Source organism: Rissa tridactyla, chromosome 2 (assembly GCF_028500815.1).
Source record: "Rissa tridactyla isolate bRisTri1 chromosome 2, bRisTri1.patW.cur.20221130, whole genome shotgun sequence".
NCBI lineage: Eukaryota > Metazoa > Chordata > Aves > Charadriiformes > Laridae > Rissa > Rissa tridactyla.
This window is the reverse complement of record NC_071467.1, coordinates 1,551,312-1,839,669: the sequence shown is the minus strand read 5'-3', so window position 1 is coordinate 1,839,669 and position 288,358 is coordinate 1,551,312. Positions and strand designations below refer to the sequence as shown.

The window sequence follows — 288,358 nt, the reverse complement described above, 5'->3', positions numbered from 1 at the left end:
CTTTTTTCACATAACCTCTCCAGTGGCCTCATCCTGTCCCTTTCGCTGGTGATCACAGCATCCCAGCAGCTAAGCAGAAAGAGCATCATGAAAAGTACTTCCAGTTTCACCATTTTTGTGGAGTGAGGGAGCAGGCCAGGGGGAACCCAGGGAGCTCACACTGCCCTGGGAGATCTCTGCTAATTCCCCTCTGCCATGTTGTACAGGAGGATTTGATATCCTGAGACACAAAAGCTGCAAAACAAATCAGCTATTTGAAGAAAAAATTAATTGTGAGAGCTTTGAGTTTTGGAAATAATGAGATTCAGGGAGTTCAGAAATTTTCAAGTGTGTTCATTTGAATGTCCTTTTTAACGGCAAAATCTCCAGGGTGGATCGCTATTCTTTATAAAGGGGTGGAAATAAAGTGGCTGGGTTTTCTCCTCAAGCTTTTCTAGCATGTAGATATGAAGGTGCTCATGCAAAGGAACTCTGGATCACTCTATCTCAGGCAGATTGGGAGGCAGGACTTCCTAAATGGTCTTCAAATCTGCGTGAAAAATGTGGTTCGTCCCCCTAATGACACGTATCTCAGTGCAGCCCTCCTTAAAGCCCTCACAAATGAACAGCTACCCAGGCGAGCACTTTAGGAAGCCTAGCCCTGATCCTGGCAGCAAATCTGACAGGCCTTAGTTTTAATGAGGGAATAATCCAGATGAAAGAATCGCTCCTCACATGCAAAACATTGCAAGGGAAAAAAACCTTTGTGCTGGCTGTACACATCTCCAATGAACATCCTATTTTCCCAGGCTCAAAGCTTATTGATTTAAGTCTTCCCCTATAAGGCTCATCCCATGCCATGTTTTGATGTCCCAGAACAACAGCTTCCAACATCCAGTATTATTCTGCATCTTCTTGGAGCAAAAATTCACATTTTTTTACGTGAATTTGTGAAGTAGGTGGAAACACATTTGATTTCATTGTCATTGTATTGAAAATACCATTTTTCTTTGAACTGCTTCTGGAGCATTTCTGTTGGGCTAAAAAAAGTTGGAAATTTCAGCTCAGAAGGTGAGAAATATTAGGCAGTTATCATCAGGGCTGGTCAAGAAAGGTTTGGGGCTTTTTTTTTTTAATGAAATATTTTTTTCCCAGAAAATTGCAGTTAGTAAGGACAAAGACTGCACCTGATTGGCCTGGTGCTTAGAGCATTCCCTCCTGCTCCCAGAGACCCTTGATGAGGTCCTTGATGTGGATCAAGATGAGGAAGAACTTAACGACTGTAGGATCAGCATCATGAATAAGTGGCCCGTAGGCAAAGGATGGGGAGCAGCCAAACTGGTATAGCGTTGTGTTGTGCTTTGACAACGATCCTTTATTCACTCTAAAATAAATGTATGCATAAGCCAGAGGTGTTTAACCCACCACAGATTATCCTGTGCCTTCTCCCTTTCCCTGCTACGTGGGTGTACAGGCATGTGCATGTGAGCGCAAGTCTTACACTTGTTTCACATAATTTATGTCCCCATTGTGGAGTGCACGAATGACAAGGTGAGCAAATCCCATAGCAGTCTCTTAAACAACTCAATAGAGGGGACAACATTTTCATTTTATTGTTGTTCATAAAATTTTATGGGTTGGAACTTGCTATTTTTGTTCCACAGAATGAAAGGAAGTGGTCTTTTTATATTAATATTATTATTATTTTTGCAAATCTGCAGTCACGAATGGAACAGCTCATAAATGCACGAGCCTGACTCCCTTTCTCTGCAGGGAGTTTAGGTACCAGGGCAGGAAAGGTCAGAAGGGAAAGACAGAGAAAGAAGACATTTTCCTCCCTTGAACTTGTGAGTTGCCAAGCTCCTGGAGAAAACGTAGCACCAAATTTAACTTTGTGGGTCAATGTGTGTGTGCATGCAGGTGCCATTGAGAACTAGGGAGGGAAGATGTTGTTATACAGTGCATAAAGACCATCTGGAGAGGTTGAAGCAGCTCCCCAACCTGCCATGTTCTATCCCACAAGCTGCCCAATACACCCAGACCTGCCAGATCACTCACAGCAGGCAGGGCACTCTCTGCACCCAAAGCTGGACTTATTAGTTAGACTTGTTTGCTGGCTCAGAGTCACAGAGCTGCCCATGTGGGCTTGGGGTGGCAGAGTGGGGTCGGTTGTGCCTGCAGGAGGACTGTGCACAGGGGAACAGCATCAATGCACACTCAGAAAATGTGGGTCCGTATGTGTGAATTGACACATGATGTCTGGGAGGGCAAAATGTGTGTACGACAGTGCTTATGGAGTGGGAGAGAAGTCAAGAGCTGGCATCCCCTGGCAGGCTCTGGCTTCATGTTCTTGGCTTGCAAATCACCCCCATCCCTCTTCCCCTCCAGCAGCCCAGTCATTGCATATGACAAACTGCAGTTGCATTTTCAGTACCACAAGTGTTACCTGTTCACAGCCACACACACACTTTCTCCAGTAATAAGTCACATCCCAGCCTGACCCGCACGTCAAAATCCAGAGCCTGTGGACAGGTAACACCAGCATGCAGCTCACAAGGAGTCTCCCACCAAAAGCCTAAGCACTGGGTATCCCCTTCTTAGGGTTTGGTCTCTGCAGCCACCTGGAAATACCCGCCCCTGGTTGGAAAAGAGAGAGGTCACAGCTTCTGGTGTTGCCCAGGGAAAGACGCCAGAGCGAGGGCTGACATCCATCACCAGCCAAGGCTGGTTCCCACAGCAGAAACTGGGGCAGGGTCTGACCCCACTGTCTTGCTCCCCTGATGGGCACAGCGTCACTGTTCTCAAGAGAGAAAACTATGACAAAATGAAAGAGGGTCCAACTTGATCTAAGGAGAAGTGATTTCATGAGGAGGGTGGTCATGTGTTGGCACAGGTTGCCCATAGAGGTTGTTCTGAAGCTCACTGGAGCAAGAGGCTGGAGTAGAAGACCTTTTGCTCTATTCTAACCTGAATTATCATTTGATCCTAGGATTCAGGAAAGGCTAGTTGGACTGAGCACAACAATGGGACCCAGAATCACTTCCCTTGGGCTGTGGTGTCTGCCTTTCCACAGCACATGTCACTGCTGGAATAGAGAGGACCAGTAGAAATACACTTGGGAAGTACAAAATCCCCAGGCAGGGATCAAAATCCCCAACTGAACTGGATGCACCATCCCCATTCAGTTCATATTCATGGTTACAGTGGCATATCCATTTACCTCTATTCCTTCTCTAGAGGGGTTGAACATAAGGAATGAAGGCCATTCCATCTCTGCATTGCTGTGAGCTCTCCTAGCCTACGCTTTGTTCTCCCCAGATCTTAAATCACCTGAAGGAGCAATCCCCCTGGTCCCAGGAGATGCTGCAGGAGCCAGGGAAGAAGTTCACCTCTGGGGACTATGAAAAGTCACCCCAAAGGCAGCAGAAAAAGGACCATGATCTTGAATATCCCAGGCAAGCACACCCTTCAAGTTCTAAACACCAAAAAAACAGGCATCTCTCATCACCCAATTTCCATCAGAGAGAGGTGCCATAAAAGAGAGCTCAAGCAATGGAATGAAATTAAACCCAAATTGACTATGTGGCAACACAGGCTATAAATTGTGAATACTGTGACCAGTGCCTGGGCATTATCTGACTGCCTATTCATCTTTTCCTTTGATTAAAACATCCCGCACTAATTCCATTTCCATAGCCCAAGTTTATTTACGCATAATCAAATTAATTACATTCCCTTACTCTTTAATCCATTCACGTCTCCTGGATGAAAATGCAGCCCCAAGATTTGACACTGAGATGTTTCTGGCAGGAACGTGGCATCTCGTGAAAAATCGTGGGGAATGGGGAAAATGGATTAAATCACATCCTTCCCTTCATCCTGACTGCCCATACTTTGGGGATAGGTTTTCACTGCTGCCTTAGTTAAGATGAGTGTTACCCCCTCACATTACTACCATCTCCACCGACCTTCTCGCCCTGGTTTGAGGGTGCTTTAGTCCCTGCACCGCTACCACAGCTAAAGCCATCAGTCCAAATTTGAATACCATCTCAGCTCCAGATTGGGATTGTTGCCCATCCTCCCATGTCTTCCTGTGGTCCCAGAAGCTCTGGCCTCCCTTGGCCAGTCTGGCCCAGCAGCAGAGGAGACTTCACCAAGTTTGTTCTCCAGGAAGGGCCTTTTTAAATCACTGCTCATGGTTGTTTCTTCTCTTGCGTCACAGCTAGGAAACCTCAGTCCCTCCTTCTGAATGTTTTCAGACTCCTGGTGTAATTAGCAAAAAGCAATTTGCAGTCATGTTTTCAGTGCCTGGCTGTAGACACAGGGATATTTTTTTCTCCTGGAAAACAAGCTGAGGGACAACCCTGGAGGGTGTGTGAGTGCCACCAGAGTCCAAAATTTTCCTACTCCTCCCTCCACCCCTTTCTTCTCCCTCTTGGGCTGCCAGAAGGGAACCAGTTTCTCCTGGGAAGGGGCAAATGTGACTGCACAGTTTTGTCACTTTATCCCACAAGGTCTCACCATGCCACCACCTCCACCAGGACTCTTGCCTGCTGCACGGTCCCTACGAGCCGGAGCCCTCCCATGCCTGCCCCCACAGACATCCCTCCCAAGCACGCAAACCTACACAGCTGCAAGATGTTTCCCGCTGCAATACGTGACTGGGTTCTACACTAATCCTCCCACCCTCCTCAATACCTGTGCTTGTCCAGGCGCCTGAGAGGATTTGGAAAGGCAGGGGAAATATAATTAGACGTGATGTTGCCCTCAGAGTCAAAGATGGGTCCAGCTCATTGAAGGGCAGCGGTCAGCAGAAGGAGCGAAGAGGAGTCAATTTAGCACGGCTTACAGTGCTGTTCCGGCTGATTAGGGATTTGATGAGGGAAGGGGTTTGATTTTGGTAGTCGGAGTGACAGAAGCCTTACGGTCAGTTGAGATCTTGTTTAAGGAGGGGAAGCGGATCTGGACTGGGGATGATAGCTAGGGAGACGGGGACAAGCGGGACAAATTGGCATGGTTCCCCACCCTTCTTGTTGTCTCTGCAGCCCCCTGACCTAAGCCAGGGCTGCCCACCATGAGGGAAAAGCAGCCAGGAGGGCTGCAAGGAGCTCAAGGGAGGGAGAGAGTGTGAAAACAGCAGCGATAAAGAACAAGAGGAGGCAAGAAAGACAGGCAGACAGTGAGTCTAAGTGCCATCTTCCCTGGGAGCTGTCTCAGTCTCAGTCATACTAGCGCATTCTTGTTGTGGGCCCTCTGCCCACCACCCAGGGAAGCAGTGGAGTCACCGTCCCTGGAGGTATTTAAAAGATGTGTAGGTGTAGTGCTGAGGGACATGGTTTAGTGGTAACCTGGCAGTGTTAGGTTAACAGTTGGGCTTGATGATCTTAAACGTCTCTTCCAACCAAAACGATTCTATGATTCTACCTCTGACTTCATCCTGCAGCCCTCTGCACACAAAGAGCAGGGAGGAGAGCAGAGATGGAAAAGGAGACTCAACCTTACAAGAAGCTTGTCCAAACTTCCCCTTCCTGGCTGCCAGTGTGGGGACTGGCATCCTGGGAATGGAGGGGCTGTTGCACACACATGCTGCTCCCCTCTCCTCTGGGGCCACAGCACAAGGGTACATAGGGCTATCCCAAGGACCATGTCAACCCTGTGAACTTCCACTTGGTCCTTCCTGTGGTTTGTGAATAGATTAGGCCTGTTTGGTCAGCAGTTTCTTAATTATTCCCCTTTTGGGTGCACGTAATTGCTGATGTAGTCATGTCTACATTAGCCCCATGCTCAAATAGTTAGATCCTCCCGTTGGAGGAAGTCTTAAGAAGCCCTGATGGAGAGTGAAGAAACAACCACAAAGAGGTGAGTGTTAACATAAATTATCATAACAATGAGCCAGTGGGGGTGGGGGGAGATAGGCAGGGGGAGAATGGCCTAGCAAGCTTTCCCAGATGGATATCAAAACTGCTGCAGTAAAGGACAGTAGGATCTCTCTCACCCCTGCCCCCATCCCAAATCCACGCCAGGAAAGGATGGAATTTCAGGGGCATTTCTGTGTTCTTACACAGGTCCCTTGAATCTGTTGTTGCTGCAGGAGATGGGCAGGAGGCAGCAAAATGCCCCATGATAGGATACGTCACTGACAGAGCTTGAAGCCCAGTTTTCACCTTGGGGTGTTGAGCTTCCCCATTAGTTGTGATTCCACCCCAAAATATCTCACTCTCCATTCCCCCTGCAGGCTGACTCAGAACAGAGAAGGGAGAGTTAATGTCTTCACTTCAATGCTGGAGGGTGATGGAGAGGCTTTAGACATCACCTGTACTTTATGTGAGCCACGGTGCCTTCGTTTGGGGGCTCAGGATGCAAGTGTCATAAACACAATCACAACTTCCTTGCAGGTAATGAAGCAAGACTGCTAATTGCAGTCACTGTAAATAGGGAGAGATTCTTACCCTCCCTTGATTGCACAGGTAAGAGGCCAGTTTAGGCACCGGGCAAACTGCTACAAAGAGCTCTGGTCAGGCAAAGCTGCTGAAAATACAGTCCAAACTCCATTTTGCATTGTCACATGGAGATGAAGTGACTTTCCCAGCTGTCCAGCCAGGGTTTGGTGTCAAACCCAATCTCTTAAACCCCAATCTGACACCCTAAGCATGGGACAAGCCCTCCTTCATTAGCAGGTCACCCAGCTGCATAGAATCATAGAATCATAGAATTGCCCGGGTTGGCAGGGACATTTCAGATCATCAAGTCCGACCATCAACCTAACACTGACAAAAACCATCACTAAACTGTATCTCCAAGTACTACGTCTACCCATCTTTTAAATACCTCCAGGGATGGTGCCTCAACCTCTTCCCTGGGTGGCCTGTTCCAATGCTTAATAACCCTTTCAGTGTAAATTTTTTTCCTAATATCCAGCTTCTAGGAAGTTAAACTACTGGGAACAAAAAAAAAAAAAAAACAAGCATGTGGTCAGCTTTGCAACCCCTCCTGCCCTGCCAGAGAGGGGATCCTGTCCTGAATGTAATTTCTTTATTAATAAACTTCAGGGGATTTCATCAGGCCTGGTCAGAGAGCCTTGATGCATAACACCCTGTAAATCACTCACACGAGGAAGAGGATGCTCAGGGATGGAGGCCAGACAGGGTACATCACCAGGGGAAACGTACAGACTCCAACAGCCCAAAAAGCAAAATCCTAGCAGTGACTGGTGCTGTAATCCTCACTTTCCAGCTCCCAACGGTGCTAAAATGAGGCTAGAAAAGGTTCAGCATGGAAATCAGCAGGAGAGCAGCGCCGGCACGGCTGAGCCTTTAAGAAAGAAAGAAACTGCAATCTTCAGCCAGAAACAAAAGTAGGGAAATATTCTGTGTTAATAAACAAAATGAAAGGGAAAGTTAAAAACCATCCTTCTCCCCATTGTACTTGTGATGTGTCTAGCTTTCAATTCTCTTTGACAATCCATAAGAAATTAACACCACGAGATATACAATTATTGTCAGATGTGAGCAGGGCAATCAAAGCATTTCAAATCAATGTTTTGTCAACAAAAATAAATGAATGTATTTGCCATGAAAATTCCCACGAAATATCAGCCCTTTTTCCCCCGCAAAGCTAGGAATCTCATTTTATATCAGCTCTGAAGTTCCTTTTCATCTGTCATCATATCTTGAAACGATAAGAATTAATCTCAGTAGGGAGTTATTTCTTCACTTCCCTTTCAGCTCAAAATAGAAAACACTTTTTTTTTTTTATTTTAACTAATTTGAAATAAGCTTAATATCATCAGTGAAAATTCATCATCAGAACAGAAAGATCAAATCTTTCCACAACTCATAATAAAGCAGGGAGCTCTCACCTGGTAACTGGTGCCTACCAGCTTCCAAATGCAGCTTCAATATAATTAAATAATAATAATCCAGAAGATACAAAGCCAGGGATCCTGGAGCAGTACTTAAAACCGTGACACCTCCATTTCAGATGACTGAATGTGAATGTGGGTGATTTATTTGATTAATTAGCTAGGTAGGTTTCTAGCAACCCTCCACTGCATTTTCTAGAGGCTCCATCCAAAGCCCACTTAAGCCAGTGTAATAAAATCTTTTGCCTACAAAGGGCCTTCAGCTAAATCCATGGGCATGTGCCAAGGGTTAATTTCTGTTTCAACTCACGCTGGGTCTACTCCACCGCAGTCCCTGGTGATTACACTGGAGTTATTCCAGATTATCCAAAATGAAGGCTAACACGAGCCAGCCCCGGGAACACGCACGCACCTGCCTGTGCAGAGGAGATATTTTCAAAGACACTGTCCCTCAGAGGCAATCTTTTTCCTGGAGTAATCTTCCCCCACTCCCCACTCCTCCCAGGGTGAGAATGCTGGAAATTATTTTGGGGGCCAAATGGCGGGGAGGGAGGTGAGCTCTAAGCAGCACAGGTCCCCCAAAGATGTTGTGCTGTTTGCATCAATTGGAGCAGAGTGGTTTGGCTGGCACAAAATGCCATCTCCCCATCCCGTATGGGCTGGCATCCCTCCAGAGCCGTGATCTCATTCCTCCCACCTTCCCAGAAGTGCCCCGTCTGATGCCCCAATCATGACTGTTTGCTGCTTCTACCCCTTCCCCTGCCAGAGTCCATGAGGGCAGACACCTCCCTCCCCATGAGCCAGCCCTCTTCCCTGAAGTTAAAGGTTTAAAGGGGTTGGTGGGTGTAATTGAACATCCTGTGGTGCTGGGCTGGTATGTGTGGGGCAGCCAGCCCCAGAGCATCCCCATCTCATCTCCCAGCACCCTGCAAGATCTCCAGCCTCCCCAGGTACCATGGAGGGACCAGGCACAACCGGAGGAAGAGGAGGGCAGATGCTGTCCCCTTTTGAGGACAGGTTCTTCAGGTCAGGGCAGGTCCTGGGGTCTACTCCCAAGTGCCACTGTGATCGAGGATGGCCACCATGGCTGGATGCAGGCAACCGCAGTGCTGGCACACACGCAGCTGTCCTCCCCGCCGAGCCAGCTCATTGTCGTTTCAGGTTTCCACTCGCAGCATGTGGTGGTTTGGAGAGGGAGGAGGGGGTCTTTATCTTATTATTATTTATTGGCAAGGAAGGAAGAGAAACCCCTTCAGCCCTCCTGCGCTATGCAACAGGAACAGGAGCCACGCTCCCTCGTCTCTGAGCCCGGGAAGGTAATTGCCTCTCTTGCTCCAATCCCTGAGAAACCTTTAATATATGTCTCCGCCAACTTTGAGGCCTTGTCCAATCTTGACAAATTGTAGTGGAACAAATCCTGTTTGGTTGTAATACAGCGATTCGAGGGAAGATGGATTCGAGAGAGATGGCAGGTCCTGCACAGCCATTTAATGTATTTTGGCTGGGGGTGCTCGGCGGCAGGAGTGGCAGCAGAGGCAACGCGCTGTGCTCGAGAAATGTCCCCCTGCATGGGGAGGGACAGGTCAGGACCCCAGCCTGGATGTTGGCAGGGGTGGAGGGGGATTCCTCAGGGACATTCCTCCCCACCAGCCGATGCACTCAGGGAATGTCGGCTATGTTCCCAAAAAGATGCCTTTGCAAGCAAGGCGGGTAGTTCTTCCCATCTCACCAGGGAAGAGCGTGGTGGTGGACATTCCTTCCTCAATACTCTTGAGAACTTCATACTACCCTCCCTTCCCCCCGGGATCCCCTGGCCATCCCTGAATTTATTTTTAAACCAAACAATCCAGAGGAGATGCCCGGGATGGGGAGAGGCATTGCCATCAGCTGTTCATCATCTGTTTGTCCAGGAGAAAAAGCATCCATCAGATGGCAAAGTTATTCCCCCAATAGACCAGAGCCTTGGTACTAGGACCTTGTCCCACCAGCTGCCATGGGAACTGAAGGACAGAAATCCCCTGCTAGATTCAGTCTTATTTCTTATCCCAAAAAAAAGGCACAAATTTGGGGAGAAGGGGAAAGAAATTTTGCATTACCATATATACAATCATGTGCATATAAAGCTGGAATTTCATTTTTGACAATTAAAACAGGCTATAGGATTGCAGGAAGAAGATATTTTAGTTTTAAGACAGGAACAAAATTGTGCTTCTAACAGCCTTCTGCATACAGGTATAACCTATTTGTCAGGAGATGAATGTTAGTCCCCATTGCAGAGCAAATAAAAGAAAATCCAAAAATGTACCACATCAGGAAATTGATGGGGAATAAGCTGTTTTACTAAATCTATGACTGAAAATATATCAACTGAGTGATACTGGCGGTATTAGACTGGGTCACAGTTTCAAATTTCCTATCCTGCCTCATCCCAAATAAAGATATATATATTTATTTATACACATAAAAGACATGGATACATACTTATATATAAGTATTTATAATTTTTTTTTATTTGTGTGTGTATACATATATACATAAGAATTTTGATGAAAGGAACAATTCTGCAAATATTTCTTAAGCCATCCATGTTTTGATTTTTCTGCACATTGAAATGTATTGGAAATCACAAAATCAAACCAAACCCTTCCGTCTTGATTGAAATGCTGACATAATTCCATACAAATACAGGGATGAAATCTATGTGCCCTTGCAAAAGTTGTTTTTTCCCAATTTCTGTTGAGTTGGCCTTTCCCAACTGAAATCTCCCATCTGAACATGTTTGTTAAGCTCTGTTCAATTAACTCAAATGATATAAAAGTTGATATTTCTTTTAGCTGTTTAACTCTGTTTTTTTACAAGGGAAAACTAAAAACAGGATGCAGGTTAAGACGTGTTTCAGGCAGACCCTTTTCCCGCGCAAACCTACCTCACCTTAATTTGGTCAAGTTTTGCCGTCTTTAGACCCAAACAGCAAATATTGTGAATAAGTCTGAAACCAGGATTTACATCATCACTTTGCCTAACCCGTTAACAACAAGGAACATTAGCAGGAAAACCTCCCAACTACTAGTTTACACAACAAATTCTTCCTCGATTTTTGATCTGCCACCTGTACTGGTAAAGATCAAGGTTTATTTTTGATCTCCTACAAATCTTCACTCGTTAATTACTGAGGAGAATTTTCTGTTGCAGTGAAATTGTTGAGAACATGCTTTTTACTGATTCTGATTAGACAGCAAGGTTGGATAAGTATATAGGCAGAATACAAAAATCTGATTTTATGTTTCCTTCCCAAAAGTGCTTCTTGTGGATATTTGGGGAAAGAATAGGTGAAACAGGGCAAGTCCAGGCAGATCATCCCGGTGGTGGGTTATAGATCACCAGAGTTGTGGGTTGCTCTGATCTCTCAGTTTTCAGGAACACCAAGTGAAATTTCTGCTGTTCTACTGGAAAGTGAGAATTCTGACTAATAGGAATTTGACTACTATTTTTTTTTCCCCCAAGAAATATTCTTGCAAATTAAGGATAATCATAGCTTGAAAGGCTCAGTGTTGCACAGGCATCTCTACCTGGAGATTCTCAAAAGAGAAACAGCTAAAAATGAGGTATGCATGCAGGCATAGAAAGATTGCTTAAAGGTCTTTTGCCCCTCTCTGCTCTCCCCATGAAGGAGAGAGACTCTGTTGCAGAAGCCACCCTGTCCTTTAGGGGTTTAGAGACCCTGGCACAGGAGGACCCGTTTGCCAGGGCTACAAAAAGCAACTAATCATTGGGTCGTTTCACAGATGTAAGCGAGAGGAGAATTTAAGCACCTGACTGCAGAGCAGCTTTACTTATTAGCTTGTGGTCAAATTCAGTGCAATTATGTGGTAAGATATTGGAATGTGGGCTGAGCTTTACCCACAGCAGCACTATTTGTTTGAAACCGAAAGCAATCGGAATGAAAACAAGCTATCTGGCCACAGACCATTGAAAGCAATAGGCAGTTACAAGGTCAAAAGCTTTGGCTGCCTGCAGTGGATTTAGGAGAGAGGGGAATCTGCTACAGCGTTTATAAAACTCAGGCACTAAAATAAATACTAAAGGGCAAAGTCGGTCCATGCTGTTCGCAAAATCAAGGCACTTTTTATAGCTGGTGGGATGGGTGCACCTTTCTTGTCAACACACTTAATTCTGGCTAAAATAGGAAGTCTCATCACCTTGAGTAGAAATGTGATATGAACCGTTTTTTAGGTTTTGTATGTTCAGTGTTTGTAAGCGTACAAAGGATGAGAGAATAGATAGAGGATGAGGGCCTTTTGACTCTATGTCCCTCATGCTCCTGAGCCCAGCAATTTGGGGAAATATTTGAGGAGTCCTCCCAGGACAATGCCAAAGTCCACCTCCATCATGAGGGAGGCTGTAATCCTGAGGCACACTTGCATCCTCAACAACATGGGAATCCAGGTTTATTTCTAAATTACCCCCTCCAGTTCGAACACACCATGTTTGATCTCCATGGACACCAGCCTTATTGGTAGCTCTGTGGTCTCCAAGACCTCTAAACAGAAGCAAAGGTGAAATAAAGACTCATCTCTCCCTACCCAGGTACCAGGCTTGGACTGGGTCTTCTTCATTGTCTCCAACACTTGAATCCCCCTGGGCATGCTCAGATCCTCCTTGTTGCAAAAATGAAATTGCAAATCCATATTAAATATTCTTTCATTTCCAAAGTGCACCCCTCTCTTCCCAATCCTGACACTATATTGCAATGTAAACAAACTTGAGAGGTCCTGAAGGATCTCTGGGGCATTACTTGGTTGAGGAACTGAGATACAACACTCAACTTCCTTAAGGCGTCCATTGGCAAAGTCAGGACCAGAGTCCAGATGTCAGCTGAAGACCCTCCTTCAGATGCACAGTCTATATTCTTTTCTTGACTTCTTGTGAAAGGTTCCTAAAAACAGAAAGGGAAAATTATTTTCTCCCTGGTTCATAGAATCATAGCCTTTGGAATCATGTAATCATAGAATCATAGAATTGTCTAGGTTCGAAGGGATCTTTAAGATCATCGAGTCCAACCATCAACCCAACACTGACAAAACCACCACTAAACCATGTCCCTCAGCACCACGTCTACCCGTCTTTCAAATACCTCCAGGGATGGCAATTCCACCACTTCCCTGGGCAGCCTGTTCCAATGCTTGATAACCCTTTCAGTGAAGCAGTTTTTCCTAAGAAAAAGTCTAAACCTCCCCTGGTACAACTTGAGGCAGTTTGCTCTTGTCTTATCACTTGATAATTGGGAAAAACACCAAACCCCACCTTGCTACACCCTCCTTTCAGGGAGTTGTAGAAAGCGATAAGATCTCCCCTCAGCTTCCTTTTCTCCAGGCTAAATAACCCCAGTTCCCTCAGCTGCTCCTCATAACACATGTGCTCTAGACCCTTCACCAGCTTTGTTGCCCTTCTCTGGACATGTTTCACTACCTCAATGTCTTTCTTGTAGTGAGGGGACCAAAACTGAACACAGTATTCAAGGTGGGACCTCACCAGTGCCGAGTACGGCGGACATTCACTTCCCTAGTCCAGCTGGAAACACTATTCCTGATACAGGCAATGTATGGGGAGAGACCAAGAATCCCTTAAGCTTGAGCAACAAAAGGAGGCTTCAGGACAGTCAATTGGTTACTAAGAAGGAGGATTTGAGCATTGGGGTTTAGACACCCCATCACTAGAGGACTGAAAAAACAAGTTGGGCAGGAAAAGTCATGAACTGCTGCTCTTAGGAAACTAATTGCATATGGATGACCCACCACATGTCCCATATATCTATATAGCAGTACTGGGGGAAAATATGGCAGCCCTGCTGTCCCTCGTCTGGGCAGGGGATGCAGCAGGCAGCATCAGATGAGGACTGAGGAGACAGAGGAGTTAAGCTGCAGCAACAGACGAGCCAGAGGAATGGGTGGAAAATGGGAGTAAAGGCTAAGAAACCTTAGCCACACTGAAAAGGAGTCAGCAAGACCAGCACGACCCCGTTCTTCTCCATCTCTGAGTGTTGCTCAGAGTCTGTAAATCTACATAGGCACAGATTTGTCTGCCTGTCAGGGCAGAGGGAAGGGAGATGGACTTTATTTCTAGTCCCAGTGCTTTTGATGAGCTGCAGTATTGCCCTTCATACTCCTCCAGTCTCAATAAACCTGGCTAATTAGCATCCTGACCACTCAATTAATTAGGCAGTACACTTAATTATGACAAACTACATTATTCGCTATAGCCCAGAGTCCAATGGACATTAGCGTCAGGTTATGTTCAGTAACAATTTGATTTGAGAGGGAGTTTATTGACCAGAAAAGACATATGATGAGATTAAAATAATCAGTAGAACTAGCTCAGTGCTATTGGCTTGTCGTAGCTGTGGGCTTGGGTTATAAAGACATCGAGGATGGCCAAATTAGTCGCTTCATTCTCATTAAGAGCCACTGCATAAATGGAAAGATATTGGCAGAGTGGAAAGAGAGAAGCAGCCAAGCTACAAAGGGGTCTCAAATAAGATGCAGGATGGTGGGTTTGACTTGGTTTCTTCTTTCTCTTGGTCATGACCCTACTCTTTGCCAAAGTTAAAAGAGAAGCCCGGAGACTTTACTGCTCCCAGAGAGCCTTGGAACAAGGCTTGTCCATATACAAATGCCCCTTGGGAAGGCATTTACCCCACAAACTATCTGTCACTCTTTCTGAAAAGATAGCATTGACTTGCCAGCGTCCCTGTGGGAGTCGCATATGTTGCCATAGGGCAGACTTAACCCAACCAGGGGCTATCTACACAGCTGTGCTGGAGCAAGCCAGATTGATCTCTGCTGCCTACACATCTACCACGAGTACCCAGCACTGCTGATCATCACAGCATGCACAGCAGTGCACAGAGAAGCAAGGGGATGGAGCCCGGCTCTTGGTCCATCCTGTCTGTCTTGAGAGCATCCCGTGCAAGAAGACGGAAGGTGGCATGCAAAAGTCTTTTGTTGTGGGGGTAGATGGGATTGATGGGCAGCCTGAACTGAGGAATTCAGGTCAACATGAGCACAAAGTCTTGTGGGCTTCGGAGTCCTTCAGTAACGCTGCTAAATCTTCCCCTTTTGTCCCCAGCTCAGCTGAGTAGCAAAACTACTATTCTGCCTTTTTTTTGATACTGCCTGTTGTTTCAAGAGTTGACTGCAGGCAATTCAGTCAGAAGTAGGAATGAACTCTTCATTGCAGGTTTAATACCAATGCAGATGATGGGCTCTGTGGGTCCTGAAAGGTAGTTCCTGAACTACAAGCCTGACTTGCAGGCACAACCTTGCTCTTCTCAGGCAGCACTGATGTTGTCCCCAGGAAGGGTCTATGGCAGCCTTCAGGTCACATCAGTCATCTGTGGTTACTCTTCCTCAGTTGACCAGCCAAGGATAAGTCCAGCAGACAGGCTGATGTTGCCATCAAGACTTTGTGCATATTGTGGGAGCTGCCAGCAACTCCAAAGGCTGTGTTCTTCACCACCAGCAAGATAGTCCTGCTGGGAGTCCTTGAACTGCTTCCTGGCTGGCATCAAGACCTCAGAAGTACGTTTATTGAGGGGAAGAGCTTTGATAATCCCTGTAGATGTGGATGAGGGGTGAGAGAACCACTGGTGGCCCCTTGGAAATGGAGCACATACATTGCAGTATCAAAGAAGTTGAGTGGCTTCTTGTTCTTTTTGTCCTCAGAATCAAGAAATGAAGGGCATAAGGCCCTTTTCTTTGAATTTAGAGGATGCATTTGCTACCCCAGTATTAGCCCGGAGTCAGTTTCCTTATTCAAGACTCTTCTGTGGAAAGAAATCAGCAAAATGGTCAAAATAGGGAGAGCTGGAACACACCTAAACTGGGTGACAACGCACACAATCAACACATCAAGGGATAATTCCCATGAAAGAAAACCACCACCACCACCAAAATGAAAAACCAAACAAGAGAAAGATGATTCCTCAGTGAGAGGAAGGGGAAAGAAGAGATTAACTGGGAAATCTGATCCAGCTCTTGCCATTTTCATCACAGCTTTGTTCTCCCGGTATCTCCTGGCTGTGGTGGCCATAAAGCTGGAAGGAGCCAACATTTGTGGACCTCCTGTATCTCCCTCAAAGCTCTGCAGATTAAAGTTTTCACGTAGATGTGCCTTCCCAGCTGAATAACACACACCAAAATGCCATTTTCATGGCAGTTTGGATGGGACCATCCTGCTCCAGGAGGCAACGAGTTCAGCTACACAGACATGGGTTGCCCTCAGGACCAAGGAAGGGGATCAGCTCTGTTTTATTCACCATTAGGGATGTAATCCATCCCAAACCACACCTGAGTATCTCACCACAGACACAGGCTGTCCCCAGCCACTCTTGGTCCTTTCCCTCCTGTTCCAATTTCCTTCCCAGGTTCACCAGGAGATGTTTGTCATCCAGATCTCTTGGCCCAGCACGTGCAAGGTGGAAGCTTTCCACAGGACAATGAATCAACCATGTCTGAGGAGAGTTTCCCAAAAGACTGTGCCTGCTGCACAGTTTCCTCCTAACTAGTTCTTCCTTCTAAATTGTGCAAAAGTTTAAAATATTCAATTATGTGTTATTTGTTGAAAAAGAGGATATTTATTATTTTAAGCTTCTTGGTAATTTTTTTTTTTTGCCATTATTTGACATAAACATTTTCCTGACCTGTAGAAATAAACTTCTCCCTCATCAGGAGCCTCAGAACCAGAGAAGAAAATAAACTTAGTTATTTTTAAAAGGCTTTCCTTTGTGAAAGAGTATGGGGGAAAAATATTCGTATTCATCCTCAGAAAGAAAATACAAATTCTCTACCAATATTCAATGACTTGAAATGTGATTGGAAGACTAGAGAGGCTGGCCAAGAGCAGAATTAAGGCTCTTTGGATACTGGGAAACTACATCTTAACATATTGGATTTCTTTTAAGTTTAACATTAACTCTACATGTCTGGGTTTATTGCCCTTGGCTCCAGGATAATCGTAACATCCCTGTAATTTATTTTGCCATAATTACTGATATGTACTGCCAACTTCAACTGTGTTTTAGGACCGATGCCACAGTCCCGTGAGAGAAGGTGGTGATCCCTTATGTTGTGAATGGCTTGGTCCCATTCAGAAAAATAAAGGGCACCCATAATTTTCTCAAAATTACTCCAGACTATGGGCAGCACCTACTTCAGTCCTATCAGGAACAGCAAAGAGACCAACACTTTAGAGGGAGGTCTTCTTCCTAGTAAATGGCTGTATCCTTCAGCCTTCACTGAAGGAGAATCTTTCAGTTATGAAGAGTAATGGAGAAGAGGAGGAATAACCATTAATCCTAAAGAAAGCCTATTCAAATACAATGCATGCCCAGTTCTGACTGGAGTTTCAGCAACACGCAGGGTGCAGATCTACCTTATTCTGCTATGAAGATCACCAAGGGCAAAGAAAAAAAATAATTGGCTCCCAACGCCAATCTAAATTACTATTACACTCCTGGGCTAATGAACAGGTTTCCTGTTAATTCTTGTAAAACATCGCTGGTTCCCACAGAGGAAGGACTGTGATTTGGGAAGGACTGCCCACCTTCAGCACATGGAGCGGGGAAGCCGTATCTCTGTTTCTAAAGCAAAGTCAGCTGCTGCCTCTCCCATGAGGTGTGTATGCATATGTGCTGCATGAATGGGCGGCACTGCCTTTACATTTGTCTGGCTCATGGTCTCCAACCGGTGCTGACCCCTGGGATTTGGGACAGCCTGGCCCCAGGGCTGGCACCTCACACACCCAGACTGTCTTTCCCACAATAGCATCCCACGCAGGCAGGCATTTAGCACAGCATCCAGGTAGAACTGCCTCCATAGATAGATCCACACCCTGGTGTAGCATCGCATCCAAGTGCATGAGGACCTGACTTGTGCTCTGCAGAAGAGAAACTCCATGCTTTTCTAGATGTGGCCTTCCTAAGCAGGTCTCTAACTCCTTCTGATGTAACACAATTTGCTAGGGCATGGTCTCAGGCATGAGGAAAGCAGGCACTTGAGATGGGAAAGCATCCCTCACCTGGGCTACTAAATTGTGCTAATTTAGTTTGGCACATGCAGCCTCCAAAATCACAGAATCACAGAATTGTAGGGGTTGGAAGGGACCTTTGGAGATCATGTAGTTTAACCCCTCTGCCAAAGCAGGTTCATCTGGAGTAGGTTGGATAGGGTTTTTAATATCTCTGGAAAAGGAGACTCCAGAGGACAGAGAGAAGGAGGACTCCAGCATGGCTTCCACATAGTGTCCCAACTAGGATTCGCATGATAGCTCTGCTTATCACAGCTCACTCTGAAGAGTTGAGGCTGGCCACCTCAAGCCATCCAGGCTCAGCAGAAGCAGCATTGCAAATGTTTGTCCCAGATGGAGAGGCCATTTGCTCAGGCTAATCTGTGCTCAGTACTTCCAGGAGCTGTCTGAACCATGGAGAGCTTGCAACAAGTCCCAGACCCCCTCGTTCTATCCCCAGGAAACAGAGGCAAAACTCAACCACGTGGGCCCAAGAGCATCACATTTCATTTTCCCATGAACAATTTCTCGTGGGTAAGGAAAACTGGACCAAACAGAGAGCTGTTTTAGCTCCATGAAATGGAGGGAGATGGATGGGTAGATAGACAGAGCCATGCGCATGAGAAAATCTAAGCCTTCCATTTCTCTTAACAGCTAATTTCCAGAAATAAAGCCCAGGAGAAAATGCTGAACTCAGAGGCAATCCCTCAGAGAGGATGAGACACAAATCAGGAGATAGGAGGAGGGTTGCTCTTCTCCCCAGATCTCTGCTGCAAATGGTACAAAGACATCAGTTGGTCTACACAGAGCTATAGAGTTTATCACTCACTAATCTCCCAGAGAGCAGAGCTTGGGGAGAAGTTTTCTACTGAAAATCTCTTATAGCCAAAAAAGCAAGTTTTAACGATATCGAAGCATTTCTCAGATACATTTCAATTTCATTGAATTTTTGGTGCTTAAGTTCCCTTCCTAATTCCAAGAAATTAAAAATAGAATTAAATGCATTAAAAGAGACATTTTCATTTTGCAGCTGGGAAAAACTATTCAAATTCATCTTGAAAAAAAAGCAAAACTTGCAGCCAACTTGGAGCGTTCCTAATTGAAACAAAATATTGCAGCCTGCTCACAACCAAACATCTCAATTGGCCAAAGTCAATTTTTTTCCAAATAGTCAATCTGCTGAAGTACATAAAGAAATATTCATTTCCATTCCAATCCAATTTCAAGAATGCTGATGAACCTGATGTTTTTATATCTGCCCTGCTTTAAGAACATACCCAGATTCTCTGCCTGTCCGAATTTCCCTTCTAGGTTTCTGCTGTTCTCCCTAGCTCCCACTGGATGAACCCACAGATTTGAGCACGCTGGTTGCATCACTACCAAGAACACCGTGCACCAGTGTCCGCGTTCATCCCCCCACAACTTCAGCCCATCCCCAACTTCAGCTGATCAACTTCACCCCCTCGCCAATGCCTTGTACTCAAGAGGTGCTGGCTCTGGCATGACTTCCAAAGAGACTTGGGCCAACAGCTTCAAATCTGGGATGGACTGTTTCCCAGTTCCCTTCTCCCATGCAGGGATATATTGCTGGCTGCACCCTACTAGCAGTTAATCAGATCATGCTATGGCTTATTTTTCCTTTGAGCACAGCTCCTGGTTCTAGCACTGAGTTCAGCCACAGACAGAGGTTTCCCATGGACTTTAGGGCTGGACCACAGGAGGGGAACATGTTTTTTTCACAGAGGTGCTTTAAATGTGGAGCCTTTCAGAGGCGCATTCCCTTAGATCCCTCTTGCCTGCAGAGAAGGACCCAGAAGGCAGGACCATTATTTGACCAAGTGGGTCAGTGTCAAGTGCGTGATGCTCTCAGGCTCTATCTGCTGGATGGTTTGCATGGAACGGTGTGGACAGGAGAAGGACAGGAGTCAAGGATTTCTCCCCAACCACATCTACCCAGCACCAACAGGGGTGTGAGTAGCTGTCTGCTGCAAACCCATCCTCCAGCCCGACCCAAGGTGTTCAACAAAAGTGCCATTGACTGCCTGGAAACTGGAGGAACTTGAACAGCCTGGGACATTGGAAGGGAGCAGATTTCATTTGTTTGATGCTTTTTAATGATAGCATTTCATCTGGAGGCCCCATACCACCTCTCCTACCACTGCTCATCTGCCAAAGTCTTTTTACCTCACCAGTTCCAGATGTTACCCTATGCAAGCAGCAGGAAAGCAGGGAAAGCAATCATGGGTGGATTCCCAGAGCACTACTTGCAGCAGGGCTGCATCCAGACCAGCTGTGGGCAGGGGAGGGCAATATGGCAGTTAAGCAACATGAGGGTCTGGTCCACGCTCCCACCACCCTTGTGAACACAGCCTGTGGTAGCTGATCCATAGCCATTCACCTCTTCCTCCTCTTGCTTTCTAGGACATCTCCGCACTCTGCACCCAAAGGTGTTAACGGCTGAGCACATCTGTGTAGTAACACCCTGGCTAACCCAGAAACCATCACAGAGGTGCCACCGCCTGCTGCTCCTGGGCCTGATCCAGCTTACAAAGTGCAGCCTGGAACAGAGCTCAACCCCTCTTGCAACACCATGCCACCTTTGCTGGGTTGCCCAGGCTCCACAAGTCCCTGAAGCAATCAGAGATACCATGCACAGAAAGTTGGCGTTGAGAGATGGTCCTTGCTGTCAGTCGGAGAGGGTTACAGCCACTTTGGAGGTCTGCTTGTTTCTTCCCACAGAGTGCACCCATGCCAGCGAGCCATAGAGGAGGAGGGAACAGTGCAAAGTCTGTGCATGGGCCCATCCCAGATCTGGCAGGGCTACTTGGCACCTTTTAAAGGAAGACACCAAGACAGGACTGGCTGGAGTGAATCCAGCATAGCAATATCTGATGGAGGCCGCACCACGTTGCTGTAGTCAGGAAGATGCACAGCTGGGACAGGGAATCCATTTCTCCTCTGACTTTGCAAGGTTCAGAGCATGAATGAGCCTCTCTTCTAGGTGTTACTATCACACACATCATTAAATGCAGCAATTGCTCTGCCTGGGGTCCCTGGAGGGCAGCTTCCATGAAGGGCACAGACCACAGTCCTTCTAGAAACAAGGTACATAATACAAAGAGTGCAAAGTGATGCCTGCGGGAGAGACAACCTTCACCATCTGCTTCATCCAAGTGGAGAGCTTCGTGGCTCAACCAACAGGCAAGGTAGAAAGTCATGCTGGAGGGTGAAAATGGGGAACATGAGTTTGCAAAGGAGATGATACAATTTGGGAACCAATGGGAAGGGAAGAAAAGGGAAAGAACCATGTCACCTTACTGAACAAGAGCCCGTGAAGCAAATTCTTCAGAGGTCTGTGGGCTGCAGAGGGATAAGAAGCAATAACTTGCTCTACTGCCATTTGGGAGGGGAGAGAGGCTTGTGAGACAGTCCTCTCTCTGTCGCGCTCCTTCTCACCCTCCCTCTCAGACAATCAAGTGAATTAAGTTTGCAGAGTTACGTAGGAGGCATCAGGCGTCAGATACAATTACTCACCCGCTGCATCATAATTACTGCAAATGGTCCATTAAAGGAAAATTATCATCAATATGATATTATCAGACAGTGGGTAAATGAATAAAGGAAAGTGCTTATTCTTCCATTGTCCTGTTAATAAAGACGTCTTTGAAATTGATAATGTGAAGGATGCCACCTCACTGGAGACTGTGGGCCAGCATGATGCGGAGGGGAACTGTGGGCGATGACACATAAACAGGACCCAACTTTTAGGATGGAGGTGCAAATGCAGATGTGCACCTTCATTTGATTATCTGATTGTCCAAGCAGTGGATGAGGAGAATAGACTTTTGAGCAAGCTGTCACCTCTCTTCAGGACACTCTCACACCACCGTCCATTCTGCCCAAGGGATCCAGCACCACCTTCTGCAGATGGTGCTTCAAACTTGGTGACAACAAACTTTAAGGGAGCTGAATCCAACCCAACATGCAAATCCAGACCAGGGCCAGATCATCTGCCTCACCTTGCTGTTAGGAAGCTTTTGTTCTATGGCTGCATCTGGGACCAGCCATACCTGGGATCAGAGTTGCTGCTCATCAGGCAAACACTTTTAAACTGATCATGCTGAAATTAGGCCATAACTGCAGGAAAACATTAACTAATTGCAGCTCTGGATCAGCAAAGGTGATGTTTTTGTGCACTGGTGGGTTCTGAGTGTAGGAAGCTCCACCTCCACATTCACAGCTGGGAACTGGTGTTTTGGAGGCAGAGGGTTGGGAAAAATTGTGCTGGAGCAATGAATGACCCATGCCCAGGATGGCAGGAGATGTCCTGCAGAATGAGAAAATAAGGGGACAAGTAGATGAGCTCTGGCTCCCATGGGTCACCAAGAAATGTCCTGGATGTTCAGACCACCTGATTAAAGTCTTCTCTGCAAGACACAGCCCAATTATCTTGCATCTTTGTTCCTTGTGGGCTCTCTTGAACTCTCCTCTCGAACAGCTGTTTCCAGCTGAACTATTTCTGAATCAGCATATACAGAATTTTGAGGAAAACACAACAAAGTTTTTCCAGCCTTCCTGCTTCCAAATCTGGGTGACCTCTCATGCAATAAGATGGGTCCAGTCCTACAGTAGGTGTGTTTTACGCACCCATGTCATGGAGATCTGGATAAAAGGCATTTTGATGGGATTCATCTGGCTAAACGGTGTGTCTGCAGTGGAGACACCACCATGGCAGGCCCCCTTTCCCAGTGATGGAGAATGAGCTGGCACAGTTAGTAGAGCTGAGGCAACTTTTCCACTCTTGCTAAAGCAGAAAACTACATCCAGGTGGACAATTTACTCTCTCATCTTTGTGGATGCCACAGATATAAACTTCTGGTTGTAACAGGAGCCTAAACACCTACTCAGATGGAGACACCTATGTGAAGCCTCCCAAAACAGAAGGGATGAATCCTAGCCTTTACGTGACTGGGAGAAGAACTCCTATGAGCTCCCCAGCTCCAGTGGAGTGACATCCAGTTGTTGTGACTCCTGGTCTCACTGTGATAACAATGTGATAACCCGTTTCAGTGCCAGGAGCAGAAACTGGTTGCAAACCCTTGCTCCAAGCTCTAGCATGCAGCATCTTTACCTGGGTATTTTCAGTCTCCTTCGCTCATCACCCTCCAGAAATCTCTCTTTGCATGAAGGGAGATGAGGCATTGTGGTCCTAAGTTATCATAAGGTCTACACTGCAACATGCGCTTCCCTGTGTGAAGGGGCAGTCTGAAGCATTCTGAGACCCACTTGAAAGAGAAGAAAGTGCACTAGGGCACTCTTGACCCTTTGAGGCTGCTGTATGCCCCATGGTCTCCCAACTAGAAAGCTGGTGGGACCACCCTCCAGCACTGACAGACATTACCCACATCTCTATATGATCAGTTCCAGACTGGGATGACCATGAACAACTAAGAGATGCCACTACGAGGTGAAGTGCCACCAGTGAAGTGGAAGTGGGGTGGGAGAAGAGCCAGACAGTCAGGCCCAGCTGCAGGACCAAGGAGCATCCTCAGTTTAGTTGCCTAGCGCACTCCCAGTGAGAAGCAGTAGAAACACTCACCATTTACATGCTGCTGAGGTGACCTGCTATAACAGGGCTGCCTTTTCCCTCCTCCAGCACATCGGTGGCCAGACACCAGGGTGACAAGGACCCTTGTAAGGCTATGGTGAGGTAGACAGGCTCTCCCCAGGGCTTCCAGCCCCACTCTCTGGTTCTTCATGCTCTGCCAAGAGTCCCCTGTCCTGAGAGGGCCCAGGATAGGTAGCCTTCACAGAAGAGCAAGCATCTGGCCAGAGCAGGAATATGCCTGCGGGGCCAGGTTTGGTAAAGTGGCACGGAGCTGCATCGGTCTCAAGTGTAGAAAATAGTCAGTGAAGGGAGTAAAGCGGATCTGCTGCTATTCATTTCACAGCTGTAGTGGGATTAGTGGAACGAGGGCGATGGGGTAAGCTGCCCCTTTTATCTCATTCAAACATGTTGCTAATTCAGCAGAGCACCGCAGCCAGGAGCAGCTCCCAGCCTAATCCACTGTATCATTCTCACCCAGCGTGAAGAAACGAGAATTTTAATCCGCTCCCCACCCCCACCACCCCCCCCCCAGCCCCATCAGCTGCTCCAGCGGGCTCTGCCTGGCCTAACCAGACATGGGGACCCACTCCATGCCTGGCACCGCTTTCCCTGGCCCCGTTGACCAGCTCTCTGGTAGCTGGGAGAGGTGACTTCTCAGTAGCATCTCCCACCCTCTGCTCCATGTGCTAGCTGGGCTGTTTGATGGTCCCATGCTCCTGGGTGGACACAGAAACAAAACACCAACAGCATCAATGGTAAATGCATCTTGAGGGACTTCAACTGACTGCTTTGGCATGCAAGTCGGATTGCTCTAAGGATCTTCTTCCAAGTCAAGAAAGACAGCAGTGGAGAGGTGGTATTTCTGCAGCAGAGAGTGAAGTACAATGCAAGCTGTCACAGGGACTGACATTGGCCCAAACAGACCTCCAAACCTGGGAATTTAGGAAGAGGACAAACCAGCAGGTGACAGACGATCTGGTGTCCAGGTCTCATCACCCTGTGGCTCTCCTTTGAAGGGTAGCTGTAATTCTGCAGGGGGGTCAGAACTTCCCTTCAGGTGACATCTGCTTCTCAGAGCACACGCAACAAACTGAGATGTCTTCCTTCCTCTGGAAACACAGTCCCTAAACCAGCTTCCACCACAAGAAACGCCACTTAAGATACCACCCTTCTGAAAACCAGACCTTCTACGCTCCCAAACACTCAAGCCTTGCCTTCGTTCCCAAGGAAATACTCATCCATAGCCTCCATACCACGTTTTCGACCATGGATCTCAAAGTATGGTAAGATCTGAGGCATCACAGCCTGACTTAATAAATAACAAAAATTAGGTGGAAGAAGAGACTCTGACTTGCCATGGGTCCCACAAATGAGTCCTGGCAGATGCTGAAATTCAAGCAGAAGTGCAGAGTCTGAGCACAAAGAAGAACCTAAGTGTTTTGGCTCTAAACCTTCAAGGTCATGCCCAAACGTAAATTTTAACTAACAGGCACAATTTCCAAAAAGTGTTGCAAATTTTACACAAATATTTGTCTGTATGGCCAGTGCTTATGCCTTGTCATCTCCACTGATAGCGCATGCCAGCTGACACACATTTAGACATGCCTGCATGCACCAGCGTGGACCAACAGTACCTTTCCCAGATCTCACTGTTTCTCTGCTTGTAATGTCTCCAAATCCAGTCTTAAGCACATCTCAGTAAAACTCGTCTAGGCCTATGTACAACAGGTTAGAGACAGGAGGGTACCATCATGCTGCTGAATCCTTCTTTGCAACAAAGAGCATCTGCAAACAAGGCAGTGACAGTGAAGCCTCCACAAGCATCAACATTTATGAACCTTGAACCCACCTTCAACCTTCTCAGGTTCTGTGTTTTCGGGCCCATCACCACAAGAAAGACATTGAGGTGCTGGAGCGTTTCCTGAGAAGGGCAACGGAGCTGGTGAGGGGTCCAGAGAACAAGTCTTCTGAGGAGCGGCTGAGGGAGCTGGGTTGTTTAGCCTGGAGAAAAGGAGGCTGAGGGGAGACCTTACCGCACTCTACAAGTACCTAAAAGGAGGGTGTAGATAGGTGGTTGTTGGTGTTTTTTCCCAAGTAACAAGCGATAGAACAAGAGGAAATGGCATCAAGTTGCTCCAGGGGAGGTTTAGATTGGATATTAGAAACAATTTCTTTACTGAAAGTGTTATCAAGGACTGGAAGAGGCTACCCAGAGAAGTGATTAAGTCGCCATCCGTGGACGTATTGAAAAGATGTGTAGACGTGGTGCTGAGGGACATGGTTTAGTGGTAACTTGGCAGTGCTAGGTTGATGGTTGGACTTGATGATTTTAAAGAACTCTTCCAATTGTAACAATTCTATGATTCTATTATTCTATAACATAAGAAGGACATGGACCTGTTGAAGCAAGTCCAGAGGCAGGCCACGAAGATGATCAGAGGGGTGGGGCACCTCTCTTATGAAGGCAGGCTGAGACTTGGGGGTGTTCAGCCTGGAGAAGAGAAGGCTTCAGGGAGACCTTAGACCCCCTTCCAGTCCCTAAGGGGACCAACCTACAGGAAAGCTGGGGAGGGACTCTGGATCAGGGAGTGGAGGGATAGGATGAGGGGGAATGGTTTTAAACTGAAAGAGAGGAGATTTGGATGCCATATTAGGAAGAAATTGTTTACTCTGAGGGTGGTGTGACACTGGCCCAGGTTGCCCAGAGAAGTTGTGGGTGCCCCATCCCTGGAGGTGTTCAAGGCCAGGTTGGGTGGGGTTCTGAGCAACCTGGTCTGGTGGGAGGTGTCCCTGCCATGGCAGGGGGTTGGAAGGAGGTGATCTTCAAGGTCTCTTCTAATCTAAACCATTCTATGATTCTGTGATTCTATGATCCCTTGGGGACTGACCCAAAGACACAGTGCCCCTATGGGGTAGTATTGCCTCAGGGACACCCCACCTCACTTACCATGGAACACACCCCATCTCTCCCAGGCGCTTTGGGATTGAAGCTGAAAAACCCAGACTCATCCTCCCTGACCCCAACCCCCCTGCCTGCTCCAAGGCTCCTCCCCAAACACCTCCCTCCCCACAAATCCCCTGAACCTCTTCCAATTGCAGGCCAATAAAAAGTGCATTATTAACACCCCTCTGTCTCCGCTCCCTCAGGCTCTCTGATGGGCAATGAAACCTCCCTGAATTATGCCGCTCGGCATGCTTACAGTTTAATTACATTTAAAGTCAATCAAGAGCTTCTGGAGCTGAGTGGCTGTTAAAGGGTTGTAGGGGAGGGGTGGGAGGAAAGGATGGGACAAAGACCCCCAGAGCTGATACACACACACATACACACACGCACACAGAGGCACCTTCTGCAAAATAATTAGCATCAATCTATTTTCTGTCCCTCCCATTCCCCCTCTCCTCTGCCCACCTTGCTGAGCTTTCTGGGGTTTTCTGGGGAGCAGCCCCATAGCAAAGTCCTACAGGGAACTGGGGGGGAAGGGGGGGGCAAAGGGGGCGGGGAGGGAGGTGGAGGCGGGATGGAAAGAGGGGGCATAAAGCAGGCAGCCTTCCCTGCTCCCCGCCACCTCCGCCCCTGTGTCATTGAGGGATGGCATGCGCCTTGGTTTTAATTAGATGGAGGTAATTGCCTTGGTGCAGAATAACATTGTTCACGCTGGTGGGAAGTGAGAAGGGCTTCAGGCTTGCCTGCCCCCAGGAGCTGGGGGAGGGAGGGTTGCTGTTGGGTGCTGCTCGGGTGGGGAGGACCTGGACTGAGTGATGAGACTAATTCATTGCTCCGAGAGGACAAGGGCAACTGGGGTGGCTTAACCCTTGCACCCCCACACTGCAAATGAGCCTGCTTGTATCCAAAAGCAGGAGGGGAGAGGGTCCAGCCTTGGGGCATGGGCAAATCTGATGTCTGCCCAGCGTCCTCTCAGGCTCTGCTGTGACTCCCCACAGTGTGTCCCCTTCTCCCCTCAGAGCACCCCGGGGAGAAAAACAGGGAGAGGAGAGTCTGTCCACTAGCAGAAATCAAAGTGATATTCTCGCAAAAGCATCAGCAGAGGGAAGCGGGAGGATTGCCTCCTGTCCCTGCACATTGCAATCCGAGCCTGGGTATTGCAACACGCAGCAGGGTTCCCAGGGACAACACAGAGCACTGTCATGGAGCCCGTTGAGTTCACACATCATGCCAAAAGAGCTTGTAACACAGGAATAAACAAGACCTCTGGAGCCTTGACCTCACCCCTGCTCCCTGGCCTCCCAGTCCCGGTGGGCAATCCCTTCCTGAGCACTGGAGGCATGCAGGTCGGGCCCTGGAGCATGACGTTTGATTGTCTCCACTGACAGACCAGCATGGTGGCCTCATCCATAGTGCCTGCCCGGGAAAGCACCCTGGTGTCTGTGAGCACCCAACCTTGTCCACAAGCCACCCGCGTCCGTGGCAGACAGCCCAGGTGGAAATGGTGTTAAGCCCTGTGCTGACAATTAAGGATGGTGACTGAAGGTCCATGCCATGGTCCCAGTTAGTATGCAAATCCAGATGACAGTGGCTGCACCCCAACACGTTCCTGGGTGTGTTTCATCCCCAGAGATTTTCATGGCAGCAGATGGGAGCTGACTCAGGAGCTGCACTTTGCCCTGAGCACGCCAAGGCACAGGGCCTCTTTGAAACAAGTGCTTTGAAAACTCCCACAAAGGCTGTAGAGAGTCAAACATCTCCTACGTGGCCCCAGCAGCTGGGATAAATATTTATGAGGGATGTCAGTGTTGTGTTTCAGGACACACGCCAAACACTAACCACTTGAGGTTAGCAAGAAACTGCCCCCATTGGCATATTATTGGATAAGTGTCCATTACAGGGACTGACTCCTTCCTCTGAAGCAGATGGGAGGCGATGCTCTCAGAGACAGGATATTGGATGAGATAGTGGTATCCCCGCGTTCCTTGATGATTGCTCATAAAATTAGCCATCCCTTAAAAACAGTCCTCCCTTGTTGATATTTAACTGCAGGCTGCCGGAGGGGGAGAGGCCATGCCCAGCTTCCTGCTGCTTCGAACGGGTGCTGAGCAGGTTGCCTGTGGGTTTGCACGGCCTTGTCCCAGCCCTGGTTTTCCAGCCTGATCGGGATCTCCCCCACCAGCCACCCATGGTGTTGCGACCGTCAGCTCGTGCCAGATGCTGGAGCTCCATCCAACATGCAGAAAACTCCCTTGGTCATCTTCCACCCCAGCAAAACATCACGTTTCTGGGACTTGTGAGCCTGGTGGGTACCACACACATCACACATCATGTACACCATTGCACTGGGTGCCCCAATGGGGCAGAGCAGTTATAGATGTGGTGCTTAGGGACATGGTTTAGTGGTGGTTTTGGCAGTGTTAGGTTGATGGTTGGACTCAATGATCTTAAAGGTCCCTTCCAACCTAGATGATTCTATGATTTTATGATCATTTGGGAACATCTTCCATGCAGCTGCATTGCTATAAGAGTTCCTGGCGTGGTTTTAGACTAGATCAGAGGCTGCAATGCCTGGCGTGGGTGTGCAGCCAGGGTCGTACCCATGGGCAGTGTGGATGGGGTTCCCTGGTTGGGGATGGTGAGAGAGCATAGCTGGACAGTGTGAACTCTTCAACACCACTGTGGCTCAGGACCATCAAATAACACCAGGTCCCCAAGTGAGGAGGCAGCTGTGTGGATGGGATGCCCTGGGATTGTGCTTCTCACACTCCAGACCCTGTTTTACACTTTGCAGTTTGGACACAGCCTGGGTCTCCTCATCTGCAACACAGGACAACCAGCACTCATGTAGTTTGGGGCCAGGAGATGGGTGTCCATCAGCTGAGCACCAGCAAGGAGGAGGAGAAGGGAAGGTATTAAGGTTTAGTCAGTCTTGCTGAGGCACGAAAGATGCAGGGACCAAACTCTCACAGGCAGCAATGACATGAGGTATGGTCTTTACCAGCACTAAGGCTCTGATACTTGCAGAGGCAAGAACATAACTCATGACCCATATCAGGGAAACTGAGGCACAACAGAGCAATTTAGCCAAAGCAAGGAAGAGCAGCCCCTCTGCAAGACTGACCTTTTATGAACTGGCTGCCTGTGCTCTGTGTGTGCGGTCAGGTCCAGCAGAAGGACAGTGGGAGTCAGGACCAAATCAGCAATTGGGAGGGGAAACAACCACTGTGCTTAGGAGAAGGACCCAGTTTCAAAAAGCCATGATCAGAGGTGGAAGGGAGCCTTAAGGAAACACATGGAGGAAGGTACTCAGCTCAACCTGCCCAACGCCAGCAGAAGGAGAGAAAGAAGTGGAGAGGGAGTAACTCACTGGCAAAACATCCCCTGGGATCGAATCCGTGTCTGCCAGGGCTGACACCAGACCACCACAACTCTTTACAGTAGCATCTCCAACAGCCTGGGAGATGAAAAGCTTCCAGCTTTGGTCAGAGCAAGTATGTGGTTCGGATGTCCTACCAGGCTCTTGTGGGGGCAAAGGGGGCAAGGAGGCATCTTCTCAGTTGTGGTCTATGCATGCTGATGAAGCTTAGCCTCTGCCATGAGGAATCCACATGGAAATGCCTCCAAAGTCCCTGTATGGTGGCTTTGGAAGGAGACAGACGGTGAATGGGACTCTGGGCTTGAAGAGCTGCTCTGCTCTGCATTACTTTTTCTCTTTGGTAAGATCTTGGCCCCAGTGATACTTCCTATGGATTTAAAAGTCTTTCTCTAGTAAATAACAGTGGATCATATATATGTATCTAAATATACATGCATAAAATTCATTTGCAACAATAATAGAAGTGATGACCTGGCACTTTCCCTCTCCGCCTGTCAAACCTTCCTCTGCAGCAGTCAGAGGATGGATTAGAAATGGTTTGATGTATGGATGGGTCACCGGATAAACTAACCAGAAATGGATGGAGGTGAGATGGATGGGCTCCCCATGCGTCCTGACCATTGTCAGTGCATTTCAGTTCTCTAAAACATTTATGCTGCCTAAAGCTTTTCTGCTTTGAAAGTTGGCTGCATGTGTAGTTGCTCAGCAGGTCTAAGATACCATTTTTATTGCTTTGTTACATGCAGCACCCAGCCTTGTTTCCCCACGTCCCCATCCTAATGCCAACTGCCACTGGGGAGCAATGGGATTGGTGCAGACAAAACCCCACTGAGAACTGATCTCTCTTGCAATGGAGAACAATTTCTCTTTCAAAAGGATGCTGCTATAAAATGCCTCTCTTGCAGACCCTAACTCTAACTGTCACCCTATGGTGTCCTACCCAAAGGGACTAAATGTCCATGGAGAACATCTTTGCTTCTCCACTTTCTCCACTCCTACTGCAGTGGCCCACCTCCAACCAAGGGTTCTCTTACAGGAAACCAGTAAGAGAAATGAGTACTGGATGGAGGAACTTACTTAGGGATAGGTGGCAGTCATGAGATCCACTGCTTTTCCATTCCTTGGGCTTCTATGCCAAGATTATGATGCTGCATCTTACCACACCAAGCATCAATTTTCATTTCCCAAGCCAAGCTGGACCAGGCTATGGAGGGCTAAGGCTGAACTCTTTCTCATGGTCTGGACAGGACACCCATGAACATGGTGGGTAGAGGGATACAAGCTCTTGCTCTCCCCGTAGAACAGAAACCTCTGAGCACTTAGAAATCACCCACACTGAGCTCCTGAGCACAACTCCATCGCAACAGCTACAGAGGGGCCAGAGGCAAAGATGGGAAAGGAAGAGGGAGGCAAAAGGCTCAGATGACACGGCTCTCAGTCCACTTAGGCAAATACCACACACCCATAACAAGCCACAGACCAACCACACTGCAGCACAGAAAGCATCACACGGGAATAAAAGGATATCTGTCCCAAGACATGCCCATCCAGCCACCTCCATCACATCTCCACATTTTCCTCTTCAAACCATCAGTTTCCCAAAGTAAATTTGATTCCATCCCAGGAGGATTATTAGCCAGTTTAGAATATACCCAGAGTTTTCCTGTCAACATTTATCTAACACCTTGTCCCACTGTGCTTCGCAGGGGCTGGATCTACGTGTCTGCCCCTGGAAATCTCAGCAGAGAGGGGACTATAGCTCTCCTAACAGCCCACAGGAATGCAGCAGAGCCAAACAGGCAGTAGAGACTGTATACCATCAGAGAACCTGACAAAGAGAGATTTTGGAGAAGAATAATATTAAATCTATATGTACCTATATGATGCTTTCCTTGCCTTTCCTTGCTCGGGATGAAGCCACCGACCCTCGGATGTCCTTGCAGCTGAGGTTTGTGATCCGCAATACAGGGACATACCTGCAGGCCAGGGAAAGACGGGCAGAGGGAAGGGCTATGCAGCAGTAGAGACGCTCTCCCCTACCCCCAGCAAGGCCGTGCATGAATCCTGCCACCACTGCCGAAGCTCTGCCAAGCATCTGGCACAGAGCTCTGGCCACTCCACAAACCTGCAGCAGTAATACAGTAAGTGCTCTTTCATGTTGTGTTGCTTTGGCTTTCCAGGATCCGAGGGGGACTCTGACATACAGCATTTATCTCAAGCGGCTATTGATCCTCAGCTCTATAAAAATGATTACACTTGACCCAAGGCTGCACTCGCTTCAGTATCTGAGCTGGAGAGGAGGAAGAGGCTGCCCAGCTGGGCATGAGTTGTGTAGGGAGGGAGAGACCACAGAGGAGGAGATGGGGTGCTGGGGGGTTTATTCAAAGATGAGTAGATAAAAGTTGCAGGGTCCTTTCCTTTGAGCGGGATGTAGGTGGGAAAACACTCACCTGATGGAACCACTCAGTTGCTGCTGGGGGGATTTGAGGGGAGGATTTAAAGGCAGTTTTGGCCAAAAGCTAAGGCAATTCAGCCAAACTTTTTAGGCAGTTCAGCCAAACTCACAGCGGATAAGGAGCATACGAATTCAGGATGCTCCTGTGCACAGGGGGGGATCAACACCAGGCTGGTGGTGGCCCTGGAGAAGATAGTGGGTTGTAAGGATTGCTTTCCACCAGCACTAGATCACTGCAGACCTGGGCAGAACAAGGGAGATGAAACACGAATGAATCACCATGGAAATCAGTGTCAAGGCCAGAAAAGGATCTGGACAGCCCAGCCGAAGGGTTCCTCCTTGGGAGGACTCCTTGGGATCAGGAACACTTGAATTCATTGGGGCAATGAAGAAGAATCAGAGGAGATGGAAGAAGACAGCAAGAAAGGCACAAGCAAGGCAGATACTCACCATGAGTCCCTCAGCACATTTTGAGTGGTGTGGCCTCTGGCGTGGGGATGGATTTGCTTGGACTCATCACCAGGGTCTCCATCAGAGCCACCAGCCCTGGGGTCTCTCTGCAGTCATGGTCTGCAGTGCTGGTGGTGTTTGGGGAACCTTTGGTCAGACGGATACGCTCTAGTGTATCTGACCCCTGCTGGAAGCAAGCCCTACTTGCCCTGGCAAGACAGTTGCTGTAAAGATAGAGTCTCCTCCATCTGCCCAGCCCATTAGAGCACAAATGTGCCCATGAGTTGGTACTCAAAATGATGCATCACAGAGGTTACCTGCCTCTCTTCTCCTACTCCTGCAGGCTCAGCCCCAGGCTGATGCTCCTGCCTTGGTCCTGGTGCCCATCAAACCCCTCCACATGACTTTCCATTGCATTGCATGAACAGGTATTACACTAAACATCAGAGCCCAGATGAAGAGCCATATGGAAGGATATGGAAATGGACTTTCTCATGGTCAATTTAGTGAAGCTGTTCTTGGAAATGCAATCCTTTATCCTGAACTAGTGCAAGGTCTTGATGAAACGCTTCGAGCCAAGAACGAAGCTGACTTACTCCAAAAGACAACAACTGGGCAAACAAGCCTTGGACCAATTTACGGACTCACTGATGGATTTAAACCTCTTGATGGAGATCAGTGGAGAGGCTCACAATACAGTATGATGCCATGAGACCTGCCTGAGAGCATGGCTCTCCCTGTGCTTCAGGAAGAACTGCTGCAAAAAGTGAGAAGCTTGGCTTGCAAAGCCTGGAACATGCTCGGGGAGCTGGGATTATGAAAAAAATCTCCAGCATCATCACTGGAGGGCAGTGCAAATGGGGCTGTTCTCAAGAAGCATTTTGGAGCCACCTTAAGAGGCCACGTGGATGGAGCCAGTGGGATTTAGGATGCAACGCAAAGAGTTTGGCAGTGCCAAAATGAGCTGTACCATGCACTTGTCTCAAAGGCCAGAAAACGGTTGCTGGGGGCTGGAAGTAGAAAAGCAATAGTGGGGGTAGATATCTCTCAGCCACGTAAAGGTGAAGGGTGAGAGGAGATAAAGGGGTCTGGGAGAAACAGCTGTACCTGTGGATGAGGTGCAGGAGACAGTGAGTCTCCAAATGTGTTCATGCCTGCTCCAAGCCAACTCTCAGACAGGAGAAGTAGAGACAAGAGACCTCTGTGTGGCATGATATTCATTGTGAGCTGTACCAACATTAGCTCAAACTCCTGGCACAAGCAACTTAAAGTATTCCCATAGAGAGCTGTGCCTTGCCCAGCAGTGACTCTGGGGCTATCAAGCCCACTAGACCTGGTCCAACACAAGCCTGATCCCACTGACACCGTAACAGGCTGCCAGTTTGACTGGACAGGGGAAGGGAGCCTGAAAGGCTCTTCTCTCCCTTTGCCTGCCTCTTCTGCCTAGATACTATCCTGGGGCATGAAAAAAACCTTCAAACAGAAACTAATCCTTTTGCAAACTGCCCTGAATTAGGACCTAAAGAAAGCGACTGGCTGAAAAGTATGGCATTTGCCCGGAGCTCCCAAGCAGAGAGGAAAACAGAGGGATATCACCAAAGCTGATGTTCTGCAGAGCTGGCTGCGCACACTTATTGGTGCGCTGAGTTGGGGAGGGCTTTGCTTCCAGCATAGGAGAGTTATCAAGGGATTTGCTGCTGTTGCAAAACTTCTGCATGGATTGGGAGGGAGAGGGAAAGGTTTTTCCAGCAGTCAGCAGAGCACGATTTAACATCTGCAGAGTTGAAAATGACCCTTGCGATTACACTTACTTTAGGGGACCTGGATTTTAGATTTCCCCGTGTGCTGGATAGAGATGTTTGTGCTTGCTGCTTGGGGGAGGGTTATGTGGGAACACAAAGGACTGGTGAGGAGACAGGCCACCACTGCAAAAGTCATTACTCCAGAGGGAAAAGGCTGCACTGCTCACAGCTGTAATTAACAGTCTGCTCAGACCTATGAATTCAGGGGATGGGGATCCCTGAGGATGGGATGATCAGGGCACTCATCTCTCTCCCTTGACTGTAGAATGAGCCAGGAGTGATTCATTTGGTGCTCAGTTTAACCCTGATGAAACCCTTGAATGTGAGGATCTGGACAATCCCATGGATCCCAAAGACATTTCTTTAACCAGGCAGCGGGCAGGCTAAGGTGCCAAGAGGTTTCACCAAGCACATTTCTTTAATTTCACTGTCTCCCAGACAGGGTCCTGTTCGTGGTTGACCCAAAGAGACCTTCTTGGGTTGCTAATTGCAAACACAACCCCAAAAGGAGAGCAGAGCCAGGCCCCAGGTTACATGTAACCAAGAAAACAACTTTTCTCAAAAAAAGTGCAGAAATGGGTTCATCTGCTGGAATAAGGCAAAGTCCTATTGCTTCTGGGGTAAAGTCTGGGAAAAACCATAAAGGTGCCACATGGGTACATGGATGACCCTGAAATGGTCGCATTACATCTCCCCTAGTAATCTGTGTATGGAAATCCTGGAGACGAAGATAAGAAAGATGGAGTCATGAAGAGCTTTTACTTAAAGAACAATTAAGCTAAAACCAGGAGGGTTTGGGGGTTGGAACAGATGACCTTTAAAGGTCCTTTCCAAGCCAAACTATTCTGTGATTCTGTGAAGGCCTTAGACTTATCTCACGGAGGAAGGATCTAATCTGTAACATAGAAAAGGAACTGCAAGAGGGAAAATCAAAGTATAGGATGAGGGTAAAAATCTTCTTAGAGACAAGAAAGGTCTTTGCAGAGAAGCATCTGCATTTCACCTGGACCATGTTGAACACGGACAAGTCAGGGATACTGGGGAGAAGACAAGGGTGAAAGGAGGAACATTCTGGTCCTATTTCCAGCATAGAGACAGCTTTAGGGGCAGCCCAAATTTTCTGAGTTGGCTTAAACATTACTAAAGTTAGGGGGAAATTTCTGCTTTTTAAAACACAATAAAAGCCACTGAGGTCCGTACTTGAGATTAGGACATGGTTTGAATTGGGATTGTGTCTGTCTGGGCACAAGAAGTTGAAAAAGCAAGTGAATGCTGCAAGGATGTGCCAGACACATGCCTAGGTAGAGCAGCTTGGAGATGCTCTGGGAAGAGTTTTCTCACTCCCTGACACATAGAAATAGCACCCAAAACCAACCAGACATGCACACAGACAGTACAGGGGACCTATTCCGCTCAGATTGCCCAGCACAGACCCAAAGTGTGTGCAAGGACAAGCATGCACACAGATACTTGCACACTCCATGTGTTCTGTAAGGACTTCACAACCTACAGCTACTCTGGCATCCCCAGACATCCTGCAGGACAACCTGCACCAGGGAACCAGGTTTTTTGTAGAGAGCAGGGTGGGACCACGGAAAGGGCAGCATTTGTGGGAGCCCGTGGGGTCCGGCAATGAGAGTGCGGGGTGTTTGCAGGGGAACGTGGCTCCAACCCTGACATGTGGCTGACCCTGGGGGAAAGCTGCTCCAGGGCATCCTCCAGAGCCAGGCTGACCATGCATCCAAGCCATGCAAAAGACGTCTCGGCCATTTCCCAGTGCTGGGGAGAGGAGGTGTACATCTTTCCTGGCCTGGTTGGCAGGTACATCTCAGTCAAGCATTCCCCCCAGGGCTGTGCTCCATTGCTGGGGTGCAGGGAGCTGGGTGCAAGCCATGCCTGGTTCTCAAATATCCCTCCCTCTGTCCCCCATCCCTCCCCTCCTGCAGGGCACCTGCCATGGGGGTCACTTGGCTTCCTCCCCCCAAGAGCAGTGCCAGGTCCCTGGTTGCTGTTAGAAGACACCCTGGCTGGCACCCAGGGCTGACACCTGATGCATTACCACCTTCCGCTGGGAAGACACTGAGCTCAGGCCCCCACCCACGGGCTTCCCCCAGGGTTGCCGCCAGCCCTGCAGCAGGAGACTCGCCAATGCACAGAGCTACCCCACAGGCAACAACCCAACCACGAGGTGCACGGCACTCACATCAGCCCCACTATACGCACACGTGACCGTAATGAAGTCATGCAACCCCAGGAGGTCTCGGGTGGAGAAGGATGAAGGCTACATGGTGCAACCAGTTTTACAGTCGGGATATGTGCTGGGGTGGGCCCTTTGCAGAGCACCCGGGCACGGAGCTATTTGGCTCAGCAAGGGCTTACGTCATGGAGAGAAGATGCTATCTCTTACCCAGGGGCCTCCCTGTTGGAAGAAGCATCTCCAAATTCCTGGAAGTACATGCTAACCGGCACAGACTGTGCTGGGAAACATAACAAGCCACGAGCTGCAGGGATCCGTTTACACCACCGTGGCCGGGGACCTGGCAGCAGGATGTGCAAGGCTCCAGCAGAAGATAGCTTCTCATGCAGGGGGACAAAATATATCAGACTCCAAACTGACACAGCCAGAGGTCCCAGCACCAAGCTAAGGTTTCGCCCTGGAGGGACAGGTGGGCCAGGGACTGCAGCTCAACCATTCATCACTGCAGGCAGGGCTGGAGCAACACAACTCAGCTGCAAGCTCGAGGCAGTCACCCATCCAGAGGGGTTGTCAATCCACACACAACATCAAGAATGAAAGCAAGGAAACCATCACCATGTCCTCCTTCCTATCCCTCTGTCTGTCTGCCTTTACACGCTGCCTGTCCCCATGCTCCCTTTCCCAAGCTGTTAGACCTTACCCCCCCATCTCTCTGTCTCTACACACACTACTGTGTGCTTGCACCATCCCGTAGAACATCCATAGCACATCAAGACTTCACGGCCACCTCTTGGGACTGTCCTGGGGCATCCAGCAAGACTTGTCCCTCCTGCCGGGTCCTTCGCACCCCAGTGCTGTTCTGCCAGCCCTGGAGATCTGCCAGGAACCATTGCCTCATTCCCAGGGCACGGGACAGCCCAAAATGTCCTTGGCAAACTGGTACCAGCATCAGTTCTCCTGGCCATCACTTGCTCCACAGCCACTTCTCTTCTGCGAGCTATCAGGGGCCTTGAGCCAGGGCCCTTAATGCACTCAGGCTGGCTGCTGGCTCAGTCACTTAATAGAGTCCAATTGTCTATTTTTCATTATCGAACAATTCCCTTTATTGGGCTTTTTGGCTTGTCCAGGAAATCCAATCAATAGGGTTCCCGAGGCAAACGCTGGCTTTGCGTCCTCTTCTTCTCAGCAAAGGGACCTGCTGTCCCTCTGCACCCGACCACCCCGTTGGCATCACTGGGGCCAAAGGCTTGGGAGCTGGAGGGCATCTCTGGCTGTCTGGCCACCACTGAGTGTCATGCCAGTGGGGATTCTGCTCCAGCTCCTTCCCCAAGGGTGATAACCACCCCCTGAGGGATCCGGGGGTCTGCAGATTCAGGGGAGAGGGGCGATGTGCAAGGGTGAAGGATGTTGGTGCTGGCTGGAGTGTAAGAGCTCTGCTGAAACAGTCACAGCTGGAGCTGCCAGCTCCACTCTTCTGAGTGGCACAGCCTGGTTTTCACACCAAACCCATGTTCTCCTGCTTTTGGAGGTGACCTGGGGGTTTTCCAAACCAAGCATATGACAATGTAGACCTTCTTGTAGTGTAGAGAGGAAAACCTCTATGAGGTTTCCTCATAGAGAGGAAACCACGCATGGCAGCACATCTACACAGCCCCAGACAGCCCCAGTGATGCTGATCTGGGCATGGCTGCGCGTCCACACTTCCCAGTTAAACAGACCCAGGACTGTGTGACTTGGAACATCCTGTAGCCACACTGCAGATCTCTTACCTTCCAGCACAATATAGTTTTATCCATGCTGCGCACTGCAAGTAGTCCTCAACCCACCTGAACCACACTCACAAATCACTGGAGACAGCATCCTCTGGCCTGGCCCCAATGAAGCGGAGCAGATGATGGAGTTCCACTGCCCAGGAACATCCTGCATCCTCTCTTGTTGTTTAAATTGTCGCTATTGACGCAGCCAATGGCAGCCACCAAGGGGAGAGAGCGGGAGAATCCCTCCCCTCATGGCATATGGAGCCAAAGCATAAGTGCTGGCAGTGCATGATCCTTTCCCCAACCAGTGCATCCCATTTTACTGGGCCCATCTCGAGCTGGAAAAGCAGCAGAGTGCAGAGGTGGAGGCTGGGAGAGATGTTCTCAGAGAGGCACTGCAAGGGTTCTCAGCCCAAACTGATAGCTGCATGGCATGTCTTGGGTTATTCATCTTTCAGACCCAGCTTCTGAGTCAGGGGAAGATGCAGCTTCCAGCACAGCTCTGTCTGCTCCTTCCTCACCACGTTCCCACCTGTGTCATGAAAGCACGTCGTCATGGCAGGGGGGAGAGACCCAGTGCCAAAGAGGAGGGAAGTATTATGCCCAGGTAAAGCCACCATCAGGTATCACCAGCCCTAACAGCAACTGGGGACACTCAGTGTGAAACACGCTGAGAACTCAGGCATCCTGATGGCACAGCCGGCTTTTACAGGACATTTCCACCTTCTGAGGCTGCAGGGAAATGATGGAAATCTTGCTAGGAGTGACCCCTAAAGGCTGCGAAGCTGAAGAAACTTAAAGAGAGGGATTTTCTTAAGAAAAGGAGAACATGCATGAGCAGAGGGAGGACAGGAGGGAAGGCTCCTGATTTGGGTATGTGACTGTCACCATACAGGGATAGAATATTCATGTGTGTGCGTGTGCCTGCATGGGATACTTGGTGATGTCCATGAATGTGTCTGCAGAATAAGGATGAAGTTTTTTGGGACAGGGCTGGCTCAGATGTGTTTTTAGACAATGCTGCTTCTCGTCTTGTGTCAAAAGCCCTTTCCTCACCCTGAACAGGGTGTTCAGGGCCATCAGTGGTGGCAAATGGGGCAGTAATGGCAAACGGGACAGGATTCACCCAGATGCAACCTTCAAGGCACCTGCAAGGCTCTTCCTGTTCTTACTATGCACACGTGAATGCTCACGTTCCTTCTCAACACCACCTTGTGCTTTCCTGATGAAGCGTATGGCTTTGCACACATGGCCTCTGCACCACGTGCACAGGGCCATGTACACCCACGCACACATAAAGCCTCCCAAGGCCAGAGCCAGGTGCCCTGTAACCGCACCACACAGCCCAGTTTGCGTTGGCATGGGATGGTTGTGGTTCAAAACCTTGCATGTCTATGAGAAGGGCTTGGGGCCATCATGATGCTGTGTGGTCTCCTGGAAAAAAGCTGATGCTTGGAGGGTCATCTGGGATCTTCCTGGTGCATCATCACAACTGTGTAGTGAAGGAGCAGGATCTGGCCCTCGGAGACATTGCTCTTCAATCCTAGAAGGGGCAAGGCAAAATGCCCCAAGCCAGGGATGTTTTTAAATGTCCCCACGGCTCAGTGTAATCTGAGAGCCAGTAAAACTAAAATCACTCATCACAGGACGTTGGTGGGGGGAGATTAATGAGTTTGAACCATGACAGCTCGCAGGCCAGAGGCACATGTGCTCCCAAAACCGTGAAGTGAGAAACTCATCGCCTGGAGGCCACAGCCAGGAGAGTCCCAGGAATGGGCAAAGTCAAGTAGCCCGGGCAGCGATGGGGTGCTTTGCATTCCTGCTTTGGGGTGGGTTTGCTCTTTTTTTTCTCCTCTAATAATTCATCAAAACATCCTGTTCCTTTCTGGGTGGCACTCTTTTTCTGCTGTTGGTTTTGGCACCTCTCTGTTCCACAAAGTCCCCATTCCCCCTCTGATTCATTTGGCCTCCTGGCGCACAGGGGTTTGTTTCTGTTCCCCCATGGAAGAGACCAGATTTTTTGCAAAAAAGTGCCTCTGAGTCTACCAGAACATGGACCACAAAAAATCCCTGCAGTGTCCTGCGCTGCATGTGGTACAGGGCGCTGCAGGCAGTTTAGGAGAAATGGGGAAAGTGAACCAAAAAGAGAGGAAAAAGATCAATTTGGAGAGGTCCCTGCTCTGCAGAGTGCAAAGCAGCACCTGGCAGCTGCTCTGGGGGACAGGAGGCCATGATGATGGGCACATTTAAACCCCAAGCACAGCCAGATGCAGTTCCACACTGCACTCCACCCAAATTCCCTAGGATTAATGTTCCTGATAACTCAAATCCTATTTAAATGACACACTTGGGCTCAGTTCTCCCTTCCCAACTGCTCCCCCAGATGCTGTGTCTGCCAGGGACCACATCTGGGGGTGGCTGCAGAGCCATGGACCCACAGTGGCTGTGCCATAGGATCCCTGAGCTTCTGCAGGACTCTGGCACATGGGGAGAGCCCCTCACTGGGATGGGCAGCAGCTAGGCAGGAGGGCAGGGCTTGTGGATGGACAGGCTTTCACTGTGAGGCACAGGTCCAGACACTGAGCTATTCTGGACTCCGTTGATCAGTTTTCCTTTGGCTTTTCCCGAGTAGACACACCCTCCAAAGGTCATCCATCCTCCAAACCATCCATGCCATGGCTCACGTTGAGCACATGTTCAGGGAGCTCTGAGCACCCACCACTCATGACAACATCCCCTGGAGCCACAGGTACCTTCAGCCCTGAGCATCTGAAGGGAAAAGGGGGCTACCGAAATAAACTGTCTTTGAAACATGAAAGATTCTGCTATGCAGGAGCAGCTGGGGCCCACCTCAGACCTTAGTAGACTCATGCTAATGTAAAATACCTTCTGATCTCCCCACCTCCCTCCACCCTTACCTAGAGGAATTAGAGCATTGCCACCGAAGTTAATCATTATATTGATTTTGCCTACAGCAGCTCTGTGCATCAGGTGAGTGCCCACAAAACCCACTGGACGCTGCTCTGCAGAGATATCATCTCCTTATCAGAGCCATCAGGCTCCTCCTGGCTTTCAAACTCTCCTCCAATGTGAGGCAGGAGCCCTGAGAGAGACAAGGAGACACGTGTCGGCATCACACGTCGCTCATCGCATCACTGCCATTCATCGTATCACCGCTGCTCATCACACCACTCATTGGTCACGCAAAGCCCAATGCCTGATACCAACACTTTCACTGGGTGTCTCGGATGAGTGGTGTCAGGAGCACCATTCACCTCGCAAAAAGCCCAAAGGCCAGGTCACCATCATCTTGCTGCCTGGGCAGACTCAGGCCAGAAACAAAGTCCCTGCTTTGGACGGGGAGATGTTCCAGGAGCTTGCCTGCTCCTGGTAATCCAGAAAAGATTCTGTGCACCTGAAGGACCAGTGGGAGGGCTCGGTGGACCCTGGGGAACTGTCTGGTCCTTAGAGCCTCCAATGAAACTGTCTGGTCCAGGAGACATAGGTGGACTTCAGGGCACCCAGCTAACCAGCCAGCCTTCCAGGAGCCCATAGGCTACTGGAAATCGACATAAATTGCAGTTTCTTCTTCAAAATAGGGACAGTAGCTCCCAGCTTTGGCTAAATGTGATCAGAGGGGTACATCCAGGCAGGATGGGTACCGAGATGTGCGCACAGAGCATCACCTCTTCCCCAACACACTGCCAAGCACTTGAGAAGGAGTATCCATTAGAAGAAACCTCGCCAAAGACATGCAGAGGGGACCCCAGCAGCCCCATCCTGCCATCCCACCCCTCTCAGCTCTTCCAGCGAGCCCCCAGCCCTGTGTCTATCTCCCCACCATGGCCTTTTCCCCTCACTTGTGGTGCCTCTTTGTTTGCGTGGCCAACAAAGAGCTACCTGGGGCTGCTGCACATCTTGTGCCAGAGCCAGAGACTGGCAAGAGGGAGGCCCAGGCAATTTGAGGATTAAACACACATAGGTGGGAAGCAAAGCCAGAGTCGGTATTTTCATGGGGGTTACATGTCGGAGCATCTCTGCTGTGTGTCCAGGGAGCATAGTGTGGGCCTGGCTGTGCAAAGTCTCTTCCTGGTGGGATTGCCCCACTCCTGCTGGTCTTGCAGCAGGGCAGCCATCCTGGCTGCATGGTCCTGGGCACTGGCTTCCTTTCTACTTAGGGTCAGTTGGTGCCCAGATGCTTTAGGCTTTGGAGAGGCTGGGAGGTTAGCAGCCTCTCCAAAACTGAGTGTTAAAAAAAATCACACGACGGAATAGTTCAATGAGGAACGAATGTCTCCAGCACCACAGCCCAGTAAGTCCTTGTTCGCACCTGGGTCGGCCAGGTGCTCCCCAGTATAAATCCAGGATAAAGTAGATGCACTTGGAGGACACTATTTCTCTTCCAGCTTCTTAACTGCCACCTATGCTTCTTCATCTCTTTTTCCTGCAGAAAAAAAATGTGGTCATGGGCTTCATGTTCAGATGATTCTCTCCCCTGACTCTCAGGTCTCCAGTCTCAGGCAGAAGAACAAAACCCTTCAAGACAGAGTCAAAAGGCTTCTCACACCCCAGAAATAAACACCCATTACTGAGGACCAACTGCCCATACGTGGTCTTGGAGTCAACCCTGTGAGATCCCTACAGCTCCTAGACCAGAGGAGGTGGAAACCATCTCCTCTCTCTGACAAAGGTTGGTCAGGATGGCAGTGTCTGCGCTGAGGAGAAAAATGAGTCCAGTCATAGGGACTGGCCAGGGACTTTCCCTTGGGCCGACGTTGCCCTTCAGGATGATGGGAGTAGGGGAAGAGGCTGTACTGGTGGTAAGTTGTAAAAAAAGTGTGCTTTTATCAACATAAATCCTGAAGTCACTATTTTTATGGGGTGGAATCACACTTGGAAAGGTGCAAAGTGTGATAGTAGCAGCATTGCACAAGTGGCACTGGTCTAAGGATGCAGGCATAGCAGGGAGTGGAAATGTCTTTCATTAAAGCAAGTGACATTACCCAAAAAATCCCAGCCTGGTGTTCAGGTGCAACAGCCACCTCCTCTCATTCCCACGTGTATGAAAAGCCTTTCCAGAGCAGGATTAATTTAATAGCACCAAAGCCGTAGATCATCCCCAGAGGAGTGGTCCAGCTGGATGAAAGTAGTTCAAGGCTTTTCTTTATTTCCGGTCCCAAACAACTGAGCATGGAGCCAGGAAGTTGCCCCGTGCCTTTATCCTCTGGCCTTGAGCTGGTCTGGATGACATTTCAAGGTGCTGCATGGATGCAGAGGGATGCTGTCAGAGAAATAACCCTCTCCTCACCCAAATCACACAAGTGCCAGAGTGACATTGTTTGGGAGAGCCCAAGTCCTTCCAGGTAATACAGCCATGGAGGGTTGGCATCCATGCAACACTGAAACAGGGCTTGGGTCCATCTCCCCATGAATTGCCTACCTTTGCCTGCTTAAAATTCCGCTCATCCTGTTTTTTCAGAGTAGCTGCATTGACGCCAGCACATGCAGAACACCCAAGCAGCAACTTTTCACACCAGCTTTGCAACAAGCATCATGCAAGTGGCCAATGGGACCTTGAAAAGGCTTTGAGGATGGACGGCTTGACAGCAATCACCCCAGTACTGATGCTGGCTTGGAGCGGGCCCGGCACCATGGGAGACATTTGGGAGGGGGTTAGGGGATAAGCTCAGCAAAGGGCCAGATCAAAGGATGGACCAGAGAGACCCCACAGCCAGATGATGGATAACCAGAGAGGTACAGTTGGCAAATGGATGCAATCCTGAAATACTGTACGGCAAAAGAAATGTGTCAGGGAGACGAAAAAGCAAATCGAAGATGCCTGGTGTAGGTGGATGGATGAGTGATAGATCCATGGCACTGCTAGACGGGTGATGGATACCAGGGTCGGGGGACACCGAAGACAGGCAGAGGGATGTGTGCGCCGCAGGAGCCGTGTGTAATCTCTTTCCCTGTGTGCAAGTCACTTGCCTGCAGTCCCCTTGGGTCCCCTTTAAAAAAGCCTTTCCAGAACCTGCATCATAAACGTTACAGGGGGGGTCAGGAGGCAGGGTGGAGATAGAGGAATTTGTTCCCAACTCACCAGGTTGTCTTCAACAGAAAATGATCCTTAAACAAATCAGGCTCAGTTTATCGGAGCTTCAAATACCCATGTGCGCTCACACGCATGTATGAAGAAAATCTCAAAAACACAACAAAAACTGAGGGGAAAAAATCAAAAGTAAAAAGAAGAATTAAAAAAAAAAAAAAAGCCCCATATTTTAGAGTCAGCTGAGAAGTGACAAAGTAATTTGCTCCTGGCAGTCTATCACGGCAGTCTAATTCCCAGTGACACCATTCAGCTGCTGACTACACTAACTGTCAGAGTCAATTAGCCGGGAGCCAGCAGCGCAAAGTGTTTACGGGTGCTAAAATTCACTCCACACGCTGTGCGGAAGTGAGAAAAAATTACTTTGAGGGAAAGGGGGAAATTCAAGCGGCTGGTTTAATGCTAACAATTGCCTCTGCCGCGCCCCAAGATGACAGCAGGGCCTGGAGGATGCCAGGAGGAGAAGAGGGAAGGCAATGTGGCCGGGACCGAGGGCACCCAGGGGTGTTACGGATGCCTGGGCACATTACACCCATAGATCATTCTGCCATGGGAGATGGGATAGATCCTGCAGTAGAGCTGGGATGCCAGCCAATGGGGCCAGCTGGAGGAGGCAATAGAGCTGTGGGCTTTCCCCATCCGTGCTGAAGTGGTTTGGAGAGCCAAGGAAGGGGCAGACATGCATGGATGGCGTGTACTAGCATGGAGTGCTAGCACGGATGGCATGCACTAGCACACAGGATGCCTAGCAGAGAAATAACTCATTTTTCCTGCCATCAAGTCCACACGCCTGGCACAGAGCTGCATGGATGCCATCCCCACTATCCTTCACATCTCACGAGGGGAGCGAGGAGAAGAAATCTGGCCAGCTGGATGACAGCAGTGCAGTTCCCCAAAGCCAGGATCTCTCTAGGAGCAGAGAGGAAGAGGAAGAGTGATCCCAGAGTGCATGCCTGGATGAGGAAACCATTGCTGTGACAGCCCCATCAGCCCACAAGCACCGAGGCACAGATGGGAATCAAGAAGGTTGCTGCATTGCCCAGTGATAACAAAGGTCTTTACATCTTGCATGAAAATAGTGCTGCGTGGAGGTCAATGTCAAAGTCTGAGGACCATCAGACTTTCCTTGAAACCCTTGAAATTTTTCCTGTCATTGTTCCTGGCTGGGAAGGTAGGATAAGTGCATCCAGAAAAGGCTTCAAGCATGTAGGAATCAGTATATAGGAGCTGGACAATTTTCCTATTTGAGGAAGTTTAGAGATTGTTTTTTTTAACACTCATTTTCTTCTGCCCAGATTGTAGCTACGAAAAAAAAATTGTAGAGAAATTGAAAATGGCCCTCCTCTCCCCATCCACAACTCACTTGGGGCCAAAGCAAAATATTCTCTCTCCTCCTTTTGCAAACACATTGCAATTATGACTTTTTCTTTTTCGTAGGTATTTCAACAGCAGAGCTTTCACCTTCCCTGAGATGAAGACAAAAGGCTGAAAGCAGAGTTTGTGTGAACAAGGGATATTTTGACAGTTTCAAAGCTTTCCATGAAAAATTGATCAAGAAGTACCTGGGACTGACCTTTCCTGGGAAAACAATCAGTTCTAGCCAATTGTCTGTTGTTTCTTTAGAGCAAGAAGGTCCTGGCCAGATGTTGCACGTAACCCAGAGTGTCCAAGGCAGTGTGGTTAACTGGGGCTCTACCCTGCTGTAGGAAGGTTGTCAAACCCATCTCCTCAAGCCTATGGTAACAACAAAGCCAAAGTCAGAAGAGATCACTTCTTCACCACTTTCCTGCTTTGTCATATGAAGTGTGCTCAGATGTTTGTGCTTTTTCCTAATTTTTCTCTAAGTCAGACATGAAACCAGAAATAAACCTACCTCAGGGGCAAGTTACCCCCACAACTGCTGAGATGTGGGGTGTCCCATGGATGCCGCCGTGTTCATCACTGCTCAAAGCAGGCCATGGGACTCACGGGGTCAGATCTGTTCTCACTACACTTCTTTTGCTACACCTTCTTTTGCTCTGGTCTGAGTCTGAGTCTGTATGGAAACCAGAGAGGCAGGGAGATGACTTTCTGGTATTTTTATGGCATTTTAACAAGAGCAGGTGTTTGAGGAAAAAGGATATTGATCTGGATCCAGCCCATAGCCCTGGCCTTTAAACCTGCCCCTTTCCAGGGTTGCCTGGCCCCTCTCCATAGAGGGGAATTCTCCTTCCGTGCAGGGTGATTTCAAAGGGCAGCTCACCACTGGTATTTACTGACGTAGCTCTGCTGTCGCTCTCGAAGCACCAGCTCTCTAATAGGATGTACCAGCCCTTATGAGATCGGGCAATGGTTCCCTCTCTCCAGTTAGAGATGGAGAAACTGAGGCAGGAGGTAAGTGAGCTCACTTAACACAGGTATCTCCATTTGTGGTTATCCCGTGGGAGAGACACAAGCTTTGCATACACCACCTCACCCTAAAGGTTTAGAAATGGGTCAGAGAGCTCAAACTCTAAAGCAGATAATATCTCCTCATAGCAGTTTTGGGGACAAACCAGGACACCCACACATGCTGTCTAGCTTCTGCTGAGCTGAATCCCGCTGTAATAGTCCAGGAGGAGAGGTCTGAGAGACCCAGACTCACACCCTCCACTCTCCCACCTTCTTCAGGGCATGCTTGAAGGCTGGCATGTCATGTCCAGCCTGGCTGCACCCTCATCTCCATTGCAGAGAGCGATCAGCAGCAGGCAAACAGAGGTGGACAGACCAGGGTGCTTTGAGCAAAGCTCCATGTTTGGTAGCTCAGACCTAAATTTTTTCCTCTGCCCATTGCCCCCCCACACACGCTTTCATGCCATGTGAAATTAAAAGCAGCCAAATACCTCCTGAAAGAGGCAGGTAGTGTCCTAACTAACCCAGAGCAGTGGGAGGGGGATGCCTTTCCAAGGATGGCTCTTGGGCAGAGATCTTGGAATCGCAGCAGACACAAAACACCGGGTCACGGTCTGTGGCCATGACCTCAACTTTCTGGCTCCAAATCACTAAATGCAACCTAATAGCAGCTATTTCTGCCCCTAAGCTGCAGTAACATTAAACATTGGACCCCTGGCTTGCTCACGCACTGCTCTCTGCCTCCTGCTTCTCCCAGCCTTTGAGAGATTGTGCTCAATGAGCGCTCCCAGGAAAAGGGTTCAAGTCCCAGCCTTGCGGATGTTGATTACACTGCAGTCACCTCATCTACCTTCCAGTTGCCTGCTCTGCTGGGGACTTTTTGCAGTTTTAGCTGTACAAGCTCTAGGCTGTGGTCCATAAGCTCTGTGAGCACTGCTGTAAAGCAGGTGGCAACAGTGGCTAGTACTCAAGACATGTAGCCCAACCAAAGAAGAGAAGCACCTACCACAGTGCAGGCAAGACCCCACACATCCTCAAGAAAGGTCTTGGCAGCTCAGCTCTTCTGTGTTGGGGGTTTAACATCCCAACAGCGCAAACCAGCAGGGTTTCCGTTGCATTAGTAATGTTTTTGGCGCGTGGGATTAGTCTGGCCAAGCTGCCTTTTCTGTCCAAGGGCAGTTGCACAGGCATGATCCTTATTGCTCATGTTATGATAGGTCCCAACATGATCCCATGGCCAGACTCCACCCAAACACTTAGGGAGCCCCCAGACTTCTTCTGCAAGAGGGCACAGACCAATGAAGGCAGAATTGCTGCCCTCCTCCATGGTCAGGCAACCCTGGGCAAGCAAAGTGCTTCACCCAGACAGGACACCAGTACCTAAACTGAGCCCTCAAACCTTGAACCTCCCACCCAGGACAACCACAATGACACCAGCAGGTCAGCATCTTACCACTGAGCTTGTTGCGCTGTTAAACCTCTGGATTTTGTAGAGGCTTCATAACAAACATCTAGAAAACTCAATGGGAGGAACAGGAGAAAGGAGCTGGGTTTTTACCAGATTTTAATTTCATGAAATATGAAACTGTGATCCTTTTGAGGAAGTCTCACTGGCACCCTAAGGCAATGACCCCCAAGTGGAAGCAAGGCCTTTAGGGACCATGGGAAATGTCTCCCATCACCATGGGGGGATAGGCTAAGCTGTGTACTGCAGTGAATGGCTTGGGTCCAGGAACACCCTCACTGGAACCCTGGGACCTGCCTCTGCCAACTCAGCCAGATCTGCTATGGAGAAGGAGACACGCATGAGTGGATGGACATGCTAAGCCCATAAAGCATCCCAAGTACAAGGAACTTATTTTCTCCCCAGGTACACCCAGAACAAAACCCACACATCTTTGGAGGAAGATGGATCCAAATCAGGAGTTACCAGGAGGCTACTTGGCACACTGCCCTTCAGCAAAGTGGGTAAGGACACCTTGGAAGAAGCTCTAAGTTCTGAGCATAACTGAGGTCCCCTTGTAAGGATACAGGAGGGATGTCCTAGAGTAGGTCCCAGTCCCCACCCATAGAAGTAGTCTTGAGGCAATGTGGCTGCAAAGAACGAAAGTAAGTCTTGTCAATTATTGGGCAAATGTTGCTCCTCCTTTTTCTCAGCATCACGCTGCACTTAACATACAGAGCGAGGGCCCAGGGTCCCAAATGCTACATGGGTAACTGGACACCCCCTTGCCTGTTTGTCACCAAGGCCATCCGTTTCAGATGAAACTTAACCAAAGACAGACATATCCTGATGCAGAACCCCTGCCTGTCCTACACACCAAGCACTGCAGCTTGGTAAGACACTCCAAGGAAAGGACTTTGCAAGGGCTCATTGGAGCTCAGCAAGTAAAACAGGCATTCATTTCTCAGGTGCTTAGAGAAAACAGAGTGGTGCAGAGAGGGAACTTGTACTCCATTGATCTGAAGAGATCTCTAGAGCATTCCTCTGTAGGTACCAACTCACTCTGGTGGATGGCATGGCCGAATTACCAAACACCTTTTGAGTTAAAGGATGCAGTTGGCCCTGGAAGACAAGCAGAAAAACTTAGCTCTGAATAGAGCCATCTGTATTGGAAGCAGCTCCTAAAGCTTTCTTAAAATCAGAGGCTGAGGTCCATTCCGAGGCCACCTCTTCCACTGCAGGTCTCTGGGTGGGAGACACAGTGTTGAGAAACCTATGCAGTGAGTCTAGAGAATGTTGCCAGCACATTCATGACAGAAGAGCTGAGGAAAGATCAGGGAAAGCCAGACCCCATGGGGTGCTCACTGGTGTCTCATGAGCTCTATCAAACATTGCAAAAAACCTCCATGGAAGGTTTCCATCATCCTCCAGAGCTCACTCATCAGCTCCTTCCTGGCAGTCTCCATGCCAAGGTCTGAAACCCGGACCTATGACATTGTTGACATGAGCAATCTGCAGGCCACAGAATCATACAAGCATAGAATTGTTAGGGTTGGAAGAGACCTTAAAGATCGTCTAGTTCTAACCCCCCTGCCATGGGCAGGGATATGTTCCCCTACCAGATCCTCACAGTGTAGGAAAATGATACATGGAATCATAGAATGGTTTAGGTTGGAACGGACCTTAAAGATCACCAAGTTCCAACCCCCCTGCCATGGGCAGGGACACCTCCCACTAGACCAGGGTGCTCAAAGCCCCGTCCAGCCTGGTCTCGAACACCTCCAGGGATGGGGCAGCCACAGCTTCTCTGGGCAACCTGGGCCAGGGGCTCACCACCCTCACAGCAAAGAATTTCTTCCTAATATCTCATCTAAACTTCCCCTCTTTCCGTTCAAAACCGTTCCACCTCATCCTGTGGCTCCCCTCCCTGATCCAGAGTTCCTCCCCAGCTTTCCTGGAGCCCCTTTAGGGACTGGAAGGGGCTGGAAGGTCTCCCCGGAGCCTTCTCTTCTCCAGGCTGAACCCCCCCCAACTCTCTCAGCCTGTCCTCCCAGCAGAGGGGCTCCAGCCCTCACAGCTCCTCTGGGGACTTCTCTGGCCCCGCTCCAACAGGTCCATGTTGTTCTGATGTTGGTGGTCCCAGCGCTGGAGGCAGCACTGCAGGGGGGTCTCCCCCAAGCGGAGCAGAGGGGCAGAATCCCCCCCCTTGTCCTGCTGCCCACGCTGCTGGGGATGCAGCCCAGGCCGGGGGGGGCTTTCTGGGCTATGACAGGGCAGTTTTTGACAGCAAGACATTGTCTTCATCCTCCTGCAACCTCTGTGGGACCACTTGTGGACAGATGGGCCTGAATGTCAGACTGATAGACCCCTTTTGAGACTCAGTAATCAAAAGCCTGTTCACTCTGCTGCATTTTTTAGATGAAGAATGGAGTACAGAACAATACAAAAATGTCTGTGTCATTCAAATTTCTTTTATTCTGCATCAAAGCAAAGTAGGGGACTTTTTGAGATTTCATTTTCGACACAAAAAATTACAGGGAGCATTTTTCTATTGCAGACATCTTTTTTCCCCTTTCATAATCTTTATTTTTTTCTCCCTTTCCTCCTCCTTTGCTAGTGAAGAAAAGTAGGGGGCTTAGTTTTACTTTTTTTAAGGAAAAGAAGGAGAAAAAAAAACACCAAAGGACAAATACATAGGCATTCTCCAGTAGAAATTGTGTTCAAAAGACACAGTTGTTTTTTCTTCTGAGATTTTGCACAAAAATGCTTTCTGCAGCACACCCCGAACCTACCGCATCTCTGGCTGCTGTCGAGACTATGTCCAAAGCAGGGTGCTGGCTGACTTGCTCTGGACTGCACTAGCCCTTTATTTTTGCACAAAAATCTGTTTCCCACTCTGAGTAGAAGGTCGGATGCTTCAGAGTTTAGCAGAGGGCTCCCTGGAAGTCCCAAGAAGGAGAGGAGGGCTGTGGCAGGGCAGGCAGGGCTCTCTCGTGGTTTCAGAGCAGTGTTCATCTCCTCCACTGGAGTCTCATTCTCTGCCACGGAAATCACCTGGGCCTGCAGGACCTGTAGAGACTCAATCTGCTGCCGCTCTGTCACCAGCTCTGTGTCTCATTTATATTTAATGTCACTCCAGGTAATCAGCCCGGGAGTGCAGCCCTTGGACACAGCAAGTGCAATAGAAGTTTGGCAAAAGTTTTGTAATTATAGGCAATAAATTCCCCCCTGGGGTAGCTGTGGTGATTAGCAAATTTAACCCTTTTTTTTTTTCTTTTTTTCCTCTTAAAATGTGTATATCTATCCTGAGAAATTCAAAGCCAGAACCCAAATCAGTGTGAAACTGCAACTGAGTCATCATGGAGCTGTGGGAACCTGGCTACATGCTGTCATCTGTTTTTTTAAATACAACTTATCTTAGAGCAGACAAAGTCTGGAAGATCTGACAGCCAAAGGCAAAGCTTGACCAATGCATACTGGAGGTGCACAGCAAGTTGTTAATGAAGAGGGTAATTAACCGTGGCAAGAAGGAAGCAGCACTTTCATTACTGTCCATTCAACCTTTGAGGTTACTGCTGTGTGTGAGATGGTCCTGTCCATCCAGCAGTTATGGGTTGAAGGGAGAGCTCATGGCAAGGGCAGACGACCAAAAACATTGTTAGAGATGCTTAGTGAGCTACGCACCATCAGCTGAGCTGAGTGGACTTTCCATCTACAACCATGTGGTTTTACTTAAGTCCTAATCGACATCATTCACACTAAAGCATTTTGGTGGCTGAGATCCCCAAGGACAGGGGGTTACCGCAGCCCACTGTATTAATGAGAAAACATTAAATTGTAATAACTCCATCATGTGTCTGACACCAGCATGTTGGGCTTAATGCAGTGATGACTGCCTTGAGGTGTTCTACCAACCTAGTGTTGAAGATGTTGAAATCGATGTATCTCACTCCCAATGAAACCCATGAGAGTTTGGCACCTAAAACCTAGTGAGGTTCTACCTTGAACAACTTTGTGTCCTAACCTTAGGGCTGCCTCTCTGCACAGGAGCACTCCAGCATGTCCAAATGTTCATCAAAAGCTACCTTTTGACCCCAGGATCATGGACTGAGACACATAAAAGAAGAAATTACAGATTTGCAGATGGGTGTGACTGGTACTGTGCTCCTGGCCCCTGGTAATCACCCCAGTGATTTATCAGCTAGAACTATGGGGACGTATTCATTTCATAAACCTACTCCATTGAAGAAATTGATCCACTTCATCTACAGGAGAAGAGCAGTCCCATGCAGCACTGTGGTGTTCAAAAGGCACGTCCGAGCACTGTGAACCTAACTAGGGAGGACAATGCACCTCCCAGCCAGCATGTGGCATGGAGTGGAAAGAGAATTTGACACTGAGATACTAAAATGACAGCCTTGGAAGAGGGAGGGAGGGAGGGAGGAAGGAAGGAAGGATGGATAAACAAGGTGGATGGACAGATGGCTAGAGATAGCATGAATATTTTCACTTAGGCTCATAGATCCCACCAGACAACGCCTAGCCCATTGAAAGGGGTCGTGTTCCACGTCCTTTGTGCATGAGAAGTGATCACCAGGTCATCTGGGAGGTTGAAGACTGTGCCCCACACTGTGCCTAGCAGCTCCCACGCCCACCAACCTGCCCTGGCAAGCACTGCCACTGCCCCTAGTCCCCAGAGTTCAGACTATGCCTGAGATGCACTCAAGTATTAAATGCAATATGACAGCTGCCAGCCAGCAGCATCCCACCTTGAGCAAAGGACCATTTGGAGCTGCATGACTTCCAAAACTCTCTGCTCCCACCTCTATGTGGCTGGATGCAAGCTTGGCCTGGAAGTTCTCAAGGATGCAAAGGTCTTGTGCAAATCTCGTCCCAGGTCCAGGTGTGGGGCTGGAGTGAGCACCTGGCATTGTATACCTAAATATGAGTGGGGATGGTCCACATCACCTCTCTAAGGGTATGTATGGAGCAGGAGAACACCTCTGGGAGTCACACCAGCTTCTCTTGGAGTCATTAGGGAGAAGCAGGCATTTGCAGGTGTAATTCATCTGGCTTTCTGCAGACATCAAAGTTCAGATGAGATCAATTGCCCCTCCAGCAAGGCCTATTTTTCTCTTTGGCAGCAGAGGCAGCCACGATGAGCACAGATATCTGCTTTTGGAGGGATGAGTCCCTCTTGGCATCTCTTTTTTAAAAAACAAGAATCAAGTAGCACATGCACTTCCTCACTGAAAACACCCATCACTTTCAAAATCCCCCATGAGAAGAAGCCATCAAACCTCATTGTCACCCCTGTTTGCACACAGATTTCTTCCACCCTCTGGAAAGTCCAGCTCCAGAGGAGGATCACTTTCCCTCTCTCCCACCGGCTGTTCACACAGGGAAGAAAAGTGTCCCAGCCCCACAGCAGAGGGATTACAGCCCAAATCTCTGCTGGCACCTGACATTTATTGAAGAACCAACATTCCTTCCTGGATTTGGATGAAAATCATTGGCTTGAGGGGAGCTGAGGAACCTGCAGCAGAGGCAACACTTGACCTACTATCATCTCCTGGATCCCAAGCTGACAGCATCACCAAATGCCCACCTCTCTCCTACCCATGGACCTGCCACTTCAGGAACGGTGCTCGCCCCAACAGGAGGCAGGAGATAATGCTCCCCAAATTATTCACGGCACAGCCCATGGCAGGAGCTCATGAAAGGAGGTGGGAGGGAGAGAGGGAAGGAGGGAGAGAAGAAAAAACACACACGACAAGCTTGTCAGTTGACTTCTTAAGCAAAAGCCAGCAAACCGTGCAGTCAGGCACCGAGTCAGGTTTCTCCCAATTAAATTTAACAAGTGACGCCCCTGAATCTTTCATGAGCATTTGGAAATTTTAGCCCATCTGTCTTTATGCGCACACACAAGTCTCGCTCCTGCTCGTGCTTTTAAACGCCACGATACTCCAGCGATCAAGCCCTGCCTTTTTGTACTGCACCAGCAGTACCCGGGGGACTTTAAAGCCCTCTACGCCGGGTGGTGAGAGGGTGAGGGTGGCCACACAGCCAGGTTGGATGTGTCCAAAAGGGTTCTCATCTGGGCCATCTGCTTGGCAGGGCTTGACGATGCTGCCGTGACTTCCTCGGGGGAGGCATCGCTGCCTCCATCGCTGCTGCATCGCCCCCCCCCCCCCGCTTCCTCCCGTGTGATCGATTGTCACTTTAATTATCTGTCGGCCCTACGACGTGCCGGCAGGTTTCCCAACCTGAGTCAGGCTTCAGAGTGGCTCCTGGGTCTCGGTGTGTTTGTGTGCTGCCTGCTCGCAGCGTCGACTGCTTTCAATTAAAGCTCAGAGGTAACCTGAAAGAGGCTCGCCGGCTGCCGGCGGGGGTGAGCACCGAGACAGGGAGAGGAGGAGAGGGTGAGGAGCAGAGGGAGGAGGATCCCACCGGGTTAACTGCGGAGGGCTGCAAGGCTGAAAACACCGAGGTGGGATGGTGGAAGCTGGGGGGATCTTGCCCTGTGGGGCTGGGGAGAAACACCAGTATCCCAAAGATGGAAAGGGATCCCTTTCCCAAAGGGAAAACCACATGTTGTCCCTCTCACAGGCTGCCCCATCCTGCTGCTTCATCAGTAACATGATGCCAAAGGCACAAGGCTAGCAGATATGGCCCAAGACCTCCTTGATCCTGGGATCAAGGGATTTTGAGACATGGTGAGTCCTCTGCGATTGCAACCACTTGGCCCTAGCCTCACCTAACCCTGTTGCATGCAACGGGTCTGCACAGCAATGGGGAGGGGTGAATGCAATGCCAGAAAGTGATGGGAGCAGGACCCAAACTGGGCAGGTGGAAGATGGCTCTAGGGCTTTGGGTTCACAACAGCTTGTGTCTGCAGCCTCCTGCAGCTTTAGAGGCTGAAGGTGCGGCAAGAGCAAGGAGAGTTTCAAGTATGGCCATGACGATGAGCTCAGATGAAGAAGCCAGCACAAGGGTCTGTGGGAGTTAGCAGGGTGGTCATGACCACATCTTGGTGGTACTATGGGTTACACAGGCACCTGGCTTACGCACCCAGACCCATCGGACCTAGGTGCCGAGCATTGCAGAAAGCCCACACCTGCAAGGCCCATCTCTGCCCTTCCTGCCCTCAGAAGATCCTCTTCCTAGGAGGTTCTTCAGCTGCTTCAACAGGAAACTGCACTGAAGTAAATTCAGGCAATTTTACTCCATTTTGACCTGGGAACAATAAATGCTCATGGATCTGAGTGATGCATTGGTTGCTCCATGTTTTATTAATTCTCCAGGACACGAGCAGCCTCTGGAACCCTCAGGATGACTGTTCAAATGTCTTCAGGAGTGCTTTGGTTGGTTATTACTGTCACTCTTGGTGTGATAGCACCTGGCCATGCCACTGGGTTCCAGGCCCTCACCATGCTCTGTGCAGCATACAGACAGAAGAAGGACAGGTCCTTGTCGCCAGCAGCCAGCTTTCTAAACATTTTACAATTTAAATTGGATTGCACACGTTCACAGTCTAAATACACCTTGGTTATTTCTGGAGTGTGGGTTTTTTTTCCAAACTGTAATGACTCGGTGCTCCAATAGCAAAGCTTTTGCTGCTTTGGCTGGTTATGTTCAACACAGGAGCTGCTGGACCCCAGGGAGGGGGATGGTTTCTATGTCTAAGCAAAGCCATGCTCATGTGAACATGGGTCATTTCGTCAGGGGAGCCAACGTGGAAGGAGGTGTGGTGGGAGCATTTTTCACGTCAGTGGAGAGATCCCTGCCAGCTCTGATGATCTCTGGATCTGACTAGCAAGAAATTCCTTCCCAAACTGGGCAGAGCCAGACATAGGCTGGCTACTGAATTATCTCCAATATAAGGAAAAAACAGACATTGCATGGTGAGCCCATGCACCGACAACCCTGTCCCCATTCCTCTGGTTCTGCACAGCTCTCCACGCCCTCTGGCAGACACAGCACCCACCATAGACCCACAGGTGTATCAGCTGGGGCTTCACAGTTTCTTTCCTTCCTGTCTTGCAGAGAACTCATCTCTCCTTATTGGCCAGGGGAGCCACAGTTCTCATCCCAATCTGCCCCCACAACTCCCAACCCACCAAGCTGCTGGATCAAGCCATCTCCAGCCTGATCCAGTCCCCGCTCTCAGCCCTCCACTTTGACACAGGCTCTGCATCCTCATCCCTTAGTGGCACAGGTTGTCCATTTGGAAGCAAATACATAAATGTCTCCGTTGTCCCACAGGGAGAGGGACGGTGCTGACTTTCAGCTCATACACAGCTTGGGAAAGGTGGTGCCAGCCTCAGGGGGATGCAGACTCACAGGCGTGGAGGGACAAAATTGCCTGATGTGTTTCAGCGGGGGAACTACTAAGGGAGGACAATCCTCCTTGGACACCGTTTCTCTTTCTTTGCATCCTACCCAATCACTCGGCTGCTGTTGCTGCCTCTTGTCTTACCCTGGGGGCTGGCAGGACCCAAAGGCTCAGCAATGTCCCTCGCAGGTAGGCACTGATGCTGCAGGGACCTCGGTAGACAGACAGATGGGTAGACAGATGGAAGAAGGGTCTCCTGTACCTGGAGGGCAGAGATCCCCCTGGAGAAGGGGGATGCTTAGGCTGCTCTAACTAGAAGCAAAAGCTAGAAATTTCAGAGTTTCACACATTGGCAGGGAGACGTGCTGGGCTCTGCTGCTGTTCCCAGAGGACCACCATGAAAACCCTGCAACAGCAGGCATTTCCATCCCAGCCACCTCGGGGGGACAATCCTGCCAGCCCTCCTGGGGATGAAGCAGATGATCTAATGGGTGTTTAGCATTTTTCAGCTCTCAGCTTCTCCCCCTCAAAGCTGAGCTTGCATTCAAAGATCAGGCTCTGGCTCCACGTCCCATTCCAAGACAGCAGCAGTCAGGTCTCCTTTTTCTTGAGTGATGGAAAAGGCAAAATCCAGCCTTTGAGTGAGGAAGGGGACTGAGAAATTTCCCCAAGCTCAACTTGTTTCATAATGTCCCATGGAGTTACTTGCAATTTCCTTTGTGCTACCTGTTGCCATCAGCAGTTGCTGCACTAAATGCTCCTCAAGCCTGCGTGGACATGGCAGTTTCTGAGGATACAGCCCGATTCAAAACCATCATCATTCTTGGAGTCCCTTGTGGGGACAAGCAAGGTCCTGAATCCCTTTTTGCTGTGCTCAGTTGAGAAACCAGCTCTGGCTACACTGGAGCTAATGCTTGTGGTTTTGCCCCACAGTTTTGACTTGCTCACCTTCTCAGCCCAGGTCCAAATTCCCTCTCAGCCCTACATAACCGTGGATGACTGACAGGCAGCCACTCCAGTTCATTGGGTTTTATTCTGCAGTTTGAGATACCATGAATAGCTGGGTGCAAAGGGAGCTCAGCTCAGGACTGCTTTCTCCTTCCCTTGCTCCATCCCTAAGGCTCTACCACTGGCCAGTGCTGGAAGTGGGATTCTGGGCTAAATGGGCCAATACAACCTCATTATAAGGTGCCATCTTTTCAACAATAACATTGCAGGGACTTCAGTCTGAGTGTATGCAACCTGCAAGTTATCAAAATGAGGTGGTATCTTTTAAATCAGCTGAGGCAGCTGAGAAATGTAGATGAGCTCTCTGAAACACCACCCCTCCAAGTGGCTGGGTGAACAGCAAAGAGCGTCAAGGCAATCCAGGGTAAGAGCATGGACTCTTCAAGTCCAGACAGTTCTTTAACCCAAAGCTGCTGCTTTCTTTCTGTCCCTGATGGAAAGAAATCCATCCCCTCAATCCGTTCACGCTGTGTCCCCTCCAGCCCTCTGCAAGCACTTGTGGTGAGCCTCATCAGAGAACTGCTCAGGGTTAAAATGACCCTGGGGGAAAAATTCCAAGGGTTTTTTCAGCCAGAAAGACACAGAGGACTTTTTTCACCCCTTTGGAGCAGCATGGCCTCCTCTGAGAAGAGCTGGAGCTCTTGGATAACAACCATCATCCCTTCTCATGTGCCTAGTCGTTATCCTCGCTACCATCCCTTGAATCCAGAGTAACAGACTTTTTTTACCTACATCTTGTAAGAGACTTAATCCAAAAGTCTAATTCACGTTCCCCTAAAGCAGTCCCTCAGGCCATCTCCAGTGAGCTGACCTCTCGCCTTTGCTACGCCAAGAGCATCCCCAGAGAAGTCTCAGGCCCACTGCTTCTGAGAAACCCTCCCTGGTCAGCATTCAACCTTGACATAAGTGAGGGGAAGGAGATAATTATATGCTCGTGAGTTGGACAACAGGTCAGAGGCAAGAGGTCAGAAATACAGAGCAACACAGAGAGAAAAATAAACAAATCGTAATGTGAAAAGAACTGGTGAAAAAGAGGTTTTAAGGACAGGCTGGAAGCAGGAAAAAGATGCTGGGATATAGAAACGTAGAATGGTTTAGGTTGGAATGGATCTTAAAGATCATCTAGTTCCAACTCCTCAGCCATTGGCAGGGACACCTCCCACTAGACCAGGTTGCTTAAAGCCCCATCCAGCCTGTCCTTGAACACCTGCAGGGATGGGGCCGCATCATAACAGGCATCCCATAAGCCCGCTGCATGCCTAGAGAGGTAGGAACTAAGGTGGCTTCATGTCTGAAGCATCCTTCTTGCGCTCTCCTGTGTACCCAAGATGCCAGTTTAGAGTCAGCACCATTGGTCCAGCCATGCTTTGCTGCCCTCAGGGCTAGAACATGTCTCTGCGTTCCCAAAAAAAAACCTGACCACTGCCAAAATCAAACCCAGGCATTCTGGGAAAAGAGTTGGGAAGACCCCTTCCACCATCCAGAAAGTTCAGAAGTTTGATTCTCAGTGCAAATCACCCCAGAGACAGGCTCTGGGCAGGTCCCAAGGATTGACACAAGATGGTAGCATGGCCCCAGGACACAGGCAGAATATTTCTTGTTGACTTCTCCACCTAAGAACATGATTCATCCAGCTGCAAGTGCCCTGGGAAGGTGTTTCAATGCCCTCATGGGAACTGATGGCAGAGGAGAAGCCAAGAGTATCCCAGTTCCTGAAGGCAGCTTTGCAATGGAGAGGAGCCAGTCAAATAACCAGCTGCCACTCAAAGGGGCAATCCCTCTGCCCAAACCCACTTGCATGGCTTGGTTCCAGAGCTCATCCAGCCCCCCGAAGGAGTTAAACCAGCAGAAAAACATCTTACAACAGAAGTGATGAACTCTGTGTTGGGGAGCATCCCTGGAGCAGTTCTCCAAAGGCTTAGAGCATGGTCAGTGCTGGTCCAAGGGACAGGGCAGGACCACATAGCTGGGACAGAAGGGATGCGAGATGGCTGCTTTTACACACTATCATCGCAATTTAGCTGGAGCATGAAACCCCACTATCACCAACATGCTCTCATGACATTCTGGGGCAGGTCATGAACACCATCCCCTGTCAGCAATCTCAGCAGAGAGGCTGAGAGAGGAGAAGAAAGCAAACGATGCCCTAACTGCTGGAGATGTTTCCTCCACGTGAACATCACAAGGTCTACAGGGACTGTCCAGCACATCAGACTCCTTGGCACTCGAATGACCCCAGCTCCAGCTTGACTGTCGCTACAAACCCACTGCTGGCCTGAAAGAAAATAATAAAGAATTAATCAAGACAAAGCTCTCATCGGTGTTAATGCTTCACAGCTCCTTAGCCACTGTACTGGAGCATTTCAAATGCCTGGCAGTTCGCTTTGCTTTATGAAATAATTACGATGGAGAGGCAGTCAGTGTGGTCGCCTCAGCCCTGGATGCTGCTCCCACCGTCATGCTTTTGTATGAGCTCCCAAAATGGGCACGGAGGAAACGGCCTGCAAAGGGCTTTCAAAGACTTCACTCCTTTATTTCATCAGCAAAGGGATCATGCTGCTCTTTTCCCTTCCAATACCAAGATCTTCTCTTTCTCTTTCTCTCACCCTGGGGGATGCCCATGTTTCCCCTGCCATTTAACCTCACACAGCCCCGATCTTCTCCAGTTCAGATCTCAAGGGCATTAACTACCCTGGTGACATCTTCTAGGAAACAGTCCCAAGCTCTAAAGGATGACGTGGCTGATGGACCTGCAAACCTACTTCTGGAGGTCACAGCATTTCCATAGCATCACTCTACCCACAGCAGCCATCACAGGGCAGTTTAACCGCAAACAGACCCCACAGCACTAATCTTGGTGAAGTACCAAAACTTTGGAGCCCTCTAAGGACCATAAGGCTACACAGGACAACTTTGAAGTCACAGTTGGCCCACCACACCTACAGCAGTGATTGTCCACCCCCCTTTCTTAGGTATTCACGGACCTTATTATTGTAGCATTGGAACATCTCAAGGCCCACATTCACCCAGAGGAGGAGTGATATGAGTGGCAGTTTGGTTAATTCAACAGGCAACACACTCAGGTGCTCAAAGGACTGGAGAGCCAAAGAGCTGGTTTAGAGCAATGAACAAGCTGAGCTGAGCAAGGAATAATTTTCCTGCCCTGCAAAACTGTGCTTGGCCCTCAGCTCTGAGATTCTGAGATACAGTGTCTGCAGGTCGTTGAAACATGGGCTGCAGAGACCATGTTATGTCCACCAAAGCTGGATAGGACAGACAACCAGGGCTCAACAAAAAACACTAGCATCTCCCCTGAACTTAGATGTCTCTGTTGTACATGTGTCCATCTGAGCTGCATACCCATGGCTTGATTCATGGTCCAGAGAGAAAAGCCGGCATTTTTATAGCGCATTAATCCAAACAAACATACATATTTACTTTAGGTTGAATGAACCTCCGGTTACTCTCTCTGGTGACGATAGAGTGACCCAGGCTGCCTGGCCTAAGGGGAGATGCTCTTGCTTCATTGAATGAAACCTGCAGTACCTGACAGCCAACCAGGCAGCATTGTCCAAGTGTGACGCAGCCACCTTGCAAGCCTAGGTCTCCTTCAGCTCTGCAAGTGGGAAGGAAAGAAGGAAATTTAGGTTGAGGCTTAATTGCTCTTGATTTTCTTCACCTCAAGCACGTTTCTTCTTATTCCACTGATGGCACAGTCAATTTTTTTTTTATCTCCATCACTGGCTCACTGTAGCTCACAGTAGCAGGTGCATATGGCTCAGCCTCTGCCAAACTGCCCGGGAACAGCAAGTCTTGCACACCAAACAGGCAAAAACAAATGAGAGGTAGCACGCAGTCTCATGGGCATGATTGCACACACAAAGGAGGAAGAACGGGATGTGTCCTTCACCCCTGCCATCTCACATAACTCTCCGACCACAGCACCAAGCAGCAGTTTCCTGCAACTGGACCTCCAGCAAATCCACCTCCAGCATCTCCACCCTAAATCCTCCTGCCAGGAAAGCAAGCTCAGCTTGGAAGAGTGAGAAATTTGGGATCTGTGGGCTCCTCGTTTCATTTCTGTGTGGCTTGTTTGCCGCTGCAAAGTCAGCCTCCACGCATGCATCGCCAGCAGTGAGATGGAAGCTCTGAAGCCTTCTGCGAAGACTGATACAGACGGATTGTTTTCAAGTCTTGCTTACTCTCCATAGGAGACACCGCCTCTTCCACTGGCTTCTTGACATCACCGGTATTAAGATGCGTCCCTGGTGCCATAAGCAGCTTCCAGTGGATTTTAATGGAGCACACAGACTCAGCGCTTTTGTTTCTAAATGCCTTGCTCAGAGCAGCTGTTGAGAGCCCTGACAGCATTTCATATAAGCAAGAATGCAGGAAGCTGAGAAGTGGGAAAGAAGAGAGCTTGGAAGCAACTCGAAAAGCAGTGTTAATTATTTCATAGAATCATAGAATTATTTTTGTTGGAAGGGACCTTACAGATCATCTTGTTCCAACCCCACCTGCCATGGGCAGGGACACCTCCCACTAGACCAGGTTGCTCCAAGCCCCGTCCAATCTGGCCGTGAACACCTCCAGGGTTGGGGCAGCCACAGCTTCTCTGGGAAAATTTCATGGAGGAAAAGACACGATGGACACAGCAGGAATGAAACTGCAGTGAGCACATCCCTAAAAACCAGCCCTGGAAACCCGCCAGTCGAGAGGCTCCAAGACCTGAGTCCTTGCTCCAGGGTGCTGTGTCCCTGCTGACACAGCATTAGAAGAGCCCTTGGGGCATGAGATGAAGATGCTTTGGCCCACACATTGGACCTCCCTGCTGTGCCTCTGGGCTTTGCCACTCTCCAAGCCACCATTCAGGGCTCGTGCAGGAGCCGGAGCAAGATGCAAGCTGCAATGGAAACGGGGTTGGAAGGCAACACGGGCATTGCTGATAAGTTTATTTTAAACCCCCGCTCACCCTTCCTCTGCCCAGGACTTCCCTGTGCTCCCTCATACCCATCACCATAACAGGAAGAGTTATCGGAGACGTGCTGGAGTATTTCCACCTCTTCTTGCAGGCTTGGAGAGTCACACATGCAAAGGCTAGTAAATTAGACCATGTCAGGGACTATTCCTGGGTACCACATTGGATGAGGCCACCTCAGGCTGCAGCTAAATTCGGCTGGTTGGACACAAGCCCTGCCATGCCAGGTCCATTAAGACCAGAGGTCTGTGGCCCTGTTTTGCTCAGCAGCAAAGATGTAGCCAAAAGCCCAGCCTCTTGGGGAAGTTTTAGGTAATTTTGGGAGCTACATGGCTCCTTTTTGAGGTGGAGATTGTTTTAACCACTCTGCCGCTTCTTGCTCTGGCACTTCGGTGCAGAGCAAGATGTGGAACCCATCTCCTGCGCTGCCAGCCCTTGCTCCCATGGTGCTGGCAAGGTTCACCCTGACTGCAACCCCAGGGTGATCAAATCAAAACACAACAGGGAAAAGGCAGCAGGAGAGGAGCAGCCACGAGTCGGTGCTAAATGCTCAGTGTGATGTAAAATCAGCCTCGGCTGCGTATGCAAAACTCGCCCCATGGAAACGATGCGCATTAGGAAACCAGAGCTGCCCCTGGATACCGCACATGTTACGGGGAGATGATTTACATCAAGTCCTTTCTAGAGGAAACTGCCAGCTTTGACAGGCAACAGATTTGACCTCCCTTGACAATTGCCCCAATTTGCTCAGCTCTTTGCTTTATGGATCCTGGCCAGGTTTTGTTTTGGTTGCTTCTTTGTGGGTAATGTATTTTTTTTTTTTTAAAGTGAATTTAGCACCATTAGAAGATGCCTGACTGACACCCCTGGCGACCGGGGACTCTTTAGCCACACAATGCATGTGTCACCGTGAGGTGCAGAGGCATCTTCTGCTTAAACAGCGGCTGTTTTTAAAACCATCAGCAAATATTCAGTCATAAGAACTGTCCCCACACTACCGCTTGCTTCATGACCTGGGCTAAAGAAGCCTGAAAATTGGATATCTTAGCTGTGGTGGCTAAAGAGGCTTTAGGATTCATCTCATATCATTTTATCCCCATTTTCTTATCACATCAGTAATTCTGCCCTGTTCTATACTTTTGGGGATTTTTTTTTTTTAATTTCCTAGAAGTACCGGTGGTTAACCGGGGACCATGCAAAAGGGAAAGATGACGTCAAGGAGCACAGAGCAGCAGTTCGCACAGCTAACAGCTCCATGTTGGTTTTAGTCAACACCTATTTAACTCACCCCACTTACCATCAGAAGGGAAAAAAAAGAAAAAAAATCTGTTTAAACTGCAACTTTCTTGATGCAGCGCTTAGGAGCTGATCCACTTTTCTGCATCCTCCGATGAATTTTTGGGAAAAGATCAAAAAGGTTGAGATTGAGTCCTCCTGATAGCCTCAGGTGACAAACAAGTAGGGAGAGAAGCACACCAAATACTGGAAACGAAGAATAGTTAGCCTATCTTTACCCATGATGATTTTTTTTTCTGCATTTACAAAGTCACCTTCATATCCTTGTGGTGCTATTTCTCCTTAGCAGCCCCTTGCTTTGGTGGGTGGTGGCACATCTCTAAAGCAAGTTCTTTCCTCCACGGGCTGGAGGAGATGCTAAAACTGTAGGACAAGAGCAACTCGGTGGGTATGGGTGGTGGATGTGATGGCCAACAGCCCCACACCAGGTTGGTATTATTGTAACTACATGAACCCAGCCCACTGTTGTCCATCCACAGCTGAACTTGCATGCTGTAGGATCCTGATGCTCTCTCTGTGCTGGACACGATTTCTTACCCCCTCCACAGCTGACCCATGGACCAGCCAGATCAGGCAAGACCAAAGCAACATCCAGGAGCCAGAGAGTGTACTCCCACATGGGCTCTACCAAAAACCTGCTCTGTGCAGCTGGGACAGCCCTGAGCGTGATGCATGGTCTCCTCCACCCTGAAAAGGACTAAGGGACATGTTGGAGGTTTCCAGGCTCTCCCTGTGAGATGGTCTCTGAAGGAAGCACAGGAGCAGGAGAGCGAAGACAGTAACCCCAATAAGCAAACCCAAGCTGCCATGCAGAAATCAAGATCTCATGGTCAGCTAAGAGGAGCAAATGGATCACCCTCTCCTTTCCCTGCCAGCACATGGATGAAGCCAGCAACCACAAAGCCACTGAAACACCTTTTTCTCTGTAACAGTACTCAGGCAAGGTGCAGCTGGGAGAAGGAGAACCTCCCACTGCTGCCCAGGCTGCCTCTGAGCATGCATGGTTCAGCCACTTCATGCAGAGTCTGGCATGGAAGAGTCCTTCAGCCTCTGCCCTGCACTGAAAAGGTCAAATATGATCCTTTTCTAGGACTAGCCATCAAGGAAACAAGACTCTATTTTCTTTCCCTTGCTTTTTTTCTAATATACTATAGTCCATTTTCACTTGATCCAGCTGGAAAATAATGTAGATCTCTTTCCTAGCCCTTGATCTCCAATATTTGGTAATGACAACACTCCTACTAGCCCACCCTTTGTCCCAGATTGACATGGTGCCCCAAATCCCACCACTGTCCCTCTATAATCATGGGCCAATGGGTCTAATCCTCCTAGCCCTCCCTGCCCACGGTGCTGCTCAGCTGCTCACACCTCCATCCCTATCCCTGAAGAGATTCCATCCCAAACCCTGCTCCAATAGCCCGCAATGTGTTGGTGCCCACGAGTCTGTCCCCAGCATTCCAGGAGGGTCTACTGCTCACGCCATCACCACGCCTCCACAGGACAATCCCACACGGTTGCCATGAAAGTCCCAATGCCTCCAGTATCCCAGAGTACCTCAGTGCTTAAAACACTAGCCAAAGTCCCAGAATACCTCGTTGTCCTGTGCTCTGGCTTCTCCCATAGAGTCATAGAATGGTTTGCGTTGGAAGGGACCTTTGAAGTCCGTTTAGTCCAGGCTCCCTGCAATGGGCAGGGACACCTTCAACCAGATCAGGTTGCTCAGAGCCTCGTCCAACCTGGCCTTGAATCATAGAATCATAGAATGACAGAATCATAGAAAGGTTTCAGTTGGAAGGGACCTTAAAGATCATCCAGTTCCAACCCCCTGCCATGGGCAGGGACACCTCCCACTAGACCAAGTTGCTCAAAGCCCTGTCCAACCTGGCCTTGAACACTTCAAGGAATGTTTCCAGGGACAGGGTATCTATCACCTCTCTGGGCAACATGGACCAATGTTTCACCACCCTCAATACAAAAAATTTCTTCCTTAAATCATCTGAATCTCCCCCCTTTTAGTTTAAAAAAATTACCCCTTGTCCTTTTGCAACAGGCCCTGCTAAATAGTCTGTCCCCATAATGCTGTGCTGCCCACAAACTTACCTTAGCATCCTCCAGCATCCCATACCACCCCTGTTTTCCCCACAGCTACTGCAGCCACATTACCCCAGATCCCTAAAAAGGCAATGAATCCCCTGGCCACCTCCCAGCAAAGCATCCAGCATCCCCAGTCTGATCACGCAAAGCCATTTTCTCCAGCTCAAAGCCCCAGACCGGTCTCTTCTAGCCCTTCTGCTGGGGAATTTCAGGTTTGCTGGGGATTTTTGCATGGGGATCTGTATGGGAGCAAGGACAGTTGCTCTTGCAGCTTGGGTAGGGTTAACAGCTTAGAAGTGGTGGCTGGAAGATGCCACAGCAGGAAACCAGTGACCCACTAATAGTCCTTTGCAACCCATATGATTCCTGGTCTCAAGTTTCTGGTGTATCACAGTGGAAGGGAGAGCCGGGGAGGGATGGGGGGAGAAAACTGCCGACACGGTGGAAACATGAAAAATAGCAACAACAAAAAGGAGCAAAAAAAAAAGAAAATAATCAAAGAGAATAAGTGAGTGCTGATTACACCACAACACAAAGTGATCTTGAGCGAGTGGCAGCCTGCACCGAGCCACCCCCTCCCTTGCACCCCTCCTGCTTCCAACCCCCACTGAGAGACAATGCCCATGGGGAAGGGAGCACAGCATGAAAACAAAATGCGTAGGGACATCGAGGGTTGAGTGAACCCACCCTGTCCTCACCAGTTGCCACTGAAGTGTCCCCATGCCTGTGGGGTGACAGTTCCCAGCTCCCACATCCCATTTCCCCCATCTTCCCCGGCAGTACTGCCTCCCCCTAACCACATGGGATGAAGGCATGGGAAAGGAAAGGAGCCTGGAAATCCAGGTGATGGAAAACAGGGTTAAAAGCACATGCACATGGCAATCCCTGTCCCAAAAGTCCCTTGGACAACACGATAATGCCCCCCCCCCCTCCCATTTGCAGCCCAGGGAAACTGAGGCACTGGGGAAGGTTATTCTCCAAGAATGGGGTTAGAGGTTCCTGTTGGGAGAAGATTCTTCTCCACCCCTCCTACCTGTTCACACTGAGTCTAAATTCATTAGTGCTCATAAAGACCTCAGCACTGCCTTGGTGGGGAAGCGTTGCCTTAGTACAGTGCATTATCTTAATTATCCATGTGGCCTCATCCAGCCACATTGGAATGATTACGGTGTGACTGCCCAAGAGCACAGCCCAGTGGCATGTGCCACTTGGGACCTTGTACTTGGAGGTGGCTACAGCCAGCAGCATGGGTACCCCCATCCTGATGAGTCTTCCATGCCCCATAAGACCTTATTCCCCTCGTCCAAGCATCGTGGTTAGGGTTTGGGATGCTGGCAATGCTGCTTGATCCAGCACCAAGTAAGAGTGTATGGTCTCCTTGGTAGAGATAATGTCCAAAGATGCTCCAAGAAGCACCAACATGTCTGAGAAGGGATAAGAACTAAGCTGCACCCCCCCATCACTGGGGCATTAGCAGCATCTCCCCTCCTTGCAGCTCTCCTGCCAGAGGGGGACACATCTGTCCCCATGGCCCTAAAAGCACCTGGGGACAGTGTGCGGCCCCCAGCAGGCAAGGGGGGAGCCACCGGAGCTTATTTCCCACGGCGCAGGCACAGCTGCAAGCACAGGGAGGCTGCCAAAGTCCGGGAGAAAAACACTGATTAATATCGTCCTCCGGCGGATCTCGCGCTGCAGATGTGCAGGCTGCTGACTCGGCAGCTCCTCACAAGGAGACACGGAGCCAGCAAAGCCACTGGGAATGAGCGCATGTACACGGACCCACGTACCACGTAGCTCCTGGGGGGACAATACGACGTGGGGCAAGGCTGGCACTGGGATGTACAGCGCAGATGTCTCCCTCCCGTCCCATAAGGTCTCCATGGCAAAGCGTCACTCCATCCTCTAATATCTGGTGGCACTCACCATCTTGGGAACAGCAGCCCAACAAGCTGCCTGTGGAGAGGGCTGGGGCAGGCTGCCTGCAGGCTCAAGCAGGTGGCAACGAAGCCGCTTACATCAGCTCCCATGCTGGACGCTGTCCTTGCAAGTATGGAGACCGGAGACCTTTTATTCTAAGGGGTTTTTTTAATTTTATTTTAAGAAAAGCTGAAACTCCAAGCACGCTTCTGCAATAATCCACCACTGGACAGCTGCATGATAATATGCACTCATATTACCCATTTCTAATTAAACCAGAGAGCCTCCTTCTCTGATGAACTAAGCCATTGGAAATTAATCAGCAGCTGACCAATACCAGAGCAAAAATCTGGGAGAAAGACGTTGCCGTCGGCTGGGCCCTGCCTGATTAGACAGGGAAGTAAAGTCCCCCAGCAAACAGGAATCGACTGCCGTGCGTTGGCCCAGCACCGCATCGATCTGTGCGGTTGCATTTAGGAATGCTAATGAGCCTGCACGGAGGCAAAAGGTAATCATTTGTGTAAGAAAATGCAGCTCTTGATGGGGCGTTATTTCTAGGAAGAGTTGATTCAACACCAGCTCGGGAACTTCATCTTTGGGGTGGTCAGGAAGAGATGGGGCAGCAGCGAAGGAAGAAGATGGTCCCTGGGCATGAGGCTGATTTCTTTGCTGGACATGGTGGTGGACTTGGGAAGGATGCCTGGTGCAGACCCCATAGGCAGCAGCCCTGCTTCTCAGCTGCTGAGACAGATAGGGCATGGAGGGGCCAAACAGGATACCCCAAAAAGGGAAACGCAGTCCCCATCTGGGGACAGGCTACATCCCTTCCATCCAGCCACTTCTATCCCATTGCCCACTCCTCCCACACTCAACCTGCCTCCTATTGCCCATCCCTGCAACTTAACCACCTCTGTCACATTGCCTGTTCCTCCCACAACAGCTTCAATCCCTCCCATCACAACCACCTCCAGACCGTTGCCCATCCCTCCAACTTAACCACCTTCATCCCATTGCCTGTCCCTCCTGATCAACAACCTCCCTCCAGGTCAAACACCTCCATTCCATTGCCCATTCCTCCCACCCAACCACCTCCATCCCACTGTCCATCTCTCCCACGAGAACCATCCCCAGCCTGTTGCCCATCCCTCCTGGTCAACCACCTCCACCCTCCTGCCCAATCCTCCAGTCAACCACTTCTACCCTGTTACCCATTCCTCCCACAGCAACCACCTCTAGCCCATTGCCCATCCCTCCTGGTCAACCACCTCCATTCCATTGCCCATCCTTCCCACCCAATCACCTCTATTCCATGGCCCACCTTTCCTATCCAACTACCCCACCACCAGAATCACACCTGGTGTTTCCCACAGGGCCCAATCCGCACAGCATCACTCACACTGGGGCCACGATGTGTCCCCCCTCAGTTCCACCACCCAGCTTTTACAGAGCACAGGAGAGGAGCACAAAGGAGACGAGATGCCAGATGGGTCTGGTTGCTGAAAAAGTAGGCTCATACATCTTTAACCACCGCCCAAACTTTGCCAGCTGTGCATTTGTGATGGGCAAGAAAGGAGCCAGGCCTGGGGTACCGCAGGCTCACCAGGACCTCCACACCTCCCTTCCAGCGCAGCACGGCCCCATCAATATTTCATGGCCAACCTTGTGGCTTTGGCAGACTTTTGCTTGGGTTTCATTGTGGTTTTATTCACTCCTTCTCCGCTGTCTGTCCGGTGCTTCCTCATCCAGCACTAATGCGCCATCCCAGGAGACCCTCAGGACGCCCACGCTGGCTCCTGAAATATTCATGGGCAGGAACCTCTGGCCAGGGAGACTGCATGGGGCAACTTTGCCTGCAATGGGACTTTGAGCATGGCCCCCAGCGGGTGGATCATCCTTCCCTCCTCTCCTTCCCCACCCTCTGCCAGAACAGGGCACATGAAGAGCCTACCCCCAGCAATGGCGAGAGAATTAGCTGAGCTTCTAATCACAGTTAAAAATGAGTGTCTCCTGTCTGCCCTTGCAATGAGACAAGGAGAGGGGAGGGAAGAAATAAGCAGCAGAGCCCTTTTTTTAGGGACTATGGATAACCACAAAGGAAAATTATTTTAATTTTGGTTTATTCCTTCTTTCTCCCAATGGCAATACTGTCCCAGGAAGGTTTTGCTGTTGAAAGGAGACAGTACCTCTTGCAGCTACCATGCTTGCCAGGGATGGAGGAACTCATTTGGGTCATACAAGGCCTTTTTGTCCTATGTGGTCATGGTGGCAAGGCTTGAATCTCCTCTCCTGAATTCAACTCTTTCTGGTGTGCTCTGGAGATGCTGAGCTTCTCTGTGCAGTGAGTCGCCTCACCAAACAGGAGCTGAGCCCAGCCTGGTCCTCCCCCTTCCACCACCCCACAAGGATTTCTTGTAGGGAACCCAGAAGTAATCAGGGAAGGAGCAAAACTCTCTCCATCCCTCTCCTGGAGCAATCAGAGGGGGCAAACCCCAACCCCATGACTTCCCACCCTGAACCCGCTGCCTCTGGGCAGCTGGAGTGCAGCAACCCACCTGGGCAACATGTCCCTTCCTTAAAACTTAATCAGCAGCTGATGAATATTTCACAAAGACAAACAGGCCAGGTAGATATGGTCAATCTTTTATTCATGAGCATCGGGGAGGGGAAGGCTGTGGGCAGAGCGATCCAGGCTCAACCAGGTCGTGGACATCTCCCGGTGAAGATCTTACAGCCAAGACCTCTTGCACGGCTGATGCACATCCCTGTCTTGTGGGCATCCTGACAGCATCCATGCCAGGAGATGGAGACGTCCCACCAGTCCCTGCCATGGGGACACACAGCCGTGTTCCCCTGCTGATTTTCACCATGGCACCAGCTCAAGGGATGAAGCAGCGTGAAAGCCTCAGGAAAACAATGTGGGGTGAGGTGATCCCAGGGCTGGGACACACCAGCAAACCTTCTGCCAGCCCAGGAAGAAACCCAATCAAAACCCCCACCTTTCGGCTAAACTGAGACTAAGATTTGCCTGAATTATCATGGAGATCATTTCTGGACTTGCAGCCAAAGCTGGGCTTGCTGTGAAAATGTGGTCACAGGTGCTGGCTGGTCCCTTGCCCACTCCACTGTGCCCGCATCCATGTCAGGGAGCCCACGGCTTTGGCCACATTTTTGGAAGACCAACTCTTAAACCCAAGCCCTGCTCTGAATCGAGCAATGATGGACCGACGCTGATCAAGGCAGAATCCTGACCCTTCTGAAAGGCAAAAAAAATGCCCCTTCCTGCATCCTGGCTTGTGAACAGTCCTTAAAGCCCATTTCCAAACTATCCCCAAACCCATTTTGCATCCACAGCCCAGACAGGGCAGAAGCCACATGCGGCTCTGACCTGGCTCTATTCACATGTAACAGACATGAGTCCCTCTGTAATAACATGTTTAATTAAATGCAGCCCGGCCACAAAGGCTGGTGTGACATTTAACTGGCATCTGCAAAGATGCTAACGAGAAAGACGTTAATTATCCAGCTTATTAGATGTCCGCATTATTAACATAACCCTGACGGAATTAACTTGATACAAACTATCCCACAAATATTAATTGCCTAAAACTTCCTCGTAACTCGAAGGTATTAATAAGACAGTAATTATGTATGGATTGTATAGCTGCAAGTTAATGACATGGCAATTTGATTTGTCTCTGAGAAACGCGATAAACCCAAGGAAGTGTTCTCCGAACAATCAATTGATATTTAATTAACGGACAGAACCTGTCGGCGTAAATCTAAATTAAACGCCTGCGACGTCTCGTTCGAAGTGTTATGACAAAGGCTCCTGGGATGTGCTGGTATGGCAAGGGTCTCCCGTGCCGTGTGGTGGGGATGCTGCTGGAGACAGTGAGTGCCAGCATCTCCAGTCTCCACTCCCCACAATGCATGAGGCCATGGGTATGGTCCTCTTCTTCCTCTTTGGCCCAAGGAGAACTTGGGCTGCCCCAAGTTGATGAGAAGGGAGCGGTCACAGCCCCCCCTGCTGAGGTGAGGTGTCACTCTCACCTCCATGACAAGCCCAGATTCAGCAAACATGTCCCCATCAGGTGCCCTTCTGCAGCTGTCACTTGAGAAAATGGTTGAAGGTCTCAAAGGTCTTCTTGTAGGGAGACCTTCAAGATTACCTCTCTAGCCACCCTATCAGTTGAGCAGTAAGATGAAGGGCTAGAGACTCCCTGCTGGTGTTCAAACAAGAGACCGGCAAACTAAGCAGAAGTGGGAGGAATAAACTCCTGGAGTGGAAAGTGTTTGGGCATGAAAGAACCCCTAAAAGCGGCCTCAGAAAGCAAAGAACCCGCCCTAAGACGTAAGAGGGACGGTGAACATGTGGGGTGTCCACTCAGCTCGAGTTCATGCTCTGTCTCTTGTGGTTAGGGTTGATCAGGCCCTGCATTTTGATCTGCGCATACCGTGGCCAAAGTGCAAACCCCAAATAAACCTACCTCAGCCCCTGCCACCAGCAGGTCTTTCCTTTGAGCCAGCTGATGAAAACAGTGGTCCTCTACCTTTGGGTTGTGCCTGTATCTAGATGGGCTTCACGCCTCGCAGCTGGAAGTGGGCCAGCAGCCCCATCCCCATGGTGAGGAAGATGATGGTCCAGCCTCTCCATTTCCATAGCTGTTGATGCCTCCAGTTACCAGCATCATCCCCCAGGCAGGCAGGATGAGACCCACGGGAGCAGGGGAAGAGCTGGTCCTACGGTACACATCACCTAGGAGCGGCTGGCGGCTCGAGGCTCCCCTTCGCCCTCCCAGCTGCCTCCCCCACCTCTCTTCCCTTCCCTTTATGTAAATTGAAAATAACAATTAGTTTATTTTTGCTTGTGCAAATTACAACTCGCGCTCCCAGGGAGCAGACAGCTGCCAGGGCTGCGCTCCAGCCTCGGCCTGTTACATGAATAAATAACCTGGTGTTGTGGTGGGGGGGGAAAGATGCTCTACCTGCCCCCCTCCCGTTCCCCCTGCTCTCATCCATGGAAAGGGAGGAAAGGGCGGGGAAAAAAAAAAACAAAAAACAAGAAGCCTTTGGATTCAGCCGGGTTGGGTAATTAGGCACTAAACTGATGACTTAATTGGGGAGCTTGGCAGGCCGGGATGAGATGTGGGGCCAGCGCGGGGGGATGAGGTGACTCCTGGGCGTTGGGGACGATGACACCAAGGAGAGCTGCACTGCACGGGCAGCTGGGACAGCAAAGGGCTACAGCTGATGAGACCTGATCAGCAGCAGACCTGAGGACTGACACTGTCATTGCATGTTTCCCGCAGCTGGTTTTCCTATGGACACTTGTGGCAGTACATTCTTCATCCCACAGCCCACCTCTTGCATCCCACCACCTGCACACGTGGGTATCAGTGCACGCACCTGCACAGGGTAGGGATGAGCTATAGCACCCAATAAATTGTTAACAAACATGCCTGGAGTGAGTTGGTATTGCTGGTAATGGTTGGCGTTGCATCTTTGATGGAGCTTGTCCGGTCCGGGAAGGGTGGACTGGGAAGTGCCGGGCTCCTTCTTGATCCTTATGCACGAGCCAGCGCATTCCCTTCCTCCTGGCACAGCAGCAGTGACAGCCAACACACGGTGCCATGGCACTGCTCACACAGCCACAGGGACCTGCTGCGAGGGAGCATCCCATATTCCGTATCCCATATCTCATATCCCATATCCTGCATCCCAATTCCCATATCCGATTTGTCACATCCCGTATCCCGCATGCCATAACCTGTATCCTGCATCCCACATGCCTTATCCCGCATGCCACTACCTGCACCCCACATCCAATGTTCTGTATCCTTGCATTCTGCATCTCAGCTCCTGCACCCTATCTCCCATATCCTGCATCCAACCTTCTGCATCCTATATCCCACCTCCTGCATCTCACCTCCTGCATCCCATACCCATAGCCTGCATCCTACTACCTGCATTTCACATCCCTGTATTCTTGCATCCTACATCCCACCTCCTCCAGCCCATATCCTGAATCCTACCTGCTCCATCCTACATCCTGTATCCCATATCCCACCTCCTGCATCCCGCACCCATATCCTGCATCCTACTACCTGCATCCCACATCCAATGTCCTGTATCCTTGCATCCTACATCCCACGTCCTGCATCCTGTATCCCAACTCCTGCACCCCACTACCTGCATCCCACGCCCATAGTCTGTATCCCACTACCTGCATCCCACAGACAGCATTCTATATCCTTACATCCCACATCCTGTATCCTATATCCCACCCCCTGCATCCCACTACCTGCATCCCACATCCCATGCCCTGTATCCCTGCATCCTGCGCCCCACCTCCTGCATCCCACACCCATATCCTGTATCCCACTACCTGCATCCCACCGCCAATGTCTTGTATCCATGCATCCTGCATTCCTCCTCCTGCACCGCACCTCCTGCATCCCAATTCCTGCATCCCACACCCATACCCTGCATCCCACTACCTGCATCCCACATCCAATGTCTTGTATCTCTGTATCTTGCATCCCACTACCTGCATCCCTCATGCAGTATCCTGTGTCCTTGCATCCCACACCCCGCCTCCTGCATCCCACATCCTGCATCCCACCTTCCGCAGTACCATCATCCCTGGGCGATGCAGTCCCACATGAAAGCAAGGAATTTGGGATCAAAACTCAGCTGGGATCCCATTCCCAGTACGTATGGGGGTTTTCCCATGTGCCGGCTGTCGGGAAGGGTCTCAGCTCCCGCCGAGGTTAGGGGCGATATCTGTGGAACAGGGATGCACCGGCTGTGGGAAGGCAGAGGGCTCTGGGTTTCGCTAGGAATAAATCTCAGCCGTAGGGATGAGTCACAGAAGTGCCAAAGCAAGTGAGCCTGTGAGCTGGCAGAAGCAAATGAGCTTGGTTTTTGCCAAGGTGATATATCAATATATATGGGTTTGTTTATATATATGTATTTTTTTATATATATGTATTTTTATACGTATTTGTATTTATATATGGTGAGCGTGGCAGCGTTCGGCTCCCGGGACTGGAAAAGCATCAAGGCGGCAGCCGAGCCCGGAGCACCAGAGGGAGAGAACATGCAAAAGGCAAACTTTGGCCGAGCCAGAATATAAAGATCATCTCAAGCCAAAAAATAACCGCTCCAAATGGAGCCCGGGCACGGCTCGCAGCGGGTCAGCCCCCAGGGTGGCCTCTCGGAGCCGGCCCTGCGAACCGCCAAGGCTTTCGTTTTGTTGGGGGCTGTATTTTGCTGTGGATTTAATTCATTTGTGCTTTAACCACTGCACGCAGCCCCAGAAATTTGTGGGGGCCCAGCAGCCCAACCCTGCTTTCCGAACCGTGCTTTAACATCCCAGGGCTGGAATTCGTGTCTTACCGAGATGTCGGGATTTGTGCGGAACAGGCTGCGGTGGGAAAGCGGTCAGGTATTAGCATCAATAATTAAGGAGGAAGGAACAAGGGGCACTTCGGCGATGCCGCATCGATCGGGCCGTTGCGGTTTTCTGACCCTTTGCAGAAGCTCGGTTATCCGCACCCATCCGGCTAATCGCTGCTCGGGGACGACACGGAGCGCAGGGCACCGGTGGGTGGGTGGCTTTGCTGGGGCTCGTAACCGGTGCTGGGCACCCAGCGCGTTGCTTTGGTGAGGTTCCTCAGGACGCTGCTGCGTTGGGGACCGCGTGTCCCCCCAAAATCATCCCTCCGCATATTCAGGAAAGGGATATAAAACCCATCAGCGGGGACAACTGGAGGAGATTTGGCTCTTTCCCAGCTCAGAGGTGCCTTCAAGCGTGCGTCAAGGTGCAAGTAAAGCTTGAAAATGGGTTTAAAAAGCTCTGCAGGAGGGTGGTAGGGAGGGGTATGTCCCCACACCCCCACCCCGAGAGTCAGCCACCCCTATGGGGTTGGGGTGAGACCATGGGGTTGCTGCTTTCGCCCCCCAAAGCCGCAGAGCCGGGGTGCAGGAGACACCCAGGATGGGTGCAGGGGATGCGGATCCTCACAGGAGGGAGGGTGCGGTGTCCTGAGGTCCCGCATCCCCCAAAGAGCGGCAACCGCTTGGGAAAAGAGGCTGCAGCCTCCTCGGAGATCAGGGGAAAGGGGGGAAAAAAGCTTTAAAAAAAGAAATCAGAGAGACCCAAAAAGCCACGCACCCTCCTGCGGCACACGTACGTGGTACGCCGTGATGTCCACAGCCCCAGCGACACATGCCAATGTGCCACCCCGTCCTGCAACACACATTCCCCCCTCCCAAAATGTGTCCCAACACGCTTCAAGCACGTACACGCAGCCCCGCCATGCTGCGCCAACCCCGGATCCCACAGCAGAGCTCAACATACCGCAGCCACCCCAAAAAGATGCTGCAAACCCCACCAAGGAGCACCCAGCCGCCCCCCGCTTCCAGCCCATGGTGTGGGAATGGGGGGGGGGGGTTCAGACCACCCCACCAAGGAGACAAGTCATAAACCAGCCCCATCCAGGCATAAAGCGCTTCAGTTTTTATTATTTCTTCACCCAACAGGAGCGCGGCCGGACCCAGGAGAGTCACCCCCAGGGGATAAGCAAAGCAGAAGAGTGAGATTCCACCCCCGACCCCCCTCCCAAATCTCCCCAGGGAGCTGCTGTAGGGCCAGGTGCCCCGTGGAGGACCACCATTAATGGGCGGCAATAACACCCCGTGCCCTGCTCCAGCTCTTTCCCTGCTTGGGGGATTGTTGGGGAAAAATAAATAAATAAATAAATAAAAATAACAAAAAAAAAAAAATCACAGTGGTGCAAAGAGTTGTCGGGGGTGACACCCCTGCTCCCTTGCCCAAAGCTGCTCCTGGAGGATCGGGGATGAAAGGGAAGGAGGGGGAGTAACACCACCATCACCAAAATAATCTGCTCCCGGGGTGGCGACATGGTGAGACCCAGGTCATATCTTCCCCAACTTGGTGCACAATGAAAGAAAATAAATATAAATCAAAGAAAAGGGGGATGGAGGGGCCAAGCAGTGCTGGGCACCAAGGTGAGGGGGGAAAATCAGGTGTCCTCAGCCCCAAAGCACTGCCTTCGCTCCCCCGAGGCGGTGGGGAAGGGTGTCCCAGGGCAGGAGGCGATGGCAGCCGCCCCACGGCATCGCAGAGCATCACGCCGGACCCCAGGGTGAGACCCCATGGGGCAGCGCTCCCCCCCACAAAACACCCCACAGCCCCAAAGCCAGCTCTGCTCCTCCAGCCAGCCCCACTGCGGCCGGAAAAAGGCGCACCAGCCCCCCGGGGACACCTGGGACATGCCCACAGGGAGCCTGGGCCACGGTGAGATCCAGTGGGGAGGGAAGAGTTGAGGGGGACTGTGGTCCCCGGGATGGTTTGGGGAAGGTGCTGGCCCCAAACCTCCTCTTCTCCTCCCCAAAACCTCCTTATTTAGTCACAGCACAGGCAGCTGGAAGCGCTCTCCCCCCCCAAAAAAAAAATGTTCCAAGAAGTGGGGGGGATGTTGGGAAGTAAAAAAAAAAAAAAAAAAAGTTGGGGAATAACCCAGCAGGGAGCTGAGATTCACCCCAAAATAAAAAGAAACAGGGAGAGGAGGCAACGTCCTGCCGGATGGGCAGCAGGATGGGTTATTTTTATTTCGAGCCAGGTTTGCAAAGCTTTTTCAGCTCAAAAAATTAGTTAGATACCAAGCAGAGCTCAGGCTGCTCAAAAACCCTCTGGAACAGAATTAAATATCAAAAAGCCGGAAGAAAAGAGGAGGAGGAGGTCTGGGGGGTGCAGGGGAGGCAGAGCCAGAGGGTCCTGGGGTGACACACACCCCGCAAAGCCTGGGGACAGCACGGCCGTGATTTATGGAGGGCGGCAGGAGGAAACCCGCCGCAAGCCAGCGCGCCGGGACAGCTTCCGGCTGCGGCTGAGCCTGGGCAAAAATATAGGAGGCAAAAAAAAAAATAAAAGAAATAGGGAAAAATAATATATACAGAAAAAAGGGGAAAATAATATAAATAGGGGAAAATAATATATATAAATAGGGAAAATATATATAAAATTTCAGAAAAAATAATATGTATATATAAAGGGGAAAATAATAGATATATTAATAGGGAAAAATCATATATCTATAAAAATAGGGAAAATTTATATATAAATAGGGAAAAAATATATATATAATAAAAATAGGGGAAAGCTGCAAGCAGGACAGCCGCGCTCGGAGCAGAGCTACCCGGGACACATGTCCCTGCAAACAGTCCCAGGAAAAACAAAAAAATATAAAACAAAACAAACAATCCAAAACATTTGTAAAAATACCACCCCTAAAACTTTCATTTAGGGACAGTGTGCATTCGGGTTGTTTTTTTTTTCCTTACTTTTTTTTTTTCTCTCCTGTAATTAAAAAACTCAAAAGGGAAAAGTTAAAAGAAAAATCATTTATTACCGTTTAAAAATCAAGCTCATCGGGATGGTGTCGGACAAGCCGGGACAAAACCGGATCCGGGCTGGGGCGAAGGTGACTTTTCAGCGGCCGAGGGGACGAAGGTCTCCGGGACACCTTGGAACCCTCTGACCGGAGGGGGAAAAAAAACCTCAGTACCCGGCTAGAAAATAAAAAATAATAATAAAAAAAAAAAGGCAGGAGAAGTGAAAAGCCAGAGTTCAGCGGGGCAGAGGCGATGGTGGTCCCTGGCTCGCAAGCGATGGTCAACGCTGGATTTGTCCCCACGCCGCGACCCCTCGCCCGGCGGGAGCTCGGAGAAGGTTTTACACCAGTATCGGGACTGGAAGGGAAGCAGCAGCGAACCCCAAATGAAAAGGCGATGCTGAGGGGGCCCCCCCGGTTGAGAGAAAACCCGACCCAGGCTCTAGTTGAATATAAGTTTTTTTTGGTTTTTTGTTTTTTTGTTTTTTTTTGTTGTTTTTTTTTTTTTTATCTTGATGCAACATCGTTAAAACCGTCACAAATCGAAACAACAGGTCGTTAAAAACGCTTCGCACGATCAGTACCTAAAATGCACCAGGCTCCCAAGCTCGCTTTGTCCGCAAGACCCTTGTGTTTTCCCCCCAAGATTAATTTTTTTTTTTAAATAGTTTTTCTTTTTTAAATAAGCAACTTGTTAAAAAAGAAACAAACAACCCAGCCCGCTCCTCCGCGCAGGATCGGCCCCGCTTTCGCTCCAAGCGCAATTGCACGAGTTATTATTATTTTCTTTTTTTTTTTTTTGCGCAAGAAATAATGTGCATTTTCTTTCCTTCTTCCAACATCGAGGTTAAAATAATATTCCGTTTCCCGAGGGTTAATAAATAAATCTGGTGCATAGTGAGATAGCAGCCAACCGTTTGCAGTCCATATATTACTATATTGCCTTTCAGGTCACCCTAAAATTGTTACCTCTCCCCCCGTCCCACACCCCCCCCCCCCCCCCCACTATTTTTTTTTAAGAGCATAGATAATTTTAAATCTCTATAAAACAGTATTATGTAACCCAATTGATTCCTGTATATAGTGCATTCGGCTTCTTCCCAACATCGTTAAATTAACTCGGATATTATTTGCATGCTATTACATACAAACTTTTAAGACTCGTGTATTTTTTTTTTTCTTTTCTAAAGGATTTTAGGTTTGGTTTGTTTTTTTTTTTTCGTAAATCACCAAGCAAAATATAGGCTCAAGGAAAAAAAAAAAAGGCAAAAAACTAACTAATTTCTACATATTTACAAGGGTAAATAAGTTAAATGTGGCTCAGGTTTGCCAGCCGGGGGGAAGGGGGGGGCGCGGCGGGGCCGGGCAGGGCTCAGCGCTGCCGGGGATCCCCCCGGCCGATCCGTGGCGACCCCTTGAAAATGAAAATAAAAATCAAATTGGGGGGAGAAGGGGGGTGAAACACGCAGGATGGGGGGGTGGGGTGGGTGGACGTTGAGGGAGGGGGGAGAAGCCACCTGGATGGCGCTGATGCTCCCGGGGGGGGTGGGGAGGCGCGCCGTACACGTCCCGCATGCAGGCTGGCTCCAGGTCTGCCGTTCCCCCCACCCCCCCCCCACCCCCGCAATGGGGTGTGGGGGATTCGACTTCCCCCTCCCCAAAATTTCAGGGGGAAAAAATAATAATAATATTATTTTTCTTTTTTGTACAAGCAGAGGGTTCTCTCTCCCCACGTGGGAAGGGGTGAGGAAGAGGAGGGGGGGGAAAAAAGGGGACCCCCCTACACACACACATAACCCCCCCGCCCCCGGGGGGTTTGCGGCTCACATGAAGAAGTCGGCGGCGGGTTTGGGGGCGGCGGCTGGGGAGGGCTCCCTCGGGAAACCCCGGCCGGCTAATTTCTCATATTTTTCTTTGTACAGATCCCTTTCCTTGGCCAAGCGGGTCACCTCCTGCTTGAGTTGCTCCACCTGGCTCTGGAGTTGACATTTCTCGTTCTCCAAGATGTGCCTTTGCTGGACCCGCTTGTAACGGCAGGATTGAGCGTAGCCCCGGTTCTTCAAGGTCCTCCTCTTCTGCTTGAGGCGGATCACCTCCTCCTTGCTGAAGCCCCGCAGCTGCCGGTTGAGCTCCCGCACCGACATACTCACCAACTGATCGTCGGAGAAGCGGTCCTCCAAGCGCAGGTGGTGGTGATGATGGTGGTGATGACCGGGATGGTGATGGGCGGCCGGCGGTAGCTCCTCGCCACCGAAAGGCTGAGGCCGGAAAGGCTCGTAACCTTGATGGTGATGATGATGATGGTGAGGGGCACCGATCAACGCCTCCACCGCGTCCTCCGGCGTCAGGTTGAGAGCTTCGGGGTTGAGGTGATGCTGGTAACCCGACATCCAGTACAGCTCCTCCAGCTGCGGTTTGGAGCCCAGGGAGGCGGCGGTGGTAGTCGGGGGACCCGGAACCGGTTGCCCACCGGGACTGGGAGCGCAGAAACTGGGCGAGGAAGGCACGGAGGAGCAGGGCGTGCTGAGCGGGGTGGAGGAGAGGGAGCCGGCGGGTAGACGGTGGCACAGCCGCTCCGCCTCCGCCGGTTCCTTCTTCACTTCGAACTTCATCAGGTCGAAATCGTTGACGTATTCGATGGCGAGGGGGCTGGTGGGCAGCTCCGCGCTCATGGCCAGCTCCGAGGCCATCTCAGTCCATGGAGGGACCGGGGGTTGATCCCCCGGGCACCGCCGTTCAACGAGGCTTAGGGGTCCCGAAGGCTTCGGGAGCCTCCTCCCGCCGGGCGCCGGGACTCCGGCTGCGGGGCGATCGGCTGCCCCGACGGGGCTCCGCTCCCGGGGGCGACCGGGCTCCGGGAGCCTCCGACGGGGCTTCGCTGTGGGGTTCAGCCCGAGCTCCGGGAGCCTCCGACGGTGCTGTCCTCCGGGATGCAGCCGAGCTCCGGGACCTTCGGAGGGGGCTCTGCTCCGGGATGCGGGGTTCAGCCGGGCTCCGGGACTCTCCGACGGGACTTTGCTGCGAGGTTCAGCCCGGCTCCGCTGTCGGGATCAGCCGGGCTCCGGGATTCTCCGACGGGACTCTGCTCCGGGTTGCAGGCAGATCCCTCCGTCGGGGCTTTGCTCCGGGGCTCCACACCGCTCTGCGAAGCGGGGTTGAGGGGTTTCGCTGCAGGAGCTTCCTTTGGGGTTCCGGGACCCTTCTCCGGGACTCGGCTCCGGGCTGCAGCCGGGTTCCAGGACCCTTCCTCGGGGGCTCGACTTCGAGTTGCAGCCGGGCTCCGGGACCCTCCTCCGGGCTGGCAGCTCTCCCCGCACCGGGAAGCGGAGCCCCGTGGGTGCGGGACCGGACTCTCTCCAGCACGACCGGGCAAGTCTCCGCCACTGCCTGCGGCCGCTTCCCAATGGCGAGGAACAGGCAGCGCCCTGCCCGCCCCTTCCTGCCTTCCCCTGGCACCTGCCCCGGCCCCACCTCCCCGGGCTGCGAGCCTTCCCCTGCCCTCCTCCTGGACACGGCGCCCCGGGGGCGGGGGCGACACCCCCTGCCCGTTCCCTGCCCGCGCCCGGCGCTGCCGCCGCCGCCGAAGAGCTGAATGGAGCCCGAGCGCCTTATATAGGGGGGAACGCGGCCCGGCCCCGCCTCCCGGGGGCGGGACCAGCCGCTCGCCCACCTATCGGCGAGGCGCTGGCCCGTCTCGATTTGCATATCCCCATGGTAACGCCCCCCCCCCCCGGGGTGGTTGTCTATCTCCGCCGGGCTCGGAGATCGGAGGAGCGGAGGGGGGACCGTGCCCCGGGCATCCCCCCTGCGTGCCCCGGGCATCCCTCCTGCATCCCCCCGGCATTCCCCCCTTCCCCCCCCAGGCATCCCCCCGGACATCCCCCAGGATCACCTCTTTATCCCCCCCAGGCATCACCCCTACATCCTCTGGCGCATCCCCCCTTCATCCACCCCGGGCACCCCTGCTGCATCCCCCTGCATGCTCTGGGCATCCTCCCTTCCCCACCCCGGGCATCCCTCTTCCCCCCCTGCATCCCTCCCTTACCCTCACAGGCATCCCCTGGGCATCCCCCCTGCATCCCTCCTGCATCCTCCCTACATCACCCAGGCATCCTCCCTTCTTCCCCCCCAGGCATCCCCCCTGCATCCCCCTGGCATCCCCCCCTGTCAACCCCCGGCTTCACCCCCACAGCACCCACCGACCAGCCCACACCGGGCTGAGCGAGGAGCTGGGGGGAAAAAATAGAAAAGAAATTACAATTTCCTCACAAAGAGATGGGAAAGACCCCAAATTCGGCATTATCAAGCCCAAAATCAGGTTGCGCGCTGCCTTGCTGCATCCCGTGTCCCTGCGGGCGCCAGGCCCAATGTCGGGGTGCAGCCCCTTCCCCACCTTGGTTGTTCCAGGTGGGAGCAGCCGGGCTCATCCTTGCAGGAAAAAAAAAAAAAAAATTATATATATTTTTCAGATTTTGGGGAATTTTTCGGGGTGTTCCCACAAGCCGTTGGTGGTCGGGGAGCATCCGCCTGCATGTGCGCTGGTGAGGCTGGACCAGTTTTCGCTGCCACCTCCGGCTTCGTGTCGCGGGAGGTGACATTTTGCGCTTGACACATGGCGAGGAGCATCACGAGGAGCGTCACCAGCTCGAGGACACAAGGACTGCGACCATGGGGTGGCAATGGGGTGCTGAGCCCAGCGCGGGATGAGACCCTGGCCTGGATGTCGCCGTGCTGGTCCAAACCCTGTCACCTCATGCCTGGTGCAGCACGGGAGGGGACAAGGATGTTTGGGAGTGAAAGCTGGGGTTCACGCTGGTGGGGTTGGGTGGGGTCAGCTTTAGGATGGGGACATGCGCTGAAGTCACACAGCAGCCTGGGCACAGCTGGTCCCCACAGCAAGGTGATGGAGGGAAACTGAGGCACAGGGGCGGCCGCCATTGAATTGTCCCACCAAACCCCAAGGGACGAGCAACTTCACGCCACAGGGGCTGTTGCCACCCACCTCCCACATAGCAACCCCTCTTGGGACCCAGGATTGTCCCCAGCGCCCCGCAGGATGCGGCCCAGAGTCCCACTGCATCCCACCCTGGCTGCATCCTGCCCCGGCTGCATCCTGCCCCACTGCACCCCATGGGACGTGTGTGTGGGGGGTGACAGTCCCGACGTGGGGACACTGCCCTCCATGGGTGCTAATTCAAAAAAGCGGGGATTATTTGGGCCTAATTAATGCAAAAAAGGCTTTTTTTTTCAGGGTGGGGGAGAAAATCCTTTATCTTGCCGCATTCCCAGCAATTAAAATCCTCCATCATTTTTTTTTTTACTGGATCTGGCCTCTGGAGGGTTTGGGGTTCTTGTTGTCCCCATCCATGTCTTTTTCCTATCAAAGTAAAACTGTGTTGGGGCAGATGGGGGGGGAGGGTTGTCCCCCCCCGGGCAGGGTCATGGATGCAGGTAAAGCCCCATGTGTGTCCCCTGGGACCCCGGCGACACTGCTGGTTATCCCATATTGGACAGCCTGGGATACAAATGTCCCATACTGGAGACCCCAAACGTGGGCAGGGGATAACAGGATCCCCCCCACCTTGGGAAGGGAGGGGGCAGAGAAGGGGACAAGAAGGTCATTTTGATATTTTTGCAAGATATTTGCAAGAAAAAAACCCTTTCATGGGATGTTTTTAACCCGCATTTCCTTAATTGTGGGACCCCAAACGCAGCAGCAGTGTCAGCAGTGGGATGTCGGGGTCCCACATGGGGCAGGAGTGGCGGGGGGGGGGGGTCCAGGATGCGGTGTCACCTCCCTACCCCCGGCACTGCCATGTCCCTCGCACCCTGGGGACACCCGCCCCCCCATCAGCAGCTGCCACCCACCATGGGACAGGAGCGACGAAGGGATTAGGAACAGGCCGGGCTCCAAAGGGACCGTCGCTCGCCTGCGTCACCACCACCCGGGGGGGTAATTTTAGCGGGGTGGCCGGGTACAGTCACACTGCCGGGGCAGCGCGGCTGGGCCCCGTGGCATGTCACCAGCCCTCCCCACCAAAGCCAAACCGGTCATCTAAGTTTACTCGCAGGCGATCGAGTGACATAACCAGGTTGGTGGCCGCGGGGATGGCAGCGGGATGGCGTCACCTTTCGCTTTTAGAGCGGGCAGCTCGTGTGCCCCTTTAACCCTTCGAGCGGGGCCGGGTGCCCCCGCGAGTGCTGCCTCAGTTTCCCCAGTTGGTTGATGGCGCACAGCACCCGGTCTGGGGTGCTGCTGGCTGGGGAAGCCCTCACGGGGACATCAGCCCATGGCGAGGGTGACGGCCACCACGATTCACCCCCACGAGCCGGCAGTACCATCTTGGCGATGCTCCACCAGCATCCGCAGCGCGAATCCAGGTATTGCTGCCTGGAGAAGGGTCGGAAATGATTCTGGGAGGAAAAATCATGCAAGGAGGCTGATGCCCACGGTGGGACCAGGTTTGAGCATCGAAGAGGAGGTGGAGAAGGAGGGCAGGGGACAGCCACCCTGATGACAGGCAGAAAAGTGAGCCGGCGGGTGATGGCACCTGCTTCCCCGGCAGGGGACCAAGAACTGTGCCAGCAGCGCCCGTCCCAGGAGGGTTTTCCAGGAAATGTTTACGATGTCCTCCAGAAACGCTGCCCTGTGCCACCCCTCCGGCCAAGGCACCCCCCAGGGCATGTCCTTGCCAGGGGTGGGGGGCCCTGGGACAGCCCATCTACGCTCCCACCACCGCAGCGTCCCCAGCTTCATGGAAAGGCCGGATAAACCAAGGGGGCCCATCACCGAGGCGTCGGGGCTGCCGGGGATGGGGTGAGGAACCTGTCAGGATTCGGCGACACCTCTCCAGGGGCCGCGTTTATCCCTCCTCGGAAATTAATCACCCCCAAGCAGCGCTTTAACGACAGCCGGCAATAAATTACAATCCTCCCCGGGAAGGGAGCAGCGGCGCCGGTGGGCGGCAGAGCTGTGGCTCTCAGCGAGCTACTCATTGCCTTGCTTAATTAGTGCAGCACGAGCCTTAATCCCCGTTAGGCTGCTCGTCAGGGAGCTGCGGCCATGGGAAGCACCGAAGTTCCCGGCCGCCATCACCCCGCCATCCCTGGGGACTCGTAACATCATCGTTTCCTCCAATTTAGTGAATTGAGGGTTGTTTTTTTTTTAGGAAAGCATCACGTGAAGAAACATCCTTTCTGGGTAAAGAGGGGAGGGGGGGAAAGTTATAATAATTAAGACCCTTAATTTGGGGAGCAGAGCGGCCCCTCCGCCAGCATTAGCAGCCCCTTGAGGGGATGTTTGTGCCCCGTATCGCTGAAAAAAAGCCACGCTCCGACCGGGCACCCCGGGGAAGATACTCTTTATTTACATATCAAAACACACGGGTTAATAAAAGACATTTAATATCAACGGAGATGATGAAGTTTTTCTTAAAAAAAACAGCTCGCTGGACACGTGCTGGGGTACGAGAGCCGCCCCCAGGGGGGGACCCGCCGGTCCCCGTGATGGCTGGGGGGATGCTGGGGACGCAGCCACCCCAAACTGGTCTCCAAGTGGCACTAAACCCCCTGCCCAATCGCCGGTTCTGCAGCAGGCACCATCCTTTAAGGGGAGCCCAGGGAGGTGACAGGCATTAATGACATCGTGCCTTTGGTGGCATCCCATGCCCTGAGTCACCCGAGCCAGGGGACAAATCCCTCACCACGAGCCAGGCGGGGGGGGGAGCACCCCGTGGTGCTCAAGACCCCACCATGGGGTGAACGCACCCCTGGGTGCTCACCTGGGGAAGGGAAACCCTCGTGGGGACCCGGTTACGGGGGGATGAAACCGCAGCCGTCAGCCCCTTGACGGAGCCGTGGTGCACCTGAGCCCGTGGCATCACGGTGGCTCTGTCACCCACCCCACCGCTGAGCACACCTGGGTGCGGGGTCCCCAGGGAGCCCCCGCGCTCGCCCACGTCCCTGCTGCTGCCTTTTTTCCCCGCGGGGCTTAGCCCGAAGGTGCTGCGATTGAGGGGCAGGGGATGGGCAAATCCGGCCGGCCCGCGTGGCTGCTCCCGGCTCTCGGCACCTCTTGGCAAGGGGACATGCTGCAGCTGTCCCCAAAATCGCATCCGCGTCGGGGAACAGCATCTACCCCCCCCGCCCCAAAATCCACGTGGAAATTTTACCTACGGATGCAAAAAACCATCACGCTACCAGTTGCACGGCCGGCAGTACTGGGCTCGGCACAATGTCCTTTTGCTTGGATTTAGATGGATCCCCCAAAACCCGGAAAGAGCCAGTTCGGGTCTCCCAAAAGAGACCAAACTCCGGCTGGGATGGGGAAAGGTGTGGGTCAGAGTGCAACGGGCCGTGGGAGATCCTGATGGAGCATTTGGTGGGAGCTCAACGCTGCTTCCAACACACTTTTCCACTAGGGATGCTCTTGGCACGCGGCTCCGCTCCAAAGAATCTCCTCCCAAAAGCAAGGGGATGGAGCACGACGGATGCTCTGGGCATGGAGAGATTTGGGCTGAGCCGTGTGGGGGCTTTACACCTCGTTACATCCCAGCACGGTGACTCGTCCCCAGTGTAACGGCCAACCTGGATGCGGGCACGTCGCATGATTAAGCTCCTCAGATCTCCATGTCACCTCATGTCCAGGCCACCAGCAGAGCCACGATCTGCAGGAGGACCGATGGGGGTGGGAGCATCCAAGGAGCCTGGTGACCAGGCCCACCTTCAATAAACCAGCTGAAAAGATATTTTATTGGCAAATTAAAACATTTCAAACAAAACCGCTTCCCTGTGGGAACGGGTGTCGCTTCCCCATGCTGCCACCCCGGCTCCTTGCCAAAACGATGTCCCGGGGAAAGCAAGACGAGAAGGGGGTGCTGGCATCTGGCCACGGGTATCCTGAGGTAGGTGCCAGGTCGTTGCCCGGCTCTGGGGTTCCTGAGCTGCTGGTGGGCTGCCATGGGGTCTTGTTCAGAGACGGGGCTTGATCTGCAGCCGTTTGCCTGGAGGGAGGAAAGGGAAAGGTGATGGGGGTGGGAGGTGGGTGACACACACATCTGGACACGCCTGGGCTTCTCCTTGCCTGGTCACAGTGGGTTAGAATCATAGAATTGTCTAGGTTGGAAAGGATCTTAAAGATCATCGAGCCCAACCATCAACCCAACGCTGACAGAACCCACCACTAAACCATGACCCTACGGACCACGTCTGCCTGGCTTTTAAATACCTCCAGGGATGGTGACTCCACCACTTCCCTGGGCAGCCTCTTCCAATGCTTGATAACCCTTTCGGTGAAGAAATTTTTCCTAATATCCATCCTAAAGCTCCCCTGGTGTACCTAAGGGGGCTCCAGGAAAGATGGGAAGGGACTCTCTATGAGTGGAGTGATAGGATGAGGGGGAACGGTTTTAAACTGGAAGAGGGGAGATTTGATTAGATATTAGGAAAAAATTCTTCACTCTGAGGGTGGTGAGCCCGTGGCCCAGGTTGCCCAGAGAAGCTGTGGCTGCCCCATCCCTGGAGGTTTTCAAGGTCAGGTTGGACCTTGAGCAATCTGGGCTGGAGGGAGGTGTCCCTGCCAAGATGATCTTTAAGGTCCCTTCCAACTCAAACCGTTCCATGATTCCATAATTTCCTCTTGTGGTATATCAAGAGGGTTAACACACTGGAGATGGGCACAGGCACTAGGGATGTGGGCGGTCCTCAACCCCGGCAGCACCCAACCCCGATAGCACCCACCCGCCTCACCTCTGCCACCCTCCTCCAGACGGGTGTTTTCGGAGTCCCGTGAGGATGCTGGTGGCAAAGTCCTCCTCCATTTGGTGCTGCCTGGGAGCAAAAAAGGAAAAAAAGAGGAGTAAGTCATCAAGGTTGGCTTGGGTTGCCGGAAATCCCTTGGGATGCGGGCACAGGAGCAGCCCGAGCTCCTCTGCGTCTCCCGCAGCCCCAGTGCTTTGTGCTTCAACAGTAGGAAAAGGCAGTAAAAGGTGCCCCAGGGGGCACAGTATGACCAACCAGCAGGAATAATCAGCAAGCAAACGGAGAAAAATAAATGAGACCACGTAATTGCATCCCATGCCTCTCATCACGAAGCCTGCAGTGATGGTTATGGCTTCCCCACCACCCTGCCAGCCTGCTGGTGGGGACACGCGTGTCCTCAGCGTGGTATTTAGCCTGGTCTTGCTGCCCCATGGCTCCTTCTCCAGCCTTTCAGTGCAGAGTTGGTGCCTTTGGGGTCAGGACATGTCTCTCTGGGAGCCCAGAGCTGATGTCCCTCTTGGCCATGGCCGGGATGGAGCTGCCTGGTTCCCCAGATCCCCATCCCTGGTGAGCATCATGACCTGCTCCAGGGCTGTGCTGGAGCAGGAAAGAGCAGAGCACTGGCAAGCAAGAGGTTAACTCATGTTCATGCTCTGGCCACGCTGGTGAAAGGTTTGAGGACAACTCTGCTGTCCTGAAGACCCTGGGGTGACCTGGGACGGAGAGCAGACCCGCTAATCATCAATTAAGAGGCAGCAGAGGGACAAACGAAGACGAAAAAGCACCCAGGGATTTGGGGCTGCAGAGCTGATGGGATTTCAGGATTCAACCTGGGCAAGTCCAACGCGATGGGCAAGGCTCCTGACCAGTTGCTGCCATCGAGCAGATGCTGGCCAGGTCCCAGGTCCCAGGTCTCGGATGATGCTTTTCAGCAGCTTGGCCACCCCAAAAGGTGCAAAGATTTTCCAGAAAAAAGGTTTTTCCATTTTCAACCAAGCCCAGCATCCCCCAAGATCCTCCATGAGATGAATTCTGCTTGCTGGAGCACTGTGCCTCCCCCAAAGAGGGTCCCAGATGCTTGTATAAAGCCAAAACTCCATGAAGTGCCTGTGTGAGGTGTTCTCTTTGAAGGACAAGTCCAGGAACATCCCATGGACCAGGGTAGGTGGCAAGAAGTCTTCCATCATTTCAACCGCGATGTGTTGAAATGCAGAGTTTCTCCTATTTTCCTTCCCTGAAGGGTGTGGAGAGGTGGTTATGGGATTTTCCCTGCTAGACCAAGGGTGGACAGGAGCATGGTGGCCACTTGGCTGAGGAGAAGACACTGAGATGAATGTGGATGGGAAAAGGAGGAGGCTTTCCAGAAGAAAAGACCCACAGCTTGTTGAGCGATGAGGTTTAGTGGGAAAAGTCCCCTCTCACTTGTGATTACAGGAGGTGGAGAAGATCATGGAGGAGCTGGAGGGAATCCAGCCCAAAGCCCATGCAGATGCAGATGCTCTGGATGAGCAGCACACAACTTGCCCACGTATCTGCAAAAACCCAGATGCTCCACATCGCATTTCCCAAATGATGATGCCCAACATGGAGATGGGACCATGGGCACCGTCAAGCACCCTTGAAAGGCGAAAGGAGAAGGTTTTGGGGCAGGGGAGGCAGGAAGGGTGAGGACCCCAAGCAGCACCCAACAACAGGGAGCCACTGGGAGTTCTTCTTTCCTTTTAAACTTGGGTAAACAAACTTGCTTGGAGTCTAAGCTGCCGTGGCAGTGATACATAGCTTTTGAGCTAATTTATGTAAAATAAAGAGGGCTCATTTAGCACCTTTCCACCCTTAATATAACACCCATACATCAGAGGGCTGCACAGCAGCCACGACGGACTCGGCTATTAGTCACCGGCGACGCAGCCGAATTCAGCTTCGGGGAAGGGCAACACCGAGCAAAACGCCCATCACGCCCCGCTCAGCCTCTGACCACCCTCTGAATTTTCCGGCCGACCCCAAGTATCCCTTTCGCGTGGAACCAGGTGGTTTTTTCCGGCCTGGGATTTCCAAATCTGGGCCCCTAGTTGACGGAATTAGGGTCCATCAACCCCAAGGGGTCAAAATTAGCATCTCCTCGTTCCTGCCCCCATCACAGACCGTGGCCCCGGTCCAACACGAATGGTAGAAATGGCTCAATTTCCCCCCCGAGGAAACTTCATTAGCTAATATCTGTGCAGCGGCACGAAAGCCACGCTTTCCAATTCAAAGCAAATATGATTACAGAAGTAGAAATATAGATTTCTCTTTTTTGGGGGGGAGAAAAAAAAAAAAAAAGGTGATTTTTTAAATCGACCGTAATTAGCTTCCTGACTTCGGTACAGCGGGGTTGCACAGAACGGAGACGTTTTCAGAGCATGCGCGATGGGGATGGAGGAGGGCAAAAAAAATGAAATAAAACCAAAATGGGTTGGAAAAGGATGAAACCAGTCCAGTTTCTCACCTCGGATGGAGGGAGATGCTGCTCCTGGAAAGGATGGAGCAGGGGATGCTTCACCCTCGCGGGGAGCAGCCGGGGACAGGCAAAAGGCCCTGCCACGAAAACCCTGGAGAAAACGGCGGCGGGGGGGGGTGTCGCTTCTACGAAAATATAAAACGAAAATATATTTTCCGCTTTTGTGCATGGGAGATCCTGCAAATGGCGTGATCAATCTTGGGTCGCATCTCACGCGCCTTCGCTCTCTTTCCCCCCACCCTCCCCCCCTTCTCTGTCTTCTCTGCGTTTCTCTGCCACGCAATCCATCTTCCAGGAACCAGGTATATAATTTCTAGTTAGCGAAAGCCGGGTTAAAAAACCCCTTTTTCATTACGATGATTGAACTGCTTCCAAAGAGAAGAACCGGGCCTGGATCACGAGCGCTCCATCCAAAGCCGGGGCGGCTTTTGCTGAGCTTGTCAGCCTCGCTGGAGAATTAGGACTTTCAGCGCTCTTCCTCCTGATGAAAATCAACATTTATTTTGCCTAAGCCTAAGAAGGTGTCAGGCAGATGGAGAAACTTGCCACTCTTGGCGAGGAGAAGGGAGGGAAAAGAAGGAAATCTAATAGAAATATATTATCAAGTCCGAGGAGTGGACAGTGCAGTAAATCACGCTTCAGGTGGCACCATTATATTTTTCAATAAAACCTGGCCTTCCCCCAGACGCCGCCGAGCCCAGCGGCTCCAGCTGCACCCGACGGGGAAGTTAAAACAAAATTCATTTCATCCAGCTGCCTAGACAGGGGGATTTAAAGGGATTTAAAGGTGGGGAATCCCCTTGGATGGGGGATAAAAGGAGTTGGGTCTGGTCCCTGTTCCCAGATCCTCTCCCAGCCCCACCGCTTCTGACTGCTGAGGGTTTAAAAATTCGCTTTTCTTTCCCCGCTGGGAGGCAACTGGGGAGCGGGAAAGTGGCTGGAAATGCCCCACATCCCAGTGGAAGATGCCCAAGCCCCAAAACGAGGGGATGAAGGGAAGACTTGCAGCTTTCCAAACTCCACCATCTGGCTATAAAAAAAGCCTTCCCAGAGAGAAAGCTGGTTATATTGATATTTTCCCATCCCGACCAACTTCCAGCCCCATGGGATGTTCTGTCCATCGCTCTCCCGACGCTGCCGGGGGGTTTTATCCTCTCCTGCATCCAGCTGGACTGTGGGAAGGGGCTTTGCAGGGGGGATGCTACTGCTGGCTTGGTGCACCGAGACACATCCCAGCATCTTCCCTGACAGATGCTCGACGTTTAATACCATGGGGAGAAATCCCCCAAATCCCGAATGACTTTTTTTCCTTACATTCCCAAAGGAAAAATTACCCCTAACCCCCTCCCGGCTGCTTTGGGGGAGCCCGGAGCCTGAATCTGTTTCGGAAATGGCTTTTCCTTTCACAGCAAAAACACTCGGCTGAGTCAGCTCCCACAGAAATTTAGGCTGGGAGATGCCTTTTTAATAAATAAATTAAAATAATTATTATTTTCTTAATAAAGCCAAAGAACAAAAGGCGGGATGGAAAGGCCAGCAGCAAGGGCTAAGCCCCAGAATTTTCCGCAAATGATTTTTCACATGGAAAAAGCAGCCGAGGGGCTGGATCTCTTCAGCTCGATCCTGCACTAAATCCACCCGGGGACACAAACTGCCCCAAAAACTCACCCTGTTGCTGTTCCACCAGGACCTTCTGCCCCTCAAGTGAGGGAAACATCAAGGCTGGGATGTTGGGAGAAGCTTTATCCAAAGGAAAAATGCTCAAATGTTTTATTCCTTCCTAACTGGGATGTTTGAAGAGGGGACGTGCTGGGGGAGATGTCCTGCCACTGCCCGGCAGTGCCCATCTCCTGCCACACTTGGAAAGCAGGACATCTGTGCCGGGATGTCCTTTCCATGTCTTTTCTCCTTAATTCCTTCTTTTTGGAGGAAAAAAAGCAACCAGAAAACCAGCCACGATCTGCAAAGGTGGGAGAGGGGCTTCGTTGGGTTGAGGGCACGGCAGAGATGCTTTGTGGTCTGGTGGTACATAGTGACTTGACCATGAAGACGGATGGTGACTGCCACATCTGTCCTTCACTGGTGAGCTGAAGCTTATCGTGAAGAAGACAGGATTTCACTGTCTCGGAGAGCTCCTCTATCCCCAGTTTTCAGGCCACTAAGTAACTCAGGGGGGAACAACTGGACTGCCCAGTGGCAGTGGTCTGAAGGAGAGAGTGGTCTCCAGAGATCCTGAGCAAAGCCTAAAAGTCCTGGCCTCCAGATGCTCCACCCCAGGTGGACGAGACGCAAAAAAAGAAACGAGCATAAAATTAATATGGATGGAGCAGATTTCAGCCCTGGCAAAGGAGTGAGACTTGGCAGGTCTGAAAGTCGCCTGCAAATCGATAAGGGAAGAGGATTGGAAAGGCACAGGCGGCTTGGTCCAGGCAGAAAGTAAATCAGAGTCCAGTATTTTTGACGGCCTTTTGTGGGATAAGAAACGAAGATTTTGATTCAGAGCAAGAGCCCAATTAGAAGAAGTCACAGCACTCATCGGGTTTACTGGAAGTTTCAACTAAATTGGCCACTTTGGAATAAGGAAATTAAACAGGAGTGAAGTTTCTGACTTTTGGGCCTTGTCAGAGCCACCAAGACACAAGGAGATCCAACCCCAACCTTCACCAGCACCCGTGTTATCTGCAGCACCCCAAAGCCTGATGGTACCCCAAGCATGATGGTGTCCTGCAGCAGGATTAGAGCTTTAGTAAGGGATGGAGATGGAAGGATGGAGGCAAGGGCTGCCCGATATGAGGCATCATTGCAGTGGGATGGGCAAGGCCCACCAGGGAGTCCCCACCCTGGTGAGGTCCACCCACCTGAGTACCAGTCTATCTCTCTGGACTGGGAAGGAAGCACCCATGACCAAGAAGAGGATGCCTGAAACCAGTATCCAGGGTGAATGAAAGCAACCAAAGCCTCCTCCACTGCAGGGACCCCCACCAAACAGCCCCCAAACCCTTAAGGACGTGCTGACTCAGGAGGAGAAGATGCAATTGCTAACGACCGGAGCAGATCGGGCCTGTTAACAGGAAACCAATTAGATTGATACATGCTGTCCTGCTCAAGGGATGGGTGCTGCCCACTACCTGCAGCTTGATAGATTTTTGCATTAGAAAAAGCAATTCTATTAGAGGTTTGTTAATCCAGTTATGAAAGAGTTTTGATGTTCTCTAATTAAACTTTCTTTGCATGCCCAACGGGGTGTACGTCAGCTGGGGGATGGAGAGGGAAGCTTCCACCTGCAGTGGGATCAGGGTGACCATAGGAGCATCCCATCACCACCTGCCATGGCTTCTTCTTTGGGTGGGACCACATCCACGGCCTCTCCTTCAGGTGGGGCCACCTCCATGGCCAGGTGCGGGGATCATCCTCTCCATGACAAGAAAGATCTGCCATGTGCCAGGAGAAGAGCTGAGAAGGTACCATCAAGGTCCACACTGCTCCGGAGCCCTCTTGGGTGATGAACCATGAGACAGAGAAGGTTCATGGGTACCCTCAGGAAGGAATATGGAAATTTCCTGCTCCAACTAAATTATCCTACGAGAGCAGAAGACCTCAGCGAGACACAGTGATGGGAAAGCTGATTTAAGGACAACAAGGTACATCAAGCACACTCCTAACTCCCTTTTCCTTTCCCTGCAGACTTCAGGGCTTGGTGTCCTGCTGTCCTTCCTCTCCTTAGCTTGTCCTTGTCCCCTTGGTACCATCTGCTGACGATCTGGGAGGTCCTGTAACTCCCATGAGCTCTCACCATGACCGTCAAAGTGCCTGCTGCTATATCCTACCTGCCTCCTAAGAGGTTCTGCCAAGGGACACATCCCCAGTGACGTGTCCTTGACTTCTCAGCCATCACCACCACAGACATGATAAGCTGGACCTTACTGTTGAGGTCGGACAGCGTTAAGCAGGAGGTTGGATTCGATGACCTCCCTGGTTCCCTTCCATCCTATGGTCCTAAGGGCTAGACTTGGACCTGAAAACAGACCAGGACTGCAGGGGAAGGAAGATGACTGCAGCATGGTCATCCAATACAGTGGTGGCATCTCCACGGGGACTGAGGAAAACGTCCTGTCGTGTGGATCCCAAGCCAATGGGCTGCTGGAGCAGAATGAGAGGCCAGCTGAGGAACCTGTGGAGAGGAAGAAGCTCTCATGGCAGAAGCCTTCATGGTGTCTGCTCTAACAGACCTTCATCATGGGGACCCCCAAGGCACCAACTCGCTCCGCCGCAACACCTCTACCTGCATCGAAATCACATAGCTGCCCCCGAGCACAAAAGAAATGGTCTATCTGCTCCTCTCATGCCTGAAACTCATCTCTGGCTCTCCCTCAGCTCTCCCAGCTGTTTCCACCCTGCAGCTCCCCAAGCCACCTGCAAGCCACCAATAAAGCTCCAGAGCTCTTGCTAATTAGGAGAGTATGTCAAATGGGGAAACTGAGGCACACAGAGATCAAACACCACCCTCCTGCTAAAGTCCCTGTTCCTGCATAAAGATTTCAGTTGCTGCTCTTGCCTGCAGAGGCTAAAATTACTGTGTCTGAAGATCTCAGATGATCTGCAACCATCTTCCATCAGTCTGGTCTGCCCCGGGAACCCACAAGGGGACCAGGAGTAGCCCTGCGCAGCCACCTGGCTCTCTGCAAGGGAAAAGCCACATGGGAATAACCCGTGGCAAAGCAGCCCTCAGAGCCCATTGGCCACCTCACTCTTCCCAACCTGGTGGGTGACCGAGCCACAAACACGTCACAATGGCCCTGAGATGTCACAAGCCACAGCTCTTACTAGATGGTCCACTGACCTGGCTCCACAGCTTGCTGCCATGAGCACCCAGTAGGTGTGGAGCAAGCAGGGGTACAGCAGAGTCAAGGAGTTATTGCCGCCCTTTGGGTGATACATCAAGACCTTCAAGTAGGTTCCTCAAAAGTCGGGAGGCCCAGGAAAGAGCTTCTCCAGAACCTAGGCTAGACGCTGGGGAAGAGAGGTTCATTCCAGTGGTTCCAAGAGAGGCCTGACAACAGTTGGCCATAACACCCCAACCAGCAGTGGGGGTGACCCATCACGACCCTGCTCAGAAAGGGGGTAATGTCAATGACAAGTCAATGGAGGCAACCTGGAGGAGGGGTATATACATGAGCAGAAAGACTAAGACCGTGTGGGACAGAACAGTTTCCCTCAGCAAAGTTGTGGGAGATCCAGAGGCCACAAAGGTGTCCCCACCTAAAGGTGAGGCCCTGGATGTAGGTCCACCCAAAGAAACAGCCATGGAGGTGGACCAGATGCAGGTGCAGCCATTGGCCCATGACTTCCTCATGGCAAAGGTCCTTCCCAAAAAAAGGCAACGACCCCCACCAGGAAGGCCAAGACCTCTCCTCCCCACCAGCCAAGACTCAAGATCCTCAGGTAAGTCCAAGGTGGTTCAGATGCCTCCTGAAGGTAACTGGGATGGAAGAGACAGAACTGGAGGGGTTCTATCTGCAGAAGAGAAGACAAATGATGAATTGCTGTCTTCAGCTATTTTCAGCTGTGCTCAAATAGTCCCTGTCTTCAATTACCACAAGGTGGTTGAAGTTGGAGCCAGACGCTCGGTGGAGGTGCACAAGGGATGATGGATCAATATAAGAAAACTGTATAAAAAATTGTTCCCCTGGATAAACAAAAGGCTTCAGATTTATCATGAAGAAGTCCAAATTCAGCACCGAGGTCTGCACTAAACGCTTCATTAGCAGCGCTTTTCAGGATCAGGCTAATTTGGTAGGGCTGTCAAAATATCCAACACTTGCCAGACCACAGCTGGAGCTCTGCAGGCTCCCCAGTACAGAAGGACATGGTCATACTGGAGTGAGTTCAGTGGAGGCCAGCAAGATGGTAAGGGTGGGCGCACAGGATGTACAAGGAGATGTTTGTGACCACACAGAGAAACTACTTCCCTGTATTTTATCCACAAAAACATTTTCTCCATGACCCTACCAAGAGGAGCAAACTGCACTAAGTCTTGCCAGGGTCAATGCTGACAGCGGATGCTGGCTCCTGTTATCCCAAGATAACCCCCTTGTGTTGGAGCCCTCCATCCTCAACCACGCAGATGTTCTCTGGAAGGCTCCAGGCCATCTTCTGCCGCCAGCTCATACTGACCAAAAGGGTTGGTGGCCTCACCTGGCTGCCAAAATAAGTTTGGGATCAAAGAGCTGGTGTCAGAAGCAACATTACAGGAGATGCTGCAGGTGATGGTGACCCCATAGGACCCTTGGTGCCAAGGGGTTGTCCATTCTTGCAGTTGCGTGCCCCATTGGGGGTGGTTCTCAAGCACTGGTCCAGCCAGGCGGCGAAGGGAGGAGATTTGCATTTCCAAAGTTATTCCTCCAGAAGCGAAAGCTGTAAACAAACCCAGAAGCGCTGCACCTCCACGAATTCCTCCAAAGCCAAAGCGTTTGAGCGTGCTCAGCGGAGCCGTTAAAAAAGACTGTAGCGAGCATCTTCCATTAACGTTACGACCGTGAAATATGACAATAAAATGATAGCCGTATGGTCGCAAATTTGCAGCCCGCCGAGTTGCTAGGGGTTTATCGTCACTCAAACGTGCAGAGAGCTGTAAAATGTTTACAGAAAGGGTCGTTTGCAGCTATAAAATCCTCTTTTCTCTCCTAAACAAGGCTGAGTGGAGCCATTTACAAACCCCTGAATGTTCATCGGGGGAGAGGGGAACATCTGTTCTCTCCAGGAGTTTTCAGTGATCTTCTTGAACAAATTAACTAAAATGGGTGCTTTCTAATTAAATTAGCACTCGATTGGAATGGTTTGCATTGGTGCGCTTGCTTACAATTAGCGCAGGGAGGCCAGTTAGGCTCCAGCGCAGGCTATTTAACTGGAAGGTGAAATATGGAAAAGCCCATTACCTGGAAATGGGTGTCGGAGGGGTGGGAGAGCCCGTGTTCCCTCTGGCTCTGCCCTCCTGGATGGAGAACACACGGAGGTAAAGGATGGGATGCCACCAAGCCCACCCTTCCTAGCTGGGATGCTCGGCTGGAAGCGGTTTGTTCTCCCCATGTCACATGGATGAGCTTTTCAGAGGATGCTTAGAAAGCACCAGCGCCCTCAAGTTATTCTTCTGACCCCAAATTACAAGGCTCTTCTTGCAGCTTGGGAACCGTCTCCATGGGAGGACAGCAGCAGGTTCAACATCATGCGTGAAGACCACATCACTCCTTTCCAGACCCCTTTCTCATATCCCAAGGCCAGAGGCTGCCAACCCCCACTGAGACCCCTCAAGCTGATGCTGTTGCCCACGCTGGTCCTTAAAGGTCATCTCCAAACCCTGGCTCCATCCCTCCTGCACATGGAGCCGGTGTTTTTCTTCGTTCCTCCTGCCTTTGCCAGTATTAAAAGGGCATTTTCTCAAATTGCGGCCGTTTAACCAAGCAATTCACATCACTCCGTAATAATAACCTGTCCTCCTCCTTATTTACTACCCCACCAATTTGTGTGTCACCTTCAGGCTTTACAAGCAGAAATCGAATATTATCCTTGCTACAAAGGCTTCAGCGGGGAAGGCGCAGACCCCCAAACCCCATCACAGGCACCCGCTACTACCTAGAGCTATGTAAGGACCCATCTGGACCGCAAAACTGCACCTCAAGCTCATAAGCACCAGTCCTGGTAATTTGGCCACCATTTGGCTGCATTTGGTCCTTTAGCAGCATCAATGGCCTCATCCTGCGCCCTCCTGAGATGATGGCTTGTTAGGAGTCGGGGCTCCTTTTCTCCCGTTAAGTTATGGGGGTCCCTGGCTGCTGCTGTGCCCCCAGGCTCCTTCGTTTGTGTGTTGAGATGAGACTTTAATTACCGAGCGCACCCCAGCACCGAGCATGGGCAAACCCAGGCGCCGAAGAGCATTCTCACTCCTCCGGATTTCACCGCACGTGATTGCGGAATCCCTTTGGCACGGAAACTGCTTCATCATCAGATGATTTTACAGCCATCTGCAATTCCTGCCCGGTTTTCCTTTCCTACGGATCCCCCAGCATCCGTTTTCCCAATGCCACGTGCTCCCCGGGCAAAGGAGCACAGAGAGACGCGTGGCCCAACTCCGTACCCACCAGTTACCCCACAGCCTTCCTCCCCACATCCCTGGACTGAACCAGCTCCTTCTCATCCTCCCACCCAAAACGCCTGGAAATCATCCCCTCCTGAACGTGGAAAGTGGTATTAAGAGGAAAAGGATGCCCTCGCTGCCAGGACGATGCCTCTGCCCTCTTGACTGGGTTATTCCAAGCTGCCAAGTGCAATCCAAGGCATTTCTACAGCTTTCTTGTCCGTGGATTAATTGCTCCGTCTTCATCGCAGAGATAAAAAAGCCCGATTAAGCCGCTGCTTTGGGAATGCTTCCCCGGCCCCGCCGCCGAGATCAAAAGGGAGTTGAACCAGGGCCAAGGAGAGGGAAGGAGGGAGGCGTGTGGGGGGAAGAAATCCCTGGAAAGGGAAGCCGAGCGCTTCATCCCACGTCGCGGAGAGGAGCTTTCCCAGCCGCGATGGTCCCTCGCCGTCTCCACCGCGCCACGGCTCGACAGCGCACGCGTTCGCCTGTGACTTCAGGAATATGTTGTTAATCCTGGGAATTTTCTTTCCGACAGTGTTAAGGCATCTCAGCCCTCCCTGGCTCGAAGCGCTTTGTGGTCGAGCCAGGCAAAGCCTTGCAGATCCTTGGCACCCGCTTACGGAAGGCCAGGCAAACACCCTAGCCCGGCTTTTGGCACCGAATTCATCCCTTCTCCCAGTGGGATCCCATTCTGGCTGCATGATCAGTTGGAGGAGGCACGGGATCGAAGACAGGGAGGGATGCTCCAGCCCTTCGGTTCATAGTGAACCCCATTTTCTGCCAGCCCAGCAGATTTCACCCTTACTGCCCCAAAATATTTTGATTTCTGAGCCAGATGCTGTCCCCCCTTTCTGCGATGGTGCTCAGGAGATGCAGCTGCTGAACATCCCTCCAGTAAAGGACAGGAGATGAAAAGGAAAGTATGAAACACCATCCGGCCAAAAAACTCCCATCCAGCGCTGGGAAGGACAAGGCACGATCTCTGCCTCGCCATCTCCATCACCTCTGCTCCCGCAGAAGCATCCCCAGAGTGGCCCAAAGTCCCGTCCCTTCCCGCAGAGCTGCTGGTGATTAAGGGATTTTCCGGTGAATTAGGAGAGGAGGAACCAAGGAAAATGTTGGAGAAGCAGAAATGCAGTTGATATCCACCACGCGCCGCTTTGCAGAGAAAATGAAGATGTTTCTTCTCATTGCTTCAACAATTTTCTCCTGCCTTTTTTTGCCCCCCCCATTCAATTCAGTTTCAACCAGTTGAAACATTTCCCTGAACTTTTCCAAAATTAAAAAAAAAAGCCGAGGCAGAACCTGTTTGCTCTCAGTTGTCGGAGTCCGTAAGAAGTTTTGCTCGCCTTAAAACTGCATTTTGCAAAAATTTTACGGATTTCCAAAGCCTCTTCCCCCGCCTTTTCATAAAAAAGCAAAGCAGATCATCTCAGACTAACGCAGCTCTTCCTTTGTATTTGCAATCTGCAAACTCCCCATCCCACTTCTTTCCAGGGATGTTTTTATTCCAAAGCTTCGAAGCTATTTCACGTCGGGAATCACGTGTGATGGATGGTCCAGAGATGATCCAGAGGTTCTTCTCCGGGTCCATTGATGAGGCACAACATCACTGCATCCCCCTGAAACACCTTCCTACTGGGAACTGCTGCGGCTCCCTCACAGGAATGAGACTGGATTCATCATCTGATAATTTATAGGATAAGGAAGAAGGAGCTGATGATAAAAGACAGGGACAAAATCCTCCCGCGTGGTTTCGGGAGCAGAGCCAGGCGCGTGCACAGAGATGTGGGTCCCGATTACCATCCCAGTTTGAGCCCCCAGCTTAACTGGTTTGGCGACTCAGGAGGAGCACCGATCCCACCAAAACCCATGGAGAGCAGCGGGGGGAATACCTCTCAGTGAATTGGAGCACACGTGAGCAAAAGCAGAGCAAGCGCATCCTACCTGGCTCGTCCTCTGACTCATCTTCATCCTTCTCCAGTTTGCAGCCCTGGTCACTGGGGCACGGTGAGGACTGGAGGGAGATGAAGGAAGGCAGCTTTTGCAGCCAGTTGGTTGCCGAGGTGTCCGTCTCTTTCCAAAACTTCACTTCTTGCTCTGAGCTGGAGGGTCCGGGCATTTCCCCATCGTCATGGACCTCAGCTGGATTATTCCTGCAGGAGGTAAAAAATAATATGGAAAAATAAAATGATCCCTCTTGGCAACCTGATGTGCAATGGAAGACGCTGATCCACCAGAGCCGCACACGGAGGCTCTCTGAGCTCCATCCCAGGCTGCTTCGTATCTCCGATTTCCTGGGAGCCAGCTCAAATTCAGCTAGTTTATTTCCCAGCTGGACCCCCTGCCCTGGGCTTCTCTGCCAGGTTTCCAGCTCTCAGATGCTCCTGGAGGTGCTGGGCTCCCCTTTGGGTGCCGGATGGAGAAGAGGAGAGATGGAGGGAGCAGGGATGGCTCGAAGATGCCCCACTGGCCTTGGCTCAGCCCCAGCCCTGCCGCCCTCCTCTGAGCCCAGCGAACGTGACACTTCAGCTCATCCGACATCTCCGATGACGGTGCCAATAAAGGAAAAAAACCAACAACCTCCCAAGCACCTTCCAAGCTCGGGTGTGCTCCCTTCCCTGCGGAGGATGCCAGGAGCCGGCCCAGGGATGGGAGGGGGGTGCCTTTCTGCCGTCCAGCCCCACGCTCATGCCTCCTTACCTAAAAAGAGCAAGGAGCTATTTTACACCTCGTTCACACCGGGTACGTGAGCTGGGTGTCATTCCAAGGCTCTTCTGTCACCCGGGATAAGTTCGGAGCGCCCGACTAAGTGCTCGTCCCCCTCTGCTACCTTACAAGGCAGGGCCAGGATGAGACCCAGCACCGGGCAAGAGCGTGGACCAGGCCAGCACAGCTCCTGGGATCCCCAGTTCCATTCCACCTTCATCCCCACGTCCTGCTGCAAAGATCTGCAGAAGAGCTGAGCATCCAAGTTGGTATTTTCTCCTCCCACTAACCAGGACTTTTGGATTTTGGCTTTTAAAGGCAAATTTCAATTTGGCTATAATTTTTATTACTTTGGGATGGAGTCGTATTGCAGGCAGGGCTCGGGGATGAAGGCAGAGGAAGGCAAGGATGTGCCAAGCTCAAGAAAATCTGTCTCCCTGTGGAGACGAGGACCAATGTATCCCTCAGCCTGGGGGCTCCATCCCAGCACCCAAAAGCATCGTCTTTGCCCAGAAAGAGCTCAGAGAATTTCCAAGGATTAACCAAGAAACCAGCCCAGCATCAAAAGGCTTTACAAAGGTATTTCCATGTCCATCTCCATTTCTGCTTTTTCAGGCAGTGAGTCCAGCCCTGATGGTGAGCCCCACCATGCCATGCCAAGGGCTCAGCTCTGCTCTCCATCATGGATTTGAGGAAGAGAGAGGAAGAGGGATGATGGTTTCCAGTCTCCCACAGAGCTATGGATAAGCTGTACCCACTTTTGGTGGTGGAGTCTCCATCAGGCCTCCTCCATCTCCCAGGAGGAAGGTCTATAAAAGCCTCTGAGATACCTGGAGGTGACAGCCCAGGGTGGCACATAAAGGTGACGATACCCACACTCCAACGGCACATATCGGGTAGCAAGGTGTGAGCTACCTTCTCTTTCCTGTCCATCAGCTCTGCCTGGAGACCTCTCCCTTGAGCATGGACCCTTCCCAACCCTACTGCCCGTGGTGGCTCTACCAAGAAGGCACGACAGTGACCCACAACAGCAACATCTCAAAACAAACCAGCAGGCAGATGGATACACCTCTGGAAGAGGAAACATCCAGAACAGGATGGGAAGAAAACTGTTTAAGAGCAGCAAAGTGAGTCTCTTCTGCTCTTTCCTACCTGCTTGCCTCCTCCGAGACCCGTCTCCACTTGGAGGGAGGGTCGCTGCGGTCCCCATCTTCTGCCTCTCTTGAGTGGCGCTTCTTCTGCGGGTGCAGCAGCTTGCACCGGGCGCCCCTGGGGCAGACACCTTTCTTGGCAAAGTCGGGGCAAACCAGCGTGTGCTTCTTCTTGCACTGCGAGGGAAAAAGAGAGGAACGTTGGGAAAGGCAGCGAAAGCCCCACAAGCAGCGCAGGTTCCCAGAGCTGGGCTCCTTCACGTGGCACCAACACATTGCTCAAGGAAGAGAAGGACGTGTTGGTGCTTCCTTCTCCGTATCAAAATACTATTAAAAATAATACTCTCCTCTGGGAGACACTACACACTCCCCCACAGCTTTCCAAGTGTCTGATTTTATGGACCCGAACCACCAAAGTCTGAACAGCAATGATCTACCTTCAAGGTGGTGATGTCCCAAAGAGAACATCCCAAAGAGATGGTCCCAAAGAGGTTAACTGGGCTGGAGAAGCTGGTTTCAGAGAGGACACAGGGTTTTCTTGTCCCAGGCATGCCTGGGACTCAGGGAGGAGCAGGGAAGAGCAGGAACGAAGCACATTCCTTTTAGGACTTATTTTGGGATCGCTTCCTGGACCACCCTCCTGATGAAAGTGGCTGAGGGCTGGAGCTCAACCTGGAAATGAGCTTGGTTGATGCTCTCCTGCGCCAGAAAGCGTAGTGTGGCCACAGCACGGGGCTGGCAAAATGACGGCATCAAGATGTTTACTCCTGAATGTGCTTCTGCGCTCCCAACCCGGCATTTTGGTGGCTCCCAGCAGCAACACTCATAGCTGTCCCCGCAGCCGCCGATTGTACCAGTGGGAGACGTCAGCAGTGCTCCACAGCTTCCTCCGGACAAGGCTTTCTGCTGGAAAATGGCGCTTTTTGGCAGCGGGAAAGGCAGGACGAGATGCAGGCAGGGCAGAAGATACACCTTCGGGTATCATTTCTGTCTGGGTGGCTGGGAACGTTGGCCGTGGGGACGGAGAAAGAACAGCTTCTCCCTAATCTCCAACTGTTCCCAACACTGTGACAGCAACACCCAGTGACTCAGAGAGCTCATCCCAGCATATCCCAAGGGATGCAGGGTGGGAGCAGGTCCTAGAGCCCTGCTTGGCCCCACGATACCCTGGGGAAACCCACTCCCACCCAGGGTGCTCCCTCCTACCCCACCTGATGAGCCCACCTTGGCACCACACCGCAACACTCATGGCAAGACCCAACCCAACACACACGGCACAACGAAGGGTCCACAGCACCAAGATCCATTTCCCTGTTTACCTTCTCCACGAGCAAAGACGCAGCCTGCTTTTTCCCTGCGTGGATCCCTCCACGCTCGGACACCCACACTGCAAACCTCCTTGCTACAGGATAGCACAGATGCTCAGATTTTGCACGGGTTTGGTGGAAAACGGGACAAATCCACAGGAAGGGAAACACAGTGAGCGTTTCATCATGATCATTCTTGCCTGTTTATAAAAATGCATCTTCCTGATGAGGCGGGATATAGGTGAGCTCCTGCCCTTTTAATGCAACTTGACTTTGGGGGCATGGGAGCAGCTCCCCGTGCTGACCTTTAGGATTAAGCGGCAGCCCCGCTGAGCTGCGGGAGCTCTCTCCTTGAAAGAGCAGAAGGGTTCGGCAGCTCTGCCGCCTGGGGCCAACCGTTGAAGTTGGCAGCGGAGCAAGGAGCTCATCTGCTGGAGGCTGGGGATGTTAAGCAGCAGGAGGGCCAGGGATCCAGATGGACACATGGGCATCGGCTCGATGGGGGGGACAGTGCAGTGACAGCTCCGCTTTTCCCCTGAAAATTCATTAAAAAACCCAGTTGCTATGACTTTCCCCCTCTATTTGAAGGAGCTTCAACGGCAAGTAAGTCTACAACCCAATGGGCAACCTGAAAGTAGAGTCATCTCTGAACAACACTCAGGCTATGCTGTTACTCCAAAATCCTACGTTTCATAGAATCACAGAATCACAGAATAGTTTGGGTTGGAAAGGACCTTTCAAGATCATCTAGTCCAACTTCCCTGTCATGGGCAGGGACATCTTTTACTGCATCAGTTTGCTCAAAGCCCCATCCAACCTGACCTTGGACACTTCCAGGGATGGGGCATCTGGGCAACAATGTCTCTGGGCAACGTGGGCCAGTGTCTCATCACCCTCAGCATAAAACATTTCTTCCTCATGTCCAATCTAAACTTATCCTCTTTCAGTTTAAAACCATTACCCTTTGTCCTGTCACTACAGGCCTCAGTAAAAAGTCTCTATCTGTCTTTCTTAGAAGCCCCCTTTCTATATTGAAAGGCCACAAGAAGGTTCCCCCGGAGCCTTCTCTTCTCCAGGTCGAACAACCTCAACTCTCTCAGCCTTTCTCCATAGCAGAGGTCTTCCAGCGCTCTGACAATTTCCGTGGCCTCCTCTGGCCCCGCTCCAACAGGTCCACGTCTCTCCTGAGGCCCCAGAGCTGGAGGCAGCGCTGCAGTGGGGGGTCTCCCCAGAGCGGAGCAGAGGGAGAGAATCAGTACATCAGATCTACTGCATGCTAGAAGGTTTCTAGTCCACCACCACCTCTGGCTCTCTGTCCTTGTGATGATGGTGACACCTGAAAGCCTATTAATTATGAACCCACCTGACGTCAATAGTTGCTATTTATTGCCAGGGCAGCAGCTCTTCAGAGCCTCTGCCCAAAGATGTGAGATCCACTCCTGTATAGAGGTTTCCAGCACAAAATGGACTTGGGAAGGGGAAGACCAGGAAAAGAGAGCCCTGGCCTCAAAAAGCCACATGTATCATGGAATCATAGAATCTTTGAGGTCGGGAAAGACCCTTAAGATCATCAAGTACAACCCTTAACCTAACACTACCAAGTCCACCAGGAAACCATGACCCTCCGCACCACGTCTACCCGTCTTTAAATCCCTCCAGGGATGGTGACTCCACCACTTCCCTGGGCAGCCTGTTTCAGTGCTTGACAACCCTTTCGGCAAAGAAATTTTTCCTAATATCCATCCTAAACCTCCCCTGGTGCAACTTGAGGACATTTCCTCTTGTCCCATTGCCTGTTACATGGGGAAAGAGACCGACACCGACCTCCCTACAACCTCCTTTCAGGTAGTCACCCTCGCAGCCAGTGGTGATGCTGTTATGCCAAGGAATGATGCTATTTTGGGGAAAAGCCAAGAAACATGGCTGTTTCTTCTCAGTGGGGCACTCGAGGGACTGGTTACAAATCCCTGCAGGGGGGATGGTGCCATGGTGCTAGTTGGGTATCGGCATGTGCCACCTCCCCAGTGCTCTCACCGGCACCAACCTCTAAGTCCAGACCACGTTTATTGGCTCCATGGCAAAAAGATACTTAATAAAGAAAACAAACCGTGTCCGACTAATCCCAGGGTTACGTCCCCAGCTCGAGTTTCTAATGGCTTTTCCACGCTGTTCCCAGCGCTCGGCAATTCTTCCATAACACCCCGTCCATCACCGCTGTTTCAGGGCTGGGATAGTGAGGCTGGGATCACCTCGATGGCTGGAAAAGCCCCTTCTGTTTATTTACGGCAGCTCTTCTGCTCTTGCCCTGCATGCCAGAGTAAACACGCCGGGGCTGGGTTGCCATAAGGTTTGCTGCTCGCCGTGTGTCAGTCAGGGTGAAGCCAAGCGGGGCTGCAGGGTGCCGGGTGCCACCTCGCGCCGGGGGCCATCCGATCCCTTCCACCTGTCGGGGTGGCTAATTATAACCCCATGGGACCGCCGCCAGCCCACAGGTTGGACCATAAAAAGAGAAAAAAACCTCTGGTCCCATCCAACAGAGGCAACAGAAAACTCAGAGCACCCCTAAAAAACCCTGGGGACAAATCCCCTGGCTACGTCGGGTGCTGATGAGGATGCCATCATCCTGCTGATGTTGTCTCCATCACAGCTGCCCCGCTCCAGGGTTCCCCCCGTAGCCCAGACTGGCAGTGGTGCCCGGTGCTGGGATGGTGCCCGGCTGGCAGCCCCCGGGGCCGGGACTCCTTCCTGGCTGCCAAGGCAGCTCTGGGTGAAATTCAAGGTGCCGCTAACGACCCACAAAGCCTTAAATGGCCCAATGGGCCCCAAGGCACATGGGGAGTGGGACGGGGGTGAGGAGGTTTGCAGGGCGCAGCCTTCTTTAGCACGGACCTGGCAAAGGAGGAGACAGCAACTGGTGCAAGGTCCCGGCTCAATCTTGGGAATGACATTAATTAATATTTTCCATGAACGAGCTTGGCAGGAGGCAGTGGAGGGTGGGAGGAAGGCGAAGCTGGGTTACTGGGCCGATCAACAACCGCCCACTGACCTTATGGGCTGGGGATGAGAGGTCTCATCCAGCCTGGCGTTCCCGGCTCCGCTCCACCAGCACTTTGCCCAGGTTGAACTTCTCAAGTATCTCCAGGCTTGTGACACCCCCTGCCCGATCGCTCCTTTCCCAGTGCTGGGGGGGGGCAGGTGACAAGGGACCAGCAGACGGACAAGAGATGGCAAAGTGCTGGAGCATCTTCCCATCTCCTTGGACCCTGTCCATCTTTCCGTCCACCGCGATGGACAGGAATTCAGCACCTGCCTGGAAACTTGGAGCACTGAGGTGATAAAAGTACCAACCAGACCTTCTGGGGAAGGGAAGCATTAAAAGCACAAGTTAATCCCCAAAATCCAAGTGCCTCAACTCAAGTGCTTTCTATTTTTTAAAGCCCTCTGCACATCCACGCAGCTTTGCCGGAGCTATTACAGGTAGCCCCATCGCCGAGCAGCAGGATTAACCGTCTGGATTGATGTCAGGCTGTTTTAATGTCCCTCTTACCCACCACATCTCAGCACTAAGTGGCTGTTGGGAAGCTATCGCTGGAGGTGGCGGAGCCGTTTTCTGACGCCGCTCCGAACTGACAGCCAGTAAATAGCTTTTTTTTGATGGCTTTTTTATAATTGGGTGCAGATGGAAGCAGCCTTAAAAAAAAATAAAATTCCAGCTCCCTGTCGTTAAAACCTGGAGGACAATACATCCGAACATCATCCAGGCTGTGGAATAACGATAGAGAAATTTAGCCGACAAAATTATCCTAAGGAATTCACTCCAAAATGGGTTTCTGCCCCCAAAACAGAGTTTGGTGCCCTAGTAAAATGCTTGCAGGGAAGCGATGACTTCTGATGGCCTTCTCCAAATGCTTTGGATTTGGGATCTACCAAATGCTCTCTAGGATCTACTGCAAAGCCGAGAACCCTCTGCCTCGGTATTTGCAGGCAATGAAACAGCATTTGAGCTAACATACCTCCGGAGCTGGAACAAGAATTGGCCGGCGTTTCTAAAATCACCGGGAACGTCATATTTAAGAGGCAGCAAAACAGCTGGGAGGGATCGAAGCGGGTAAGAAAAAGCCTTGTCCCTGCAGCACCCATCCCCCCAGCATGGTCCAGCCCAAATAGAAATGACCTAAGGGATGGGGCTCTCCTTCGCATCCCTTCTCCATCACCTTAGAGCTTCCTCTAAATCACCATAAACTGCTGCTTCTGATCTTGCTGCTCCTTGGTTTGAGGGTGTTACTCCTCTGTAATTGGAATTTCCCACGTAGCAAAATCACGTCAAAGAGTATTGTACCTCTCCAGCTTAAACCTCCAGGTTTCAGCTCCAAGCAGGAGCAGAAGTACCGTAATTGAGAATTTCCAATTTAGTTTGTTTTTTTCTTTAAATGTATCTTCTTATTTGGGAATTGCTTCCTGCCTGATCTCGCTCCTTACACCCAGCTCCCTGCAGACTGGTGAGAGCTCTGCTTAGAGTCGCAACCGCTGGATATTGGATTTTCCAGGCTTGGTTTTTGCCCGTGTCCCATCTCAGCCTGGAGGAGAGCCCCGCAGATCTGACAACGCTCATTGGTAGTGTAACCCAAAATATAAATAGAAGAAACACAGCAAGCCAAGAGGATGGAAGAAGATCACCCAGCAACAGCAAGCAACTCAGCCCTACTCTAAACCCAAAGCACAATGGGACAGTTGAGCCACCACGAAAGCAAAGCCATAAACGTAAGGAGGAATCATTAAATCATAGAATGGTTTGGGTTGAAGGGACCTTCAAAGATCATTTGTCCACATCCCTGCCATGGGCAGAGACATCGTTCACTAGACCCGGTTGCTCAAAAGGTTGCTGTCCAACCTGGCCTTGAACACCTCCAGGGATGGGGCATCCACAGCTTCTTTGGGCAACCTGGGCCAGTGTCTCACCACCCTTCTCAGGAAGAAAATTCTTCCTTATGTCCAACCTAAACCTACCCTCTTTCAGTTTAAAACAATTGCCCCTTGTTCTGGTAAAAAGTCTCTCTCCATCTGTCTTAGAAGCCCTCTTTCTATACTGAAAGGCCACAAGAAGGTCTCCCCAGGGTGAACCCCCCCAACTCTCTCAGCCTGTCCTCCCAGCAGAGGGGCTCCAGCCCTCCCGGCATCTCCGGGGCCTCCTCCGGCCCCGCTCCAACAGTTCCGTGTCCTCCTGATGTCCCCAGAGCTGGAGGCAGCACTGCAGGGGGGTCTCCCCAGAGCAGAGCAGAGCAGAGCAGAGCAGAGCAGAGGGGCAGAATCCCCCCCCTTGCCCTCCTGCCCACGCTGCTGGTGATGCAGCCCAGGATCCGGGCGGCTTTCTGGGCTGTGAGCACACACTGCCAGCTCAGGGCCAGCTTGTCACTCCACAAGTCCTTCTTGGCAGGGCTGCTCTCCATCCCTCCATCTACAGCCTGTGCTGAGACCAGGGGTTGCCCCCACCCACGTGCAGGACCCTGCACTTGGCCGTGTTGAGCTTCATAAGGTTCACACGGGCCCACTCTTTCAGCCTGTCAAGATCCCTCTGGATGCTACCCCTTCCCTCAAGAGAATCAATGGCACCACTCAGCTTGATGTCATCTGCAAACTCGCTGAGGGTGCAGTCAATCCCATGTCACTGATGAAGATATGAAACAGCAATGGTCCTAGTACAGACCATTATTGGACACCACTTGGTACTGATTTTCACTTGGACATCGACTAATTGATTGGAACACTTTGGATGCGGACATCCAGAAGGTGAATCCCAAACTGATGAGCAAAGAACCAGCATTCACCCCTGCACAGGAACGTCTATGGCATTCAGTCATTCACTGCCCTGCTTTGTTGAGGAACCCCGTTTCCATCAGAGACCCTCACAACTTCACTCATCACACCTCAAAGCCGTGATGGAGCCACTTTCACACAGGGAACCCATCGACGGTGAGTATCAACCCCAAATCATCACCGTTGAGGATGGAGCAAGACAGACACTCACTGGACATCCCCTACAGTGTCATCTGCATCAGGGGCTCCACCATGGGTGTGATTCCAGGAGGTTCAGGGAAGATATCACCCACTGCTCGCGGGATGCAGACATCATCCGATAACAGAGAACAGATGGGAACAAAGGGAGATTCCAACACGGGAAGCAAAGATGAAATCTGCTCTTCTTTGCGTTCATCTGTACAGAAGTTCAGGTTGAAATCAAGAACTCTCTGCCTCATCAGTACATTCCCACTTTATAACCGTGATTCAGCGACTGCTTTTCCCCTGAACTTCCTAATTTTCATGTTTGGCGATGCACCTCCTTCTACAAAGACACTGAAGTGCAAGAGAGAAAATCACAGACCTGTATTTATCTAGGCACTATTATCAACTAGCCCAGGCTATTAAGCAGTTCAAGTTTGCCCTGATAAGCAACACCTTTAATGTAAGCATGTGAATGCTGTTGAAGATACTACAGTTAAACTAAAGTAGCAATAAGAAGCCTCATTATGCCATTACAGAGTACAGTAAATAAGATGCAACTGGAAACCCACAAAGATTTCCGCAGCAATATGCGAGTCGGATTGGGCATGGAAGAAGCTTGATAAGTTTTAAATCTCCTCTGCAGGCTACAAAGCGCTTTCAACGAAAAGCTCCCACCGCCACTACCAAGATTTATCACTTAGGATCAGTAGCACAGACATCGGCGCCCAGAGGAGATGCACAAGGACTCAATGTCCCCAGCAAGCCAACGGGATCCATCCCGACAGATCTCAGCCTGCTCAAATCCAGCCTGGACACCATTCAGGATCTTACGAGCGGGCTCATTACCAAGCCTATCCATTATTTATTTTTTTTTTAAGGAAGATTTTCCTTACTAATCAGTTTGTTGACTGAAGATTTTTGCTACACATTATAGGAAAAAAAAAATCAAATCAAGCAGGCAACTCTAACACCCTGAAAACATCTGTCAGCCAGAGCCAAAATTAAAGATAAATGAAACGAAGTTGCTTTTGTAGTTGATTTTCATACTGCTGCGGTGGACTATAAAAGAGCTATCACAGGCAGAGCTCTCCATCAGCTATTTCTGAATGACGGAAGAAGGTAAGCCATAAATCCCCTATCCCAGAGAAGGGGCTGCCCCACTGTCCAGGAGTTATCTCCAGTGCCACCCAGACATGCCTGCAAGCACCGAAAATCAGTGGAAAGTTGAGGTTCACTCAGCACACCATGAACCTGTAGCTGGAACCGGTGGATACGTGGCTACCACCTACAGATATGCCTAAAATATCGTTAAAACCCCCTGGCAAACACAATTTGGGTCATAATGAAGGTGAGGGAGCCACGCCCAGGTAGTTTTCCATACTATACCTGCTCTGGCACCAAGAAAAAGGATGCTGATGCCTCCACCTGGCAAACTCCTCTCCTCTTTTTCCCCACACGCATGGTGATATCCTACCTGAAAAGCCCAGCGAGGGCTCGTAACCTCTAAAACCAGCCCCATGAAAAGCTTCACGCATGCAACCCCTGTTTCCGTAGTTAAGACCAGGCATTTCTACCACCTGTCCGCCATCTGAGCCCAGAACAGCTGCGCGCAAGATGGAGATAAATTTAAATTTTAAATGGCTCTTTCCCTTGCACGAGTGAGAGAAGGGGGAGGAGAAGCTGCCGAGATGCTTTAATGCAACACCTCCTCATCGCAAGTGTATGAAACGGATCATCTCTTAAGAAGAAGCAATTTGCTGACATCCAGACCCTAACACCCAACCTTCATGGTTAAATCTGTTTGAGGTTTGATTCTTCTAATAGGAGCAGGAGCGAGTTTTATCCCCGGCGCAGGATGTGTTTGGTGACAAGGAGGTACAGAGCGGGGTGTTGGGGCTCAGCAAGCCCAACGCCACATGGGTCATCTTTAAAGATTTCGCTGAAATGGAAAAGTGATATGTCTCTAAGCAGCAAAATCATGCAAGTCCTTCTCCTCTTCCTCTTCTCCACACTTTGACCAGCTCACTCGTTTCACTGATTTACAGCTTTAACGAACATCCCCCCCAGTGGCCTCCTGGACAGCCCCTCATCATGTTGAGAGGTCCATTAATGGCATGGCCATTTCCCCATGGTCCCTCTGCTCAGGTCTGGCCAGATTCTGCACAGATACAAGATCCTGACCTTCCCTATCCAATGCTGCGAGCGTGTCCCGCTGCCACCAGCTCTCTCTGAATCAAAGGGGAGAGGAAATTGGAAACAGTTGTGATAGGATCATAAAAGGAATAAGACGGAGGTACGGCCAAGATACGGAAAATTTGGGATGGCTCAAGGCTTAGCCTTCCCCGTATCCCTTCCCGTGCTAATACCGAAAAGAGAGGTTTTATATTAAGACTTCTTGCACTTCAAACAGCCCCCCTGGTAGCTGGGCATGGAGGAGCTTCTCAGCTTGATTGGGTCTAATTCAGCATAACAACATCATGGAGTTTGGAGATGAACGCTTTGAGCCAGGAAATCTGTTCCTGCGGCGGCTGGTTCTCTCCAGGCATCAGCCCTGGCGCGATTTGAAAGTAAAATCATCCTCATTTGAAACCTCTTAGTCCCAAACTAAAAGCATAAGCCAAACGATCCGCATGTGAAGGAGCTGCGTAAGGTCTCACGCAGTATCTGAAGGGCCTCCAGGAGAAGAGCAAACCTTCGCTGACCCACTGATGCGATGCTGAAGACCCATAGGTATGAGGCTGCCACCCAGAAAACTGATCTGGATGAAACTCATCCCCAAAACACGGCCTCTCTTGACGCTAGCACATCTGGAGGGAAAGGAGGAGGCTGTTTGGAAATCTGGGTAAAGCGAAAGTCCCTTCACAACACGCAACCCATCCAAAACCTCTCCCAGATACTCTCTGGCTACGGCCAGCACCAGTTTTGGAGGGACAAGATCAAGGAGCAGCCTTGGCCTTCAGGATTTCCACAGCCAGAAGATGTTTAACGACCCTCGATGGGCTTTTCATCCAGAGATTTGTCCCCGTGCTTCTCCTCTAAGCGAGCTCTTGGAGTTCGGAAATGGCAGCAGTGAGCATAGAATAGCTCCTGTCCCACCACTAGTCCAACCACAACAGTGGGGACGTTGGGGTGAAGGAGCACAACCGACCAGGACAGCAGGATGGAGAAGCACGAAATCATTCTTAAAGGATTTACACACAGCTTAATAATTCACTGACATTCTTATACTTGCTAGACTCAAGAAGCTTCCACCATTAAGCACCTCCATGTTTTTTGCTGTCGTGAAGTCTCAGTGCTGCAGAAAGAGGACAGCCAGTGTCCTTTACGCCACACCATATGTGATGGGTGCTGCAGTGGCCACTGTGACCACCTGGGACAGAAGCCCAGTAAGATCAGCAGTCTGGAACACCTCTCCTATAAAGAAAGGCTGAAAGAGCTGAGGTTGGAGAAGCCTGGAGAGGCTCCAGGAAGACTGTCATGTGGACTTTCAATATTTAACATTCAATATTAGACACAAGGAGTAGTGATAATTTGGTAACTACAGTAGTGTCCGAGAATGATCAGGTGCAAATCAGGGCCTGTCCCCCCAAGAAAGTGGTAGGTCAATTAACCCAACTGAAGTGCATCTACACTAATGCACGCAGCATGGGGAATAAACAGGACGAGCTGGAGGCCATCGTGCAGCAGGGAAACTATGATGTGGTTGCCATCACGGAAACGTGGTGGGACGACACACACAAGTGGAGTGCTGTAATTGATGGCTACCAGCTTTTCAGAAGGGATAGGCAAGGGAAGAGAGGTGGTGGGGTGGCCCTCTATGTTAGGGGCGGTTTTGAATGTCTGGAACTCAACACTGTAAATGACAGTGTTTAGTGTGTATGGATAAAAATCAAGGGGAAGGCCAACAAGGCAGATATCGTGATGGGAGTTTGTTATAGACCCCCTAATCAGGATGTAGAAACTGATGAGGTATTCTATAAGCGGCTGGCAGAGGTTTCGCGATCATCTGCCCTTGTTCTTTTGGGGGATTTCAACTTCCCGGATGTCCGCTGGGAATACCACACAGCAGAGAGGGAACAGTCCCGGAGGTTCCTGGAGTGTGTGGAAGACAACTTCCTAACACAGCTGGTGAAGGAACCTACTAGGGGAAGTGCCCTACTGGACCTACTGTTTGTTAACAGAGAAGGTCTTGTGGGGGATGTAAAGGTTGGAGGTCATCTTGGGCAGAGTGACCATGAAATGATAGAGTTTTCAATTCTTGGTGAAGGGAGGCGGGGAGCCAGCAAAACTGCCACCTTGGATTTCCGAAGGGCAGACTTTAACCTGTTTAGGAGCATGGTTGAGAGTGTCCCTTGGGAGGCAGTTTTGAAGAGCAAAGGTGCCCAGGAAAGCTGGTCATACTTCAAGCAGGTGCTCTTAGAAGCACAGGTGAAGGCCATCCCCATGTCCCAAAAGACGAGCCGATGGGGAAGAAGGCCAGCCTGGCTAAATAGAGAGCTTTGGCTGGACCTCAGGAAAAAAAGGAAGGCTTACATTCTCTGGAAAAGGGGCTTAGCAACTTATGAGGATTATCAAGATATAACAAAGCTATGCAGGGGGAAGATTAGAAGGGCCAAAGCTCAATCAGAACTCAGCTTGGCCACTGCAGTTAAAGACAACAAGAAGAGATTTTTCCAGTATATCAACAGAAAAAGGAAGACTAGGGAAAATATAGGTCCACTGATGAATGAGACGGGTGCCCTAGTGGTGGAAGACACAGAGAAGGCAGAGTTACTGAATGCCTTCTTTTCTTCGGTCTTCACTGATAAAGCCGTCCCTCACACATCCCATACCCTGGAGGCAAGGGGGAAGGTCCGGAGAGAGGAAGATTTTCCCTTAGTTGAGGAGGACTGGGTCAGAGACCACTTGGCCAAGCTGGACATTCATAAGTCCATGGGCCCTGACGGGATGCACCCGCGAGTGCTGAGAGAGCTGGCAGATGTTATCGCTAGACCACTCTCCATTGTCTTTGCAAGGTCATGGGGAACAGGAGAGGTGCCTGAGGACTGGAGGAAGGCTAACGTCACTCCAATCTTCAAAAAAGGCAAGAAGGAGGACCCAGGGAACTACAGGCCGGTTAGTCTCACCTCTGTCCCTGGGAAGGTAATGGAGCGACTCATTCTGGATGTCGTCTCCAAACACATAGAGGAACAGGAAGTTATTGGAAGTGGTCAGCATGGATTTACCAAGGGCAAATCATGCCTGACCAATCTGATAGCTTTCTATGATGTTATAACGGGTTGGCTGGATGAGGGGAGAGCCGTAGATGTCATCTACCTTGACCTTAGCAAGGCTTTTGACACTGTCTCCCATAACATCCTCATTAGGAAGCTGAGGAAGTATGGGCTAGACGAGGTGACAGTGAGGTGGATCGAGAGCTGGCTGAGTGACAGAACCCAGAGGGTTGTGATCAGCGGCACAGAGTCCAGTTGGAGGCCTGTAACGAGTAGTGTCCCTCAGGGGTCAATACTTGGACCAATTTTGTTCAATATATTCATTAATGACCTAGATGAGGGGACAGAGTGTATCCTCAGCAAGTTTGCTGATGATACCAAGCTGGGAGGGGTGGCCGACACTCCAGAGGGCCGTGCTGCCATCCAGCGTGACCTGGACAGGCTGGAGAGCTGGGCAGAGAAGAACCTAATGAGGTTCAACAAAAGCAAGTGTAGGGTCCTGCACCTGGGAAGGAAGAATGCCAAACACCAGTATAGGTTAGGGGCGGACATGCTGGGAAGCAGCTCTGAGGAGAAGGACCTGGGGGTCCTGGTAGACAGCAAATTATCCATGAGCCAGCAGTGTGCCCTTGTCGCCAAGAAGGCCAATGGCATCCTGGGCTGCATAGGGAAGACTGTGGCCAGTAGGTCGAGGGAGGTCATTCTCCCCCTCTACTCTGCACTGGTGAGGCCACAACTGGAGTACTGTGTCCAGTTCTGGGCTCCCCAGTTCAAGAGGGACAGGGAACTACTGGAGCGAGTCCAGCGAAGGGCAACCAAGATGATTGTGGGACTGGAGCACCTCCCTTATGAGGAAAGGCTGAAAGAGCTGGGACTCTTTAGCCTGGAGAAGAGAAGGTTGAGGGGGGACCTGATTAATGTTTACAAGTATCTAAAGGGTGGGTTTAAGGAGGACGGAGCCAGGCTCTTTTCAATGGTTCTCAGCGACAGGACAAGGGGCAATGGGCACAAGCTAGAACATAGGAAGTTCCGTTCAAATACACGGAAAAACTTCTTTACAGTGAGGGTGACAGAGCACTGGAACAGGCTGCCCAGGCAGGTGGTGGAGTCCCCTTCTCTGGAGATTTTCAAGACCCGCCTGGATGCAGCCCTGAGGGATGTGCTTTAGGCAATCCTGCTCTAGCAGGGGAGTTGGACTAGATGATCTCTAGAGGTCCCTTCCAACTCTGAAGATTCCGTGATTCCGTGATTCCGTGATTCTAAGAAAGATGGAGACTTTTTACCAGGGCCTGTAGTGATGGGACAAGGGGCAACAGTTTTAAATCGAAAGAAGTTAGGTTTGAATTGGACATTAAGGAAGAAACTTTTTATTCTGAGGGTGCTGAGACACTGGCCCAGGTTCCCCAGAGAAGTTGTGGATGCCCCATTCTTGGAAGCGTTCAAGGCCACGTTGGACGGGGCTTTGAGCAACCTGATCTAGTGGAAGATCCCGCTGCCTATGGCAGGGGGTTGGAACTTGATGGCCTTTAAAGGTCCCTTCCAACTCAAACCATTCTATGATTCTATGGAGGTGAAGTGTAATTACAGAGCTGGAATCAGCCAGCAGCCACCTGGATGAACATGCACAGGTTCCTCAATGATTGCATGTACTCAAGGGAAAGGCAGGCTGGCTGAGGGTCAACATGTGACCAAAGGAGGGGGAAAAAAGACCCAGAAAGAACAAAAACTGATGGTTGTTGGCTGTGAGAAAAGAAAAATGCTGGTTTAGCCAGCAGGCAACAAAAACCATTTGAGAACACGCAATACGAACACCGTTGATCTTCACCTTTCTGTGATAACAGATTAAGAGGAACAAGGACCCCAGGCTGCCACTCTCCATCGCTGGATAATTAAGAGAAAACCCCAGAGACATTTAACTGTTAGCTGCTGCTAACACAGCTCGTGTGGCTTTTCCTAAAGAAATGTGTTAAATTGAATGTATCAGACACATGAAATAAATTTACGGTGGGAACCTGTTAAACTACCACCAGAAAAGGAGAAAAAAAACAACCTAACGTGTCATGAGACTAGAGAAACGCAAACGAGAAGACGGCGTCAGCTAAGAAAAAGTCCCCACATTTGAATTTTCTACAGAAAAAATCAAGCAGCTGCCACTGGGAAAAACACCAGACTCCACCTGAGGGAGGAAAATGATTTTTCCCAAGGAAGCTGCACTTCCTCAGGCAAAGTGTCCTAACCAGACCTGCCCCTGCTAGCATGAGCATTGCCGATATTGTATGTGGATAGGACAAGGGGTAACGACTTTAAACCAAAAGAGGGGAGATTCGGACTAGATCTAAGGAAGAAATGTTTTACACTGAAGGTGGTGAGACACTGGCCCAGGTTGCCCAGAGAGGTGGGAGATGCCCCATCCCTGGAGGTGTTCAAGGCTAGGTTGGATGGGGCTTTGAGCAACGTGGTCTAGTGGGAGGTGTCCCTGCCCATGGCAGGGGGTTGGAACTGGATGATATTTAACGTTCCTTCTAACCCGAACCATTCTGTGATTCTATGAAATCAGAGCTCTGGTGAAAGGCTGTTGGCCAAGCAACTCAGTGGGACCGAAAAGATGGATTTTAGGAGATCTCTGGGCTGTCCCAGCATATGTCATAGAATCATAGAATGGGTCGGGTTGGAAGGGACCTTTAAAAGTCATCTAGTCCAACCCCCCTGCAGTAAGCAGGGACATCTTCAATTAGATTGCTCAGAGCCTCATCAAGCCTGGCCTTGAATGTCTCCAGGGATGGGGCCTCCACCACCTCTCTGGGTAACCTGGGCCAGTGTCTCACCTCCCTCACTGTAAAGAACTTCATCCTAATGTCTAATCTAAACCTACCCTGCTCTAGTTTAAAGCCATTGCCCCTCGTCCTATCACTACATGCCCTTGCAAACAGCCCCTCCCCAGCTTTCCTGTAGGCCCCCCTTCAGGTACTGGAGCTCTGCTCTGATGGCAGATCCCCTGGTCAAGCCTCATTGGCAGGGATGGGGCTGGTTGTGGTCCCCAGGAGCGATGGGTTACCAGCAAACACCGGAGCACAGAGCTCCCGCTTCCCCGTGATTTATTCCAGTACATCTAACCGTGCGTTTTCATGGTAGTGTCGTTGTTTAATCTCACTGTGTCTTACTGTTTAACAGTCCCCACGGGGGAACAATTTACCCACAGGCTTCGAGGCAGCTGATGGAAACAATATGAAGATAGGTATTTAATGCAGCACGCTCACTAATGCACACCATGGGGGAAAAGCTTATTTAATACAAAACAATTTTACAGATGCAGCAGTTAGAGGGGACGGGGCTGACTCGCTTGTCTTTGCTCTGACACACTGCCAGGGCTGGAGGATGCCAGAATCAAAACCCGCCCGACCCATAATTCATAGAATCATAGAAGGGTTTCGGCGGGAAGGGATCTGTACAGCCCATCTAGTTCCAACCCCCTGCTCTGGGCAGGGACACCTCCCACCAGACCAGGTTGCTCAGAGCCCCGTCCAACCTGGCCTTGAACCCTTCCAGGGATGGAGCAGCCACAGCTTATGTGGGCAACCTGTTTCAGTACCTCACCACCTTTAGAGTAAAGAATTTTTTCCTCATATCTCATCTAAATCTCCCGTCTTTCAGTTTAAAACTGTTCCCCTTCATCCTGTGGCTCCCCTCCCTGCTCCAGAGTCCCTCTCCAGCTTTCCCGGAGCCCCTTTAGGGCCTGGAAGGGGCTGGAAGGTCTCCCCGGAGCCTTCTCTTCTCCAGGCTGAACCCCCCCAGCTCTCTCAGCCTGTCCTCCCAGCAGAGGGGCTCCAGCCCTCACAGCATCTCCGGGGCCTCCTCCGGCCCCGCTCCAACAGCTCCATGTCCTCCTGATGTTGGTGGCCCCAGCGCTGGAGGCAGCACTGCAGGGGGGTCTCCCCCAAGCGGAGCAGAGGGGCAGAATCCCCCCCCTCGCCCTGCTGCCCACGCTGCTGGGGATGCAGCCCAGGGTGCCGTTGGCTTTCTGGGCTGTGAGAACACACTGACGGCTCGTGTTGAGCTTCTCATCAACCAACACTCCTAAGTCCTTCTCCTCAGGGCTGCTCTCAATTCTGTTCTCCACCCAGCCTGGATTTGTGCTTGCGATTGCCCAAATAGAGTTTATTCCCCAATAAATCTTGTGCCTGGAAGGAAATCTCAAGCACCTGCTTCTTGGGGTGTTTATGGATGTAATCCAAGCGCTTGCCATAATTCCCAGGTCCAAGCTCTCAGCCACTCAGAGATCTCAGCCCTCAGTTAGCCAGGAAATATTACAACAGCAGCCTGATGTGCAACACAAGTTTATCACCCTACCAGCTCCTTTAGGATGGATATTATTTCATATTATTTTGTATTATTTCATATTATTTGTGTATTATTTCAGGAGCCAAGCGTGGATGCAGCAATGAGAGAGGCCTGGCAGAGAAACCGCCTCTCAGACAAGCCGAGCATCTCTCCTCCATGCTTGCTGGCCACGCAGCCCATCATGACTGCGTCTCCTCCTGCTTGTCCCTAGCCCCAGGGAACATGCCACCACAGCATCACTCAATAGGGCTACATCATCCCTTGCGCCTACCAGCCTCACCCCATCCTCTCCCAGCGAACCCATGCCCCAAACCGAGGTGCAAGCATGAGGACCTGCATGGGAGGAGGGACGGGGAACCAGAGACGAGTTTTTACCGCAGAGCAGCTCATCAAAACATCTTTGGAAAACCCTGGGGAGCACCTGCAAGAGGCCCCATTTCTCCCTCTCTTCCCACTTCCCCCTTCAGGCTTCCTCCAATGCAGGTGACCAGCCCAGAGGAACTAGTCTCACCCAACGTGACCATTTCATGGTGCCAGAGAAGGTCGGGGAGCTCCGGGCAAGGTGGCAGAGAGATTTCTGTGGTGGGCATCACTTCGTGACTTTAGCTAAGACACGTATAATGTTGTGTTTAGAGATGATGAGCCGCAGACCTATTTGGAGCCATATTTCACTGACAGCTTCACCAAGCTGAACTTGCAGGTCCCTCCGCTCCCTTTAGGAAGCTGTAGGTCCACGTGAGCGCACACAGGGTGGAGAAACTTCCCAATCCATGACCAAGGAACTGGTGAGAGTGCTGGAAATCGCAGTTCTGGTTTTGCTACCAGCTGCCTCCTGGAAATGATTAATATTGGGGGTCACATTCCCTTAAGAAAAGACATGGTCATGGTCTCATACAGGAGCTGTTTCCTCTCCCCAAGGGTGGAGGGACTGTTGAGTCTACGTTCCTGGAAAAGGGACTTGGGAATGCAAAATTAACGCTTTCTCATTTATTCAAAGTTTCTAATGAAGCGTGAGCAGGCTGGTCCGAGCATTGTATGTACAAAGACCTCGTGCAGTTGGAGTTACAGCCCATGGGATGGGTCAAAGGCCGATCAACTTGGTCTGAGCATCCTGCAAGACATCTAGAAAGTACTTAAGAGGCGACACTGCCAATGACACGTCATAAATTATGGATCCTAATGGACATTTTTTATGAAGGTCTGATAAAAATCAAAAATTGTGCTTCTTCGGGGGAAGCACAGAGAGGAAAACACAATGGGGAGAAGAGCCCAGTGTGCCAAACTCCAGCACAGAAGGATCTAAATTCCTAATTACCGGACATCCTCGTTTGAGTTTATCCTCTGAGGATGCTATGCCGGTGTTGCACACCTTTGCCGTCCGCACCCTTTGCGGTTCAGACTGCAGGCAGACGGCTCTCGCCATTCCTCGGACGGGGAAAGGCAGAACGAGAGAAGATTTACTCCCATCCTAAATTATTCAAAAGAAAAGGGACTGCGCATCTTTAACAAGCCATCGTTTTATGAAGCAAGGTTAACATTTTTACTTGATTCAGTAGAATATTATAAACTCTCCGGGGTCCATTTGAGGACTTTCTACTTTGAGCAAAGGAACGGACTCAGCACTTTTTATATTATTTAGAGAATAAAATTAACCCTTAATGGCCCAAGCTGGTATTTCTCCTCCCCAGTTAAATATGGCCCGCTCAGCAATTTCTCCCCATATATAATTACAGGCTGCTATCCATCATCTGTAGGAGAATGCTTTTCTGACACTCTAAAAGTGACACGGTAAGCACTTTTACTAATAGAATAAATATTCTAAATATCTCTTTTATATTTTCATTTAAATTGGAATATTTTAAAAATAATTGTAGGGACCCTGGCTGCGTGGTCAATGCTGCGCGGGAGGGAGGCGGCAGGATGCCCGTGTTTTCCTTTGGAGGAAATGTTTATCCTGCACGCGGTCCCCTCCACGCGCTGCCACAAAAAGTAATTAGGCACAGACTAATTTATTAGCATTTCCCTTCACTCCTGCTGATGTCCCGCTTTCCTTAAAGCTCTCGCTTTTGGCTTTTTTTCCTCCTTCTTTTTGCCTGGTTTTTGCTCTGTAGCGGTTTCTCCTCGGGAAAGGAAGGATCTGCTTGTAGAAGGCACCATCCAGTGTTGTGTTTGGGTTCTGGGACAGGCTGGTGGCTTTGCAAGATGACACCACGGTGATGGGCGTTGAGCACCTCCAGCTTTACTTGCTGGGTTGCACCTCTGCCAACGAGAGCTACAGGGATAGAGAACAGCAGGAGAAAAGCCCTTTGGAGCTCCAGCCCAGAGCAGCATGTGGATCCAAGCATCCAACTGCTCATCCCAGCAACTTTCCCAGGTGAAAAGCAGCCAAAATCATGAGGGAGTTAGAAATCTCCAGGAGCAGCGAGACTAAGCAAAATCACGCTTAGGCAGACACTTATTTTCACGTTATCTATTAAATGTAATAAAATAATATCGTTCCGTAGGCCTGCTGGGGCGTATTTGGGATGGTGCCCTGCGATCTGGCAGACTCGAAGCACACAAAATGATTGTTTCATTAGCGGCTCGTTTTTTCAGTGAAAGAGCCGATTTAAAGCACTGCTTGCAAAGTTCCTCTTGTGTCTTCAACGTGGTACCTGGAGTCTCCAGCTCAAGGAGGAGGCTTTCACTGTCTCTTCCTGTTTGTTTGCCATCGGCTTTTGGAAGTGGATGAAGCAAGCCGGGACACTGATGTGAGGTTTTCTTCCGTATCAAACAAACCCTTAGAGGCAACTAGCAAAGAAGCAGACCGAGAGATGGTTCCCATCCTCCAGGTGGGTTCATAGAGATGGGCCAACATAGCAGAGCAAATCATGGGTGGGAAGGGACCTTTAAGGGTCATCTACTCCAACCCCCCTGCCACAGGCAGGGACATCCTCAACTAGACCAGGTTTTTCAGAGCCCCGTCCAACCTGGCCTAGAATGTTTCCAGGGATGAGGCATCTACTACCTCTCTGGGCAATCTGCGCCAGGGGCTCACCACCCTCAGTGTAAAACATTTCTTCCTTAGATCTAGTCTGGATCTCCCCTCTTTGAGTTTAAAACCATTACCCCTTGTCCTATCACTCCAGGGCCTACTGAAAAGTCTGTCCCCATCTTTCCTATAAGCTTCCTTGAAGTATTGAAAGGCGACAAGAAGGTCTTCCTGGAGCCTTCTTTTCTCCAGGCTGAACACCCCCAACTCTCTCAGCCTGGCCTCACAGCAGAGGGGCTCCAGCCCTCGCAGCACCTCCGTGGCCTCCTCTGGCCCTGCTATAACAGGTCCATGCCTTTCCTGTGCTGAGGATCCCAAAGCTGGACACAGTGCTCCAGGTAGGGTCCCACCAGAGCTGAGTAGAGGGGGAGAATTACTTCCCTTGACCTGCTGGCCACAATGGTCAAAGGATCAGCCTGATCAAAGGATGAGCAGAAATTCCACCACATAACCCACCTCAGAAGAGCAAAGCCTGGCAGCTCTTCAGCTAGAGCAGAAAAGCATCATCTCCATAAATCTCAGAGTCCACCTTTGCTTTATTCAAACCTCATGGCAAATTGACTGGCTGCCCCTTCTGGACCATGACTTCTTGGGGACTCTGCATCGCTGCTCTCGCAAGTTTGAGATGGCAGCTGCAGAAACTAAGAGAAGGTGGTCCATATCGTGTTCATGGGACCCAAAAAAAACCCCATGTGGTCTACTAACAGAATAGTGGTTCACACCAAGAGGCAGAAAACAGGAAAGAGCAGCCAGATAGGACGGTCACTTCAATTCCCAGGGAAACACCAGCACAGCCAACTCTCTCCCTTAGCCACTAAGCAAGGAACGGTCACATCCTGCGGTGTCTCCTGTCACTTACAAAGAAAGGGGGAGCCACAAGATGTTGGATAAACCCCAAAATTTCATTTTTTTGCATGTAACAGCTCTAAAAGTCCTTTGGAAACCTGCAAGTAGCAGCTGACTCCAGGCCCCACTTCAGGAAAGCTGCTCTCTCTCAAGCTCTGCATGTTACGTAGGGTGCCGTAAACTCGCAGATGAGATTACAAGTCTACCCGGGGTGCACATAAAGTCCATGTAGGACTTCACTGCATTGATCTAAACCAGAAGGCCCCCAGGACCTGGAGGTGGGCTCCATGAAGCCCCCAGGTACCTATCTGGGTGCAGCTTGAGGTTAGGTGAGGAAGGGTGGTCTTGCTGCTAAGCCACAAGATGTAAGGCTCAAGTTTTAACCCGTCACGGAGTCAGCATGCAAAATAAGCATTAATGTCTGTGGGTGTTCTATGTACAACAGGGACTCAAAAGCCTTTTCCTTCACTTCTCATCTATTTAACGGAGCAATTTTCAGGGCAGGCGGTATCAGCCCAGGCACCGGACTCGGGCAACATGGACAGAGCCTTCCCTGGGAGACTCTTCCCAGGGAAACACCAGCACAAAGTTTGCGAGCTGCAGCCTTTAATTTGTTTTCTATTTTTTTTCCTGCCTGTAAGACAGCCAAACCACTTTGCCCATCATCCTTTGGAAAAGCACAGGACTGCCGTTCATCACCTCCAGGTGTTTGGCAGCTTCCAGCTCTACGGCTCCCTTTGGTGCCGTAGCTCGGGTGAAAAACAGCTCGCGGCTTCAGCAAAGGCGAAATCCATCCCAGGACCCCGAGAGCCGGTCCCCTCTTTACCTTTTCTCCCATGGGACAATAGCCTTTGAGGAAATCCTGGCATACTTCTGCCTTCCTGGACACGTAGACGTGGCTGTAGGGGCAGTTGCTGTTGTTGCAGATCCCCTTCAAGAAGTAGGAGCACACCGGCATCTGCAAGGGCAGAGGATGAGAAACCCGTTAGTGCTCCCCCCGATTCGTGATTAGGAACTGTTCCAACACCCAGAACTGAAATAAAACTGTGACATGCGTAAAATAAATATATGCCTTTTGCCAGCCACTGATCCCAGGGGTATTTTTAGTTCTTCTATTGGTCTCCTGCAACGCAGCTCCATGACATTATGCAGTCCCGGCGTATATATGCAGGGGGGCGAATATGCTGCCGTAGCATCCTTCAGGATGCTGGCGAGAGGGTGGAAAGCATGAAACTGCCTCTGTACGGCACAGGGAAGGGATGGGGGACTTGTAATAAACTCTGCTATCTTAGGGGCTTCGCCGGCACAACGCACGTGGCAGGTTCATCTTCTGCTGACGCTTCCAACTAACCTTGAAGAGGAGAGAAGGGGCGGCTGCTCCCTGGGCTCCTCGCTCGCAAAAGGCACTAAGCTGAATGCACCGTCGCATGGCCGAGGACTGGGAACACCCTTCCCAACGGGAGATGCAGCTGCCGTGATGGGAACAGGGGTGCAGGGCTCGTACCCAGCCCGGCTGCACTCTCCCATGGTGGGTTCTGGCCATCACAAAGGCCAAAACAGCATCCTGGGGGTGCGCCCCCTATTTGGCTCTTCCCTGGGTACGGAGCTGGCTGGAGGGTGCAGAGCACGTGGATAGACAAAGGCTCCAAAAGGTGGGTCTGAGCAAGGGGGAAAGCAAGTGCTTGCACCTCCGCAAGCATTTTTTTTTGGGGGGGTGCATCATGTGAAGGCATCAGCCTGGCATCCCCCAAGGGTTGTGAGTGATGTGCTGATGCTTGTCCCTGTGAGCCGGAGGAGGGATGCTCCAGGAGGGAGGGAAAGGAGAAGAGCAGCCTGGGTTCGAGGGATGCTCCAGGAGGGATGCTCCAAGAGGGTGGGAAAGGAGGAGGAAAGCCTGGGCTCAAGGGATGCTCCAGGAGGGATGCCCCAGGAGGGATGGAAAGGAGGAGGAGAGCCCAGGCTTCAGGGATACTCCAGGAGGGAGGGAAAGAAGAAGATGAGCGCAGGCTTCTGCCACAAGCAGTCCAGGATGAGAGTGGTCGGATCCACGGAGCAGAGTCCCGCTCCCACATTCACTGCTCCCGAGCTTTAGCAGCGCGACAGCCGACGGGGAAAAGCGAACGAGCAAGGATCCTCATCGTCCTCAAACCACAAACTTCACCTTCCGCCAGCTGTTATAATTAAAAACAAATTACCAGCCTGCTGCGATATTTCAGCATCCTTAACTCACCGGCTACCGCGGGCAACTTCCCGACCTGACTAAGCAGCTGCCGAGGGGAACGTGCGCTTCCCGAAGCCGCCGCGACGATCCGGCTCCTCCTGCTCAATCCCTCGCTGTTCGCTTACGCGCCAAATTTCCTTACTGCTCGGCGCAGTATCAATCCCTCCGTTCACCGGTAGCATCTCAGTCCCGCCGGTTCGAGCATCCCCAAACTAATATTTACAATTCTGTAATAACCGCAGCCGAGGCTATCGGGAAAAAAATCCCTTTCCCTGAAGGGCACATTAGGGTTTTAACTAAATTGGCTCACTTGAGGCAAAGAGAGAAATAAGAGAGAAGGAGGGGGAAGCAGAGGGGAAAGAAAACAAAGGGTGCTTTAAAGGAGAAGAGTTTATTTTTAATTGTCTTTTAACTGCAGACATTAACATAAAGGACAGGGCTCTGGGGCTATCTTTTTTGGTGGTGGTGGTGTGACCGTAAATGATTCCCTTAATGTAGTTTTTGATATAGAGCCCAAATTAGCTCTAATAAAAAGGGATAATAAAGGCAGCTCTTCTACAAAAATAAACTCCTCCTAGCTGTCAAGCCTGAGCCATTATCAAGAGGAAGCAGCACTCTCATTTCAATTAACCTTGTTTGCACCCCACTACGTCCACACAAATAACAATAACATTAATTCAAGGCACTGGTGCGGTGCGTCCGTATTAGACAGCTTTGACTATGTACACGCTTTGGAGCCAGCAGCTAATGAACCCGAAACTCGACGTGAATTTCCAAATTGCTCACAACAGAGTTTTGAAGCTCTATTAGGGAGAAAAATGCTGATTCTTTTCGAGTTCCTCAAGGGGAAAAGCTGTTGTAGCAGCAGCGGGCGGTTGCCCGAGTCTTAGCCTCTTGCTAACCTTCACTCACAAACCTATTCATTCAGATTTACTGATTTCTCTCAATCACTGGGACACGCTGGTAGCTCTGCCCTGTCGCAGAGAAATTCCCCGTACAGCGCTTCGACGGATGCTCCTCCGCCGAGGGCTCTGCCCTTCATCCCCTGCAGAGCAAAATCCCCCAGCCACAAGTTTTCCCGCTCCTCCAGGCTCCTTTTTCCATTGTCAGAGGGATAATTTGGTTTTTGAAAGCGTCTGCAAAGCATCGTCCCCATCTGGAGCAGCCCTGGTCCTGGAGCGCATCCTCGGCTTGGAGGAAGGTTTTTGCTGCTTAGGATGGGGAAAAGCTCACCGTTACTTTTCCCAGAGAAAATAGAGGGATTGTCCCCATTTTTCCGTGGGGAAACTGAGGCACAGGATAGCTCCAAGGTTGAGCAAGAGTTTTGTCCTCAAACCAACAGCTTTTGTCCTCAAAGCAAACTCCCCAAGCATTCAGACCTTCCCTTCCTGAACCAGGCATGTGGCTCCATCTGTGGTGACTTCCCGCCAAGGTGAGACACACGATGACAACAACCTGAAGCTCTTCCGATGAGGAGTTTGTGGGGCTCCCCCCCACCATAACCGCAAAGTGAAATCGAGAGTCAACTAACGGGGCATCAGCAAAACCGGCAGCCCCCAAACCACCGCATCGTTATAAACCGCATGAAGAAAAATCGTTCATTGCATCAAAACCCCAACTCAAATAGCCAAAACCAAGCTGTTCCCCAATCCCTCAATCGAGGAGCAGGGAGGAAACTGCTCCAAAAAACCCACGAGCAGGGGGAAAAACACTGCCTTCCTTTGCCGAGTGGCTTCACCTGCCTTTCTCCGCCGCTGATAAACGAGGTGAACGCCACCTTTGCTAGTAATCACCCCGGTTAACAGGGAGCTACGGGCGTTGAAAAGCAAAGTCGCCTCTCGCTTTGGGTAGCAGCATCCCTGCAGCTATAAATCACCCTGAAATGGGCTTGAACTCCACCGAGGAGGTTGTTTCTCTTCCAGCCTGCGCTGACGACAAGGTGGCGAGCGGAGACCTCTGAACCGCCCCCGGGGCGCCTAATCCGGCGAAAAATAATCCTCCTTCCCCGCGGAGCGCAATGTGCATGGCCAGAAACACAGCATTTGTTTCTAAGGCACGTAAAAGAGCTGGCACCTGCCTGCTTCGTTTGTAGGCTTGTTAATTTAACGACTCAGCTTGGATTTAGATGACACTTCGGTAATGGCGAACGGCTAAGGAAGAAGGTGAGATGGGCAGAGGCCATCCGTGCCCCGTGGGATCCCTTCCCAGGGACCCCGTCCCCAAAATGAGGGTGGCAAATCAGCTCTTGTGCCGGAGACTTCAGCATGATCACCCCTTTTAATTCAGTTTTATGATGATATTACTATTATCCTTCCCCAGTTTCTAACTGGCAAGGCGCTGCTATGGGGGAAAGGTTGGGTTTGCCACACCACGCTGCAGCCAGCGGTCCCCACCCGTCTCCCCAAAACGGAGCCCAGGAACCAAAAGCTTGAGGTTCTGCTTGAGGCACCAAGACACACTGGTGTTTCTGGAACGGAAACTGAGGCCACATCTCCACCAGCATATTAAACATGCCAAGGAATATTCCCAGGTACCGAAACAAGCTGGCACAAACCCATCCGCATCCAGCCATTGCATCCTTCGGTGGATGCCGAACCGCCAACCACAACAGCTCCTTGGCCGTCTCCAACTCCCAAGTCTCACCCAGGTTTTTGCTCCAGGACCAAAACCGAGCTGAAATATCATTTAACTCGACAGTACAGATGTAAACCAACAGTCTGGTGTGGTCTAGATGAGCATCAATCCTTCGGCTCAGAGGCGCGGGCATTGGGTTCCCTGCTGCCGTCGGCACTCGCAAATCACTTACGTGGGTGAAAATAAGCCACTGGCCTCATGTCCATTCCAAATCTGCATTAATGACGACAATTCTGGATACACCACCAGCCAGCACCTTTGCAAAGCTTTCTTCTTTCTTGGCTTCTTTATTTCTGAAGTCTAACTATAAGTTATAGGAAGGAAAAAAAAAAACCCAAACCAGCCCTTTTTCCTTCTATCAATTCTCATTCCCATCCCTCCTTTGACATGCCACAAGTCAGGGAGTACAGCTGTCCCCGGTCTATCTCCTCTATTTTATATACTCGTGATTAAGTGACTCTGAAGAGAGATACATGTAAAAAACATATGGCGCTTTGTGTCTCGTTCAGAGCGACTCTGCTCACCGCCAGGATAACTTATGAGCTCCCCGCTGACAACGAACGTGCCTTAGGCAAACGCAGGGAAAGGGAGACAAGGAAATTGCGTGCCCAAAGGCAAATGCTGTTGGAAAAGATCCTGTCCCAGACGCTGATGAGACATCCCATGGGTTAAATCCTTTACAGGTCAGTAATTGCACTGTAATTATCTACGTGATGCTGTGGATGGGGAACGGAGGGCGGCGATGCTCAGAGTGGGGAGAAGAAGGTGCTATAAGGACAATTCACAGGGCACGGGCTAAATAACCAAAGCTTGAGTAACTAAAAGCACCACTTCCAGATCCAGCCTGGCTCAGGTGAGCTCCGGTCCCTGCCGTGCCCCAGGCACAGCTGCAAAAGCTTTGACAAAGCTGCCTTCGACAAATGACGTGCCAGAAATACGGCCGAGGGGGGCTGCAGACTCATCGTGATGAGGGATGGAGCTTTACGGGTTTCTCCGGGAAAAGCGGTCCTCATTCGCGTCCCACTTTCTGGCACCTCCATCCCGACAACGGAGCCTTGACACCAGAGCTGATCACAAACTGCTCCCCACACAGCAACACCGCTTTGGTTGGCGTCTCAATACCCCGGTGGGATTAACCTTACTGCTGTTGTTTGGTTGATCCTTCGTCTGCAGCAGAGAAATGATCCTCCAAATCCGTCCAATAAAGCCAAAACGTAAATACCTGCTTGAAGCACATCCCGGTTCAGCGAAGGACCCGCAGCTACGCTTAACCTTCAGCATCAACTTCACCTCAGCTTCAACGCTTGAGGTCTCCAAAGCTACGTCTGACCGGAGATCCTAGCCACTGAACGGAGGTTAATCTGCTAAATCGTCAACTGATAATCACTAAAAGAAAACCTAATTAATTTTCCACCTCACTCTATGTAATAAAACCGTGAAGCCCCAAATACATCAAGAACGTTGAAAACTCAAAAGCCGTTCTGCCACCGCCTGGCTTTTTAGAAAGGTTAATTTATACCTCCAAGCTCTTGTACGTTATAACGTCCTCCTCCTCCGACCCCAGCACGGGGTGATTTAGAGGGAAGGGTGATCTTACAGAGGTAGTTAAGGATTAGATGCAACTAAACACCACTCCCATGCTCTTTCTCCCCGCTGCCTGGAGTTAAGTTAAGCACTCCTTAACCCAACGGACATTACCCAGCACAGCCCCAGGTGCTCCGGTTTCCAACCCGCTGCTTAACGCATTCATCTACTGATTCACGGCGCCGGTTGAAGAGGCACACTTTGCTCTCACAACTCCATCATAGAATCATAGAATCATCTAGGTTGGAAGGGACTTATAAGATCATCAAGTCCAACCATTAACCTAACACTGCCAAAACCACCATTAAACCATGTCCCTCAGCACCACGTCTACCCATCTTTTAAATCCCTCCAGGGATGGTGACTCCACCGCTTCCCTGGGCAGCCTGTTCCAATGCTTGACAGCCCTTTTGGTGAAGAAATTTTTGCTAATATCCAACCCAAACATCCCCTGGTGCAACTTGAGGCCGTTTCCTGAAGAGCTTGGCAAGCGAACTATAGACGAACTCTGTTGGAAGCACTCAATGAGATAGATTTCCCTACAGCCACCAATGCATCATGTTTGTTGGGAAGCTGTACAGACCTTGTCTTTGGACACCTTGTGGGAAAAGGAACAGGTCCCATCTGTCTTCTTGCATGTGCCACGGAGAAACCTGTAGATACACCAGAAGGAGAGGGTTGAGCATGAGGTGGGTTGCAAAACACGCGGCTTTAAACACTGAGCATCTGTCTTGCCCCATTACCACGTTTGCCCCAAGACCAAAAATACACGTGACTGTTGCCAAGCTCACTCTTAAAGCCCATCTCATGCCCTAAATTAGTACAGGTCCTTCTCATTAGAAGAGCACCTGAAGCTTCCTGATAGGTTTTGTTCTTTCATCATATTTGGCTGCTCATTAGTAGGTAGAGGAAGGCTTGCACCATGAGGTTCAGAGATGATGCTCCCAGAAGGAGAACGGTCCTTCATATAGCCCCTCCACCAGATGCCAGATGAAGCACCAGGAGGACCTCAGGGTGTGAGTGGCCAACAACCAGGAGGAACAGAGATAGACACACACCAGAAACCAAGATCCCAAAGCACGTGAGGATGTCTGGACTCAGAAGTTTTCCTAGAAGGTACCAGTGTGATAGCAGATTAATAAAACATATGTGTTATTGTGGGAAGAGGCGGTCTGAATCCTCCAAAAACAGACTCCAGGGTTACATGTTCTGAGCTGCATAACCTTACAGGGAGGTTCTGGTGCACAGAATACGCTCCCAGCTTTATTTATAAAATCTGGGTAAATTCAGAGCTGAGCATGGAGAGATTCGTTAAAAATAAAATAAAATGCAGACTGGTTTGAGCAGAGTCAACAGGGAACATACAGATATGAAAACTAGCCGGTTGATCTGCAGCTGAGAACCATCTGCAACTAGGTTTGCAGATGACTGTGATCACAGCATACCTATGTGCAGCTCCTCAAGACACCCAGATCTGTAAAATAATGGACACCCCTACACCAAAAGCAGACTGAGAAAATTAAGAAACGATAACAGAAAGCTAAAGAATGGAATTGGAGCTAGAAGGCACCAGGGTAAGGAGACACAAAACCAGGAATAAATCAGCGTTGTCCTTTAGTGATCCGTGGAAATGGGGCAGGCTGGAGACCCAAAAGACCTCAAGGACCAGCAATTCCTGAAGTGTGCAAGGAGCACAGCCCAAAACCAGATTTGGTTGCTGACATAAGAAGAACCAAGGATTCAAAGTGAGGATTCAGCAGTTGGCATCCCTTGTCCTCTATGTCACCAAAAGTAATCCTGACCAGATACCTTGGACACATGTGCCTCGGTGCTCGCAAGGATGTTATGGGAGAATGAGTGAGAGCGAGTGAATTAATTTAAAAAAAAAATAAATCACCCTTCCTTCCTATATGGTCTCCCATCGAGCTTTGAGCAACCTCCAAATGATTTCTAGCACAGCAGCAATTTTACGGAGAAATTACTCAAGGAGTTCATCAGTGGAGCTGGCTTTTCTACACTTTTTAAACGACTAATAATATAGTTTAATCAACTGTTGGGCAGGTATAATGAGCTGGCAACATGAATCAGTTCTCCTGTAATAAATTATCGAGTCTCGTAGCTGCATGGCGTCACAGGCTGAAGGATTAAAACCTGTTGCATGGATCCGAGGAGATCTGAGAAATGCTGCTGGAAGAAATCATCTGGTGCGTGGTCAGGGGCTGGCTCTCAAGTCACTCAGCTCAGATCTGCACCGCTCCGATATCTGCATCAAATATTACCCAGGACCCACAAAATCATTCAAGTCAGATGGTTTCTTTGGGGACCGGCTAAAATTTTTAGCCTCAAAATTCCACCTGGCAAACTCTGATGGCATCCTCCACCTGTCAGCAGTGAGTAACCAACTAAGGACTATTATTCTGATTCAATTTAAGAAATGTTGATTTGATCTTATTACTAATTCTTAAAACACTACTCTGATTTTTGAATTTTTTTAGAGCTTCTGTACTACGATATAGAAGGTTTGTTATCAGATATAAATGTCCTGGTGCTGGTATCCAGCTCCAAAATGTGAAATCAGTATTTCTGTAATCCCGACAGGCTGTGCAGAACAACCAAAATGTGCGTATTTAACTTGGAGGCTGGTTGTGCAATGCTTTATTAGCATTAATGCTGTGTAAATTTAGAGAAAAATTACCAGAAGAGATTAAATAGACCACAATTCTCCAGTCTGGGAAGTCTGGACAGAGAAGAAAGGACTATATAGTTATAAATGGTGCCTAGAAGGTGATGAGGGAATGCTTATTCTATCCTTCTCACGAACCATGAGTGAGGAGGGACCAGTTGAGGAAGCATTTTTCATGCAGTCTGTAATTCAGTTGTGCAACCCATTGCCATAAATATCACTTACTAAAGAAAAGACTAAATAAATTCACCAAAAAAAGAGAACTGCCGGCTATTACATGATGATGGCTTGGTGGCACCCTCTAGGAGTTGAAAACTCAATGCTACCAGGCTGCAGGGCTTCACTGAGAGGTCCCAGGCAGGAGAAAGAGCCCTTCTCTACGCGTCCTTCTCCTGTAGATACCTCCAACCCAATAGTGTTGGGTAGACCCTGGGCCTGAGCCAGAACAGGTGGTTCTCATGGTCTTACGTAGAATCATAGAATCGTCTAGGTTGCATGGGACCTTTAAGATCATGAAGTCCAACCATTGACCTAACACTGCCAAAACCACCACTAAACCATGCCCCTCAGCATCACGTCTACCCATCTTTTAAATACCTCCAGGGATGGTGACTCCACCACTTCCCTGGGCAGCCTATTCTAGAGCTTGATAACCCTTTCGGTGAAGAAATTTTTCCTAATATCCATCCTAAACCTCCCCTGGTGCAATCTCCATTATTGGGTTGGTTCCCTGAGCAATATCCCATGAGCAAGCACCAAAGCCAGCCATGGGGCTGCTGCGTCCATCCATACCTGGTGCAGACGGCCACCTTCTCCGGATCATGGATGTAGGGGCAGCTCTCCCCACGATTACACTTGCCAAAGCGGTTGTAGTACATACAATATTCCTTCTTCTTTTTCTTCTGCTTGGCTTGACGAATGATGGCCAAACTTCGCTGAACAGCACGGCTAAATGGAGAAAAACAGACAGGGTCAGGTAACATCTCCAACACAACAGTGACATAGAGGAGACAGGTCAACAGCATCTGAAATCACACAGTTGCCCAAGTTTCACTTTGATGAGACAGTAAGATATTCAGACAGTTAGGGCTGGGCCATAAGCTCTTAGGTCCTTTTGATTTTTGGCCAACTTTACCCTGAATCTTTAAAAATCTGGAAGAAGAGGCCAATCTCCCAGGAAACACCTGCATTTGGTATAGAATTACCCCATTACAGCAGGACAGGTATGGAAAGCACCTCTGCAGAAGACAATCCTGGGGAACAACAAGGCAGCCAGGAGTCAGCCAGGTGCCCTTGTGGTGGTGACACCAACCACCCCGTGCGCTGTATGAGCAAGGAATGCACCCAGGAGGATGAGGGAGGGGATCTATCTCCTATATTTGGCACTTGCAAGACCACAGCTGGGCATTGGGTCCAGTTTGGGGCTCCCAGTACAACATAGATGGTGATGGACGGCAGCGCATCCAGTGGAGGCCACCAAGATGGTTGGGGCTGGAGCACAGGACATCAGAGCAGAGGCCATGGACTGATTTGCTCAGCAAGGAGAAGGCCAAGGGGGATCTTATTGTCCTCTGTGATTTCTTAATGGGATGGTGTAGAGAAGGTGGAACCAGACCTTCTCAGAGAGATATGTTGGAAGGACAAGAGGCCGTCTGGGGCAGGAGGAAGGACAGAGCTCTACAGAGATCCCTTCACACCTCCATGACTGTGATTCTCTCCTGTGGTTTTAGGAGCCTGCAGAGAGCTTACTGCAGTTTTGGGGAACATGGTGAGGCAGAAAACATCCTCTCCCGTGCTTGTGCAGCGTAGGAGGCAAACACTGAACAACTTGGAGGGCACTTCAGCACATGTCCCTGCCAGCTGGCCCCCTGCATTCGCTCCAGGGCTACTCAAGGTCTTCAAGCGGGCACCTGCTTATGGACCTCAATGAACGAGGGCTACGTCACAGCAGCAGGAACACAAGATAACACCCAATATCAGAAAAACTCGCTATTAATTGCCTGGTACCACTAGAAGTGACTTAAGGATATCAAAAGTTGCTTAGCACGTGTTTTCTATAAGCTTCCAGCTGACGAGGTAATTACCCAGCAGCTATAGCGATGTTTGGGACTGGGAGGAAGAGGGGAAGTGTTGAGATCCAGGTGAATGCAACCCCACGGGAGGGCACGTTTGAGCTCTCCGAGAAGATAATTAGATGGTACAGCACGGTCAACTCCAGTTTGCAGAGGACACAGTGCTCTGGATGGGGCAAACAAAGCTGCTCGCCTTAGGTTCTCTGGGTAGTTGCATGCATTGCTTCCTTAGAGACTAAGGATAAATATTTACGTATTAAATTATTTTAAGATACGTATAATACATAAATATTATATAATATTTACATATTTCCACAGTCTTGGTCCTCCTGGTGCGAGAACCACAGGTCTAAGGGTCACCGTAGCACTGTCCACGACAAATACTCATTCGAGGAAACTATTTTACGGGGCAATGAACATTTTTACCTCTACAATTATTGGCTGTCTGCAGCTCTCGAGCTAAAACACGATGAGAAAAAAAGACAACTTCAGGCAGCCGAAATGCTGAAAGCAAAAGCCACCTTTCAGCATCAGAAATGTCACCACCTCTTCCACCACGAATGGCTCGGGGGGACACCAAGCCCCACCACAAATTGCTTCTTGGTATTTGAGGAGCTTCCAAGGCGAACGCAAGGCAAGCTTTTTAAAAAAAGAATATTTCTTTGCTAAAATTATGATACTGAAAAAAACGGCTCTTCCATAGTCAGCACCTCGGCTACTTGTGGTACCTGGCCAGGTCACCGACACGTTGACCTGCACAGAAAGCACTTGCAAGCTGGACTCTAGCACCAATTAACTGATGGTACATTTTAAATTAGTTGATATTAGCGGTAGGAGATGATAAAATACAGCTGGAATCTGGCACGATGTCTGTATACTGACATCTGGAACAGACACACTTCGGGAATAAATTTTAGTCTGCTACAATTAAGAGGGACTTGTCTGCAAACGCTCATACTTAAGGACACGATGATATGTGGCACATCTGTAGCACCAAAAAAAAAAAAAAAAAAAAGAAAAGCCAAGGAGAAAGCTGTCAGGGCGCTGAAGAGCAGCACCATGCCGTCATTCTCCCATAGCCGGTGCTTTCCAGCTGCCACGTGTCAGTTTCCCAGTTTGTAAGTGGGAGAGTGAGTAGGAAAACCTGCAGATTTGCTGGGTTAAATTGGGAGCGGGCTTGTGAGCTGGGGGAAAAAACCCAAAATACCCCTCGAGAACGATACGGTTGATTTAAAGAGGGACTTTCTGAGCAGGATTTGGTGTCCTTTGATCGCAGGAAGGAGTTGTTATCCGTTAATAATCTTTCAAACCCTTTCCAAGCAGAAACCGTGGCTTTCTGCTGAGCTTAAAACCACTTTGGAGCAGAGGATGGGAGAAAAGCAGCAGCCAGAGCTTCTCGATCAAGCAGCCGGTTAAATAGCTGTGTCTCAAGCTGCTGACACCTTCTTGAGCACAAATCCAGAGGGGAAACACGTCGTTCCTCCCCGCGCGGACAGACCTGGCAATGTATCGGCTCGTCGCTGATCTGTTCATGCAGCCGGATGGAGAGAAGCCAGGACTGGGCGTAGAATGTAACCTCGCTGTCGGGAAAAAAACAACACAAAACAAACATAGATAATTTGCTCAGAATCATAAAATTTTGCAGGAATTCACACGGTCACACGGTCGTTAGGTCCATAAAAATGATCCAAGGACTGGAGCCCCTCTGCTGGGAGGACAGGCTGAGAGAGTTGGGGAGGTTCGGCCTGGAGAAGAGAAGGCTCCGGGGAGACCTTCCAGCCCCTTCCAGGGCCTAAAGGAGCTCCAGGAAAGTTGCGGAGGCACTCTGGAGCAGGGAGGGGAGCCATGGGACGAGGGGGGACGGTTTTAAACTGAAAGAGGGGAGATTAAACCAGATGTAAGGAAGAAATGTTTTACCCTGAGGGTGCTGAGACATGGCCCAGGTTGTCCAGAGAGGTGGGAGATGCCCTATCCCTGGAAACATTCCAGGTCAGGTTGAATGGGACTCTGAGCAACCTGGTCCCGTTGAAGGTGTCCCTGCCCATGGCAGGGCGTTGGACTAGACGGTCTTTAAATATCCCTTCCCACCCAAACCATTTGATGATTCTATGATCTTAAGCCAAAGCAAGCAGCTCCCAGAGCCCGGATGGGTGAGGATGCTCTTTACACACCTCCACGTTGCCGGCACCTCCAGAGCGGCCACGGCACAAGGGCTCCTTCCCAGCTCCCAACACAGCAGGGACCTTTCCCCTCAGCACCCAAACTTGCCAAAACCCCCTCTGGGCAACTCGGTCCAGCAAATTTCCACACTTGGCTTGGCTGCTCCCTGCAGACATCCGGGGAAGCCCAGCGCTTGCCTCTGATACGAGCACGCACATAATTAAATCATCCTTGACCGACTTAGAAAAAGAATGACTTGAAAATAAAGGCTGTATCTCAGTTTTCCAGGTGGTACAAGAGCAGCTCAGTCACTCACCTGCCAGCCCGGGCGTGTTGGGGAGTGAGCGAGTGGAATTTGATAGCGCGGCAGCGCGCTCTCCCCGCGCGCGAGCTGTCACTCGGGCTGCCGGCGTCGGCGAAGCCCCATCTGTTCCCTCTGCAAATAAAAACGCTGGCGCAGGCGCGATGCCGGCAGAGGCGGCACATGCCTGTCCATCAGAGGCATCGAGCGAGCTCCGTGCAACCCCCTGGCAAACGCGTTCCAGCTTGCCGCAAGCTCGCTCAAGCTCGCCGTGTATCAACTGGGTGTTTTGAGTGGCTCCAACTGGTTTTTAGCAGGTTTTTGGCTTTTTTTTTTTTGTTTTTGCATTTTTTGGGGCTTCCTCCTCATCGCAGAGCTGCCTCACTACTAGTATTCAGCACTAAAATAAACGCGCGTCAACTTCGGATCGCTCCCAAGAGCATCTCTTAGCAAGGAGATGGGTTAAGAGGCCAGCACGCTTCAAGCACGGTTGACCTCCCAACCGATGCGAGGAGAAAGACCCAAATTAAAGTCTGACCATTAGGGTAAGGATAGAGCATCCTTCAGCCCTCCGCAATTATGTTTAATGCTCCTTAACACAAGCTCAGCAGGACGGGCCATACCAGGAACAGGCTCCCCAGAGCAGTAGACAACCATTCTAAATATTTAATTCCCGGGCGTAAAAGCAGCCTCTCGGGGACGAACACGCTCCCGTGCTTGTGTGTCATCCTTTTAGTTAAAGCAACCTGACAACCACATCTTGGCCCAAAAAGAGGAATCGTTAAAGAAATAAATAGATAAGGAAATAAATAAAGGGGGCAACAGCCTTATGCCGTTGGGTTTTAATTTATATCTAGCAAAAAATAACGTTTTGGGGTTTTTTGCCCATTTTTTATCTTCTGGCAAGAAGTCACGATATTATACGTGGACAGGCGATATCCGTCTCCCATTAGGGGCTCTTGCTGGGAATTAACTCACAGTTTAACCTCCCGAGAGTCGGACCCATCCACGGCAAAATCCAGGTGAGATGCACCCATCCAGCACGGCGACCAGGTCTGGCAAAGCATCAGACTGGCAGCTGGCAAAGAAGACCCTCGTCGAAATGTTTTCCCACCACCTAATTACTCATCCCAAAGTGCAAATCCTCCCCCAACTATTAGAAAAGCACCTAAATATTTACCCAGGAGGAGACAGCCCCGTAACGCGGCCGGTTAAGAAGCTCCGTAATTATACATTTCGCCATCAATTGGGATTTATGGAGGAAACTCAGGCTCCGGCGCGATGGTATTTTTAGAAGCTTTTGCACGGTGCAAAAAAAAAAAGAAATTTAAATACAAGCAAGGCTGTGGGAGCATCACAGCAGCAAGGGAGGGGACGCAGGAGAGAGGGTTTCATGTCTCAGATTTTTAAGGAGCCCGAGTTTTGATTTTTTGAGCCGTGACCAACTCGGGATGCCCAGTTAGAGCCTCTACCAAGAGATTTGCATTCATAAATACAAAGCATCTGATATTTTGCGGACAGTGGAGATTCGGGGTGTATGTGTATTATGAAAATAACCCACACGGTGTGAAATTGGGGTTGAGCAAAAGACAGCAGCGAACTGGATAAGGGTTAAATTAGAAAATTAAGAGCTAAAATTTGCTGCAGTCTGGATTAAATTAAACAAAAAAAAAAAAAAGCCAAGATGATGCCCCCAGGGTTTGACTCTCATCTCTGGGGGTGTCTCGTTTGGTCCAGACATAACACGCTTTTATTTGGCAGGAGAGATGCCAGTCCCAAATCCGTCCCGTTTGTCTTCCCAGTTGCTCTCCAACTGGGGGAGAGCGTCAGCGTCAGGACGCAGCGCCGCTGTCGGCTCCGGAGAACAACTCGCGCATCCCCGGTTCCGCTTTCCTCTACAGCGCAAAAATCCCTCGCTGCGGAGATGGAAATAAGCGGCGCGGCAAGTTCGTCCCCTGTGCAGGCTCAAAGGCAGCGGGAACAACAGGGGGAGGGAAAGAAAAAAAAAAAGATGGCAAAAAAAAAAAATACAAGCTGCTGGCGAGAGCATCAAGAACTGCACATTAAGGGCTTTTTAACTGATTACACACAGCACGGCGGCGTCAGGCTTGATATTTTATACCCTGCATAAGGGACAGGTGTTTTTCCTCTCTTGGCTTTTTTTTTTTTTTTTAAATTCTTTTTTTCTCCTTTCCTTCTTAATGATTTAGTCGGTTTGAAGCGCATCATCTGTAAGGAAATACACAGCCCGTGCAAACGGGGTGGTTTCTCTTAATGCATCATCCCAACCTGACACCGGCTGCTCCGGCGGCTCTCGGTGTTATCAAGCGCGAGCGGTGAGAAGTGATTGTTGTACCTAACCCAGCCGCGAGACTCGGCGCGTCTCTCCGGAGGGAGCGGGAGCTGTCATGTTCATTAAATGCATGATTACAGCTATGATTAATAGCGGGGGCTACAGCCTAACTCCTCTTTTTTTTTTCCCCCCCGCTCCTCTGAAGGAATCCACAGCCGAGTGGGTCCCACGGTGTTTTCCTCAGCGTTTGCCTCCCGCTCAAAATTCCATCTTTTAATGGAAAAGGGGGAAAAAGGCACAATTTATCCCTGCCGAAGGCTCCACAACCACAAAATGTATTTAAAACAAGCGGGTCGGATGCTGCACCCCTCCACCAACACCTATACGTTAATTAGGACTTTTTTTTCCCCATAACCCCAAAATACATCGCAGCGTTTGAGGGGTCCCTCACCTCCAACCTGGTCCTTCTTCTCCAGGGAATGGTTGGCAGAGATTTGCCCAAGCAACCGTGCTGGGGAGCAATGCCCGGTGCTTTCCAGGATGCCAAGACAAGGACCAAGATGCTTCCATCCCGCTATCAAAATCCCTGGCTCAGCTCCCCCTCACCCAAGGCCCTGCAATGCCGAAAGGATGCTTGAAATTTTCCTTGACGTTAAAAATCGGCTGCAAGTATTGCACGGAGGGAGCGCCGTTAATTGTTACCTGCTTAATTATTTAGGGAGGACTTTTATTGCTCCTAGGGCACAGCCCCAGGATCAGGACCCCATCACGTGGAAAGGTCTGTTTGCGCATCTTGCCTAGGAAAATAGTTTTTACACGGTGGAAAGGCTGTAGAAAACTGAAATAGCCTAAAAAAAACAAGGCAGAAGTCGCAGAGTTGGGATGCGCCAGGGCCAAGGGATGCGCAAGAGGGTGAGAGCATCGTGGTAGGGTGACGCCAGCCATGCAGGTCACCCTCCTTGGGGACAGAGGAAACCACCAAGCCTATTCCTGCCCATCTGCTTCAACCGCCCCAAATCAAGGATAATTTATGGAAATCTGACACATGGAGGGAAACAACCAGGGCTTTGCCCAAGCGACCATCAATGCTCCAAATCGGGGGTGACTCTAACGGGGTCATCTCAGCTTCCCGTTATTTTTTGCTCATCAAGGGAATGGGATTTGCCGTTAGCCGCGCTTGCTTCTACTCAGCCTGTTTCAACACGACCTTCACACCCAGGAAAAGGCTTCCTCGAACCATGCTGGCTCCTTTAATAAGTCCCATTATAACCCCTCTTCGCCCGCTGCGGCGCAGGCAGCCTACTTCGGAAACAGCCAAGCGATTCATTTTGCCAAGGCTCTCCTTCGCTTTCTTGCTGAACAAAAAGTTTTGAGGCTGGCACTTGGGGAAATTTATTTCTTTAATTATTATTCATTTAAGTGGGTTCCACTGTTTCAGATGCTCAGCACTAGCAGCTGCTGGGGGTAATTTATTTTACTCACCGGACAGCAGAAGCCCTCAGTCTCCAGAAGGTAACAGCAAAACAAGGGATGAGCTGCCGCTACACGGGTGCAGTTTCTCGCCTCTCCTGCCTGGTTGCACCCCAGCTCCCAACAGGAACCCGCGTGTCCCTGGGTCAGGTGGTCACGAGCATTTTAATTAGTGAAACAACCTCAATTAACAAAGCACGCTCCAGGTTTGACATAGTTGTATGAGCAGATGCTTGCAGGGAGCCTGGAGTGGCTGCTGTAGAGCATCTCCAAAGCTCTGCAAGCTCTGGTCTACGCCAGTGCTGGATCTGGTGGTGCTCCTCAAGGAGACCAGGTCCCTGCCCACCAGTGCCTGCAGTCCCAGAGTTGAGGGATTGAGCTCAAAAGGGACCAAGGGATTGAGTGATCCCAAAACCAAGGGATTGAGCTCAAAGGGGCCAAAGGATTGAGCTCAAGAGGGGTAAGGGACTGAGCAATCCCAAAACCCAAAGGACTAAGATTCAAGGGGCCAAGAGGTTCCTCAATCCCAAAGATAAGGCATTGAGCTGAAAAGGGGCCAAGGGATTAAGGGATCCCAAAAGCAAGGGATCAAGCTCAAAAAGGGTTAGAGACTGAGTAATCCCAAAGCCAAAGGATTGAGATTGAAGGGGCCATGGAATTGAGCTCAAAACAGGTAAAGGATTGAGTAATCCCAAAACCATGGGATTGAGCTCAAAGGGGCCAAAGGATTGAGTTCAAGAGGGGTAAGGGATTGAGCGATCCCAAAACCAAAGGACTGAGATTGAAGGGGCGAAGAGAATAAATTCAAAAGGGGTAAGGGATTAAATAATCCCAAAAACAAGGCATTGAGTTCAAAGGAGCTAAAGGATTGAGCTCAAGAGGGCTAAAGGATTGAGCAATCCCAAAACCAAGGGATTGAGATTGAAGGGACCAAAGGATTCTACAGTTCCAAAACCAAGGCACTGAGATTGAGGGGGCCATGGAATAAAGATCAAAAGGGGCCAAGGGATTCCGCAATCACAAAAACAAGAGACTAAATTCAAAAGGGGCCAAGGGATTGAGCAAACCCAAAACCAAGGGACTGAGCTCAAAAGGGGTAAAAGATTGAGTAATCCCAAAACCACGGGATTGAGCTCAAAGGGGCCAAAGTATTGAGCTCAAGAGGGGTAAGGGATTGAGTAATTCCAAAACCAAGGGATCGAGCATAAAGCGGCGAAAGGGTTGAGCAATTCCCAAACCAGGGAATGAGCTCAAGAGGGATAAGGGATTGAGCAATCCCAAAACCAAGAGATTGAGCATAAAGGGGCCAAGGGATTCCACAGTCCCAAAAACAAGAGATTGAGCATAAAGGGGCCAAGGGATTCCGCAATCCCAAAAACAAGATATTGAGCTCAAAAGGGGCCAAGGCATTAAGATCAAAAGTGATCAAAGGATCAAGCGATCCCAAAACCAACAGACTGACCTCAAAAGGGTTAAGAGGTTGAGTAATCCCAAAACCACAGGATTGAGACTGAAAGGGACACAGAATTGAGCTCAAAACGGGTAAGGGATTGAGCAATCCCAAAACCATGGGATTGAGCTCAAAGGGGCCAAAGGATTCCATAATCCCAGAAACAAGGGATTGAGCTCAAGAAGGGTAAGGGATGGAGAAATCCCAAAACCAAAGGATTCAGATTGAAGGGGACAAGTGATTCCGCAATCCCAAAAATAAGAGATTAAACTCAAAAGGAGCCAAGGGATTGAGCGATCCCAAAACCAAGGGATTGAGCTCAAAAGGGATAAGAGATTGAGTAATCCCAAAACAAGGCATTGAGACTGAAAAGGCCGTGGAATTGAGCTCAAAAGGGGTAAGGGATTGAGTAATCCCAAAAACCTAGGATTGAACTCAAAGGGGCCAAAGGATTGAGTTTAAGACGGGTAAAGGACTGAGCAATCCCAAAACCAAAGGATTCAGATTGAAGGGGCCAAGTGATTCCACAATCCCAAAAACAAGAGATTAAACCCAAAAGGGGCCAAAGGATTGAGTGATCCCCAAACCAATGGACTGAGCTCAAAAGGGGTAAGAGATTGAGTAATCCCAAAGACAAGGCACTGAGATTGAAGGGGCTACGGAATTGAGCTCAAAAGGGATAAGGGATTGAGTAATCCCAAATACAAGGGATTAAACTCAAAAGGGACCAAGGGACTGAGTGATCCCAAAACCAAGGGACTGAGCTCAAAGGGGCCAAAGGACTGAGCTCAAGAGGGGTAAGGGATTGAGTAACCCCAAAAACAAGGGATCGAGATTGAAGGGGACAAGGGATTGAGCCATCCCAAAATCATGGGATTGAGCTCAAAAGGGGCCAAGGGATTAAACTCAAAAGGGGTAAGGGGTTGAGCAATCCCAAAACCAAGAGATTCAGCTCAAAGGAGCTGAGCACAAGTGCGCCCCAGCACAAGCAACACCGAAACCAGCTGAAACCTAAGGAAAGCAACACTCCAGTTTTCATTGTTCTTCCACCTTGGTGCGTTGGGTTGGCTTCTCCTCCACCAACTTCTTCCTTGCCCCTCCACCACTCGGTCCCAACATGGTCAAGGTGTCCAGTCTTAAATCTTTTCCTTCTTTTATGTAAAAAACCAAGCAGCTCAGAGGAGAGAGCATCACCCACGTAAGTCCTCGGCCAGCCCGACAGCGGTGCTGAGCACTTTATCATCCTTGCAAAGGAGGAAAGTGAGTTTCTGCAGCGCTCAGCACTTCTAAAATTAGTTGGTAAACAAGGAGCCGAGAGTGCACTTTCTTCCAACGCATGGTTCCCCGCGCCGTGGTTATCGTCTTCCTCCTCCCTCCGAGCGTGGAGCTCTCCCACCGCATGTGAAATCGTGTTCAGGAGCGTCAGTCATCCGTCTTCAGCCTGGCGCAGCGGAGAAGCTCGCATCTTCGGTGTCCCCAGCTGTGCAGCAGGGTGGGGAAACTGAGGCAGGAGGGAATGTTACGCAGATGGATGGAGACAGGGAGTGCATTTAGATGCAGGGAAGGAAAGACCCTCAGCCCTGGAAGGTTGAACTCAACCACGTGTTTAGAAATAATTTGCTCCTCTGTGGTCAGAGCCACCATCATGGCTATGTTGGAAGACGTGCATCAGAAGCTCAGGAGAACTTCAAGCTCCTCTTAAACCTCCACCTTTGGGAGCTCAGCAATCATGGGTACCTCCAAGCCTTTTGGATCCTGTGGTTGTGGAGAAAAATTGAAAACCACCAATAAACAAAATCACACTGCCTGAGGGGCTGGTTGCCACCCATGAGCATCTCTCCAGCGGGTGAAGCCCAGCCACACTACAGTGTCCCCAAAGCCACCAGCCTTTCATCCCACCGGGGCTCCTGTATGCCTCCCAGGAGTAGAACCTCAGTGGAGGATGAGGAAGTCATGCCTTGGAAAGCAGCCTGGAAGCTGGCAAAACACCATCGGAGCCAGCCCCAGCTCAAAGTATTCAATACCTCTCACGGCAGCGGCGGTGGCATGTGCCTAGATTGGGGTCAGGGCCGCTTTCCGGACAATGTCAAACCTTAATTTGGTTTCTGCTGCTTTCAATCTTGTAAAGGGCTGTGGGTTTTTTTTATTTTCCCCTTTGAATTTCTTTGTGAAACGCTATGTTGCTTCTTTTGCTTCTTTCCCCAGTTTCATGGAAATTCCTCAAGTGGCTGAATAACATCTCAGCAGCTGTAGAAAGAAACGAAGGAAAGGTTCGTTGTGAGCGGAGAAACCCAGTTGTTCCGCTTGCTTAATTAATTGCAACATATCCAATGCTTTCCACACCATCTCACTGCCTATTTTCTACTGTTTCTGCAAAGTGAATAATGTATCTTTGCAGAAATACTAGTTATCCCAGGGGTAAAGAGCTTTTCCGTGTTTGATACGGCATCTTCGTCCTACATGAGGATGAGGAGCGGGTGTCCGAGCCCTGGCTGTTTTCTTCTGAGTCTCCTCCATCCTTGCTCAAGTGGCTGAGTTACAGTACATCTGAGCTCAAGCCCTGCTCTTCCCCTTGCTCCAGGAGACGGATGAGTTGCTTTATCGCTCCTGGTAGCTCCAGGATTGATGCCGATAGAGTGCAGGGCTGAAGGAGGTGCGTCCCCAGGACCAGATTTTAACTTACCGCCAGCATCAAACCGATTGCCCATCCCACTCGCCTGGCAGGGACAGTACGACGGCACTGACGGATCAGCCGCAGCAACCAGCATCGCGTTTCTTATTGTAGTCGGGCCACGAAGAGACAAAATACCAACCCAATAAATTCAGGCAAACAGCAGAATTATAACCCACCGTAAGTAAACTCCAAGCTATTAAACTGTCAGGAGCGTTTCCCATCTCTCTGCTACCCCAAACATGCAGCGTCTGGCACTGGAAGGGAAAGGAAGGGAAAGGAAAAGCTGGGTTTTTTTCGTCTTTTAAATAAACTTTGTCAAGTGTTGAAAACACGGAGCGTTCAGTAAACATGTGAAGGCTTGTACCCGATGAGCGTACACAAATCTTCCGCCCTGCCAGCCCCAGTTACCGTAAAGCGAGAGACGCCGGTTTCTGTTGAATCCATCCTCGCAAAGGAGGATGAATTATGGTGAGAGTTAAAAGATGACATGAAAATACTGACACACACCAGTTACCAGGGCTTTATGGTTACAAACCCAATGCGCCGTGTGGCAGGGGGAAGGAGACTACAGCAAAATAAGAAATATCTAAAAAAAAAAATAATACGGATGGGGCTGTATTTCATAGAAAATAACGCTGGAAGGGACCTTCTGTCCCAAAGCTGGCGTAATTAAACCTGTTTCTCCAAACGAGACCTCACTAAATGGCACGGTACCAGTGGGGAAGGCAAGATGGGGGGGTATCGTATCTCCTCCGTGCCCCACTACCCCCAGTAATGCCACGATGGGGAGCAGCTCCCTCCCCACCGCCGGCCAGCAGGTCTGACCTGCTGACCCCAAGACAGTTGCACATCTCAATGAAAGTCTCATTATTTTAAAACCAAGACCAAAAAGGGGGAAAAGTGTCCACAAAAGCACCCCGTGCTTGCTGGTGCACGCTCACCCCGTGCCTTTTACTGATCCGTCGCTTTTTGAAGCTGTTTTAGGTCACCTCTGCAAACTAAATCCCTTGAAAATCATCGCTGTTTCCTTCCCCATATTCAAAATCCCCCCAGGAAAAACCCCAAGAGGAACACCGATGCCTGAATTTGCAAAAAGCCACCCGTCAAACCTTTGGCTCTCCCAGAAATTGCACCCAGGGCTGGTGTTTCTCCACTTGGTCCAAGCCCAGCGGTGGATACTCATGGACAGGTTGAATCCATCTGCCTTTGCTGAGTTGCCTACACATGACTTTGCTGTTTCCCAGCAAATTTAGAGACTTTCTTGCACTTGAATATATGAAAAAAAAAATAGTTTGGAAAAAGTATTTTAAATATGCAAGACCAGGGCTTGGGAAAAGCTGCCTCGGAAACGCTGGTGCTCTGAACAGAAAGAGTGATAAAAGCACAGCGATGGGCAGTTAAGCCCTCCCACCAGCTCCGAGCACCTAAATTAAAGCCACCAGTGGCTTCGATCATGGACTGGAAATTAGGCAGCAGCTTGAACCAAGTCCACCTCCTTGCTGCAAGGCAGGACCTACTCCACCCGTGTATCCCCCAAATAGAAGCTCATGTAACCTGTTCTTTAAAAAATCCCAATAATGGAAATTTCAGAGTCAAGCCAGACAACTTATTCCAGCACTTTATAATCCTCATCTTTCAAAAGTCCTCCCTGAACCCTTCCTGCTACAGTTTAAGCCCCTTGGGTTTTGGCTGCTCCACCTGGTCAAGGAGAAGACATCGTTCCTTTGCTTGGCAGCTCTTGATGAGTCACAGAATCATGGAATTGCCTAGGTTGGAAGGGACCTTTCAGATCATTGCGTCCAACCATCAATGAACTTGGGGACCTGCAGCCCCTCCACCTCCTCCTCTTCAGATTGCACAGACTCAAGTCCTCCACTTTTCCAGTCCTTCCAGCCATCGCTCCTCCCCTGGAGCCTTCCCAGTGGTCTAATTCTGTCCGGAAACCTGGCCCCAAAACCAGACCTGCTCCATCCAACATCTTCCCTGACCACTTCTTGGGGGTTTCACCCCTTTTCTTGCACTCCAGCAAGATCTTTGCTGCCTTCGGTGACAGCTTCAACGCCTGGGAATGGTGCTTATGGCAGAACCACCCTCGAGTTGGTTTTGTGCAGCTGATTACCCTGATTCAGACACTTTGGAAAACCCCATTGCCATCAGCAAAGCTCTTGTAAAAATCCGACATCGCTGACACCAGGATTTGCTTGGTCTACAAACCCTTGAGCTAGCTTTATGGCCTTTTTTTCCACGCCACCGGAGGTTGATCCTTGCCCATCCTCCTCCAGACGCAGCACCAAAGCCAAGGATTTAACAGCTCGCAGGTAGGATCTCAGACTTCAAAACAAGCCATATGGACAGACACTCACGAGCGTGCATGTACCTATTTGCAGCGCCAGCAGCGAGGAGGATGTTTCAGGCGAGTCAGCCAACAAAAATCTGTCCTGAGCAGAGCTGAGTTGCAAAAACATCAGCAAACTGTCCCCAAACCACTGCCAAGCATCCCTTTAATGCTCTCAGAAGGCAGTTTACCTGAAAGAGATGCTCCATCGGCTCCGCGCCCCCTCGGCCACTGCAGCATCCTCATCTCTGTCATCTGAAGGCATCTTCATTTCCCATCCCTGGGTGCCCGGGGCAGCTAATCCACGGTTTAAGCCAAATCTCTGCCCTCCTCCCCACCAGCAATAAGGATTTATCATCACCATCCGTCCTTTCCCTGCCTGTCTCTCATTTCCCTCTCTCCATTTTCTCTCCAACACCACTTATCACTGTGTGCGAGCGTCAAGGGGGAGTTATTTACTCTTTATTGAGATGTTGCTGTTTGCTCCTAATTTTCCTCATGTTTTTCAAACTGCCCGGAGCGGCTCAGCTCTCCTGCTGACGGGATTTCTGTGCCTGCACAAAGCTCCTTCCCTCCCTTATCCTGTTCTTTGTGTGTTTAAAACTTCCCAGGACACCCCATCACGCTCACAGGAATCGGGGTGTGGGCGGTTTCAGAGGCTGCACCTCTCAACGACACCGCGTTATTTATTACCTCTCTTCATCCACTTTCCCACCATTACATGAAATAACTTTCGCGTTAAATTACCTCATTTAGAGCATCATCCACAAAATAGACTCATCTCTGCACCCTTCATCCTTCCAGCAAAAAGAACAGCACAAAGCCGTTGGCTCTGCCTTTCCCAGCTTAACTGTCCCCAAAATTTGTCAATAAAGCAGTTACGGAGCGAAAATATTTGACCCCAAGTAGAAACTCCAAAAAAAATACTTTAAGCGCACTTAAAAACCCGGTCTTACCTAAAAGCCACACTTGAGGCATCAAGTACAAGAGGAGCTGAAACACAAATTTAATTGGAGCTAAATGTAAAGCCAGTAAGTGTGTTGAAATGCCTGTTTCATAGTTATCTGCAGAACGATGCTCACAGCTTTTCTTAGGTCAATATCGAACGTAATTTGATGAGCATCTCAAATACGTTTAACCTTGCGGTGCCATTTGAAGCTGCCCGAGACTTTGCTCAGGTTAAAAAAAGAAACCAGTTTAACGGTGCATCTCTACAAGCTTGAACCAAGCCTGAGTTAAGAAAATCCTCAATTTTCTTAAACCTTTCGTTTCTTCTACATTATTTTCCCTTCAGCGCTACTGTAAAGCCAGAGGAGCTGAGAGATGTGTTTTGGCACCGATGGAATGTCCATCACCTTTGCATCCCTGCTCCTACGAGGCCAGAGGATGAGTTGCAACATGTGGGCTGGGAATAAGCACCTAAAAGCCAATCTCAGCACCAAAGTTGGGATGTCGTTGGCTTTTGGATGTAAACCAGGACAAATTCTTGCTGCTCACCTGCTCTACCAGGGCTCTTGGTGCTCAGGTCTCTGCCTCGGCCAGGGGTGCCAGAAGTCTTGGAGAGTTTATTCGCCGACACTCGGTACATCACGCCGCCGATGCAGCAATAGCCTTTGCTCCTCCATCTCTGTTGCACGTGCTGGGATTTGCCACCTTGAGGTGATGGGCGTGTTTGGTTTAATAGTGGGGATCTGCAAGAAAATGAGAAAGTCAAGGTAAGCCCAAACATGGGAAGATATCGCAAGGAGCTGCTGCTTCATGAGCAAACCCTTGGCTGCTTGAAGATGGAGATGATGCAGGAAAGAACCAGGGATGCTCTTGCTGTAGACAGAAGAAAAGCTCTGATTTCCCATGATTTACACCAAAAAAAACCCCATCCCTCAAGGACTCTCCCCCTGGTATCACTTCCCCAGCTCTGGAGCCCCCAACAGAAGAAGGACACGGAGCTGTTGGAGCGGGGCCGGAGGAGGCCCCGGAGATGCTGGGAGGGCTGGAGCTGGGGGAAGTTCAGCCTGGAGAAGAGAAGGCTCCGGGGAGACCTTCCAGCCCCTTCCAGGCCCTAAAGGGGCTCCAGGAAAGCTGGGGAGGGACTTTTTACAAGGGCACGTATTGATAGGATGAGGGGTAATGGCTTCAAACTGGAAGAGGGGAGATTTAGGTTAGATATTTGGAAGAAATTGTTTACTCTCAGGGTGGTGAGCCCCCAGCCCAGGTTGCCCAGAGAAGCTGTGGCTGCCCCATCCCTGGAGGTGTCCAAGGCCAGGCTGGATGGGGCTTTGAGCAACCTGGTCTGGTGGGACGTGTCCCTGCCCAGGGCAGGGGGTTGGAATCAGATGATTTTTAAGGTCCCTTCCAACCTAAACCATTCTATGATTCTATGATTTGCCGAATGCAATAAAAATCCATTTCTTTCCCCCAGGCAATGCTGCAGGAGAAGAGACCCCATGATGAAGGTTGGGTCCCCACCCAACCATAGCCTGCTAGGACACAGCAAAGGTGTTTGTCCCTAAAACTCTCCAGATATTTGCCATTGACCTAAATGCCTCGCACCCAGCATGGCTTCAATCGGCACTGCTGGTATGTGGCTGCTTAATTGGCAAACTGGTGCATCCCAAATGGAATCCAGGTGAGCCCACAGAGCCAGGACCGCAGCTCCAACCCCAGCAGCAAATAGAGACAGAAACGTGGATGTAACCCCACGGGGGAATCAGCAACATGGGACCTCCCCTGAGCTTAGCCCAGTTTCACGGAGCTCTACAGGCTTTGATATTTTTGGTATCATTATTATTATTAGGTGTTGTAAGTTTGTTATCATTATTATTGTCCTTCCTAAACCTGGCTCTTGCAAGGGTTTTGCTACATCCCTGCATGGGATGAGTTGTCATCCCCCATCTGTCATCTAGAGCAGACGCTGGAACACAAGTGGGGTTGACCGGGCAGCGTTGGGGACCCTTCTCCACGTCCCCATCTCTCCCCTACATCCACAAACCCTGCAGCGAGGCAGTGGGACAGCGATGGGTTGGGAGCTGAGATCCGGTTCGTGCTGCCCATAAGGTTATTCTGAATGATCAATCAGTGCGGTGGGTTGACCCTGGCTGGGCACCAGGTGCCCACCAAGATGCTCTATCACTCCCATTCCTCAACTGGACAGAGGGAGAAAAATACAAATGAGAGTCTCACGGGTCGACATAAGGACAGGGAGATCACTCACCAGTTACCGTCACGGGCGAAACAGACTTCACGCGGGGAAATGAATTTCATTTATTGCCAACCATAAACCAGAGCAGGATAATGAGAAATAAAACCAAATCTTCAAACACCTCCCCCCCACCCCTCCCTACTGCCAGGCTCAACTTCACTCCTAAATTCTCTACGTCCTATCCCCCAAATAGTGCAGGGGGACAGGGAATGGGGGTTGCGGCCAGTTCATCACACATTGCCTCTACTGCTCCTTCCTCCTCACACTCTTCCCCTGCTCCAGCGTGGGGTGCCACCCAAGGGAGACAGACCTTCACAAACTTCTCCAATGTGGACCCTTTCCCACAGGCTACAGTTCTTCAGTGTGGGTCCCTTCCATAGGGTGCAGTCCTTCAGGAACAGATGGCTCCACCAAGGGTCCCCAATGAAGTCACAGGTCCTCCCAAAAGACCTGCTCCAGCATGGACTCCTCTCCATGGGGTCAGAGGTCCTGCCAGGAGCCTGCTCCTGCGTGGGCTCTCCATGGGGTCAAAGACTCCTTTGGGCATCCACCTGCTCCCGTGTGGGGTCCTCCAAGGGCTGCAGGTAGATATCTGCTCCACCGTGGACCTCTATGGGTTGCATATCTACAATCTGTTTCACCATGGCCTTCACCACGCGATGCAGGGGAATCTCTGCTCTGGTGCATGGAGCACCTACTCCCCCTCCTTCAGTGACCGTGGTGGCTTCAGACTTGTTTCTCTCACGTATTCTCACTACTCTCTTCCGGGTGCTGTTTTCTCACCTTCCTAAACATGTTATCACAGAAGTGCTACCACCATCACTGATCGGCTCAGCTATAGCCAGTGGCGGGTCTCTCTTGGAGCCAGCTGGCACTGGCTCTGTTGGACATGGGGGAAGCATCTGGCATCTAGGACCAGATGGTAGATTTAGATTGGATATTAGGAAGAAATTCTTGACTGTAAGGGTGGTGAGCCCTTGGCCCAGGTTGCCCAGAGAAGCTGTGGCTGCCCCATCCCTGGAGGGGTTCAAGGCCAGGTTGGACAGGGCTTTGAGCAACCTGGTCTAGTGGGAGGTGTCCCTGCCCAGGGCAGGGGTGTTGGAACTAGATGATCTTTAAGGTTCCTTCCAACCTGAACCATTCTATGAGTCTATGATCTTCTCACAGAAGCCACCCCTGCAGCTCTTGTGCCACCAATAAATTGCCATGCAAACCCGATCAGTAAACTCTGAAGTGACATCATTGAATCATTTTGGTTGGAAGAGATCTTTAAGATTATCAAATCTAGAGCACAAGTTTTACGAGGAGTGAATGAGGGAGCTGGGGGTGTTCAGGTTGGAGAAAAGGAGGCTGAGGGGAGACCTTCTTGCTCTATACAACGACCTGAAATGAGGTTGTAGAGGGGTGGGAGTCGGTCTCTTCTCCCAAGTAACAAGTGATAGGACAAGAAGAAATGGCCTCAACTTGCACCAAGGGTGGTTTAGGATGGATATTAGGAAAAATTTCTTCACCAAAAGGGTTGTCAAGCATTGGAAGAGGCTGCCCAGGGAAGTGGTGGAGTCACCATCCCTGGAGGTATTTAGAAGATGGGTAGACGTGGTGCGGAGGGACATGGTTTAGTGGTGGTTTTTGTCAGTGTTGGGTTGATGGTTGGACTCGATGATCTGAAAGGTCCCTTCCAACCTAGACAATTCTATGATTCTAAGTCCAACCGTTAAACCTCGCACTGCCAGGTTCCCACTAAAGCACTGCCAAGTTACCACTAAAATGTCCCAGAGGGGCTCATCTGCCACCAAACCCCGCTCCGGTTCATGACCCAGCATCTCCTGCTCCATCCCACCTCCTTCCCAACTCGCGCGGAGCCACCCAGCTCATTTTCCTCCATACGCCGTTATACAAACAGAGCCGTTGCAGCCAAATCAAATCTCCTCAAATATCAGTCGTCTTCCCCATTTAGTGCTAATCCAAACAGTAATTTGTTTATGCAAATTAGAGCTCTAATTTTGTATTACTCCAAACTATGCTCATAATGCTATTAGCAGAACGTATATAAACCGCGCATTACTGGAGAATATCTGTAAATTAAGACCCCGCTATCCTATCAGCAGAATGCAAACCCCGGAGAGCATTACCTTTAAATGAACATGTGCTGCAAAGAAAAAGAGAATTGTAAAATGTAATAGTTACATTTCTTAGTGCTTAGCGTGACAGCCTATTCATTTCATCGGGCTGTTGCCACTGGCTACCGAGCCGGGAGAATTGCTGCCTGGTTTTTTTTTTTTTTGAGGAGGGGATGGGGAACACACAAAGAAGTTGTGCCCGTTTCCCCAAGGGTTCAGTCCTCATGAAACTGCTCCGGAGAGGAGCATGAAGGCTTAATATTTTACAAAAATTGCAATCAGCCACAGCAGTGGCATTGTTGGATGAAGGTACTGATGTCAGGAGGGACACTAGGGCCACCCATGGACCACCCAGCAGCTCACAGCAAACCTCTGCAAGCCCGAAGTTGCATCCAGAGCTGACCTGGAGAAAGGTCTCATGGCTGTAAAGGTGGCCTAATCCAGACAACAAAAATGATATCAAGTACATAACGGCAGGGCAAGGGGGGGGATTCTGCACCTCTGCTCCGCTCGGGGGAGACCCCCCCTGCAGTGCTGCCTCCAGCGCTGGGGCCACCAACAGCAGAAGGACACGAAGCTGTTGGAGTGGGGCCAGAGGAGGCCCCGGAGATGCTGGGAGGGCTGGAGCCCCTCTGCTGGGAGGACAGGCTGAGAGAGCTGTGGGGGTTCAGCCTGGAGAAGAGAAGGCTCCCGGGAGACCTTCCAGCCACTTCCAGTTCCTAAAGGGGCTCCGGGAAAGCTGGGGAGGGACTCTGGAGCAGGGAGGGGAGCCATAGAACAAGGGAGAATGGTTTTAAACTGAAAAAGGGGAGATTTAGATGAGATATTGGGAAGAAATTTTTCACTCTGAGGGTGGTGAGCCCCTGGCCCAGGTTGCCCCGAGAAGCTGTGGCTGCCCCATCCCTGGAGGGGTTCAAGGCCAGGTTGGACGGGGCTTTGGGCAACCTGGGCTGGTGGGAGGTGTCCCTGCCCATGGCAGGGCGTTGGAACTAGATGGCCTTTAAGGTTCCTTCCAACTCTAACCATTCTGTGATTCTGATACATCTATACATAGATATACATATTATTGAAGATATACTGAATACTTACATTAAAATATATTATCTATATATTATATATAACATATAGATACTTGTATATAAAAATCTATATATTGTTACCTATCTATCAATTACCTATAGATATTATTGAATACATATGCCGAATACATATATTGAATACATATATTCAGTAATATCTGGAGATACATTTAATATGCGTATTCAATATATACATTCAATAATATTTAGAGATAATTGATAAAGATAAAAAGCCTGGATATTATTTACATTTTTTTATATCTCTTTACCTATCCACATACATGTCCAACAGATATTATTGAATATATATATTGAATTATATATATTCAGTAATATCTAATAATGCATTATATATGATATAGTTTTTTTAAAAAAAAAATATATATATATATCATATTTAGTATTTTCTTTTAGTCTATTGGAGGGGAGAAGTCCCAGGCTCCCCCACGCTCCCCGCTCCGGTTCGGAGGCCGCGGCTGTTCCGCAGCCGAGCAGTGCCTGGGGCGAGGGGGCTTTGCCGAGCCCCCAGCCCTTGGCTGTGCTGGCCCTGGGAACCCCCCACCTCCCACCACCAGGGCCAAGAGCACCCACAACCCAGCTCCATCGGGAACGAAACCTTGGTACTGCCCCAAACCCACAGCTTTGGGGTAAAGCCCTTCTGCCTCCTTTGCATTTAACAGAGACATCCCATTTTATATACATATGTGTATATACACACACATATATATGAATATATATTAAAAAATAGAGCTATATAAATATATATACAATCTAATAATATATATAATAATAGAAATATATTGAGATATATAGACATATTATATAGAGAGATATATAGATTTATATAGACAACTAATATAAGTTCTATATAAAACTATATAAAATATATCTAGACAGTCGCTATGTCTATATAGAGATTATGTCTATATAGATACAGCTATATATTATATATTTAATATCTATTTCTATATGGAGATACATTCTATATATTGAAATATATATTAACTACAGATAATGTGTATAGATATATAAAGATATCTATATAGGTATAGGTATAGACTGAGACAGCAATATAGATATAGATACACAGATGTATAGATGTATAGATATAAGGAAATGGAGTTGGAGATATCTATATAGATATTTACCTGTACGTATATACATATCTGTCCCTATAAATCTATATAGATATCATCAATAGATAATACATATTTCAATATATAGAGAATATAAATTTATATATATCCAATAATATCTATTATACTATCATATATATACACATACATATATATGAAATAATATCCCAGCCTCACACCTCGAGACATCCCAACCCTAAAAATCCCAGCACACCAAGAGCACGTTCCAAAGAAGTTTTTCCACGGATTTCGGTTCTCCTTGCCCAACCTGGGCTTCCCACACCCCAAATCCTCCCCACTTCCCCAGGCACAGGCAGACGTCCCAGAGCATCACTCGTATGTTCCCAGCGCAGGGGTTTTCTGTCTCAAACTATACCTCAGAGAATTGCTTGGAAAAACACCAGCGGGTTGCAAAATAAAAAATATAGGGGGAAAAAAACTAGCCCTCTTATGGCTGTAATATCAATAAAATCTGACCAAACCCAAGTCGCCCACGGGGGCTGCTCACATCGGCTGAGCCTAAACAGCTCTGGTTTAAGCACCAGTTTAAGAGGTTGAATCCCCCAAATCCTCCAGATATTTATTTTCTCGCTTTGCTGCACTCACTCGACCCGCTGAAGTGGTTGCACACTCTGGCGCTCCTTCTTCCAAAGTCACCATTTATCAAGAGTTATTACCCGGTGGCATCTGACCCCCGGTATGTGAGCGGAGAGCAAGCAGGTAGCAGCTGCTGAGCAAATAGCAACAGCTGCAGATTATAAAACATTTTATACTTTTATAAAGCCATATTAAAAAGAAAAAAGCCAGGATAAGAGGAGCGGAGCAGCGACATGCACAGCAGGACGCTTGCCTCTCTGCCAGTCCTTAGGGATGGTCAAGCCCCCAACACGAGGGACCGCTGGCACCGTATCTCTCATTAGGAACGTTCCCGCTGGGATTTTTCAAGGATTTTGGCAGAGAGCGGCAAAAACCATAATGCTGTTGGGGGCTGAACCTCCTCCAATTTGTAGTTGTTGCATTTTTGGTGTAGAAAAATGACCATCTAGGTGGCCTTCAAGAAAAGCTTCTGTAGAACATTTGCTCAGGCTGCCAAAGCGCCGAGTGCCGCCAGATTTAATTCTCAACCAGGGGCTCAGCTTGAGCTCATTGGAGGCTTGACCATCTCTATTTCCACCTTCTGGGTGGTGGAGGTGTCCAAGCAGAGACATCCCCAGCACCCTTAGCCTCCACGGAGGTTCTGCACCAGCCCAGCTGCTCACTTGGAAATGCTTCTAGCTAAAAAGTCAATGTCAATGGGAGTTATCACCGCAGTGGGTTGTGATGGGCCCCCAAACCCCATCCTAAACAGCTCCAAGGGGGGGGTTGCTATTTATATTTCACAGAATCACAGAATGGTAGGGGTTGTAAGGGACCTTTGGAGATCATCCAGTCCAACCCCCCTGCCAAAGCACGGTCACCCAGAGCAGGTTGGACAGGAACGCATCCATGAGGGTTTGGAAGATCTCCAGAGAAGGAGACTCCACCACCTCTCTGGGCAGCCTCTTCTAGTGCTCTGGCACCTCAAAGCAAGGACAGAGTTTCCCGTGTTCCAGTTTGTGCCTGTTGCCCCTTGTCCTGTCACCGGGCACCACTGGAAAGAGTCTGGCCCCATGCTCTTGCCACCCACCCTTTAGATATTGCTCAGCGTTGATGAGATCCCCTCTCAGTCTGCTCTTCTCCAGGCTGAACAGCCCCAGGTCTCTCAGCCTTTCTTCATCAGAGAGATGCTCCAGTCCCTGGATCATCTCTGTAGCCTCCACTGGACTCTCTCCAGCAGTTCCCTGTCTTTCTTGAACTGGGGAGCCCAGAACTGGACCCAGTACTCCAGCTGTGGCCTCACCAGGGCAGAGTAGAGGGGGACCTGCTGGCCACGCTCTTCTTAAGGCACCCCAGGAGACCATCGGCCTTCTTGGCCACAAGGGCACATTGCTAGCCTATGAGCAACTTGTTGTCCACCAGCACTCCCAGGTCCCTCTCTGCAGAGCTGCTTTCCAACAGGTCAGCCCCTAACCTGTACTGGTCCATGGGGTTATTCCTCCCTAGAATAATTTGTATTTATTCCCCTTTAACCCCAGAAGTTGCCTCCTCCATCCTTCTCTCTCCAGAAATTGGAGGTGCAATTTTGCAGAGGGTTAAGCCTGAGGGATGCAGCCTGGGACTCGTGGGACGCCCTCCCCATGGATGTTCACTCCGTTGTGGGGGATTCCAGATGCAAACGCAATGGGAGAGGAGATGCCGCTCCCTGGGAAATGCTAGTGATGCTTCGCAGGGAATTTTGTCAGCTGAAAGCACACATCGAGTTCAGCTTTGGCCACATCTGTTATCTATTGCATATTATTTATTAGAATATTTATGATATTTATGATATATTATATTAATTAGAATAATTAGTATGTTTATGTATACTATAGGAGCCATAACATATTTAAAATTGAAAGTAAAATATGTTTTATATCAAAAAATGATGGCAGAATCTCAGCCCATGCAGAAGAGCCAGGGGGGAAACTTAACTGCCCAACCTTCACCTGTAGGAAACCTCGATTTTCCTCTTAAGCCAAGTTGTTGCTCCCAAGCAGTTGTGTAGCCCCAACAGATCCCCCAGTGTGTGTCCCCCTGCCCGTTAGTGACATCCGACACGGTGGCCCTGGGAAAAAGCCACCAGGGAGGCAGGCGAGGGGAAGGATGGCTGTAACCGAGGGCAAGGAGCCATGCCAAACGCCCCGTCGCTTTTCATCGGTGGCGGTGTCACAGCTCTCCGTTGAATTGTTACCCTAATGGAAAGGACGGCCTTTGGAAATGAACTGTATTGAGAAAAGAGGATAAAATTAATGAGATAATAGCCGGGCCAAGGACCTGAAGAATACGCCGGCCCCTCGACACGAGGGGCTTGTAATTCCCTTTCTGCCGCACAAGCCCGCGGATCTGAAGAGTCCTCCCGTCTGTCCAGAAGGCCCGCTCCGGCAGGAAATTTCATTAACGCTGGAAAATAGGAAAGGTATTAAGCGTGGATAATGAAGGCCAGAGTGTGAACAGTGCCTTAAGATAGTCTTCTTTCTAGCCTTTGTAATGGGAGGCATGAACTTTCCCTTCAAATCCATTTCTAATCCATTTGAAATACTACAGCAAATTATCTTCCCTTCAGCCCGAAAGCGGCCAGCCAATTTACTCCGAATAGAAGTGACAATGCTACAGAATTTATCGCCATAACCTTGACTACACAAGGTTGAGGGTTGTCTTTCCCCCACCCCCCCCCCCCAGGGTGGACAGGGGAAGAAAAATTTTTAATGAAAAGGGGGTAGAGGAACGCTATAAAAATGTTTAAAAACAGAGTCGGGAGCTGTCGGAGGTCCAACGCCGATGCTGGGGCTGAGCGTGATGGGAAAATCGCAGTGTCTTGTGCTAAAAATGTTACACGTGGAGGTCCTGGAATGATAAAACACTCTGTAGGTTGAGATCTGGGCTCTTCCCTTGCATCCCTCGAAGCAGCAGTAACTTTCCCCCAAGTCCAGTGGTTTCACATTGGTGCTTCATGGAAGTTCCTGTTGATCAAGTCTGATTTTTCTTCTTCTCTTTCCCATGGTCAAACACCCAGCTGCTGCATCTTTCCTTCAATCTCCTCTGCTTGACCAACTTCACATCACTTGGGAAGTGGAAACGCTGGGTCCTTCCTCCAGCCTTTTCTACAAGACCAACTTCACATCACTTGGGAAATAGAAATGTTTCTTCCAACAGACCAGTAAACCCAAAGCAAACGCTGGACCAAGAAGGAGAAAGGGGCTGAACAAGACAACGTGGAGTCAACAGTCAGCTGATGCCCAGCTTAACGCACCTTCCTTGCCTTCAAACAGAGCAAAGCTGCTCAAAATGGAAGAAAACCACCAAAAACTTCAGCAAGCGATTCTAACAAAATATGCTCCCTCTTAAATACAGGGGAAAAAAAGCCAAAAAAAGGTAAAAAAGGGGGAGATTTCCAAGCCAACATGGAAAGTGGGGATTAGCAACAAGAACAACTCATCCCGGCGCGCAGCAAGAGCTGTAGGAGATGCTCAGATTTATAACCCTCGTGGCTACGCATGGGAGCGCACACTCAACACTCAAGACCATCTGATCCAAAAAACCCACACGAGACCTGCATAAATGTACCTATATTTGAAATATTTGAGTAGCTGATGTATATAAATGAAACACAAATCGGACAGCAAAGCAAGAGCATCCCAACGGCATTTCAGCCAGCTGAGCTGGAGAGGATTTTGGATTTCCTGCCGCTGACGGCAATACAAGTAGCTCTTAAAGGAAGGTTTTCTTTTACTACTGGATATCTTCTTTAGGCTTAGCTTATTTTTTTTTTTTAAAGTAATCCTTACATAGTAAGAAATCACATTTGCATGCTGGCATTTGATTCCCGAGGAAAGAGCGGATCGTAAACGGGGCAACAGTTACGGACAGCACCAGGGAGCGGCGAGGAAGGAGGGATCTCGTTCACCCCGAGCCTCCCAGGTGGAATGCAAAACTGTGATTTGGGAGAAACAGTACAAAAATAAATCACAATATCCTTGTTCCGTAGCACACAGTAGAACAAAACACAGGATTTGGGCTTAAATGTGTTCCTCAAACACACCAGCAACTCTCTGAGCTCCTGCACCAGTTCCCTTTGGAAGCCGCTTCAATCTCCCATAACGTCTCTATCCCCACCCACCAGCTGCTTGAGGACCCCAAATCCACAGAAGAGAAAACAAGTAATTCCATTAAAATGTTTGATTTATGGACTTCTTATCAATGTTATTGCTTTCTTCTTAAAAATAAAAGGTCAAATATCAAATGAACACTTTCTACTTTAAGACTTAATTTATTTAAAGAACTTGACTTGGATTACTGAAATAATTCAGTTCACTGACTATGTTATTTGAGGCTGAAAAAGTGATCGGAAACTGAAAAATAGAAAAGCACGTGTCTTCTTCCAATACACAAACATAAATACAGGGGATCCATTAGTTTTACATACACAGTGACCAGCAATAACCTGTTAATTTATCCGTAAACAAATCTCTGCTTTCAATAATCAGTTCTAATTATGAAATAAACACTTGAAAAAACTATTTTAATTTGGTTCAATTGAAAGCTGAATTTCCATTCAAATGCAGCTTAATGTTAATCTCAAGAAAAAAAATAATCCAGCACGGATCTCATTTACCATTTTCAAAACCTGGGAAAAATTATGAACCTCAATGAGCGACTATTAAGCTACCTAATTGCCTAAATAAAGATGTACCTACCTAATAAATCCTCCTGACTTGCGAAAGAAAAATAGTTGCAAGTATATTATAATGGTTATCAAGCAGTGAGAATAAAGATTCCTCCAGAAAAACAGCTGATGAATAAAGATGGGGAACAAGACTAGACCTGATGATTGAAATCAAGGGTTTCCATCTCGTGGATTTAAATCCTAATTAACCTCAGCAATTAAATCAGAGTGAGCTGCGACAGTGCCACGCGGTCACGTGGAAAGGGCTGAAATAATGGGATGGGATCGCTCTCTTGGTGGGTAGCGCTGATGTATGATGGTGACAAACCATCATGTGCAGATGACCAACCACCGCAACACAGTTGATTTGTGCCAGTTTTGGCGAGACTCATCTGTGGTGGCATGGGCCCCTCTCCTCCCTTGGCCCCAAGCATCCTTCTACATACCGCGCTCATCACCGTAGAAGCTGTACCACCAACAGCAAAGCCACCAGGAACATCAGCAAACAATTCAAACTGCCTTTGAAACATTTAATATTTTCTCCATCTATTTAAAAGCTTTCGGCTCCTCCTGCGTGCTGTTGCCAATGCTATTATCAAAGCTATCTAAATGGATTTCTTCTTCACAGTTCAACCCATTACTTCATCTGGCAATCAAAACCATCGCAGTCACTTTTATGGCTGCATGTTGTATAAGAAACATTTGATTATATCTGCAATGCAGGGTTGTTGAGGGGTTTTCTGTGGTTTCCCCCAATGGCAACATCCCATAGGGATGACACCTCTTCCTGGTCCTCGCACAGGCTGGAGAAGTTCTCTCCTCAAATAATTATGCTTGGAAAGACCCAAAAATGAAAATATGATCGTATGAAGGTAGAAAATGATATCCCAAACTTTTTGCATGCCTTCTCAAAGGGCTGTAAAACTTACATTTCACAGAATCAGCAAATGGTTTGGGCCAGAAGGGACCTCTACAGGTCACCTAGACCAACCCCACACACACCATGGGCAGGGACATCTCCTACTAGATCAGGTTGCTCAAAGACCTGTCCAACCTGACTTTGAATACTTCCAATGATGAAGCATCCACAGGTTCTCTGGGCAACCTGGTCCAATGTCTTTGTAAGACTTAAATATTTTTCAGTTCAATTTCACTCAAAATGAAGTTGATACCAGAGCAACTGTGCCGTTCCTCATCGCAAAGGACCAGACCAGGCCATGAGAAGACAATGATATTTCTGAGCCAGCTGCAGGAGCGTGGGCAATGGGTTATATACAGCAATATCCAATACTTCAAACATCACAAGGTTTGAGAAACGAGATGGGACACCTCTGGGAAAGGCCCAGGCTTGGCAGCTCAGCAAGGGGGAATTACAGTGGTGGTGAACCCCAAAATCAGCTAATGTAAGTTTGACATCCCCAAGCTATGGCCACAGGGTTCCTCTGTGTCCAGCTTTGCCTGGGCAGCTCTGTAACCGTTTGGGGGCAAATATAAGCCCTGAAGCCCCCATCCCCAGGAGCCAGCTAGTAATCATCCTGGCCGAGAGCAGCTCCAGGTAGAGATGATGATGGTGTGAACCAAGGAAGCCTCTGCTGCAGGCTGGTAACAGCTGACAGAAGAGAAGAACCAGCAGAAATTCTCTGGGGTTCCTGACCTGTTTCTAGGATTAGCTTCTGTTCTGCTTTTCTCACGTTTTTCTCATCCTTTTATCCGGACCATTTTGCTCCTTTGAAGAACCAGGAAAGGGACGAGATTCACACAGAGTCCTCGTGTCCAAGATGCAGAAGGACACATCTCCATAAGCCACATCTTTGGGTTTTGACAGGTGAGATTTGACAGGTCTCCACAGGCTTCAAGCGTTTCACCCCACTGTCAGTGCCAACTCTCCAAGGTAGGGTCACCCTGCGGTGCACGCTGAGATGTTGGTGCACAGCCAAGCCCATCAGTTCAACCCACAGCTGATTTGGGGACAGTCCTGGACCCTGAGGGGCAGCCAACACATGTTCCCTCTCCACCCACCCCCAAAAATACCTCAGCACCTGCTCCACCTGGGCTACAAGACTCATTCAACACCCACTATTTTGATCACGGTTTTAAATATGTCACGTTTTTGCTCTGCACAAGAGCCATGTTAGTCTTTCCTCACCACCCACACAGCCTGGGAGAAGACTCAGAGGCAGAAACGTCCCCAGTGTCATAAATCCTGCTCCGAGCTGGGGATTAAAACCAAGAGCATTAGGCCTGTAAAAAAGCCTAATTAAGCCTGCAGAGAAAAAGTTACAGTTTGGGCTACACATGGTTCCTAAGCAAGCTAGGAGCCAGCTTGTGTTTTCCTTTCCCCCAGCGCCCCAACGAGAAGCATGAGCCGGGGGAAGCACAGTGCTGCCCTCGCACAAGGGACTTCACTGGCCAAATCCTGCAACCGAGTGGCTTTCACAGAATCATAGAATGGTTTGGGTTGGAAGGAACCTTAAAGATCACCCAGTTCCAATCCCTCGCCATGGGCAGGGACACCTCTCACCAGACCAGGTCGCTCAAAGCCCCATCCGACCTGGCCTTGAACCCCTCCAGGGATGGAGCAGCCACAGCTTCTCTGGGCAACCTGGGCCAGGGGCTCACCACCCTCAGAGTGAAAAATTTCTTCCCAATATCCCATCTAAATCTCCCCTTTTTCAGGTTAAAACCATTCCCCCTCGTCCTATGGCTCCCCTCCCTGATCCAGAGTCCCTCCCCAGCTTTCCCAGAGCCCCTTTAGGGACTGGAAGGGGCTGGAAGGTCTCCCCGGAGCCTTCTCCAGGCTGAACCCCCACAGCTCTCTCAGCCTGTCCTCCCAGCAGAGGGGCTCCAGCCCTCACAGCATCTCTGGGGTCTCCTCTGGTCCTGCTCTGACAGCTTCGTGTCATTCTGATGTTGGTGCCTCCAGAGCTGGAGGCAGCACTGCAGGGGGGTCTCCCCCGAGCGGAGCAGCGGGGCAGAATCCCCCCCCCCTCGCCCTGCTGCCCACGCTGCTGGGGATGCAGCCCAGGAAACAACCGGCTTTCTAGGCTGCAAGCACACATTGGTGGCTCATGGCCAATTCTTCGTCCACCAACACCCCCACATCTCCACAGAGCTGCTCTCAACCCATCCACCCCCCAACCTGTTTTGATACTGGGAGTTGCCCTGACCCATGTGCAGGACCTCGCACTTGGCCTGGTTGAACTTCATGAGGTTTGCACTGGCCCACTCCTCCAGCCTGTCAAGGTCCCTCTGGTTGCCATCCCTTCCCGCAAGTGTATCATTATTTATTCCCACTGGATTTACTGCCATTGCTCTCTTGAAGGCATTCCAGCCCCACGCTGGCTTTCTCTTTTGTTCCTCACTTGCCTCCAAGAAAAGTCACAGCGAAGGTTTCACACTGCGCTTGGCAGCCCTGCGGCGCTGGGCTCACAGTCTCAGTCGCTTGGCAAGGGTGAACCCATGTGCCAGGGAAAGCACTTAAAACCACGCCAGGATTTTACAAAACACAGAGGAGATACAGTTATCGCCTTAAGGAGCTTACAGAAGTCTTATAGAGAACTCTTCTCCCTGCCCAAAATCACTCCTGTTTGCTAAATCACTGCTATTGTTTGCAACCCCATTCAGTCCTGAGAGAGATGAAGAGCCTGGCCACAAAACCAGCTCCACGTGCCATGGAGAACGGAGGGAAGCATCTGCCTCCTGACCTGCTGCACTGAAGGACTGGCGTGGCCAGGAGGGAAGGGCAAGGATGGATCAGGCCCTCTTTAAGTTCTCTTCCAACCCAAACCATTCTATGGTAATGCACCACGCCGTGTGAACTAACACAGACACCCCAAAACCATTGGTACAGGTACGCTGACCAATTTCATTAAGCCAGCTGAAATCATTTGCATAGATATTACACGGAGAAAGAAATCCCAACAGCAGGCTGGGTTTCAAGTCACTTAGGATGTCTCCTTTCCATTTAATTAGGTGTAAATATCCCGGCTTTGGTTGAATTGGCCCAATTGCCCGTGTAGCCCAACCTCAGAGGGGTGATTTGGCAATTAGTCGTTTCCAACCATTGACTGAGCCTCACCCGATGTCTCAACCCCAACTCCTCAAAGAAAGGTGCTGGCAGGTTGAGCACCAACGTCTACCCTGAGGCTGTATCTGCTTATATGGTATCCCTTGTTGGCCAACGACCTCCAAAGAACATGGGAGAGGTCAATGGCTTGAACGGCAACAATGAATTGAAAGGAACGAATAACCTCAAACATCCCACAGCATATTCAGCCTCACGAGGCCTGCGTTTCCTCTCCAGCCCCTTCATTTTCAATTATTATGCGAGACAGCAGCACGTCAATAGCCTTTCTGCCACCTCTGCAATCTCCCTGCTGTTATTCCCGTTCCCGGCAGAGCCTCACACAGTTTCAGCTGTGTATTTAGGGGGTTGGAACTAGACGATCTTTAAGTCCCCTTCCAACCCAAACCATTCCATGATTCTATGATTCTATGCCATCACCTGGCCACTGACCCCAACAGAGGTGGAGCGGCTCAGAGCCGATCCATGGATGAAATACTGCTCTCCACTGGTAGTTTCCTGACTCACAGAACCTCCTGGTACAGTCGGAAAGGATATTGTAGACCAATATTGACTGAGGGTTTAATTACCTGGGGATAACAACAGAGTTTTCCTGTTAAATTTCAAAGTTTTCCTAATGCCATGAGTTTACAGAATCAAAATCATAGAATGGTTTAGGTTGGAAGGGACCTTAAAGATCATTCCAGTTCCAACCCCTACTTTAATTGGCATCTCCTTTTCTAACGCAACACGAATTGAGTAACCAGACACTGGTGACAGAGGGACAAACAAAAAGCCATTGGCTGATACAGGCACAGAACTCATTTAAGATCATAATTGTTACTAGATGAACTGAAACCCCTGTCCCTAAACCAAGGTTAAATAAGATTTCCCTGGTGCACTGGGGTCATCCTGGCCTTAGCACAAGGGTAAATTTCATCCGTTTTGGGCAAACACAAATGTCTCCACTCCAGGATCATTTTTACCTCCACGTGTGCCGCTGCATCATCAGATTTACTGAATGTTATGGCTCTTCCCATCCCGATGGCAAGGACAAGGAGATGGGAGAGAGGATTGTCCACCCCTTCCCTTGGGGCTTTTTGGCTGGAGGACATGCCCTGCTAAGATCACCACCCCAAAGGTCACGGAATCTCCATCCGCCGGCACTACAGGAATGCAGGCATACATCCAAATTAAACAGTCTTTTAAAATCACTTCTGACCTCTCCTATGAGTCTTATGATTTGTGAGAGCCCCAAAGCACCAGAAAGCACCCAAAGCCACCCCAACGTGCTGGTTGTCCCTCTATATCTTACGTACCCTGTGAGATATATCAGCCACCCATCTCATTTCTTGCCATAAACCTTCTAGACCTGTGACCAGCTCCAGTATGAATTTTCCTTCTGCACTTTCCACTGAATCACAGAATGGTGGGGGTTGGAAGGGACCTTCGGAGATCATCTAGTCCAACACCCCTGCCAAAGCAGGGCCACCCAGAGCAGGTTGGACAGGGATGCATCCAGGCAGGTTTTGAAGATCTCCAGAAAAGGAGACTCCACAACATCTCTGGGCAGCCTGTTCCAATGCTCTGGCACCCTCAAAGTAAAGACGTTTTTCCTCATGTTCAGATGGAATTTCCTGTGTTCCAGTTTGTGCCCGTTGCCCATTGTCCTGTTGCCGGGCACCACTCAAAAGAGTTCCATACCCCCATCACATCAGCCTCACCCATGCGAAGGTGCCCGGCTCCAACAGCTAAATGTATCTTTGCTGAGCTGCCAGTAGGACAATATTACTCTCGGCAGGATGCCGCTTCTGCCTGTAATTAATGTTTCATCATCGTTCCTGAGAGCAAACAGCTGCTGCGGTCTCAATCACTCATCTTCTTGTGGCTCTTGCTTTCCGAAAGGGTGGCTGGCATTACACCGGCCTCTTATTTGCTATCTTCATCCACAACCTTCTCCCGTGGTCAACAACAGCTCGGTCTGTTTTGCTACCTCATGACCAGAGGGTTTCGGCCAAAACGACAGCATTGAAACTATTTGCCAGGATTTTAGTTTCACAGGGATTTCTACACGGCGCTTCTGGCCAAGACTGTGTCTCCTCCAATGACTCAGTGGACTCTTGTGTTCAGGTAGGGACTAAGCAGGTTTTTGCTGAGGTTTCCTGCTCTGCTGGCTACTTTATCCCATTTCATCGCTTCCTCTTTCTTCACAATTTCTGAAATGCTGCCTAAATAATCCATAGCTTCAGTTCCCCCTTTATCCTACATCTCCCTGGTTGTTTCAGTTCCTTATGCTTAGGCTCTTGCATGCCTCTTCTCCAGAGCTTCCAGGTGGTTAGATACCTCCTCCCCATCTTTCAGAAGTCCATCTTCTGACCAACCCCAGCCAAAACCAGCTCTGCTCACTCACAGTTCATCTGACAGCCCAACTCGAAACCACCGTGCTTGGCTTCTCTCCAGCAAGGAGTCCGATCCCACCCATGGAGAGCCATGGAAGGATCTTCTGACACATTTCAAAGTTACTCAAGTTCTCCAGTGAAGTTTCCACTTAAAAACTTCTCCACTGCAATGCTGGCCAGAAGAAAAGACAAAAGAACCGTCCTAGAAGATGTGATTGCCCAGATGAAGCTGTTTTCAAGGTAGGTCAACTTTCAGCCTAAAATCCATGACAGCGGCCCATTAAACCGCTTAAGCTAAGATTGAGAATGGAAATGCTGACAACCTCTAATACACAGCTTTCCAACCCGCCGCTCTAATGCTGCAGCAGATCAGTAATTATACCAGGGAGACCAGGCACCATTGTCCCATTAATTAGATTCCTTTTACCCCCATGAGCTCAGACGATTGGACAAAGTTCATTACGGTTTAATTCTGATTAGCTGAAATGGATCTCTTTCAGCATCCGAGACAGGCAGGTGTTACCAGCTTTAGCACCTAAGTCGTGTTCCAGCCAGGCGCCCACGCTGAGAGTGACACTGTTTAGGCAGCGCCAGGTCCCACATCCACATGGGATGGGACATAAATGCTTAATCCCTCCAGGGCAGCATCCTACCACCCTCGGTGATGGGCTACAGAGCCCTTGAAAACGAGAAGGAAAGCGAGAAGAGGTCATAGACATTCTCCCAACCTGGCACAGAAGTGGTAACTCCTTCATCTGCTCATATCGGAGCGTAGTAAAAGGTATTTCAGATCTTTGGATGTGCTCCAAACGCGGCAATATCGCACCTTCCTCTTTCTAACGCACCAATCTGTAGGAAGCATTGTGCACCGTCACTGCTCAGATCGAAACAGGGTGCATTTCCATACGGCTGGCGTTTCCTACCTTTTACGTTGCCGAGTAGATTGACGATTGAGTTCTATCCATGCCGTGCAAAGCATAAGCTGATTTTGGAAATCCTAAACAACAGGCTCAACCCACAAGGCTAATTTCTAAGATTCAAAGCTATTTCGATGCTGCATCTGTACCAGCAAGGGTATGACAGTGGCACCGCCGGCTAATTCCAAAGCTGCCAGAGCCATCTGCATCACCTCCAAACTCAAAAAAAACCCCAACTTTGAATATTTTCCAAAATAATCAGCCAAATCCCACTCAAGGCTTTCCCTCCCGCCTGCTTTCCAAAAATACCTGGCATGATTGCTTTTTCCAGAGACGGTTTCTTTTTAAATGCTCTTTTTCTCACGCAGGAAATAGTAATAATACTAAGAAGAGCAAGAACAGCTGAGAGATTTTAATTAAAGCAAACTAATATCTCAGTCATGGAAAAGCGTGCGTCAGGCACTGACTCAGCATGGAAGAGGTTAAAGAAGTTCAACGGGGCTGCGCTAAGGGGAATTATCCGCTGAGAAAACACCAGCTCCTGGCCGGCTCCGGAAAGCCGCGTGCCCACGGCTATCGGGGCTTTTCCTAGGGATAGATATGTAGCCACGGCAATGCAATATTTAGAATTAAATTTAATTTACCTACCAAGGCATAGAAAACAGTGTATAAATGCTTTTTCTGATGGTTTTTTTTTTTTTTTTTTTCCCTAGAGAGTTGGTTTTGCTGCCTTTATGTTCTCCTAAGGAACAAATAACAAACTCATGTTTCTACTGCAGGCTTATTTCTCTAAATTTAAAGCAGGGAGTTGTTACATATCCAGGTTTATACCCCAAGTTGTGGCTTTTCGGCATCTTTTACAAGCTGACCCACAAACCAACCGGAGCAACGTTGTCAGCTTCTAATTCCTGAGCATGAACTCTTGTTTTCCCTGTAATCAAAGGATCCGGGTAGTAAATATATTAGCACAAGTGTTGCGTGTGCCTGGATAAGTATATATACTTAGATATGTACATGTATATTTTATAAATAAATATATACATATATTTTTCTATAAATGTATACATGTATATTTTATAAATACACGTCTACAAAGAATTTAGATCTGCTTCCAAGTGAAAGAGTAAAAGGTCTGACACTTCTGAGAGCGTCGCTATATAAGATACTCACCGGGCAGACACCGCTCTGACTCGGTATATACTGTAATGTATAAAAATGATTCAAAGGCAGCCATCAAGGGGCAGTGTATTGGTTAGCAATACTAATTGCATTGCCTACATTACAAATGATATTGCTCCATTATTAAAGGGTCGGGACTATTTTATGTGCTCACATCTATTCAATTGGTATTTCGATCAATGGATGCATTACAAGCTTTCCCTTTAAGAGCCTAATAAACAACAAGATGGAAAGGAAAATTCGCCGTAAGATGACGCTTTTAAAAATCCATTTCAAGGGGAGCTATCGGGACTTTGTAAAGCAGGTTGCAACCGAACCAAAAGGCTGGAAATTAAGAAGTTGAGAAGGTCGTGCGAGCCCTGCCAAGAAGGACTGGGGGTGTTGGTGGATGAAAAGCTGGCCATGAGCAGGCAACGTGCGCTGGCAGCCCAGAAAGCCCCACACACCCTGGGCTGCATCCCCAGCAGCGTGGGCAGCAGGGCGAGGGGGAGATTCTGCCCCTCTGCTCCGCTCGGGGGAGACCCCCCTGCAGTGCTGCCTCCAGTGCTGGGGCCACCAACAGCAGAAGGACACGGAGCTGTTGGAGCGGGGCCGGAGGAGGCCCCGGAGATGCTGGGAGGGCTGGAGCCCCTCTGCTGGGAGGACAGGCTGAGAGAGCCGGGGGGGTTCAGCCTGGAGAAGAGAAGGCTCCGGGGAGACCTTCCAGCCCCTTCCAGTCCCTAAAGGGGCTCCAGGAAAGCTGGGGAAGGACTCTGGATCAGGGAGGAGAGCCATGGGACGAGGGGGGACGGTTTCAAACTGAAAGAGGGGAGATTTAGATGGGATATTGGGAAGAAATTTTTCACTCAGAGGGTGGTGAGCCCCTGGCCCAGGTTGCCCAGAGAACCTGTGGCTGCCCCATCCCTGGAGGGGTTCAAGGTCAGGCTGGACGGGGCTTGGAGCAACCTGATCTAGTTGAAGATGTCCCTGCCCAGGGCAGGGGGTTGGACTAGATGCTCTTTAAGGTCCCTTCCAACCAAAACCATTCAATGATTCTATGATTCTCCCCAAGCACAGGACCATCCTCCAAATGCAGCGTGACAGAGAAAAGACAGGGTACGGTTTCACTCCATTAAATACCTCAATTCTTGGGGTTCCCAACAATCATCCTTTGACCAGAAATGAGGCATAGATTTTTTATATTTACTATATGCGTATAGGTATAGACCAGTGGCTCATTGACATGCGCTCTGCAAAGCCCCACGCAAGGAAAAGGCTTCACCAGCACCAAAAAAGCCCAGCACCGAGCGAGCAAAGCCAGGATCCACTCCAGCACCAGCTGCCTCATAGACTAGAGCAACAATAAGCCAGAGTCGAGCCGTGCCTAAATTAATGTGGATATTTCCTAGAGCTTTCCCGTACCTTGGGAAGCTCCGTTCCAGCTTTCAGTGAAGCAATAAGGAAAAAGCACCTGCACATTAATTGTGAAACAGCATCTTGCTGACAACTCTCAGCATCTCTATGTGCATGCTCACCGTTTACAAACACGGAGTCTCCTTAGATCAGGCCAGAGAAATAGGAAAACTGATACCAATTAGGATGAAAATCACCCGCTTGGGCTCAGGATCTGGCCTCTAAAATCAACTGCTTGATGGCATCATCCTGAGGAAACCTCACCATTAGGCTCAGAGGAGTTTTTGAGCGTTTCCACTAACTCTGAGATGGCTCTGCTGGTTAGAGAGCTTCAAAGAGACCTCCTACAGAAAAACCCACGGCCGCATGGCACGTTTCAGCCACACCGGTCATCTGCCAGCCTGCTGGGGAACCTCATCCGCACCGAGCTGTCAGCACGTTAAATCTCAGCGCGGTGACAACTCCATAGGTGCCGAGACAACCACATCATTTCTGTGCGCCTCTTGGACCGATTTATCAGGTACCTAGGAAAAAAAGCACCTACGTTGGACATATAGGCAGGGCCGGCATTCCATATCTTTCCGAGGTGTTTGGATCATCATCTGCCAAAATCGTCACTCATGTACAGCTTCTAGATAAAGCCCCAGCAGCAAGAGCATCATCTGTGCACTTCCGAACAGCACGGGGATGCCCTTAATCAAGGACTGTGCAGTGAACTTAGGAAAAGAGGGGTCCAGCACGGAAGTAAAATGATGTGCAAAATATTTGGGGCGTTCATTGGGAAATACGGGCTGTGAACCTACATCGGTTCCTGATGCAGGATGCAGAGACATCTCTAATAAGGTCGCTCTGTTATATAGGATTTTGACAGCTCCGAGGTGTAAAATCCACCAGTCCCCCCATTTCAGCACATCGGTGCTGCGAAGCGACGTGTTCAACGTGTGTGCAAAGACCAAAAAAATTCACTGTTGCTCTCCCATTAAAACTAAATTAGCCTCCAGCCTTCCCCACGCAGGACTCATACAGAGCTGTCTCCCTCTGCTGGCACCAGACCCAGAGCAACTCACAGCACCAGAATAAAATAAAATAAAAAAAATATATGGGGAAAACTTCCTAAATAAACCCAAACCTGGCATCCGACTCATGGCACTGACAAGACCCTCAAGAGACAGGTTAAGGTGCGATGTAACTCACTTCCATGGCATCATCATCCCCCCTCTTGACATCACCCCCCTCTGCGCAAAGGTGGATGAAAAAGCATTTTAATGATGCTCTAAGGCACAAGCTCGCAAGCAGGCAGGTACGAATTTGGCACCTCTAGCTCATTTTCCCATGGAAAGGTTTCCCAAGGACAAGGTTTTGGTCCTTGTAAGAATGTTTGGCCACCACCCCCGTCCCAGGATTCCAAATACCTTGGCTATGTTTGCAGCAAAACCTAAAATGGTCATCTTTCAAACCAAGGGTGGACCTAACGCCTGATTGAAATGAAAAAGAAACAACCAAACAGACGTGACTCCAACTTCATAAAGCGCTGACCCCAGCACAAAGGGAAAAAGCAACAGCTGGAAGAGCTGAGATGTTTTGTCACACCCCACAGCATGCAAAAGCTGAAGGGACACCTTCCCTGGGTCTCACCAGGCTTTCCCGAAGGACTTGTGAAGGCCACCTTCTCTAGCAGCGACAGCATAGGGGAAAACAAGTCCTCATGGTGCTTACCCGACCTGCTTTCCCTTTTTGTTCACAGATGGGAAATGATGGCACAGCTTTCCCCAAATCAGCTTGGGAATAACGACATGGACACCCAAAAGCAAACAGCTGAGGGATCTGCCATGGGTTCCCCAGGACGTGGTGGAAAGACCACTTCACCGTGTGCAGATGCACGAAGCTGGTACCCTAATGAAGGTTTTCTCCCACATCATTAGTGTTTTGCCTCCCCTTGCCCAGCCCAAAATAATCACGTTAAAAATATATGTGGTCAGAGGACCGTAAAAGACCACGCAGCCACGTCCAGGACCAAGGAGGGAAGAAATGAAATGCATGATTGCAGCAGCAGAGCAATTACCTCCCATTCTGGATCCTTTCGAAATCAATATTAAGCCGCTAAAACTGATTAAGCCAAATCTAGTGGTGTCCCCAAAGAGGCGACACGAATTGGGAAAGGCACGGGCTGGGGGTATTGCTCCTATCCCTGTCCCCAACAGAGACAACCACAACTTGTCCCCAACAAGAGCCAACATTGGCACGACCGCATGCCACCGCCTGGGTGAGGGTCCGGGGGAGGAAGGAAAGCAGAGCCTGGAGAAGAAGACAGCGAGATGGCTATAATTTATACTCTCCTGCCTATACTTTATGGCTTTCTTAATTCGGCTCCTGCTACTATTAATGTAGTTAATGTTGAGATTATATCTATTTTCTGGCGTCAGGCAGTGATTTATTCAAGCCATTTTTCCGGTGCCGGCTCCCACGCTGTTAAATCAAGCGACTTGCCAATTAAGTGCTGACTGGGGAAGTGGATGCAATCTTAACAGATATCTAACCGCAAATTAAACCGGGTGTTTCTTACGCCTTGCGGTGTGCAAGGCCAAACCGCTGAACCTTGCTGAGCTGGGAAAAGAGAAAATAAAAACAACCCCCAAAACAAATGGGGGGGTGGAAAAAAAGCCACCACTAATTTGCAGAAGAAAAGAAAGGAGTCGCCTTTCCTAGCAGTATGGTGCTCATCACCCAAACCTTGTGCGCCCGCTACTTTACAGACTCACGCTTGGGACAACCAGCACCCAGCAGTGAAAACCAGGCAGCAGAGAGGAGCACGGGGCAGAAAATTCAAGGGCGGGTTTGGAATCTTCCATTCTGCGGAGCAAACACAGGAGTCGGAGCTCTTTGACCCACCAGATCTCCCAGGGTTCACGCAAGAACAAGCCATCTCAGGCTTGCCACAGCTGAATTCAACCACCTGCCCTGGGCTGATTTTTTATGTGAAATCTCAAATACCTCAGGATGTCCTGGTGCCCCAAGAGATGATTTTTCATGGTCAAGAACAACAATGCCCAGAAGACTTGAGGAGAGATCACAGAACCACAGAATGGTTGAGGTTGGAAGGAGCCTTTGGAGGTCATCTGGTCCAAGCCCCTGCTCAAGCAGGGCCAGCAAGAGCTGATAGCCCAGGACTATGTCTAGATGGGTTTTTTTTAATATCTCTAAGGTAGAAGACTCACACCCCAAAGGCTTGGGAGGTTCTAGGGCTCCCCAGCTCCTTGGTGGGACTGGTCAGGCTACATCAACTGCCCAGGGCTTGGCTGCACCAGGACACATCATCACTTGTTCCCATCTACTCCGTTCTTCCCCCTAACACAGCTCCTCATGTAAAAGGGGTACCAAAATGCCCGTTGCAGATCCCAGAGAATCTTCATCAGCATCCAAACACAGTCACAATCTGCAAGGAGGACACAGCACGGTGCAGAGGAACACGTCCAAGAGGTTCCCCTTTGGTAGGTGACCACCAGGAACCACAGAAATGGCTCAAAACCTGTTCTCCTGCTTTCAAGAAGAGGCAACGACAGCTCTGCTGCTTCCCAGCCTGCGACTCAACCATTAGCAATACTTCCCTGCATCTATTATTTGCCTCGAGAGCTATAATGAAAAGCAATCCACGAAACTAAGCGCTATTATTAATAATTGTGAAGAGTTGTTGTGATAACAGCTCATGATAAGTGGTGAACGTTTTTATGTTCCTTGAATATTGAGCAGGCACTAAAAAAAAAAAATAATTAAAAAATAAAAGGGGAGGAGAAAGCCAATATATACTTATAGAGCAGTACAGAAATTCCACCGATCCCCACACTTGGGCTGCACCTATACCAGGAATTAAATCAAAGGACAAGAATAAACAGGTAAGACGCTGCTATGTGTCCTGACAGGCGAAAAGCGACCTACAGGGAGGACTGGAGCAATTCTTGCCAGCTGCTGAAATTCAATCTAAGGGAAACACCATCCAGGGCTCCCATCATAAATACTCAATCAACAAGGACAAATGACTTCGCAAGCCTCCATCGCAATAAAAGGATCGTGTTCCTGGGTGGCACAAACGAGAGCGACCGCCTGGCTTTGCGGTATTAAAGGAAAATCTCCTGCTTGCTACCTCGCTTTGGGAAGTCCAAATTGATTCCCAGGTGTAGGAGATAAAGCATACCAGCAGGATGCAAACTGACTGGTCTGGGCTGCATCCCCAGCAGCGTGGGCAGCAGGGCGAGGGGGGGGATTCTGCCCCTCTGCTCTGCTTGGGGGACACCCCCCTGCAGTGCTGCCTCCAGCGCTGGGATCACCGACAGCAGAAGGACACGAAGTTGTTGGAGAGGGGCCGGAGGAGGCCCCAGAGATGCCGGGAGGGCTGGAGCCCCTCTGCTGGGAGGACAGGCTGAGAGAGCTGGGGGGGTTCAGCCTGGAGAAGGCTCCGGGGAGACCTTCCAGCCCCTTCCAATCCCTAAAGCGGCTCCAGGAAAACTGGGGAGGGACTCTGGAGCAGGGAGGGGAGCCATGGGACAAGGGGGAATGGCTTTAAACTGAAAAAGGGGAGATTTAGATGGGATATTGGGAAGAAATTTTTCACTCAGAGGGTGGTGAGCCCCTGGCCCAGGTTGCCCAGAGAAGCTGTGACTGCCCCATCCCTGCAGGTGTTCAAGGCCAGGTTGGACTGGGCTCTGAGCGATCTGATGCAGCAAAAGACGTCCTTGCCCAAGGCAGGGGAGTTGGACTAGGTGACCTTTAAAGGTCCCTTCCGACCCATATCATTTGATGATTCGATGATTTTACAGAGCAATTAAAAATCTTAAAGTGGTTGAAGCGCACAGAGACGACTTCAAGAGGATTTGAGGAAGCTGGTTCTCAACTTCTGTCGGTCTCTGGTGGAAGCTCTGCCTTGCTGCCGAACTCCCAGTGCCTGCCATGTGCTGCGATTCCACATAATCATCCTATCGTCACACACAAATTAAGTCCTCAAATATCGGCAAGGAATACTTGAAGCAGGACTTCAGAAACTCCTTTTCAATTAAAGTATTAAAATAATACACATTCATTTGCAGTAATAGGTAACCCAACAAGCTGATGAGTATATTACTCGCAGAGTTTGCAGAAAAAAGGATAAATTCTTTGAATTTAGCGGACAAAAATCCACTCGCACAAAGGCATTCTGGCAAAGCCATTCGCGGTCACCTTCACTGCAACAGTCCTGATCATACTGCAACAAATTGGTAAGATTAGCTATTAAACACTCCGGCGGCTTGGGCTGGGAAGTTTGAAATATGCAAGCAGTCTAAAAATCTACTGATTATTGTAAAGGTAGTTTACTACCACCCTTAAAACTGCCCTAAAAGTGGTATTTAAACCAGTGTTTAATTATGTAAGTTGGCTACGTGGCAGCATGCACGGCAGTGGAGTTTTAGTTCCTTCTTTTCCGATTTCCAGTCTCATCCAGGTTCTTTTCGGCCACATCATCACTTATTTTCGGCGAAGTCCACCAAGGGTTAAGTGCTGCGCAAAGCGCAACGTGAAGAACGTCTCTGCCCCGTAAGATACAACATCGTAACTCACCCGTCACACCAGGTTCTCGGCCAAATACTCCGCTCCACTGACAACAGATTTTAAATCACATATTAGCATTGATCCAATTAATGCAGCTCTTGCTAAACCAGACGATTTCTGAGTCTTCTCCCGGCTGTTGCGTATTCTTGTTGCATTTAAAAGGGGGAGAGAACTTGAGGCCAATCTGAGCCTCTTCCCATCTTGAAGGCACTTTGCAACAAGCAGCTGGTTTCTTTTCCACCGATTAACACTTTTCATCTTTCCTGCCCAGCTGCTTAACCCCAAAATCTGACAACGCTCAACTGTTCCATGTGGGGATGCTCCCCTAGGTGTGAATTTTTTACTTTCTTTCAAATCCCATCGGGACATCCTGCATCCACCCTTGTCCCACTCTCCATGAGCTCAGGATAGACAAGCTGGAGAAGAAGCTTGTCCTGATTTTGCAAGTGGCATCTGGACATCAAAGTCTCATGTCCTTCTGGTGAGGAGATGCCAGGCGGAGCACAGCAAGGAGCACGCACTCCAAAGGGCTCAACTGGAGACTGTAGAGATCGAAAGGTCCAAGAATGGGAAGGGAAAGCCCCTACAAAATCAAATGGGCTCATATACGGACAGGCAACATCTCCAGCCCAGAGCCCAACCACCACCAGCTTGCAACCGAGCCCCTGATGGCATCTAAGAAAATTTCCAAAGGCTTATTTAACCCCTTCCCTACAAGGATACGCTTCAACACCTCCGTGCAACATTGAAGCAACACTTTGTGAGTTGATTGAGCTGGTTACACCTGGAGCTTTGCCGTAAGAATATCCATCATCTGTAGGAGGCCCCAAGCGACCAGCTTCTCCACAGCTAATGAGACCCTTCTACCATTGCTCATGACACTGGTCAGGCTTTGTTCCCCTTCTCCCTCTTCCCACATCTCTTTTCTCGTTCCTCAAGACACACATAAGCGGATCCTTTGATTTCAGGCAATACCCAAGGACCCAATGGTGGGAGAAGGCCAGAACGTGTCGCTTTGAACAGCGCAGGGACGAACCAGCTCCATTTCTCCCGGCTGTCATTCCCCAGCTCCGTCACGGCTGAAGAATCAGAGAGAGAGACCTACATGTCTCAGAATGAAAAAAAAAAATAAAATGCAAAATCCTTTGAAACCGGCTCCAAATTAAGAGCTGCATCGAGGCTGTCAAGCCCCTGCTAGCTGAGTCTACAGCACCTTCCGTGCGAAAAGGGAGCTTAGCCCATTTATTAGAATGATGAAAGCAAAGGGATCTAAAAATTGCACTCCTTCGTTAATGAGCAGCCGAAGGGATCGGTAAGCATAATTTCAGAGGCTAGTAATATTTTATATAATCGCCGAGTGGTTTAAATTGAAAACCCCCAACTGAATCAATATTTACTGCATTGAAACGAAATGAATAGTAATAAGTCACTAAGCTCCCTGTCCTGTTTCATAAAATAAAAAATTATAAAAATGAGCACAGGCGCAGAGCGACTATCACATTAACTTTTACGGCACTTGGGGAGTCATAACCGACTGTTCTCATAAAATAAAATTTTAAAAAACCTGCCGGAGGAAGCCTTGCTTCAGCATCACAAACAGGGGAAAAAAAAAAAAAAAAGGCAAAATAGGAGCCGAGAGTTTCACAAACACAGGCAAAAAGTCTCCCAGCAGCCCAAAGCTCCACTCCCTGTGTGGGCAGCGCACTTTCAGTTGCTTGCCGAAGCGATTCCCACCCGATTTCCCATGGAGGTTCTGCCAAGGAACCCTCCCAGTCAGACCCCAGCATCCACCACTTTGGGCAGGGTGATGCCACAGCTCTGGATACGGCCAACGCAAACCTTGGTCTCTGGGATGGTCATCCTCCCCCTCTGCTCTGCCCTGGTGAGGCCACAGCCGGAGTACTGGGTCCAGTGCTGGGCTCCACAGTTCAAGAAAGACAAGGAACTGATGGAGAGAGTCCAGTAGAGGCTATGAAGATGATGAGGGACTGGAGCATCTCTCTGATGAAGAAAGGCTGAGAGACCTGGGGCTGTTCAGCCTGGAGAAGAGCAGACTGAGAGGGGATCTCAGCAACGCTGAGCAATAACTAAAGGGTGGGTGTCAAGAGGACGGGGCCAGACTCTTTCCAGTGGTGCCCGGTGACAGGACAAGGAGCAACGGGCACAAACTGGAACACAGGAAATTCTGTCCTTACTCTGAGGGTGCCAGAGCACTGGAACAGGCCGCCCAGAGACACTGGGGAGTCTCCTTCTCTGGAGCTCTTCCAAACCTGCCTGGATGCGTTCCTGTCCAACCTGCTCTAGGTGACCCTGCTTTGGGCAGGGAGGTTGGACTAGATGACGTCCAAAGATCCCTTCCAGCCCCCACCATTCTGTGATTCTGTGATTTTCCCTTCCATTTTCAAGCCAGGTCATGCGATCTGTGCAGGGGTGGGAGTGATGGAGATCCACAGGCAGGTGCCCGCCGTGATGCCCTGGGACTGGGGAGCAGGTCCAGGGTAAGGGCAGCGTTGCCCAACGCCACCCTGCCCAAACACAAACCCATCAATAATAAAGGATTAACCTCCATGATTACAAGCGGCGACAGCACACCTTGTTAGTCCTAATCACCCAGCTTGAGTTGTCCAAGGAGGTCTTTTTTTCAACCCCCTTATTCATCAGGGTTTTTTTTATTCTTAAAGCCCTGGGAGTTCAGAACAACATCATGGCCAAAAGTGTAACTAAAAGACAACACATTTCCATAGCACCTTAGATACAGGACACTCAGATCCACATACAAATGCTACGTTTCAACACTTCCACCAAGGAGAAAACCATCCGCCCATCATCTTATGTTGTGGAGAACCAAGGCCAGGTTGGACAAGGCTTTGAGCAACCTGATCTAGTTGAAGATATCCCTGCCCATGGCAGGGGGTTGGACTAGATGATCTTCAAAGGTCCCTTCCAACCCAAACCCTTCTGTGACTTGATAATTCGAAGCTCCTGAAGAACATTTAAGTGGTGGATCTCACCGATCGCAGAAGAGGAGAGTCTTGGCTTCCCCCCACCACCTCCATCACCAGAACACCCCTTTTTTCAAAGCAATGCAAGTGCTCTGCTCTCACGTAGAAAAGAACTAATCCTTATGCAAAAATACTCCCTCCTGTAGAAAGAGGTCCAAGGTAGGGATGGTTAAATGCTTAAAAGCAAACCTGGATGGACATTTTTTTCATATTTTATTTTTTCAAGCAGCTTCTTCTTTACCCCTCCAGGTTGTGCTCCTTTTCTGAAGCACCTTCAGCTGCTTGCCTGAATTCCCACCCTCCTTGTTCACGCTTAAAAGGAAATTTCAGGCTTGCTAACCTCAACAAAAACAGCAGAAAGAGGTTTTTACCTAATATAAATCATAAAAATAGAAACGCAACTTTTTAGCTCACTTCACCAAAGCCATCAGCCTGTCCTACGCAGTTTTACATGGATGGGGAAAAAAAAACACGACCCATTGCTTTGGACATCCACGCTGGAGCTTGCCAGCATCTTCCCATCTCTCCCACCCAACTGAGGGCACACCCCGGCACCCTGATCCCTGCTGCAGTGGTGCCAAGCCCTTTTTTTGCGTTAGAACACAGTTATTTTGGGTGCAGAAGAGACCGGGAATTTGTTAGGAGGGAACAGGAAAACGCTCCCGCTGTCTCATTTGCGAACACAACTCCCACAAAGAAAGTTCCTTCCCGTGCCAAAAATAACATTTACCCTTTGCCTCCTTTTATTCTTGCGTTTTAAAAGGAATTTAAAGCAAGCAGCGATGCCGCCTTCTGCACTCCCTGCTCCTCCCTACCAAGTCATAAAACCTTTTTCCATATAAAATATCCTGAACCAGAACGGCTTTGGGTTTTCCCCAGAGATTCATCCTTTGTCACCTCCGTTAACACACTTCTTTCCATGACGAAGGACGGCAGGAATGACATAAATTTGCTACCAATAATTCAATAAGCCATTATTCAATACGCATTTGTTTAGGGAGGGGGGGAGAATTAAAGGAAATTATTTGCAATCAAAACATATTTCAGCTTGGAAAACCGTTGATGCTCGCAGACAGGTGGCTGCAGCACTTGTGCCAAGTCGGGGAACCCCTCTGCCCTTTTTTTCCCACTTTCCCAGCTTTAACAGCTGTGACCTCTCAGACCTCCCCGTATGCTTCTGCAAATCCTCCTTCCAGGCGAGCCTGGCGGGCAGCGCGAGCCACAGATGCTGCCGTGCCCGGTCGGCACCCGGGGATGGACGGATGGACAGACGGGGAGCAGGCGCAGATGGTTGGCTTCGCCATTAGCCCCACTGAAGGGGCACCTGTGCCAAGGGCGGGCACGAATCCGGCCTGACGCCGAAACCCAGGGTGCCAGGATCCGGCCCAGGGGAGACGCAAGGAGAGGATGCTCCTGCCTGGGAGCAAGAGGCTTTGCAAAGCCCGAGCCATGAGCAGCACTTCTGGCTTCACCTAGAAGCAAGAGAGTAACACAGGCAGAGGATAAACCCAGAAATTATTTCCCCAACTTGACGCTACAGCAGCAAGGCAAGGTAAAAGGAATTAATTTAGAAGATCGTCGCAGAGGTAAGAGACAACAGGTTGCCCAGAGAAGCTGTGGCTGCCCCATCCCTGGAGGGGTTCAAGGCCAGGTTGGATGGGGCGTGGAGCAACCTGGGCTGGTGGAAGGTGTCCCTGCCCATGGCAGGGCGTTGAACTAGATGGATCTTTAAGGTCCCTTCCAACCCAAACCATTCCATGATTCTATGATCCAAAGCACTTCTTACATACCCTCACATTACTTTTGCTCAGTAAAGATCATCCAACATGAAAACCACACACACCCTAACAAAAAAAATCAAGGTTTGGAGGAAACACCACGGCTTTGTCTCAGAGCAACCTCCATCAGACAGAGAATTTGGGTGTAGAAAGAGGAAACCACAGCGCACTGCTGGGGAGAGATCAAAACTGGGAAGAGTGGTATTACTCAGTCTAAATGAGCTAATTCTGACTATTTTGAAGGCAGCAGAAGGAAATAAAAGCTCAGGGATTGAGAAAGCTGATTATGTAGGGTTTGGTTGTACAGTAAGATATGAATATAACATTATTTAGGTATTGTCTCCATATCAAGTATAACATATACTTAAATTCAAGTTGAAATATTCATTATCTCAGCCCAAGGGCAAAACACACCTGACCTACCCAAGGAAAGATGCACAAATGGGTACCACAGCATCTCCCTCCTCCATTCCTTCCTTCCTTGCATGAAGCACTTTCCAGCCCCCGGGGAAGGGCTGCTGCTGCCGAGCAAAGCTGAAACTCTCAGAGATCTTATTTCATAGAATCATAGAATGGTCTGGGTTGGAAGGAACCTTAAAGATCACCCAGTTCCAATCCCCCTGCCATGGGCTGGGAAGAGCAACCTTTGACCAGTTTGCTCAAAGCCCCGTCCAACCTGGCCTTGAACCCCTCCAGGGATGGGGCAGCCACAGCTTCTCTGGGCAACCTGGGCCAGGGGCTCACCACCCTCACAGCCAAGAACTTCTTCCTGATATCTAATTTAAATCTGCCTTTTTTCAATTTAAAACCATTAATGCTCATCCTACCACACCATTCCCTGATCAAGAGTCCCTCCTTTCCTGGAGCCCCTTTAGGGACTGGAAGGGGCTGGAAGGTCTCCCCAGAGCCTTCTCTTCTCCAGGCTGAACACCCCCAACTCTCTCAGCCTGTCCTCCCAGCAGAGGGACTCCAGCCCTTGGATCATCTTCGTGGCCTCCTCTGGCCCTGCTCCAACAGCTCCATGTCCTTCTTGTGCTGAGAACTCCAAAGCTGGACACAGCACTCCAGGTGGGGTCTCACGAGAGCAGAGCAGAGGGGTAGAATCACTGGCCTTGACCTACTGGCCACGCTTCTTTTGATGCAGCCCAGGATGCAGTTGGCTTTCTGAGCTGCGAGCACAATTTTATGAAGAGTCAGTCCCACTCATGAGCCGGTCCCACACTATCCTCCCAACTTGACTTTCATATCTATCAAACCATTTTACATCTTAGCTGTCACAGAATCATGGAATCATGGAATGGTTTGGGTTGGAAGGGACCTTTAAAGACCATCTAGTTCCAACCCCCTGCCATGGGCAGGGACACCTTCCACTAGACCAGGTTGCTCAAAGCCCCATCCAACCTGGTCTTGAGGCTATAAGGACGTGGAAATAGCTGAGCTTTTAATGGACACTTGATGACCAAAGCGGCAGAGTGAAATATCCACTCGGTCTTTGCTTTCTGCAGCCCGATTGCTGCCAGCAAAGGGTTTGCTCAGACTGGGAGCACTTCCCCCAGTGTGTGCATCCCTCTGCATTCACTAATCCATGAGTTTTTTCCAACCTTTTTAAAGCTTTTGTTTTTTTTTCTTTCTTCTCACACCAGGAAGAAACAGATGGATCCATCCTTCAGCCTGAAAGACGACTAAATGTTTACTTAGCCTGGAAAGAATTAATCCGTTGAAAACGATGCTCGAGCACTTGCCAAGCGACCTCTCTGCCCTCGTAGACCAGTTTGCTCTTTCCCGAGCCCCGAGACCTGCCCGGGCAGAGCCCGGTGCGGGCAGCCCAGATGCCGGCACCAGTTGGACTCGGCTCAGCGCAGCAGCTCACGGCGAGGTTTAAACAAAGGTATCACGATTTTACCATCACCGGGAGCTGCTAAGAAGCGATTTGGGTCATTTCTGCAGCACGGAGCTGCCATTCAGCCATTCTGCGCTCCCCCCTTTCCTCCTGTTTTATTTTACATAGCAACTTCCACACTGGAATCGGCACAGGAAAACTTCTCGGATCGATTTGCTAAAAGGCTGGAGAAGTTCTGACCCTTCATAGCAAAAAACCATTTGGGGAAAGGGGTGGAAAAAAAGAAGCTCTGCCGTTACTAATCTCTTAGTAGGGTAGAAATTTAGAAATTAAATACATCACTCATTCCCGCAGCTGTCACTGTCAGGTGAAAAATGGGTGACTGTGTAAATACCCAGCGCCGGAAAAAATATTCTCAAAATGGGATGCTGTTAGGAAGGATTATTAGCCTTAGAAAGACCACTTCCAAAGGTTAAAAACCACTTCAAAATGAGTTTTAAATACAGCATGTGTGCAATTTGGAAAACTATATCCCCAAGCAGATTTCATCTGGTCAGAATACTCAGTTGCTGCTGACGCCTGGGTTACAAAGGGTGAATACTATCCTATAAAATACATATTTTTCCTGAAGCCTGGGTTAGAAAGGGTGAATACTATCATATAATTTTTTTTTTTTGCTTTTTTAAAGCTACAGCTGGCATCTGGGGCATTTGGATGGACAAAAGTAACAGCGGTACCTCAAACCTTGTGGTTCCAAGAGGTATTTTATCCTGGAGCATCTGGGCAGGAAGAAATAGATGCCTCAGGACACAGTGAGCAGCACTGAAAGGGGTTAAAGGGCTTTGGAGACCTGCTTTGATTCCCAGCAACACCAAGCTTGGTCCCCGTGTGACCTCGAGCAAGACATGTCCCCAAGACCGGATGAGGAGGGTGTCAACCCTCCGCTTTCTTCCACGTGGCATCTGCCCTGGTTGCCCAGGGTCCATCCTAGAAGCTGTGCACTAATCCACAAATAACATTTTAACATCCATAACTGACAGTTTTCCACTAAAGCTCTCCTTGTGCTTCTGTCGGAGTGAATGATTTGAGTTCAAAGTGCTTTTTCCGCCTCTGTGCTGCATTTCAAGATCCTCAAATGTGGTCTCCAAGTAAACCAAGAGCAAGGACAAGTCCTGACCTACTGGCTCCTATACGTGCCACCACATTTAGGGAATTTTGGATATAAACTAGAGGAAGGGAGAGATTGCTGCCTTCATACAAAGTCCACTGCCACCTTAAAGCACCACTGCAAGAGCTGCTGGGTTGAAGCTCCAAGAGATGACACATAGACCTAACCATGCAGGGTGGCAGCAAACCCTCTGCAAAGCCATGGCATGGAGAGGACCATCTCAAATCTGGTGTCCCAGCACCTGAAGATGGGCTCCCCAGTGCTGCAATTGACCTCTGATTGCCCGGGCACAAACTTTCATGTCTCCCACCTGAGTTTCTGCACCAGATGTTCCAGCCCTGACTCAAAAATCGCTGATCTGCAGCTGAAAACTCCCAACTTTTAATCTGTATAAACCTCCTCGCTAAGGATGTTCTGCTTTTCTTTGACAGCCGCTGTATTCTGAAAGCAAGGAGAGGCGGTCACAAAAGAAGGGAAAAAAAATCCCGGCTAATGAATCACCACTCATCAGCAAATCCTCCGACCGTGCGCGTGCTCTCTGCCTATTATAAACACTAAGTAAAACATATTAGCTTAATATGCCACGGGGTGGGAGCAGCCAGTCAGCAAGACCTTGCTGATGAGCGGTAGCTCATTGAGAAGAGACGCAACAACTTGTGAGCACATCTGTACTGTTATACAACGTAGGCGATGCCCTACGTGCCAGTTGTTGTCCCTATGGGATCTTTCCATTTGGCTTGTCCAACCCTGGGAGCTGATAAAGTTTCTGCAGCACCACGATGCAACAGGGAAATGGTGGGCCCCCAAAATGAGCGCTTCTTGCAGCCTTACTAAAATGCAGAGTCTCTCTTTTTTAAAAAAAAATCTCAGTCATTTTGATTTATCCTTTTCTACAGGACCCTTTAGTCAAACAAGCATCACAGGTGTAATATAGCCCTCTGTGCAGAACAATGCTTCGCTCGCAAACCCACTCAGCTCTCCAGGAATTGGCCTTTGGGTGGTTGATATCACTTGGCCCAGGGAACCTCCTCTTCTCCTCTCTACCCTGTAGTAGGACACAGCATGAAGGATTCATTCTCATGGGGAGAACAGAAGAAAGGTGGAAGGCTGGAAAAAGAAAGAGGTTGCATCAACCAGGCGTTCACAGACTCCATCACAGGTCCAAAATCTTGTCCCAGGCTGGTGCCCACCTTTATGACCCACACCAGCCATATCTCTTCTAGCAAGTAGCGTGGACCCTTCAGAGCAGATCTGTAGAGGCAACCTGGTACTGAGGACCCAACATCCACACTACAAATTAAACTAATTTCACCAAAAAAATGTCCTTTGCTTTGTTCCTGCCTAGCCCTGATGACCCAGAGCCCACCAGCAGCTGGAGAACATCCTCAGGAGTGGTGTCATCTACAAGGGGTTGAGTTTAAACCATCAAGACTGGTCTGTGAAGCCACATGAAGCCCAACAACTGAAGAAGTTCTGCTCAGGAGACCGGCTTCAAAATATTGTCCTGACCCAGATAAAAATCCTGCTGAGGATGCAGCTGATGCCTGCCATGAGGGACAGGATCATGCTCTTCTACAGTGGTTTTGCACTACCAAACTTTGATTTCAGGGATAAAAAAATATGAAAGAGAAGGAAGACATTTATACATTATCCAAGCTATGGACTGGTTGGCTTCAAGCTCATTTCTATCCAACATGGGCATCTCAGGCCAAGAGGGTGAGGTGAGTTCAACATGCGACAGAAAACCAGCGCCAGGCTGGGAGTTCACTGTGAGTATGGCTCTCAACAGACGCTGGGAAAGAGCCTGGTTGTGGAAACCACCTCTTACATATCTTTGATTTACAGGAGATATCTGTGTTTGGCTGGGTTTAAGTATTACAAAAGCAAAACTACGAACCGATGATGCTAAACAAGAAGACATTGATTTTATTCTCAATTACGCTCACCATTTCCATGTCCCCCAGTCTCCCCACAACCAAAACCCAGTTTTCTGCATTTCTTTCCCTAAATCTGGAGAGCAAGATGTTTGCTGGACTACAGATCTAAAACCACGTTTCAGCAGCCAAATAAGAAGCCAGATTATTCCGAGGTGCCTTACGCCCACAGGAAAAACAAGGTTATTTTCTGTACCTCTGCAGAAAATGCAAGGCATTTCCCCCAAATAACGGAGGGCGAAGGCTATCAGCTATACCCCACTAATTCAGAAAGGGAGGCAAAAAAAGCAGAAATTCTCCATTTTTTCAGCCAAACTACTCAAGCATCTCCTTCGTCTGCTCATAAGCAACTCAGATCCAGCACATGATGAAGCTGCAAGATCTCCCAGCAAGAAAAGATCCGGGTTTAGGGAACGGTGGGCTCTGTGAAGAGGGAGGGATGCTCCAGGCTCCGGGGAAGGGCTGATCCAAGATCAACACAACACCCTGCTGAGTAAATACCCCATCATTGCTTCCCCAGGTTCGGATGTGACAGTTTTATTTTTAATAGAATCCATTCAAAACTCGACTACTCCATTAACCAAAATTAAAAAAAGAAAATCCCATTATTCTTAAGTATTTTCATATGCATTTAAAGCTGGTAGTTAACCTCTGAGTCCCGGTTTTATTTTGCTTTCATTAGTTCCTCCAAAGTAGAGCTCGATTACTGGGGCTGACCCTTTGAGGAGGAGACCGGAGCGCTCCCCGCAACGCCGGCAGCCTTGAATTCCTGCAAAAGCAGCACAAAATACAACCTCATGGCATGAGGCTGCCCTGGCACGGGACAGGACTGGGGGCACTGGGAGGATGGGGAGGGACAGCCCAGGCTTTTCCTGCTGCAAAGTTGTCCATCATGAATCTGCTGCTCAGGCTGTCGGTTGGGAAAGCACCCAGCTCTCAGCTCTGCTGTAGGGGAAAGCAAGAGGGAAAAAAGAGGGGGAAAAGGAAAAAAAAAGGGGGAAGGGAAGGGAAGGGAAGGGAAGGGAAGGGAAACTAGGAAAACAGGAAAGAAGGAGAGAAAAGGGAAGGAAGGAAAGACAGGAAAAAAGAAAAAGAAGGAAAGCGGGAAAAAAAGAAAAACAGGAAAGAAGGAAAAAAGAAAAGAAGGAAAACAGGAAAGAAGAAAAAAGGAAAAAGAAAAAAGAAAAAGGAAGGAAGGAAAGAAGGGAAATAGGAAAAAAGAAGAGAATGAAAGAAGGAAAACAGGACAGACGGAAAAAAGGAAAAAAGAAATGAAGGAAAACAGGAAAAAGAAAAAAGGAAGGAAAGAAGGAAAGAAGGGAAAAAAGAAAAAGAAGGAAAATAGGAAAAAAGAAAAGAAGGAAAACAGGAAAGATGGAAAGAAGGAAGACAGGAAAAAAGGAAAAAAGAAAAGAAGGAAAATGGAGAAGAAGGAAAGAAGGAAAAAAAGAAAAAAGGAAGGAAGGAAAGAAGGGGCAAAAATCCCAAGGAAAACAGGAAAACAGTAAAGAAGGAAAAAAGAAAAGCGAGAAAGAAGGAAAAGAGGAAAGAAGGAAAAAAGGAAAAAGAGAAAAAAGAAAAAAGGAAAGAAATGGGATAAAAAAAGGAAAAAGGAAAAAAAGGAAAGAGGAAAGAGAAAAAAAGAGGAAGAGGGAGAAAAGGGGAGAAGAGGGGGGAGGAAGGGGAAAAAAGGGGAAAGAGGAGAGAAAGAGGGGGAAAGAAGATGGAAAAAAAAAGCAAAAGGGGAAAAAAAAAACGGCAAAAGGGATGACTGAATGTTATAAAGTGTCTGTCTTTCTGCGAGGGGGGAGCGCTGAGCACATGAAAGATTAATCCCGAGCTTTGCCCAAAAGAGGCGACATTGTTTTTTAAAGCCTCTAAACCAGTCCCTAACAGAAACTGGATTACGCTGGGCCACATGTCAGGGCTTCTCAGAAACAATACGGGGGTTGTGTATCTCATACCATCCTCATTAAAAAGATTAAAAGTACTTCCTATAGAAAAAAAAATAATATGTATTTTCAAATGGAAGCCACAGTTTCCTCCTGCCTGCAATGTCTCCAATCCCGGCAGATGAATTTCACTTTAATGAGATGTCATTTTGGAGAATGGTTTAACATCCCTTCAAAAAAAAGTCTTAGCCCTAAACCTCGTAAAACCACGTCGAGATTATTAAAAGAAAATTTACCACACAGACAAAATAAAATAAAACAAAATAGAACCCGCCAATTCGCAGAATCCATGACACGGCCGTTTTTAAATGTGATGGAAAAGGCTTTCCAAGTTATCTGCTTAAACACAGGCTTTCTGTTTACTTCTCACTTTCATGTCAAATGAATTTGGGAAGAAAAAAATTGACAGGAACTTTAAGGACATTAGTCACATTTCGACTCCTTTTTCAGATTAACGCATCAAAAGCCGAGGAGGTGGAGGGGTATTTTATCATCTTGATAAAACAAAATTAACTCCTGGCACCCCAACCTCTGCCCGTAGGGTTATGGATGCTCAGGATCCTTCACCTACGTGCAGGGAGATGCAGAAGCAATCAGCACCAGGAGCAGAGAAGGCAAAATCCCACCGGAGCATCACCTGAATGAGACAGATAACTTCTATAGATGCGCTTGAAACCCCCCCAAAAATTGGAGATTGCAGCCTGGTCCTTGAAGTCTCCCCTCAGCTTGAAAAACAGCATCTCGATCACCAGTTTATGCTCCAAACTGGTCTGTGGGAGGTTAGGACCCCACCTCTTGGACCCCTTCTCCCCCTTAAAGCAAAGGTACCGACCAGTGGAAAAAATAAACAGACCGAGGAGAGAAAACGACCTTTGGTGAGATCTTTAAAATAAAACCATCCCCGTCTGCTCACAATATATGATAACTTCGACTAAAACTTCCCCCCGTCAGAGCAGTCAGCAATTATCAACGGTAGAAGGCGACATTAACAGTTTTCTGCATCTTCTCCGCAACTTTCAAGATGATGCCTCAGCACCGGAGAAACAAGGATTTGCTCCGTCCATCATGCATTATGGCCCCAAACCCCACTCTCAGCTCTCACCCCCAGTCGCTGACCCCTCAGCATCAGGAACATCCTGGGATTTAACATGCCTTCCTCTTGGAGAACTACACAAACATCTCCAGAGCCTGCATCATCTTGAAGACGCATGGAGAGCAGCGTTTTTGCTCTCCAAAACTGCTTGATGACTTCTCCTGGAGGTGTGTTGAGTAAATACATGAGAGCAGTGTCTGCTTAGCAACACGGAGAAACAACCAGGTGTCACTTATTTGCCTCTGGCTTCTTCATTTTGAGATTTTTGAGACAGTGGTTAGGGATGGAGAGAGAAGGAACCTGCCAGCACAGAGCACCACGGGAAGAAGGGGACACAAAAAAAGCTTTACAAACCCACTTCCACCACCCATCGCCAAACCAATGCACCTTTTGGTCTCCATCCCATAGTGTCGCTGCTGGATTTTGTGTTTTCATAGCTATATCAGGAATAAATAAGTCCTCTCCTGAAGAAACTAACACTTCATGGACTAATCTGGTTTCTACAGCCACCAACTCCAGATGCTTTTGGAGAAGTGGTGTTAATCCCTCAATTTATAAACTGTACAATGACAGTTGAGGAGATGCCTCTTACAAATGTACTTTTTTAACATAATTCTAAATAGATTCTGCTCTCAAAGCCTCATATCTTAAAATCCTACAAACTAAACACCTTGCGGTGGTGGCTTATCAAGGTGGTTCTTGCATGGGATGCTTCGGCATTGTCCTTCTAACAACTGCTGTGTCTTCTTCAGGGTAATTAGGCTTTAGGACATTTGCTGCCATCCACATGTCCCTTTTCAGAAGAAGCTGTCAACATATTGGTAATTTATGGGATCATCCTGATAGCCCCCAAAGCACAGTAGGCACAGCTGGGGCTGCCCTCTACCCTGCTCTCTCCAATTCTTGGCCAATAGATGATTTTAAAAAAGCATGTTCATTTTAAGTCGGGGGTTTTAAGCAGAAGAAGGACGTTCTCCATCATTTGAGCCTCCAGAAATATGCCCCACGGCGTTTCACCCTATACGGCGGGATCTTCCACAAGTGCTGGAAATAATTCCCCAGCACAGAATCATAGAATCATAGAATCGTCTAGGTTGGAAGGGACCTTTCAGATCATCGAGTCCAACCATCAACCTAACTCTGACAAAAACCATCACTAAACCATGTCCCTCAGCACCATGTCTACCTGGCTTTTAAATCCCTCCAGGGATGGTGACTCCACCACTTCCCTGGGCAGCCTCTTCCAATGCTTAATAACCCTTTCAGTGTAAAACTTTTTCCTAATATCCATCCTAAACCACCCCTGGCACAACTTGAGGCCGTTTCCTCTTGTCCCATCACCTGTTCCTTGGGAGAAGAGACCAACTCACACCTGGCTACCCCCTCCTTTCAGGGAGTTGTAGAGAGCGAGAAGGTCTCCCCTCAGCCCCCTTTTCTCCAGCCTGAACACCCCCAGCTCCCTCAGCCGCTCCTCACAAGAGTTGTGCTCCAGACCCCTCATCAGCTCCATTGCCCTTCTCCAGACATGCTCCAGCATCTCAATGTCTTTCTTGTCGTGAGGGGCCCAAAACTGGACACAGTATTCCAGGTGGGGCCTCACCAGTGCTGAGTACAGGGAGAAACCATCCTGGTACACACACCTCTGTCTTGCAACCCAAGTTTTCGGTTCATCTGCACCTCCCTTCCCCAAGGGCTTAGGTGCAAAGAGTTAACACACACATCGCAGATGACAGCACACCAAGACCGGCACCCGTGGCCCTGCTCACCCTGGTCAGACATGGAATATACTCCACCACAGAGGCGGAAGCCGAGAGCCCTTCGCAAACACATGCTACCGTTGGCTCAAGGAGGTGAAACTACTTTCACTCCTGTGAGGAAGGATGTAACAGGACTCAAGACACGTCAGCAACATGGGATCACGTAGTGAGGAAAATCTGCAAGGTTTCCCCGTGAGGGGGGTGGCAGCGGCTGCATGAAATTAGTTCAGTACCCCAGCACGGGACGCAGGGGAAAAGATGATGATGCTGCTGCACGAGAGAGGAGACCAAGTGTGGGGACAGCGCTGGAGAATGATAGCCTCCACACACCCTCAGCAGATACCTTCAATGGTCAGCAGAAGTTAGAGAGGCAGCATCGTCTGACCCCACCACTAGAAGTGCTCAAGGTCAGGTTGGACGGGGCTTTGCGCAACCTGGTCTAGTGAAAGATGTCCCTGCCCATGGCAGGGGGGTTAGACTAGATGCTCTTCAAAGGTCCCTTCCAACCCAACCCATTCTATGATTCTAGGAACTGGGTCAGGAGTTGGGTTGACCGTCTGGCAATGGATACCTGAAAACCATTGGTAAGAGAGCAAAAAGAAATTGGAAACCAAAAACTCACCCACCACGAAGGAAAGGAAGGGATGAGACAGGGAGGTCGGTGTGTCCAAGTGACCTGGCACACAGCATCTCAACCTCCTGAAAAGATGGCGACTGGCAGAGACAGTGGTTTCTTCTCCTTTTGTGCACTCAGCCAGATGTCCCTTTGCCCTGGTGAAGTGCCACTTGCACCCACCGTGGTGGCTGAGATCCAGCCCGTTTCACAGCCCGCATCACCCCATTCGTGATGAAAGGTAAAACCCTACAGGCTACGCAGGGCAACAGGTGGCGAGGACCCAAGTCAAGCCCAGAAGGCCCTCATTTTCATCTTAGTCCATTCAATGTGCTCCAGGCCAAGGAACAGAAAGAAAAGAAGAAAACAAAACTAAACCACACAAGTGTATCCTCTGCTGACAAATCTTTTGTACTGAGCAGGCATTTCTCTGACAAATGTTATATTATCTTGTTCTTTACTTATTTATAGTGCTGGAGGGGTAGGACTGTCCCTCAAGAGGCACTGCTAAGTTTTCTGAAGGAAATATCTGAACTTCTTCATCAGTGTCAGACTATATTTGCAGACAGGTTACTTTTCTTTTAAACACATGCATCAGTATTTTAGAAGAAAACTCTTCAAAGTGGGTCAGTGTTTTAACTCGCCCATGAGGGGTCTATAAACACACCAGCTGCTACACATAGATCACTCTGCTCCCAAAAACGTGTTTTGAAGTGGCTTTGTCTCTCCATGAGAGGGTGAGCTGGCATCTCCTGAAAGCGTTGGTGCACCCTCCTTCTCCTGGTCAATGCTCCCCGTTGTTCTTGGCACGGTTCCTTGCCTGAGCCCATCATTGGCACGTCATCCACTGTAGAGTGGCACGGACATTTCCCACTGCTGCCTTGGGACGGATGCTCAGTGGCATTTGGGTTTGTCCCCTTTGTCCTGTTCTGCTTGTAAAAAGACTGTCCCTTTGGTGGAGCATGTGGTTTTGCAAGGAGGGGTACTTGCAACGTCCAGGAGCATCCTCCTGCCATTATCTTCATCTGCTCCCTCTAGACAAGGTGCATCGAGGTGCAGGATCCCAGACACAAGGGCCCTACCTACCTTTCTAGCAGTTTCCACAGTCCTACAGTGCCCTCAACCCCAGAAGGCTTTTGCTGCCTCTGGACAACGTCTATGAAACTTGGCCATCCTGGTTTATTGGTAGCCCCATCTGCTGACACCACATGGACCATGGAAAGAGGCTGGAAGCAGAAGCAGCATCATCGCCGTGGCTCAACACACCACTTCATCCATCGCAACTCCTCCGTCGCAACTGGCTCAGCCCAGCCCTCTCCCGGCGGCGAGAGGCTGCGCGGGGAGCAAGTGTCTCGTCCCCCTCCCTGATTTCTAAGCGATGACCAACTGCAATGTCAATAGGAGCAAATGAAACTTAAGGCAAGCAAATCACAGCCCTTCTGAGCTGCGTTCCTGCAAAGCAGAGAGAGATAAGGGGGAGGAGTGAAAAGGAGAATCAATAAATCTTAACCTCATTCACAATGATCTGGAGCTCTTATTAAGTAAATTAATTTAAGTTAATTTAACTCGATCATGACTCCCGATCACAGTGATTTAGTGAGGGGGAAATTGCATTAGGAAAGGCCACACTTGCTAGATAGAAGAACGGAAGAAAATTAGATCCACTTAGCAATGTGAATTAATATGGAAATAGCAGGTGTAAATTTAACCTTATCAAGAGAGTGAAAATTATCTTCATAAATTTGGAGAAATAGCCCCCAAGTTGCTTATAAATCTATTTAAAACAAAAATATTACAAAAAGTGTAGTAAAATTAATTTAAAATATACTCCCATCTATCGCTTCTAAGAAAAGTCAGCAGCAGGGCGAAGTTTAATGCAACCTAGCAATAAGGGGAGAAGGCAACTCATCACCGAGGGATTAACACGGGGTACCTCCAGACCTGCAGCGACTCTCCCCGTCACTCATTTCCCAAAGACACGACCCATTTCATCTTAGCCTGCTGATTTCCAGGAGTTTCTTGGCAATAAGGGCAACATCCCGGATGCCCCAGGCAAGGTTTCTCGCAGCACAGATATCCACAAATAGATGTCCCATCCCTTGAAATGTTCAAGGCCAGGCTGGATGGGTCTTGAGCAACCTGGTCTAGTGGGAGGTGTCCCTGCCCACGGCAGGTGGGTTGGACTAGATGATCTTTAAGGTCCCTTCCAACCCTAACCATTCTACGATTCCATAAAAAAAAGAGGGGGGAGAATCTAATTAACACCTTTAATGACAGCAAGTTCACAAGATGGACAAGAACACAGATCCTGACGGAAGTTTATTAAGGCAGTGAAACTGCCATTAACTCTGAAAAGATTGATTGCCATGAAAAACCCTTGCACGTCACTTTTGGACTCCCCAAACCCTGGATTTTATAGTAGGATCTTCCCCTTAGTGTCAGCTAGAAACACATTTGAGAGCACCACTCAACTACAGCTCCACCAGCCTTTTAACAGAACACTTCTGGCTCAAGGTAAAAAGGATATTAAAAAGAAACAGTTGACCCTTCAGTATGACACACGCTGAAAGATCAAAATGAGGAGGTGACTAAAGCAGTGCTGCAGGCGTGCACAGCGTGTCCCACCGCCACCAAAGCTGCCCATTGTTTTGGCAAAAACAACGCAAAGCAGCGAGAAAGCAGCTCCCAGCTTGTTACAGGTCCAAGAGGATGCTGTGAACGACGGAGAAAAAAAAACACCATAAAAAACTACAGGAGAAGCATTTGCCATGTGCTTCCTCCCGACAGTCCAGATGATTGATCACAGACAACGAAGGTAATAGGGAGACGGTGCAAGAGATTTATGGCTTCTTTAAAATGTAATTGTTCTAATTTGCTGATGGCATTTTATCAAGATTTGTCTGAAACAGCCGTAAGATCTAAACTACATCATTTAATGAAGTCAAAGATTAATACGGATAAAATTATTCTACAAGTGGGAGCTCTCAGCCAATCGTGGCGGCATGAACAGGTCGCTCCTCCGCAAAATCACTGCTCGGTTGAGCAAGACCCACCACCCAGCAGCTGGAGACTCCTGATCTAACCCTGCCTGAAGGCCCTGCCTGAAGCTCCTGCCCTCCTTGGCTCTCACTGCAGGTCCTCCATCCATCAACCATGGAAGAACATGAGCCAAATAGTCAGAGTACAAATTGTCTTCTATTAACTAAGGCTGAAGTTCACAGAATCACAGGATGGTTTGGGTTGGAAAGGACCTTTAAAGGCCATCTAGTTCCAACCCCCTGCCATGGGCAGGGACGCCTCCCACTAGAACAGGCTGCTCAAAGCCCCGTCCAACCTGACCTTGAACACTTCCAATGATGGGGCATCCACAACTTCTCTGGGCAACCAAGTTAGTCATCTATTACAGCGTCAGATTAAACACACGCATCTGCACTTCATCAAGGGGCAGCAGATTAAATTTGATACGGCTATGAGAAGCTCCTCTCCCCTCCCCCACCACTGATGCCCGAACGGGTCTCACGAGTCGGGCTCATACATCAACAGTATAAAAAATTCGGCCAATGTCATGTCACAGTACAACACGGTGATTCTCCCTATAAAGAGCATCAACTGGCAAAAACATCACCATGTTCCACCAGCTGGGAAAGCGACTGCAGAAGCAAATCCACCAACAGACAGCAGGTCCCAGATGCAAATTCTCCTCCCAGGAATAAAACTGGGACGATTACGGAACAGGGCGAGCCTTGCCTGGCTCACGCTTTCTCTTTCAAGGTCCCAGTTCAGGTGCAGTAACAGCGGACAGACACTGAAGCTGCAGTTTTGCCCAGAACCCTCACAAAACATTTAAAAAAAAAAGAAGAAAACTTGACACCAAAATCAATCTTTTCTCCAATAAATAGGCAGGATTTGTAGTGAGGGCAGTGACGGAGGGAGAAGGGTGATTTGAACAGGACTGCCTGTACCGGGAAGAGAAAACAGGAGCTGTTTTCACCTAAATAAAAGGAGGATTTGCTCAAAACAGCTGGTTCAGGACCAAAAAAGCAGGAAACTGAGCTGGGGATGGGAAAGGGTAAGATGCATGTCAATGTGGATGTAAACGCACTAATTAGGGGCAATTTGAGTTGCACATTGGTAATTGTAGCTACAGGAGCAACCAGAACCAGAGACAGCATTACTCCAACACCGCAGGAGGAAACAGGAGATTACAAGCCACGAGAAACAAATCTTCTTTTGCACACAAAATACCAGGTTTTGTAATTACCAGCAGCAAATTATGACCCTCTAAGAAGCGATATAATGTAAGATTTTACCGTAACATACTTGTGCATTCACAATGCAAAAGCCACACTTTGAAAAATTAATAATAATATTGAAAAAAAAAGCTGGTTTGGGGGCCATAGAAGAAACACAACAATTACTTATTTGATGGTCTGGCTTTCTATCGTAGCCTGAGAGTGGTGAGCAAGCAAGAACTCTCACTGGCAGGCAAGAAGCACACACACGCTGCCTTGATTCAACAAAAAGGCAAGATAAGGGAACAAGAAAAAGAATATGTGGTTTATTTGTGTCAAGGGAAATGCAAGAAGTTGGCCTCAAGGACGTGCAAATGGAGGTGGCACCCAAAAGTGGAGCAGTAATTGCACTGGAGGAGGAAAACCAGCTATTTTGGGGGCGGCAGTAAGAGGAGACATGCGGATCTCAGGACTGGATAAAAGGACATGATGCACAGGTGAGAAGATAGCCAAGGCTAAAGTAGAAGGTGAAGAAAAAAGAAGAGGTGGTGCAGGTAAGACTGATGGCAAAAAAATTTGGGTGGAAATCAGCCATTAGCCCAAAAGGATCCCACAGTTTACATACAAGAGTAACCCGAGGCCGGTATAGATGCAAGACGAGGAGTTTCTCAACTAAGATCTTGAAAAACCAAGGCAAAATAATAGACTAATTTTATATTTTAAAAAATAGTTTGAAAATAAACACCCTTTTTTAAAATCTCTCTGTTTACCTGGTACTTTGCCTCATCACCCTAAAGTCTTCCAAAATCAACCCTCTCTTCAGATACCAATATTTCTGAAACTCAAAGCCAAATTCACTAAGTATAGGGAAAAAGCTGGCAAACTTAAACTTTAAAAAAAATCACCGCAATCTTTCTCTCTCCGTAGCAGCCACCACAAAAGCCGTCGGCCCTCGGGGCATTGCTGGGGGAAATAACTTTTGGAAGAAACCACACAGAGCAGGACGTTGATGTCGACCCATGTCGCTGCTCCGCTGGAGGAGCCGATGGTGGGGGACAGCCCGCAGCATCCCCCAGGTCCTCGGGTTTGCTACACTGGGATGAATAATAAAACCAACAAGCCCATAGCGGAGCCCGTGGCTTTCTTTGCCCAAAATATTAACTGTGACAGTGGCAAACCAGCATTTCAGGGTGGAGGAGAAGTCATCCTCAACCTAAGAATAGCCAGAATCTGGGTTATAACCATAAACATCAGTTCTAATAGCTCCTTTTTTTTGAGAGTCAATTACCATAATGACCTTTCTGCTTAGACACAACTTTGTCTTGGCCTCTGAGATGTTCCCTGGTAACGGGGGACCAGCTAACATTTGTAGCTGAAACACAGACATCAGCACGGCTGATTTAGGAAGACTCAAACTCAAGGGTCCGGCACCGTCCTTGGGTGACACCCTTCTTCAGATGCGTGCTGGCACGCCAAATTATTTGCTACAGGGCCAGGCTGATGCTCCACCCGCCCAGATAACTCAGGAAGAAGCAAGTTTGTGCCTGCACCTACCTCCTGGTGCAGGTTTGGAGCATCTGCCTCCAACACGCTTTCAATAAGCTCCTCCATAGCACCAACATACGCAAGAATGTTATAAAGCAGAGGGAAGGTCTGGCCTCGTTAGCAGGCTTGACCATCCCTAATTAACAGGCCACATCTATCTCCAAAAAAAAGCAGCAAGTTTACTTAGGTCTCATGTAAAAAGCTGCGTGCGTTTATTCATCTTCCTTACAGCTTATTTAACTGCTTCATGGAAACAATTAATTCAAACAGGGAATAAATATGAAGCCACAGACTGCGGTAAGCTGTTGGCCGCCGACTCGGGCTAACGTGATTACTAATACGATTTTACACTTTAAGTCAATAAACTCTGCGTAGAAGTGGCTAAATAAATAGAGAAATTAAGCGACGAACATGCAACGGTAATAACACGGAGCCCACGTGGGAGCTCCCACGTCTCCTGCATCCCAACCAGCTGCGTTCAAGGGATGGAAGAATTACCTGGATGTCACGGGGCGCCTTGTCTTCCAGTTGGGAACTGGGCTGCTGAAGGACGATAAGGCTGGAGACACCACATTCTTCTTCACTATCCTGTAGCGTGTCTTTATCACCTTGTTGGCTGGGGGACTCCTTACGAAGTGCAAGTTGGCTCCTACGAGAAAGCAAATGGAAAAAAGGGCTTGAAATTCAGGTGTGCATGGGACAGAAGGGACCTCACCAATGTAGGTCCTACACCCAACTCTTTATCACCTGCAAAAAGGGGCAAAAGACCCCTGGGGCGCTTCAGGCACGGGACCACCATGGTTGATGGTTAAGAGAATGGCTCTGATGGGCTTTGGGGTGTTTGGCTTCACCAGCCCGACAGCAAAATTCTACCAGGTGAATCACGCATTCACCAAGAATACCTCTATCCCCCACATCTACGTTGGAAACAGATTTATGCACTTAATCATTCCCGTTTTCATCATATTTTGCAGGATGATCTACACGCCGCTTTATTCTGCCGAATGTTTCATGCAATTAACAGTTATATGTTTGACTCTGGTTTTCCTCCACTTGATAGCTAGCAATTTTTTTTGCGGCTTTAAGGAATGCATCTAATTGCCCGACTTTTATAACATACAGCTATAACTGCCCAGATAATTAAAGCTGACACTACATGCTGAGACTAAGTCTTCTGGTTTTATAACTGATTTAAAGGGCCGGCTGTTTTTCTTGGAGATCCTCTAATTAAAATTATTGCAAGGTTGAGAGGGGAAAAGCAGAATCATTATTTCCCCTGAAAATGTCGTACCCGTCCCCATGTTTGTCTCTGCGCAAGAAGGGAGAATAAGATTGCGTCCCAGGTAAACTGGTAATCTCAGGATGCTGGATCTGTGTTGAAACAAGAAAAACAGGGAAATGTTTTTAGAGCCGATCTCGTTCCCTAGAATTGAGGGAGCAGCTTCCCCGATTCCTTGCAGTCGTGTTTAATAGGGAGAATATTTTCCGTCTTGTGCGTTCCCAAGCAAGCCGGTGTTGCATGTGGGGTTCGGGAGGGATCAAGCAGCCAGCAACATGAATTTCCATTCCCAAACTCAGCCCGAGAGTTACAACTTCTGATGATGGGGGTGGGGGTAGGGCAGGAGAAAAGCAGGCTCTGCCGCAACAGATAAATCACTGGGATTTTTCATAATAAAGATGACGATCGCAACGCTCCTCAGTACTATACCGTAAGATAAATGATCACCGAGCAAGGAGCGTGCGGACGGATTCACAGCCTTCAACACCGCCTATAAAGCTCCAAGCACGCTCACGACACCACGCAAATAATCTCTTTTATATGGCTGTAATAAAATTTGGAAGGCGGTTGGTATAAATAGCCCAGCCAGCTCTAACTTGGCATTGCGCTTGCCCACGTCGTAGCGTCCGGGACCTCCAACCCCTGTTTGCACCACGCATGAAGCCAGATCCTCACACCAAAGTGTTATTTTAAGAGATCCCTCCAACTCCTATGTGGGACCCCTGCTTAATTAATGCATCAAAATAATGCCTGCATGCAAATTATTTTCTGCAGACTTTTAATGATGCTTTCAAGAGCAGCACGCCGCTGTTAACCAGCGAGCACCGATAAAACCAGCAGTGCTACAAAACACACTCCAAGTAAGGGCGCGTTAAGTCAACTGGTAAATGTTGAACAAACCGAAAAGCCAGGAAGTCAACACCAGTAACTGCAAGAGCTTCTGGTAATTTGGAATAAAAATTAAAATAAAAAAAATAATTCAAATAAACCCAGATGTTTTGTGGGTCCGTGTGAACCTCATGAAGTTTAGGACAAGAGGAAACAGCCTCAAGTTGCGCCAGGGGAGGTTTAGACTGGATATTAGGAAAAATTTTTACACTGAAAGGGTTATCAAGCATTGGAACACGCTGCCCAGGGAAGTGGCTGAGTCACCTTCTCTGGAGGGATTTAAAAGCCGGGTAGACATAGTGCTTAGAGATATGGTTTAGTGATGGTTTTTGTCAGTGTTAGGTTGATGGTTGGACTAGATGATTTGAAAGGTCCCTTCCAACCCAGGCAATTCTATGATTTTATGATTCTAAGTTCAACAAGGTAACGGGCAAGATCCCCGGGTCAGGGCAGTCCTCAGGATCAGTACATTCTGGGGAATGAATGGACGGAGAGCAGTCCTGCGGGGAAGAACTTCGTGATAGTGGTGGGTGACAAATGGGACATAACCAACCGCTCTCTGGGCTGCATTCCCAGCAGTGTGGGCAGCAGGGCAAGGGGGGGATGCTCTGCTCCACTCTGGGGAGACCCCCCTGCAGTGCTGCCTCCAGTGCTGGGGCCACCAACAGCAGAAGGACACGGAGCTGTCGGAGTGGGGCCAGAGGAGGCCCCAGAGATACTGGGAGGGCTGGAGCCCCTCTGCTGGGAGGACAGGCTGAGAGAGTTGAGGGGGTTCAGCCTGGAGAAGAAAAGGCTCCACGGAGACCTTAGAGCCCCTTCCAGTATCTAAAGGAGCTTCTAAGAAACACGGCGAGAGACTTTTTACCAGGATCTGTAGTGAGGGGACCAGGGTCAATGGTTTCAAACTGAAAGAGGGTAGGTTTAGATTGGACGTAAGGAAGAAATGTTTTACTCTGAGGGTGGTGAGACACTGGCCCAGGTTGCCCAGAGAGGTGGTGGATGCCCCATCCCTGGAAACACTCCAGGCCAGGTTGGATGGGGCTCTGAGCAACCTGGTCTAGTTGAAGATGTCCCTGCTCATGGCAGGGGTTGGACTAGATGGTCTTTGAAGGTTCCTTCCAACCCAAACCATTCTGTCATTCAATGACCAGTGGTATTGCAGACACCCATTGCTTTAGAGGTGAGGGAAGAAGAAAAAGGGACAGAAAAGATGGAAAGCAAACGGGTTTTCGTTACTGTTTCCCTGTCCTGGGACTTTCTGCATCAGACTAAATTCTTCAGGGCAGCAACTGCACCATCGCATGGTTTTTTAAAGCCCTTTGCGAAGTTTAAGCTCTAATTACGATGATAATTGCTTGCAAGCACTGACAAAGTTGGAGCATTTTGCTTCAGAGAACTGTATTTAGGACTGCCAAGTTAGAAAAACAAAAGGACAGACATGCAGACCCCAGCCTTGCGCTCACACGATGAAATTCCAGCTATGGTGAGAGGTGGCAAACCATTTGGCCAACTACAAGACCCCATTTTCACCTGGGAGACATGGACACATCCAACCTCTCATGGAGATGGCATCAACCACATACCCAAAGCCGCTCTTTCTCACCAGGGAAGGAACGAGAGACGCAAACGCTCATCCTCCCAGAAGTACAGCACGAGTTGACCCTTTCCCTCCGCCAGTCTGTATTAAGCTGGGAATTTGCTGATTACATTATTGACATTTTTTTTTTCCCCCAACGCAACCTCTACCTGCCACTAATCAATCCAGAACCTCACCCAACTCCTTCCTGACATCGTCCCCCGCCTCGCGCTCGCCCAAGAAATAGAAGTCCCAAATTGTTGTGACTTCCAGGCGTTCCCCCCCGCCGCCCCTCCTTGCACAGCCAGACTGGCACCTGGTAAACTCTATTCCCCGGCGTTAATTGGATGGTGTATTCATGCCGGAGCTGCTCTTCTGAAAGTGCCTGCGTACGCGGCTCCAGCATTAACCACCTCCTGAAAGAGACTCTCCGAAGAGCTCAGTTTTCTATTATTACTTGCTAGCTGAGGGGTTTTGTGTAGATAATCATGTTATTTAGATAGGATGTTGGTTTAATTCCCTTCATTACAGGCTCCCAGGGTTGTAATTTTTTTTCTCCGCATGATGTATTCCCCGTGGCACATTTCACTCAAATCAAACACTTTACGCTTTTATTACAAACAATACCCCAGCGTCCCCCGTTATCAGCCCAGCGCACACATGCACACTCCTCGCAGAGATCCAGAGGTCAGTTCTAATGACTAATCGATCTCATTAGCTTTCCTAATTAAAAACTTTACTACCGCAATGGAAGACAAACTACAAAAAAACTGCTTGCATCATATTTGAATGGGATATGAGCATCATTTATCAGCCAGGGCTCGCAGCCCGCGCCCATCGCAACGGGCCGTGCGCTGCTGAGGTTGGTGCTTTATTCGGAGCCATGTATCCCCCAGGCACCTCTCACACCAACCGTGCCCGCAGAAAAAATCCTGGTCCAAACTCCAACGTTGACCTTGAGATGGGCAATTTGTTGCCAAAACCTCTTCTCAAGGTGCTTTGAGCAGATGGGATCCAGGACCCACCAGCACACATAACCCTTCGGAAAGAGCTTGAATGCAATACAGAATCACAGGATAGTGGGGGTTGGAAGGGACCTTCGGAGATCATCCAGTCCAACCTCCCTGCCAAAGCAGGGTCACCTAGAGCAGGTTGGATGGGAACGCATCCATGAGGCTTTTGAAGATCTCCAGAGAAGGAGACTCCACCACCTCTCTGGGCAGCCTCTTCCAGTGCTCTGGCACCCTCAAAGGAAAGAAGTCTTTCCTCACGTTGAGATGGAATTTCCTGTGTTCCAGTTCGTGCCCGTTGCCCGTTGTCCTGTCGCTGGGCACCACTGAGAAGAGTCTGGCCCCATCTTGCCACCTGCCCTTTAGATATTGCTCAGCATTGATGAGATCCCCTCTCAGTCTGCTCTTCTCCAGGCTAAACGGACTCAGGTCTCTCAGCCTTTCCTCGGCAGAGAGATGCTCCAGTCCATCTTCATAGCTTCCACTGGACTCTCTCCAGTAGTTCCTTGTCTGTCTTGAACTGTGGAGCCCAGCACTGGACCCAGTACTCCGGCTGTGGCCTCACCAGGGCAGAGCGGAGGAGGAGGAGAAGACAGTTAAGAAGATCCTTATTTCTGCTCGCTCTTTGCTGCGAGAGGTGCCAGGAATCACCCTCCTGGGGAAGCTGAAGCAGGGAGGGCAAAACCAGGGCTGGCTCCTGAAATCCGACGATTCTATTCAATGATGACATGGTTTAGTGGTGGGTTTGGCAGTGTTAGGTTGATGGTTGGACTCGATGATCTTAAAGGTCCCTTCCAACCTAGACAATGCTATGATTCTATTCTATGAATCTACGTCTGCGGAAGAGACAGAAATAACACAACGTCTCGCTCATTTTCTGACATCCTTAAAACAAACAAGCACTGCCACACCTGAAGCTTTTATATTCTCCAACCATTCCAAATTACTTCTTATTTCTATTCCATGTCTCCCCCAAATGAATGAAGTTTTAATGTTTAAAAGGGATAACCTTTTTGAAACCCCTATACAAAGTGGAGAATTAAGCAAGGAAGTTGCAACAAAAGAAGTAAAACCTTTTGTAAAAATACATATTTACTCCCATGGCAAGAGAACTGGGGAAGGGGGAACATTGACCTGCTGTTACTTATTCCAAATCCTTCATCCCTATCAGCTGTCATTAAATCTGAATCCTCCAATTCTTCAAAAAAATGAGTGGAGGGGAGGCAGGTATCAGCTAACTTTGCCTGATTCTCAATCGAACCAGGTCCAACAGTTTCATTCCTACCCTCCCACAGGGCTGGCACCCAAAACGCCGTACCCAGAGCCATTTATTTCTGCATGACTGGGCCATTAGAGCAGCTCTCCAGGGATAAACCAGCATCATTAGCCAGCCGAGCCCTAACGAGTGAGCGGGCAAGTCCATGCGGCAAGAGGAAGACGCTGCTGCTCGGGGCGGTTTAAGGAAACTCTAATATTGGTGGAGTAAATCCCGTCCACCTATTGCTGGGAAAAAGAAAGTTAAATAAGCGAGGGTAATTTCAGGAGCACAGATTCCCAAATTCATGAGATGTCATAGAGTCATACAATGGTTTGGGTTGGAAGGGACCTTAAAGATCACCTTGTTCCAATCCCCTGCCACGGGTAGGGACACCTCCCATTAGACCAGGTCTGTCCTGGTTTGAGCGACACAGGATCAATTTCTCTGTTAGTAATTTTACTTATCAGTGAGGTCTCTTCTAATGCTGGGGAAAACCGCACTTTCAGAAGACTCTAGTGTCTGAATTGGTGAAAATATTTACTTTATAGCCAGGTATGGTGTCGGGGTCTCAAGGTCTCAGTGTTTTTGAGCTCATCAGGTGTGGGGACGAGGAGTAGCAAGAGCCGGGCACTTGACCCAAGCTGCCAACAATTTCATACCCCGAACGTCACATTCAATAGAAATAGAATGTTTGCTGAGGAGTTTCTCTCTCTCTTCCTTGAGGGCTGCCATCCTGAGAACTTCCTGCCCTGGTGCCAGAGCCCTGAGCCCTTCCCTTCCTCCCGAAGCCGCAGCGCACGCAGTGTCCCACTTTGGCTGTCCCCTGCTGGGAGTGCACAGCGTCTTGCTGATGGAATGGGCTGAGTATAATCCTTGTGTATTTTAAATTGCTATCGGGATCAATATTGGTTCTTTAGTGTTATTATGTTAACCATTTAGTCTTATCCTATTAAATCTGTTTATATTTCATCCCTCGGTTTTCCTTGTTTTTTTTCCCAATACCCCTTTCCCAGGTAGGGAAGAGTCATCCAGAATAATTGTCTAAACGACAATAAATTGTTGTGGATTCCTAAAACCATAACAGAGATTATTGCTGCTTTTGGAAAAGGATGTGCGACAGAGAAAGCTTCCCATATGAGCATGGGAATTGCGTGGGAATTGAAAAAAAAATAAATTAATCAGTGCTGAGGGCCAACGTTTGACCTGAGACCCTACCAGGTCTCCTACCCTCCATCATCGGCCACCACAAACCTCCCGTGTGAGCCTGGCATGCTGGACTGCCGGCGGCTTGATGCCGAGCTGCTGTTAAATCCCTCTGCAAGGCGAGCCGGAGAAGCAGTGAGTGACAGGTACATTGATCTTCCAGCACTTGGAAGCGAGATGAGAGCGGGAACGAATGTAAATTGGGGAGAAGAAGCTGTACCTTTGATACGGCGCCGGTATTGTCCCCAGCTCTGGATGAAACCTCAGGGATGTGAAGCAATGCAGCAGGGCCACCCTTTTAACTCAGTCACAACGAGTCCACTAAGAAAAAAGGCAAAGCAGAGGCCAAAAACCTTCTGATAAAACTGAATTGCTTTTTCAGAGACAGTCATTAGGAAGAAAAATAAAGGGCTAAGGACTATTAGTCCATGTGCAAAGGATGCCACCAGCAAGCCGTAACTCCTGATACAGGCTCTGATGCTAGCAGAGATTTAAAAAACATGCATTCGAAACCAAAAGCAGCTCCATAAAGAACTGAAAATCTCTGCCGAAGGGTATTCTGAAAGCAAACACAAAGATGAATCCCACAAATATCCTCACCACGGGATTTGCTCCAGGCCTGGAAGTAAAGATTCAGCAAAAAACACCGTTATCTCTTCCTCAGCTCCCAGAACGAAGCTGCCGTTCACCTGCTACCCAGAGCAAGACCGTGCTGTGACAGCGGGAAAATCACCCACGTGGGGTGATGCTCCGGGACAACATGGGACAAACCCTCCCTTTTTTTTCGTAAAGCCCCAGCAAGACTATGTCTGAATTTGATAACCACCTGCAATAAGGTCACCCACCTCGTGGATGAAGGGAAGGTGGTAGATGGAGTTTTTCTGGATTTTAGTAAAGCTTTTCATCCTGTCCTTCACACCATCCTCCTGGACAAGTTGTCCAACTGTGAGATGAGCACGTTCACGGTGCACTGGGTGAAGAACTGGTTGACCAGCAGGGCTCAAATGGTTGCAGTGAATGGGGCTACATCTGGCTGGTGACCGGTCACCAGCAGTGATCCTCAGGGATCCATTCCAGGGCCAATTCTGTTCAGGGCCAATTCTGTTCAAGATGTTTATCAATCATCTGGATGCAGGAGCTGAACGCACCATTAGAACATCTGCTGTTACAAAACTGGGAGGAGCTGTTGAGTCTCTTGAGGGACAAGAGATGCAAGGAGGGATCTAGATAGATTGGAGCATTGGGCAAGCACTAACAGCATGAAATTTAACAAGAACAAATTCTGCGCATGAGACAGAGTAATGCTGGACACAATCATAGATTGGGAGAGGAGGGGCTGGAGAGCAGCCCTGCAGAAAGGGATCTACAGGTGCTGGCTGACAGCAGGAGCAAGGAGAGTCAGCAGGGTGCCCCGGCAGCCAAGAGGGCAAACCACATCCTGGGTGCCTCAAACAGTATAACCAGCCGGTCAAAAGAGGGGATTATCCTGCTGTATTGATAAGGAAAAAGAAGGAAGACTGAATAAGAAGGAGGAAAAAGGAGGAAGAAAGCAGAAGAAAGATGAAGAAGAAAGAAGAAGGAGGAAGAAGAGCTCCACTTGGACTGGACCTACTACAATAAGCATGGGCAGCAGCTCAAGGCGGGGGGATTCTGCCCCTCTGCTCCGCTCGGGGGAGACCACCCTGCAGTGCTGCCTCCAGCTCTGGGGCCACCAACAGCAGAAGGACACGGAGCTGTCGGAGTGGGGTCAGAGGAGGCCCCGGAGATGCTGGGAGGGCTGGAGCCCCTCTGCTGGGAGGACAGGCTGAGAGAGCTGGGGGGGTTCAGCCTGGAGAAGAGAAGGCTCCGGGGAGACTTTCCAGCCCCTTCCAGGCCCTAAAGGGGCTCCGGGAAAGATGAGGACAGACTTTAATAGTACCTGTTGTGATAGGACATGGGGTAATGGCTTTAAATTAAAAGGGAGATTCCAGACTAGATCTAAGAAATGTTTTCCACTAAGTGTGGTGAGACACTGGCCCAGGTTGCCCAGAGAGGTGGGAGATGCCCTGTCCCTGGAAACATTCCAGGCCAGGTTGGACAGGGCTCTGAGCAACCTGATCTAGTTGAAGATGTCCCTGTTCGTGGCAGGGGGGGTTGGAATAGATGGCCTTTAAAGGTCCCTTCCCATCCAAACCGTTCTATGATTCTATCTAGTCCAACTGCTGAGTAGATTTAGTGTTGGTGCGACCTCACCTTGAGTATTGTGTGCGGTTCTGGGCCCCACAATTTAAAAACATTGTTAAGATACCTGAAAGCATCCAGAGGAGGGCAACAAAGCTGCTGAAAGGGCTGGAAGGAATATCCTATGAGGAACGGAATGGCTAAGGTCTTTGGGTTTGTCTAGTTTGGAGAGGAGGTGGCTGAGGGGCGACCTCATGGTGCTCTCCAGCTTTCTGAGAAGTGGAGAGGGAGGTGCTGATATCTTCTTCCTGGGGTCCAGTGACAGGACATATGGGACTGGGTCAAAGATGCATCAGGGGAAGTTTAGACTGGACATTATAAAACATTTCTTTACCCAGAGGGTGGACAAACACTGGAACAGGCTTCCTAGAGGGGTGGTCGATGCCCCAAGCCCGTCACTGTTTAACAGGCATTTGGACAATGTCCTTAACAATTTGCTTTAACTTTTGCTCAGCACTGAAGTGATCAGGCAGGTGGACTAGATGGTCACTGTAGGTGCCTTCCAACTGGACTGTTTTATTTCAAAACGTGATGTGTGGCTTCAGGACAACTCAGTATCAGGATGATAAATAGAAGCTGAAAAGAATCCAGACAACAGCAATCCACGGCAAACTGCTCAGCTCATTATATCTGAAGTATGTAGCAAATGGAAACATGCAGCTTAAGTTATCAAGGACTATTAGGAGAAAAGGAAGTTTTACAACCACGACAGAGGCAGGAAACTTCTCCAGTTGGTTGCAGCAGTCTGGACCCCAAACTGTCAAAAGGCAAGTAAACCAGAGGCACACTCAGCGCTACCAAAAACCGCTTTAACAAGAGTGTGCCAGGAAAGAGAGTTTTCTCATCTGTGTTGCAAGCCAAGGATTCGCTAAGACTTGACAAAGTTGTCACCACCCCACCGAGCCCAGAGACCTCCTTCCACGTCCCCGCAAAACACTGAAAAAGCCTCAGGAACTCACAATCCCATCAAGAACAGCCTTGGAACGGATCTCAATTAGCTTCCCTGGATGTGCTGGGCAAGAAGATAATTTGATCCAGCTGGTTCCCAGGAGAAAAGAAGCCAAGCATCAGATACCGGAGCTGTGATATCCACCAGACCACTACTATTCACATAACAGCATGTGAAGACAGAGGGAAAATACAAGGAAAATCCCAAGCACCACCCTTGTCCTTCCATCACCACCATGGTGAGCCTACACCAGCAAGCGAGGGCAAATTTGGTGGCACCCAGGAACAACCTCAACAGCGAAAGAACCATGGGAAGCTCTGATGGCGAGGATGCACCAACTCCCCTCCTGCTGCGACAGCTCCGTGCACAGGGAGAAGAAAGGTGGATTATGGGATTTTGGGGTCCCAACTATTGCCCTTGTTATCAACCCACAGCCTCATGCTACCTGCTTTCCCACCACAGTGGAGACAACTCTTTCTCGGTGATTATTCATTAGTGAAGTACTCAAGACCTTAATTTCCGCCATAAAATTCATCTCTAAAGAGAAGTGATGTCATGCTAACAGGAGGAAAGCCAAAAATCCCAGAATTTAAAAACCTATGTTCCAACTTCTTCCATCTCTATTTTCCCAACTGTGAAATAGATGGTTTCCTTCAGGCATACCTTAAGCTCCATTTCTTGAGGGGAACGTAAAACAACATACAAAGACGAAGCTTTGCTGTAGGGTCTTCAACAAAACTTTACAAGGCACTTTGAAGACAGGATGTGCCACGCAAGTATTTTTCTTTTTCCTTAAACACAGTGAATTTTAAAATATTGTGCCATTCAAGCATGGTAGGGATTCCAATATTTTTTTAAAAGAAAACACAATCCCAAATATTTTAGCACTTATGATCGAGACTAAGAGCAGCGTTGAGTTGAGGAACCATGGGGTTTGCAGGGACACAAACGGCTGGAGCCCACCAGCGAGGTCTGAGACAGTTCTGCCAGCACATCTCCACAGCAAGGGGATCTGCAGCAACCCAGCGGAGGTTGGGTCTGGTTTGGGGTGAGTTTTATTTTAGAATCATAGAATGGTTAGAGTTGGAAAGGACCTTAAAGATTATCTAGTTCCAACCCCCCTGCCATGGGCAGGAACACCTCCCACTAGACCAGGTTGTTCAAAACCTGGCCTTGAACACCTCCAGGGATGGGGCAGCCACAGCTTCTCTGGACAGCCCGAGTCAGTGTCTCACCACCCTCACAGTCAAGAATTTCTTCCTAATATCTCATCTAAATCACCCCTCTTTCAGTTCAAAACTGTTCCCCCTGGTCCCATGGCACCACTCACTGATCACGAATCCCTCCCCAGCTTTCCTGGAGCCCCTTTAGGGCCTGGAAGGGGTTCTAAGGTCTCCCCGGAGCCTTATCCTCTCCAGGCTTTTCTTTTGTTAAGCCGGGCAGCAGCTTCACCATGTTCCAATACTAGACCTGCACACAGCAATGGGTATTTTGCAAACAGCCCTTGAAGGGTAACGTGCTGATCTGGATGGCGTGAGCTGTGCTGTGCTTGCACAACCTGCTGGTCCCACGCTGCGGCCATCACATACGAGACCGCTGAGGATGCAGTAGGAGCATCGAAAAATAACGCTGATGCCAGCTGCCGATAAAATAGCAATGTCCACAGCATCCTCCCTGAAACCAGGGGGGTGAACTACCCTGGTATATATAGAGGGATGTAAAGGAACACTCATCATCCTTTCGCCAAGTATTGCTTTCTCGAGAGAGACTTCTGCTCGCTGTTGGGTGCAAAGACAGCAGCACAACCCCGGCACCCAAAGGCCCTGGCGATAGCTCCGTCCCCAACACCATGTGAGAAATACTGCGGATGAGAAGAACACAGCAAATGGAGGAAAAAAAGGAGAAAGACAGAGAGAAAACGGGGTAAAACTGGGCAGCAGCTGGGTTTGGGGACTGGGCACGGAAGCAGAGAGCATATAATAGCAATTACACTGAATAATATGCAAGAAAAAGGAAGGGTCCCAGCAGTTAAAAGCTAAAAGTCACTAAAAGCCAGAGTAGCTCTGCTTTCGGTGGCCTTAAAAAAGTCCTGCGCAGCTTCAAAAGATGTTGTAGATTTATTTAATTCCTGCATGGACCTTTCAAGTGTCATATTAACGGATCACGTATCAAATGACCTTGCAACGAGGACAGATCTGTGGGTGGACCTGAATAAAGTTTCATCACAGTTCCTACACCCAAAAGCCAATCATTTTGGTGTTTCCCATTACACCAGAAGCACCTGCAAAACACCAGCCCCGAGCCGTGGGGCCCCAATGCCTTTTGTTCTGGCTACCAACTTGGCCAAGTCCCTAGAGTTAACAAAAGGATTTGGGATTACTGTAATACTGTTACGAATTTAGTGTGAAAGCAGACACCAGTATTACGGGATGATTATCACAGAGCGTGTTCAATATGTTCACACAGAATGGCACAGCAAGAGGTTAATTATATTGCTACTGGAATCAGCTTCCAAAAGGACCATCCTTCGGTTTAAGAGGGGAATTTAATTTTCACACTCATTCAGTTCTGAGCTCTTTCGAGAGCGACGGCTATTTATGCCAGAATGTAAACGATGGTTTATGATCATGAACTGCTGCTTAATAGGAAATAAATCCAATTGATCAAAAGTGCTTTACCTGTGACCCCGAGCAAGACTGCTGTTCAGGCTGTAATATTCACAGAGGACAACAGAAGCATGGGCTTTGCAGCTGAAACACGTTAGCGGGCTCCAAACCCATCGCAATATTTGCTTAGCACGGCAGCCGCTTTCACCTGGGAACATTAGGGGAATTAATACCAAATCGGTTTCGCTAATTCCTTTACGCTGAACGGACCGCAGGCAAAGATGAAGTTAACGTAACCCATCAGGCACGACAGCGCATTGGTGCAGTGGCACTTGCTAGACATCGAGCGTAAGGAAATACCCATTTTAGCAGGCAAGGTATGAAAATCCTGATATGGAATCACAGAATGGTTCAGGTTGGAAGAGACCTTAAAGATCATCTAGTTCCAACCCCCCTGCCATGGGCAGGGACACCTCCCACCAGACCAGGCTGCTCAAAGCCTCATCCAGCCTGGCCTTGAACACCTCCAGGGACGGGGCACTGACAACTTCCCTGGGCAACCTGTTCCACTGCATCATCACCCCCACTGTTCAAATGAATTGCATGTGTCTGGATATGCGCCTGAAATGCCTGTTTTTAAGCAAAAAGAACAAGATTTTTGGTTCCTGGAAATATGGAGTTGGGAGCAATGGGGAAAGCACTGCCCAGCTTCAAGGGAAAAATCAAGTGATGCAACCAGCAGATTGAGGGAGGGGATTCTGCCCCTCAACTCCATTGTGGGGTCCTCAGCACAAGAGAGATGTGGACCTGTTGGAGCGGGGCCAGAGGAGGCCCCGGAGATGCTGGGAGGGCTGGAGCCCCTCTGCTGGAAGGACAGGCTGAGAGAGTTGGGGGGGTTCAGCCTGGAGAAGAGAAGGCTCCGGGGAGACCTTAGGGCCCCTTCCAGTCCCTAAAGGGGGCTTATAAGAAAGATGGAGAAAGACTTCACCAGGACCTGTAGTAACAGGACAAGGGTCAATGATTTTAAACAGACAGAGGGTAGTTTTATACAGGACATGAGGAACAAATGTTTTACAATGACGGTGGTGAGACCGTGGCCCAGGTTGCCTAGAGAAGCTGCGGATGCCCCACCCCTGGAAACATCCCAGGCCAGGCTGGACGGGGCTTTGAGCAACTTGGTCTAGTGAAAGGTGTCCCTGCCCATGATGGAGGAGTTGGACTGGATGATCTTTGAAGGTCCCTTTCAACCCAAACCATTCTATGGTTCGATGATTATCAAAAGCTCACCAAGCCAAAGTTCATTAGCACCTCAGAAGTCGAGAGAGAGCCTCGGGGAAACTTGTTTCCAGAAAAGAAACATTTCAACATGGAAATACCACCGGATGTGATTAAAGGAGAACTTATTAAAAGTTGCTTCACAGCTTGCCTTAGACCCAACGAGGACTCAATGCCTCACTCGTGTGGTCTCATCGCATACAAGCTCAAAGTCTCAGGACACCATCCCACGTCCTCTTACTTTGAAGATGATGAATAAAACCCAGTCTTACCAAGATTTCATAAAAAGCTTATTTTCATATAAGGACAACTTTAATCTCCCCATTCATCAGACTCCCCGCTTTTTCCTCCTTAAGTCACGGTTGCAACCAAGTCCATCTTCCTGAGAAAGGCTGCCAGTGCTCAAAGGTATTCATTACGAAGTTTAAACAAACCGGAGAACAATCTCATTTTCCCAGCTGTGGGGCACACACCAAGCAATAACACTTCCCAAAATCAACTTCAATTAGGAGCTTTTCATCCAGATTTTTTGGCAATGACTCAGAGCATGCCGAGAGCACAAAGTGCCACACAGAACCTCGCTGCAAGAGCTGGCAAGCAGAGCGGCACGGACTGAGTCCTCAGGGCTGTTTTCAGGTGTCCTGGTTTGAGCGACACAGGATTAATTTTTCTTCTAATCCTTGGGAAAACTGCACTTTTAGAAGACTCTAAAGTGTCTGAATTGGTGAAGATATTTACTTTATCGCCAGCTAGGCTGTGGGGGTCTCAAGGTCTCGGTGTTTTCAAGGTGCAGGGATGAGGAGCAGCGAGACCTGGACGCTTGACCCAAACTGGCCAACAGGATTCTTTCATACCATGAACGTCACATTTGGGAGAAATTAGGAAGTTTGCTGAGGAGTTTCTCTCTCTCCCTTGATGACGGCGGTCCAGAAAACTTCTTGTCCCGGTGCCGGATCCCTTCCCTTCCCCCCGAAGTTGCAGCGCTCGCAGTGTCCCACATTGGCTGTCCCCTGCTGGGAGTGCACAGCTTCCTGCTGATGGAATGGGCTGAGTATAATCCTTATGTATTTTATATTGGTGTCGGGATCAATATTGGTTCTTTAGTACTGTTGTTAATTATTTAGTCTTATCCTGTTAAATCTATTTCTATTTCAACCCTCGTGTTTCTTTGTTTTTCCCTGATTCCCCTTCCCGGGTGGGGAGGTGTAATCAGGTGATAGAATATTTGTCTAAATGACAATAAATTGTTGTGGGTTTCTCAAACCATAACATCAGGAGCCACCGCAAGCCCTACACCAGACGAACCAGCACACCACAAAATCGCAACAAGCCAAAGACTTTCTGCTTATACCATTCTCCTGGACCACACGGATGGGGAATTTTATTTTATTTTATTTTTTATCATACTAAATTAGGCATTTAAATCTTGCATATAGTGCTGAAGATTCATGATGTATGTCTCCTGGTCCTGGAAAGGCTAACACTGATTTAATACACGTAGATCTTTACTGATGACTGGTAGCCCATTACACACCGATCGTCAGCACGTTATACATCACCGTCTGTGCTCCCCTTCTTCCAGATTGCAGGAAACCATCCAGTTGCTCGTAGGGTTTTGCATCCCTCATAGTTGCAGTAGGAAAGATTAATTTTTGCAGTTAAACTACAGCGGGGCAGGACTGGGACAAAGCCATGTGCTGTAGCATCTCCATTCCGTAAAGATAAGGGCAGCTCCACGAGGACCCTCATTACGCTGAAGCCTGAGTTAAGTGCGGCGGGACGGAAATCACTGGTTCCCAGAGTCCAGCCGTGCTTCCAGACGCACCGATTGTTTCTTCCCCAGCTCCCTGCCTCCTTGGGATGCTCAGTGATTTTCAAAGACTTGGGAAACCACAGGGAATAACGGGCAGAATAGAGTGTCTTTCACTTGGCTCTGTAATTTTAATGTCAATATTTGAAGTACAACAGAATCCCTGGCAAATATAGAATCACAGAATCATAGAATCGTCTAGGTTGGAAGGGACCATTCAGATCATCAAGTCCAACCATCGACCCAACACTGACAAAAACCACCACTAAACCATATCGCTAAGCACTACGTCTACCCATCTTTTAAATACCTCCAGGGATGACAGTTCCACCACTTCCCTGGGCAACCTGTTCCAATGCTTGACAACCCTTTCGGTGAAGAACATCCAATCTAAACCTGCCCTGGTGAAACTTCTAGGTTTATTCTCTCCAGGCAGAGATGGAAGGACTCCAACAAGGTCCTGCACGGGACAGGAGGACACATCACCTGTCACCTACTTCCCGGTAACCTAGGTGGGACCCAAAACCACATTCCTGCTCTCAGCAGCTGGTTGGTGAGTCCAATCCACCCCGGGGTCCACCCGAAGGTACCCAGCTCCACCGCATCCCCATCCCCACTGCCAAAAGGCCCCGTGGTGGCCCTGTCCCAACACCATAGGAAGCTGATGAACCTGCTAACGATGAGGAGAGACCACATTATCCATTTCACCGCCGGGACCGGCGAGAGGTGGTCACACTTAATGCACTAAACACACTTTTCCCGGCTACAGCCCACGTTAAAGAGCCTGAATGGATCTCTGGAGCATTGGACCTTGTTCAAACACAACCCTTATTATTATAACAAAAGAGGGTGGTGGGGTTTTTTTTCCCCCTTCCTTCAGTGAATGATTATTAATGTGTTTCCAGGAGCCGGGTCCATTTCTCTAAATGAGAGTGGGATGGCAGGAGGAAGGCTGATAAATGCCCTCCCCCCCCGGCCTCGCGGCGGGAGCTGCCAGGGGTTCTCGTTCTAACAAGCTGCAGATGGAAGACGACTGGAATAACAAAGTATGAATTTTTATGAGTCTAATAAATCACTCCACTTTTCCTGCTCTTGATCGTTTTCAGCACTTCAGACACTAGAAAAACCCCGGCTATAATCAAATGGGTTCATGGATCTCGCGTTAACGCCTCGCCGTGGCACGGAAAGAGGTGGCTTTGCCTTGGGAAACGACAGGGAGCACTTGTCGGGCTGGAAATCCATTTGCATTCGTGCTTGAGGATTGACTTAATGTATATATTTTTTTTTTAATTTAACAAGGAGAAATTTGAATCCGTTAGGTATTCCCCCACCCTCAAAGCCACTTATCCAACTGAAGGCCATCCGGCTTTTACCTTTCCTAACTAACCACTTAAAAAGACCCTGACCTGACTCCAGCATCAGCAGAGAAACTTGTATAAACTCTGTGAGAACAGAGGAAAACCTTGCAGGCAGCAGGTTTATTAAGATTCTTTTAATTCTCTTTTCTAAACTTCTGTGCAAAGCAGGCAACGGATGGACTCCAAATCCATCTGAACAAGAAACAAAAGGTTTCAACTTCAAATTGCAACCACTGAGTGTGCGCACATGCATTTGCTGAAGGAAATATCTATCAAAAGGCCTGATGAGCACCATGTCGATGGAGAAAAAAGAATCAAGACTTTGCTCTCCATACCAAAAAAATACTCTTGAAACCTCCAAGACAGTGACCGGCAGAGGAGAACTGGGCCAAAGTCAGAGACACCGTGATGTGGTTAAGCAAAGGAGAACACAATCATCGCTCCCCACTGGTCTGCGATCCCTCGACACCAGGCACAGGAATGCCACCTGCAGCTCCAGGAGCTTTGAAGCCTGCAAAAAGCCACCCTTTTAATCACGGAATCAGAGAATTGTTATGGTTGGAAGGGATCATCAAGTCCAACCATCACCCTAACTCCAACAAAAACCATCACTAAACTGTATCTCTAAGCACCACGTCTGCCCAGCTTTTAAATACCTCCAGGGATGGTGACTCAACCACTTCCCTGGGCAGCCTCTTCCAATGCTTAATAACCCTTTCAGTGTAAAATTTTTTCCTAAGATCCAACCTAAACCTCCCCCGGTGCAACTTGAGGCCATTTCCTCTTGTCCTGTTGCCTGTTACTTGGGAGAAGAGACCAACTCACACCTCACTGCCCCCTCCTTTCAGGGAGTTGTAGAGGGCGAGAAGGTCTCCCCTCAGCCTCCTTTTCTCCAGGCTGAACACCCCCAGCTCCCTCACTTGCTCCTCATAAGACTTGTGCTCCAGACCCCTCACCAGCTTCCTTGTCCTTCTCTGGACACACTCCAGCACCTCAATGTCTTTCTTGTCATGAGCAGCCCAAAACTGGACACAGTATTCCAGGTGGGGCCTCACCAGTGCTGAGTACAGGGGGACGATCACTTCCCCCATCCTGCTGGCCACGCTAGTTCTGATACAAGCCAGGATGCTACTGGCTTGTATCAGAAGGTGGCCTTCTTGGCCACCTGGGCACGCTGCTGGCTCATTTTCATCTGGCTGTTGACCAACACCCCCACGTCCTTTTTCGCTGGGCAGTTCTCCAGCCACTCTTCCCCAAGCCTGTAGCACTGCACGGGGTTCTTGTGATCCAAGTGCAGGACCCGGCACTTGGCCTTGGTGAACCTCATACCATTGGCCTTGGCCCATCCAGCCAGCCTGTCCAGATCGCTCTGCACAGCCTTTCTACCCTCAAGCAGATCAATACTCCCAGCCAACTTGGTGTCACCAGAAAACTAACTGAGGGTGCACTCCATCCACTCATCCAGATCATTGATAAAGACATACTGGGTGCAGCTCTCCTGGTCCCCCAGCACCCACGCTGATGGCTGGCCTCCAGCGCACTGGGGGATGGGATGGAGCAGCAGCAGCAGCATGCCAAACCTTGATGCTTTACCTCCCCGAAGGAAGGAGGCCAAGTTAGCTGGGAAACCTGTTGTTTCCGTCATCCTCATCCTGCCCCAGTCTTTAATCCATTCAATATGTTTTTTCCCCGCTTTTCATTTGCTTTTCCAGCACAGCACTGAATCAGGGAGGGAATTCATCTTTGACAAACATTTACCGATTATCAAATCACAACTGCAGCCGCAGACAGGGGCAATAAGTCACTTTAAGCAGCCGTCCGTATTGCAGGCTGAGGAGTTTGGGCAGCTCCTCGATGACAAATAACTCCTGTCAAAGCCGCGTGTTCCCTGGCGCTCCGAACCCGTGTTCTCTGTTGTTCCACGCTACCTGGTGTTTAATGACAACACTGTCAGACTAAGACGAAGCCTCTGCGCTGCGGACTGTCAAAGCCCTATTAGAGGAAAGATTGAGACCCTACTCTTCTTAAACTCACTCAAGCAACACAACCCGCTAGTTTTTATAATTATTGTACGAGAGCCATCGATCGCGCGCTGACACCTAACCTATCCGTATGAAATGGGAGTAGTTTGCTGGGTGACAGTTGCTATAGATTATTGTGGGTGGGTTGGTGGTTCCCCCCCCCCGCCCCCCTTTTATCCATCGCTCTACAAAGCCTAGAATGGATTGGAAGGAAGAAGAGGAAAGCGTGAGCCTTCGTTTAGGTGCCTTTTCTATCGCAGCTCTTTACTTTCCAAGAAACTTTTGGAAGTTTTTCACTTGCAGGACATTTGCCCAGTTGGAAAAACCAACCGGCTCCTCTGAGTCACCCATCTCCTACCACAGGAGCTGTACTTGGGCCACCCTGAGACAGGACCATGCTTCAGGAGCACATCCTTGCATGGAAACACTTGTGTAGACAGATCAGGAGATCATGTCGGAAAGAAATCACCGAATGCTGATGCTGGAGGCAGGTAGCAGCCCAAGGCACCCTCGACATGCAGGACAAAGCTCTGTATTTGTGGAGAGAAGCAGAAAACTAAGCATCTCCAGCTGCGTTGGCATAATGGAGGAAAAATCGACGCCCGTCTGATGCTGTTGAGATTCCACTGTTTTTTAGCATCCCCCCAAAAAAAACCCATGGAGATAAGACATAAGCACTGCTGGCGCCTCTGTCCATGCAGGTGTCTACTGCTGTAGGCAACCACCAAACCACACTGTGGGCAATGACCTGGAAATCACACAGCGCACAAGGCCAGTGCAGCTCTGGATGCAAGAGAAGTCACAATTTTAAAGCCACCAGCCTCAGGAGAGAGCTGCCCTGTCCAGTTACAGGGACCATCCCTGGGCTGTGCTGGAGATGACACCCACCAAGCTCTATCTGATCTACGCCACTCCTCGAAGCTTCACGTACACAGCTTCCCCTGGTTTAATAATACAAAGCAACACCTCAGATCCTGGTAGTGCCAAGGGTTGCAAGGTTTCATTTCGGTGGAAATTCTTGTTAACCTCGCCCATTTCCATCTAACACACCACCATCCATCACTTCATTTTGTTTCACTCCCAGAGAAGGACTAGCCATATTTTGGGTGGGCACCAAGTCTTCTCCCAGAATATAAACACACGGTCTGCAGTGACCCCTGCACTCGGGGGATGTTGTACTGAATTCCCAACAGCAAAAAGAAGGGGACCGTGGTCTGAGGGTGCTGGGAAGCTACTTTTGAGCCATGAAAACAAGCATGGAGGAAACGAGATCAGAGCTAAGGAGGCACTCAGCTGTACCAAGGGAAACGTGGGTTGAAGAGGAGGAGCTATCTCCCAAGGAACAAAGCCTAGTTTGTTGTTGTGGCTGCCCACCTCCCTCAGCACCTTCACCTGCACATCCACCAAGGAGACCACAATAACATTGCCTCTCCGATTTTACAACCTCTCTCCAACAGAGTTTTTCATTTCATTGGGGGAAAATTCTTTTATCTGAGCTGCTCCCAACGGATGAAGCTGGGGATAGATGCTGCTCCCAAATCCAGCTTGCATGGCATTTTGCTCCTCAGAAGTTCCACTTGCGAACCCAAGGTTGGGGCCACTTTACCATCAGTTATTTTGGAAGTAGCACGCGTGTGGCGGGCCACCAGAGACTCAGGGCTGCTACTGCATGCGCACAGCCAGCAGTAAACACATGTGCTAACTCATATGCTAGAACTTCAAGAGAGTTTGGAGGGGTGAGAGGAAGAGGAAGAACACTGCTGTTGCTTTAAAGAAATGCCCTCATTTGCTTAAAGCAGCTACAGGATCCATTAAGTTACTATAAATAAGTATTTTCACATCCTAAGCTATGCACAAGCATCAGTACATGTGGTTTATTTGCTTGTATTGCCCATTTGGGTGATACAGCTTGGTGAGTTTGGCACACATCCACTTCTTCTACCTCCCCAAAGACCACGACTTCATCTGCGCTAGAGGAGAAAGGACACTCCGGCACTGCACTGACAGGCAGCTCTGGATGCTCAGTGTGGGGCTAGATGGCACCAAGAGGCACCCAAACCCTACCCCCCACCATCCCATCCCATGGTCAGAGCTGCAAGAACTGACAGCACCAGATCCTAAGTGGGACCCAATGAGCCAAAACCACTATTTCTGTACCAGAGGTGAAATCTTCTCATAGGTCTCATATGGCCCTTTTTGGGGTGGGGGCACTGAGAGGAAGCTTAAACTATGGAAACATGATGGCCAGACCTTCACTTGGTTGAAGTCCACATGGGGCTTATAGCTATCGAAACTTATGGTGTTGAAAACATGAGAGAGGATTACAAGAAAGAAATTTCCATTGGCTACCTGGATGGTGAAACACTGGCCCAGGTTGATCAGAGAAGTGGGACATGCTCCATCCCTGGAAACATTCCAGGTCACGTTGTACGGGGCTCTGAGCAACCTGATCTAGTTGAAGATGTCCCTGGTCAAGGCAGGGGGTTGGACTAGATGGCCTTTAAAGGTCCATTCCAACCCAAACTCTTCTATGATTCCATGGCTCAAGCGAGCCATTCCTCATAGGAAATCTGAAATGAGCACCACACCACACGAGATTGCACATTAATTTTGATTCAAGGTCCTTCCAGCCATGATTTCTTAGCATAAAGTCACACAGATGACCCTAGGCTGTCTTTTTAGGAGAGGGAGCAAAGAGGAAAGCTTTGGTGTTGGTGGCTTCTTAGCTCCTAAAGTCAACGATAAAGTTAGAGACATCACCATAAGGAAAGTTCAAACCTCCAAGTCACCTGGTCCCAATTAACTTTGCTATATCCAAGACTGCTAACGAAGAAGGGAGCAAAATAGAGAAGAAAAATTTCCATTTATGGTTGAAAACAAATGCTGTTTTACCTAACGCATCAATAATCCTACCTCTACTCTCCAACTGAGAGAGCTTTATGTTCAGGTTTCCACCCCTGCAGCCTGGAGCAGTCATCCAGGGCTCTCCAACAGCACGCCTCGAAGGAAACAGCATCTTCTGCGACTACAAACCTCTGATAATGCCTAGATTCTGCCTCCAATAAACACCTAATTTTCTAAACCCTGAGTGACAGGCGAGCAGAGCACTCCCCTTGTACCATCCTCGGGATCACCCAGGGATGTCAGTGTGGGAGAGGGAAAGAAGAACAAGAAATCTCGCTTCTCCTGCCTCTGAGTTTGACAAGCCATCCTAGACAGGGGTGGTAATATTTGATAAATTTTCATTTCCCTTCCGAGGCTGTCAGGTAATCTTTTTATTGACAGCGCTACAGGGGTTTTCTGTAGTCTCAGGGAAAAGGGCACGTGCTCTTGCTTGTTATTAAACCAAATACATATTTCGGATGGAGAAACAGCTACTATCCACCTCCGCCTGAAAATAAATCCTCCGGGTGCGAGTCCTGCGTAACTCCATACACCACGCAAGCCGCATGGAAGCCCGGCTCACCAGGCGGTGCCCTTGGAAACTCCCCAGCACAAATCCGGAGCCCAAACCACCTCTAGCTCTGGGTCTCCTTTCACCACCCAAGCGACCGTGCTTCCCCCTCTCTCTTCGGGGGATAATTTTACAGTGAATAGTACTCAAATGCCAAGAGACGTTTCTGTGGCTTAAGTGTGACCACATCATTTCTAATAATACCCACTGGAGTCACAGCTCGGTGGTAGTTCCCAAACTACCATGTGAGGCCATTGGATCAAGCCCCGACCATGCAAGGAGTCGCTTCAACCCTCGTCCTCAAGCGCAACGCTTGCCCGTGAGGGACGAGGGCCCATGTCCTGCCCCAGGACAGGTGCTACCATCAGATCTTGACGATGGAGGGAAGATGAACCTGGGATGAAGGCCAACCGGCTCTTTCCTCCTGCTTCTCCACTAAATGAAGAGGTGCAAGGAGGGCTGGAGTATGGGCAGCCATGGACAATGCTGAATTTCCCCCACAAGCAAGACAGGCAGAAGGAATAAAACCATGACCATTTATAAAGAACAGGCAAAACTTCTGCTCCTCAGAGGGATGTTACTTCTTTGCACCCTGCACCAGCCAAAATGCCAACGTTCCACATAACAGGGAGCAAAACCTCTGCTCAAGCCCAAAGAGATGGGTGAAGACAAGTCCTGCTAAAGCCAACAGCATCCTCCCACCTTTTCTGTAGGTCTGAGGCAGGTCCCATCCTGGTACCAAGCTCCTTGCCCTCCCCAGAGGCAGTGCAGCATGCGCTTAAGCGCATGATAGCCCCATTGACTGCCATGCCCCAAAGTACCCAGCTCCACCATGCCTTGCAGAGGAACAGCACTGAAGATTTCAAGAGGAAGAATTATCAAAAAGGAGAAAAAAAAAATGCAAAAAGAAACACTGGTATGCTCTGTTCTCACTGCACTATCAGTGTTTCCCTGCAAAGGGGAAGCAGGTCAAGAAATATTGACCCATTTTATAGGGAGAGGACAAACCGTTTCTCTTTGTGTTGGTTAAATCAATAAACGAAGATCATTTAAGTTAGAGGAGCCTTCCCTTAAAGCCCTTCTTTCCTTGCTATTTTGTTACTGCACTTGGGGAAAGGTCACACGGAGAGAAGCCCAAGGTGTCGACTTCCCAGTACGATGAACATTTGATCCAGGAAAAGAAATTAAAGTAGGGCCAGAAATACCAGCGATAATGGTGCCAATGAGAAAAAGCTGCTAGAATCTTACGTAAAATTGCCAGGTCTCCATTTCATCATTAAATACTGTTTTCAAACCTCTCACTCTGACAATTACTTACAAGAGGAGAGTAATTCCTAAGCCAAGGAGGACCTTGCGCCACTCATCCTCCATACCCAAGGCAGCAGGACCAGCCTTTGGTACAGCCTTTTGAGAGAAAAATGCCTCCAAAATGCGTTTGGAGCAGTGGTGTCTCTTTGGTCTCCAGACCCACGGGAGCAGCCAGGCTCGGCTCAGCGGCGAGGAGAGCAGCACAGGACATGGTGAGATGCTCTGGCTGCGTCTCACCAGCATTAGGACATTGCCATGACCAATTGCACCAGATGTATGAGCGTAACTGTGTGTGTTTGCAATCTGCTGCCTGCCTTGTGTAAGACAATGCGGCTCGGCGTAATCATTTGTAGCAAGTTAATTTTTTTTTGAGCATTTGACAATTCACATTCAGTGACAACCCATCAGTAAGTACTGCTATGGTTCCCTAAAGAGCTTGTGAGAGGCAGGTGAGCAAACCCCCCAGAGATGTGCTTTTGAAAATCTCCCCCTCCAACTTTTAACACCAAGTTCATCCAAAAAAGTCAGAAGAGAAACTTGGCTGCAAAGGCAAATACTAACAAACGACAACCTGACACCGTGGCAGGAGTGACGCTCTCCACATTCCCAGACCAGCCTCCTACTATTACCAAGCTGTTCCAGCAACAACAACTGTCCCAGTTCACAGCACAGTTATTTCGGGTCTCCCCTTCTCCAGACCTTTCGATGAAAACCTGCTCCCTTCTCCTTCATATGTTTCAGACTAACAATATGACTTGCATCCTTGGCCTCTTGGCGTTCGCAAAGCTCATGACAGGTGGTTTCGGCTCTTCGGGCCAGGAGGTCCTCTCACAGCCTGCCCGGGTGATGCAGAGGGATGTCATGGAAGATGTGCTGCTGCAGTGCCAATGGGTGCTCCCTGATGTCCCTGTGCAGCACTTGCACACCACAAGGGCCAAGAGGACCATGACAGCCGGTTCAGGTCTCTCCACTTTGGCCAAGACACCTAAGGCACCTCTTCAAATCCCACCTGGGGCCTTTTTGGCACTGTCAGGGTATTATAAGCAGTGCAGCCCCGTCATACTTGCTGATGGCCCAGGAGAACGGGTACACGCAAAAGATTTAAACAGCAGCTGTAAGACTTTATTGCGATATCAGTTACTTTCCCTACATCTTCCACTTCCGGAGAGATTTAATGGGAACCCTACACGAACAAACACATGCATGTTTCCAGCACAAGATCTCCCCCAAAGCTTTAATTTCTTTTCTTAATCCATCTCTCTCAAGGAAGCTTCCAACTCCTTGTTAACTCATCTCCCACCTACCAAAGGACAGACAGGTGACACTGTAAGGAAGACGACAGTTCTCCTGACAACACCCGTGTTAGCTCCAGTTCAGGGTGAATATGGGAAAAGCCAAACCACTTTCCTACCATTCTTTTTCACACCATCCTCCTTCTGCAACTAGAAAAAGTTGACCTGCAATTACTTATCCATTGGCCCCACAGCCCTGAGAGTCCTGAACAAGCCCACCTTTATTTTGTCTTCATCTAATTCCCCTATGGACCACCTTGCTCCTGGAGCTTTGATTCAGCTGGGACAATATTCCAATTCTCATCCCAACGAAGCCAGTTTTCACACCCTTGCTACGGTATGTCCCCAAAACAAGGGAGCCTTTCACTTGCTGAGCACCGATATATCTTCTTTTCCTCAGCACAAGAAGGACATGGAGCTGTTGGAACAAGTCGGGTGGAGGGTCAAGAAGATGATCAGAGGGCTGGAGCCCCTCTGCTGGGAGGACAGGCTGAGAGAGTCGGGGGGGGTTCAGCCTGGAGAAGAGAAGGCTCCAGGGAGACCTTAGAGCCCCTTCCAGTCCCTAAGGGGGCTCCAGAAAAGCTGGGGAGGGACTCTGGAGCAGGAAGGGGAGCCATGGGACGAGGGGGAATGGTTTTAAACTGAAAAAGGGGAGATTTAGATGAGATATTAGGAAGAAATTATCTACTGTGAGGGTGGTGAGGCAGTGGAACAGGTTGCCCAGAGAAGCTGTGGTTGCCCCATCCCTGCAGGTGTTCAAGGCCAGGTTGGACGGGGCTCTGAGCAACCTGGGCTGGTGGGAGGTGTCCCTGCCCAGGGCAGGACGTTGGAATTAGATGATCTTTAAGATCCCTTCTAACGTGAACTATTCTATGATTCTTCTTAAGAAGATACAGTTTCTTGGCACTCCTCGTGAGGTTGCCAAGCTGTTGTGCCAGCATCCCGTCCCCGTACAAAGTGTGAATGCATATAATTCAAAAGAAAACCATACAATTTGTGGGTTTGTTTTCAAAGCTGACCTTTGCACAGGTCAAAAACATCCAACTACGCCAGCAAGTCCATTTCTGGTTAAAAACCAGAAGGCAACCTGAAGGCAACGCACTGCACGGGGCACCTTGTGCAGGTGATGGCAAAGAGACCAACCAAAACCCAGCACCTCAGCGCCCTCCAACAGGTACAGGATTTTAGTATCTTGCAAAAGTGCAGCCTCATCAGCTCTCCTGCACATAAAAGAGAGTACTTCTCCTTACCTACCTCACAGGTGGTAGGAGCTTAATTAAGGTTTGCACAGTCTCATAAAGACAATTAGTGCTGAGCATTATTAGTTAATAAAATACTCCATTGCTTAGGTTACCTCTTATTTGCATAACCCACTCAAAGCTTTTTTTTTTTTTTATGCCTCGTCTTCTATCGTCTCTTTTAGACTTATCACCAGCCCCATTGGATCAATATCCAAATCCACACTCCTGAATTCCTGGCCTGCAGCATAACTCTGTTCTGCAATGGGATTTTACCAATTTTGGTTCAACTGAAGGTGCTTCTCTTTGCAGGAGAACAATCTCTCAGGGGTGTTGGGGCATTTGCACCCTCTCTGACAATGCCAAGATGAGAGGCAAGCACACCGAGAGGCCACCTCACCAAAATAGACCCCTCGGCACAGCTCCAGCATACGGGAACAACAAACCAGCCCATCAAGCAACATCGTGGGCTGCGTCCCCAGCAGCGTGGCCAGCAGGGCGAGGGAACTGATTCTGCCCCTCTACTCTGCTCTTGTGAGACCCCACCTGGAGCACAGTGTCCAGCTCTGGAGCCCCCAACATAAGAAGGACATGGATCTGCTGGAGCGGGTCCAGAGGAGGCCACAAAGATGATCCGAGGGCTGGAGCACCTCTCCTATGAAGACAGGCTGAGGGAGTTGGGGTTGTTCAGCCTGGAGAAGAGAAGGGTCCAGGGAAACCTTATAGCGGCCTTCCAAGTATCTGAAGGGGGTCTACAAGAAAGCTGGAGAGGGACTTTTTACAAGGGCATGTAGTAATAAGACAACAGGTAATGGCTTCAAACTGGAAGAGGGCAGATTTAGATTAGTTATCAGGAAAAAATTCTTCACTGTGAGGGTGGTGAGACACTGGAACAGGTTGCCCAGAGAAGCTGTGGATGCCCCATCCCTGGAGGGGTTCAAGGCCAGGCTGGATGGGTCTTTGAGCGACCTGGGCTAGTGGGAGGTGTCCCCACCCATGGCAGGGGCTTTGGAACTAGATGATCTTTAAGGTCCCTTCCAACCCAAACCATTCTGTGATTCTATGACTCTATGATTCTATGATCCTAGACCAGAAAACTGATGAATTTTAGCAAGAACCACTGAGAAAGTCACTTTGGATTTTCTGCACCGCTCTACGTGTCAATGACTTCTTGTTCAAAGGTCAGAAATCCCCTCGCCGAAATACCCCCAGAATAGTCCCTCTATAAAAAGAACCAGGAGCTCACAGCAAATCCCACGTGCAAACCATAAAACTGTAATCCCCAGCATGATGGGGATTCTGCGCATGCCACCGGGCAGCTCAGCAAAGACTCATGAATAGCTGGACTCCGAGCCCCACTCTCAACTCCACTAACGCCTCCCAAACCTTTCTCCCGTTAGCTCCCAGAAGAACCATGCACTGGCTATTGCTCGGGCACAGGGCCAGAGCATACGGCTTTATGATCTAAACCACTTTGACAAACCCTGTGCTGCTTTGCGAGGGTTTAAGATCAAGGAATGAAAGATTTCAGGTGAGGTTCAAGAGTCCCGCACAACTCGGTACAAGTTTTTACAAAGCATCTTTATCACTTCTTTTATAATACCCCAATGTAACCCGCCGTCTTGGAGAACTACATTTATATGTCCCACATGCAGAAAACACAATAGTAGATAAGTAGATATCTACATAACTATACAAAATAACCAGATAATTCAAACGGAGGAATAAAGGGAATCTTGTACAACACACTTTAAGTCTGATGGGGTAGAGGGTTCCCAGTAAACAGGAACCACCCTTAAAAAGGAGGTTGAGCCCTTCCCTTGCAGGTTGGATGAATTCATGGGGAGTTGCAGGCTGGGAGAGGGGATGGGGGAAGGATGTCGTGCACACCGCCGGGGCCAGCTCGGGCTTGGCAAAGCTCCAGGTACTGCCAAGACCGCCGAGACGAATGACGCGTGAAAAGGGACCTCTGCAGACCCACAAAGTGGCTGAGCAACAACAACAAGGAGCCAGGCTGGAGGCTGGGAGGCAGAGCACCCTCGAAAGCACGCCCGAGGGATCTGCAGGGCACTCGCGTTACTCCAGCTCTAAAATAAAGTGACTGAAATTAGAAACTCCACTGATTATCCAGGCAGCTTTAATACTCCTAGTCCTTAAGTACCAGCACAGAGTGCTCTTCAGACACGCATCTCAGAAGCTTTTGTACACAACGTTTCTTTGCCTTTTAAGACAGGTAAAACCACCTGCTGGTACGTGAACCATGAGGTCGGAGGATTTCAAGGACCAAAAGGCAGAAGCATGGTCCTGGACCCTCCTGGGATGGCAGCCAAGCCCTGCTGAGATGCAACTTCACGTAATGAAACGCCTCTTCAGACGCAACACACAATGATAGTAGCCAGAGGCACAGAGGAGCAGCCAGGTACTACACCACAGGCACCAGGCATTGACACCACGGGGGCAAAACCAGTTGCCCCACCGCACGCACGGGACTGTCTACAGGAGACAAATGGAAAAGGCAGAAGGTTTTTTGAGGGGGAGGCAGCGGGGGGGGAACCTTATTAGCCTTTTCCATCAGATGCTCAGGCTTCATGATCTGACCATGCCTAAGCTCAGGAGCAGCCAGGCTGTCACCACTCACAGCCTGTTGTTTGGACAAAAGCAAACCGTTTCCAAGCAAACATTTTGGGAAACTCTGCCACTCTCTCCCCATGTCCACCCCCCCACCGGCCCAAGCTCTTCAGGGCGCAGCGCTTGCACACACAGCGGCACGAAACGCCTTGCCTAATGTTTCACACCCGGAGAGCTCCTCCAGCATGTGCTCACTTGTAATGCCCGCAAAGTGCTTCCAAAAACAGCTGCAGCTCTCCTTAATTAGTCTCTGCGGGCAACGGGCATTAATGATTTCAGTCTGATGCGTAACTATTTTTGTGTAAGCCCCGCTGCACCCCCCTCGAAGCCTTTCCATGCATGGCTCCGTTGAGCAACATAACCTTCTAGCCAAGGCCCTGCTTGAAAAGTCAAGTTAAGAGCAGCTGACTACCAGCACCAAGCTCTGAGGTGGTGCCACCTCCAGTTGGAAAGCACTGACCATCTCCAAGACCAGTGCAGAAGTCAAACCACTTGCAGGTCTTGATGGTCCCCAAGGATAACCCCAAGGTTATCCTCCCCTTCTACTCTGCCCTGGTGAGGCCACAGCCGGAGTACTAGGTCCAGTGCTGGGCTCCACAGTTCAAGAAGGACAAGGAACTACTGGAGAGAGTCCAGTGGAAGCTATGAAGATGAAGAGGGACTGGAGCATCTCTCTGCCGAGGAAAGGCTGAGAGACCTGAGTCCGTTTAGCCTGGAAAAGAGCAGACTGAGAGGGGATCTCATCAATGCTGAGCAATATCTAAAGGGCAGGTGGCAAGATGGGGCCAGACTCTTCTCAGTGGTGCCCAGCGACAGGACAACGGGCATGAACTGGAACACAGGAAATTCCATCACAACGTGAGGAAAGACTTCTTTCCTTTGAGGGTGCCAGAGCACTGGAAGAGGCTGCCCAGAGAGGTGGTGGAGTCTCCAACTCTGGAGATCAAAACCCACCTGGACGCGTTCCCGTCCAACCTGCTCTAGGTGACCCTGCTTTGGCAGGGGAGTTGGACTAGATGATCTCCAAAGATCCCTTACAACCTCTACTAATCTGTGATTCTGTGAATGGTCAACATGGGGAACCAACTTGCGGCAGCATCACTCCACCCTCAGCTTCGGGGTACATCATGTACGGCTCCAGGGTCAAACCCTCCGACTGTAGACACATGTGCTGTCTCCTCCAACATGAGCTCACAGCATTTTCTTGAGGGCTCCTTTAACACAAGCTGCCTTCCAAGAAACACAACATCTTTACCCAGGCAAATGGGGCTCAAGGGTCTGAACAGAAGGTAGCGGAGAAGATGTTATCCCATCAAGCCGTTGTCTTGACTCAGCAGTTTGATGGAAGCCTTCAGCAAAAATAACTTCTTTAGCAAGAGCAGGTTCTGTAATAAAACCTAGCCAGTGTGTCTACCTAAGTCCTCTTATCAGGGGCCAGGTTTTAAAAGTAATTATAACAATTAACAGGGAAAGAAAAAAAAAAAAAAAAAAGCTGAGAATTGCAACTCGGTGGCTGCAAAAGGAGCTCAAAGAGCCGCTGTTGCACTCAGGAACCATTCAATGCAAAGAATGGCTTGAAAAAAAATAGTCAAACACGTCGTAATTTTACCACCAGCATTATTGCATTCAAGGCAAAAAGCGACACAATCTCACGTGAAAACCTTCCTTGGGCACACAGGCCTGATGGTAGATGGGACATAAGGGTCAAAATGAACTGTATGCCAGCCAAAACAGCCCAGCGTGGGCTTTGCCCGTTGTCTCTACACTGGAGGAAAAAAGCTGCAGCCAGTTTTGACCTGCAATCAAAGCAAAATCGCTCAGTTAGGCCAGACCAAGGGGCAGCATTTGGAGAAAGATCTGCCCAGACACAGCAGGCTGCACCTCAAATGAGGGACACGATGGACAGCGTTGTACCTCCAGCATCGGGATGACATGTCCCAGCTGCTCTTTTTTTCCAGGAGCTAAATTCGTGCTGTCCCCCGTGCCCAACTCCCCATTCAGTCAGCTCCAGTCCAACAAACCAGTCTTCCAGAGGGGGCTAAACATGCTTGAGAATAATAGAAGACAATCAATTAAGCAAAATCTTCCTACAAGCTCAGCAAAACCTTGCAAAGATGCTTCTCGGGGATGATTTTCTCCTCTTGATGTACTTCTGCAAGTCCCCGATGCGGCAGAGAGGTCCCCAGACATCGGCTGGCTCTTTGGGGGAGGAACGTGCTTCCTTCGGGGTGGTGGCTCCCAGGAACAGACGGTGCCGGTGCCATGTCCTCAAGCGATTAGGAGCTGGGGAGAGCGAGCAGAGCAGCACAAGGCAGATTCCTCCTCTTATCCTCTGCCTCTTTAGTTTTTTCCCTTCCTGCTGGGTGCAGATATCAGGAGGGAGGATGGCTGGGTGCCCGGAGGATCACCGGCTGTCTCAGCAAGAAGCCCCAAGGCACACGGGAAGAGGTACCCGGGGAGCAGAACCTTCCACTCAGAGCTTCGTTTGCACCTGGAGATCCACCAGTCCCTCCAGCGGCTCCTCCGGATTCAAGGCGAAGATGACACAAAACAGTACGTGGTACCCGCAGGCTCCCGACAAAACTGCTCTCAGGTGGGCAAAAAAAACATCCATGCCCTGCTCAGAGCTCAAGAACTTCTTCGTTAACTTGCAATGCCGCTTCCCGGCATTGCTTGGCATCCCCCACGGATAGCGCCATCCATTATCTCAACGGCGCAAGCTTGCCGCCTTCCTTCGGTAATGTCACGTAGCGAAAGCTCTTGGTTGACAGAGTAATAAACCCCAAACCTCCCCCTTGATTAATGCAAGTGGTTTCAGATGTAAAACAATACAACCCAGCTCAAAGCTATTTAAAATAATAAACCGACTTTGATTTTTCATATTCATAAAAGCTGGAACAATATGGCAGCCCAGGAGGATGCCTATCAATAAAGCTGGAGTGGAATATCAATATTTAGCTACGTGGAAATTTATAACAACCTGGGAAGCGATTATTAATACAGGGTTCCGTAATTTGCACCACATCTGATGCAAAGCAATGGCAATACTTACCACTGACAAAATATACCTCCGGCGGATTTATTTCTCTGAAGAGGAGCAGGGCACAAAGCAATACAAAGCACGTAGCAAAAACTAGCGCAACTCGGCCCTCCATTTGCCAAGTTTATAGGGAAAATATGTGAAATGAGGTTCTTGAGCACTCCGCAAATGAGCCGTCACCCACCAGCTTTCCTAATGCAATCCTCCCCACGGGCTCACCCCTTTCCGTCCTGCTCCCGTCAAAGGGAAACCCCCGTGAAGTTATCATCACGGCTTTCGAGAGCAGCCCCCAGCGGGTTGACAGCTGCTATTACTGTCATCGTGGGCAAGTGATAAGCTTTTGCCCGGCTGCAAAATGGCTCTCGCTTCCCTCCCATTGACGCCGGGACTGATCGCAACGCTCTCCCAAGCTGATGAGCAATCATCCCAGAACAAAACCCATCACACCGGCCGAGGTTTCCTTTTGCAATGGCATTTTTGAGATGATACGATCTCTGAAATCACCCTACAACGCACACGACTTCTTGACGGTGTCTCTTGGAGGGGGGGCGGGGTTGCAATCACACAATATTTAAAGCAGCAAAGCTCAGTTTAGTGTCAACTGTACGGCAGCAAAGGCATAAAAGGTGAGGCAGGTCTGAGATCTTGTTCTCAGAGCATTTACACGGCAATTTGCAGAGCCAGCTGAGAAAGAAAAAAAAAAAAAGGGAGAATGAGCATGAATTTGCAGTGATGACGTCTGGGGAGAACCTCCAGAGGTAAAGAAACACCTGGCATTGAGTGCAGGGGTGTCTGCCTGGAGACCAATAAATGACAATTACTCAAGATGAAGGCTGAAATCTCCTTTTAAATGTCAGGACCAAATGGCCACCAAGGTACGTGATTATGGCAGTATCTCAGAAACACCGCAGCAGAGCCTGTGGAGCCCCAGTGCAGAGCGCTGGAGGATCTCATGAACTTTGCAGCTTGAGGAGGTCTGAAGAAACCAGAACAGCTTGGGGAGCAATGGCATAGGATGGCTGCGCTGCAGGAACCCACCCGGGAAAGGAGAACCCAGCAAAGACGCCACGTGGAGGTGTCAACCCACCCACGCACCTTGAAGAAGCATTTTGGCCACCTGGTACTTACACCGATCCAAGACACGGACTTGTTCCCCAGGGCTCCAGCCCCCTGCAGAAAGCTGCTTTACCTTGAAGGAATCATAGAGTGGTCAGAGTTGGAAGGAACCTTAAAGATTATCTAGTTCCAACCCCCTGCCGTGAGCAGGGACACCTCCCACCAGACCAGGTTGTTCGGAGCCCCGTCCAGCCTGGCCTTGAACCCCTCCAGGGATGGGGAAGCCACAGCTTCTCTGGGCAACCTGTTCCAGTCCCTCACCACCCTCACCATAAAGAATTTCTTCCTGATATCTCATCTAAATCTCTCCTCTTCCAATTTGAAGCCATTACTCCTCGTCGTACCACTACATGCTCTCGTAAAAAGTTCCTCTCCAGCTTTCCTGGAGACCCTTTAGGAACTGGAAGGGGCTGGAAGGTCTCCGTGGAGCCTTCTCTTCTCCAGGCTGAACCCCCCCAACTCTCTCAGCCTGTCCTCCCAGCACAGGGGCTCCAGCCCTCCCAGCATCTCCGGGGCCTCCTCTGGCCCCGCTCCAACAGGTCCATGTCCTTGTTGTGCTGAGGACTCCAAAGCTGGACGCAGCACTCCAGAAGGAGAACTTCCTCTGCCCATGAAGCACAGGGCATCCTGGGGGCAATTAAGTGGGGTGATTAGGAAGAAGGGCTTGCTGCTCCCTCACCTCTGGGAACAAGAGCCTACCCAGAACAAGGGATGGAGAATGGGACACCCATTCGAGAAAAGAGGGTCTGCGAAGGGGACCTGTCTCACAGGCAGGAGAAACCAGAGCTGCAAGGGCTGGAAGAAACCTCCTGGCTGCAGGAAGGGCTGAGTCTCGAAGTACCACGCAGCATTGCAACACACGCAGCTGCTTTTCCACCCTTCGCCTTCAAATCCAGAGCAGCTTCCAGCATGTTACTGGTTTTATCCTCAGCAGCGTTAAGGCCATAGCCTCATTGATCAGATGGGGAAACTGAGGCAGCGAGAGGCCAGGACAACTTGCTGCAAGCCATGGTGGAAAACTAACAGAGGACATCACTGATGCCCCCCTCTCCAGGACTCCCCTCGCTTCAATTTAACTTCCATTCCCCGCTCCACGCATCGGTCCGAAGCAGAGGAAAGAGGATTAAAGCGGGATGTAAACAAAAGAGCTGCAGGTTTTCACTCCCCCCTGCTCCGGGCGCTGGAAACAGCAGTGTTGTGTTTTCAAGCTTGCAGCGACTCTACAAAGCAATTCCGTCCATCTGCAGGACGACATGTGGGAAAGCGGCCGGCATCAGGTTTCGGTACAGCCGTGTAAATTCACAAACTGTACGGCTATTAATATTGTGAGGCATCCTCGCCTGCTGGGGTGGAGGCGGGGCGGGGGGGGAGGGCGGTTAAACACTAGGACATTAACATGGCATGCCAGTTGTGCCTCCGGATTTGTAGCAACTGTGTGCAGGAAGCCTGGACTAAACGACTGCGCTGCCCTTTTATTAATACCAGTACCAGCCCCAGCCCAGGTTCCAGGCTTTAGGGATTGCTCTGCCCTCCATTGCCTGAGATTCACCCATAAAACATGGCTAATCTGGATTTATTCTGGTTAATTGGTTTAATTCTGGTGTAAACCCATAGAGAAAAACCTCTAGCTGAGGGTTAGAGATGCTTCAGCCCCTGCCATAGCCCAGGTCTCAGGCTCTAGGGACCGCTCTGCCCTCCACTGCCCAAGATTTGCCCACAAAATATGATTAATCTCGATCCTTATGCAGCGTTTGGGTTTAATTCTACTGCAAACCCTCGTAGAAAAACATCGGGCTGAGGTTTAAAGGTGCTTTAGCCCCTGCCACAGCCCAGGTCCCAGGCTCTAGGGACCTCTCTGCCCTCCGCTGCTCAAGCTTTGCCCTTAAAACATGGTTAATCTGGATCCATACTTAGTGTTTGGGTCTAATTCTGCTGCAAACCCACGTAGAAAAAAAACCCTAGCTGAGGTTTAAAGGTGCTTTAGCCCCTGCCAAGCTGAGACGCAGATTAAAAGGCGGCACCAACTTAACTTGGGACCAAAAACCATGTATCAAATTAATCCCATATCGATAATCCTCCAACACCTCTCCCTTCTGTCCCCTCTCAAAAATAAATCGATTTTGCACGAGCGCTATTCCAAAAGAATTGAGAAAGGCTCCTCCAGCATCGCAGGACAAAAATCACAGGATCCTAACAGCCATCGACATATTATGTGCCATTAAATCTGCCCACGGTCAATAAATGCCTGGTCTCGAAAAGCTACACATACTTGGGTACCGCCAGCGCACCGACCCTGTGCCGCCCGGTTAAAAGTGATGTTTGAACTTAAGGGCCGACTTTCTTCTTCCTTTCCCCCCCCTCACTCCTTAATTATTTCTCCTGTTTTCAGCAATCTTTCCCTACCTGCACATTATTTTCAAAGCTTCTGGCGTCCCAAGGCACTTTCTCTCGCTGTATCTTTCAAGGATGAGCGCAAGGGAAAATACTTTGTCCTTCCCTTAGGTTACCTCGGAGGAATTTTTTAACATCAGCTCTCAACCTCCCAGAAGTGTTTCCCCCCTCGCTTATGAGACAGGGAAAGATGAGAAGACTCTTCTTAAACCAAAGGGATTAACAGCGGAAGCAAGGATAAAACTGGGGAAAAAAACCCCAGACTAACCTTTTTCTTCCTTCCAAAGCTGCTTCCATATTTCTTTGACTGTCCTAAGTGGAGCAGCGGGCTGATTGCTTTTAAATCATCCCTCCCCCCAGTCTCACCAGTACAGCGGATTAATGCATTAGCTATTCACCCTGCAGACCGGCCCGGTACCGGGAGCACAGTTGAACCATCACTTTTGCAGTCACCAACCTTCCTGCTTTCAGATTAAACGCATATTTTTAAATCAATGGCTGGAAAGATGCCCTGCAAAGGGGCTGGAGCAAGCGCAGAGTGAAAAAGAGATGTCAAACTGCGCGCAGAGTTGTGAGGGACGCGTCTCCACGGATGAGGAGTTTGGGTTTGGTTTTAGGGGGTAACGCACAGTAATATTTCACTCCATCATTTCACCCTGTTGTCTGTAGATCTTCAGGAGTCCGTGAAGCGTTTTGGGGAAGGCAGAGAACGACTGTATTACCCCCCTGCAGCTACCTCCAAAAGAACAACAGGGACAGTAAAAAGTTGGAGATGATATATCTCCTTGCTCGTTCTCCCCTCCGGCCCTACGCTTTAAAAAAATAATTAAAAATCAGTAGTAAAATGATTTTTTTTTTTTTAAATATCAAGCAGTTCCTATAAATGGAGATTCATCCAGGTATAGGAGCGTATTTATGGATATGCGCAAGCATCCACACTTGAGCATATTTAGACTGATGTGTGTCACTGAATTCACCTCCTCAGAGACGTGGGGTCCCATGAAAAAGCTCTGCGCCCTGAACCCACCCCGGCGAAGCAGAGCTAGAAGATGCCTTCGCATCTCACCCTCGACTCTTTCTACGCAGGGGGAAGGAGAGAAAACCGGCCAAAAACCGCAACGTGGAAGCTCTTTTCAAACTCTCCTAACAAATTTCCCGGCTCTTCGGGAGCGGGAGAGGATGACAGATCACCGAACCTTTAGATTAATTGCTCACCAAAGTGAGATGGTCGTGTTTGGTACCCAACGTCAGCACATCCCATCAATCTCCGCAGCCGAGTGCCGCTGTCGGGAGCTAATCCCCCCCCCCCACCCCCCGCCCTTTCCTCGCCAGGCAGGGAGTTCATTTCCACTTCATTACTTCGCAATGTAGTGAGCCGGCGAGTGTCTTACTTACCGGCTACGTCGCCCGCACCGCGTTACCGATGCCGCAGCCGGCTGTGCCGTGCTTTGCTGAGCCCAGAGCGGGCACCGGAGAGATGGGAGTATCTCCCCAGAGCAGCATTTACCCGGCTGAGATCCATTATTTTAATGAATAAATGAATAAAGGGGGGCAAGGGAAAGATTAATCGCATGCAATACTCTGTTTTTCACCTCCCTCCTTTTTGGGTGCTAAAATCGTGGGAGAAATGCGCTCCACAGAGTCCTGCGCTGGCAGGGCAACGCATCCCAGAGGGTTTGCCCGGCTCCCCCAGGAATCTCCCGGAGATCCCACTCTCCTGTACCAAATATCTAGCGCGTGAAACCAGTGACCACCTAGTTTTGCCCTGTGGAAATGTGCACTGCTTTACAGTATATCACCAAAACCACCTTAAATCGCAATTACAGCAGTCTCAAATCACCAAGACAGCCTTTATCCCAAGAAACCCTCACGCTGTCACCCAGGAAAGAGCCTGGAGAGTTTTTTCCCACCCTCCTCCATAACTCCATGCCCTCCTCAGTCAAGCCAAGCAGTGCCGAAAACTGCCTTTCGGTGCTTTGTGATGGATAAAGGCGCCGTTGCTCTCAGCTTACAGGTAATTTCCTGGTCAGCATCACTTTATCCCACCATCTGCTAAAACGATTACTAGCTGGAGAAAAACTGAACCAGCAGAAAAAGTCGAGAAGGATGAGCCGGGGAGGAGGCAGATGCAGCAATGTCAGGCTCGAGCAGAGTTACAACCCGGGGCTTGTGCCTCGCCGCGCTCCTCTCCAGAACAAAATCCTCATGGGCAAGTATAAAAAAGAAAGGAAAGGAGAAAGGAAAAAAAAAAAAAAAAAAAAAAAAAAGATAAAATCCCAGTTAAAGGATGCTTCATGGAAAAGTGAGGCTTTGGAGGAGTTCGGGGGTTGCTTTTTTTTTTTTTTTTTTTGTAGTTGAAGGAATTTTATGCTGCAAAAATTGAATGCTCACACTAAAATTATATTTCTAAAATGGTTTGGTTTGGGATTTTTAACCCTAAATTTTTGCCCTTCTAAAGAGGGGGTGGTGTATCCTCCCCTCCCCTAGCTGTCCTTTACGTGCATCTCATCACTCCTGCAGCCACCCTTCGGCGAAAGGTTCGTGGGGATAACAAAGACCTGGGCTGTTTCCAGCAGCATCGTTACCAGCTCTGTAATTACAGCTCCAGAAAGCCAAACGTCCAGGCACCCAGGTTTATCTACGCCGCCGCGTACCGCCACTGATTTGCCTGTGGGAATTACACCACACACAACTGTATTTGTCGGGCTATCGCGGGCGGCATTAGACAAGCAGGAACAATTGCCAGCCCTCTGCTAGCCCGTTAACTTGGTCAGAGTCACTAAATACCTCTGGCACGAAGACAGCTATTTGCCATCTTAATCCCAGGCAATCCAGGTCGGCAGGGACCGATTGGCAAAGAGGCATTTCATTAAACGACGGAGCTTTCCCCTCCGCTGTTCTGATCCTGGTCCAGACGGGACCAGAGCCTCACCGCAAGGTCCAAGGTGATGCCACGTCGTCTCCTCTCTGCCTGGTAGAGCAATTAACGCAGCAAACAATTAATCGCGTTCTAGCAGAGAAGAGAGAGTGATGAGTTTTTAAGTGACGCTCCCAAATGCGTGGAAAGGCTTTATTGAAATAATACGACCAAATAAAAATGACCAGTCAACTCACGTGAGTATTAGGAATCAATTAACGGGGCCGAAATCAGCACTGTATAGGAAATATCACAGAGGCAGCACAAAAGCAACGCAAGCTCTATCTCTAACGCAGTAATCAGACACGGCGAGGCAAGAGGTAATTACAGGAGCACTGGAAAACAGGATTTACTCCGAAAGGTTTTTACCGCGCACAGAGTCATTTTCCCTGCGTATTAATGCCTCCGGCTCTCGTGCCTAGCAGCTCAATAGTGCAGGCAATGTAATAGTTAAAAAAAAAAAAAACAAAACAAAAAAAAAAAACAAACAGCACACTGTTTAAATTAAATTCTTGCCCCTTGACACAGACCCTGAGTTATCCTGGTGACAGTCACGGGGGTTTAACCAAAGAGGAGGTCACAAGCGCTGCCTGGTTTCACACTGACTTTTATCGGGGCTAGAAGGGTTGAATTAGGTTTGCCTTAAAAAGAAAGATGCAAGGACCCAACAAGCCAGCTCAGAAATCACACGTGTGCTGCCTGTCTTTAAGAAAAAGAGGATAACTTGAACCTTTCAAAGTCCCCTTTGCAAGCAACATACCCTGTCCCCTTTCCCAGAGCCGAAGTTCTCACAGGGGCACGAGCGCTTTTGCACATCCACATTTTTTATTTGGCTGCATTTGGCTTTTTAAAAGTTGCCCTTCGTACTTCTGCTGGGTTAAAACAACCGTGTTTCAAAACACAGCCGCTTTCTGGGTGATCTTTAAACCGCCAGGACTGCTTAAAACCAAGCGCAGGAGCGTTTGCAAGCTCCACGTCTTAAATCACTGCAAAAATTCAAGCAGAGCATCACTAAAGGGTAAAAGCCCACCAGCTCCGGCCAGGCTGCTTTTCCTGCTGAACACACGGATATTTTGCTGTTTCTTGTAACTCTCAGTTCATTTCCCTACTGTCGCTTCCTATGGGGAAAAAAAAAAAAACAAAACAAAAAACCAAAACAACCCTTCTCTGCTGAAAAACCGGTCCAGGTCTCGCTGGCGAAGGCGGGTGCATCGTGCCCCCTAGAGGGTACCACCGCGGGTCCCAGCGGTGCCAGGGTCCGTGTATGCCGGCCTCGGCATCTGCTTTTCCACATCCAAAGGGGAAAAAAGAGAGAAGAAAGAAAAAAAAAAAAAAGCCATTTCTTTTCCATAGATTGCACGCCTCTGCCTGAACGTGCTTTACAACGTTATATACGAAGAACTGGAAAAGCGGCAGCATATGTGACTATAAAACTTTGCAGAACAGGCTGTGGGTAGCTACGTATTGCTCAGAATTTTTCTTTCCAATTAGGAGATGTGTAATTAAACCCTGGCTTGATCCCAAAGTAAGAAACGCACTGAAAGGAGCCCTTCTTGCTTTTGCTGGAGCGAGATGTACACAGAGTTAAGCTCAGCAGTCCGGAGCGGCAGGGGAAGCTGGTGGTGCTGGGCTGAACCCTGATACTTCTAAACTCATCCGAAATATGATGCCTTTAGGATTTACTCTTGCTGTTCCCTGGGTTAACCCCCCCCCCGCCGGGGCAGCCCCTCTGCCTTCAGGGTCAGACAGTAAACCCCAGAGGGGGTTATTTTCCCTGACCGCCCTCCCCTTCGCAAACCTCCATCCCTTGGCTGCTCCACGTTTCAGCGCTGGAAACATGCTGAGTTAAACAACGCGGCTACAATTAAAATGAAAACTGGAAGGGAGGGGGGAAAAATTTAAAAAAAAAAAAAAAAAAAAAAAAAAAAAAAAAAAGAGGCAAAAGCCAAAAGGAATAGGTACATTTGCAGCCAGCAACTGAAAACAGATGGGGAGTCAATGAGGCAGAGAAATAAAAGGCAGAAAGGCTGCTCCTGCCTGAAGGAGCTGCCAAGGTGAAGGCTCCCGTCCCGGGGAGGGGACGGGGCGTACGGCAGAGCGCAGAGAGGCTTCACAGTGAGCACGAGCAGGGACAGTAACTGAATATCCCAACCCGAGAGCAATGCTGGGGGTGAGGGGGGCACATTCGAGGATGGGAAAGGGGGTGTTTGCTTCTCTTTAAATGCACCACCTGGCAGGGAGCACCGTGTTACCCTGCCGCAATTTGAGGAGACAAAAAGCACCGTATTCGCGCACGCAGCAGCCCCAGTTTACAGAATTATAGAAGCGTTTTGGTTGGAAGAGACTTTTAAGATCATCGAGTCCAATTCTTCCTCTAACACTGCCAAGTTACCACTAAACCACGTCCCTTAGCACCACGTCCACTCATCTTTTAAATACTTCCAGGGATGGTGACTCCACCACTTCCCTGGGCAGCCTGTTACAATGCTCGATAACCCTTTTGGTGAAATTTTTCCTAATATCCCAAATCACAAACCGGGGCACAGCCAACACAGCCGCGTTTTCCACGGGGCACGGAAACCTTCTGCTCCGCTGCCAGCAACAACTTGTGCTTTGCCACTTCCCCGACCTCTCGTGATACCTTTTTCCCCGCTGCTTATTCCAAAAGAAACAGCAACTTGGGAAAATTGAGGACACGGTGCTCCCGAAGGGCTGGGCTGCCCGGATGTGCCGTGCCCATGGGACCGAGCCTTTCCTCCGGGCTCCCTTCTGCTGAGACTGCATTGAGTCCACCAGATTCACTCTGGAATACCGAGCTCTTAATTAAGCGTGGCTAATCAGACACCTGGATTTATCCAGCCCTGTTGCATTCCCTGGGGCAAAAGGGGAAGGGAAAATAAAATAAAACACCCCACACCACTTGTTTGCCTCCTGCAAGCTGCAGCTCATCACAAGCTGCCAGGCTTAGCACGCAGACAGCTGCGGATGCTGACCGACAGCTTCCCATTTGTTTCCGAGCTTTGGATTCGCCCCCCTCCCCCCGCTAAAAAAAAGGAGATTTGCAGGTATTGGTGGTGTCAGGAAAGCTGGCTCTTGGGGCTCGGTAACACGCGTTTGGGACAGGGCACATGGGCAGCCCTTGTTACTACAGGGAATAGCTTTAAGCAGGTGGTACCCAAATCAGACCAGCACATCCAGCCTCCAAATGGTCACCAACAGACACGTTGAGGGTGAAGAAAGGAAAAAGGAGTCTCTCCAAAGCATCCTTTCAATCTGGACCATACCTATGTGTTAGGACAGGAGTAAGAGCCAAGACGCCTGGATACGCTGCCCAACTCTCAGTCCACAAGCATCCTGAAGGGCTGAGAGCCTTGCAAAATTATTGGCATAGCAGGATGGAAACAGCCCATTCCTAACTCAAAGGAAGGATTTAGGAGCTGATCATCAGGGGTTACTTGAAAGAAAGGAGAAGCAACCACCCAGGAAGGGAGCAGAGGCCATCAGGTCACTCTTTGAGACATCCACCATGGAGCAGATAAAGGTCGGAAGCCAAGGAGAAACTCCTCAGAATCAGAGCGGGTGCCCTGAAAGATCCTCCAGGCACGGAGAAGATTCACGTGCAGGCTCAGCAGCCCAAGAGGAGCTCTGAGCACCGCAGGGACATGTCTGCACCCAAACCAGCCCTGGTGGCACAACTTCCTGAGGTTTTCCCCACCACTAGCTCTGATTTTTGAGGGAGACCTGCAGGAAGGCAAGTGCCACCACCAACCTGAGAGCGAGCAGGGATTTTATCCAGGGAAAGGAAGAAGGGAGTACAGCCGTAGCAATAACACCATGCCCTCCATCAGCTCCTGCAACTAATTACCCTTCACAGCCCACGCAGATTGACAGACAAGGGTAGGGGGGTGTCAAGACACCACAAGGAATCAGATGAGCCAAGTGGCAAATCAACAAGAGGACTGGGGTGAGATCATCACAGCAAAAATTACCAAGGGAGGTGTCAGGCATCGAATCCCTTTTTAATACCACACGATTCCCCCATTGGCCTCAAGAGCCCTGATTTCCAGGCCCCCACCACCAACAGCTCTCCGTGTCGGCCTTGGATGCTTTTTTTAATTTACGGTAATTGCATCTGACTATAGCTTTCAATTCCAAATTCCATCAATTCTACACATTCGAACCAAATCTTAAAATTGGAAAGGCACCTGTGAAGGGAGCGAGAAGCTTCCTGAAGCTGCGGCAAGGAGGCCAAGCCAGGGCCGGCATGCCTGTCATGAGTGGGATGCCAAGCTGGATGCTTCTGTAGGGACTTTACAAATGGAAGCGCCGTCTTGAGCCAAGACGGGTAAAGATAGCTCTTGCGCACCAGAATAAACCTTCAGTTGAAGTTTCTCTTGTTCCCTGTCTCCCTTCTTACTCGTGTGCCATCTCCCCGTTCTCCCCCACAAGCGATACACCCACCTGGGTTGGGCATATCCTCCGGGACGTTGGGAGGCAAGTTGGGAAGGGGATAGGGTTACTTGCGAGCCTAGGGAGGGAGAAGTGGCTTGCTCACAGCTGGCGTCCCCTCGCTTTCTCACAGGCAGTTAATTGGTAATTTTCATCACTCTTACTGGAAGCATTTGCTGTTATATATGGACACAAGAGATGGAAAAAGGAAGAGGCAGAAAAGACGACGGCCAGAGCAGGTCTTTCACTAAGGATTTTGGATGAAACATCTCCACAGCCTGCAGAAACCACCTTCCAGGAGTCAAACCCAAGACGCAGCCCTGCGAAAGAGCAGTTCAGGACGTCCCTTGTTCATTTTCCACTGGCTGATTCAACACAAGAGTTGGGTGATGGGAGATGAGCGGGCCTATGCAGAGCGGTGACACTGCCAGCTGCTCTCCCAGGCCAGCGCTGAAGATGTACAAGTGTCACCTCAAAAGAGTAAGAACCACAAGTGTCACCTTGAAAGAGAAACAGCCACAAGTGTCACCTCAAAAACATCCCCGTGTGATGCTCTTGAAATATTCTTCACTGTTCGTGGCATATAAACTACAGAAAACATCATTCATTGATGTAAGACAATTTCATAGGAAAAAAATAACATATAGAACGGCACACTGGGGAAAAATAAGTCTTAATTAGCACGAGTTGTAACTACTTTAAATGGTGCTAGAACAAAGAGAAAGGCTTGTCCTCTCCTACAAGGAGTTGCAACACCCTCCTGTACCTGCCACATCCACCTGCACTCTGTCGTTTCACAGTTCAAACTTGAAAACGCTCTGGGACGAGGATGCTCTGGGTGTATCTGCAACGCCGACGCCGCTTCAGCGATATAAGTAATAACAACCCAATAATTACCTTGAGCCACAACGCTCCCTTATCCTTTCCCAGCTCTCTTCCCCCATGGATGCTCAAGCATCCTTAAAGAGACAAAAAATAACCTGCCCAAGCTCTATTTCCTTCACCTCTACTTAATGCTACAGTATTATCCCTGAAAATTCGATGGAATATCCAGACAAACTGCTGGAGCATCACAACCACGCAGGTGGACCACTCCGGCCACCAGCTGCTGCCTTTCACCAACACAATTTTCATTCTAGAAGAAGCAGAGAGCAGGCAGCAGCCCTGGGAGGACCAAGGACCTGCAAGGACCAGGACACTTGGGTCACACCCACAGCTCTGGGAAGGGATAAGAGTTAGCACCTAGAGGAAAAGCAAATACCAGGGCTCTCGCTGCAGTGATTTAACGCCCGAGCACGCAACAGCCCGGGCACACACTGATTTCAAGGGCCCTTGCAGTCATCCAGAGCCAAAGCAAGCCTCGGTTCGATTCACTTTGTTACGCACTAAAAATTCCTAATAAAAATCTAATACACTCCTCTTGTTGCACATTACCAGGTAGAGAAGGCTCTTTATTCCAAGGTGGAGGATATTTTTTTTATTGGTTTACTACAAACTTTACCTAAGCTGAAAGGGCAAGAACCACCCTGCCCACAAACTGCCTGAACCATGCAGAGAAACAGCCGCTGCAGATTGCACCCAAGTCTTATCTGTATCCTTCAAACAGCTGCAAAACTTGTCTTTGAGTGTCTAAAGAGCCGAAACTCAACCCTGAACAAAGGGAGAAGCTGGAGCCAGGGAGAGGAAAGCTGTATGACCAGAGACCAAGAGGAGGAATGCCCGTTCTAATTCTGGCTCCGTCCCCAGTCCGTGCATGACCATGGGTAACCTCCCTGCCTCTTGTGCACGGAATAAGCACGTGTACCTCTTTCAGCAAGCAAACCTTTGGATTCAAGGCGTGACCAGCCAGCAGCTCTTGGAAGAAATGCAGGATTTGGATTGTTTCAGGTGCTGATGTACAGCCTTTAAAGGCATTCCTCCAGAAGGACAGCCCTCATCTGCTACCTTCTGCAACCCCCTTCTCTCAGAGCGTTGAACACACTTTAGGATACTACATTACTGCCTTCGTTGGGTAATTACCTAAATATTTATTGCCGCCTCCTTTGATAGGCTCAAGCAGACCTCCGAAGTTCTGTAGTTTCTCTTGTAGACACCTCAAAATCTGGCAGCAAGCATCTTGTCCAAGATTTGTCCTGAAGATATTTAAAAGACGGGTAGACGTGGTGCTGAGGGACATGGTTTAGTGATGGTTTTTGGCAGTGTTAGATTGATGGTTGGACTTGATGATCTGAAAGGTCCCTTCCAAACTAGACAATTCTATGATTCTAAGATCACATCGGAGTTTTGGGGGCGCAGATGCCCGAGTTGACCCTCCAGCATGTGTGATCTTGCACCTCCTCTCCTCCTCCTGCTGCCTCCTCTCTGCCCATCCTCTGCATACGCACAGACTTTAATTTCTTTACTGCCCAACTGACACTTGGAAAAAAGTAAGAAATGGGCTAAGAAAGTAAGAAAGGGTTGCCAAGCATTGGAAGAGGCCGCCCAGGAAAGTGGTTGAATCATCATCCCCTGGAGGTATTGAAAAGATAGGTAGACGTGGTGCTGAGGGACATGGTTTAGTGGTGGTTTTGGCAGTGTTAGGTTAATGGTTGGACTTGATCTTAAAGGTCCCTTCCAACATAGACAAATTTATGATTCTAATAAGTAAATCACAATAATTATTTACATGATGCTTTGTTCACAGGACCAAATTCAGACACAGAAAATTACGCAAGTGAAAAATATTACAGATATCAAAGCTTGACTGCAACACAACCGGCAGCATCCAAAGGAGTCACAGCAAGCACCCGCTGTCAGAGACGATGCTTCTTCCACCAAACTGCACTTCTCCTCCCCCTCTGCATAAAAATCCCCTGAAATCCCACCAGAAACAACACCTGAGAAAGCAGCACTTATTATTTTCCATAGGTGCAAAATCCTCGGAGCTTTCCAAGAGAGTAGCTGTTTCCCTACGATTCCCCAAGATGGTTAGCGAACAATGTACGGTTTCATTTGTTCACGGGGCAAAGTGCTCCCCTGGAGGTGGCAAGGAGAGAAGGGAGCAGTGATCCGGAGCAGAAAGCATTTGAGAGCAAATAAAGATAATGAACTGCATTTAACAGGGGTGAAGCTCCTGCCACCGCACACGTAGTCCTGGCCCATCACCAAACCCCAGCACGGAAAGCTGCAGGGACCAGCACAAGCAATCCGCATTCTGGTGGATAAAGTTGCTAAGCCATTATCCATCATATTTGAGAAGTTCCCGTTGACTGGAAAAGGGAAAACACAACCCTCAATTTTAAAAAGAGAAAAAAGGAAGACCTGGGGAACTACAGGCAAATCAGTCTCACCTTTGTGCCCAGCGAGATCATGGAGCAGATCCTCCTGCAAACTCTAAGGCATGTGGAAAATAAGCAGGTGATCGTTGAGAGCCAACATGGCTTCACTAAAGGCAAATCATGCTTGACAAATCTGGTGGCCTTCTACAACAGCGTTACAGCGTTGGTGGGAAAGGGAAGAGCAACTGACATCATCTACCTGGACTTGTGCAAAGCATTTGAAACTGTCCCACCCAACATCCTTCTCTCTAAATTGGAGAGACACGGATTTGAAGGATGGACCACTCAGTGGATAAGGAATTGGCTGGATGGCTGCATTCAAAAAGTTGCAGTCAACAGCTCAATATCCAAGTCGCAACCAGTGATGAGTGGTGTCCCTCAGGGGTCAGTACTGGGACCGGTGCTGTTTAAAGCCCCCCCCCGCATCTTCGGCTGCATCCCCAGCAGCGTGGGCAGCGGGGGTGGGGGGGGGGATTCTGCCCCTCTGCTCCGCTCGGGGGACACCCCCCTGCAGTGCTGCCTCCAGCGCTGGGGCACCAACAGCAGAAGGACACAGAGCTGTTGGAGCAGGGCCGGAGGAGGCCATGGAGATGCTGGGAGGGCTGGAGCCCCTCTGCTGGGAGGACAGGCTGAGAGAGCTGGAGGGGTTCAGCCTGGAGAAGAGAAGGCTCCGGGGAGACCTTCCAGCCCCTTCCAGTCCCTAAAGGGGCTCCAGGAAAGCTGGGGAGGGACTCTCTATGAGGGAGTGGAGCGATAGGATGAGGGGGAACAGTTTTAAACTGAAAGAGGGGAGATTTCAATTAGATATTGGGAAGAAATTTTTCACTATGAGGATGGTAAGAGAATGGCCGAGGCTGCCCCATCCCTGGAGGTGTTCAAGGCCAGGTTGGACGGGGCTTGGAGCAACCTGGCCTAGTGAGAGGTGTCCCTGCCCATGGCAGGGGGTTGGACTAGATGACCATTAAATGTCCCTTCCCACCCAAATCATTCTGTGATTCTAAGAGCACATTTACAGGAAGGAAAATAAGGAGAGGTAAGGTATTGAAAGGGAGATGCTATTAATGCCACTCCTTAAACAGCAACAGTCATAATTCAGGCAGGCTGTACAGACGGGTGATGACATGACACCACTTTGCTACAGCATGGAAGGAGCTGGGGATGCTCTAGGGAGCAACAGAAAATGTTCCCGGGACAGTCTTCAGAGCTGGAATTGAATCAGAGAACAGATCTACATATTTTCCAAGTCTAAAGAAGGCAGAAGGCGGCTTCAGGTAAGGCTTCACAGGTTACAAACTAATCCTTCCAAGAAATGCAGGCGGGGAAAGGTGATGGCGAACAGGAGGCAACATCCTCTAGATGGTTCTGTCTCCCCACATGTATCGTCCCGGTTTGAAAAGACCTTGCTACACACTAAAAACTGAACATACACCAAAAAAAAAAGTCACACTGGCCCTGGCAGCAAGGTTTCTAGATCTACTTTACGGTGGAATTGCTTCGATGGGATGGCTCAGACTGCTGTCAGCCGCAAGTCCTGCCTGCCTGCACCGGTGCTTTCTGCCTGCAGCACCAGTGCGCAGAGAAATTGCAGTCATTGTCCAGGATCCCATCACGGTAGGTGCCAAACAAATACAAAACAAAGAGCTTTTAATGAGTTTATTTCTCCTAACAATGCAACAATTGCTAGGACAACTCATTAATGCACACTGGAGCCTACAGCAGAGCTCTGTCTGCACTAATTACGTATTTTTTAATCCATTTCCCCTCCTTTCACCCACAGAGGCAGCTCTCCGAGAGATAGCGCGGGAGGGAATATCAGCAAAGGTGCTGCTATTTTCCATCTCCCATTGTCTATACTGGTTCCGAGTGCTGTTCCAGTAGCAGGGTACCACTCAGGCAGCAGCCCCAGGCAGGCAGCACACTACAGGTGAATATCTCATTTTACTCTTCTCCTTGGCCTTTATTTTAAGCTTTTTACTACAAACATTTCCAAAGCAAGATGCTGCTCTCCAGGCACAGACCGGGGACCCAGTGGCCAAGAGGTTTAACGATAAACTCCACAACAACCAGTTAAATCTTGTCCCTCTTCTCTGGTGCTGTGGAAGAAGTAACCAAAAAAACTCTCAAGAGTTGGGTGATGAAGGACTGAGCACACAAATCCTCAGGGCTGAAGTGTGTATTCGCTTCCAGAGAGGGAAGTTCAGAGAAAATCCCTTCTCTGGAAGGCGACTCACTGGCAGCAGACAGCTGAGAAAAGCAGTATTTTGACTACATAAATCCAACTGTTCCCTAATTTCAAGTGAAAATCAAAGTGCCAGCGTTGCTCCCTGCAGCCCTTCTCCCTTCCTGACACCACGCCACACTGCTTGCTTTCAACCCAGCAGCTCTCCCCATGGAGTGCTTTGAGATCCTCCACTCTAACATCTCTAATTAATTAATTTTTAGCTTGTTTTTTCAAAGGGAAAGCCAGACGGACAGAGGTGCTGCTCACCCATGGGAGCACAGAGGAGAACAGGCCACCGTGGACCCTTGAACCCACACCCTGAAAGCCGTGTAGGCGGTTGTAGAACAGCTTGTAGACCAGCGCCCAAATGTGTTGAACCCTACCCATCATTGCAGAGCACACCGCATGCCGCATGTGGTCCCAGACCTTCTCCTCCGTAAATGTTTTGAAACACTTGACGACCCAGTTGTAATTCTAGCTGGGATCATCGCAAGCTCTTTCTCCTTCTCATTCACATTTACCCCAATTCTCTCCTTCCCGAGAGAGCCAAGACGAGCCCTTTCAGACAGCTGATGGGACGCAGGTAATGTCATGCTCCGGGACGGGGTTCTCCTGTTGCGCTCCGGTCTCATGTTTGAGCTGACATTAAGGGCATACTCATAATGAATTCTGGAGGTCAACGCTATAATTCAGACAAACAGGGGAAGCCATGCCGAGGTGTTGAATGATTTAAAACATAATTCACCCCCACCCATTCCCCGGTGAAGGGTGCCACCTGTTAGTGTTTGGAGCATGAGAAAATACCCAGGAATGAGCAGAATCCCAAGACGCGCAGCTCCGCTCCACCAACTGTGGTAAGGAAGAAGCTGCTAATGGCTCTTCACTTGCTCCAGGGATTATGTCATAGCTCAAATTGTATTCCCAAGGAATGGGGTTACCGCATTCCCGCATTCCCGAGGAACGTGCTGGATGCACGCAGCAAGCTTCCCAGAGCTGAAAACAACCCGGGCAGCGAAACAGCATGGGGCCACATGGCAAGAAAAGCGCCGGGGGACTCGAAAGAAGAAGCCTGATACCGATCTGCTCCAAGGATCCCCTCTGGCCAGGCCCCCCCAGCTTTTGGCACCCCTTCCGTCAGAAGAAGGGACACGGACTCGTCAGAGATGGGTGCAACCCAAGCTGCGCTCCTCATCGGTGTCAACCAGGCAGCAGTGTTGCCTCCTCACCCCCATCACCCTAAGAACATCATTCCTCTCTGTCAGCTCCATCTTGTTGAGATTGCAATGCCCAGTACCAATAAAAATCAAGCTTTGAGAGCCTCTTGACAAGGGGTTTGCCTGCTCTGAGCAGCCCCAGGAACATTGTGGCTACGAGACCTGTGTAAAATACAACCCTGTGTTAGAGCAATTAGTAGGGTTACAGAGCCAGGTTCTCAGAAAATTAGGAAAAATTGGACTCCAGGGCAAAGAAAAGCTCCACCTGCAACCAAAAAGATACATGAGAGGACCACAGTTTCCTTCAACACTCTCTTCTAAGAGGTTTCTACATCTGCAGGGGCAAGGTTTGCCTATCCATTTATCATAGAATCATAGAATGGTTTGGGTTGGAAGGAACCTTTAAAGGTCATCTAGTTCCAACCCCCCTGCCCTGGGCAGGGACACCTCCCACCAGACCAGGTTGCTCCAAGCCCCGTCCAACCTGGCCTTGAACCCCTCCAGGGATGAGGCATCCACAACCTCCCTGGGCAACCTGAGCCAGCATCTCACCACCCTCAGAGTGAAAAATTTATTTCTAATCTCTCATCTAAATCTACCCTTTTGCAGTTTGATTTGTTTCACAGCGTTCCACGCACACAGTTCACCACCTCCAGGGTTCCAGTTGCCCTCTGGTACCACTCAGCTGTTTGCTGGCACATGTATCAAACACATGCCGGCCCCTAAAACCACATCTCCTCCTCGTCCTGGGACAAAGAGATCCCGCCTATCATCAGATCCTATTTAACAGATTAAAATAATATTTCCCTAAATTTTAAGAGAAGATTTTTAGCCCTTGCAAAGGGCTTGGGTAGATGATAGTGATGAATGTTGCCCAAGAGCCTGAAGCAAATCAAACCCATCTTTCATCTTCACCACGTAGGGAGGACATCTCTCCTCTCCTACAAACGTGTGAGGTACCAGGAGCTCACTGACACCACAACCGACAAATAAGCTGGAAAATATCTTTAACGGACTTTTACAGATATCAAAACACTTTGCACTGTATTTTAGATGAACTAGCCTTGACAAGAAAACTTGCAAAGATCAAAAAAAATATTAAATAGTTCACATGAAACATTTCCACGAAATCCAAAAGAAAACAGAAAAGCTGGACAAGATTTAGGCCGATACATAAACCTTTTTATTCTTAAGTCAGCACTTCTAAAATACACCCATGATTGCGGCACGGAGACTTTTAGCTGCTCGGGAATGTCACCTGTCAACGCCTGCTCCCCAGGCGCACTTAGAGAGAGAGCTGATCATCACTGATGTTCCCATCCAGTAAATATTTCAAACAAAAACCAATTAACACCACTACAGACTGGAAGAATGCTGCTCCCCTGTTCTGCCTCAGAAACAAACTTTCCAAACTTGGAGAAAGCTAGAGTTAAAAAAAAAAAAAAACAACACACAACTAAAACAACCAAACAACAACCAGCCCACACTTCGATGCCTTCCCTTTCTGCCTGTGTCCCCTCATGGCACAGCTCCCCCCTGCAACCCCTTGGAGAAGTGCAACACCTCTGAGTTTCTTTTCACATCTTAAAAACCTTGTCATAAGATATCCTCAGCCTCTTCCTTCTCGATGATAAAGCCCTCACCGAGCTCGCCCCAGCACCAGGCCCAACTCCCTGCCTGTCCTCCACCTCCAGCCTCAAAAGAGCTGCTTCTCAGGGGCCCAACCCAACCACCATCACCTGAGCAGGCTGCAGGACATCCCACCAACATACATCCCAACCACTCTTCAGAAACATTTAGGAGCTTGTGCACGCTTCATCCCTTTCTTTCCCACCCAAGCTCAACACAGTTCTGAGGAAGCCCTTCCCACCAGGGTTGGCGAGGAGCCCACAGGCCAGCTTGGTCAATTTGAAAGTCCACACACACATTCACCGTGCTCTCTCTGCTTCCAGTTCCCCACTCTTTGGCCCTCACCCACTCCCCTTTGCCGTCCCCAAAACCCTTTGGTTTTTTTCCCCATTTTCTTTTGTTTTATCTCCCTACACCCCTGCAGGAATAGGAACAAAAGCCACAAGTGGGGACCCAAGAAGGAACAAGAGCACAGGGGAGCTCCTGAGCCTGATGAACATCAGGCATTTAGGAACCCTAATAGATGCATCCCTTCCAAGCACCCATCAGGTCCCTCTTGAACCCATATACCTTGCCCCAATGCCCTGTGCTGGCTGGACACGGGGCTGACCTGATGCTGCACCTCAATGGACCAGGCAGCCCAGGGAGGAGGGCAACGGCTCTTTGCTTTTCCAGGGTATTAATTAGTCCCATCAGGCTACTTATCCACGCCCAGCAGATTTCCGTGAAACCTTTAGAAACATCCCATCTCTGCCACCTCTGCCCATCTGTTGATATTGTCTGAGATCGGCCAAGAACAAAAACCAGCGGGGAACATTAAGCTCTTTAGCAGACAGAGCCAGAGCCTGGACACATGTCCACAGCTTTCCGTTTTTTCCAGGTTAACACACACTACGACAGCAGCCAACACCAAGCAAAGCAACCCCAAGCTCTCCCCTGCGGTAGCATCTTCAGCAGAGGGACAGGACCAGCCTCAACTCACCAGGCTCAGCATCTTTTGCCACCTGCAAGACGCTACGGCTGTCAGTTCGCTCCCAGCTATCCACCAGCATCATCCCTCCCGCGCCAGAAATTACCGTCCTCTTCACGTGAGCCCCACTTAATCGGCATCAGTCAATATAAGCCGCGTTAACCGAGACGGTTTAAATACCATGTCTTTGCTAAGCCAGCTCATTTTGACTGAAGCAGGTCAGGGAGTGCTCACAGGCCCAATTCCTGCGAGCGCTGGTGCTTTCAGAGCCGGCATGCACCTACATTTCACGCAGGTAGAGTCATAATCTGTTTATCCTCGCGTTAAAGCTTTGGACCTCCCGTATAGATCCGACCCAGGTTTAAACGAGACCGGCGCACAGCTTTTATGCTGTTATAGCTATTTCAGATCGCAATTTGATTATTTGGGGTTTAAAACAAAAAGATTACTCATCCCCATCCTCTCCTGTCATTGAGGCTGGCAATGAAATACCACGGCCAATGAGTTACCGGGCGTGAGCTGAGCTGCGGTACCCGGCTGCCGGCATATCACAGCCACTCCAAAACGTGGGGAGGGAAGAAAAAAAACCCAAACACATTAGTTGAATGTTTCTCACTTCTTTCTACAAATAGTTTCCCTTGTATCTCCTGTGAGTTAGTAACTCGCATATTCAACAAAACTCCGCAACCTCCAGGGCAGGAGAGCTCAGGGTAGACGGGGAAAAAGGTCCCCACAGTGGCCTAGTCACTCTCGACAAGACAATGAGAAAACGAAGTCCCTTTCCAGGAACACAAGCGCAACCCCAGACTAGCCTTCCAAGTGGGGGGTAAACTATTTAGGACGTGTGGACTGGCTTTGGACCTCACAGCACCCTACCCGGGGCTCTCTAGGTGTTTCCAGCCTACAGAAAAGGAAGATACAGGCTCCCGCAGCAGTAGCTGGTTTCATTTAGGTGCTGCGGGGTCAAGGACTAAACCTGAGGTTGCGCAAGTCTCAGCATTCCCCAGGCTGTCCTGCAAACCCACCATCACCTTCCTCCAGGTATGACAAGAAAGACCAGTGTCCCAGGCTTAACTTTCTCCTCCACCACATAACCACAAGGTCTTTGGAAGAGGAACTGCTCTACTTGCCAAGAACATCACTAGAGCCTTCATCCATCAGCTATTACCCAGCCTGGAGAACAGAGGGCACAGGCAAAACTTGAGGATCTTTCATCCAGATCTGCCCGCTAACCTCAACCACAGCAGGGCTGATGGGCAACCAGCAATGCTGGATCAGGTCTTGAAGTCCAAACCTCTCCCTTCTGCAGTAGAGCAGTCATACCTGGCATCAGCATCACATTGAGATTCTGGAGCATGTCCAGAGAAGGGCAAAGCTGGTGAGGGGTCTGGAGAACAAGTCTTATGAGGAGCAGCTGAGGGAACTGGGGTTGTTCAGCCTGGATAAAAGGAGGCTGAGGAGAGACCTTCTCACTCTCCATAACTCCCTGAAAGGAGGGTGTAGCCAGGTGGGGCTCGGTCTCTTCTCCCAAGTAACAAGCAATAGGACAAGAGGAAACGGCCTCAAGTTGCGCCAGGGGAGGCTTAAAGTGGATATTAGGAAAAATGTCTTCACCAAAAAGGTTATCAAGCATTGGAACAGGCTGCCCAGGGAAGTGGTTGAGTCACCATACCTGGAGGTATTTAAAAGACGGGTACACATGGTGCTGAGGTTTAGTGATGGGTTTTGTCAGTGTTATGTTGATGGCATAAGAAGGACATGGAGCCGTTGGAACGAGTCGGGCGGAGGGCCAAGAAGATGATCAGAGAGCTGGAGCCCCTCTGCTGGGAGGACAGGCTGAGAGAGCTGGGGGGGTTCAGCCTGGAGAAGAGGAGGCTCCGCGGAGACCTTCCAGCCCCTTCCAGGCCCTCAAGGGGCTCCGGGAAAGTTGGGGAGGGACTCTGGAGCAGGGAGGGGAGCCACGGGATGAGGGGGAAGGGTTTTAAACCAAAAGAGGGGAGATTGAGATTAAAAATAAGGCAGAAATTCTCCATGATGAAGCTGGTGAGCCCCTGGCCCAGGTTGCCCGGAGAAGCTGTGGCTGCCCCATCCCTGGAGGGGTTCAAGGCCAGGTTGGACGGGGCTTTGGGCAACCTGGTCTGGTGGGAGGTGTCCCTGCCCAGGGCAGGAGGTTGGAATTAGATGATCCAAAAGGTCCCTTCTAACCTAGACAATCCTACGATTGAGGAATAAACCCCCTAAAACCCTCTGAGCTAGCATGGAGTCTACAGCAAACCCTCTTTGGCCAGCTGAGATGCAAACAGCAAAGTATACCAGCAACAGTTGTTTCATAGGCGATTTTTTTTTTTTCTTTGCCCAGATCTCACAGCGCTGGGGTGTGCTCTTCCCATCACAAGGGCAGCAAAACCGAGGGACACCACTAAAAGCATTTACCCCAAGGTCGCAGAGGGAATCCGCAGCAGAAGTGCATATTAATAACAAAGTCTCCTGGCTCCTAGCCGGCTCCATCAGGCCCCTTTCCCCACACAAGTGTTTCCCCCCCTCTCCAATTATTCAGGTAATTGAAATGCCTGCTTCTGTCCTTGAAAATTAGGTTGAAAGCGGCTTGAAAATTAGTTGTAACAACACCAGCCAGGAACTGTTAGCCTCCACAGACGCAGCCCACGGGGTTGTCTATAAAACTCCATCCAGCAGCGGTGAAGGCTGTTTGGTTTTAATCAACTCTAAATGTATTTGAAGGACACTCCCTGGGCCTTACAGGGATGTTCGGTATTCAAATTTAAGAGTCTTACCAAATGGCAGAGAAAGACCCCTTTCAGGCCATCAGAAATCACAGAACCGGGAAAAGAAATCCCTCCTCTCTTCCAGAGTCTGGTCTGAATCCCCATTTGACCCCAGCTGATTTTAACATAAAAGTTTTGTTGTTGGGTTTGGGTTGTGGGTTGGTTTTTCTTGTTGTTGTTTGTTGTACTTTGTGGTTTGTTTGTGGTTTTTGTGTTTGTTTTTTTAAAAAAAACAAAACAAAACAAAACCAAAACACACTTCATGCATCTGCATGCACTGAAAATAAAAATCACATCCAGCATTTTTCACTCAGCTGCCACGTCAAATTATGCTCTCCAGGCCATGTGTCAGGCGCGATCTCCTAAATCTACGGGCTATTTTAATAGCAGGAGAGTCAGACTTCCAGCCCTCATCCTACCAGTGACCTGAATGCAGTGGGAGTAGACTGGTTGGCAGAGCTGTAAGAAACAAAAACATTCCCTGAAAAATTTCTGACATTCCTTCAGGATGTTATTTTACTCTTAAATAACCCAAGCGATACTCTAGAGCACCTCAAAGCAAGCTGCAAATACTGAAGAGAGCCCCCAAATTCTACTGTAAAGGTATTATTAATACCTTCCCAAAGAAGGGAGAAAAATAAAGCATCGAGATTACATGATTTGCCCAAAGTTATAGAGCCATGAGCAAACTCTGGTCCTCCCCAAGACAGTCCTGTCCGACAAGAAGAGATGATTCTTCCTTCAATATCCTTTTTTTCTAGGTTCATTAGCTCCTTGCAGTGGTTCACCTTTATCTTTTCTGAGAAGCAGCAGTTGATGACTTTAAGGAATAAAATGGATTTGGTCATTTAGTCACCAAGAGGAACATGCCCAGCACACTCAGAAGAAGGAAAAGTCACTGAGATGTATTTCCTCACCCGCAGAGAGATTTCTCGTGATGGCAAACGGCAGAGCAAGAGGCTGATACAGCTTCCCAGAGCAGGTCCGATCGCTCCAGCTCAGAGCTGGTTTCCTTTTCACATTACCTGGACCAGCACGTGTAGGAGAAATCCTTTCCCCGAGCTGAAAAATCAATTTGGTCTTTGACATCCCAGGCACGACCGGTCAGACACACGCTAATCCGTACTGGCACCGCAGCAATTCTGTAGCCCAGAGGCACAGGAGATGCCCCCCGGCAAACCAGTGGATGAAAGCCAGGCTCAAATCAGGTTAAAACAAGTAAACTGGAGAATAAGACAGCAAACACCTATTAGCATTAATCCCTATTAATCCCTCTAACTTCACCTCGCCCCATCCTTTCTCCAACTTTATGGGAACTGCCTGGGGATCTAAAACCTGGTCCTTGCACCACCACCACCACAGGACACTAGCACCAAGCCGTTCCCAAATGCTTTGCCTTGCCACGAGAGCTGCGTAGGAAGTGCTAAGAAACAACAAAGCAAGTGAAAATCCTCTGTCACTATGTCATTCAGCATTCACTCATCCCCTGATGAGGTCATGCGGTTGCACAAAGGCAAATTTCTGAGTGGGATGCATAAACAGGAAAGCCGGTTGTAATCCTTCACCTCCGCTCAGCTCGAGAAGCATCAGAGACAACCAAAGAAGAAACAGAGTTACCCAGAGAGGATGTGGAGATTCTACAAGTCTTTCAAGCCTACAAGTCTTGAAAATAGGGTTAGATGGCCACCAGGCAGGAACAATGTAGATGGGTGTTGTGCCTTGAGCAGGGGAGAGACTAGACAGCGTCCTAGGTCCATTAGTCTCATTATTCCACTATTCTCACTCACCAGACAAATCCAGGAGAGTGAAACCCTTCATTTGTACAAGGTACAGGTGACTGGTGAGCGAAGCCAATAAAACAACCTTGAGAGAGGGACTCTTGCAAGCCCTGAAGCTGCAGAAGAAAGGACAGCATTCACCTCCTTTGATCTTTAGGCAATCCTCCAGTGACAGTGGGAAAAGATGAAGGGTTTTCGTAGAATCACAGAATGGTTTGGGTTGGAAGGGACCTTAAAGACCATCTAGTTCCAACCCCCCACCATGGTCAGGGACACCTTCCACTAGACCGGGTTGCTCAAAGCCCCGTCCAACCTGATCTCGAACATTTCCAGGGATGGCGCATCCTCAACTTCCCTGGGCAACCTGGGGCAGTGTCTCACCACTCTGAGTGAAAAATTTCTTCCAAATATCTTATCTAAATCTGCCCTCTTCCAGTTTGAAGCCATTACCCCTCATCCTATCACTACACACCCTTGTAAAAGTCCCTCTCCAGCTTTCTTATAGGCACCCTTCAGGTACTGGAAAGCTGCTGTAAGGTTTACCCTGGAGTCTTCTCTTCTTTACCCTTAAAGAGGCAGCAAGCTGCAGAAGACTCTCAGCTTCCTAAGAGAGACGCAGAGAACTGTAAATCTGAATGGAAAGGAGAGCTGGATGTGACTGCTCATGCTACCAGAGCACTTAAAAACCCCAAACAATATCGCGTCTCATTTGCACCACACAGAGACATCACCGGAACCACAATCTGTCAGCACGGACATCATCTCAAGACCCCACAGAGAGAAAAGATGGGAGAAAGCAACGGGAAAGTCCCCTCCTGAGAAGGATGAGTTACTTTTTTCCAGGGAGTTTACATAACCCAGGACAGCCCAGAGCTTGTTCCCATCTTCAATCAAGGGCTCGTTAAACCACATCGCTACAGATATTCATAATTACCCATTCAACTCTACTTTTCTTCTGTGCTTTTGCCAAGAAAGGTTGGACCAGATGATCTCTGAGGTCCCTTCCAACCTGGTACTCTATGAATTGCTTTCTTACTACCTTTACTACTTTCTTGTCCAGGGCTTACAGGTAAAGCAACCCACCGAAAATCCTTCAGGCATGCCAGCGATCCTCTCGATAGCAGAAAATCTCCTTGTCTAGCAGGGGATCGGTAGTTTCCTCTCCTTTACAGACGCCATCCTTCTCCCAACGCAGCACATCAAGGCCACCTTTGTAAGCAGCAACAGTTCTCGCACCAGAATTCATTTAAACTTTAAAAGGAGGGGAAACACGTCAAGCTGACAGGCTATCAGCCAGATTAGCGAAAAGTTTTTAAAAGCTATTGACAACAAGTCCACTGGTGCTTTGGCTTCGAAAGACCACGCTGCTCCATTAAGTAACCCAGCCACTCTGCTCACATGAATATTTAAAAGAGAAAAAGCAAAGCATTAGGCGGCCAAGCAGCCCGGGATGTGCACTAATATCTTTGAGAAGAGAGGACAGGACAAAGGAAACGTCAGCACACACAAAGTGGCCAGTGTGATGTCCAGGTTTGAGGTTAGGTTTTTTTTTTTTTTATTAAAGGATGGAGTGGGAAAGGTAAGGTCTACTCCCGCACCACTTTCAACCAGCCTTTCAGCAACGCGCAGCTACTGACACGCAGCAGAAAGTGGATCCACGCTGAATATCCATTAGGGGAAATGTAATAATGAGAAAAACGTCCCTTCGGTTTAAAGGTAAAACTGTCTGGGAATCATGAAGACACAGCACGTACTTAAGAAAAACTAGTTGAAGCCATGTTTCCTCCCACGTATTACTAGAAAGACTGAAAAATCATAGAATCATAGAATTGTTAGGGTTGGAGGGGACCTTAAAGATCATCTCTTTCCAACCCCCCCTGCCATGGGCAGGGGCATCTCCCACTAGATCAGGTTGCTCAGAGCCCCATCCAGCCTGGCCTTAATAACTTCCAGGGATGGGGCTTCCACCACCTCTCTGGGCAACCTGTTCCAGTGTCTCACCACCCTCATGGTGAAGAATCTGGAACCACATTAAAAAATGAAAGAAAAAAAAAATAACAATAATAATAATAAATCTGAACTACTCTGAAAAAGAAATCAAGTTGCACATCCACATTTCCCAACTATTGCTGCTTAGCGCAGGCCTGGGGATAGAGAGAGCGAGAGCGAGGGATCACACAGATCAAAGTAGATCTAAAGCCGTTCGCCGCTCCGAAAAGAAACTTGCAGCTTAACTCACACGCAGCAACAAAGAAAGCTCCCACACGCCGAAGCCTTTAGAACACCCAGGAGCCAAAGAGCAACTCTTCTGGAAGCCAGAAGTCCCTAGATTGAAATTCACTGAAGTCGGAGACCAAAGTTACAAGGTACAGAGTGGGGAGAAAAAAAAGGGACCAGAAAAAGTCCCGCTCACCCAGCGCTGAGCACGGCTCTGCTTAAGAGCCCATGAGACAAGAAGACATAAAACAAGCTGCCCGCTTTAATATATATTAAAAAGCAAAGGGAAACACCAGGCTGCAGATTTACTGCCTGTCGCCAGCAGAGGTTTAACATCTTGATTTCACGCTGGTATTCTTCATTACGTTTTATTACCGGGCTTTATGTCGCTACCACAGCGCTCAGGTGGGAATTAAGAGGGCTTCATTCGGGAATGTCTTTAAGTCGAGACACTAAAGAACCCGGCAGTGGGGCACTGCTTTCCCACCGCCGGCTCGTCTCGGGGGAATGTAAGCGATGCTGAGAGCACCCGGGAGAGGTTCTGCGGCTTCATCCTGCTATTCCGAACCACATGAGTGCTCAGCCGGCACGGGGAGAGGCGGCAGGGATCCTTACAGGGCAGAGAGAGAGGAAATAAAGCCAAATAACAAAGTCACAGGATTTTTAAAGTTACCAATGAGTCAAGAGTGGCTGGGCTGTCTTACACGTGCCTAGAAACAACCCATTTTGCAGAGGTTTGCAGCACTAATAGAGAGGAGTTTTCACTGTCCTATAATAGCCTTGGGGCTGTCAGTCAGGACATCCCTTCAAGCCATGTATCAGATCTTTTCAGCCACGTATGAGGTCTTTTCACCAACGTATGAGATCTTCTCAGCACCGCAAGGAAGTTTTATCCTTATTAGAAAGCTGACCTGCTGCCTCCCCCTGGCTCGGACAGGCCTGACAGCTTGTCTGCGCAAGCCTAACTGCTCCAAAATAAATATCCCACAAGTTCTTGAGTGTGGCAACAGCCACGGACATCTCCGGGACAAGCCTCCCTGAGCCAACTCCAGGTCCTGGGGCTGTTTCCAGAGTCACGGCCCGTTTGCCGTAGGGATGCTCCATCCCTGAAGGGAGGCAGGAATAACTCCCCGTATAGACATGGCTCATTCTCAGCGTTATTCGGGCAGCGAAGCGGCTGTTGGGAATTGCACGCGCTGGCACCTGTTTATCTAGAGGGGCCAGGCAGGGACTGCAAAGAGATAAACAAGGATATCAAGTTTAGGAAGCTTTTCAACAAAGCTGCTTTCCCCACGCGATGTCCAGGCAATGGTATGTCACCCACGCCCTGCCTGGCCCCAGAGGGAAAGTGGTGACAGTGGGAGAGTCGCTGGGGCTAGGCATCCCCCCTGGTACGGGGGGGAAGGAATTGCTGGGGAGCAGGGATCGCTTTACTGGCATTGTATGTTCTGGCTTTTCTAAACCCTTCAGTTCAACAAGTGTTTGTGCACATACCACGCTCTGCCCTGTCCTCACCTGTCCTCTGCGGCACACATCCTCGCCAACCCTGAGATTTGCTGGCGAGGGGATGGATGTGCTGGGGAGAGAAATTAAAACCCCGTAGAGCAGATGTTTCCCGAGCTCTGGGAAGAAACTGCAAAGCCCGATCTGCCCGTGCGGAGCCACGTTTTTAATTGCTGATCTCAGCAACGCCCGCAGGCAGCAGCAAAGAGACAGGATCCCCACCAGCTCGTGATGTGCCAGGGTTCAGAGAGAACCAGCCTTCATCCCAGAGAAGCACCTACAGCCTCTCGGAAGTCACAGAATCATAGAATGGTTTGGGTTGGAAGGGACCTTCAAGAGCATCCAGTTCCAACCCCCTGCCCCGGGCAAGGACACCTCCCACCAGCCCAGGTTGCTCAGAGCCCCGTCCAGCCTGGCCTTGAACCACTCCAGGGATGGGGCAGCCACAGCTTCTCTAGGCAACCTGGGCCAGGGGCTCACCACCATCACAGCAAAGAATTTCTTCCTTATTTTTAATCTAAATCTCCCCTTTTTCAGTTTAAAACCGTTACCCTTGTCCCGTGGCTCCCCTCCCTGCTCCAGAGTCCCTCCCCAGCTTTCCTGGAGCCCCTTTAGGGCCTGAAAGTGGCTCTAAGGTCTCCCTGGAGCCTTCTCTTCTCCAGGCTGAACATTTCCAACTCTCTCAACCTGTCAAAACTCCTTCCAAAAAACCAGGCAACAGCACAGGAGGACACTCAGGAAGCAGTGGATGGGGATGGATGTGCCGCAAGCCATCAGCTGGGGAAGGGAGAACAGAGAACCACATATTAAGGGGTCTTTCCACGTCCTCGCTGAGGCTCTACAGTGATCCTCAGTCTACTTTAGCACCAGAAGACAGGTTACACGCAGCCTTGCAAGGGCCAGAAAAAGCAGGGCAGCTTTTTGGTGCCCCCACATGGATTCAGGAACAAGAAAAATAAGTTTGCAGGACACAGGATGCATTTGCTTAACATGCTCCCAATTACGTTCCCCTTCTTCCCTTTTTCCACATAAACCGCACGCAAACGTCTCTGCGGAATGAGGCAGAATCCATCACCCTTCCCTGCTTTTCCCAGGAGGGGAAATGGAAAGGTTCAGAGCCGTCAGCAGCGTGTGATTTCTCTCTGCACTTAAAGGCTGTCCTGCAGCACGCAGGGGGCGATGTCTGCGTTACCAACGCGTTGCAAAGCGGCTCCTGGCAGCGAAAAACATTCAACCCTAATGAAATTTTGAATATTTGCATCCTCCACTCGGGTTAAGCACTTTTTATAAACGAAGGTAAAGACAAGTTCAATCCAAGCTGTGCAATCCAGACGCAGGTACGCTTTCAACTGATTCACAACCCTATTTGATGGGCCACCAGCTCAAAGCTCGGAGACGCACTGCTTGTTACAAGGCACGGATGTTGCCCTTATTCTCTTTATAAGATCTTTTAGCTTAAATACCATCTTTAGAAGTGCGTCCCAGCAAACCCTACCTGTTCACAAGCCAACCTAGCTGCTCGTTAGCCGGCATATCTTCTGCATCATTCTTTTCCCAGACTCCTTCCATCACCAGCTCTTCAGGACATCGGTTATATTAATTGGTTGGCACATTCTCCCGACTCTAAAGGGTAATTTACAGCCTTGGCGCTGCATGAGTAACGGCATGGAGCAAGAGCTCAAGCAAAATAAAGCAAGCCCTAGCCACAGTGGGGCTACTGTGAGGCAATCGTGCTAAGTGGAACACTCAGTTTTGTGAATATAAGACTAATTTCAGTTCATAAAAAAAAAAAAAAAAAAAAAAAAAAAAAAAAAGAGACCTTCATTTGCTCTGTTCTGGGAGCGCTGGGTTAACTTAGACCTACAGGCTAGATTAAAGGTCCTCTCAAGCAGTGAAATAAAGTCATTGGATTTGCTCCTCTTTGGTCCTTACCTTCACATTTGAGAACACGGTACCATCATCACTTGCAAAGGCAATTTCCTTTTTTTTATGTCAGTGCTCCAGAATCAACTCCTACTGCTGAGAATCTTACGACTACTTTCATTCTCTTCAGGAGAGATTAATAAAAGGGCTTTGGCACGGCAGCTCCGGCATTTTTCTAATTTCCAAAGTCCTTGCAGACGCGATTGCGAAGGGAGTATGCAGCGGCATTTCTGCACAAATCTTGTTGGCCTCAACTTCTTCACAGCTAGACAGGAATTGGATGTTTCTGTCAGCTGGATTTGACATCATCAGTCACTAATGTTGCAAAACTTGGTAATAGAGAATTTTGTGCTTAAATTGAAAACTTAGCACTGTAGCAGATAACTTAATTTACTTCCTTAGAATCACAGAAATGTTGGTGGAACCTCTGGAGGTCTCCAGCTCAACCCTCTGCTCAAAGCATGAGCACCACCGACACCAAATCAAGGCAGCCACAGCTTCATCTACCCAGATCTGAAACACCTCCAAGGACAGAGACTCCACAGACCCTTGAGATGCGCCCAGTGCCCTCAACCTCTTACTTCAGGTCGCATGCCCAAGGTCATCCCAAGATGCTCTGCCACTGGACCATCTCCTCACATCCTTCTTGAACTGGGATGCCCAAAACCAGACACTGTTTACCAGTATGGCCCCACCAGTGCCACAAAGAAGGTTAATACCATCTCTGCATCTGCTGGCCATATTCCTCTAAATACAGCCCAATCCAGTTTGTAATGAGAGGACACTTTAGGTGCTTCCAGCCTAGGGTCCAACACAGCCCCAGGCCACTTTAGCAAAGCCACTACTGAACCAGTTGCTTCCCAGAGCACTGGGTCAGGTGGACGCTACCCAAGGACTTTGGGACTTCAGCATTTACAGGTTTCCTAAGCTCCGTTTCAAGGCACCGAGTTTATGGGATCTGAAGTCCTTTGCAAACATGAATCGTAAACTCTCCAGAAAGAGACGAACACGTTGATGTGCAGATCTCTGCAATTCCACCATTCAGAGGAAGATAATCTCTATCAAATAGAACATTCAAAACTAAGCAGAAAGTTGATAACAACTTGCCAAGTCTAGAAACTAGTACCAGGACGAGCCATAGGCTCAACTGCTCCCTACATTGCAACACGCAAAGTACTTACTTTTTTTTTCAATATACCCTCCCAAAGCAAGGATCCCAACTTAACTATCACCAGGCAAACATCAGACATGATTTAAATACTAAATATTTAATTACATCCAATTAATTAATTACATCTAATGTACACCTAATTACATAAATACTTAAAGCGTGGGTGTCAGGAGGATGAGGCCAGGCTCTTTTCAGTAGTGCTCAGAGACAGGACAAGGGGTAATGGGCACAAACTTGAACATAGGAAGTTCCATCTAGACATGAGGAGGAACTTCTTGACTTGGAGGGTGGCAGAGCACTGGAAGAGAGTGCCCAGAGAGGTGGTGGAGTCTCCGTCTCTGGAGACATTCAAAACCCACCTGGACGTGTTCCTGTGCAACGTGCTCTAGGTGGCCCTGCTTTGGCAGGGGGGTTGGATTAGATGATCTCCAGAGGTCCCTTCCAAACCTACGATTCTGTGATCTCAACGATAACAGCCCTGATCATCCTCTCTAATCTTCATTTTTTTCTTTTCCAGACATCCCTTAGCTGTCTCCCTCCACTTTCCGATAAGACGATGAGAGAAGAAAGTGCTCCAAGACAGTCAACACCACCATTCTGCAAGGTGGTCCCCCCAAACGACACATGCCAAAGCACCGCTGAAAGATGAAAAAAAGTATGAAGAAAGGATGCTAAAAGGGCAAAACATTTTTTTTTAATGAGCTGGCAGAGACCTCTTCTTGTCTTGTGATTTTCTACTTACCCTTTACAAAGCATGACATTAAGAAAACAATCCAACTGTCAAGAAATTATTTACATGACAACAAGTCCCGCTGTTCCACTTCTGAAAGGTTTCTACTTCAATTTTCCATGAGTGGAATTTGTCTTTAGTTTGATCCCTAACTCAGAAATCAAATAAATGTTGGGAATTCTCTCAGATTACCAGAATGTTAACATAGCAATGTTAATATAACACAATTTACCAAATTCCCCTGCTCACTTCCCTATGTATCTGTACGTATCTGCATCTCTCTATATGAATAGAGAGAGATACAAACCTGGCTCATGTCATTACTCTAGCCCCGGGATGAGCCACAGCAAACGTTAGGGTTTAAAATATACATATCATGAAGCATAAGGGTAAGAGTTTAAGGCCAGATAATGTCAACAGGGCCAGAATTTCACCATCTATTTAAAAATATAAATATATCAACTTACTCGTTCCAGTTGCACAGATCTTCCCAGCGTGTTGACCATTTCATCTCGATTTGTAGACCGTTTTATAGCCTCTTAAATAATCCCTCTGCTTCTTTAGAGCACCTCATCCTTCAAATATTCATGGTGGAGACTCAACTTACCCTGGACGTCAGGAATGTCTCGCTCCAAAGCCAACAACTCCCACTGACAATTTGTGGAATAATATTTCCCTGTTTGGTTATCATTTAGACCGTACATATTTAGGAAAGCTAGTCCATTAACCCCATGGTTGGGGCGGGGGAGGGGCGGGGTGGTGTGGTGTAAAATTAAAGCATTACCACATCAGAAAAAAAAATAAATACAACTGCCATATTGAAAGTAAATACCATAGTCCATTAAGACAGAAAAGGACCAAACTTTGGTTCTTCTAAACATCGATTATTCTGGAATAATTAATTAGCAGAGCTATAACAATACATAAAATTGCTAGCCTCTGACTCTTCTGATAATTTATGCAAGATTAAAGTATCGCTGTGGTTGCCTTTTCCATTGCCTAATTCAGCATTTTCTTTTTCCTTATGAAAGCAAGACTCCAGATTTAACTGCTCTAATGCCCTTTTACAGTGTTTGGTGTAGTAAAATCTAACAGCCACTACAGCACGCCAGCAGGGAAATGATGGATCGCGGAAGCTCACAGAAGGGGAGCACTGTAAAATGCCCCAGTTAATGTTGAGATAGTAGAGTAAATCTTATTTTAAAAACACATACACACATATATAGACACAGACCAGTATCTCTGATGAACTTGTTTCACCCTATCAAATCCCCTTTTGATTTTTCTCGTGATAACGGACACTTCCCCACCAAGCACCTCGCTTTCCTAATAACCGAGCAAACAACTGCCTTGCAAGGAAACCATTTCAAAGTCATCATCGCTAGATTAAGCTCACCAATCAACCCAATCACCGTGACCCAGTCAAGAAAAAACACCATTTGGGTGAGAGGTTGCTCTCTTCTTCAGGAGAGAGTTCATCTCTTTTTTTTTTTTTTTTTCCCCTCTCCAATAAGTACTATTTGAAGCTGTGCTATCTGTGCCCTTTGACTCAAGTATGCCCTTGTCACCCCAAAAAAGCTCATAGTTGAGGCTACCAGGAGATGCACCAGAGCATCCTATGATGCATGAAGCTCTACAGCGCCTCCACTGAAGGCAGGCTGCCCCGAGACGGCTGGTACCACCTCGGACCTTCTCATCACGGTTCCTGAGCTGGACCTTCCCTTGCTTTTCCATAAAATGTGGGTGCTTCTCTCCTGTAATCAGAAGCCTTTTGCTACACAGCAGCGTTGCACCTTTCAATAAGCTGGAGACGCTGGCCCAGGTTGCCCAGAGAAGCTGTGGCTGCCCCACCCCTGGAGGGGTTCAAGGCCAGGTTGGATGGGGCTTGGAGCAACCTGGTCTAGTGGGAGGTGTCCCTGCCCATGGCAGGGGAGTTCGAACTAGATGGTCTTTTCGGTCCCTTCCAATTCTAACCATTCTATGATTCTAAGCTCAGTCATTACTGATTTTTCAGAAGAGCTCTTTGGTTTTTTACCCAGGCCAATACACCCCAGCTTGTTTGTTTTACTGCAGAGACCTCACGTGTTTTGGGGAGGTTCTTCAAGGAAAAGCTGAACTTAGATGGCACATCCCACCCACTGACACATACTTGCCTGGGCACTCTCTGTCCCACACAAGGACAAGATGTCCCAGGACATTTACCGGTGCAGTGAGAAAGAGCACGCACTTTGCCACCGTGACCAACACAGGAGTTCATAGCCCACATTAAGGCTCCAAGTATGCTCATGCCCTTTTCCACTGGAGACCCCCCCGAGGGCAGGCTTAAGGGCTAATAACACATAGGATCAGTTCTGAGAACAGCTCTGGACCCACAGTTCAGTGGCCGTGTCGGTACGCCCACACAACACCCTTCCTCAATGCTATTCAAAACAACCCCAAGCACCATCCAAAATAGAAGTCTGGCAAAAAACTGCACGCGTGGGGATTAGAGAGAGGCATAAGGGAGGATGAAACATGCCTCAAACTCAAATTTCCCGCGGGCAATAGCAAAATTGCCGTTGACAACTGAAGTAAACGTGTTTCCCCCATCCTTTACACTAAAGCAGAAACTTGAAACTGACAAAGCTGCTGCAACAGCACGGTTTTGTAGGACTCGTGAGATGTTGTCAAGTCCACAAAGCACTTACCCCAGGTGCACTTATGCATCTGTTACGTATTCTGAGGGGTATTATTCATTTATATCGCTTTGTAGAGCACAAAAAACGAACAGGCAAGTCCTCGAATGAACGGCTTCTAACTCAGCTCAGCAGCTATAGAGAGGAATCGCCGTACGCAGCTTGTGAGTTGCTACTAGGAAAATCAAGTGGGAAGTGTTTGCAAAAGAAAATTGAAAAAAATAGTAATAAAAAGACTTGTAAACAGGGATTTGGAGAAGAACGGGAAGCAGAAAGCAGAACAGAGAAACCTACCCAGCTTTTACAGGGAGTGGAGCATCTGCTGGGGCGGGATTTGGGGAGTCCTGACAGCGCTGCGGAGGATCCTCCGATTATCCGCGCAGGCATCGGTTCACAGCACGGGAAACATCAGTAATTTCAACTGTGACCGTGCCGGGGACACCTTCAGTCAGTTTGTGCATTAGTTGAAAGAAAACAGCAGAAGGAGGAAACAAAAAAGGGAAAAAGAAAAGAAATTCATTGTCAAGCTTCCAGTTACAGAGGCTTTTTTTCCCCCCCCCCAAGTGCCTTAAACTCCCACTTTTATTTTTCTTATTTTTACTTTAAGAATCTAAGAAAAGACAGCCAAGGGGATAAGAGGCAGCAGCACAGAAATTCGGCTCAATTCGGAGCAGCAGGTAGAGCCAGACGGGTTGAAAAGCGTTTGAAAAGCTTCAGTACGCAGCCTGAGCGGACAGACGAAGACAAACCCCTTCACGCGAGCGCTCGCTAGGGACAAGCGAGGGACTAACCCCGCTCAGAATTACAAGCAAGGTTTGCAGCGTTCAACCACTCGAAACAAAAAAAATATCCCAAACAGCAGAGAAATCACACGCTCTGCATTCGTAAAGTCAGCACAACAACGTCCAGCCTCTATTCTTCAGTAGCACAAGCTATAAATGCAGACTCTTTATCTTTTACCAACTTCCTTTTATCAACTCTCTGCCCTTCCAGCACTGAATACCAGCTTCACCGTAAAAAAAATAACGGCAAGGAGAGACATCCAGCATTCAACAAGCACCGATGACCGAAATTACACCGTGCCACCCTCATCTGAGGATGTGCTATTTGGAGTAACAGGTTACAGGCACTTGCCAAAAAGTGGCATGCCACAAGCCCCAGGAGGACGAGCGAGAAGCGCATACCGCTGCGCCAAGACCTACTGCTCTGTTTTCTCCCCCCCCCCCCCCCCCCCCCTTTTTCTTTTTCTTTTCTATTTTTGTTCTGCATCCCGCCGTCCCTGAAAGGTTTGAATTCTTAGAAAAGCCCCCCTTGGACTTGAAAATACCAAGGGTCATTGCCAATGAAAGGATGTCACGCATCCCCAAAGCCAAATATTTTTCCTGTTAGCATATAAATATACTATTCCCCAAAGAGCTGCTTGCTACTAACAGAATTTCACAATCGAATGGTAGCTGGCACTGCACACGGGTACGGGAGACACTCTGAAAGACAGGAGACAGGTATTGAGAGGTGATTTTCAACGTTAAATTGAGCACACAGTTTGAATTCTGCAGGAAAAAGGAGAAAGCAGACACAGAAATTAAGAATAATTTAATGCAACTCTACGTGAAGAGCAGAGTGGTTTTCTATGCCATCACCTGCTGCTCCCCAGATCCTCATCGCTTGGTCCACATCTTTATCCCTGGCGGAGATTTATCTACAAGTCTAATACCCTCGCAAGGAGCACCTTGCGCTCATAGAATCATGGACTGGTTTGGGTGGCAAGGGACCTTCAAGATCATCCAGTTCCAACCCCCTGCCATGGGCAGGGACGCCTCCCACCAGACCAGGTTGCTCCAAGCCACGTCCAACCTGGCCTCGAACCCCTCCAGGGATGGGGCAGTCACAGCTTCTCTGGGCAACCTGGGCCAAGGGCTCACCACCCTCAGAGTGAAGAATTTCTTCCTAATATCTAATCTAAATCTGCACACTACCACCTGCAGATCACATCTCCGACACATTTCAGTCTGGATGTTCCCCCATCGCAGACGTTATTTTACCTGACCCCAAACCCAAACACTGAAGCGCTCGAGCCAAGCGCTGAGGAGAAGGCGGCTGTCCACATGGTGACACCTCCTCGGTTAGCAAGGCTGACTTCCCTCGCTCGAAGCAGCCTGTTATTTTTAAAAGAGGGCTCTGAAAACAGAATCCCCGCTGCTGGCTGCCTACAGCTCCTCTTGCAGCTTGGGACAAGTCACCTGTAAATGCCAAGTAAAGCCAGAAACCCAAAACCGTTACTTACGAACACTGACGTAACTGGAGCCGGCAAAAAGCCAAGTATGTGAACTTTTCCCAATTACCGCGAAGGAGCGAGCAGCCCCTTCGCCAGCCACACTCCACCCCTGGCTCCCAAGGACAAGGCAGCGAAAGCGAGACCTGACAACGTCATGATTTATGGGCAAGGTCAAACCTACGTACAGCAGCGCGATGACATTAGCCTTGCTGGCCTCGAGCGGTGAACCTGCCAAGGGTTGGAATAAGTTAGGAAGGATCTGCTCCGAAAGACGAGACTGATGACGGAGCAGAGAAGAGAAGACGTGAGGAACTCTAAGGGGTCCTGAGCAGTGCTGAGTACGATACAAGGGCTTCCTTCGAGGGCAGGGATCGCCGCCTCCGACTCCTTCTAATAAGACGTAAGAGAGACATAACACACCGGCTTAACTCATACGTAATGTGATCTGAGATGGCACCTCACAAACAGCGGCAACACTTTATGCGATTCACTGAAAGTTTAAAAAAAAAAAAAAAAAAAAAAGAAGCAAGGAATACACTTTAACAAAATAATAATAATAAAAAACCAACTACAAGAGCGCCCCAACGGGAATCTCCCCATATTTACTCACTGGCCTTCACTTTAGAAGGAAAAAAAAAAAAAAAAAAAAATAGAAGAGGGTATAAAATCCATTGCTGAGATTTTCAAAGCTGCCAGAGGGATACAAACACCCAGTGTCAATAAAATTAACAGCAGCTGAGCATTCAGATGCCAGCCATAACTTACTCCTCACCATTTACGCCCCGTTTACTTTCTGCACTCGCCTGGGCACGAGTAATGCAAACCAGCTCCTTCCACTTCTGCCGCCAGCCTTTTTCCGTCCCAAGACCCTCGTACCACACCACTCGTGTTATCGGGCAAAGAGAAATTAGGGTTTAGGGAATTTTTTTGGAAGGTGAGCATCACTCTGATTGAAATTAAAGAGTTGTAGAAACTCTTCTGCAGGTGCCAGGGTGAAGCGGGTCTTAGGAAGGAATCCTTACGGAATTTCTCTCTGGAAAGAAGCAAATACAAACAGGATTTCCTTCTATTCAGCACATTCAGAAAAGCCAGCCTTAACGATGGTGGTGGCAAGAGAGGACAAGCAGGAAACTGGTAACACAAACCCCTGTCTTATCTCAATCTGGAGCATGAGAAAGGCAAAGATAAGCAGGAAAGGACTACTTTAAAGGGGGGAAAACACAAAAACTAGTGTCCTAGCTGCACGTGTAGCGGATGCAACCAAGGATAGGGTCAAAATTTACTCTTGCCCTGGCCACACTCTGGTCGTTACTGCGGTTCCCCATCTATTAGGCTTCCTTTGCTAAGACAAGCGGTCGGTGGAGACGGCAACGCGGCCCCTCCTGTACCACCTCACCCAACCACCATTTCATTAGTTAATGCCTGCAAAGTGCTCTGAAAAGGCAAAGTGCTGAGTAACGGTATTATTCCCACCCTGGCACGAGTCCACTCCACTCTCCCAGCCCAAAGAACAAAAGAAACGAAAGGAGGAACCCCCACGGCACAGCCGGAGTGAGATCCCTCGCAGCGCAGCTCCTCGCATGACAATCGCCCCGACCCGCCGCAGCAAAAGCATCTCTTTCCCGCCACCCACCTCTCCCCGGCATAATCCAAAAGCTACTAGTTAAAAACTAGTTTAATACGCAGACCAGGAGATCACTCCGAGCGGGAGGAGGGCACTAAGCTTTTAACTCGGGAGGTTCAGTTGGGACGCCAGCGAAATAAGTTCATCTGGAGCAGAAGACGACACAACCGGTTTCCATCCTGCACGCTTACGCGATGATCTTGCACTAAACCATCCGACGCCAAATTATTTAAGAAATAAATACACATAGCGCTACACTAAGGAAAGGTCCCCAGAGAAATCTGCTTCTCGCTTCCTGCATCTTCTGCTTTCAGCCAGCTGTGACTGTGCCTAAGCAATCCCGGGCACACGGCTGAGAAGTCCTGCCTGGAAGGGGACATTACGGAGGGGAAAAGACACCGAGGAGCCTCTTGCCGGCATCTTTGTAATATTCTGTAATCCCCCCGGGCAAGGCGGGCAGCCCGCACTGCTGCTGAACAATGCAGTTTTGAATTCAATTAAAGTGATTATCTGTTGTGCCAAATAAATTGTGTACAGCATATATCCTGCAGCATTTTACACCTTCAGGCTCATTATTTTCTAACTGTTTCCTCCTGTTTATGCGCTTTCAAATTAAATTGCTGATAATATGCGCCAAAATAAAAAATGAGCGCACCTTGTCCGAAGAAAATTGATTCTCCTTTTTCCTGAACCGGGCGATTGCCAGGTTTTATATACTCTGTTCCTGGCGATCATTAGTAATTCAATTTTCTTTTTATTAGCCCCCTTATCTGCTGAGCAATATAGTGGCAGAGCTGACCTCTTTCGCACGGGTAAATGTTTAAAATCTTTTCCCTGATTAATTTTGCCAGTTAAGGAAAAGAGGAGAAATGGCCCGGCTCTTAGCCATCACAATGAATAAAGCTTAATGTTGATTGTGATGGAATTTCTAATGCCAAGGAAATTGATTGAACGCAGCAATTACACTGCAATAGTAACTCAAGGGAAATGGGATAGTTTTCTCCTGGCCATAGCCTTTTGGTTATTTAAAACAATCCAATTTGCAAGGATAATTATATATTAGTGTTTTATCTGCCACTTGAAATGAACATGGGAGTTTTGATACTGGCCCAGCATTAGCAGGTTATTGCTGCAAATTACTTGATATCTGCTTTCTTTCACATAAAGACGAAATTAGGCCATCAATAACCAGAAAAAGGTGGACCGGGGAGATGCAAGGGGCACGAGTGCCCTCTGCAGGGCTGCGGGGACGGAAGGGCGGCACGAGAGACTCCCCAAAATCCCCAATTCTCCTCCTTGTCGGAGCGTACCGTAAAGCCACCGCTTCCGTGCCGGACATGTGGCAAACATGCATGGAGCAGCTCCCCATCCATATGTCCAGCCCATCAATGTTCACCTTTGACATTGAAAGAAATTAAAAAATAAAAATCTTAATTTTCAGCACTTACTTCTAGTTTTTCCTAGAGAAAAAGCCAGGGGAATAAGAAACGACACTGCTGTCATGCCGAATGCCTGAGCAGGGTGAACCCTTAACCAGCACAACGGCATCACACAAGAGCTGCGGCAGCCAAGGAGGGCAACAGCATTGATTTTTTTGCAAGGGTGAGGAAAGGTTCACGACTGCAAGCACTTACTCACCTGCCTTTCAACAAAAACAAGAGTTGAGAAAGGGCCTCATCCTGCAAGACATCAAACAGGCAACCGGCAAGAGCTGGGAGTAAAAGGCTGTTGGGAAATGGGGGATTCCTGCATCCACACAGGACTTGTAGTACAGGAGGAGCGGGCACATTCCTCTGCCATCGCATCTGCATTAGTCAAACCTCACATAGAAGTTGTTGTTTTTTCTGCTTTAAAACCGGTGATAAAAAGATCACGCCTGTACACTTTTGGGAATAACCCCATCTCCAGTTTGGAGAAGGCGGATAAAGGCTGCCCAAGCTAATGGGACAGCACATGGCCAAAAAGCGCTGCAGGAAGCGGCGTTGTCCCACCGTACGCACCACGATTTGATTATATTGGCCATTTGCTGTAACAAATAAGCAACAGAAAGCCAATTCCGGATAGACATTTGCCATTTAGACAACATAATTACAACATACCCTTATTGGCAGGAAAGTTACTCAGCAAATGACAGAGCAGCCCAGTATTTATCCTCCAAATCAAACCCTTTGGTTCAGATGCCAAAAAAAAGCAAGATGGCTGGGGGAATTGCCATCCGTGGAAATTCCACCCACATCTTAATTACCAGCCAGCCTCCCCCTGCTTCTTGCATCCGAAAAGGGATTGTAGTACGAGGACTGTATTACTTATACGCAACACAGTGACACCAGTGGCCTGAGGACCATATTCAGCAGCCGGATGATCCTTTCTGGTCCTCCAGCTTTGCCCTGGATAAGGAGAGAAGCAACCGCTGCCTTTTATGCCTCTAGTAGCAGATCCCTGATTCAGATCCCAACTGTCTTATCTACACCAGAGGCAACTCCCAGCAAAACAACTATCTCCAAGTTCTCCTTACCTCCAAAAAGAGCCTAAGAACTTAAATGGGAAGAAAGGAAAAAAAAAAAAGGAATGCTTTAATATTAATAGCACATTAATATTAGGTACTAAGTGGCCAAGAAGTCCAACATCTAAAGGCTGTTTTATCAACATTAATTTGACTCCGCTGAGCAACAGAACATTTTCTACTACTCTTTGCTTTGGCCAAGCTCTTGAGCTCCTCCTACACACACATTCTGCCCCAGCACAAACCCTCCTTTAAAATACCTGGATGAACAGGCCATTAACTGGATTAGAAATGCTTCGCCGCTCTACCATCCCACCAGAGCAACTTCAATTTGGGGCATACCCCAATTTCTGAGCGGTTATTAAATGTTCCACTTAATCAGATGAGCAGTTCGGAGTTAATTGATAACAGCTGCAGGTGTAACACTCATCATGAGAGCAGCCCAAATAATCACAAGAGAACTGCTACCGCTCTGCTACTTTCCCTTTTCTCTCTAGTACAATCACTGATCCTTAAATGGAAACACAGTGATTCCCAGAGAGGCAAGCGCCTCTGAATACAGACTACCAGGAGACACCAATGTGAAACCAAGTCTCAACGGTGGCTGGAAGAGCTGCCCCACTGCATGAGATCAAACAAGTCCATTTGGGTGCGAAAAGGGAATTGGAGAGTCGGGAGACGGACAGAGCTTTCTGTTACCCCATCTGGGAAAGGCACGACAAACGCCTCTGCCTTCGGTACGTACCGCAGAGCTTGTGCCACGAATGTCAAAAGCCTGTTTAACAGGGCAAACAAGAAAACAGCAAAGCTGTGTCACACCGCTGCCCACATCAGCAGGGAAGGAAGGGGCTGACCCAGCTTTTTGCACCCATGCTGCAGTACATGAAGCAGGGCACGGTCCTCCCCAGCTGTCCTTCTGTCCTCAGCCCTGGCACGGGATCTTGCAGCTCCCTGGGGACACAGGCGTGCTGGGTGCCCACTCGGCATTGGCACCCATCGGACCCAGGCTCCAGCGCGACTGTATCCATGCAGGCGGATCACAAACCTGGCACGAACCATCCAGCTTTTGCATCCATTTGTTAGCTGGGTGTCATGCATATCCAGGGAAACTAATCAGCGGTAAGTCCCTCAGCTGGCCCAGGACTGTCACCAGTCCACTCCCAGCAAGAGAGGCAATGGGTGTTGCTTCAGCATCAAGCCAGAGAGTTAACATCAGCCTCACTGCTCCATTCATGCCTCACTCTGCTCCCAGAGGCTCCCAGTAACATCTCTGTATCCCACCGATTTCCCTCACACGTGTCTTGCGAGAAACAGCAAGAATAAACACCGATTAATATCCCCACTTCGCATAAGCAGAGAGAAATAAAACCAAGCCTCCCAAAACCTTCTCGGAGAACCTGAGAGCCAGGAATTCAACCCCCACAAGCCTTCGCTTAATCCCAGCTCACTATAGGACTTCTGTAAAACCAGAAGACAACTACCACAAAATTATACATCTAGGGGCACCAAATGGGAATGATGTCTGAGCTGCTCCAAGCGCTATCAATGATTGGGCTCTCTCATCAGATTATGGGATGCTGCCTTGAAAATGTCCGTGCCCCATCCAGCATCTAACAACCTCTTTGTACTAGGCCATACCTGTCATCTTAGGCAAAAAAAGTCCTAGCACATGTAGGAACAGTACAACAATAATTCAACAGCTGTAGAAACCCAGAGCATAAGAATAGTTTAACACATTAAGCTGCAAATACGCTGCCTGGGATTGGATCCTCTCAAAGAAAAGCCTTAAAGGGATTCAAACCTATAAACTCAATTCTAATCAAAGGAACCAAACCCACAGGCTAGTTATGAAGGTGAGCATGAAGGGTCAAGGTCTACTGGACTTAGTCTCTCCATGGCAAGGCCGCTGCTGGCGAAGGTGAACGCAGGAACGTGTGGAGCAGGCACCTTGCTAGTCCTCAGCCTTAACCAGATGCCCGGCAAGCAGCACCAACCCTGCCAAAAATTCATTTTGCAATTCCAAAGCCGTCAAGACTCTCGCTGAATTTCTCTGCTAACACTGGAGAAGCAAAGCAGCCGTGCATCACTCGGCAGCGGCCTCACAGAGCTGCCGATAGCACAGGAAGGAGCAAATCCAAGTCCCCTGGGATCCCCCGAGATGATGGTACAACAGAGGTTAGATTACCAGCAACCATCTGCCCCTCTGATATCAGCATTTCATGTCCCAGCAGCGAGGGGAAAGCCTGAAAGTGCAGTAGAGAAAAGATTACAAGAACTTTCAGACTTACACTGTTGCGTCGCCTCTTTGAGAACCTCTCCAGGAAGGGGACAAACAACCAAGTTCTCACAGTCACCATGTCAGGAGAAAATCTACCCAGCAAGACATCTCAACTGCGCAAAGTCCTCCTGGCAGAAAGATGTATTCAGTTCAGCTCTGCAGAGAAGCTGCACAAAGCAGCAGCAAACACAGCAGAAACAACCTTGTTCCCTCCTCCCTGGGGAGGAGAAAGGCAGCCTAAGAAGTCCTTCCAGAGCTTCAAGCGAACGGATCCCAGTACCACTTGCCAGTCCATTTTTCAGTCCAAATGATGGCGGATCTATCAGAGTATAATTTCTCTCCGCTGCAGAAGGCAAGAAAGAAATTTAGAAGCCATTTCATAATTATGGTGGGGAAGCATTTTTAATTTGCTGTCTAAGGCATCGGTGTCTGTGCTCCCACTAGCGCAGCAAGGCATGGGGAAAAGAAGGATTTGTGGCATTTATGAAGTGAAGAAGAGCAGTCTCACACGTGCACAAACACATATACACAAGAAAAGGCAGGCGGGACATTTCCTTTTGGTTTTAGTCATTTTAAGACCCAAATCAAGATATATTTTTACAACAGGTATTGCAGTTTGTAAAGAAAAAGAGCCACAAGGCACGGTCACCAAGTTTTATCGAAGCAGATCCTTGTTTCCACGCTTCTGAGCTAAGACCACAAAGTGTACAAATCCAAGCTGGAAAATAACTTAAGTCACCTCAACACAGAAAACTCACAACTCTTATAAATTAGGGTTTTGTCTGTGCTAGGCTTGCCTAGCATCTATCAGGAACAGTTTGATAATTTGATCCACTTTTAGAGAGGGGAATGAACTACTTCCTCTCCCAAAGTCACTCCCAGACCCATTTTCCATTTTTTTTCCCCCTACTTTCTCTAAATGTCTTTATTTCCCAACTTCTACTTTGATCAAAGCCAGGATCACAACTGTATTTCTGCTCTATCTACACATTTTCAGCCCTACACAGTTTAAGATAAAAACTCTTTTCAGTATGGGAACATTACCTTGAATCAAGGAAACAGTATTCGGAATACGTTCCCAAAAGACACGGGCTTTTGGCAGCTGCCAGTCAGGGTCCCGGGGGGCAGAAGATTTCGATCCATTTTGTATATTCTTAACCTACATGAAGTTTCACTTTGGATGGGCACGCATTTTTGCTGACAGCTTCTAAAAAGAAGAGATGTTTGCCAAGTCAAGCGAGCTTCGATGTGTGCCAGGAGCCTTCCCAAGGCAGCAGCTTCAGTGCTGTCACCTCCTCGACGACGCACGCAGCTGAGCAAACAGCTCTGCAGAAACCCGGGTACAAACACAGGGCTAAATGGAGAGCAAGAATCTGGTTTAACCTTGGTTGTTATAGCAATAAGCGTAAGTATAAGCAAGAACCTCTCTGCATACCATTCCTAGGCATAAATTATAAACAATCAGGCCTTATCTCTCTGGGAACGAACCGTATCTGGACAATACGCCATGAATTACAGAGAGTTCAGTTCAGTAGAAGAGGCTTCTAAATTGGTTCTGTTTTACCTCAAACCAGGACACTCAGGTCTGTTCCTGGAACACCCAAACAGCTTATATCCCTGTAACCAGCAGCGTCTCAATTTCCTCACCTGTAAAATGCTGTTGCAACCCAAACTGCCCTGTATCTCCAGAGCCTACACCAGAGCTGCTCAGACCAGGCTCTCAGCAAGCACAGCAAGATCTTTAAAAAGGAGCTTTACAGCATAAAGATTTATTCGATGACTCGCACTGGACATGCTATGGTGTAGAAAGGTCCCCAACAAGCAGCTTGTGAGGTGTGAATCCTAAATTTGCCCCAGTGGACATTTCCTGGGAGGCTGAAGGGCTGTGTTCCCCACATCACCATCACCCAAGGAAGAAAAGCCTTGATGCTCCCGCATCACCATCACAGATGGATCTGGCCACGGCCCGTATCTACCACCTCTGGTTTCAGAGACGACAGAAGAGCAACCAATGTGCAAATTCAACCGAGACTTCCAACTGTACATGCTGTCTTCAGGTACTGCATGAAAACTTCCAACGCAGTGCCTGGAGGTGCATCTTTCGTGCCTTTCCAGACACCAAAAGGTTTGGTGACTTCCTTAAACGGAGCAAGACTCAGCCCCAAAGTCAGACAACTGCTTGAATGCTGGACTATCAATGCAACTGCACAAAGGCCCATCTTATTCTCCCCACCCCTGCCTCTCCCATGAGTTACTGCCTGCATCCTAAAGCGCCAGATCCAAAATTCTCCTCCCAGCGTCCCCCGCCATCCCTCCAAACCCCTCCTCAAACACACACATTAAGAGGAAAAAATCTTTTTCTTCTCCTCCCAGAAAAACCTTTTCCCTTCCCTGAACTACAAGCCTCCGTTTTTGTCTTTTCGTCCGTCACAAAACAGCAACATCTTGACGCAGAGCTATTTGTCTGAACGCAAAATTACTATAATCACATGTGTAAACTCAGTAGTTGAAGCGCAGGGCAGGAAACCACAGAAGCGTCTTCCCGAAAACAGGCTCAACAGCTTTACGTTTGGAGGCAGATCGCAGATACGTCACGGCCCGAACAGCCCTCCCGACTCGAGTGATGTCTACCGCAGTGTCACTGGCCACCCTGCCATATGTGAACGAGCTCAGAGCAGGAACATAAGCAAAACGCGCTTCATATGTTTTGAGAAAACTGAATCTCAGGGGGTTGAAGCCACTTGTCCATGATAATGTCACCACTGAACAGCAGAACCAGACTTCAAGCCAGAAACATCACAAAAACATTTCACGCGCGCATAGGTGCAGCTCTCCAAACTCTAAGCATCTGATTTCTGCTCTGACCATTGCCAACCCAAGGCAGCAGAACACGGACACAAACTACCCATTCACAAGCACAACGGACCCAGCATTCCTCCACTTATTGCTAATTTAAGCAAATTACATACAAAGACACCCACAGACACTGCACTGGGATACAGGCGCATTAGGTAGGTCTGTAGATGCTAGAGGAGTATCTCATGACACGCACCAGCTTTTGCCCAGTGCAAAAAGAGAGATTATCATTACGGATGTATTACTGCCTTTGCCATCCTCTTCCTTCCTTGAGCACCTTCCTATTTCATGCCCGTAAATCCAGCAAACCCACATTAAAAGCGAGAAGCAGCTTTAAAATGACCTTGTCTGGAGATGTCAAAGCACAAGACAGCTCTGGGGTAAGGTAGAAGCCTTACTCCAGCCAAACTTCTACTCCTCAATGTTTCCTTCAGGTCCAACACCAGCAGCTTCAGTGCCCAGAAGAGCTGGTAACCCATTTCCAAATCCAAGAGCCTCTATTGGAACCACTCCACCGTCACGCAGTCAGTGAGTACGGTCACCCCTTGGGACAGCTGTTCCTACCTTCCTTGGTGGAGACCTGCATCCTGGTGGCCGGCAGCCTGCAGAGCCTGTGCTTGGTGATCTGCACCAGGCCCTTGGGTGAGGAGCGTTTCGGCGTCACGGAAGGTTTCCCTCGCGAGTTTTTCTTCCTGAGATGGAAGTGGCTTTTCAGAGGCGTGGCAGGCGAGGAGCCGTTCTTCTTATCTGTTGGGGAACTGCAAAGACGCAACACCACAGAGTTAAAAAACAGTAGAGAGGTGACTCAAACACATTTGGTCCCCTTGCTCAGAGCTCAAAAGAGAAGCTGGCTCACCAAGCTCCACACTGCTCCCCTACCCAAGGGCAATAAGAAGCACTGAACTGAAAATTGCAAGTAAATAGGCAAGTGTGATGAATTTCTGGCAAAGGACAGAGGTATCTGACAGCCTAACTCAACTCATTCCCTTCTGCTTTCTCCTCAACAGATGTTGGGGGGAGAGGATGCTGTGCTTTAGTGAGATGAAGGGAGTCTCGTGTCCCTGACTGCCAAAAAATCCCAAAACAATCCCAGCTCTTCCAAGCACCTTACTCCACAGTGACCTTCCCAGAACAACCCACCCACAGACGCATCCCCCAGCAAAGCAGGAGGACAAGGCAAGGATGGAAAACCGTGGTGAAATGTTGATCGGAGGATCTGGGAAACAGAAGCAGGAATCAAGGCATCAGATCCTCAATCGGGATCTGTGTTACCAGCTCACTGCATCCCTTGGAACAGTTATTTAGGCCGCAGTCCTCGTTTTTCAAGAGCTCGGGCTTGGTGTTACTGCATCATGAAAGGAGCCAAAGCACACATCTGCTACGCTGAGGACACTTCCGAGTTCAGCGGCAGAGGTCACACAGCTGTGCCACCAACCCTCACCCCATCCCGCGTATCCCTTCCCTGCAGCACAGGCTGGGCTTGCATCCAGCCCTGCTGAGAAAAGCAGCACTGAACAGCTTTCCCACCGGGAGGACAACGTAACGAAGCCCTTGCAGCACTTCACCGACACACCGGCTTTCAGAGAAATTTTGGTCCCAATCTCTTATCTGTTTCCCCTCGACTCCCAGCCCGGTGCAAACCATTTTGGCAGATAACTCAGCCCACACGCCTTTTCCTTCCGCCAAGCTTCGTTTACAACCTTCCCATTGTACTCTGTCCCTATCAGACACGGTCAGGGGGGAGAAGTTGCTCCACAGAGCCCAGGAGTATCTGCCGGTCTGGCACAGTGTGTTCCCCCAAGGTAGCTACAACAGCCACAGATCTGTCACCCACCTGACAAGGAGAAGGAAGAGTGAGAGCCTTCAGAGAGAATGTTTTGGGATACTGGTGGATAGCAGTAACCTCCCCAGGGAGGGAAGTACCAGCAGAACATCACAGACAGTGCTTCTTCCCAGCACGCAGAGCTCACCTCCTGCCCCTGCTCCATCCCAGGGGCTGTACAATGCTTTACAGGGACACACCATACAGGATAACAGCAACTCAAGCTACTTCTCCCTCCTTTCCCCAGCCCTCAACGCAACAAGGTTATGGGAGTTTGAAAATAAATCAAGACAGCTATTTCCTGCCCTTTGAATATCAGTCTGTTATTCAGGTCAGGGAGGAATCTCCTAAGGGCTGCAGCAAAGTCTTCGGAGAAGAGGGATGGGAGATGAGAAGAAAATCCAGCTCTGTTTGAAAGGTTAAAGTCAGAGTTACACAGATTGCTAAAACAATTAAAACCTGAGGTCTTCCAACCCTGGAAAGTGGGATGTCTCCAGACAGAACAAAGTCACCACATTTGGAAAGAGAAAGGCAAATAAACATTCCAGTATACAACAATCCTCACTGGAATTTCATTTATACCACAATTTACACAACTTACTGTGAAGCCAATGGTCACAAAATACGACCAGTGCAACGACACCGCTCTGAAGACAACCAGCAACTTACCCCAAGCTTCCTTTTCTCTTGATGATTTTTGTCCGACTCTTCACCTTATAACTGGACAGGGCAGTGGCCTCGTTGAAGGAGGATTTCGCCCCACTGAGACCAACAGATGCAGCACTCAGAGGAGGTGGGGCCACACCAGCTTGAGGGAGGTTGGGGGCTGGAGGCTTTTTCTGATCCTCAGATCGCCACCTGAATGCTGATTTGGAGGTGGAGGGTGAGGTCTGCAGGCTGGAGGCTTTCCACTTGTACTTGCTAGGAGAAACACCCAGTTTGGACTGCAGTCCTGATTTCTTCAGCTTTGCTCCCAAGTCTGCTTTTGGCGATAGTTTAGCACCTCTGTCCGCTCCACCGGCAACCTTCTTAGCACTTTCAGAAGCTCTAGGGCTGACCCATCTTTTCACAGTGCGAGAGCATTTACCAGGGTTTGCGACCCACGTGTAATTAGTTTTCCTGAACTTCAAAGCTTTGCTGGAGACTGATGTTGAGGCGGCTCTTTGGAGACCAGGAGCTTTGGAGACTATGGAAAACCTGCTCTTCATTGGAGACATTCCAACCACCAAAGTCGTAGTCTGAGTGGGTCTAGAGCACATCTCGCCATTTCCAAGCACCTTTGGCTCTCTGAAAGCATCCCTGACTTGCTCACAACTAGACTGCCCTGGTGCTGGCGGTTCCGCCTTCGTCCGTGCCAAATGCTGAGCCGGCTCATGATCTGGCAACACCAAAGGCTGCTGTGGCTCCGATTTCAGTGTTACGGCGCTTTCACTGGAGCTTCCACAGGAGACAGAGGAGCTCCTGGTCACGTCACTGGCCAGACGCACTGTTCTAGGCTTATCCGACACACTCCCATAGGCTGAACTCACGAACCGGTGAGATGAACTAAATGAAACCGAGAGAGAGGGTCTTCTCTCTTCGTTTTGGCTCGTGTACGGAGATTCTTTCACATTTTTACTATCACCTGGAGCAGTGACCATCGTTTTCAGCCCAGAAAACTCACAGTAAGAACCCACATCACCAAAACCTTCCATATCTACAAACGGGCCAGCCCTCTGTGGCAGCTGGATCCCCACAACTATATTACCATCTGTGGTTAAGTCCACATGTCTCTCTGGGGATGATTCTGGTGGCTCAGGTGTCTGGCTGTCCCCATGGCTTCCAAAAGCCCCAGACGTGCTGGCACTTCCACCACTTCCAATATCACACGCTGATCCTGGTGGCCGGTTGACAAGGGAGTATTTTTTCCTCCAGGAGTGACCCTGGCGCAGCTGGAAATCCCTGGGAGCCTGCTGGGGGTACCTGGCCGAAAATGCCCCTCTCCTGCTGAAGGGAGGCTGGCGGGGGTTGTTCCACCTCAGTGGTGCAGATGACAGCGTCCGCGGCGCATCCCCATGAGCGTTTTTATGGTCGTTTATGAGACCTAAGGAGAAGACGACAGTGTCTGTGTTAATCACTAGTCCCACGGGAGTTTGACAGCATCACAGCACTGGTTTTCCTCATGCTGCAGTGAGGATGATTGCTCCGCGCAGGCTCACACAGGCCACATTTCAGATAACCAGCACTGGAAGGAAAAACTTAAAACAAATATCTCCCTCAACCCTCAGGAAAATCAGTCACAAAAGCTATTTCACAGGACAGCTCAACTTGCAGGCCTGAACCACAGACTCACCTACAGACTCTTAACACTAGTTAACACCGACTACTCCTCTCAGCCACCTTTTGCCCCTTTATGCTCTTTTTTATGTGCCAAAATGGATGCTTGAGTTATTGGGTTTGGAGCTTAATTTTTTAAAAATGCTAATTTTATTTCCAGATATCTTGTCAGAGCAGTCTCTGCTCATCTGTTCATGCACATAGCCCAGCACAGCCATCGCCAGCTCCAACACAGACCACAGAATCACAGAATCATTTCGGTTGATGAAAACCTTTAAGATCATCGAGTCCAATCATTAACCTAACACTGCCAAGTTCACCACTAAACCATGTCCCTAAATGCCACATCTACACATCTTGTAAATCCCTCCAGGGATGGTGACTCAACCACTTCCCTGGGCAGCCTGTTCTAGTGCTTGATAACCCTTTCGGTGAAGAAATTTTTCCTAAGATCCAATCTAAACCTCCCCTGGTACAACTTGAGGCTCTTTCCTCTCATCCTATCACTTATTACTTGGGAGAAGAGACTGGCCCCCACCTCACTACAACCTCCTTTCAGGGAGTTGTAGACAGCGATAAAATGTCCCCTCAGCGTCCTTTTCTCCAGACTAAACAACCCCAGTTCCCTCAGACACTCCTCATAAGACTTGTGCTCCAGACCCTTCACCAGCTTTATGGCTCTTCTTCTTTAAAGCAGCAACGAGGAGGCTCCAAGGCGTCCCCAGCTTCGCTGTTGAGTCACTGCAGATCCATCTGCCAAGCCACCACACCTCCACGGTGCTTTGGTCTACTAACGAAGTCGCTTGGATAACAGATACATGTCAATTAGAGAGGGTCTGCGCTTGTTAAGCGTCAGTGTTTATAAAACCCTTTCAATAAAAGGGATTATCAAAGGATTTTTGAGCATTTTAGGCACGTGTCAGCATAGAAAAGTTTTTCCTACAGGAGGAGTGACAGAGCTGCTGGAAGAGCAGTGTCAGCAGATCCCTCCTGGAGGAGGCAAGGCCACATTCTCCTCCCACATAGGAGCTCCTGGACAGAGGCAGATCCCCCGCAAGGACCAAGCGGAGTTTGTGGCCTTACTAATGAGGAAAAATTACCTTGGAGTCTATAAATAGAGCGAGTTACTGCTAAGAATAAGTGCTGATGCTCACCAGAGCTAGGAAAGGGCACGCAAATATATTTCCCCTCCTCCTCCACCACGCTGAGGAGTCAAGGGACAGAGGGCGAGGGGCACATTCAGCCCCTCTGCCACCAGCCGCAGGGGCTGCGGGGCAGGGGACACCCCCTTTCCCCAGCCAGGAGGGTCACAGACCCTGTAGGGGCCGGTGGCGTGGGGATTCCCTCCATCCGGTGGGGACTCCCAAACCCCCCCAACACTCTCTGTTCCCTCCCTGCCTTGGCCCAGCCGGCATTCCTGGGTCCTCTCCACCTCCCTCCTTCTCCTACCCCACCTAGGTCCCCTCTACCTCCCCCACCCTTCAGGCCCCTCCCAGGCCTCAGCCCCTCCCCCCTCGGGGTCCCCTCTGTTCCACCCAACTCACACCCACCTTCAGGTCCCCTCACAACATGTCCCTGTTCCCCCAGGTCCCCTTCACAGCCTGCCCTTCTCCCCCAGGACTCCGGGATCCCCTCACACCCCTCCCTCTCACCCTTGCGTCCCCTCACAGCCTTCCTCTCCCCCTCAGGACTCCGGGGTCCCCTCACACCCCTCCCTCTCTCCCCTGGGTCCCCTCACAGCCTTCCTCTCCCTTCCTAGGACTTCGGGGTCCCCTCAAACCCCTCCCTCTCTCCCCCAGGACTTCGGGATCCCCTCACACCCCGCCCTCTCTCCCCTGGGTCCCCTCACAGCCTTCCTCTCCCCTCCTAGGACTTCGGGGTCCCCTCAAACCCCTCCCTCTCTCCCCCAGGACTTCGGGATCCCCTCACAGCCTTCCTCTCCCGCTCAGGACTCCGGGGTCCCCTCACAGCTTCCCCCCCTCCGCTCCCCAAGACCCCGGGGTGCCCTCACACCCTTCCCTCTCCCCCCTGGGTCCCCTCACAGCCTTCCCCTCCCCATCCCCAGGACTCCGGGGTCCCCCTCACAGCCTTCTCCTCCCCCCCAGGACTCCGGGGCCCCCTCAGATCCCTCGCCTTCCCCCCGGATCCCCGGGACTCCCCCCAGCAGCCGCCCGCGAGGTTCTCCCCCACCGGGGCCCGGTCTCCCAGCCCCCCTCCCCCGGCCCGGCCGTACCCTGCAGCAGGCGGATCTGCCGCCACAGCCGCTCCCTCTCCTCCATCCCCGCAGAGCTCCCGCAACCGTCGCGTCATCTCCCTGCGCCGGCCGTTGGCCGGTCACGTGAGCGCGCGCCCCGTCACGTGGCGCTCGCAACGGCCGCCGTCGCTTAGCAACAGAGACAGCCGCGGCCTGCGCGGCCCGACGGTACCTGAGGCCGGACCGGGGCCTGCGACGAGACCGATCCGCCGGCTCCGGCTCCCTCTGGCCCTAGTCACCACCCTGGGATGGTCCAGCTGTCCCCAGTTCAGCCTGGTACAGCCGTCCCCAACCTCTGTCCTGTGCCCAGTCTGGTCCAGCTGTCCCCAGCCACTGGCCTCAGCCTGGGCTATACCAGCTGTCTCTTGTCCACAACCCAGCCTGATCTGGCTGTCCCCAGCCCCTGTCCCCATCTCAGCCTGGTCCAGCTGTCCCCAGCTCCTGTTCCTTTCCCAGCCTCATCCAGCCATCATCTGTCCCCATCCCAACCCAGTGTGTGGTTGTCCCTAGCCTGGGCTATCCCAGCTGTCTCTTGTCCCCAACCCAGCCTAGTCTGGTGGTCCCCAGCCCCCGTCCCTTCCACAGCCTCATCCAGCCACCCCCTGTCCCCAACCCAGCCTGGTCCGGATGTCCCCATCCCCTGTCACAATCTGAGCCTTGTCCAGCTGTCCCCAGCCCCTGTCCCCAGCCTGGGCTATCCCAACTGTACTCTATCCCCATCTGCTGTCCTCAGCCCAGCCTGGTCCAGCTGTCCCCATCTGCTGTCCCCATCTCATCCTGGGCCAGCTGTCCCCAACTCCTGTCCCTTCCCCAGCCTCATCCAGCCATCCCCTATCCCCATCCCAGCCTGGTCCAGTTGTCCCCAGCCCCTGTCCCCAGCCTGGGCTATCCCAACTGTACTCTATCCCCATCTGCTGTCCTCAGCCCAGCCTGGTCCAGCTGTCCCCATCTGCTGTCCCCATCTCATCCTGGGCCAGCTGTCCCCAACTCCTGTCCCTTCCCCAGCCTCATCCAGCCATCCCCTATCCCCATCCCAGCCTGGTCCAGTTGTCCCCAGCCCCTGTCCCCAGCCTGGGCTACCACAGCTGTCTGTCTTTTGTCCCCAGCACATCCCGATCCAGCTGTTCCCATCCCCTGCCCAGCTTTGTCCAGCCATCCCCTGTCCCCACCTCAGCTTTGTCCAGCTGTCCCCATCCCCTGTTCCTGGCCTGGACTATGCCAACTGTCCCCTGTCCCCATCCCAGCCTGGTCCAGCTGGCCCCAGCCCCTGTCCCCAGCCCAGCCCAGTGTGGTTGTCCCTAGCCTGGGCTATCCCAGCTGTCTCTTGTCCCCATCCCAGCCTGGTCCACCCCTCCCCGTCTCCTGTCCCCTTCTCTGCCTCGTCCAGCTGTCCCTATCCTGGGTGCCCTGCCCAGCCTAATCCAGCCATCCCCTGTCCCCATCTCCTGTCCCCTGCCCAGCCAGGCCTCCCTGCCCCTCTCTGCCCTCTCCCATCATGAGTGTCTGCCGGTGGCCCACCATCTCCCTCAGGCTGTGCCTGCAGGCACAAGGGGGAGGACCTTCTGATGGTCCCACAGGACCATCTCCAGCAAGGAAACTTTAATTTCACTCATCAGCCTTGAAAGCCCTCATTTCTCATACTTCGGCGGTCATTGTTTAAAATGTTTTGCAGGAGAAATAGTCCCGAAGCTGAGCTGCAAAGGTTACTTGTGGCAGTGAAGGAAAACATAGATGTTTTCAGCTTCCTGCAAGAACGGGCAAGTTTGGTTCCTAATTTAAAGTCTTTGTTGTGCATTAAATGTGCCAGTAAGGCTCCAGCAGCAGCAGAGCAAAATACCTGCTGCAGTTGGGGTAATTTTGAGACATCATCTGGGCATGGCAGTTTGCACCTTCTAATTAAGCAAGAAAAGGGGGTAAGTGGCTCTGCAAGTCGCAGTTTGTAACACATTTCATGGGCAGCTCTCAGGGCAGTTCACATTCTCCCCCATTACTCAATTCCTCCCAGAAACTAGGGGCAAATTGAAAGCAGAAGGCAGTTTTCCTAGGTCCAGTTCCAGTCCCCATCCCCTAAAAGGATTTTCTTTGACCTGAACTGTACTTCAGACCATGTGTCATATCCTAAAATTCAGATATAAATATAAATATATAAGTATAAATATAAATATATAAGTATAAATCAAGAGTATCCACAGAGTGCAACTGAGAGCCCAATCAAAGGAGAATATAATTTATATGGACTTTATCCTTAAGGAGTTTGTTTCCTGAATAATGTCATTCTTCCCTAAGGGAATAAGACCTGTAACTTTAAACAAAGCCGTAACAGAACCTCAAGTCTGCAAAGGAGATAAAAATCCGGACTAAAATTATTTTTTAAACAATTTGGGGAAAAAAAAAAAGCTGAGCCAAGTAGCTGTACCAGCACGACGCTATTTCCTTCTAAACACTCCCATGATGGGAACTTTAGAAAAGCAACCGATCATCAACCTCAAATCGTTTAAAACAGAAGCTGTCCCCGGGGACATCTCGCTTCCCGTCGCAGTTAGGGAGCTCTGCCTGTCCCAGCTCTGATCAAACAACGTCCCCAGAGCAAGCCCACCATTCGCCTGCTCGGAAAGGTAGATTTAGTAAATTATTTACAGCACGTTGAGTGGCCTTTTAAAGCAATTCAGCGGTGGAATATGGGGGAGAGCCAGCCCGTAGGAATAAACCGCTTTGTATGGATGGTAGCAAAAGCTTCAAAATACAAAGCAGTCAGGGAGCCTGGCCTTTATTTGCCTCCCCTGAAGCCCAAAGACTGCAAAAAGAACCCCTACACCCTCTCTTTTCACAACACCACGCACATATGGGAACAGGCTGGGGAGCAGGCGGGCAGAGATGGCGGCTCTCCTCCCTTTCGGTGGCCTCATATCAGCTTCAACCGATCACAAAGCCCCACCCAGAGTTTTGTAACCGCGTATAAACTGGCAGAAATTGGCACTTCTGCCAAAAGAAGCCTCCTCCGCTCCCAGCTGCTCGTTCCCTCCCTTGTGCTGGCACAAGGATTGGAGTGGCTTGCATAAATGAGCTAGAAAGGGCTGCTCTGAATTAAAATTAATTCAGCACACACAGAGGAAAAGCTAATTTTTAACACAGGGAAGCCATGTATCCACCACTCCCACAAACCCCAACCTCGGGAAAGAGTGAGCTGAAAGCAGCAGGCCCTGTTTTGTCAATCTACGCCAAAATGCGGAACTAGAAAAAGCAAAGTACGGGGCAAGGCAGTGCCGGAGGTTCTTGGGCCACTTGGGATCCTCCTCGGATGCTCATTGGGTGCTCCCCATAAGGAGCTTCGGTGGGGTGGGTGCAGCCAGAGGAGCAGGGGCAACATTTTAAGCACGAACCAGATCTTCTCCAGGAAATTAAAAGGAGCATCCTGCCTCAGGGCAAACAGTTGGCGTAGTTTCACATATCTGCCCCGCGATCCATGCAGAGGGCAAAGGAGGGACGAGGATGCTGCATCACCAAAACAAACGCTTTTTTTCCTTTTCAGCCCACTGTCAGGAATCACTGCCTATTCAGCCGCCTCACCACTCGGTGCCCGTTACAAGCAACACATCTGAAAGCTGCAGGAATCCACAGCACTTGTTCTTCTTTGTTCATAGCACCACGCTTGTATGACACTTGTTTGTAAGTCTAATTTAATTAAAAAAACAGTAAAAAGCAAGTGCAGGTTTTTGACGCTGCGCTGGCAGGGTGTCTGTGTGTGAGAGAACGCCCCAGGGAGGGTAGCACATTTAAGAGAAATTAAATTGTCTCATTCAGCCCAGAATAAACATGGCGCTAATCCCTCTAATGGCCTTAAACATCACCCGAACTGCAGATCCAGTGACAAGCGTGCAATAGGACCCAATTAAGCTGCTCACACGTTTGAAATCATGGCCTCATCAGCTTCGGTTTAGTCTGGAGTCTCTCGATGGCTTTCCGTAAACTTGCTGAGACAAGCTAAACCACCGAACTTCGTTAAGCGCTGCACCAGCAGATTGCAGAGACCTGATGACAGGGTGAGTGGGAGGCACTGGTGTTTCTGCCGCCTGCTCCCACAAGCGAGTTTACGAAGGCACAGGGATCTCCTAGGATCCCGGGATCCTCCAGCATTGCCTAAAACACCCAGCACTGCCTGGGATCCGTTTGCAGGAGCATTGTGCATAGGACAGCAGAGTAACTATTCTCTCCGGGGGCACCTGTGACTCTCAGCTGGAGCGTTGCACCAAGCTTTCAGGGAGACACGTTAATAAAAATGCAGAAAAATTGGTGAGAATCCAGAAGAAAGTGGAAAATCAAGAGAGTAAAGGTTTTAAAAAAACATTACCTATAAAGAAAAGCTGAAACATTTTCAGGTTTTGATTTTAAAAAAAAAGAGGATGGGAAACAATATTAGAAATAGATTTCCAATTAAGTGTGATTGATGTTCACTGTGGTAGTAAAGGAGGTATTAGCTTCATTTGCAGCAAAGAAGATTCAAGTTACACCTCAGGAAAAATTTTCCGACTATCTAGAGAAGGGATTACCTGGGGAAGATGGGAAGCTTTAAGGTAAGTGTGTTCCTGGTGTGGTGGAGACATGCTGAATCCCACCGGGGACTCTGATTTAGGTGTCCTCAGCTTGTTTTAAATTTCTGTTTCTACAGTCTTGTTGGCTCCATGGCGTCTTGCACGTGTGGTCCCAACATCAGTGGTTGTGTCCTGCCTCCTTTTGCTGAAGAATCATGAAGAAAAGAGCCCAGAGCTGAGCCCTCAGTTCCCTCCTGCACCAGCCCCAGTCATGGCATGGGCTCACTGAATGTCATCTGACTGCAGAGCAACTTCTCCTTCTCCTTCTCCTTCTCCTTCTCCTTCTCCTTCTCCTTCTCCTTCTCCGTCTCCTCCTCCTTCTCCGTCTCCTTCTCATCTTTCTCTTCATCCTTCTCCCTCTCCTCCTCCTCCTCATCTTTCTCCTTTCTCCATCTCCTTCTCTTCCTCTTCCTCCTCTTTCTCTTCATCCCTCTCCCTCTCCTCCTCCTCCTCTTTCTCTTCGTCCTTCTCCTTTCTGCATCCTTCTCCTTCTCTGTCTCCTTCTCTTTCTCCTCTTCCTCCTCCTCTTCCTTCTTCTCCTTCTCATTTAGTTTTCAGCTTAACCTGGTCACTAATGAGTTTCACCATCCAGTCCCAGGTGTGCAAGTAATGGGACAGAGGTCCATGGGAGGAGAACAGCACAAGGAGCACCTTTCTAGGCAGTAGCATGGACCTGCATTGCTCTAACCCAAGCACAACCTCACGCTGTTTCAGAATGCCCACGGTTGTGAGTTCCAGCTGATTGCAAAACAAAACCCCCTGATTTAGAAAGAAGACCCAAATCCAGGCTGCAGCTGCTGAGAAATCTGTGCCTCCCACTTCGACCAGTATCATAGCTGTCCAGATGACTCTCTGGGAAATGCACTGCTCAGGTGGCAGGGGCTCACCCAGCCGGGGGAGCCGATGAGAGCTGTGCAGACACTCAGGAGGAAGATGAGGCATCTGAATTTGTCATGGAAGGAGACCAGGAGCCAATGCAAAGCTCAAGGAGGAGGCGTGACACAGGCCAAGCAGCAGGCAGAGGAGATAATTTTAGTAGCTGCAGCAGCTTGTTGGCTAGACTCAAGCAATACAAAGATTAAAATGAAAAAAAAAAAAACAAAAAGGAGGAAAAATTACTTCAGAGAGGATTGTAGGACAGGTTTCCATTAGAGAAGAGGAACAAGTAACGCCATTGTACAAGACAGTGGTGAAAACTTAACTTGCAATGCTGTGCACAATTCCATGTCTGTGTTAGATAAATGAATTCAGACTGGAAGAGGTCTAGGAGTGGTTGCTGAAATCCTCAGGGAAATGGAGAGCCTCTCATTAGAGGTGGCCCAAACAGCTGAGTTTTCTTAGCCTTGCACACCAAGAGACGATACAGCTGCTCTCTGCAAACGTGTCAGAGGAAGAAGGCAATATTGCAGGAAAAGGAAGACCTATTCAAGGCCCCTCATGGGGGCAAATGCCTAAATGCCCCAATCCTCGCTGAGCCACTGCCAGGTGGTGCAAAGCTGCTCCCCAGATACCAAGCCCCGCTGAAGTCATAGAATCATAGAATCATAGAATGGTTTGGGTTGGAAGGGACCTTTGAAGGCCATCTAGTCCAATGCCCTGCCATGGGCAGGGACACCTCCCAGTAGACCAGATTGCTCAAAGCCCCGTCCAACCTGAACACCTCCAGGGATGGGGCCTCCACAAATTCTCTGGGCAACCTGGGCCAGGGGCTCACCACCCTCAGTGTAAATCGTTTCCTTATGTCCTATCTAAACCTACCCTCTTCCAGTTTAAAGCCATTGACCCTCAACCTGTCATTGAAGGCCCAACTAAAAAGTCCCTCCCCAGCTTTCCTGGAGCCCCTTTG

General features: G+C 49.5%; 2 protein-coding genes across 6 annotated transcripts; both read right to left on the bottom strand.

Moving 5' to 3' along the window:
• Positions 1–80,137: 80,137 nt before the first annotated feature.
• Positions 80,138–81,986, bottom strand: MAFA (MAF bZIP transcription factor A). Its single transcript, XM_054191715.1, has one exon. The coding sequence runs from the start codon at positions 81,148–81,150 to the stop codon at positions 80,284–80,286; it is 867 nt and encodes a 288-aa protein (XP_054047690.1). The 5' UTR covers positions 81,151–81,986; the 3' UTR covers positions 80,138–80,283.
• Positions 81,987–87,183: 5,197 nt separating this feature from the next.
• ZC3H3 (zinc finger CCCH-type containing 3) lies at positions 87,184–281,998 on the bottom strand. Of its 5 annotated transcripts, XR_008464701.1 has the most exons (14): positions 281,903–281,998; positions 278,023–279,436; positions 276,096–276,289; positions 197,077–197,227; positions 148,820–149,013; positions 136,138–136,219; positions 133,360–133,515; positions 130,468–130,537; positions 124,272–124,403; positions 102,712–102,887; positions 100,798–101,006; positions 97,652–100,536; positions 96,912–97,130; positions 88,220–88,288 (listed from the first exon to the last, which is right to left on the bottom strand). XR_008464701.1 is itself a non-coding variant. In XM_054190095.1 (13 exons), the coding sequence occupies exons 1-13, from the start codon at positions 281,946–281,948 to the stop codon at positions 87,431–87,433; spliced, it is 2,937 nt and encodes a 978-aa protein (XP_054046070.1). In that variant the 5' UTR covers positions 281,949–281,998; the 3' UTR covers positions 87,184–87,430. The 5 variants fall into 5 exon arrangements, 3 of the variants coding, with proteins under 3 accessions (XP_054046070.1, XP_054046069.1, XP_054046071.1); XM_054190095.1 differs by lacking the exons at positions 96,912–97,130; positions 97,652–100,536 and adding an exon at positions 87,184–87,462 and having other exon boundaries at positions 88,208–88,288; XR_008464700.1 differs by lacking the exon at positions 96,912–97,130 and having other exon boundaries at positions 88,229–88,288.
• Between the last annotated feature and the right edge of the window lie 6,360 nt (positions 281,999–288,358).

Coding starts and splice junctions, on each gene's coding strand:
- MAFA (XM_054191715.1), bottom strand. CDS start 81,150: ATGGCCTCGGAGCTGGCCATGAGCGCGGAGCTGCCCACCAGCCCCCTC.
- ZC3H3 (XM_054190094.1), bottom strand. CDS start 281,948: ATGGAGGAGAGGGAGCGGCTGTGGCGGCAGATCCGCCTGCTGCAGG. Junction 130,538..133,359: donor AAGGTGGCCGTCTGCACCAG/GTATGGATGGAC, acceptor GTGTATCTACAG/GTTTCTCCGTGGCACATGCA. Junction 94,888..100,797: donor TGAGTCAGAGGACGAGCCAG/GTAGGATGCGCT, acceptor TCCTCTCCACAG/GTTCCTCAGCTGGCCTCTCA.